This window comes from Nansenia antarctica (assembly GCF_963989245.1).
Source record: "Nansenia antarctica genome assembly, chromosome: 14".
Taxonomy (NCBI): Eukaryota; Metazoa; Chordata; class Actinopteri; order Argentiniformes; family Microstomatidae; genus Nansenia; species Nansenia antarctica.
Genome location: NC_137684.1, coordinates 1932501 through 2157500, shown reverse-complemented (window position 1 = coordinate 2157500; position 225000 = coordinate 1932501). Strand labels below are relative to the sequence as shown.

General features: G+C 43.8%; 16 protein-coding genes across 21 annotated transcripts in view; 6 read left to right on the top strand and 10 right to left on the bottom strand.

Annotated features, from left to right (window-relative positions):
- Nucleotides 1–900: 900 nt before the first annotated feature.
- Nucleotides 901–13731, bottom strand: LOC308170289 (neuroplastin-like; the record flags this gene model as incomplete). Its single annotated transcript, XM_080545057.1, has 9 exons — nt 901–1012; nt 1264–1336; nt 1529–1550; nt 4223–4496; nt 5335–5468; nt 6916–7010; nt 7671–7845; nt 9019–9366; nt 13638–13731. 8 exons carry the CDS (start codon nt 13729–13731, stop codon nt 1276–1278), a joined length of 1203 nt encoding a protein of 400 aa, XP_080401183.1. The 3' UTR covers nt 901–1012; nt 1264–1275.
- Nucleotides 13732–21382: 7651 nt separating this feature from the next.
- On the bottom strand, nt 21383–22963 carry LOC308170210 (UDP-glucuronosyltransferase 2A3-like; the record flags this gene model as incomplete). Its single annotated transcript, XM_080544972.1, has 1 exon — nt 21383–22963. The coding sequence occupies one exon, from the start codon at nt 22961–22963 to the stop codon at nt 21383–21385; it is 1581 nt and encodes a 526-aa protein (XP_080401098.1).
- Nucleotides 22964–43452: 20489 nt separating this feature from the next.
- LOC308170307 (ubiquitin-conjugating enzyme E2 Q2-like) lies at nt 43453–52838 on the top strand. Of its 4 annotated transcripts, none has more exons than XM_080545078.1 (13): nt 43453–43612; nt 44928–45035; nt 45336–45458; nt 46228–46284; nt 46485–46625; nt 46753–46837; nt 47357–47417; nt 47538–47628; nt 47744–47802; nt 48160–48208; nt 48437–48532; nt 49072–49138; nt 49468–52838. In XM_080545078.1, the coding sequence occupies exons 1-13, from the start codon at nt 43454–43456 to the stop codon at nt 49497–49499; spliced, it is 1128 nt and encodes a 375-aa protein (XP_080401204.1). In that variant the 5' UTR covers nt 43453; the 3' UTR covers nt 49500–52838. The 4 variants fall into 4 exon arrangements, with proteins under 4 accessions (XP_080401204.1, XP_080401202.1, XP_080401203.1 ...); XM_080545076.1 differs by having other exon boundaries at nt 46485–46640; XM_080545077.1 differs by having other exon boundaries at nt 46482–46625.
- Nucleotides 52839–57896: 5058 nt separating this feature from the next.
- Nucleotides 57897–61908, bottom strand: scamp5a (secretory carrier membrane protein 5a; the record flags this gene model as incomplete). The annotated part of the gene is made up of 6 exons (XM_080545253.1): nt 57897–58094; nt 58602–58719; nt 59953–60054; nt 60581–60737; nt 61473–61592; nt 61902–61908. The coding sequence occupies 6 exons, from the start codon at nt 61906–61908 to the stop codon at nt 57897–57899; spliced, it is 702 nt and encodes a 233-aa protein (XP_080401379.1).
- Nucleotides 61909–70043: 8135 nt separating this feature from the next.
- On the top strand, nt 70044–73142 carry parp16 (poly (ADP-ribose) polymerase family, member 16; the record flags this gene model as incomplete). The annotated part of the gene is made up of 6 exons (XM_080545133.1): nt 70044–70235; nt 70460–70597; nt 70750–70956; nt 71060–71231; nt 71757–71901; nt 72910–73142. 6 exons carry the CDS (start codon nt 70044–70046, stop codon nt 73043–73045), a joined length of 990 nt encoding a protein of 329 aa, XP_080401259.1. The 3' UTR covers nt 73046–73142.
- A 5268-nt stretch (nt 73143–78410) lies between these two features.
- LOC308170462 (uncharacterized protein) lies at nt 78411–80468 on the bottom strand (the record flags this gene model as incomplete). Its single annotated transcript, XM_080545252.1, has 4 exons — nt 78411–78437; nt 78703–78898; nt 79038–79125; nt 80114–80468. 4 exons carry the CDS (start codon nt 80466–80468, stop codon nt 78411–78413), a joined length of 666 nt encoding a protein of 221 aa, XP_080401378.1.
- A 1003-nt stretch (nt 80469–81471) lies between these two features.
- eif3ja (eukaryotic translation initiation factor 3, subunit Ja) lies at nt 81472–86138 on the bottom strand. The gene is made up of 8 exons (XM_080544948.1): nt 86082–86138; nt 85842–85936; nt 84794–84836; nt 84602–84693; nt 84174–84300; nt 83324–83512; nt 83124–83197; nt 81472–82835 (listed from the first exon to the last, which is right to left on the bottom strand). Exons 1-8 carry the CDS (start codon nt 86101–86103, stop codon nt 82701–82703), a joined length of 777 nt encoding a protein of 258 aa, XP_080401074.1. The 5' UTR covers nt 86104–86138; the 3' UTR covers nt 81472–82700.
- A 1244-nt stretch (nt 86139–87382) lies between these two features.
- ctdspl2a (CTD (carboxy-terminal domain, RNA polymerase II, polypeptide A) small phosphatase like 2a) lies at nt 87383–93843 on the bottom strand. Its single transcript, XM_080545123.1, has 13 exons — nt 93714–93843; nt 92217–92429; nt 91709–91847; nt 91311–91454; nt 90786–91016; nt 90474–90567; nt 89970–90081; nt 89651–89737; nt 89463–89525; nt 89280–89359; nt 88703–88829; nt 88506–88601; nt 87383–88347 (listed from the first exon to the last, which is right to left on the bottom strand). Exons 2-13 carry the CDS (start codon nt 92403–92405, stop codon nt 88282–88284), a joined length of 1428 nt encoding a protein of 475 aa, XP_080401249.1. The 5' UTR covers nt 92406–92429; nt 93714–93843; the 3' UTR covers nt 87383–88281.
- A 1110-nt stretch (nt 93844–94953) lies between these two features.
- Nucleotides 94954–99469, bottom strand: sqor (sulfide quinone oxidoreductase). The gene is made up of 9 exons (XM_080544891.1): nt 99170–99469; nt 98716–98886; nt 98029–98082; nt 97692–97886; nt 97337–97546; nt 96981–97164; nt 96784–96851; nt 96086–96264; nt 94954–95533 (listed from the first exon to the last, which is right to left on the bottom strand). The coding sequence occupies exons 1-9, from the start codon at nt 99389–99391 to the stop codon at nt 95476–95478; spliced, it is 1341 nt and encodes a 446-aa protein (XP_080401017.1). The 5' UTR covers nt 99392–99469; the 3' UTR covers nt 94954–95475.
- Nucleotides 99470–100089: 620 nt separating this feature from the next.
- On the bottom strand, nt 100090–107957 carry LOC308170345 (sulfide:quinone oxidoreductase, mitochondrial-like). Of its 3 annotated transcripts, none has more exons than XM_080545119.1 (10): nt 107775–107953; nt 106979–107205; nt 105992–106162; nt 105650–105703; nt 105342–105536; nt 104994–105203; nt 103472–103655; nt 101408–101475; nt 101096–101274; nt 100090–100958 (listed from the first exon to the last, which is right to left on the bottom strand). In XM_080545119.1, exons 2-10 carry the CDS (start codon nt 107192–107194, stop codon nt 100901–100903), a joined length of 1335 nt encoding a protein of 444 aa, XP_080401245.1. In that variant the 5' UTR covers nt 107195–107205; nt 107775–107953; the 3' UTR covers nt 100090–100900. The 3 variants fall into 3 exon arrangements, with proteins under 3 accessions (XP_080401245.1, XP_080401244.1, XP_080401246.1); XM_080545118.1 differs by having other exon boundaries at nt 107753–107952; XM_080545120.1 differs by lacking the exon at nt 100090–100958 and having other exon boundaries at nt 101135–101274; nt 103476–103655; nt 107753–107957.
- A 1090-nt stretch (nt 107958–109047) lies between these two features.
- Nucleotides 109048–146916, top strand: atp8b4 (ATPase phospholipid transporting 8B4). The gene is made up of 29 exons (XM_080545251.1): nt 109048–109244; nt 111142–111210; nt 114058–114153; nt 114584–114642; nt 114896–115009; nt 115211–115309; nt 116628–116689; nt 116894–116966; nt 117301–117371; nt 118549–118631; nt 120535–120693; nt 122023–122111; nt 122938–123134; nt 123931–124139; nt 124227–124270; nt 124758–124923; nt 125621–125809; nt 126222–126337; nt 127259–127423; nt 135278–135389; nt 135508–135613; nt 136146–136290; nt 140806–140989; nt 142054–142277; nt 142866–142949; nt 143761–144006; nt 144171–144309; nt 144755–144885; nt 146510–146916. The coding sequence occupies exons 3-29, from the start codon at nt 114078–114080 to the stop codon at nt 146843–146845; spliced, it is 3678 nt and encodes a 1225-aa protein (XP_080401377.1). The 5' UTR covers nt 109048–109244; nt 111142–111210; nt 114058–114077; the 3' UTR covers nt 146846–146916.
- Nucleotides 146912–154051, bottom strand: galk2 (galactokinase 2). The gene is made up of 10 exons (XM_080545360.1): nt 153935–154051; nt 153672–153760; nt 153447–153570; nt 153180–153270; nt 152933–153079; nt 152570–152668; nt 151774–151926; nt 151300–151510; nt 150850–151051; nt 146912–148701 (listed from the first exon to the last, which is right to left on the bottom strand). The coding sequence occupies exons 1-10, from the start codon at nt 153982–153984 to the stop codon at nt 148494–148496; spliced, it is 1374 nt and encodes a 457-aa protein (XP_080401486.1). The 5' UTR covers nt 153985–154051; the 3' UTR covers nt 146912–148493.
- A 571-nt stretch (nt 154052–154622) lies between these two features.
- On the top strand, nt 154623–159821 carry cops2 (COP9 signalosome subunit 2). Its single transcript, XM_080545332.1, has 13 exons — nt 154623–154758; nt 154927–155040; nt 155144–155221; nt 155382–155507; nt 155624–155713; nt 156041–156118; nt 156630–156804; nt 157507–157685; nt 157933–157985; nt 158113–158210; nt 158399–158481; nt 158576–158634; nt 159251–159821. The coding sequence occupies exons 1-13, from the start codon at nt 154705–154707 to the stop codon at nt 159393–159395; spliced, it is 1332 nt and encodes a 443-aa protein (XP_080401458.1). The 5' UTR covers nt 154623–154704; the 3' UTR covers nt 159396–159821.
- A 1611-nt stretch (nt 159822–161432) lies between these two features.
- On the top strand, nt 161433–182247 carry cep152 (centrosomal protein 152; the record flags this gene model as incomplete). The annotated part of the gene is made up of 28 exons (XM_080545250.1): nt 161433–161519; nt 164455–164564; nt 164992–165058; nt 165816–166166; nt 166663–166825; nt 166972–167112; nt 167212–167351; nt 167726–167926; nt 169164–169311; nt 170014–170105; nt 170457–170620; nt 171675–171867; nt 172214–172327; nt 172569–172699; nt 172839–172967; nt 173733–173868; nt 174436–174711; nt 174948–175223; nt 175346–175477; nt 175902–176540; nt 176794–176869; nt 177264–177431; nt 177565–177655; nt 178061–178149; nt 178580–178736; nt 180537–180640; nt 181289–181461; nt 181903–182247. The coding sequence occupies 28 exons, from the start codon at nt 161433–161435 to the stop codon at nt 182245–182247; spliced, it is 4893 nt and encodes a 1630-aa protein (XP_080401376.1).
- Nucleotides 182248–191501: 9254 nt separating this feature from the next.
- Nucleotides 191502–200933, top strand: slc27a2 (solute carrier family 27 member 2; the record flags this gene model as incomplete). Its single annotated transcript, XM_080545051.1, has 10 exons — nt 191502–191976; nt 192163–192372; nt 192867–193025; nt 193510–193634; nt 194064–194258; nt 197573–197663; nt 198194–198392; nt 198506–198603; nt 199184–199314; nt 200532–200933. The coding sequence occupies 10 exons, from the start codon at nt 191502–191504 to the stop codon at nt 200706–200708; spliced, it is 1860 nt and encodes a 619-aa protein (XP_080401177.1). The 3' UTR covers nt 200709–200933.
- Nucleotides 200934–205226: 4293 nt separating this feature from the next.
- Nucleotides 205227–225000, bottom strand: part of tjp1b (tight junction protein 1b) — a gene marked incomplete at its 5' end in the record, with an annotated part of 94836 nt that continues 75062 nt past the window's right edge. Inside the window, 11 exons of the mRNA XM_080545418.1 lie at nt 205227–206997; nt 207584–207688; nt 211465–211682; nt 212112–212607; nt 214499–214635; nt 216091–216312; nt 218841–218932; nt 219764–220630; nt 222537–222785; nt 223403–223765; nt 224582–224682. Coding sequence (XP_080401544.1) covers nt 206903–206997; nt 207584–207688; nt 211465–211682; nt 212112–212607; nt 214499–214635; nt 216091–216312; nt 218841–218932; nt 219764–220630; nt 222537–222785; nt 223403–223765; nt 224582–224682 — 2945 coding nt within the window. The 3' untranslated portion in view covers nt 205227–206902. The remainder of the gene's footprint in view (nt 206998–207583; nt 207689–211464; nt 211683–212111; nt 212608–214498; nt 214636–216090; nt 216313–218840; nt 218933–219763; nt 220631–222536; nt 222786–223402; nt 223766–224581; nt 224683–225000) is intronic.

The window sequence follows — 225000 nt, the reverse complement described above, 5'->3', positions numbered from 1 at the left end:
TGACTTGGGATCTTGGGATTGCTTTATGTGTGTCAATCCTGACAACGGTCCTCTTGCACTGCCCTCTACTGTAGCTATAGAGAATGCATGCGGCTGCATGTTACCAACGCTCTAAAGGTGATCCTACTATATTAAAGCTTTATTACTGAGAAAAATCATAAGCGGCAATACTTTTTCAATATATCAATATGGATAATAATTGCATAGGATAATAGCCATGCTATACAATACACATACATGAAATCAAAAGTAATAGGTTAAGGGTAAGATAACGGTTACTAAATTAAGTTTATACAGATTTTTCATTCTTTTCCACATTTAAGTGCATCATAGGAATATTCTTCATATTACTACATGTATTAGTTATAGGCCTATTCAGTGATTTGATACATACATACAGTACAGTAAAATAGATGAATTCTCAATCATAATTAAGAGGGACATTGCAAAGCCCTTAAATGTAATTGATATCATTTGATCAAATGTTAAACGAGTACCAATTATAAAATGGTATACAGTGGGAATGATAAACTGTACAAAACTGTCATACCAGATTATGGTGGCATATTTCTTTTACATTGCAAAGTTCGAAATCCTCCTTGAACACAAATATTAATTATCTACATGAAGCCACACTCAAAAAAAGAAAGAAAAGAAAAGCAATTTCTGTATCAAACAGAAGGTTCATGTCTTGCATGCGTGCATTACTTCAGAATTCTTCAAAATGGAAAATTACCTGATTAGAATAAGAAAATAAAAATGCATAAATAAACGTCAACAACTGCATGCAGCAACAATGGTTATAATGCGTATACTTTCATTATGAATTAGGACACCATGGGCCCGTCACCTTCATACTATTAAATCATAAGGCATGCCTCCTAGAGTAAAAACATATAGCTCCTCCTTCTCCTCCATTCTTAATGGCAGATATTTCTTATTAACAATTGCTATGAGACCCCTCTTGTTTACCTTCATGTGGTCAATACATACGTTCTGTATATGTTACAATCTGTAAATGAAGAAAAAGCACCCGTCGTTAGTGTGTTCTACTGTTTAAGTCCATCAAGACACACACATTATTTCAGGGAAGATGTCACGTACGATTTGGCTATTTTTTTACGGATTATTAAATCATCTAATAGACATACAGTACCAGTCAAAAGTTTGGAGGCACTTTCCCATTCAATTGCGTGTGTGTAATGGTTGTAAGATTGATTGACAGTTAATTTCCTTCTGGCGAGATGACAAACACTTACTTACTGGACAATCGGATCAGTTTGTGTTCCTCTGGCGCAGGTTCTTGTCTTTGTGGTTGTTGGTGGAATTAGTTTTCCTAAAACCGGATAAACAAATAATACAATTAGGCTAATATCTGACCTGGGGCAAACATTAGGGCCTACTTTAGATGTAACATGTTTGTAGAGTGCTGTATTCCTTAGAGCAATGTGGTTTAACAGCTACATCAAAATAAATATAATACTTTGCTAAACACAGCTCTACATAAATATCGCTGGGTTGCACTTACATTGGCCCGGCTGGTTCATCATCTGAGGCAGGAAGGTCAAATATTAAGAAATGAAGGAAAGAAGAAGCAGACAGAGCCTCTGATTACCAAAAGATATCTTCTGAGAAATCATCGCAAAATTGTGCATGCTGGTGAAATGGCAGTTGTTGTTGTTTTTTAGCAGGAAGCATGACAAATGAAATGGCAGTATGTTACAGTGCTGATTTAACTGTAACATGAAGCACTTGTTCTTGTTTCTTAATCTACAGTGGAAGGTTGAATTTTATGCTCATGTCGTTCTGTGGTGTCTAAATGAATGAGACAGACTAAATGGAGAGCTGGAAATCATGTTCATAGGATGACAGCCATTGTGAGGAGACTGACTAGTGAATAGGCTGTAAGCTGAATGAAAACCATCTTTAAACCTGGCATGAAGTCATTCACAAACACCACACACCAAATGTAATAACAACAGGCACAACACCTAAATGAACCTTGTGAATATGTGTCAAAACAATCATGAACTTCAGGCAAAGGCATGAGTTTTTTTAGTAACAACATGTCATGCATAGAACACACTGCACACAGAGAGATCATTTCACACAGAAAGGTTTTAGAAAAACTGCTGAGTCGATATTGACCATTCACAAAGTTAATTTCATATTACATTAGGAAATACATTCAAACATGAAGGTGCCCTTGTGCACATCATTAGAACATTGCGACAGTTATGAATTTCGGTTTAATACAAGCTTAAACCGTAGTCATTGACTGAAAGGAAATCCTTCACAAGCCAAAATGGAGTCCAGAGTGTGACCATGACTGGACACAAAGGGCAGTAAGCAGCCAGAGACACCTTTTTTATTTTTTTCAGTTATTCGGTTGTTAAGTCTGACGTCACTTTGTGACGTTTAGCAATTTCCGGGTCCAAATAAAAAAAATCCCTGCACCAGAGTACCAGTGTACTAAAGCGGTAGAATGACAGTTCAATAGTTTTTTAGACCGGGATCTATTCATACAACAAGGGACACAGCACTTTCCCATTTTTCCCATATTTGTCAGCGTCTTTGAGCCTCGGAAAAGCGCTATACAAATATAATGAATTATTATCATTACTGCGGCATTTCGAAGAGAGCGCCTCAGCCAACTTTGGACCCGGAAACACGTCACGACTTAACAACCCCATTGGAGGAGAAGCATGTGGGGAACATGGTGTAGAACTGTAGATGGACTGCAGACCAGACTGGATGCTTATTGAAACTCAAGAGGCATGCGTGTCTCTCACTTACCACGGACATGGTTTGGGTTATGCAATTTGGGGGAAAAGGTTTGAAGATATTATGATATCCCATTGAATATTCAAAACTCAACCACAACCACACAAGTCATCACAACCCTGCTGACATCTATTCACAAAGGCTGTGTTCGTAAATTCGGTCTGAGAGCGGTGGAGCGCCCAACACCGGGTTCAACGTCATAAAGGGACCAAGTCATTTGATTGGACAAGAGGCATTTCATGAGTGCTGATCAGATTTCCAGAGCGAATTTACAAACGCAGCCAAAGTAAGATAACAGAGGAAGATATGTTGCATGCAATATTAAAGGAACAGTGCTCTCTAAACAGACCGTGTGTATCGCACTATACAATTCAAAGTGACGTTAAAAGTCTTTTGTGGTGAAAGAGGTTTTGACCAATATTCACCTACAGTAAATAGATAATGGGCACTAATGCAGAGACAAGTTTGCAAAACATCGTAAAATTTCGATCCAGTGAGGACAAGGTCAGACAAGGTCAGAGGAATGTCAACAATGTGTGATTTATATATGAATGAATATAAAACTAGATTTAGTAAAAAAGTATATTCTTGCAAATGAGTTCTTGGTGTATGAATGTCTCCTGGATGCCCCAGCCAGCTGATTGTCTCTGTCTCTCCCAGCCAAGGTCCCAAAGCCTTCTCATGAATAATGCCCTAACTGCAGTATCACATTCCTCATGAATATTAAATCACTGAGAGATTCCTGACACGGTGTGCCCTACTGCAACAGTGTCCATCTGTTGGGTCAGCCAACGTCCTCAGACTGAATTATTGAGTGGCGGCCTGCGCTGCTGGGTGTCAGGTGACCGGGACGACGTGGACGCGGACGGTCTGACACTGAGACCAGAGGGCAGCGTCCCCTCAGAGCCCCTCAGAGCCCCTCGCAAGTTACAACAACATCACACTCAACATGTGGTGGGAATGTCAACCATAAACGTCTCGCAAAAGACAAAAGCTCGCAAGAGATATACACCGGCCACGATTCCACAAACAGTAGTAATCAGAATCCGAATCAGAATATAATAATAATAATAATAATAATAATAATAACAACAATAATAATAACCATAATCATAATAACAATAATAATAATAACAATCATAATAATAATAACAATAATAATAACAATAATAATAATAATAATAACAATCATAATAACAATAATAATAATAACAATCATAATAATAATAATAATAATAATAATAATAACAACAATAATAATAACCATAATCATAATAACAATAATAATAATAACCATAATAATAATAATAACAATAATAATAACAATAATAATAACAATAATAATAACAATCATAATAATAATAACAATAATAATAACAATAATAATAATAATATCCACAACACTGAACAACACAGAACGGTCACTTCGGGGACTCACCGTCCTGAATGTCGTCGGGCTTCTTGCGTTTCTCGTAGACCACGATGATGACCACCAGGACGATGATCTCGGCCAGGACCCCCAGCAGGGGCCACAGGGGCGCCAGGTAGCTGCGCACCCGCAGGACGGAGACGATGGAGGAGGTGCCGATCAGGTTGGTGGCGTTGCACTGGTACTCTCCAGGGTCGGAGACGATGTCCAGGTTGATGATGGTCAGCTCGGTGTAGTTGTCTTTGTTGTTGATGAAGAAGCGTCCGGAGGAGTTATCGATGTCCTACGAACGAGGAAAAGACAGACAAGGGTGGGGATGAGAGGAGTGATTGATAACAGGTGTGTGTTTTACATGAACGAGGGAGGACCGTGGGATGAATATTGATTCTAAGAGAAACGAAGAAAACGATTATGTATGTCGGGACTTTTTTTTATGCAAAGTCCCCTTTTCAATGCCACAACAAATGACTTCACACTCATCCCTTTTTTCAGCTGCACCGTTTGGATTTCACTTCTAGACATACTGTACATCGCCACTACAATGCAGCATACAAATCCGTTTAGAGCCAGTGCATTGTCAAGTCATATTTATTTATAAAGCACATTTAAAACAACTTGCGCTGACCAAAGTGCTGTACATGGAATAAAATCACAATATGATATAATATATTCTGTGGCGGAAGGATATACGTATTCTGAAACGATTAATGATTGTAAATACATTAATTTAATGTTACAACTGTGTATTTCTTTTTTATATTATGTGGTGGCTTTTGTAGAAAAGCAATTTACCATTCGAGGGCGGGGGTTGTGGACTCATTTACCACTGTACAGGGTTTTCCCTTCACAACCCTGTACCAGTGGTAAATGAGTCCACAACCCCCCGCCCTCGAATGGTAAATTGCTTCCATATAGAATCACAATAACATAGGCCTACGGACATACACAGAACATACAAAAGAACATCAATGGGCACAAACCAAAAACCACATCAGGGAAACTCTAAAGAATATACCGGTATGTGTGTTTTGTGCATGGACTTAAAGGAATGGATGGAGGGGGCAGATCTGACTGAGAGGGGGATGCTATCCCACAGTCTAGGGTGAGGAAGAGGGACTTACCGAGTAGACTCCGTTGTCCATTTTGCGCCAGGTCCAGATGGGGTAGGGGTACCCCACAGACTTACAGTAGAGAACAGCCAGCTGGCCCTCATTCTTATTGTCACTGCGCTTGTGGCCCGTGATGTCAGGAGCACCTGAAATAAGAGAAACCAGTCGATGGTATGAGAAATTCTTCTTCTAACAATACCGTTTAATCACATAATTGATTCTCTTTTTTTTGCTTTTTTAAACATTTCTAAACATTTCAAAGCAAGTGACGACCGTAGTGGTGGATGAGTGGGTACTTGTTGATATCAACTGATATTAAATTCCATTAGCATAATAAGATCAAAATATGCACAGATACAGTGAAAAGCCCACTGAGTGCACTGCTGAGGTAGTATGTTAATTATTGTTCCTTTAGTATTGAACTCAGGAATTAAAATGTCATACTGATTCCATTAATATTTCCTCCTCTGTGTTGCCTTGTCAAACCGTTGCACAAATAATCAACAAATAATTAATGATGTGCCACCAAACTAGTGTAGGAGGTAAGGACGGATTAATAAAACACCTATCACTGCCATCATCTCTTGTTTGCTTACAGATTACACTTCCAGGTACAGTTTCCAATCTTTCTCCTTGGAAGCATTTGCAAACAACGTTATGACTTTGCTGCAAAATCGCTGTGTAAATAAGACTGCTCTGGCATCCACAACAACTGCTCTACAGCAGCGAGATCAACTCTGTATTTCCTCTAATCCACTAAATGAAGCTAATTCCTGTTAAGTCGTTTAGGTTACGTGCGCCACAGGGAAGTCTCTGAATGCTGAATGAATGGAGGAGCCGAGATGACTGTGGAATATAGATACACCAAAAGATCCCTAGCAGTAAAGGGCTCACTTCATCTGGTTTACAGTATGATTTTACTAGGCAACGTCATTTCTTGAAAACAGTACGTAAATTCAGAAAGGATTGACTGGCTAATGTGGGCGACACGCTAATAGCATGAATGGATAGGATTAAGACACTAATACCTCCTGATCTTCGTCCACGTCTTGCATTGTTGTAGCATGTCGATGCCTGCTACAATGGCCTGTGAGCCCTTCAACACTGACTGACTGACTGACTGACTAAATCAATCTATCCCCAATACATTGATGTACGATTTTAATTATATACATATTTCTTAAGAGGGCTCACACTGGGAACAAATGTTTGATCGCCAGCTTAACATGGGTAGATCAATGTATTTGTCATGTTATTACATAGTCAAAGCTGCCAGCACAAAATGAAAGGGAGGCATTATCAAAAAAATCATTTTCTTGCATCAATAGCAGTGCCTGTCTGTCTGCCAGGGAGAGAGAATTCAGCGTGCCGACTTAATCCCCTGCCATCTGCTGCCTTTGAGCTGGCCATTGGCTCGATGGAGGTGTCAAGGGCGCTGTTTGCCCTGTAGCAGCCAATAGAGCGGGCGGTTTCAAATCACCTGCCCCTCACAGATCAGGTCATTTATAGTGGTGACATCTCTACTGTGTCATCCTGATACAGCAATGCCATATTTTATTAGGATACAAATTCAATAGTGAATCCGAGTCTTACCCTTGATCTCAATGGTGGCGTTGGCGTTGGGTGACGACTCAAAGGTATAAACACACATATATTCCGCTGCGTCGTCTCCTCTGGGTTTGTTCAGCCTGCGTTTGGGTAAACATACCACACATGTCAGATCTCAACACCGTGTTAAGCAGCATTCAGAGAGATTCAAGTATTGCTAGACTACAGTAGATTAGATCAACACAAACAGGGCAGTAAACGCAACAGCAGTGTTCATTTTGGCAGGCTTTTTAGTCACTTTAGTCTTTGGTGTTTAGATGAAGATACACACCAGTTCTAGTCACACCAAGTCACCTCCATTTTTTTTTTGTTCCAGTCCAGTTCCAGTTGATGAAAACTGAAAACATTCCAGTGCAGTCTCAGTCCACAAGAACTCCAAAACATTTTAGTCGAGTTTTCGTCGCTGACTACGGCTAGACTCAAATGTTTTGGGGGTTTTTGTGGACTGAGACTGCACTGGAATGTTTTCAGTTTTCATCAACTGGAACTGGACTGGAACTAAGAAAAATGGAGGTGACTTGGTGTGACTAGAACTGGTGTGCATCTTCATCTAAACACCAAACACTAAGTGACTAAAAAGCCTGCCAAAATTAACACTGCACAACAGGACATTAAACATTTTTGCATACTCCCAACATTTAAGAGACGTCATTATCTACGTCAGCACAACAATTTACAACCCTATCCAGTACAATCATCATCGCCATCATCATCGCCACAATCGTCATAGTTACACCTACTTATACTCTGTGTTCCTGAGCTCGCCGCGGGTCTCTGGGATCTCCTCTCCGTTCTTCATCCAGAAGTTCCCCAGGTGGGTGAGGTGGGAGGTGGTCAGGTTGCACTGCAGGGTGATGGCGGGACTGTGGTATTCCGTGGGTAGAGTGAGGGGGTCGGAGGAGTTGATTGTGGGCTCTGAAACACAGACACAGACCCTGTATGACAGATGCACCATAGGATACTCTCGCTAACCTGTGGGGGTGGAGGTGGATCGAAATGTGTGAGCTGACGCCAAGAGCGCGCCTTAGGAAAACAATAGATAACCACCAAATATAAATGTAGAACAGTGTAGTACCTAGAATATGATTGATAAAAATAGAAATGTTTTATCAAAAAAAAAAAATTGTATATATATCTTACAAGAGACTACGTAATGAATCTCACTAATACTTACCTCATAATACAAATAAGACCCTATGGTATTCACTCTAAACGTAATATTATATAAATATCATCATATTTATAGGTAAACAGGTCATTTGCTATCATCCAGTGTTGGCTGGGGATTTGAGGTAGGTATAATTCATCTTTGAAGCTTGAAGTTTGACATTGAAGTTTGACCTTCCAAAGTAGGGGTCAAGCCCCATGTTCCTCTCTGAGGAGTGAATAAGGACTGGTGCTTGATAGTCTGTCACTGGAGGTCCATCAAAACCATGTTGAACATGATTAAGGTTCCAACCGCATACTGTAGCTTGTGACATCACCCAACACCGCCTAGCTCGAAAAGATAGCTCATTCTGGAGAGGGCTGTTGTCAAAACACACACAATTTTAGAAAAAAATGAAAAACAACTTAACAAACAGATTACTTGGGAAGATATCAGTGATTCACGGACATGGGGATAAGAACACTGACATGTGATGTGGTAAATACGAAAGCCAAAAACATATGAAACTAAACAGGAAGTATAGTCTATAATGGAAGTACTGATTAGAAGGTCGATGGAGAAGGGAAGAGGGTCTAGTTGAGACAAAGAAGGACACACTGTAGAGGAGGTTGACGGACTCAGGGACACACAGGGTTCAGTGGTTGAGATGACGACACAACACTATGTTATACTTGGACAACAAGCGGTTCATGTTCTTCCATTTCATGTTAGGGGGGGAGAGACAAAGGGAGAGACGGTCCTTCGGGAGGTTTTTCATTTTGGGAGGGGGGGAGAGTGAGTCAGAGGTACACAGGGAGAGCTGGTTGCTAACCCTACGGGGGAACTCCTCTAGGGAGCGGGGGGGGGGACTGAGTCAGGGATAAACAGGGAGAGCTAGTTGCTAACCCTAGGGGGGGAACTCCTCTACACTGACCACTCACTCTGCAGTACAGTGATAGTGGCCTGGGCGCGGATCCAGGAAGTGGCAGGGTTTTGGTGCAGGTCGTTGCGCCGCGGGTCGTTGCTGGCTCTGCACTCGTAGGTCCCAGAATCCTCCAGGCTGAGGCGCGTGACGCCCAGCACGCTGGCCCCGTTGGCCCCGTAGGCCGTGTTAATGGTCACCCGTCGCTTAAGGGCGCCGTCCCACAACTGCCTGAAGGAGTCGGCGCGGTTGATCTCAGCGTACCACCACTGGATCTCGGGGGTGGGGTTACCCACCACGTCACAGTACAGCTCAAAGGTGTCCCCCGTGAGCTTAGTCTCGGACATGGGCGACTTGACGAACCCCGCTGGAGGGGTGGAGGGGTGGAGGGGGGGAGGAGTGTATCCAGCGAGCAGGGGAGGGCAGAAAAAAGAGGGAAGGGTGAAGGATGAAAAAGACAAGAGAAATGCAGGGATAAATGAAAAAGGAAATCAGTTGGAAAACAAAATGAGAAAAAGTTGAATTAGCATTAAATCCATAATGAAAAGAGGTGGGTAGCATTATATAATCTAACGGCAGAAAGCAATCAAGGTGAAGAGGGATGAATGAAAAAAGGGAATCAGTTGGGAAACAAAATAAGAAAAAGATTGATTAGCATTTAAATCCATAATGAAAAGAGGTCGGTACTAGCAAATAATATAATGGCAGAAAGCAATCAAGGTGAATAGGTGACGGTCAGCAGAATAAAAAGAATAATAAGTGAGTAGATGAATATAAAAACATAAGCCCAGATCACATGGGGCGGGGTGTGTGACCTCATAAAACCCCCCCACCCTGTAAAAACAAAGGGGGGGAAAAGCTTCTCTGGAAATCAATGGCAATGGTCTCATCTTGTATTCCTGCTATTCCTGGCAGCCTGTAATTCAATATGTCCTACAATAAGCCCCGGTACGGATGCCTTGACTTGGCTCTGTCATTCAATGACGTCAGCTTGTAGTTGGCTATGGTGGCACATTTGAAATTCAACTGCCGCTCAGCATGATATTGGGATGTACAGACGACATTTACAGAGTGCTCACCAGAGTACCGTTTCCATACACTCAGGATTTGAATCGGCGACCTTGCCATAATCACTTATTTTCCACGCTTAGGATTTTCCATTAGGATCTTTGGGAACACTGACACTGTGCCACATCTATAGGCCCTAGTATATGCTCTCCTCTCCATTTTAATCAGTGCATAGTCAGGAGTGCAGACTATTTTCACTGTGTAAAGAGCCGTCAAATACTCATCTGAAGATGTGGTCTCCGTTCGAGGGAAAAAGGGCAAAAGCAATTGATTATAGAGCTATTGAGACGCTGCTAGATAGATGAAGCCCGGCGTATCGGTCCAGGCTCTGCATAGAGCCGTCTTCTGAAAGGAGATTTATAGAAGCTGTCGGTGTCTCTGGGGAGAGTGTGGGCACATGGTGATACTAGACCCCCTCCGTTTCCATAGAAGCACGGCACGGCAGCCGAGCAGGTGCCTCAGCCGCGAGCGCGTAGAGAGAGAGGGATTTTGGGGCGTCAGCGATGTCGATGTCAATATATGTAGAACTATTTGCAGTTGAGTCTGGAGGACGTCCTGAAGAAGTCACACACACCCATGCTTTGCGATTGTAATGCGGCTCACACCTTGTCCTTTGTTGGGAATGATATTTAAGGAGAGGGACAGCGTTATTCTGGGAGTTTTGGTTAGGCCCGTCACAGGCACCATTCTCCCGTGTTGTCCTTGACGCATGTCAAGGACCCCCAGTACCTCTCCGATCTCCTCCACCACTACACCCCATCCAGAACTCTGAGGTCCTCTAACACGGACCTCCTCATCCAACCCAGCACCAAACTCCGGACCTTCGGGTACAGAGCCTTCAGTGTGGCAGCCCCCCCCACTCTCTGGAACTCTCTAACCAAGGATATCCGCGACTCTCCAACCCTGGACATATTCAAAACTGCCCTTGAAACCCCCCTTTTCACCATTGCATTCAACCTGTAGTAGCTGTTTCACTGTTTTTTGTTTTGTGTGTTTGTCTCTCTGGCTCTGTTCTGTTTGTCCCATTCCCTTGTAAAGCGACCTTGAGAGTCATCAGCTACAGCTGTTGGCATGAGTGTAAACTCCCCCAAGCTGGTTTATCTTAACTTGAGGGTTTGGTGAAACAGCATTCTGGGTATTCTTAACGGAATCTTGGATCCAATATGATCGATTGTCTGTCACACAGGGATGAGCAAAACATTGTCAATCATTATTAACCATGAAATGTAGAACAGTGTAGTACCTAGAATATGATTGATAAAAAAATAAAAAAATAAAAAATATTTTAATATATATCTTAGAAGAGACTACGTAATGAATCTCACTAATACTTACCTCATCATACAAATAAGACCCTAAATGTCTTTGGGAGTCAAGTAAAGTTATGACCACTTGTATGAGTTTGTTCGATCATGTCCATGACTAGGCCTACATTCATACCTACCGTACTCTACCTCCAGTCCACACATAGGCCTACATTCATATTTCTTTTTTTTTGTAGTGGATAGTGGATAGTGAACTTGGACTGTGGATAGTGAACTTGGACTGGTGATTAAGTCATGAGTTCAAATCCCACCTGGGAACACCAGCACTAGTGTGCCCTTGAGTAAGGCACTTAGCCCTCAGTTACTCGAGGGAGACATTCTCTGTCATCTCTAATTGTAAGTCGCTTTGGATAAAAGCGTCTGCTAAATGGTAAAAATGTAAATGTAAATGTAGGCCAAAAAGATGTGGCCAAATGTAGGCCGTGGGGGCCGTAGTTATATCGGGCACGGCTTCATATAGTACAGTAGCCATTAGCAGCTATAAATGTCTGCTTCCTCCCCTGTGGTAGCTCGGCGCATCAACACCTTGCAGCTCTGGAGACAGAATGTCCCAATGCAGTCAACAAGCACCAAGACACTAGCATGACGGTACGTGTGTGTGTGTGTGTGTGTGTGTGTGTGTGTGTGTGTGTCTGTGTGTGTGTGTGTGTGTGCATGCTTGGGCTAGTGCAAATGTGCATGACTGTTGGGGGATGGAGTTAACGCAGAGACCGGCAACAGACACTCAAAGAATATTGATCAAACACACTTGCATGCTATCTCTAGTACATTATACGCTCTATGTAGAACTCCCATACACAGACACACACATATACACACACACACGCACAGACACATCCACAGACTCACAGACACACAGATACCCCCCCCCCCCCCCCCACACACACACACACACACACACACACACACACACACACACACACACAAATTGAAAACCACCATTGGAGAGAGACTATTCATCAGGCAGTAGGCAGTAGGGATATCAGAAAGACTTTAGAGCAGCACAATATCTCAGTTTGCGGAGACTGAATTTATGAGCGGTGGGACATTTCGTCAAGTCATGTATGATTCTATTGAGAAATCAATGGTCCTCTCTCTGCAGTGCAGTACATCTCTTTGAAGAGTTAACAGAATCACTCTTGCAACAGGACATTAAAGTCAGGGTTCCCAGTACTGCATCTCAGGTCTAAAAATAGAAACATGCAGCAGAATGGACTGGTGCTATTTACGGTGCTATTTGAAGCAGATATCTGTAGGATCTGACATCTTACAATTGCAGACTGCATCTGAACACAACATTAGGACCGCATCGGAACACAGCGCAAATAATTGGCTTGACGGTTTCAATGTGTGATGAAAAGGCTTTGGTTCTGGTGGGTGACACTATTGGCACATCTACCTGTGGGAGTTGAGATGTAATGATGAATTCCTGAGTCATGTAGCACTGGTTTCATATTTGAGGACAAGGGGCACTTAATGCTTTTGAAGGGGGAACGGAGGGGGGGGGGCTGTGCGTGGTGAGGGGGAGCGTGGGGGGGGGGGGGACACGGGACAAGATACAGAATTTGCATGGCAGATTATATCTGACCGTACTGTACATGATGTCTTAATTCCCCCCCCCACCCTCCTAACCTTCTGAAGGTTTAACTTGTCCTTGTTAAAGGTAACAACGACTCGCGTGGCACCGTTCATTCATTCTCAAGTCCTCTTCACGTCTCAAGCTACATTCAATCATTAAAAATGGACTCAAATGATATTTTTTTAAAGGCCTGGATAAATCTGAATATATTTAAACCAAGTCATTTCTGAATGTAGTATTGTTGTTGGGGACCCAAAAGCCAAATTACAATAAATGGTGATGCCTTTATTGACCGTTATTACAAACGGCTCGCAGTGCTATAGTCTATAATTCCAGTTTCATTCGATAACAACATTTATTTTTAAGATATCTGTCTATTGATTACACTGCTTTGGGTATCAAACATCATTTTCTATGCAAAAGAGGATAAACTGGCTATAGGGTCGATGTATGTCCTTGTGATTTTATAACCTTTCCATGCTGTTGGCAGGCCTATTCAAACTAGAAACATTACAATTCACATGCAGCAATTATTTGAATGCACTAAATATCAGTCTAGAGTAATAATTACGACTTCATTTTAAGCAATGATCGGTCAGTCTGCAAGCCCGTTTAGAATCCACGATGCCCCGGTATGTGTGAGGCGCGCACGGTGCACGTTCTTACCGTTCTGTGCGGAGACACAATGCAGCATCAGTACTCCGAATACGACCGACACCGGGAGGGACATCACTGCAGCTCTGCTTCTGCCAGGTATCATCGATCTGGGTCTAGGATGGACGGACGAGATGCCGGTGAGACAGGTTTGGAGGTGGCCTGGATGTGGGGAACGAGAGAAACTGAGCCGATCAAGCAGCCCCGTATTACTCCAATCGGGTCACGCAAAATCGCATCGCTCACCACCAGACGGGCGCTGCTGACGACACCTGTGCCTGGGCCCGGTGCACGGAGATGAAATCGCCCCGAGGAACCACCTCTTTTTTCAGCATATCTCAGCAAATCCCGCGAGATCTCACACTTTATATGCAGACCTATAGTCTCGGGATTTCAGTAGTTCGCGTTCGCGCATCAGGGCTGGGAAGAACTATGCAGTGCCAAATCGTGAGCTTAGAATGATACGGTTCTATCTCCGTTTAGAATGATAAGGTTCTATCTCCGTTTAGAATGATAAGGTTCTATCTCCGTTTAGAATGATAAGGTTCTATCTCCGTTTATAATGATAAGGTTCTATCTCCGTTTAGAATGAGAAGGTTCTATCTCCGTTTAGAATGAGAAGGTTCTATCTCCGTTTAGAATGATAAGGTTCTATCTCCGTTTAGAATGATAAGGTTCTATCTCCGTTTAGAATGATAAGGTTCTATCTCCGTTTAGGGTAGTTCAGAGATATTGAGCGTCAACGTTTTTACATGCCATTATGTTTTGTGAGATGGAACCTTTGTATTTTATGAATTACTAACTCAAAAATGTCAACATTTTAAAAATAACACCACACAGGCATTAATAAACACCTAATGGTTCAGATTATGTAAAAAAAAACTCAATTTTGACAAAAATGGAGATAGAACCTTTTCATTCTAACGTCACGAAATGAAAAAAAGTCTGATCGCGTTCCGGACCGCCTACATCGCAGTCAAGCACCAGATCTCACAACGCCCGAACGAGTGTTTAAGATGTCAGCGTACACTTCCATCTGATATAGCACTCTACTGCGCAGCCCGACTGACATGTAGATTGTGTGGATATTGGTTCATTAGTGCAGATGGTCTGGAACGCAGCCACTGGGCTATTTGTAGGCCTCTCTATTCTTGCATGGATTTAATGATTGACGTAAACATGGGATTTAGGGAGTTTTCCGACCATTTCAATGTCATTGTATTTAAATGATATTGCCCTCAAATACCCTGCAACATGTCAAATGGTTGGTGGGGCAAGCTGTTCACATCACACAGACACCTAAGCTCTGAGCTCAACAGCCAAACAGGCTTTAATGGGACTTTTAATCCTATTTCTCTGTGAACTCATGTTGGGAAACAGTCTCACTTGCAATCTGGGGAAAGCACTGGACAATCATTGCCCTGTGAATAATATTTTTTTAAAAACACACTCCAACAATATCATTTATAGCCTTGTCTACTTTGTTTTCTTTGCAATCCCTAGCCCACACACATGTACATGTCAATCATCTTATGGCTAGAAGCATGATATAAAAACATTAATCTGGTTCAATTAAAGATTGAACTGACTTGACTATGTTTATTTCAACTACATGTCCATAAACTAGTATTCATAATAGGTGCTGGAATTTTGAGTGCAGAGCTATTTTCTAAGAGGTGAACAATTCTGCTGCCATCTACTGTACACATACTATTTTACATCACATTCACAATGTCTGTTATGGAAGTACATTACACATATAGGGTTATATAACCCTAATCCTATTTGATTATACATTTTAGAGTCTCCTGATAGTCAGTTTATATATACGTCCCATTATAAGCATCATTTATGTAAGATTTATCTTTATAACGTGTTAGATCAACAGCCATACACTTTCAGGCTTGTTTTTCCCTCCACTTTAGCTCCCACCCTCATTCATGTCTCAGGGTGAATACATTTTACAGGACACCATGCCTGTCATCCCCACTAAGCCAATCGGTTGTATAAGTGCAGACACAATGGCTACGCCTTCCATTGATGTAAACCAATGAGACCAGAAATGTGTCCCTGTGCCTCCAGGGCAAACCTTCCCACAAAAACAGTTAACCGTGCATCACTGGACTCCGCATGTTCACAAATGTGCACCTTCTATCAGACTTCTCAGTCGAACACATCTCTTTTTATGTGGCATCTAGTATGGAAAGGAGACAACAATGGCTCTCAAGACTGAAGATTGAATTTGGCAACAGCCCTCTGGTCTCAAATGTTGCTTTTGGGTTCATCCTCATGGGCTTGGAGAAGCTAGTGGAGCTGGAGTTTGAGTGTCCTTGCGATCCTAAATGGAACGGTTTGTTTTCGTCTGCGTTCTTTGTCATCCCTGCTGTGATGTCTATCATGCTGATGCTGATCATACAAGGATGCAGGTCTGACAGAGGGTGTCCAAGAACTGTGTCTATCTCAAGCCTTGTCCCACCTATTGTGTGGATGATTCTGCTGTTCCTGGATGGCCAGTACTTTGCCTGCGCAATGACAGACTGGAGTGGCAGATTTGTCATTGTTGACAAAGCTCCTCCTCAGAAATGGTGCGAGCCAGCCATTGATGATGATGGCACATTACATGAACTAATGGTTCACTCTCAGGAATTATTTGTTGAGTCTCAGGTGAGAAAAAATCCACAGATTTGGTCAAATGAATTTCATTTTGTTAGCTGTGGAATTCATCAAGTAACCAAAATAGGCTGCTATGGCTAAATTATTTTTTTGGGAGGGGATGCAATGCAAGGAAATCCGAACAACAAAATCTGAAAAGTTCATGTATGAATAACTCATGTTTGTGTTTATGTTGTAGTTGTACTACTCTACTGTGTGCGTATTACATGATGGCACTGATTCTGACTGTGTGATGTGTTTCCGTGGTCCTCTAGGTTATAGGTATTGCTCTGCTGATATTCATCTGCGTGGGACTCATAGTGTATGTGATCAGAGAGAGCTGCCAACAGGAAGAGGAACTCCAGGCAGTCAACAACACCTATGAGATGTCATGACCTTGTCAACCATCATCGTACCAACATGTTCCGTGTGAAACGATGAAGGGTGTATACCAGTGGAGGCTGGTGGAGGTAGAAATCAGAGGACGGGCTCATTGTAATGCGTGAAACAGAATGAGGAACGCTATCAAACACAGGTGCCAGAAATCGGATTGTAATGCATCGTCTCATTGTAATGCATCGTTAACACCGCTCCTCATTCTGTTCCATGCATTACAGCGAGCTCGTCCTTCGATTTCAACCTCCGCCAGCCTCCCCTGGTGTATAAAGCACTGAATGTCACCTCAACTATGCCTCAAGATGACAGTCCACGGGGGACACTGTCTCTCCAGTGACCCTCTCTACCTTTACCTGTGAAATGAACATGGACATTATACTCTCCTGGAGCATGTTACTTTGGAAGAGTTCTCTATCTAGCATTAGCAGATATCTAATGCTGTATAGGCATCTTATGATATTATCAGTCAGTGGTCAAATCCTGTTTCAGCTTTTGGAATATGCTGCATGCTTAATTAAGGGTCTCACTGCGGAGAGAAGTTGCTACCTCTGTATACCTCGGTCTGCCAAACCTAGCATCAAGTTGGATTTGGATAGATTCGAAATATTATCCTCAATCTCTAATATGTCCTAACAGCTTGTTGCAAGTACAATCACATTTGTTAATGTGTATAATAACTTCAAACATGTATGTTGGGTATTGCGACCAATAAAACAAGTTTTTCCTCATTTTTGGACAGGTCTGATCAGCACATTTGAGCATTGTTTACATGTTAACCTAGCTGTTATCCATACAGATAAACATGATGCTAAAAGCCCCATGGTTTTTTTCCATTTACAAATGATTTTTTATTTAGTCAGTGGTGTCTTGGCCTGTGGTGTCAGGGGTGCCTTGGCAGCGACCTCTCTTTGCCACAACACTGATGGCCCAGTAAAGGCTGTAAAGATAAATGTTCATAAATGAGTCATTCACACCAGTGGTGTAGTCTAGTTGTTTCTAGTGGGTATACTGTGATTTTTCCCTCCCAGCCTCATATCGTTCATTTCGGGAACGCCATAAAAATAAATCTGTGCTCCCTGTCTAACGTTATATATATATATAAATTACATGTTATAAGGCTGATCTTTGCATGATAGTGCTGCATTTTGACATATTTCATGTCGCATTTCCCCCCCCCCGTTGATGGTATATGACGCTATAGTCAGTCCCAATGGTCCAAAAGTCAAGTGCTTCGTAACACAGACGGGGTGAATTTTATGAATGAAATTCACAAAACGACGTTACGTATCCTCGCACATTTTTAAGTGGGTATAGGGAAATCCTTGGCCTTTCCTAGTGGGTATACAGCGTAGTCCTGCGTATCACGTAGACTACACCACTGATTCACACAGATTATGCACAGCTATAATGTCAGGCACTTTATCAAAGATAACATCAGGGACTGCATGAGACCTTTGATATTCTTGACTTGGGGTGCAGATGAGCAACTCTTGTCATTGTTTATTATCTTCCTTATGTACAAGCTGCACCGATTATCCCTCTGGAGATCTTACCCTCTCGTCTGGCGCATTCCTCTGTGATGTGTTTTCAGCCTAGCCATATGCTTAACCCTGCTCCAGAACCTTTGCCAGGCTCCAAGGATCTCCCGCTTGTTGTAGTGTCGAATAGTTTCTGTTTCTGAGTCTTTCTGATCCATCAGAGGATGTCTGATGCCTTTATCCAAAGGGACATACAACACATTCATTTGTCTAAGTAAGTGTCTCATACATTTCTCTCTAGTTTGAGATCCTATGCAATTTGAATTTAACAGTTAACCCAACAGTTTCTTCTGGCTTGTGTGTCACTAACTGTCTATCTGTCACCTCTTTCCTGCCCGTCTGTGTGCTTCCTTCTGCTCCTGGTTTACTACTGGCTGGTCTGTCAGTGTGGAGGTCCTCCAGACAGGAGAGCAGGCCGGGCAGAGAGCGGTGGCTGTTCTGGCTGGGTGACATCATGAGGTTCTGAAGGCTTGTGAGGTCATCACTGGTGTTTGTACGCACTCTGCGTGGCATGGTGCTGTAGCTGTCCAAGCTCAGGTAATCTGCTCTCCTTCTCCAGGGTTTAAATTGACTCAGAGAAAGCTCTCTCGCTGCTCTGAGTAGTGGGTTCAGAGCTGGACAGGTTTGCCCAGGGACTGATGTCTGTAGAGATTGACACGGCATCTCCTTTATGGTCTCCTGTGACCTTTGTGGTCATCCTGGACAGTTGAGGACAGAATAATTACGCTAAACAAAATATACATATAGAAACAGAAGATGGTTGTGTTTGTGTCATTACAAAACTACAATTCAAAACTACAACTTCAAGTAATGTTGTGTATTACCACATCAAGATGCTAACATATTGACTTAGAATGGAAGATTTATTTGGGGACACAAAGTTTTCCACCTTCTGAGCAAAAAGCAGAGTTTTCAAGAATACTGTACATATATCAGCATCATCCAAAAAGGAGAGCACTTCACCAGGAAAATCTACATGTTTGGTATCCATTTCCTTACAATAAGTAAAAATAATAATACATTGGAATGGAAAAAAGGTTTATTGTACTCATTCAACAGATTAAAACATTTTCATATCAGATGAAACGTAGTGGAAAATTACATCCTTTGAATAAGAGCGCTCAATGTTACTCAGATCATCTCAAGGACATTATGCAATCTCAATATCATTATCTCTCTATAATATTACTTACAACTATCATGCTGTGATAATCCATGCCAAAATGAAAAATGAATATTGCTTTTATGCCTGCATAATCATACAATATCACTGGATATAATTGATACTAACCAAAATGTATAATTACCTACTGTATGTATTTACATTCACATTTTTGGCATTTAGCAGATGCCTTTATCCCAAGGGACATACAACAAATTCATTTGTCTAAGTAAGTGAATCAACTATACATCAGTCATCTATACATCAGTCATCTATACATCAGCCATCGCAAGAAAACTAATCTGCCAGGGGCCATTGGCAGTCAGAATGCTAGAAGGAATTTATTTTTTATTCTATTTTTGGGTATGTATGGATGTACAGTATGTAAGACATATGGAATGGTACTCATAACAGAAAATAACAGTGCTGTCATGTAAACTGCCCAAATATTTCCTGAAAATCATCATCATAATGAACACAATGAGGTCATCAGAGGATGGGGTCGTTTTGATTGATTGATTGATTGAAAACTTTATTAGAAGGTTTGCAGAAGTAGGTACATGAAAGTACATATTACATACAAGGTCAACTAAAAGGATAAAAACCCAAGAAAGCCACTGGCTTATTTCAATTGGGGTCCTTGATTTTCAATTCATCGTTACATGTAAGACAGACATAAGAAAAAAAAAACTAGTACTATCTACAAGATAATACAGACAAATAACTATTATTATCTACAAGATAAACGTACATCCATCATGGGAAGAACAATACAACAAAACATAAGGTATGTACAGCGGGTAGGACAGGTGGGGACATACACCACAGGTGGGGGCGGGGGACAAAACACAAAGTATGTACAGTGGGTAGTTCGGGTCTTTAATCTGATTTTTGTTTTAGAGGGTCCAGTTACGGATTGCAGCCTCCTGTAAATGTTTTTTGAGAGTGGTTTTGAAGGTGGGCAGTGTTTTGCACTCCTTTAAGATTATAGGAAGGGCGTTCCACATTTTTACTGCATAGTTTGCAAACGAGTTTAACCCCTTGTTTGTGGTGCAACGCGGTTGAACGTGGTTCGTGGAGCTTCCTCTGGTGTTGTATGTGTGGACGTTGTTCACTTTTTGGAAGTATGGTGCAGGGAATGGAATGAGGAATGGTACAAAACACACATACCTGATATCATTTTGAATTCCATTCCATGCATTACAATAATAATAATAATAATAATAATAATAACTTTTTTGTATAGCGCTTTTCCTGCAAACGTTGCAGCTCAAAGTGCTTCAATCATTATATAATCATAATTTAATTATTTAGTCATTTAAAGGCAATATTAAAAAGATGGGTTTTTAGTCTTGACTTGAGCATATGTACTGAGGTTGCATCCCTAATGTAAACTGGCAGTGCATTCCACAATTTGGGTGCATAAAATGAGAATGCAGCCTCACCAAATCTCTTCTTTTGTACATGTGGTACACAGAGAAAACCAGCGTCAGAAGACCTAAGAGCTCTATTGGGCTGATATGCTAGCAAAAGATCTTTCAGATATTCTGGTGCTATGCCAGTGAGATCTTTATAAACAAGCAGAAGGATCTTGAAATCTATTCTGAACTTAACAGGAAGCCAGTGTAGAGTTTCTAAAATAGGAGTTATATGAGCTCGTCTGCTTGTTTTGGTTAAAACTCTCGCTGCTGCATTTTGGACTAATTGCAGCTGGCCAATAGCTTTCTTCGGAAGACCAGAAAGGAGACTGTTACAATAGTCCAAACAGGTAATAACAAAAGCATGCATTACATGCATACACAATGAGCCCATCCTCAGAGTTCTACCTCCACCAGTTTCCCCTGGCCTTAGTACAACGTACAGTATTGACTGCTAGAAAGGTGCATTTTTTATATTTTATATAGTCAGAAGTCATCTACCAAGAAATGCATTTTTTACTTTATTGAAGTACATCACATTCTACGTTTATTGGTATTTACAGTCACGTCCTAAATCACATCTGTAGTGTATCATTCATTTTTCGCTTTCCTCCTACAAAACATCTTACGGCACAAAACCCTTACAGCAGTAATGCAAACGAGTGTTATGAGCAACACAATTGCTAGCAAAGTTGCCATGACATCAACAGAGTGGTACGCAATCCAAGACATTTTGTAGGACTCTGTCCGTAGGTGAGGAGCCCCTCTGTGTCTCATAACAAACTCGATCCAGAACACGGCTCGATCCAGTGGTTTCATGGGCTGGTCCCTGTGCAGCCTAGAGAGCCTCTCCATGTTCTCCCTGTAAGACGGCTCATAGAGCACTGCCTTCAAGGCATCCAGGAAGATCTGCCTGTCTACATTGGCGATGTCCACTACCTTAGCAGCTCCCCTCGCTGTCATCTTGGAGAGGTTATCTGGCTGATCTAGGACAAGAGGAAGTCCAAGCAAAGGGACACCGTGATAAATGGCCTCCTGAAGTCCGTTGGTACCGCCATGAGAAATAAATACTCTAGTTTTAGGGTGTCCCAAGAGGTCGTTCTGCGGCAGCCAGTCAACCATAATGGTGTTGTTACCCAGGTTTACGGGTCTTGGACCACTGTGCTTCCAGATGACCTTCTGAGGCAATTGGGCAAAGGCAGCGGCAATCTCCTCCGGTATGTCCTCAGGAAGCTGTGCAATTAAGGTACCCAAGGACATCATGATAACCCCGTGCTCTCCAGAACTCTGGACAAAGTCCTCCAGATCCTGAGGGAGAGGCTTGGAGGGTTTGCACTGAAATCCACTAATGTAGATTATATTTGGCATAGTGGGTCGAGGAAAGTCAAAGACGAAATCATTTCTCATGAGCCAGATGTCAGCTTCTAGGAAAAACGTTGAGTAATCGACATCAGGGCCAAAGTAACGGCTGACCAAAGGTTTGTAAACAGTTCCTGTGATCGACGGGTAACTGTCAGCAAGATAAAACAAAACGTTCTGAAGCCTCTGGAGGAAGGTCATCTTGTCTGTCAACTCTGATGCGACGAATGGAACATATGACAGTGGCGAGGGGGCGAGAATGAAATGTCCTTCGCCTTGTATCGTCCATCTGACGTTGAACACAAGAGGAAGACCAAGGCGGCGGGCCAACATCGTCCCTCCCCCAGTGCCGGGGTCCGTCAGCATCACGTCGAACTTGGCGTCGCGGAGAGATCGCATTGTATTCTCATCTTCAAATATCTGAACGATCATTTCACCCATGTCCTTGTGGATCTCTATGAATTTCCCTTTCATCTGCTCCCCCATTCTCATTTGAGACCAAAGACGAGGCCAAAATGTCATTCTTCTTAGTTCCAGTTGCCAAGACACAAATAAACTGAAGAAGTCCTCATCAAATCCGGCACAATTAGGGACATTGACAGATGTGTAGTGAGGGGACTTCTCCTTGATGTACCCGTTGTCTGCTGGCCGTAGCACTGTGACACTGTGGCCTTTGGAATGCAGCTCTTCTATAATGATATTCATGTTCACCCAATGGCTCCCATCCATTGGGTACACGAGGATTTTCCCGCTATAGACACTGGTTAGAGTGATCAGCAGGACAGAAAATGTAACCAGGGTTGGTTGATGCATGTCCAGAGTGATCTTCTTGTAGATTAGCTATGGTAATAAAAAAGAAGCCAAGAGTCAATTAAAGGGCAAATTCATTCATTATTCCCTCTGAAATAAAAACCTGCCTTGGTTGTTTGGTTGCTTATTGGTAGATCCCTAAGATCATCTGAGGCTGGCCTTTTAGCAGTTCCTAGAGTGAGCAGCACAAGTGGTGAGGCTGCATTCGCTCACTATGCTACAAAACACTGGAACTTGCTGTGACTAGACATTAGGTCAGCCCCATCTGACTTTTATGTTCTGTTCTGCTTTTAATTGAGTGTATTAGGCTAGGCTTTTTTTTTTAACAGATTTGTTTTATTTATTGTTTTTAAACCTGAACATTTTAAATTGTTACTGTATATGTATTGACGTTTTACAGAATTTTATGATGACTTGTTTTATTTTTCACTTATTAATTGTAATTTTCTCATGTGTTCATGTAAAGCACTCTGAGTATACATTAAGTTGTATGAATATGTGCTATAGAAATACATTTGCTACCTATCACTACCTATTTTTGATGCATCATTCAAGATTATACTGCTGTGTTCATCTGATGAATATTCTACTAATCCACTGAGTTTAGGGGATGAACTTGCTTTGCGTGCCCTGGAAAATCTGGTTCCCAGGATTCCTACGGTGTGAATATCTAAGCTGTGACATTTATACTTTTTGATATAGAGCTGTCTGAAGCTGGGCATGCTCATGTTTTTGCCCATGCTCATATTTTTTTATGCTCATGTTTTTGCCCTTTGCCCTACTTGAGGACTTTTTAACCAGACCCTGTTACACATGTCAATGTACAAGAGTAATAAAGTAAGTAATAAAGTGATGGTACTAGAGTGCAACAATGCTGTGCAAAGTAAAATAAGATGAAATGCAATATAGTACAGTAGACCAAACCCTACTACAAACCTGTACAACAACTCACTTTAGAAATTGCTTTAAAAAAAACACACCCACGGCTTTCATTTCATTTGGTTTAACTTTGAATGATACTGCTGTCACAAAGGAAAACATTTTACTACTAAACTGAAAATGAAGTTGAACAATACAGCAGTTCAGATATGTTCAGTATGCTGAAAGTGATGCATAGTATCACTGTGAAACATCAAATACTGCAGCTACACTCTCAAACATATCCAAAAAGGGTTCTTAACTTGTCCCTTTGAAGAACCCTTTTGGGTTCCATTTAGAACCCTTGTCTGTTCTGCATGGCACATACAAGGGTTGCAACTGGGACAAATAAAAAATCATTTTTGGTACTATGTGATATTTTTATATATGAAAATGGTATTGAATAAATAGCCTACATCCAGATAGTCTTACAGATCAACACGAATGTGCTTCATTGGAGCCCTGACATGCAACATGCCAGCCCATGCAACTGTGACAAGAAAGGGTTGAAGACATAGCTTTGACATTCCTAACCCTAAAACTAACAAAGAAAAAAACTTACCGAAAGAAATAAGTTTCCACAAATCACTTCAAATAAATTTAAACTCAAACAATGTTTGTCCAACTTCCCAAGTTGTCATCTTCCTAGTCCAGGCAGTGGGTGTTGTACACTGATCAGATGAAAACAAAGTTGAAGCTCCTCCCTTCACAAAGACACTGCGTCATTGCTGGTGTGTATGCAGTTCCAACTAGTGGAGGCTCCTCCATAGAGGTGGAGGAGGCCTGGCCTCCCCAATAATTTGAGAGAAGAGAGAGAGATTTAAAAAAGCAATAATTATATTTATTTTATTTATTTATTTATTTTACAACAACAACAACAACAAATATCTTAATATTATTTCCGTTTTGTTCAGAAATCTGTTTTTTTCCATGGCTAAAACCCAATATTGCAATTGTAAAGCACCTACAGGCCAGAATCCCTATCCGTTTGTATTGAGGGAGGCCAGGCCTCCCCAGGAAAGTGGTTTCTCATAGAAGTCAATGTAATGCAATTTTTTTCATGGCAATATGTGATTGGCCAAATCACTGAAAATGGGTGGGCAAGGGAGGCCTGGCCTCACCATGCATTGAGTCCAGGGCTGAAAGATTGACATTTTGTTCGTCCAATCACATGAAGCCATTTTGAGAATTCGCCAGTCACTTCAGTCAAAGAAACACTCGCCATAGTGGCTACGAGTGTCCTTGCAGGACACGTCTAGAACACCCATGGCTATTATCCCAGAAAATAATAGCTCATTTGGCCAAATACTTTTGCTTAAAATGACCTCGGAAGTCGGTGACATTCTGGCGCGATTTATACATCGAATAGGTAGACAACATTTAGGATTTATTGAACAGTTTTATTTTTAATGTAGTCGATTTCGTTTTATTACAAGTCAAATTAATATTCTATTCTATAGGGAAAAAATTGGCCTCCTCAATTCTGGAAGTCACCAGCCTCCACTGGTTCCAACATACAACAAGGTCACAGCTTCCGGAATACAGGAAATGTTGATAACATTGTTGAAAAACCCTGCGTTCAATGCACCTCAGGTTGAAGGGCAAACATATGGTTCACTATTATTTACTAAAACAAAGCAGGAACAGTTGTAGGGAAAAGCTGATAGACTAAACTAAGCTCTCAGGTTAGTTAATGAGGGAGCAGAGACATGAAACCAGTTTGTTAAGATCAAGACTTTATTAAATGACTCAAATAGATGCTGCAAAATAAGAGAGCCTAAAGAAGGAAAAGAGTTACGGTTAAATAACAATATTTTATTTCCAACGTTTAAGCTTTTAAAAACGTTTACTCACTATACAAAAATGTGTTGGCTATACTTTCCGTAGCAATAAGAGGGTAGGGCAACTGGCTGTAGAAGGGGATGCTACCACCCCAGCAGTCTCAGGACAGGCACACTGTGAATCTGTGAATGTACACACACACAGCAAACACATCTGTGAATGTACACACACACAGCAAACACATCTGTGAATGTACACACACACAGCAAACACATCTGTGAATGTACACACACACAGCGAACACACAGCAAACACATCTGTGAATGTACACACACACAGCAAACACACAGCAAACACGCAGCAAGCCCACAGCAAGCACACGGCAGACAGTGATCTAAGGTGTTCCCCAGCGATTAAGCAATTACACTTCATACACATCACATGCAGAGCAAGGAGACTAGACCCAGGACACCAGACTACCCTCTCCACGCCGGCACCCCTCACTCAAACCAAAGAACAGCAATAGATACAATGAGAAGAGTAGGCTAAATGACCAGTTGGTTCACAGTAAAAGAGAGCACAAATAGCAAGATGGATCAACACATATAATATACCCAAATACTAAAATCTACTCTGAGAAGAAAAGCAGCTAGCAGTCCTATTATCAAAGGGGAAAAGACTGGATTACTAATGTACCCATTGTTATGGTAGCACTAGCAAAAGAGTCAAGTGTGGCAGAACCCCAGAACAGACGGACACAAGAGGCAAACTAACAATAAAAGGATTTATTAAAATGATGGACAAAAGAATAAACCTACTCTAACGGGGCCTAAGTGGGGGGAATGTGTGGATGCCAGAGAACTGGATAATGTAAATGAGGTGTGAGTGGGACTGTACTCTATGTGTCTGGGTGTGAGTGTCTAGCGTGCAAAACTAGTGTGGTGTAGATATGTAGATGAGTGAAGTGTTGAAATATGTACGTGTACTAACCAGTCCAGAGCAGAGAGGGGGAATAGTCGGCAGGCAGGCAGACGGGGGGGTTAGGCAGGAGGAGTAGGCGGCAGGCAGGCAGGGGGTTAGGCAGGAGGAGTAGGCGGCAGGCAGGCAGGGGCATAGGCAGGAGGGGTGGTCGTTAGGCAGGCAGGGACATAGGCAGGAGACGTAGTCGATAGGCAGGCAGGGGGTCTAGGCAGGGGGAGGCAGGTTCCTTTGGGGAGCGAGGATCAACAAAGAAAACAACTAAGGTTAGCAAAATAACAAACAAACAAAACTCTGAAGTGAAACTACTTGAACGAGAATAGACAACAGGGAGAGCCAAACAACTAACCACATGGGTCAAAATAATCAAGCGTCGGAGGAAGGTTTCTGGGGCTTCTTATAGGGCTGCCTCCTCCTGAGTTGATAGCTGGACCCAGCTGTCTCCACTTGAGCCTGATGAGGCTCAACGAGCGCCAACGAGGCAGGAGGGGGCGGAGCCGATGAGGGATTCACAACAGTACCCCCCCCCTTAGGGGAGGCACCTGACGACCGTCCTGGAGCGTCCGGGTGGGCCTGATAGAAATCCTCCAGGAGTGTGGGGTCGGCGAGGTAGGACGGGGGCACCCAGCTCCGGTCTTCGGGGCCGTAACCCACCCAGTCCACCAGATACTGGAACCCCCGTCCCCTACGGCGGACAGCCAGTAGGCGGTCAACCGTCCACACCTGGTCGCCATCCTTCAGGACCCGGGGAGGTGGGGGGGCTGGAACGGGGGGGGACAGGGGGCTAGTGAAAACAGGCTTGAGGAGGGACACGTGAAATACTGGGTGGACCTTGAGAGCAGGGGGAAGGTTTAATCGAACCGCTGCAGGGTTAATAATCCGGTCAATAGTGTAGGGCCCAACATAACGGGGATTTAGCTTACGGGAGGAGGTCTGGGCGGTCTGGAGGGGCAGGTCCCGGGCCAACAGCCAGACCTTCTGGCCGGGACGATAGGCCGGGGCTGGCACCCTCCGCCGGTCGGCACAGCGACGGGACCGCTCAGTGGCCCGCAGCAGAGCGGTCCGGGTGGTCCTCCAGATGCGCCGACACCGGCGGAGGTGGACCCTGGTGGACGGGACTGCCACCTCCAGCTCCTGTTGGGGAAAGAGAGGAGGTTGATAGCCCAAGGAGCATTCAAAAGGGGACATACCCGTGGAGGAGCTCTCCATGGTGTTGATGGCATACTCCACCCATGGTAGGTACTTGGCCCAGGAGGCGGGGTTGCTGGTGGTGACACAACGCAGGGCTGCCTCCAGGGCCTGGTTGGTCCGCTCGGCCTGTCCGTTGGACTGCGGATGGTATCCAGAGGTGAGGCTGACCGAGGCCCCAATTCCCTTACAGAAGGCCTGCCACACCTTGGAGATGAACTGGGGGCCCCGGTCGGACACAATGTTGTGGGGAATGCCGTGAAGCCTCACCACATGGAGCGTGAGGAGGTCAGCAGTCTCGGCCGCGGAGGGGAGCTTGGGAAGGGCGACAAAGTGGACAGCCTTAGAAAACCTGTCCACAATGGTTAGGATGGTGTCCTTACCCTTGGATAAGGGGAGCCCCGTAACGAAGTCTAAAGCGATGTGGGACCAAGGACGACCGGGGATAGGGAGGGGACATAGGAGGCCCGAAGGAGGACGATGGGAGGCCTTACTCCGGGAGCAGATGGTGCAGGCACCCACAAACTCCTTAACGTCCCCCCGGAGTGTGGGCCACCAAAAACGTCGGCTGATAAACTCCGCTGTCCGGTGGGAGCCAGGGTGGCAGGCAAAGTGACTAGAGTGCCCCCACTCTAGCACTTGCGGCCGGACAGTGGAGGGAACAAAAAGTCTGTGCCGGGGTCCGGTACCTGGGTCCGGCTCGGCACGCTGGGCCTGTCTGACCACCGACTCGATGGCCCAGGTGACGACACCTACCACCCGGGTAGGGGGGAGGATGGTGTCTTGGGTCACCGGCATATCCGGGGACTCCCCCGGGAACAGCCGGGAGAGGGCGTCCGCCCTGACGTTCTTTGACCCCGGGCGGTAGGTGAGGGTGAAGTCGAATCGGCTGAAGAACAGGGCCCAGCGTGCCTGTCTAGGGTTAAGCCTTTTTGCCGTCCTCATATAGGTCAAGTTCTTGTGGTCAGACCACACAAGGAACGGCAGCTTAGCCCCCTCCAGCCAGTGCCTCCACTCTCCGAGGGCAGCGTGGATGGCCAGCAACTCCTTGTTGCCCACATCGTAGTTCCTCTCAGCAGGGTCAAACCGGCGAGAGTAGTAGGCACACGGGTGGACCTTCTGGTCCTCCTCCGACCGCTGGGTGAGAACGGCCCCGACGCCCGTGTCTGAAGCGTCTACCTCCACGATGAACTGCCTGGCTGGATCCGGGTGGGCCAACACCGGCGCGGTCGTAAAGAGGCCCTTCAGGGTGGAGAAGGCCGCCTCAGCCTCCGGGGTCCAAGAGAACGGGCGAACAGTGGAGGTACAAGCAGTGAGAGGGGCCGCCACCTGGCTAAACCCCTTGATGAACCGCCGGGTAAACCCGGCGAACCCGAGGAAGCGCCGGAGTTGTGTTCGGTCGGTGGGTCGTGGCCACTCTGCCACCGCCTTAATCTTAGCCGGGTCGGCGCGCATTTGCCCTTCTTCCACGACGTTACCCAGGTACGTCACAGAGGAGGAGTGGAAGACGCATTTCTCCGCCTTGACGAAGAGACGATTCTCCAGGAGCCGTTGTAGGACCAGGCGCACGTGTTGGTGGTGTTCCTCCATGGTCGGGGAAAAGATCAGGATATCATCCAGGTAAACAACCACGAAAACATTTATCATGTCCCTCAGCACGTCATTGACCAGCTCCTGGAAGACTCCGGGGGCATTGGACAGGCCAAAGGGCATGACCAGGTACTCGAAGTGACCGAGGTGGGTGTTGAACCCGGTCTTCCACTCGTCCCCCTCCTTGACCCTAACCAGATGGTAGGCGTTGCGGAGGTCAAGTTTAGTGAACACCCGGGCGTGAGTGAGTGGCTCGAAAGTGGAACTCATAAGGGGGAGTGGGTATTTATTCTTAACAGTGATGGTGTTTAAACTACGAAAATCTATACAGGGCCTCAGGCCACCATCCTTCTTCGCCACAAAGAAGAAGCCCGCCGCGAGGGGGGAAGACGATGGTCGAATTACACCCGAGGCTAGGGACTCGGCTATATAATTGCGCATTGCCTCCTTCTCCGGGACCGAGAGGTTGTAGAGACGACCCTTGGGAAGGGCTGCCCCGGGAAGGAGGTTGATGGGACAATCATACGGCCGGTGAGGAGGAAGTGAAAGGGCGCGGTCCTTACTAAACACCATGGCCAGGTCAAGATACGTAGAGGGGACACCAGTGAGGTCCGGGGGAGAGACTAAGGGCCTGGGACCGCTGGACGGAGAGAGGGCGGAGCGTAGGCAGTTGGCATGACAGGGGATGCTCCAGCCCAAAATCCGTCCAGTGGTCCAGGAGATGTGGGGATCGTGTCTCTCCAACCACGGCCTACCTAATACTAGGGGTGCAGTGGGGGCGTGGAGGACAAGAAAACGTGCCGTCTCGACGTGATTACCGGACATGGTGAGGGTGAGGGATTCAGTGCTATGCGTGATCCTACCTAAGGGCCTCCCATCGATGGCTTGGGGGAACAAGGCATGGTCGAGGGGAATGAGCGGGATGCCGGCCTGACGAGCGAGGGTGATGTCCATCAAGCACTCGTCGGCCCCGGAGTCAATGAGGGCGCCGGCAGAAATGGACTCCTCACCCCAGGAGAGGGTGGCTGGGAACAGCCGGTTGTGGTTCTTGATGGGTTGGGGGATCGAGGCACGGCTCACCAAAAACCCCTCCTTTAGCGAGCCGGGTCTTTTGGCCGCGCCGGGCAGGTTCGGAGGACGTGTCCGGGTCTTCCGCAATACAGGCACAGCCCGCCCCGCATTCTCTGCTCTCTCTCTTCCTGAGAGAGGCGGGACCGGCCGACCTGCATGGGCTCCTCCGCTGACTCAGAGGTGGACGGGGCTGGGGAGAGCATGGGAACCCGAGGGGGCAGGGCCGAGTGGGCGGCCGCAAAACGGGGGAGAGAGGACGTGCGGCTGGGGACCGAGTGAGGGGGCCCCACGGCGCGTTGGCTGCGCTCCTGGCGGCGCTCCCGCAGGCGCTCATCCATTTGTAGGGACAAGGTGACCAGTTCTTGAAGGGAGCCTGGGCGGTCCCGGACGATAAGGTCCTTCACCGCCTCACTCAGACCCCGCCGGTAGGCGCAAAGGAGCGCTATGTCTCCCCACCCGCTGTCGGCAGCGAGGATCCGGAACTCTAGGGTGTAGTCCGCGACGGTCCTGGAGCCTTGCCGGAGTTCCAGCATCCTGGAGGCGGCGTCCGCGCCGTCAGAGGGGTGGTCAAACAAAAAGGAAAACTCCCGGCGGAACGCCTCGTAGTCCTGGGCAAGATGTGGGTCTCTGCCCACCACGGCTATGGCCCAGTCTAGAGCCTTGTCCACCAGGAGGGACATAACGAAGGCTACTTTAGCCTCTTCTGACCCATACTTGGACGGTTGGAAAGCAAAAAAAAGTTCACACTGGGTCAGGAACCCTCTGCCCAGATCAAAGTTCCCTCCAAAGGGTCGAGGGGTAACCAGGTTGGGCTCGGGTTGGGCGGGAGCTCGCCCTGGGGGGGCTGGAACCCCCGGTGAATCAGCAGGGGGAGCAGGGACTGCAGCTCCTCCAGGGAGCGTGTTCAGCCTCAGCTGGATGGAAGCCACCGCAGAGGCAAGAGTGCCCATCTGGACAGCAAGGGAGGCGAGAGCAGCTGAGGCGGAGGTGGACGACTTCTGGAGCTCAGCGATGTTACCCTGAACGGAGGGGAAAGCCTTACTCAACTCCGCCTGGAGGGACGCGAGCTCGGCCGCGTGGGCGGAAACAAGCTCGTCAACTGAATGGGATACTGGGTTGGGCTTAACTGCGGGCGTCTGCCCCGAGGTGCTGCCTTGACTCATTTTGGCTTGATTATTCTGTTATGGTAGCACTAGCAAAAGAGTCAAGTGTGGCAGAACCCCAGAACAGACGGACACAAGAGGCAAACTAACAATAAAAGGATTTATTAAAATGATGGACAAAAGAATAAACCTACTCTAACGGGGCCTAAGTGGGGGGAATGTGTGGATGCCAGAGAACTGGATAATGTAAATGAGGTGTGAGTGGGACTGTACTCTATGTGTCTGGGTGTGAGTGTCTAGCGTGCAAAACTAGTGTGGTGTAGATATGTAGATGAGTGAAGTGTTGAAATATGTACGTGTACTAACCAGTCCAGAGCAGAGAGGGGGAATAGTCGGCAGGCAGGCAGACGGGGGGGTTAGGCAGGAGGAGTAGGCGGCAGGCAGGCAGGGGGTTAGGCAGGAGGAGTAGGCGGCAGGCAGGCAGGGGCATAGGCAGGAGGGGTGGTCGTTAGGCAGGCAGGGACATAGGCAGGAGACGTAGTCGATAGGCAGGCAGGGGGTCTAGGCAGGGGGAGGCAGGTTCCTTTGGGGAGCGAGGATCAACAAAGAAAACAACTAAGGTTAGCAAAATAACAAACAAACAAAACTCTGAAGTGAAACTACTTGAACGAGAATAGACAACAGGGAGAGCCAAACAACTAACCACATGGGTCAAAATAATCAAGCGTCGGAGGAAGGTTTCTGGGGCTTCTTATAGGGCTGCCTCCTCCTGAGTTGATAGCTGGACCCAGCTGTCTCCACTTGAGCCTGATGAGGCTCAACGAGCGCCAACGAGGCAGGAGGGGGCGGAGCCGATGAGGGATTCACAACACCCATTACATTACAGCTGATGTCCTACTATTCTACAGGCAACAAAACCCTTTACCTGAGTTCAAAGCAGACATTGGCTAGTCCTTTTCGCTGGCCCCACCGAGGTCAGGCTAGACCTGTTGTGAAATTCAGTCTTTAATGAATACTCATTGTATCACAGTTGTTACATGGTAATAATCAACACATCAGGCAGCCCTGGCGCCCTCAGCTCACGCAAGACACCCAAGGTCAGTGCCCCTGGGAGTCAGATACGTCTGCCGAACGCCAGCCAGTCTGCCAGGTGCAGAGGCCATCTTCTCTAAACATGACACACAATAACAGAACACTGTGATCCTATACTAACACACAGATTATATTGTAAGAAATACCACTAAGATCCAACAGGTGGCAGCAGACTATATATTTTGTCAGTTCCATGTGACCCTCAACTGTAGCCTATGTAGCAGTGTGATTACGTAGTTTATTGATTAGACACTCAACAGCAGTGTACATATTCTTTTTTACGTCCTATTCACCCCCATTCCCATCGTACACTTAAGGCTGGTGTAGGTAGAAATCGCAGAACGGGCTCATTGTAATGCATGGAATGGAGTGAGGAACGGATTTAAACACGTGTTTGAAGCCATTCCTCATTCTACCTCCACCAGCCTCCCCTGGTATAGTCTGTTTCAGAGACAGTTCTGAGTCATTCAGACCATGGCCCTTGGTGAGGGTTAGGGTTAGGGCTAGGGTTAGGGAAACACCTGGTGGTGAAACAGAGGCTGGAGGAAGAGGAAGAGAGTGCCAGACACACACACAATCACAAAGATCCACAGGAACATCCTGTCCACCACCATGGCCACATACTTCCAGTCCTCAATCACCTGCAGAACACATGGTGCAAGAGAGAGAGAGAGAGAGAGAGAGAGAGAGAGAGAGAGGGAGAGAGAGAGAGAGAGAACAAATATTCAGACAATAACATTACAACTACCAGCACCCAATCATTGCAGCAAAAAAAAGGAAGATAAAACGAATAAGGAAATCACTCACAGCCTGATCATCATCATCCTCGATCATGTAGTCTGCGACGTACCGCACCCCCTCCGCCGCGTCTTGGACATCCTGTGCCTCGGGCCCCCCCTCCCACACCGGGGGGGACCTCCCCCGCCAATGCAGGTCCTGCGCGGAGAACCGTCTCTCCGGCATCCTCACGTCCCCGTCCCTAAAGTAACGGTACCCCGAGGGAGACCCCACTGGAGAGGAGGAGAGGAAGCTGGAAGAAGGGGAGGCTGGGTCAGCCTGAGGGCCAGCCCAGTCGTAGTGCTCCGCCCCGGGGGGGGCGCCCGTCCCGGCCCAGGGTTGCCTCCGCTGGCGGAGCCGCTGGCGGGCCGAGTGGTTCTGAGGCCTCCTCATGAAGAGGAACGCCGGGAGCCTGACCAGGAACACCCGCTTGACCCAGGGGTGCATGGTGTGCGTGCTGGGGGACCGGTGGTGGATGTTCAGCACGCACACGCTGGTGATGATGGAGAAGGTCAGCAGCACCATGGTGAACATCAGGTACTTGCCGATCAGCGGCACCTCCAGCGACGTGGGCGGGACGATCTTGGAGATGAGCAGCAGGAACACGGTGAGGGCCAGGAGCACGGAGATGCACAGGGTGATCTTCTCCCCGCAGTCGGAGGGCAGGTAGAAGACCAGCACGGCCAGGGAGGTGATGAGGATGCAGGGGATGATGAGGTTGATGGTGTAGAAGAGGGGCTTCCGCTTGATGAGGAAGTCGTAGGTGATTTCCACAAAGGGCGGCTGGGAGAAGCTGATGGTACGCCGCCCGGGCAGGGCCAGGATGTCCCACTCTCCGCTGGGGGTGAAGTCGTCCATGCTGGCCACCGCCGTCCTCAGGACGAGGTCCACCTTTAACAAACAAACCATGTTTGATTGGCCAATCAATCATCGATCAATCAATCAATCACTGTTTGGAATGTGCAGGGTTCCCACTCCTTCTGAAACATCAAATAATTCAAGCACTTTTCAAGGACTTTCAACACTCAATTCCCTCAAATTCAAGGACCCAACACGGCCTAGTTTGAGACAGATCTAGATGAGAATTTATATAATAGGAACTATCCGCTCACAGACAACAATTAAAAAGAGAGGCTTTTGAATGTAGAGGCTTGAACACGAGATGGTCTCTTGCCTTTTCTACCACAGCACAGCAAAACAATATTATTGTGAAATATGTGTAAAGTTACTGTGTTAAGTTAGAGAGAGAGAGAGAGAGAGAGAGAGAGAGAGAGAGAGAGAGAGAGAGAGAGAGAGAGAGAGAGAGAGAGAGAGGGGGGGGGGGGGGGAATTCAAGCACTTTCAATGACCCATGTCTATTTTCAAAAACTTTTAAGACCTTGATTTTCTTTTCTCAAATTCACAAACTTTCAAGGATTGCAAGGACCCGTGGGAACCCTGAATGTGGTATTTCTGCACATACCCCCCCCCAAAGACAACACACATACCCCCCCCCCCCAAAGACAACACACATGGGGCACTTAGTGGCATAGCACACTAATGTGCATACTGCATCATCGCAAGGTCGCTGGTTCGATTCCGGCCATCGACATATCCTAGATGTCATCCCTACTCTCTCTCACCTATCCTTCCTGTCAATCTCTACTGTCGCTATCCCAATAAAGCAGAAATGCCCTGAAAACACACAGGCCCACCGCCAGGAGCAGTTAGAGGTTAAATGCCTTGCTCAAGTGCACACCTTAGATATGATGCCAGGCAGTGTAGTATATTTTGACACAAACACACACATGAATTGTATAGTATCATCTGCCTTTTGACTTGCATACTGTAAGTTCTGTAAGATATCCTCCTGAACTGTGGGGGGTAGGCTACGGTTTATGACTCTTTGTTCCTAAAAAAGCCAAATGGTCGTTACAAGATGGAGCCTAGAGTGACTGTATTTCAAAATGGAACCTAACTGGGGATCAACCCCTCTTTCACACCTGGGGCATCTCTACAGTAAATGTGATAGGCTATTATTTGAAACTGTATTTACATATTATTGTATACAAAATAGGGGAGTGGACCCGGGGGCACGGTCACTCTCTCATTCCAGCAGGCTTCACCTCCTCATCAACAGCATCAACTCTTCTTGTAAACTGTACCTTTTGTTTAATAAATAGTCTTAAAACTCAGAAGTTTATTCGTGATCTATCTCAAACAAGTTACTTAAGAAGAAACAACAGCAGCAACCCTCCAGTCACCAGCACACATCCAGCACCCTCCTGGGGTGGGGATCAAACCAGGGACTTTCCAATCGCTGACCAGCCTCTCTAACCAGTAGGCTACCTGCCTCTCTAACCAGTAGGCTACCTGCCTCTCTAACCAGTAGGCTACCTGCCTCTCTAACCAGTAGGCTACCTGCCTCTCTAACCAGTAGGCTACCTGCCTCTCTAACCAGTAGGCTACCTGCCTCTCTAACCAGTAGGCTACCAGCCTCTCTAACCAGTAGGCTACCTGCCTCTCTAACCAGTAGGCTACCTGCCTCTCTAACCAGTAGGCTACCTGCCTCTCTAACCAGTAGGCTACCTGCCTCTCTAACCAGTAGGCTACCTGCCGCCCCTCTGTACAACCCACCTCTGTGTGCTCGTACGTCCAGGAGCGGAACTTCAGGGTGCAGTTCTGCTGGTCAAAGGGGAAGTGTTTCACCTCGATCTTGCACGCACTCTTGTAGAGGGCTGGTGGCAGCCAGAGGATGGAGCCGTTGAACAGGACGATCGCGTTGGTGAAGATTTTCACTTCATAGCTGCCATCAGCACTGTGGAGAAGGAGGGGAGGGTGAAAGAACAAACAAACAGAAGTGAAAAGATTTGAGACATAATATGCGGGATCTACATTTCAGGATCCAATTCCTTTGACTATGAATATGGTGGTGTTTAATTGAATTGATAGCTTGTGTCTAGCTGCATGTTTGCAGAATAGAAGATTATTCATCAGGATGTAAAAGCATATCAGAATCAGAATCAGAATTATTTTTACAAGAAAGTATATTTGCACATACAGGAAATTGACTAGGTGTGGTTGGTGCATAAGACATAAAGATACAAACAACAATATAATAAAAAAAGAACAACAATGTAATAAACATCACTATATACGCAAAAATTAAAATAAAGGACAATGACAGAAAGGGGAGGTAGAACCAATAATTATGTAGGCTGTAAATTAGAGTATGTAAAACTAATGTGATTACATTTTCAGTTGTATGTGTGTGTGTGTGTGTGTGTGTGTGTGTGTGTGTGTGTGTGTGTGTGTGTGCGTGTGTGTGTGTGTGACAGGGGGGGTAAGGGGGGGTAGTGGAAGTCCCAGAGTCATATACATTTCAGGTTGAGTTGATACTTACTTGTTGTACAGTACAATATCTGGGAGCCATATTTGCCGGGTTGGAATCCGAACCTTGTCAATTCCATCAAATTCTGAAGGGTTCCATGACAGCCTGTGATCGACCCAGTTCTACAGAGCAAAAGTTGCAGATCAACTAAGCTAAGATAATGAATGCTGCACTGTAATGTTCAGTTAACGACAATAGTTTCTGTAATCTTAGGGAGTGACGTCTGTCAGTCTTACCTGTCTCAGCCAGATATTGGTGATCATTATTTGCTCCCTCGCATTCTACAAAAATAGACATACTGTATCTATAATATGACAAACTTCACATCCAGCTTTGTAGGAATTCAAAGTTCCATGATAATAAAGAATATGTCATTTAGCTGATGCTTTTATCCAAAGCGACTTACACTTTTGCAGTGAGTGCATGCAATTTTCTATATGGTCTTAGTCGGAATCTAACCTACAACCATAGCATTCTTAGCTATAACTTAGCACCATGCTCTACCAACTGAGCCACAGAGGGCCGTGAAAGAGCAGAACTCACCACACTGATGAGCTGGGACAGGGAAACCTGCAGTTGGATGGTGACCAGTTCAGACCTGTTTACACAAGGTCTGATCAGTTTATTGTAGCGGTCTTTACCCAGCAGCCACTTCACCAGCCGCTCCTCCGAGTTGATAGCAAGTCCACCTGCAAGGGCAACGCCATAGAGCATATGAACCATACATAACATATGTATTAGAAAATATGACAACACTCTAACATACAAGGGCTGCATACTAATATCCAATGGTGGATCGGTTGAAAGAGTTTTAATAAGACTACATAATGTGTGCAAAGGGCTTCATTACAAAGTGTGGATGTCTTACAGTGTCATTTGAGATGGTGTGAATTGAAAGAGACAGGAGAATGTGGGTGATAGAGACAGGAGAAGTCGGAGATAAGCACATACTATGTACAAGGGAAAACATGATGAGATATCGCCTAAGGATAAAGGTTGAATTATTCCCATTATTTACCATAATATAATGAGCAGTTTCTGTATTTAACTAAGATCTAGTTTTTCTGTAATCTCCATTGCAAGAAGAGATGTGGGAGGATGACAGCATGCCAAAAGTTCATTTCTTGAAAACACTGTTATAAAATGCATGTGTTCTTATCTAGCACAATACCTGATAAAGCTGTTATACTGTATGTACATTTGAAGAAATTACATATTTGTAAACTTACATTGGATCAAAGTTAGGATGCAAAAACAGAGGCAGAGAGTCCGTGGCATTCCGGCATAGGCAAGTTCTTTCAAGTGGTAAATGAATCTCAGATCAGTCCACCGCTGTCAAAGGGGCAGCCAGAATTGTACAACCAGAGGCTAACTATAGCATGATGTTATGTATGATTAACTGAAGATCTAATTGCAGCCCTTTATCACTACAAAAATATTGAAGAAATAAACTAATAGAATTAGCATCACATACCCCATAAATGAAAGAGACAAGTAAAGGAAATTGGCAATATAAAATAACCAAATCAGACCAAAATTAAACAACAGCAAATAAGTAGGATATGAAAGGTATAGGTACAGACAGTTACAATACATAGATGATGAATGAACAAATATAATTTTGCATCACATACTCCAAACATCTGATTTCTGATCAATGAAACTTAAATAGATGATGGGAGCTCTTACTGCCGGAAGGGGTGTTTAATCTTCACTGACCTGACAGTTCTGGGTTGCATTGCAAGGCGAGAATCAGTCATCCAAGCAGAGCCAAGACTTGTCCCTGCGCAGTGGCTACAGAAAGTCATCACACTCCTTCACTTTTTCCACATTTTGTTGTGTTATAGACTCAATTTAAAATGGATTAAATAAACACTAATTGTCATCCATCCACACACAATACCCTAAAAGATTGTTTTGTTGTTACTGATATCATATTAAAACATTTTTTAAATAGAATTGTATCCGTGGCACTGCTCAATTCCTGCAGAAATTACCCGAACTGTCTCCTGTGAGACTCCCTTCATCACTATTGCTTTGAAGTTACTATAGTAACTAGATAGTATGGATAAAAATGGTTTATATATGTTCATATGTTTTTAGTTCACATTGTCTGTCTCATATACATCTTATTGCATGTGAGTCAAGTACGACTGTATTTAGACGTGAAGTGAATCCTTGCCTCTGAAGCTAAGGGATATGTGAGTTTTAGCAACTCTCATTTCATTTAATCGTTATTCATTCATAGGTTGCGAAATGTTGTCATGTGTTGTGTACATACTGTACATCTACTGATGCCTCTGGACACATCTTCAGTGATGTTCCTGGAATCATCGGGCGTTTCGGGTCTTTCAACATCATACACCTCCTCCAGGTGACCCAGCTGGGGCTGATCAGACCCCAGCTTGTGTCCAGATGGCTAACTAGCTACCATGACTCCATGGCTCTCCTCTTTTGAGCCACAGCCATCTAGAGGCTCTCTCTGCCGCATTGGTGGTACTGCGGATGGCTCTCCTCTTTCTCTCTCCATCGATGCCCAAACTGCTGAAGGCTCTGGCCAAGGAACGGGCTGCAAATCCTCTGCAACCAACCTCTACTGGGAAACACCTCGCTCTCCAACCAGCCTGCTGGCAGTCACTGACCAGTCCCGCGTACTTGGAGAGCTTCCTCTCAAAGGCTTCTTCCAAGCGGTCTTCCCACGGGACTGTCAGTTCCAGCAGCACTGCTTGCCTGGTGGACTCAGACAAGAGAACAATGTCTGGTCGCAGGGTGGTGACTACAATGTGGCTGGGGAACTTCAGCTGATGTTCAAGGTCAACCAACAGCTGCCAGTCTCTTGCAGAGGTCAAGATGCCTGCAGATGTTTTCCTGGCAGGGGTTGGCTGCTCCCCAGCTCTGACAAAGGCGATGGTTTTCTTGGAGGGTCGGAACTGCTTTGCCCACACAAGTCCTGCGCTGATGGCTTCAGCAATGGTCTTCAGGACTTGGTCATGCCTCCACCTGTACCGTCCATCTCCAAGGGCCCTTGTACAGCAGCTGAGGATGTGTTCCAGGGTTCCTCGCTTGGAACACAGTTGGCATGCTGGTGTCTCTGCTATGCCCCATGTGTGCAGATTTGACGGGCTTGGAAGCACATCATAGACTGCCTGGATGAGGATTTGATGCGGTGAGGCTCGGCTTTCCAAAGCTCAGCCCAGGTCACCTTCCTCTCACTCGCATTCTCCCATCTCGTCCAAGCTCCCTGTTGCTTCATTCCCACTGCCTTGCAGGTTCTTGTCTCCTCCACTGCTGCTCTCACCTCCTCCTGAACAAGGCGGCGCTTTTCCTTCCCCCTGGTGTTCATTTGGGGAGTTGGAAAGGATCCAAGCCCAGCTCGACCTTGTGTGACCACTCCCACCAAGCTCCTGTGACGCAGCCTCGCCTCTGCCTCTTGAACAGTTTCCTCTGCCCTCCACTTCCTGCCAGTCCTCACTTGGATCCCTGCATTAGCCACCTTCGGATCACTTGAGTCCCTGTACTGAACCACTTCTCTGGCTCTTGTCACCTTGAATTCCTCCTCCAAGGATTTGAAGGGCAGTTGCAGTTTGTTGGTGTTCCCATAGAGTGCGGTGCTGCTCAAACTCCTTGGTAATCCAAGCCATCTCCGGAGGTGGTTGCTGACCCTCCTCTCTAAGGTCTCCACTGTTGAGGACCGCATAGACAAGGAGGGCCCACAGGATCCTGGGAAGAATGCCATGTTGGTAAACCCAGGCTTTAAACTTCCCGGGTAGGCCTGACTTGTCCACGGATTTCAGCCAGCCATCCAACTCAGTGCAGGTCGACTGGATGGATATTGTGTCTCTCAGAGAGCAGTCAAAAACCTTGCCCAAGCTCTTGACTGGCTTCTCTGTGATAGTTGGGATGGCTGTGCCTGTGATGGTAAACCGGAACTTGTCCTCCACTTTCCCTTTCCTCAGCACCATCGATCTTGATTTGGCGGGTTTGAAACGCATCCGGGCCCACTCCACTAGCTTTTCGAGTCCCTTCAGAATCCACCGGCAGCCTGGGACTGATTCTGTCGTGACTGTGAGGTCATCCATGAATGCCCTGATGGGTGGTTGCCGTTGTCCGGAATTCGTTCGGGGCCCTCTGCACTCTGGCTCAGCAGACATGTTCATGGCTAGGGAGAACAGTGTCACAGAGATAGTGCACCCTGTGATGATACCGATCTCCACCTTGTGCCAACAGGATGTTATTGCTCCTGAAGAGACCCTCATCCTGAGATTGCTGTAGTAATCAGCGATGAGGTCTCTACACCTGCTGGGGACATGATGCTTCGTCAAGGTGAACTGAACCAGCTTGTGTGGAATGGAGCCGAATGCATTTGCCAGGTCAAGCCACAACACTGACAGGTTGCCTTTGTTCTCTCGGGCCTCCCGAATGAGCTGTGTCACCACGCCGGTATGCTCCAGACAACCTGGCATTCCTGACACACCGCCCTTCTGGACGGATGTATCGATGTAGGTGTTCTTTGCCAGGTAGGTACACAGCCGTCTGGAAACAGTGCTGAAGAAAACCTTTGCCTCAACACACAGCAGGGAGATGATGCGGAACTGGTCTAGCTGAGTGGAGTTTTCCTCCTTCGGGATCCAAACCCCTTCAGCCACTCTCCATTGTTCAGGTATCCTCCCCCTTCTCCAGAAGACTCGCAGGATTTTCCACAGACGCAGCAGGAGTTTGGGACAGTTCTTGTACACTTTGTATGAAGTGCCACTCGGTCCTGGAGCAGAGCTTGCCCTTGCTTTGCGGACAACCTCCCTGACTTCCTTCAGCTGCAGCTCCGACATGTCGAATTGCTCTTCCGGTTCAGGGGGGTCTATGAGGATGTTGCACTCTCCCAACTCCTGCTCTCTTGCGGGATCGCTGTACGTCTGCTTCAGATGATGGTCTATCTCTTCCTGCGAGGAGGCCAGTTTGCCACTGCGCTTCTGCCCGAGCAAATCCTTCATGAACTTGAAGGGGTTGGCTATGAATGCAGCACGTTTACGTGCCCTCTCACGCCGTCGCCTCCGATGCCACTCAGCCCGGCGGAGAATCCTGATGTTTTTCCGTAGGATGCACATTAGCTGGGCCAGGCCAGTGCGTTCCTCCTCTCCTGCCACCTTGTACTGGGACGTGCGCTTTCATCTCCTGCCTGATGTTATGGATCTTTGCAGCTCTTTGGTTCTTTACGTAAGATGTTCCGGAGCTTTTCTTCTCCTCCACGCCGAACCGTTCAGCTGCAATGCTGACAATGATTGTTGTCATCGCCTGTAGCTTCCTGTCAGCCTCGCCCTTCACCGTTACCTCCAGAATTTGGTCGACATCGTCATCGAACTGCTTCCACAGTGAAGTCATGCTAGCTGCTGGCCATTTGATCCGCCTCCGGTCGGACTTGATGCTCGAGGGGTTAGACTGCAACACTTGGAGGTTCTGGGCACTATGGGGTGACTCCGGGCCTGGCACCTCCTGCGTCTCACCAGGTTGAACACCTGTGCGTTGTGTTGCTTCTACTCCTAACGGGCATTTCATCCTCGCTCGGTGGATCTTTAAGCCATGGATGTTCTTGCAGATTTTACCTCATGTACACTGCTTGCTCATAGTCGTTTGTCTATTATCTAAGTCTGTTGCCGTTGTGTCCGTCCGACTGGGGTGCTCATCCTCCCCCCCTCTCGGGCACCCCTGGGGGTATTTTTCCATTAAGTTCATCGTAGCTTTTTTGGGGTCCTCCTCTCAGAGGACACAGATTGGGTTGCCAGCCCGTTCTGCCCCCGGTCGCCGTCTCTCCGAGCTGTCACTGACTCTCCAGTAGTCACCACTTTGTGTAAAAATCTACATCACTGGTGATAAACAATTGAACAGTATTGAATATTGAAACAGAACAGTGACAGATTTTGAGAAGATGCTTCAGGACTATAAAGACGACGCACTGGGTATGGTATCCTTTCTATTTTTATTAAAGTAAAAGAGAGAGAGGAATACAATGTTTATGGTAAAAAATAAAATAATAAACCCTACAAAACAAGCGCCCTGTGTCTGTACCTAGTTGAAGTTATTATTGCAGCTGCAACTTTATACTAGTATAGCTCCTTCTGTCAAATTAATGTGACAGGTGATTTCTATTGTATTATTACCATGCTGATGACGCTGACGCCCTTTTTCTACGGCTCTTTTATTATATGATATTGAGATGCACCCTCTTTGCGTTGATTCATAACATGGCATTATGACAAAACAATTTCACACAATTCTACTTTATCCACAGTGCTCGTCTCATGATGAAACATTAAGGCAACCCCTCCTCCCCCCTCCTCCCCCTCCTCCCTCCTCCTCCTCCCCCCTCCTCCTCCTCCTCCTCCTCCTCCTCCCCCCTCCCCCTCCTCCTCCTCCCCCTCCTCCTCCCCCTCCTCCTCCCCCTCCTCCCCCCTCCCCCACTCCCCCCTCCTCCTCCTCCCCCTCCTCCCCCCCCTCCTCCTCCCTCCCCCCCTCCTCCTCCCCCACTCCCCCCTCCTCCTCCCCACCCCCTCCTCCTCCCCCCTTCCCCCTCCTCCCCCCTCCTCCTCCCCTCCCTCCCCCGCGAGCTCTCTGGTCGGAGATGAGTGGAAGATGTCGGTTTCGGGTCTGAAGGCTGAATTGAAGTTTTTGGAGTCCATTTTCGACCCTAATCACGAACGGTTCAGGATCATCGACTGGAAGCCAGATGAGCTGAGCTGCCAGTTCAACGTGACCGGGGACAAGCTGCTGATCATCCACTGCAACATCACGGTGAGAGAGAGAGAGAGAGAGAGGAGCTTGTTGTGGAGGTAGCCTAGCCTAGCCTAGCCCAGCACCAGGCACATACATACAGGCCTAGCCTAGCCTAGCCCAGCGCCAGGCACATACATACAGGCCCTAAGCAGCGCAGCAAAGCGACAAACATGACGAATGTTGGTATTTCTACCAAACCCGTTCAAGCCAGAGAGACACGCATTAGTTATGTCATGTTTTAGATAGTTAGATAGTTAGATGTTTGAGTTAGGTTGATGTATATTTAGAGGATTCGCTTGACGATTCGGTTATTTTGGTAGAACGTCAATTGTTATTCGGAGGGTTAGCCTACCTAGCTAACTTAGCTAACAGTCATCTATTATTGCTAGCGAGATATTAGCGCTGGTTAGTAACGAGCTACATGTTTGGAGTGTGGAAAAACTCAGATAATAGGACGCATTCGCCCCGCAGGCAAACCTAGTATTGGATAGCGAATAGCGAAGCTTGTAACACAATAACTTGTCACAACACCTCAATGTAACGTGACCTGGGAATTCGGTGTTGCCAAACGCAGACCGAGAATCTATCTATGTTTCTATCTGTCTATCTATCTATCTATGTTTCTATCTGTCTATCTATCTATGTTTCTATCTGTATCTATCTATCTATGTTTCTATCTGTCTATCTGTCTGTCTATCTATCTATCTATCTATGTTTATATCTGTATATCTATCTATCTATGTTTCTATCTGTCTATCTATCTATCTATCTATCTGTCTATCTATCTACCTATATATCTATATATATCTATCATCTATCTATCTATCTATCAACCTACCTATCTATCTATCCTCTATCTATCTATGTTTCTATCTATCTATCTATCTATCTATCTATGTTTCTATCTGTATATCTATCTATCTATCTATCTATCTATGTTTCTATCTGTCTATCTATCTATCCTCTATCTATCTATCTGTCTATCTATCTACCTATATATCTATATATATCTATCATCTATCTATCTATCTATCTATCTATCAACCTACCTATCTATCTATCCTCTATCTATCTATGTTTCTATCTATCCTCTATCTATCTACCTATGTTTCTATCTATCTATCTATCCATGTTTCTATCTATCTATCTATGTTTCTATCTATCTATCTATGTTGATGGTTCGCCATGGTAGATGACCAACATGAGTAGACATGGTTAGATGACCAACATGAGGAGTTTGACCTTAATCTGAGGCTAGTAGTGTTCGGTTAGGGTTAAGACCACACTAAGTTTGTGACTGATGGTGTGTGTGTTCCCCCGTTTCATCTCCCAGGAAGCATATCCCTCAACGCCCCCGATATGGTTTGTGGACTCGGATGACCCGAGTCTGACAGAAGTGTTGGAGCGCTTAGAGGATGTAAGGAAGGGCAGCCATACTTTGGTAAGTCACCTGTCTGGTTTTAGGAGGAGAAACCATCTGTTTAATCAATGATTTGTGTCGTTTACAGTTCACACACCCCCGTCCACACACTCAGGCCTCTAGTTCTCGTGGAAGGCACTGCCACCTACAACTGGGTGATGTTCATTAGGCATGAATAACACAGAGTACAGAGATTTTAGTTACCTGTCAGCAGAAAAACGATTTGCAAAGGAGAGTGCCTACTGGGCAGGACCCTGTTTGATGGGGTTTTCTAAGAGGGTCTGAACTTTGACTTGATGTTAATCTGTTGTGATTTCACAGCTTCTCCAGCAGCTGAAGCGTCTCATCTGTGACCTTTGTCGCCTGTACAACCTGCCCCAACATCCCGATGTGGAGATGCTGGACCAACCCCTCCCTGCTGGGCCCATCAACCAAGATCGCAAGGTAAGCCTAAAGGCCAATGCACACGGCGTGCGATTTTGTCGCACGACAACATTCGATTGTCAATTCTTTGAATTATTTCAATTGGTGTGAATGGAGAATCGAATGTTGCCGTGCGACAATATCGCATCGCACGCCGTGTGCATTGTCTCATTCAAAACAATGGAATCGAATTCGGCGGTGCGACAAAATCCGGGCCTTAACTAAAATAACTTAACTTAAATTGGCCGTAACACCGTGCTAGACCTGAGTAACATACCAGGAGGGTCAATATGATATGGAATTCTGGCCTTATCTGTGAGCTTACAATGCGATACAATACAATTACATTTACGCCGTGTGTTGAAATGTGCCCTGTGGTCGCATCACGTATGATCTGATTAACTTTTGCTTTGGCCACCTGGCAGGAAAAATGCACCATTTATCTGACTTCCGTGTCAGCCATTGTGATCAGATTTTGTTAAAATGCCTCTTCTTTCAGCTAGCTGTCGCGTGTCTTAATCGAAACCAAATTGAACAGACCAGGGCTAACAGCCTCTGTGTCTGGATTTCATTTACACTCGTCTGCAATCCAACCACAATGTGAGCTCATCCACCTCCGGAGGTGGTTTTGCACATCGCAATCCGATCACAATGTTTTTTTTTGTTTTTTTTTTACATCTGACTTTTCATGGGGGCACTATCGTGATGTGGACAGTATTTGGATTCAGGATGCAGCACCATTTTAATGCGAGGTCTTAATGGGGGTCAATGTCTTTGTCACACTTAATAGCATGGACCAGCAGATGAAGTCACATCTGAGGAGGAGGAGGAAGAAGAAATGGGAGAGGTATTTATTTATTTATCTATCTTCCTGTGTGTGTGTGTGTGTGTGTGTGTGTGTGTGTGTGTGTGTGTGTGTGTGTGTGTGTGTGTGTGGTGTGTGTGTGTGTGTGTGTGTACCTGTGTGAGCATTCAATAGCATTCCAAAAATGATATTGTGTGTGTACAATACTATATACAATTAAACAGTTTTCTGTGTGGCAGCAGGACATCGAAGACCTTGACCATTATGACATGAAAGAAGAGGAGCCAGTGGATGGAAAGAAGTCAGAGGATGATGGCATTGAAAAAGAGAACTTGGCAATCCTGGAGAAGATCCGTAAGAACCAGAGGCAGGACCACTTGAATGTAAGTGCTCATTCGGTAAGCTGCCTTTCTTTTTTTCCGGGGGGGGGGGGAATGGGAACATTTTTCTACTCATTTGATACGGTCTCTAGGGTAGCCTGGTTTTGAAGATGTGTGTTGCGTGTCGCAGGGTGCCGTCTCTGGTTCAGTGCAAGCCTCTGATCGTCTCATGAAAGAACTCAGGGAGATCTACAGGTCGCAGAGCTACAAGACTGGTAAGTGGCTGTCGCTTAGCTTGTTTTTTCTTTGTTTGTTTTTTATCAAAGTTCAGTTTTCATGGCCCAAAAAATATATGCCTTTCTTTTTTATCTTTAATCTTTTTTATGACTTATGTTCTGTTCGGCTTTTAATTGAGTGTCTTGTTTTAAAGAATTGTGCTAGGCTTTCTTTAGCTGATTGATTTGTTTAAACCTGAACATTTTAAATTGTTACTGTATCTTACTTTCTTTGTTCGGCTTTTGGATTGAATTGTATATGAATACTAATTTTATTTTTCACTTATTAATAGTTGTTTTTATCTAGTGTTCATGTAAAGCACTGAGCATACATTAAGTTGTATGAATATGTGCTATAGAAATAAATTTGCCTTGCCAAACTGTACTACCAATTCATTGCTATGTTGACTGGTTTCTGTAAGTGTCGTCATCACCTTTTTAGCTTTTGTCGAAAGCTGCTGGATATCTTGAGAGCTGAGGAGTTACTGTAGTGTAAACCTGTGTCTTGTTCATTTACAGGTATTTATTCTGTGGAGCTAGTCAATGACAGCCTTTATGAATGGCACGTCAAAATAAGGACGTAAGTAATTATATGCTATAATATTTTCATACCGAATAGTAGACTTAAAACATTTTGCTCTCCATTTTAGTTGTGAAGTCTGGATAATTGTGTTCTAACTGTTCTGTTTACGTTTTGCAGGGTAGATCCAGATAGTCCCTTGCATAGTGACTTGCAGGTTTTGAAGGAAAAGGAAGGGGTGGACTACATTCTACTTGATTTCTCATATAAAGTGAGTGTGTGTTTTTTTTTATTCAAATGATTTTTTAATAATGTTTATATCTTTATCTATACAACACTGAAGGCGTTTGGCTAATCTGTACTGTTGTTTTTTGTGGCCTTTGCAGGATAACTTTCCTTTTGATCCACCTTTCGTACGGGTGGTTTCGCCCGTCCTCTCTGGAGGGTGAGTGCCCAGTGCAGTCTGGGAGTCTTATTTTATATCTTACGTCAATGCTTTGATATAAGTCTTGTTGTTTTCCATTGCATTTCACTGATCAAACACTGTTTTTCAATGGGGGTTTTTTGTAACAGTCCCTTCGCTTGATATAATGGTTCATGATTGGTCTGATATTTAAAATGTTCTACATTTCTAGAGACGGTATCAACTCTCCCTTGATACCCAGCTAAACAATGATGATGAATCCTCTTCTCTCCTCGCATTGTGACCTGACCCTAGCATAGATTGCTTATGATGACTGATAGATGATTCACTTACTCTAGTACAAATGTTACATAGGCTGTTCTCCATTTTGTATTTCAGTTACGTTCTGGGTGGAGGAGCCTTGTGTATGGAACTTCTCACAAAACAGGTCTGAATGCTAAAAGCCTCATACAACACTCACCCCCTAACTTAACACAATATCATAATAATACAATCACCTTATTTTGTCTGTAAGGGAACTTCTTTTGTGGAAAGGTTCACCGTAGACGATAAACAAGACAAGTGTCAGCACTATCCACATCCAGCTGTCTTTTCAAGTGGCAGAAGAAGCTGAGTAATAGTTGTGTTTTGGTGTGTGTGTGTTCTGTTCTCCCAGGGCTGGAGCAGTGCGTATTCCATAGAGTCTGTCATCATGCAGATCAATGCGACCTTAGTCAAAGGAAAAGCCAGAGTCCAGTTCGGAGCCAATAAGGTATTGTAACACTTCAGATGTGTACCATAACCAGAGACATCACTCTTGTTATTTTTGGTGCATTATTTTGCAGTTATTTGATGTTTCAAGTCAGGAGAGAGTACAGTCATACTATTGTCATAGGCCTAAGGTGCAATTCAAATGCAATTCAGAAGATCTCCAAAACAGCTGTAGCTAGAGCCCCCCCTCTATCGGTGTGTTCGTAAATACGCTCTGAGAGCGCCGGCGCGCACCCGGGTGCTCTCTGACCGTTCGGAAATTATAACTGATTTCAGTTGAAACCAGAGCAGATATCCAGAGCATATTTACAAACACACCCTATATATTGATTCTACCGACATAATGCTGGAACACCCACTTGAGCTCTATTGACATTTCATTGTAGTGTAATCTATGGACTCTTATCTGTCAACACGTGTCAGATGCCTTTGTTTCCACACTACTGAAATGAGCAGATATGGTTTGGTTAGTCAAATGGGACTTCCACCTAGAAGAGAGAACTGTGAATCTAACATGGCGTATCTCTGATTTTCTCTCAGAATCAGTACAATCTTGCCAGAGCACAGCAGTCATACAAATCCCTTGTGCAGATACACGAAAAGAATGGTAAGTGACCCAGCAGTCTTGTGGCCTAGGGGGTAGTGGTGGCCTGGCCTGGTGGTTAGTGAGTTGGACTGGTTATCAGAAGGTCATGAGTTCAAATCCCACCTGGGAACACCACCACTAATGTGCCCTTTAGGAAGGCACTTAGCCCACTAGTTAATCCAGGGAGTCTGTCCCTGTAATCTCTAATTGTAAATTGCTATCTGCTAAATGTAAAACATGTAAATTGTGAGTTGCCACTGAACCAGTCGTCACAGAAAAATGAAACTCAAATAATTCTATATTGATTCCACAAATTGTTGTGATGGAGCATCTTGTGTGTTTTTTTGCAGGCTGGTACACACCTCCAAAAGAGGACGGATAAGGAGCCGCTCCTTTATGCACTGGGAACATATATGTCCTTGGGTCAAAATTTTCTTTTTTCTTTTTGAACTATTTTCTCCCCTCTGACTTATCGGGAGTATATCATCTTTCTTGTGGAAACCAACTGGCAAGTTCTTCCATCTCGTTGGCCCAGTAAACAAGTGTTTCTCTGCCCCACGGTGGGCTAGACTCTGTCCTCCCGCATCACTTTGCTTTTCCCCTTGTTGAGGAAAATGATGTGAGGGGACCAGTGGTCCTACATCTTTTAAATGTGCTCATCTTTTTTTAAATCTTCACAAAAGCGTTTTTTCCCCTCTCTCAAGTGTGGAGAACAGCTTTTTTCCATTTGCTGCTTTAACGGAAAGTGGATTTGACAAACAATCAGTTCCTCCTTCGAGTGAAGACGTACATGACACCAGATAGTCTGAAGAGAAGCTGCTTTGTTGTTCTTTGTTTTTAGCGCAAGCTACACGCTCTTCAGGCCACGGCAGCAAGCTACACGCTCTTCAGGCCACGGCAGCAAGCTACACGCTCTTCAGGCCACGGCAAGCTACACGCTCTTCAGGCCACGGCATGGGACTTTAACAGGAAGCTGTGGTGAAGGAGTTTAAAATGAAGATGGATACCTAAGATGTGCCACTGCTGTCACTTCTTTCGACACTGCTCTTTTCCTCATTTTGTGTACAATTAACTGGTACAAAAAATGCATACCTTGTAAAAGAAATTATTATATGCTAAAATTGTACTCGCTGGCTCGATTAATATCCCAGAAACAAAATGAGCCAGATTCAAAATGGTGAGGATGCGGGAGTCTTGTGCATGTGGCTAATTTCTCAGTTACAGCATCACAAACATTGTTGGGCTAAAAGTAAGGCAAGACTGGTTCATCGTAACGTACTGTTGTTGAATTGAACTCCACGTGTCGTTATGTGAATGGATTCACCTGTTGTAGATTTAACTAAAGGCGGAACAGGTGCAGTGGGCACAGACTGTCCCATAATGTAGGAGTTCCTTGTTATGAGAGCAAAAGATTGGTCTGAAAAAAAAAGGAAAGGCCTTGTGAGCTATGAGCATTGTGTAAACATTGTGATCATCCCTGTTTAGAATGTAAAGACATGTTTCGTTCCTCGCAACCGACTAGGCCATACCTTTAACTTTCCATCTACACCGGTCGAACAATTGCATGGTTCAGCTCCGGCTCTCGCCATTGCCCGTGCTCTGTAGAGAGTGGTTAGCTATGTGCTAACAGAATGAGGCCTTACGTGTGCACTAAATTGAGTACAACCTGCTTTTATTTTGTGGTGGGCCTGCTTGTGACCATTGTTGTATCTCATTTATGGAGCATACAAAGGCTTTCATGGCACACAACACTTACACAAAGCCCTCGGGCTTCTGGGGAGGAAATATTGATAAATACTGTGTCCCATGCGCTCTACCCATTCCTGCGCCAAAATTGGATGCAACATTTTGTTTTCTCCAAATGATCACCATAATGGTATATCTCCTGTTTCCACTACATTTGCATCTGTTACTCTTGTCCAATTTACGTACGTACGTACATCGTCTGTACCAAGAATACGTTTGGCTATCTCTTTGGTGTGTAATAAGAAGAATTACTATATTATATTATCTTAAGTATAAATTGCTCTTATTAACTTAAATTTAGAATCTCCTTACCCTTTAGCTTTTGACATGCAATGGGGCCCCCAAATGCAGTGCTAAAGTCCCCCCCCATAACAACGCTTTACTGGACTGTGGGGTCTCTGCAGTGCATCTCCCACCACTTTCTGCAAAAGCAGGGTTGAAATTGACAAAACTCAGGTAAACAAACTGTATGTTGGAGGGTATGTCTTCATAAGTGTTGCATTTAGTTTTATTACCATATAATTGGTTGCTTTTCCCCCTTACCAATTTGGGCTTTTGTTCACGCACTGATTGTTGACAAGGGGTTGACAATCTTGTGGGTTAAAGGTATGTTTCACTGTTTAAAAAAAGAAGAAATCCTGGTTCTACACTAGGCATTGGCTATTATTGATTTGTTTTTTTGTAATAATTTTGCTTCCTTAGGTACTTAGTAGTAGCCATATTTAGTGTTGGCAATATGGTCCAGTTCATTATAGGAATATGTCTAAAACACCATACCGATCCAATCCAAAAGTCACTTTATATATAATCCACATTTTGTGTTTTGTTGTGAAGCTTCTGAATTTGAAAGTTTTAAACTTATAAAGTGGCTTTCACAAAGAACAAGAGTAATCTTCAGAAGGTGATAGTAACAATTTGGGTGTGTTGCACAAGGTGTAAGGTGTGTTGGACATCTGTTTAGAATGAATGGGGCCCTGTGACCTATTTTGATCAAACAAAATGTGGCTACTAAAAGCTCTCTGAGGTAACTGATTACAAGCCCAGGTTGGTGTCATGATGAAATGTCAGAAAGGTGGACGGTCCCACTGATCCTATTAAGGCCTGTGTTAAATGTCCTGTAATGTGTTTGGAGCAGTGCTGGTCAGGGCATGTAGAAGTACCGTATCTCTGTTGGGCATGATTTCCACTCCGTGCTTTGACTTGTATCTTAACGTTAAAGTTATCTGTACATGTAAACGCATTTTGTCTTCAGCCTCCAAAATACATCAGTTCTACTCTTTCTTTTTTTTTTGTCATGTTTTTCTTTTCCAGAGATAGGGAGGACATAAATATCTTTCGCCTGATGGTAAACATATTTGCACAAAATGGCAAGAATGTGCCTAGAGAGGTCAAATACAATAACAAATCAGTTCTTAACTTCATCTTTTTAAATCAGGAGAAAGTCTTCCTGAATGAACTGTTTTAAACATTATTACTGTACAAAGGATGTAACCAATTTAAAATCATACATGTCCTTAAATGTCTGGGGGTGGCGGGGAGGGGGAGCGGTTTTTCTCTCATGGAGTTGGCCAATAGGTGTGTTTAGCTCTAAATTACAAAAGCTGCGTTCCATTACTGCTCAGAATAGATGGCTAGTAATCTTATGACTTTCAAAGCCCTTTAGGGTGTAATTGTACTACTCCGTGGAGTCATTTCGCACACATCTATGTAACCGCTTTCCTCCTGAAGCCAAGTCTCCGGTCAGAGGGGGATTTTCAGAGATAGTTACACTTTGGATAGACAGTCATGCTGTGATGAATGGATTTGCACGCTTCTATAACTGGACAGTGTTTTGAAAAGGTTCATCTAGACCAATTGTGAATTCTTTTTCTGGCACCAGTATACGGTGTACAGATTATCAAGTTTTGCACCGTTGGCATGCTTTGGGTTTTGTTTTATTTTATTTTTTCCGTTTCAAGATAAATTTTGACCATGTACAGTGATTTGTAAACTTGCATCAAGTTTATAAATAAAGAATTTTAAGATTATTGGTGTTGTTAAAATTATTGTTAACATGATTATTATCGTCTCTTCTGAAACGATTCATGTAACAGACTAATCATCATTTTCAGTGGTTGTATCTATGTATTTATTGAAAACCACAGGGGGGCGTAATTTGACGGTTTATACGGTTTTCTTTCTTCTGATTAAGGGTCAGTAGCTGAATTCTACTGACACTAACCGAGGCCAACAGTATCAGGCTAGTTAGTTCCTGTGTAGATGGCAGCAATTGGCCCAATGATTTATAAATATGCAAGTCCTCAGTGCATGTTGGGTAGATAGAGACACAACAGTTGTGAACAATAATTGCAGTCTAGTCTGAAGATTGACATCAAAACAGACTTGACTACATATTTTTAGTTGGGATTCTATCAATTTCAACAAAATCGCACCACTCAGTTGGTTGCCATGATGGCGCGTTATTGTAGAATCTGCCATCCTGCTGCTTGTCCTTGGTACTGCAGTACAGTTATTGTAGAATCTGCCATCCTGCTGCTTGTCCTTGGTACTGCAGTACAGTTATTGTAGAATCTGCCATCCTGCTGCTTGTCCTTGGTACTGCAGTACAGTTATTGTAGAATCTGCCATCCTGCTGCTTGTCCTTGGTACTGCAGTACAGTTATTGTAGAATCTGCCATCCTGCTGCTTGTCCTGGGTACTGCAGTACAGTTATTGTAGAATCTGCCATCCTGCTGCTTGTCCTTGGTACTGCAGTACAGTTATTGACAATAGAAAGGCTTTGTTTTGCTCCTGAACAGTAAAACCATTAATTTGTACCCTAAAGGTGCAAATGGTCATTGCTTCATTCTGCATTAAATGTTTATTTATGTCCATTAAAATGTAATTCTACAACTATTGTAGTCTAATTAAGGTACTATGGGAAATAATTGTTATACTATCATTGTTTAACCCTCAGGAGGACGTACATTATAAGAGGACCCTCATGATGGTAGTTTGGTTTAACGGTGTTGATTCATTATCTGAAATTACTATTTGCTATTTGAATTGCACATTCTTTGAATAACATGTGAAATGTGTGAGACTTGGCTGGCTGTCAGCTCTTTAGATTCAACCCAAAACATAATAATTGCCTTATATGCAAAACATGCACAATTCTGGCTCCCACTCCTGGTCCCAGCAGCACTATGAGGTCATGTCTCCATAATTAATTCATTAAATATGTGTAACACTAATAGCATGCAGCCGCAACCAAATTAAACTGACCAAAACACTAAAAACAAGAACTGAATTGTTAAAAGGGTTATAAACAAAGATGAGAAATTATGAAAAGACAAAAAGAACACTTGATCACACAGGATGCAACAAGAACTGTTTACTGTCCATCAGGGTAAGATCAAATCATATAAAAGTAATACACAAAAAATTGTAATCCTCTGAAACGTATTCTTCATTGAGACACGACCCCCTCGACACATATATTATCCAACTGATCAGATCATGTTCTTATAGTATATTTATAATATATATATATGTGTGTGTGTGTGTGTGTGTTTTATCCTGACCATGACAATGTATTTGACTTTGTCTCAAGTAATTATATAGTATATCTAAATGTTATAGTACATGATACATCTTGAACACATACACAAGGGGACTAGGGTCAAATTGGGTCAATTATAGAGACACAACATGACGAACAACATGAAATATTGAATATAGCTGTCAAATGGACTGCAGTTCTTGTCTCCCAAGTCTACAAAGCATTGCATGGCAAGCTGGACACAGTTGTAACATCACTAATCACACACTGCGCCCTTTGAACCACATGGCACAACGTTGGGTTTGATTCACAAATTCACCAAAACCACATGACTTACTACACATAGGAAAACAAGATTTTTTTTGTTCTGTTGTCATCTCTGCACGATACTATACACTAAGAACAAAGGCTTCAGTCAATCTAAACTGAGTGCATATTAATGCAGATGATCATAACCATGGCAAAGTGACAGGGTTATACTGGATAACTATATCATTTTGCTGGTGCAATATTGTTTCACTGTAACATAAAACCTTCGTCAGGTCACACCTATCACATTGCACCAGGCCCATTTTTTACTTACGTTAAATGCTGACGTCATAGTTAGCCCATTAGTATACAGCACAAGTACCTAAGAACTGTGTGCGTATCTGGGTTCTTTATAATTACTTTAGTTCGTTTGATTCATTTTTTTGTGGAAAGGATATGGTGAATACAGAGGTGAGTCACATTCCACTGTCAGCAAATAGCTCTTTGTGTACAAATGCATTTCTTTGATGATCAAAATGAACACAATAAAAGCCTTTGAAACCTTTTTTTACCAATGACTATGGAGAAACAAGTAACAGAACTGGTTCACACTCTCTCATACATCATAGAAAATATACAGTAAGTACAGGTCTTTACAAAATGTATTGGAGAAAAACAGAAAAGGTCAAAGAAAATCATCACACAATCTGACAAGACAATTAACAGGTTTCAAAGTTACTGGCATTCATTTACATTATCTTCACATCTGTTTCAAGTCTAATACTGTATACACACTTTTGTAATATCCATCTATTATTTTTAAGAAGGTTTGAGCGTTAACTTGCGATCAAGAGACACATAAGACGAAACAATTTCACTGCAATGAAAGGATTGTAGAGATGCACTTTGTCCCTACATGTAAAGGTCGAGCCTCGTAAAGCTCAGCCATTTTTTCCAGTTCAAAAGATGTTTTTTTTTTTATATCAATTATATGTTTTCCATAAATACCATATCACATCTACTCATGTACTAACGTTGACAGCCACATTCACTCGAAGTCTAAAATTCTGAAATCTGAGACATTATTGTAGTCATTTAAGCATTCGGTTTACATGGTTCACTAAAAGGATTTGAGAAAGGATTGACCAATGGGAATTAACATCCATAACATCTGACAATACTAAATCCACCTACAACAGCAAAATATTTCCATTTCCAGTGGGACATTGAGAATACATGATCAAATTTATATTCTGCCTTCTGCCACTTAAAGGCAGAGGCATTTTGGTTAATTTGTTTTCCGATTGCTAAGTCGCAGTGTTCAAAACTGAAGTCACATTGTCAAAACTCTTCATACAGTCAGTGAAACAGAAGTCTATTGTGGACCAAACTGTGACTAATTTTTACATTTCTTTCACACAAAATTGATTCAATGACCACATTCTCCAAAATCCATGAACTCTTCTCTCATTCAAACTCCACCACCTGCAAAACACTATGTATTTGCAACACATTTGATTGCTATTATAATTGTAGCCCTGGAATTTCTGGTTTTTTAGGGGGGGGTTGAACCTATTATTTTCCACTTTTCATTTTACACAAGTAAATGTAGTGTACTTTAACTTAAGTACTGTAACTTACTTTCTGCAAAGATACTGAAAAAAAAAATACACTAAAGGATAGAAGCAAATTGCGACGTTTGATTCATTCTTGTTGCCTAATACTTTACAGTTGTACAGTCAACTATTCTGTCTATGATTACTATAAATAAAACCTATAATGAAAATGATAAATTCTTGTGAAAATCATTCAAACTATGTAATGCTCTCTGTTGTTAGTGTTTTGTAGGTCAGAGTGTTATGAATGACTGTGTATGCTTTCTGAGTGAACACTGTTGCCAGTGTATGGTTGAACGAGCTTCTTTTGAGACATGTATGAAGTGTTTGGCCAAGATGCGTGTTAGTAATGCAGACTGTAGGAAGAGTTTTGACAATGTGACTTCAGTTTTGAACACTGCGACTTATCAATCGGGAAAAAAACTGTAATTACATGGTTACTGTCTCATTTGTTCAGTTGTACAGTATTGATTTGGAATGTTTCATCCTATGCAAACTTTAATACTGAATTGTGTGCTTCACTTGGTAGCATTAAACATCTACTAAACTGATAGTCAACAGCATAGTTTAGTATATGCCTGCTCAGGCGAGGCTGGTGGAGGCAGAAATCAGAGGACGGGCTCAGTGTAATGCATGCATTACAACTATGACTAATGCATGCATTACAATGAGGCCGTCCTGCCATATCGACCTCCACCAGCCTCCGCAGCACACAGTGGCGTGCACATAACCTGAAATTGAAAAAATGTTAAAGAACTAAACACCCCAAATGGCAGACAAAGCCAACAATAGTCTTGAACTTTCTAGGACGATGCGAGGGAGTCTATCCACGTGTATCTAAAGGTTTATGGTAAAACAAGGTAGACGGCTATCACGCCTTTCCTGAGAATCTAAGAAATAGAAAATAAAAGAAGAATATGAGAAATTCTTTTCCAAGTGGTATCCTTGATAATGACACAGTATTGTAAAAAGCATAAACAAAAAAAGCATCAACATCTTAGCCCGTGCCAGAGCAGGAGACATGATAAAGTAGGTAAAAACATTAGTTTTAAACAAAATACCAACAGAAAGGGTTAAAGCCTATCGTGAGACTGTGTTAACTGGTATCCATTTTCTTTTTCTAAACCAATGAGCGTTGCAGGGCAGTGAAAGTTGCTGTAAGAACTTTGGGTCAACAATGTGATGCTGCCATATAGTGTCTGACACATGCAGTCGAGAGATAAATCTTATGTTTAATACATGAGTCATCCTGACCTATGTAGACTGTATAGTTGATGGACTATGGAACAGGATATGCATGTGCTGTACTACATTATGTATTTGCAGGCAGCAGTGTTATGTTATAACAGTGTTATTATGTTAACAAGGAACTGAACTGTTTCCTTGTGTTGATGGCTTGAGCAGGTTAATCATTAAGAACCATTAGATGATCTCCCTTAAAAAATTACATTTTCACAAGGTCAAAGATTAGGTAGAAGTATCCAACCTATGTTTAATGATGCATTTCAAGCTAAATCAATGAAATATCTGACGTTCTATCTTTTTAAAATCCCAGATATGGTGAAGGGCACCTAATTCTTAGTGTTCTCATATGATCCTCCCTCCCTGTCGCCCACCCTCCCGTGCCCTACATTGGGGGGTCGTCATAGTTGTAGGTTGGTGCTGCTGAGTACTGGGGCTGTTGTTGCTGCATGGACCCCTGGGCCGCCCCCATGGCTGCCTGCTGTGCTGCCTGCTGGACATGGGGGTTCTTCCAGGCTCCGGTGGTCCACTCCTCCTGGGCTTTGGTCATGCTACCTCCACTCCCACGGTAGAAGTTGTGGACCTGAGAGAGAGAGAGAGAGAGAGAGAGAGAGAGAGAGAGAGAGAGAGAGTGAGCGTGTGTGTGTGTGTGTGTCATAATACCTTAGAGAGTGAGAGTGTGTGTGTGTGTGTGTGTGTGTGTGTGTGTGTGAATGTCATATTACTTGAAGTCACAGTAAGGTCATAATATTATTCCCTTTATTCAAGACAGCATGTCCAAATCAGATCTCCTGTTACTATACCTATCACTGTGTTCCTTAGAGCAGCGTTTACAGACATTAATTACATATTTACTATATTTAACTACAGTATATCTTTGAGATTCCCACATACGCCCCTTTTACAGTACCATGAACAGGCATTGGCATAATATGTGGTATGTACGTTTCTGTTGCAGTCGCCTGTTAAAACTTGACACTTAACACCTTTTCTTTTTGTTATACCATTCCTCATTCCATTCCATGAATTCAGTGAGCCTTGTCCTCCGGTTTCTACGTCAACCAGCCTCCCCTGGCCTAGTATATCCTACCTTGGTGAGGGCGATGGTGGACAGCACAGCCACGGCAGTGAACATGATGGTAGGGATCATCATCACCACAGCTGAGCCAATGTTGGTGCTGAAGAAGGTGACGGTAGCCAGCCAGCCACTGAGGGACAAGGAGAAGAAAGCCAGAGAATATCCATGGGTTAAGGGTTGATTAATGATGATGATTTAATATGATGATAATAACAATATGGCCAATATTTAAACAACGTTTTCTGTAACAATTCCTAGTGCGTACTTGACCCCTTGTTAAAGTACATTTCTCCATTTCGGAGATCAGAGGATTTGAGTTTTGCAAAATAGATGTTACAAGTTGCTCAGTGTAATGTGTGGAATGGAGTGAGGAATGGTAGCAAACGTTTGACACCGTTCCTCATTCCATCCCATGCATTACAATGAGCTCGTCCTCCGCTTGCTACCTCCACCAGCGTGTGTGTGTGTGTGTGTGTGTGTGTGTGTGTGTGTGTGTGTGTGTGTGTGTGTGTGTGTGTGTGTGTGTGTGTGTGTGTGTGTGTGTGTGTGTGTGTGTGTGTGTGTGTGTGTGTGTGTTTCGCGACAGACAGACAGCTTGATGGCTGCCGTGAGTGGTGAGATGAACGCGCTTAACATCTAAGCTCACATACACCCGTTGTAACTGCCACCGTTATTGCAGTGGGAATAAGATGCACTGGATGCTTTTGATACAATGTGCCTCGTTACTTTCCAGGACAAGTATATCAAATACCAGCCACTGCTTGGTACGATAACCAGCTTTGGGTACAAGTGCAAATTCAGCATACTTGTATTTGGAAGTCTGGGCCATGTATATAAATGCACCATGAGGGGTCTTAGAATTGCTGCAATGTCTAAAAGAAAGGCAAAACAGGTTGCCAAATTTTGCTCTGTCTCAGCTATTATTGGCAGCTTGGCCGTGTGGAGAAGGAGGTGTTATGTGTACCCTTAAGTGTTCAGTGCTGCTTAGCCCCGAAATATTTGATTCCCTGTTTGTATAATATAATTTGTGGAACCAAATAAAGTATTCAAATGTGTGTGTGTGTGTGTGTGTGTGTGTGTGTGTGTGTGTGTGTGTGCGCGTGTGCGTGTGCGTGTGCATGCGTGTGTGAATGTCATACTACCTTAGAGAGTGAGTGAGTGTGTGTGTGTGTGTGTGTGTGTGTGTGTGTGTGTGTGTGTGTGTGTGTGTGTGTGTGTGTGTGTGTGTGTGTGTGTGCGCGTGTATGTGTGTGTGCGTGTATGTGCGTGTGTGTGCGTGTGTGTGTGTGTGTGAGTGAATGTCATGTTACCTGAAGTCAAAGTAAGGTCATAATAATGTACCTAACCATGCATGGACTCTTACCACACGCCCCAGCCTGGGATCCCCACTGTCTGGATGATGCTGATCACCACCTGGGCCATGAACACGAAGAAGAACGCCATGAAGTTGAAGGAGCTATCAGTCCTGTGGAGAGACAAACGCACACTCAGTAGAAAATCAAGAAAAGCCGCCCGCACACTCATATGCTCCACCACCACATACCTTTATTTACAGAAACTAGACAGACAATGTTTCCATCCTACAGCACAAGGATCCTTGTCAGGTGACTAGGACAGGACACTCACTACTTCTGTTATTATAATAATAATAATAATAATAATAATAATAATAATAATAATAATAATAATAATAATAATACTACATTAGACTTATATAGCGCTTTTCTAGACACTCAAAGACGCTTTACAAACTGAAAAGATTGAGTAGTCAAATAAAAAGAAACAGAAAAATAAATAAATAAAGTATAGGGGTCTGATTAATTTTTAGATGACTAAATCTAAATCTAAGTGTCTTTGTAGGACAATCTACTCTGTATACTGCAAGTACATCTAGATTTTTGGCGGAGAAGAAGAAAAGTCTTGGATTTAACACAATGACAGAAGCTAAATAACGAAGGGTATACTCCCAAAAAAGAAAGCAATTGGCTTACTTGAAGGCCTTGTAGATGGGCCTGAACCAACACACATAGGAGCAGGGGGTGAAGAGGATGAGCCAGAGGATGGCCATGCCAAAGTTGGTGGCTCCGCCCCCACCGCACATCCATGCCAGGCAGCCAATTAGATTCACTGCCAGAGTGGCACTGTTCACTGTGATGACCGCAAGTGGAGGAGGAGGAGGGGGGGGGGGGTTAGGCTTTCCATTTTGTCGTATTAGTCAAACATGGTCTTTGTGACCCTTATTGGATGCACGGTAAGCTACATGACCATGTCAAGCCTAGTGAAGACAATGCTAAGCTAACTACCTAGTCAACACACCACACACAAAGACTAGGCTAAAAGGCACAAACGAATGAATAAGTGTCGTGAGTATTGGTGTCACTTCTACAACATTTTTCAGAGAGGACTTACATTTATGTTTTTTCAAATACTTCCCAACCTGAGTGATAACGAAAACGGGTTATGCAATTATATATATTTACACTATTTACTACAACTAGTATTGTTGTCAAATCAGAGGTATGACACAGTAGGGGGATAAAAAACCATCCTTGATTGATAAAGATCAAAAACACAAAAACATGTGTACAATCTTGGCTGGGTGCCGGCCTTTAATGACCTGCACACCTTGCTATACCAGAATTCCTTTGTGTTTAGTTCCCATAATATTTTGGGTGAAAACACAGGGGCGATGGGGTAAGCTATTCATGTTGTGAGGCAGTCAAGCAATTTGATCACACTGAATCTGAAAATGCTCTGAGGGGGGGGGCCATAACAAAACAGAAACCAGAGTCAACAAACCAGAGTAATGTGTTTGTTAAATGTTTGGTCATTTGATGATTTAATCCTAATCTTAATCCTAATCTTAATCCCAGCCACACTCACAGATCCAGAGGTAGTAGAGTCTCTTGCACATGGTGCGCCGGTTGTCTGGGATGTCGTTGAAGTCTTGGTGAAAGCATGGCCTCAAAGGGATGAACCGAGGCAGCGGTGGGAAATTGTTTTCTGTGGTGGAAGAACACAGACGCTTTACACTGGTGTTCAGATTACTGGTCATTTCCCTGATAGTCAAATTATGAATTAAGACATCATCCAAGGTAAAAAAATAATCCTAAATCATTTAGGGTTAGGGTTTGGGTTAGGGTTAGCCCATACAGAGTTTTACCTTTGATTTATAAATATAATGTTAAGCAAGTGATTCCATACCTACCATACTGTAATTACATAATGAGTAGTAATAAAAGGCCTAATTCATACATGTTATGTATGTATGAGAAAAGGCTACATTGAGATTTAAGGAGGGGCTGTGCTTACCTGCCATGATGACAATTTGTTATATCCTTCCACTGTGGATGTTATCCCAACACCTTTAGGTCAGTTATCTCGGAGAAAGGACTGCAAACAACACAAGCTGTGTGAGTATTTCAGTGAGGGAAATACATTACCTAAGATAGTTAAATGCTTGATCTAATGAATTATCCAACAGGCCCATGAAATTACATTAATAACGGGCGCTCCTAATCTGCATGTCGGTCTTACATCACCCCCTTTGTTGAATTATGGAATTACCATGTCACATTTAAACCATTTCGACAGTCCAGGAGCATAAGAAACTATGCGGCCTACAATCTGACAGATAACGGAGACATGCCATTACCGTCCGGGGGATCAATGGTGTCGGCCTGGGTACCACAAACAAATATGTTCTACGACAGTGGAACTCAACAATACTGCACGTACAGTAGTCTATTGACAAACAATTCTATTTCAATTCTCCATTTGATCAATTGTTTTGCAACCAACAATGAACATCCAAATCCGACGTAGCTAGGCTTCAACAGAGGTTGAGGCGTCCAATATGAAGGGCATTTTATTCACTAGGCTATTCATCTTTGGCCACTAAAATAAACCACCAAACCATAAATGACCACAAACGAGGGAGCATTCGTGTTAAATGCAATAATGATCGTCCTCTATTTCTCCTGGTCTATTCCCATGTCCATTCATTCATTTAGAAGGATGGGGGAGATGCTTTCCCCCATTTGCAGCATCGTGACCAGTGTCTATGGAGAAAGCAGCGCCCTTCAAGACAAATACGACATGATCAGGGTTTTTTCATCTGAATGCAAAAATGCAAAATGCAAAATGCAACCCTCCTCGTACCTTAGACCATCGCAACGTTCTTCATACACCGATACTATTTATTCACACGATTGAATTACAAAACCCCCTGCTCGCGCGTTTAAATCCAAATTAATGCAATAACATAACAGTCATAGATTCTGCTAAAACGTAGGCTCATCTCTTACCTTGTTTTTGTGCAGGAATGTTTGTTACAATGCAACGCCTTTTACTTGCATTATATCGTTCTTCGTTAATCAACAACGTGCGTTCATCAGAGCAGGCCAGAGACAGAAGGATATTATTATATTATTATTACCGATCAGGTTAATGTAGAATGTGTCCACCGAACGCTGCTGGGAGTGGGCTACGACACTCACGTGACGTCACGTTTCTCCTCTTTACGCACATACATTTACGCACATCCTTCTCCAAAATGGTCTGAGGAAGCTGATTTGCTCGCGCATAGCCGACCAACAAGAAAAGCGCTTACTAGCGATATTTTACTCTCTCGCCTTTAACTCCACCCTCACCCTCTCCCTCTCCCGCCCCTCAGCAGCAGTTGTCATAACGGATTATCCAGACCTCTGACCGTGTCATATGATCTTTTAGTACATGTAGTCAAGTGACTCCTGAGTACTTATAAAACATGCAACATAGTTTTCTGAAATGTCAAAACGATTGATCTTTCATGTACTATCATTTTAAGCAACGGTCGAAATGACGGTTGTGGAATATGGAAGCATATAATAGACCTAATTCAAATGTTAATGCAATATGAGATTGCAATTGCATGTTCCACTTTTGCATGCATACTTTCAGACAATATTCAAATTCAAATGCAATTCTAATGATTTGCATTTTCATTTTCATGCACATTCCATAGTAGTAAAGGACCGGTATGGAAACATTTGTATTGATGACAGGGCTGGGAGAATATTGAAACATGATCAGTTATCTTCGAGGCTGCTCCCTTTCCGTAGTACAAAGTCTATGGGAGAGGCTCGCGCGAAATGTTCCCGCGCCAGTTTGTCTGTTGTTGTGTGGCCCACCCAGCCTTTATATACAGCCCACATCCACGCTACAACCACGTGACATAGCAGTATATCTAATGGCGTTGTGCCAGGTAGAATATCTAAGATGTATAATATACAGTACAGGCCAAAAGTTTGGACACACCTTCTCATTCAATGTGTTTCCTTTATTTTCATGACTATTTACATTGTAGATTCTCTTTTTTTTTGTAAGATTTTATTTTCCATTTTCTTTTTACACAAAACATTATACACACATTACTTGACAAACATCACAATACATCACAACTTGACAAACATCACAACACATCTCAAATTGACATACATCACAACGCATCACAGCTTGGCATACCTCACAACACATCACAACTTGACATACATCACTACACATCACAACTTGACATACATCACAACACATCACAAGTCACAACTTGACATACATCACAACACATCACAACTTGACATACATCACCACACATCACAGCTTGACATACATCACAACACATCACAACTTGACATACATCACAACACATCACAACTTGACATACATCACAACACATCACAACTTGACATACATCACAACACATCACACCTTGACATACATCACAACACATCACAACTTGACATACATCACAACACATCACAACTTGACATACATCACCACACCTCATAGCTTGATATACCGGTACATCATAACACATCACAACTTGACAAACATCACAACACATCACATCTTGACAAACATCACAACACATCCTAACATCCCAAAGCCCCACTTTTTTTTTTAAACCGTCTAAAGTTTATCCCAGTTTACCCCCTATACTTATCTAACTAATAATTCTAATGCATAATCAAATTAATCTCTTAGTACTATGTTTCTTGCACTATCTTTACGTCTTAGCTAAGGCCTTCACTATCTCTCCCCATATCTTTTCAAACTGATCTTTCTTATTATTGTCTATGGCTAAATTCTTCTCTATATTGGTATAATAAAGAATTTCGTTTTTCCATTGTTGTAGTGTTGGAGGTTTACTTGATTTCCAACTTCCAAGTATTCGTTTTTTAAATATAATTGATGAATTAACAGTGAGTAGATTCTCACTGAAGGCATCAAAACTATGAATGAACACATGTGGAATGATGTACTTAACAAAAAAGTGTGAAATAACTCTAAATATGTCTTATATTTTAGATTCCTCAAAGTAGCCACCCTTTGCTTTTTTGTTGTTAAAAAAATATATAATAATAATATTAAATATAATATGTGTTAATAATAATATGTTATTATATATATATAATCTGATAGCTCAGCAACCTTAGGGCAATAAGTAAGTAAATAAGTAATCATTCACGATTTGCATTGCCTCAATTATCAATGTCAACTAATGCAGAAAATAGTCTAACCAAGTAGTATTTGTCCGTCACAGCAGAGATATGTGGTGGCAGTTCAGTGAAAACAGCAGGAAGCAAGCAGGAGACACACTGGAGGCCCATATGCACAGCATGCTGCTCTAGTAGTAGATTGGGACAAATGGGACAAAACAACACAGAGTATCTGAATGAGGAAGGCAGTCTGAGGTGATCTTTATAGGTAGACTCTGGGTTATGACATCATAGCAGACAGGTGGTCTTTATAGGTAGACTCTGGGATATGACATCACAGCAGTCTGAGGTGACCTTTATAGGTAGACTCTGGGATATGACATCACAGCAGACAGGTGATCTTTATAGGTAAACTCTGGTATATGACATCACAGCAGACAGGTGATCTTTATAGGTAGACTCTGGGATATGACATCATAGCAGACTGAGCTGAGGTGATCTTTATAGGTAGACTCTGGGTTATGACATCATACATAGACTGAGGTGATCTTTATAGGTAGACTCTGGGTTATGACATCATAGCAGACAGGTGATCTGTATAGGTAGACTCTGTGTTATGACATCATGGCAGTCTGAGGTGATCTTTATAGGTAGACTCTGGGATATGACATCATAGCAGTCTGAGGTGATCTTTATAGGTAGACTCTGGGATATGACATCATAGCAGACAGGTGATCTTTATAGGTAGACTCTGGGTTATGACATCATAGCAGTCTGAGGTGATCTGTAGAGATAGACTCTGGGATATGACATCATAGCAGACAGGTGATCTGTATAGGTAGACTCTGGGATATGACATCATAGCAGACTGAGGTGATCTTTATAGGTAGACTCTGGGATATGACATCATAGCAGACAGGTGATCTTTATAGGTAGACTCTGGGATATGACATCATAGCAGACTGAGGTGACCTTTATAGGTAGACTCTGGGATATGACATCATAGCAGACAGGTGATCTTTATAGGTAGACTCTGGGATATGACATCATAGCAGACTGAGGTGACCTTTATAGGTAGACTGGGATATGACATCATAGCAGTCTGAGGTGATCTTTATAGGTAGACTCTGGGATATGACATCATAGCAGACAGGTGATCTGTATAGGTAGACTCTGGGATATGACATCACAGCAGACAGGTGATCTTTATAGGTAGACTCTGGGGTATGACATCATAGCAGACAGGTGATCTTTATAGGTAGACTCTGGGTTATGACATCATAGCAGACAGGTGATCTTTATAGGTAGACTCTGGGATATGACATCATAGCAGACAGGTGATCTGTATAGGTAGACTCTGGGATATGACATCATAGCAGACTGAGGTGACCTTTATAGGTAGACTCTGGGATATGACATCATAGCAGACAGGTGATCTGTATAGGTAGACTCTGGGATATGACATCATAGAGGTCTGAGGTGACCTTTATAGGTAGACTCTGGGATATGACATCATAGCAAAACTTGCAGGGCTAGTGATCTTGATGCAACAGACTAGAGAATAGATCCAAACCAAAGACATTTCAGACAAGGGAGGAAAATATGACTGCAATTGGTAGGGTGGAGGGAAACAAGTGGACACTCATTCACTCTTGCTCACTACAACATCTTTGATGAAAATGTCTCTGTTTCCACAGACATGAATGTGTATATGTTATGGTACATACAACGTTGGGGAATACGGTACATGTCGGAAAACTAGGGTTAGGGTTAGGTGCTAGGGTGACTTGGTACATGCTGGCATGTCTAACCCTAACCCTAATCCTAACCCTAACCCTAGTTTTCCCACATGTACCGTATTCCCACATGTCCCAGATGATATACAAGCCATTTAGCTGATGCTTTTATCCAAAGCGAATTACATTGCAATGAGTGCATACATTTTCAGTATATATGGTCCCAGCGGGAATCATACCCACAACCCAAGTGTTGTTAGCACCATGCTCTCCCAACTGAGCCACAGAGGACCACAACTTTTAGTCCAACATTTCAAAGCTGTCTGTAAACAAAAGCATTGAGCACAAGGAGGTTGTACTACTAGAGGGTTACTGGCTGATGCTATATCCAGAGCCGACCTTTAAGTATAACTTCAACAGTATAATCAAGAGTGTTATCGATCCTGTGTAAGTGCTGGTCATATATCAATCCATTTCCAGGAAGATTTGTGAAGATGCATCATGTTTGGTTGAGACTATGAAGCTCATATCTGGTATGATCACATTCTTATTGAGGAAAAGTAACCTTTTTCTGAATATTCTAAATCAAATATCTAAGGTGGTGGAAACCATAACTTTGAACATGCTGGGAAGTGCATAACTGCATACTTCAAGAAAAGGATTGACGTTTGGGACTATGCAGAAGTAGCCTATTGTCCACAGCACTGGACTGGGTAGGTTTGTGTACATTTAATGTCACCCTATCACCTAAGTAATGGCAATAATGCAGATACGACACGAAGACAGTCTGTATAATACATTTTTGGATCAGACTTTTTTTTAAGTTGTAAAAATAAAATAAAAAAGAAGGCTACAAATAAAACCCATTGAAAATGAAAGAATACAATTGTTTCTTTGCTGAGCACATATATGAGACTGAATTGCAGTAACAAATCAGTCTGATTGATACAGAGCATAATAGTTATTATTTTTCGACATAGAAGTGTGAAGGAATGTGTTATTAGAGAATGCGATTGGCTTGATTGTTGTAAGGCAAGTCGTGATGTGGTTTGAGGTAACGTAGTAGTCCAGGATATGCCTTGAGGAAATAACATACTTTTTAATATAATTATATCAGACAAAACTGCTTTCATTATTAAATGATTTGGTCTTCATAACAGTAACAAAATAAATATCCATATGTTTTTTATTTATTTTTTTTGCCGAGGCGGAGATGTCTGACCAAAATCGAGCGCTACGTCATCATTCCATGTCCGGATGTATCTGTGGCTGTGTTCGAAATGGCACACTAGCATACTACTCACACTAGATGATGTCGATTTGAGGATGCGAGAGCGTTCATGCCGGTACGAAATGCATTCTGGGATGCAGTATGCATACTGCAGTGTAAACGGTCGGCTGGCATACTTATAATAATAATATTAATAATAATAATCATAATCATAATAATAATAATAATAATACATTAGACTTATATAGCGCTTTTCTAGACACTCAAAGACGCTTTACAAACTGAAAAGATTGAGTAGTAATAATAAAAAGAAACAAAAGATAAATAGAAGAAAGTATAGGGGCCTAATTAAGGTAGTGCTGGGGACACGTGGGAAGGGGAGGGGGAGAGGGTTAACTGGTGAAGGCGAGCTTGAAGAGGTGGGTTTTGAGGGCCTGTTTAAATGTTGTCAGGGTGTTGGCCTGTCTGATGTGGTTGGGGAGGGCGTTCCAGAGGGACGGGGCTGCGGCTGAAATGGCCCCATCACCCCAGGTCCGGAGCTTGGTCCTGGTGGTCTTGAGGGTGGTTTGGTCGTCAGACCTGAGGCAACGGGAGGGGGTGTGGAGGGGGGACGAGGTCGGCAAGGTAGGAGGGGGGCAGATTGTTGATCATGGCTTTGTAAGTGGTGAGTAGGATTTTGAATTGGATCTTGTATTTGACCAGGAGCCAGTGTAGGTTTTGGGAGGGAGGGTCGGATGCGGGCAATGTTCCTGAGGTGGAAAAAAGCAGATTTAGTGACCTGGTTGGCATGGGGAAGGAACGAGAGGGTGGGGTCAAAGATGATGCCCAGGTTGCGGACTGTCCGGGTGGAACGGGTGAGGGACTTTGATGAGGATTTCCAATTTATTGCAGTTGACTTTCAGACAATTCAGTTGCATCCATGATTTGATGAATTTAGTAGGCAGTATGCAGTATATACTCATTGAGTATGCTAGTATGCAGAGTATGCTCGTGTGCCATTTCGAACGCAGCCAGTGTTATGGTTGAGGGACTCACTGGGTAGGTTGATGTTCGTGTACATTTAATGTCACCCTATCACCTTAGTAACGATAATAATAATGCAGAATCTGACACGAAGACAGTAGTATCGCATGACTCGTCTGCCATGTTTGCATGTTTCGGGCCATCCCTCGGAGTAGCGTGTGTGTGACTGGTGTAGTGTGGCAAAGGAACTTTGTCTCATTTTCTTGTCGGAGCCTCCATGTCTTCCTCCAGCTGTTAGCTCTGTCGTCACGTGTGTTCTGGTGTCCGTGTGTTGTAGCTCCGTGCACGGCGTTGGCACAGGTATTTGTGGCAGGGTTAGGCTAGCTATGGACGAGGTTTTCACTAAAAGCATCGCACAGGTTAATGATGAAATGTAGTGATGCCCCGTAGACGAGACTGAGTGAGACTGTTGAAGGAGCTTGCAGGCAGCTAATGCAAAGAGATCGAGATTGGACCAGTCTCGTTTACCGGGCCTGGGATCATATAGGGATCTCTCCATTTAAAAATCAAAATAAAACGTGGTAACGTCAAACTTTCATTTATGTCAAGTTATGTCATGTTAGAGACTGAGACACTGAGAGAGACAGAGAGAGAGAGAGAGAGAGAGAGAGACAGACAGAGAGAGAGAGAGAGAGAGAGAGAGAGAGAGAGAGAGAGAGAGAGAGACACTGAGAGAGAGAGAGAGAGAGAGAGAGAGAGAGAGAGAGAGAGAGAGAGACACAGAGAGAGAGACTGAGACACTGAGAGAGAGACTGAGACTAGACACTGAGAGAGAGAGACACACAGAGAGAGAGAGAGACTGAGACTAGACACTGAGAGAGAGAGAGAGAGAGAGAGAGACTGAGACACTGAGAGAGAGAGAGAGAGAGAGACACTGAGAGAGAGACAGAGAGAGAGAGAGACACTGAGAGAGAGAGAGAGAGACTGAGACACTGAGAGAGAGCATTTATCTTTTCATTCATCTTGTCATTTGTTTCCAGCGTTGGGAATGCAGCCGCCACTCCCGCCCGCCACCGTCAGAGAGCTGGTGTGCTCCTGCCTCCACAGAGACCCCGTGGCCGCAGACCTGCGCTGCAGCCTGTTCTGTGCTGCTGCCCAGAGCTACAAACGGGACTCCCTGCTGAGACCCTTCCCCCCCAGATACATAGGTGGAGATTCATGCAAGGAGTTTGATGAGCTGGTGAGACAAAGTAGACAGAACACACTGTCGTTTACAATATTGAAAGGTGCAAACATTTGAATGACAATAGACTTAAACATTCAGATGCAGGAAATGTAAGGAAATTCTTTGAATGTTATTTTGTTTTGTTCAGCATCATTGTATAGCACACCTGTCACATTGAGCTGGTTGTCAATGCTGCGAGAGCCATTGTTCTCCTGAGTTAGTTGTGCTTCTCTCTCTAGCTGGCAGATGTGAGCTCTTTGCCTGGCGTGAGGGAACTGGTGAGGCTGAGGCCTGGGGATGGAGACCATCATCTGGCGCTTATGCACTGGATCCTCTCGTCGAAGAGCTTCGCTGTGAAGACGTTGCAGAAAGACGAGGTAAAACCAGACACTATTAAAACCAGAGATCACTAAATGAGGTATCTCTCTTGTCGTTTTTGGTCAAAACCGATTGTTGGACATCCCCGTCTGCCGAGTATCACAGTCCTGTCCCTTTCTCTGCTCCCCACCTTTTTGCTCAAACCCACCAGTATGCCAAACTGTGTAAACTGACAGAGAGTGAGGGGATCTCGACACCCGTCCCAGACTTCCTGTTTGAGTTGGAGTACTGCGACCAGATGAATGCTAAGTTTGAGAAGACCAGGGCAGGGCGGGACCTCTTCTATGCATTCCACGGCAGCTGTCTGGAGAACTTTCACTCTATCGTTCATAACGGCCTACACTGCCACCTCAACAAGGTTAGTGCACAACATTTTAGACAGTGATTGTAACGTTTGATCACATGACAAAATAATCAAGGTATTTCGACTGACAGACATCTCCTTGATGGCTTTCCCGTAGACGTCGCTGTTTGGAGAGGGTACCTACCTCACCAGTGACCTCAGCATGGCTGTCCTCTACAGTCCCCATGGCAACGGGTGGCGTGAAAGTCTCCTGGGACCGCTGCTAAGTTGTATTGCCATGTGTGAGGTCATTGACCACCCAGATGTGAAGTGCCAGGTGAAGAGGAAAGGTAAGTCGGCACCAAATCTAAATCTTAAAGGTCCAGTATGTAACATTCAAGCTTTCTAAACGCTCCCTAATGGTTGTAATGACTGTGTTTAACCGACAGCTGTCAGGGATTGAGATATGCATACCAGCTATGTTTCCAATAGATTCAGACACGTTTTAATTGCATATTCTGCTTGGCTAGCCTGGTGCAGGGCTATTATGGTCTGTGCTTGCTTGGCTGGGCCAGGTGTGCTGGTAGTGGGGCGGGCTGGGTGTGTGGGGCAGCGGGGGCTCCCCGGGGGGGGGGTTTGGGGTCCGCCGCTGGTTGCTGGTAGGCAAACTGGTAGTAGTCGCTCTATGAGTAGAGGGCTGCAAGGGAATTTTCCTGGTTACACAATGTACAGGTTTTTACTTTTGCCTGCCGTCTCTGTCAGTATGTAAAGCGCATTGAGTCACATCTTGTGACAAATGCGCTATACAAATAAAACTTGATTTGATTTGATTTGATTTATTCTGGTTGTTCAGTCGTTTCTTTAACTGGTTTCAGATTCGGAGGCCATTGACCGTCAGCGCTCCAGAGCCAGGAACAGTGAAGGAGGGGAAGTCCCTCAGAAATACTTTGTGGTCACCAACAATCAGCTGCTCAGAGTCAAGTACCTGCTGGTGTACTCTCAGAGACGCCACCTCTCCAGGTGAGTCACTCACTACCTGTATGCAGGGTTCCCGCGCTGGTCTTAAAAAGCTGTAAAGTAAAAAATCCAGCAATCCAATGTATGAGGCCTAAGAAGGTCTCAAATTTCAGCTATTTGGTCTAAAAATTAGGCGCTAGGTCTTAAAAAGTGAGGAAGGAAATCAGTCCGACCACATCTATTTACGCCGAAATGAATCAAGCTGGAACCAAAAAAATGACAATTCGCTTCCTTTTTTGTCTGTACGGCAGTGAAATCCCTAATTTCATCACCTCGAGGATGACAAAAAGCTATCATATGGTGTCGCGAATAGGTCTAAAATTATATTCAAAGAGGACTAAAAAAGGTCTTAAATTTGACTTGTTGAAACTTGTAGGAACCCTGTGTATGGCAGTGGAGCTCATTGTAACACACAGAATAAGGAATGGTCTGCATACAATGAGCCCATCCTCTGATCTGTACCTCCACCAGCCTCCCATGCTGCATGGATGGAGTTGGATAAACTAAGACTAAAGGGCTCTGCACACAGCGTGCGATTTATGTTGCGCGTCAACGTTCCATTTTGAAGTTTGAATGGAAGTCTATGAGAACATCGCATTTACCCACACACGGCCCGATTTTAATCGCACGGCGAACATTCGATTCCATTCATTTTGAAGATGTTTTTTAGTCTAGGATTAGGCTTAAGCCTTGTCTGTGAAACCGGCCCTAACAGTTTACTGGATGCGGTTTTGATATTTCATAATTTACTCATAGCTGCCCCCTAGTGGTATCTTGTAGTTTAGCAGAACAACAGCTTCAGAGTTCAATCTAATTACTGCACACACCTGCTGTTATGTACAGTATGCCGTATGAGAGCTGTTCTCTGTGGTGTTCTACCTTTATCATAAGGTTCTCCAATGTATGGTGTCAAATACATCTAATCTATGAAATGGAATTAGCAGTTTGTATTGAAGGGTTAGGGTTATCCAGATTTTTGTCTGATCCCTGTTTTGACTGATGTCATTTCAGACATTCCCCCGGCACTTCCTGGTTGGTGCGACACCATTTTGCCCTCATGATGAGCCTCTACCTGCTGCTGCTCATATTCATCGGTGCCTTCAACTCCACCACATTCCTGTCCTTCTGGCACAGATTGTTCCGGTGACAGGACGGCAAACATGGACCATTCTTCTCATCCATTGTGCCTTCCATAACACAGAGATGGACAATCAGACTGGATACCTCAGCAAAGAGGACACACTATGCACCTTAACGCTAGTTTCCATTTCATAATATTCTGTATATCGTGTTGGTGTGTGTGTAGACACGGTTATTATCCCTGCTACAAGCTCTGTGTTGTATAACCGCAGATTCTATTTACTTTAGGTTAATGTCACAGTTTTTTTGATTTAAGCCATTTCCCATTGTTGAAAAGAGATATGTCTATTCACAGTTGTGGACTAAGCAGAATATTTATGTTCACAGTTCACACTCAAGTCTGGTATCTTAACGGCACTTACACATGAAGCTTGTGCAACAAGTAGCTAGACATGGGTCAGTTTCTGTGGTTAGGTAAACAGCCTATTAGTTGAATGCTGTTTCCTGAGTGGATTCTGTCGGTCTACGGCGATCCTGTCCTCCCAACCAAACCGCTAACTAATGTTACTAACTGATACACAGTTCAACTGTAAACTCAGTGTTCGGATCTCAGCACAATCTTCTGTTGTTGTAAGATGGTGGCATTCATCAATATTACACCACTGAGTGCTCTGTCAATATACAGGATTAGGTTATGTCATAGCTTGGATGTTAGGGTCTGATGAGCCATGTTCCCCTAAATGTCTGTTAACTCGTATTCTGAATGTAATCCATGTATGTGTATTACTTTTTTAAATGTCTTCTTGTGTTCTGTCACCCCATAGTTCTAAGTTGAAGCAGTGGTGTGCTCTCCACGGCTGACTTTTGGGTTAACATATGCTTTGCTATACATGTGGGTATTGAACTATAATCTCAAACACAGTAATTGATGTAAGTTAAAGATTGTTTAAATGTCTACGTATTTAAAGAGAGCCAGTGTCCTCCATAGGTATTTGGAGAGTAGAGGCAAAATTGTAGTTTGGCTCTACATCCCAGTAATGTGGATTTGAGATCAAATTAGGCAACAGTAAAGAATGGCACTTTTATGTGAGGTTATTTTCATACAAATCTGTTTTATCATAAAAGTACAAGCATGTTAGGGAGTCTCCTTCATAAAAAAGGCTACTAGCTATACTTTAGCCTCATGTTTCATCCTTTGGTCTCAAATCTAAATTTCCGGAGTAAGAAGCCTTATTGTTGGTTTAGGGCGCTGTACGACGCCGCTGTTTTCTGCTTGTGCTTTTTTTAAAGGGTTAAGTATTCATCAGATGTTCCCACATGTTTCTTGGTACAGGACAGTGACGCCTGTTTTCATATCACATTAAAGATTATTTTGTATCGCTTATATTAGTCAATAAATCTTAATCAAGACTACATCGGTGTGTTTTCCTTTCTTGACATGTCACTCTACACTTTCCCATATAAAAGTTACCAATTTATTAAAGGTCATGTTGAACTTGTCTGTCGTAAACAATGGCTTGAGTGTAGTTAGTGGGGGGTGAGGATGTTTGCCCTGAGTGAGTTGCCCTGAGTGAAGAATCATAAAGTCTTTGACGCTCCTGTCTGATATGTAACTTCCAGTACTACTCTTAATGTCTTTTGTGTTCCTCTTCCTCTATATGTTCACACGTTAGAGCTGTCTGTCTCCAGGACTCATTTATGGCAGTTGGCAGCCTGAAGGTCCCTTGTTATCCATCGTTATTATCAGTAAAAAACAACAGAAAGAATATATGGGGCTGATAAGGAAGGCGGCTCTGCTTTGTAGATGTTACAGTCAATAGGTGTTGAATTCTGCGTACTGAAATTAAGAAATCTTTTCACTTTTGCTGAAGTTCCTGAGGATAACTGACCCAATACACTAGTTTGTTGTATAATCCTCTCTCAAATGACAGGTTTATTTACTTACTGAAAATATTTGTAAGGAGATTTAATTAGATATCATACAAGAAACGTTCTAGTTTGTATACAGTTTTGCAGTACCTTCTTGCGTTTTAGTCTAAGTCTTCCCCTCACTGTGTGCAGATTTACTAAATGTTTGCATTAACACACACACTGAGTTAGAACAGGTTATTCTCACTAAAGTAGCCTACAGTGTAGCAACAGCAGCAATCGCGACACTTTATTTTAAGATTTGCTTTATATCTGTGAAGCTTTGTTTACAATTTCATTCACACTCAAAGTTGAAGACTTTTATGCTCTTTGAGTGCACTCTGTCATTAACTGTAGCTCTTATGATTATTTAACTGTTCATTAATGAATAGTAAAGTACTCCCTGATTCTACAACATGTGATTTATTTATTGTGATATTTAAGTTTGACCAGATGCTGTATTGATTCCTTTTAATGTGAACATTGCATGAAGGGACAGTGCATCTTATTCATTCTTATCGCCAGATGTCGTTTGTCTTCAGAGGGATTAGAGCAGGGGTCGGCAATTAGGTTTGGCCTCGGGCCCCAAAAATTTTTAGCCACTAGATGGCGGGCCCGATTTTTTTTTTTTTTTTTTTTTTTTTCTTTCCTAACACCAGGGGAGCCACCCCTCCTAAATTTCGTTGTTTGGTACCTGTACTGTAGCAATGACAATAAAGACCATTCATTCATTCCATTCATTCATTCATTCATTCATTCATTCATTCATTCATTCATTCATTCATTCATTCATTCATTCATTCATTCATTCATAAGTAATTGATTGTTAAAAAATGTGACACGTTCTAATGCTTTGACTTTTCTTTCGAAAAATGTACACATCGCTAGTCAACTAACACAGCTTGTTTTGTGAGCCTGCTAACAATGTAAAGTAGTGTTGTAGTTAACTAGGTAACAATGTAAAGTAGTGTTGTAGTTAACTAGGTAACAATGTAAAGTAGTGTTCTAGTTAACTAGGTAACAATGTAAAGTAGTGTTGTAGTTAACTAGGTAACAATGTAAAGTAGTGTTGTAGTTAACTAGGTAACAATGTAAAGTAGTGTTGTAGTTAACTAGGTAACAATGTAAAGTAGTGTTGTAGTTAACTAGGTAACAATGTAAAGTAGTGTTCTAGTTAACTAGGTAACAATGTAAAGTAGTGTTGTAGTTAACTAGGTAACAATGTAAAGTAGTGTTGTAGTTAACTAGGTAACAATGTAAAGTAGTGTTGTAGTTAACTAGGTAGCAGTCCAATCCATTACATTGCAGTATTTTGGCTTGACTAGCAAGTTTGTGTTGTGATTCTCAACAACGTTGAAATGTAGTTTCACCCTTTTCCATAGTTTTGAATAATAAATGTGTGGACTGACGATGTAGCGCAGCCTAGCTTATTCTAATAATTATTTAACATACTTTCATTCTGAATGATTCCCCCCTCCTCCCAGACAAGGTCACATTATTATTGGATTGGTTGTTTGCCTGCCGGGTGAAGTTAGCTAAACATTTAACCTGCTAACTAGCAAGAGAAACATCATGTCACTCTCCAAAGGTGTAAAGAGGAAAGTTGACGGTGAAAACAGGGCATTTAAAGAGGAATGGACAGCGAACTATAATGTTCATCCTACCTGGTTTCATCAACGCAAAGCCGTTGTGAGACTCACATCTTCCGTGCTCACAATGTTCCCTTTCTATACATGCGAGTCGTCCTTTTCCTCAATGAATGTGATAAAGACGCACGAGAGGAATCGATTGATGCAAAAAAAAACTTGAGAACTGCCTGCGGATTAAAGTGACGTCCATATAACCAGATATCAAGCAAATACTGACCGATGGGAGATGCCACTTTTCACATTAAGTGAGTACCAAGCCTGTCGTTATTGTATTTAATAACCTAATTGTATTTTGTATATTTTGAATGAATGGCTCATTGTAATTATTATCCCTAATAGCGTGTTTGCTCTGTCGTTTCAGGAGCATAGGCCTATGCACCACCACCCCTCGTATAAGCGGATTACTTTTCTTTCTTTTCTTTTTTTCACCGATTTTGTTGTCAATGTTTTTCAGAATATTAAACTGAATTTGCTTTGTTACTGTTCATATGTGTGTTGCAGTCACATATACGTAAACATTACGTTTGAATTATTTACTGAGCTGGTGTTATTTTTTTCAAACCACACACGGCTATTTCAGCACTACACGTTGTCCACCTACTTATGATTCACTATGAGGGGTTCAGCGTCAGTGCGCTTCGGTGCACCCCGCTGCCTGATTGTCTGTCCCTGTGTCATTCACTCTCAACATGGATAAAAGTACAATAAGCATTATTCAGGTGGAGGTAGATTCTCTATTCGGACATTATAGGCGCTATATGTGGGACTGTCGGTCCGATATTGTAAAAAAAAAAAAAAAAAAAAAAAAAAGTGGATTCTCAAAATATTCTGCTGGGCCAAATATTATTGGTGATGGGCCAGCAATGGCCCGCGGGCCGCCTATTGCCGACCCCTGGATTAGAGAATCAGAAGCTCTGATATGGTGATCGTAACTGTGATATCTCAGATGTCTGGACTGTGGCTGATAGCTTGGCTGGCATGAAGTGAACCATTGTTTGGTGTGCAAAAAATGTGTACGTGTGAAAGAATGGTTTTTGCCCTGATTAACTATTTATTCTGAAGAAACCCCACAAGACATCCAAAGGACATAGAACAAACCTACCTATTGTTGGTTCAGCTTTAGTCTAACCTTCTACTTGTTCCATTATGGCAGGCTCATAAACAGTCTGTTATTCAGTAACCTCAGGTGTAGGTGACAGCCTCAGGTGGACACTGCTCGCTGGAGGGGATTTGAGAGTTGTTCACCTAACCAGTGTCTATATTCAAGTAGTATATTGCTAAAGAGATCACCCAGATCAATAGTAATGCCCAAAAGGATTCTTAACATAAGCTAGGTAAGTAAGGATGACAAGTATCTAGACAACTGCATGAATCACAATGCTCATTTGACATATGCAAGTAATTCATATAAGGAAAATATCATTTACATAATAAGACATTGTTTTATTTATTATTTATTCATTTAGCGAGCTAAGTAATTGATAACAAATTATATTTTTACAATAATGACCTGGTTGGTCAAGGAGTGAACAGTTGATACAAATGAAAGGACAAAGTAATTAAAAACTGTACAACACTTTAAAAAAAACACAGATAGTGCAAATCATAGCCAGCTCAGGCTGCTACAACATACTGAGGGTCAGTTATAATTAGCAGGTTAGCTAAGTCAGTTGCCATGGTATCATTTGACATCTTCTTGAATTCAGTGAAAAGTGTTCTTCGATTCAAATGAATGTCAAATCTACTAGAGCATTCATATTTAAAAACAAAACAAAAAATTACTGTCAAGTTAATGCGAATACTGTATTTGAAAATAGCTGCCGTTCAGTATCTGCTACATTCCAGTGAAGGGTCACAGGGGGCCGAAGGGTTCTTTCAGGGGAAACGCGTCAGTTCACTCCACTGGGACAGCCAGGGACCAAGCACACAAAATACCCCTCAGTGTTACTCTGTTCAGAAAGGAGAAGGGAAATTCAAAATCGATTGAGAAGTGCCTATGATGATGGGCGAAGAAGAACATGAATGAATTCATTCATTCACAGCTTCTAAGATACATCAAAGAAAAATGTTTTAGGGTGCAACAAATTCAACTCTCAAGGCTGTAACACTAACATGTAAGAGAAGAAATGGGTATGATTGGGCGATGGCGCTTAGACAACCTCCTCACCTGTAGGTTCTGGTGGCACACGGGGTGCCGGGGCTCTGTCAGGTGGTTGAGCACACACCTCCCGAAGCGGTGCAGGCAGACGGGGTCAGAGGGGGCGCATGTACGGGGGCAGGCCGGGGGTCTCAGTACCAGACAGCTGGAGCAGGAGGTGTGCTGACAGGAGCCATGGCAACCCTGCTTCTCTAGTGACACCGACCTGCAGCAGACACAGAGGGAGGGTCATTCAAAACGCTTTACTCGACAGAAGGGGGGGGGAAGGAAGGAAGGAAGGAAGGAAGGGAGGGAAGGAAGGAAGGAAGGGGGAGAACTGAGAGTTCCAGTCCAGATTGAATCACCTGGCTGAGCAGATCTCAGAGGGGTTGGCTTGGCAGTACTCCCACGTGCACTCGGGCCGACAGGTCTCCACGTCCAGGGACTCCAGCACTACCGTGGAAAAACACCAAACATCGTGTCATACAACGAACCATAAACAACGACTACATGCATACAGATGTAAGACAGTGAATGACGACGTGTAGTGAATGAATGGACCCTTTTGAGCATCCTATGGAGATATTTTCATTAGGTACAACATTCCTATCTGTCTGATCTCAGATACAGCTAATATGATAATCTACAACAGGATTGAATCTTTAACTACATAGATGCCATTTCTATAGATATGAGCATTGATTTCACCACGGCCCAGATAAGAGGTGTAATTAAGGCTCAACGGTGAGGAGAAAGTGTCTTTGAATCAAAGGAAGCCTTGACCGCATTATCAATTTTCACAGCTCATAAATAAGATTAACCTGTTTGGTGCCAATTTCTCAATTTCTCCACTTTGCTGCTAAATTTTGGTTAAATCTTAGATGCATTATGTGCACATTATTAAACTGACTCTGAATTTGTATCACTGAACAATTTTCACCATTCAATCATACATTTCAAGAACCATATACAGTATATGACCAAGTCATGATTTAGAAGAATGGTGCTTCTCGATTGATTCAATTCCAGCACAGTGACACCACATCGTTAGAACACCTGACACATTTCTACCAGCCAGGATATCGTCCTTCTTGCATTTACATTAACATTCACATTTTGGGCATTTAGCAGACGCCTTTATCCAAAGCCACTTACAACGCTGTCTAAGTAAGCACATCAGTCTTAGCAAGATTTTGCTCGGAAAGATTTTTTTTTATTTACAGTAGAGAAACTCTACAGGGGGGTAGAGGGGATAGAGAAACTCTACAGGGGGGTAGAGGGGATGAAGAGGTCCTAGTAGGGACAGTTAAGGTGTAGCCTGAAAAGATGGGTCTTCAGTCTGCGGCAGAAGACAGGTTATTGACTGCAGTCCTGACAGCAGTTGCACTGGCCTGGCATAAACTATAACACACGTGTTTAACAGGATGTGATGTCTGTTTACCTGCTTTGCAGACCCCCTTGCGCTCCGTGTCTGGTGTCCCACCTGGTGTCCCACCTGCAGCCTCCTGGTAGACACACACCAGCCCCTCGTCGCACTTGCCCAGGTATTCCCAGGACCCCCCGCAGCTCTCCCCCGCCGTCCTGGCGCAGGCCGGGCAGCAGCCGCAGATGCCCGTGGTCAGGCCCCCCTTGCACTGGAGCCGGAGCGCCCGCCGCGGGGTGCAGTGGATGCGCTCGCAGGGCGGGCAGTGTAGCGCCTGCAGGGTGACCGCCTGAGGTCCAGACAGTGTGTTCTCTGACCCGTACGCCTGATGCCCTGCTCCCACCACCACCACCACCACCATCACTATCCACATCATTGTTGGACTTATCATTCTGGTGGTATCCAGAGGTGAAAGGACCTGTCACTACTAAACACTGAGCACTGAACACTGAACACCACCACTAAAGAGACCTTGCACGTTTATGAGCCGCCACCTCCACCCCCACTGACAGCCAATGGATGAGGGGGTATGACAGTAACCGTGTGGAGTCTAAATGTGCTGTTAATTATCCCCAAGCCTTATCTTTACAATCTCCTCTTTTGTTTTCCAATATTTCTTTCTTTTAACCCCTTTTAGATAAGTTTGATCCAGGTGGAAAGACTGCCCCCTTTGTAATACTAAGTCACATGACTACCTAAAGGGGCAATTCAGTGTCTGATCAGATAATGACCTGTTTCTTACAAGGACAAACGGGCAAGATTAGGACATTGGCAAGGTTATCTGACAACAACACACAGGACTTTTCATAAGTCTGCAAGCCCTATCTAGCTGTGAGCCTAAATAATGCAAATGTCTCAGGGGTCAAACTCTTACTGACTCTTACTAGAGTCAATCTAGAGACTTCTATCAAGTGGCCTTCTCTAGGATGTCACATAAGGATCATGGCTACAAATCAATACTACAAGAGGGCTTCAATAAACTGCTCTACGTAAAGAAATATCAATAGCATGCATGCTGCTGCTATTACCTTATCAATAAATGGTCCTATTGCTTAAGAGAACATTGACCAATAATTGTTCAAAGGTTCCAATTAGGGGCTCAGGAGCCTGTTTCATACAAGCGCTTCCTCTGATAATAATATTCTTTATTATATTATAATTATTAATTAATATTAATTATATAATTTTTTTATATTATAAAATGGTGCACTTGGCAGTTGCAGTGCTGTTTCAGTTGGAAGGTTTAAAAAGCTGCACATAAGACACATATTCATTGCAAAAAATAACTGCGAAAATAAAGAATTTACACAAATCTATTTGCAGATGATTTTTATTAAATTAGGTACATGATTAAAATAAAAAACACTGCAGTCCTTGTCAATTTCATTGCCAATCCAGAAATGTTAAAAGAAAGAAAAAAGGATGAGCCAGTACAACCACCATACATTTGGTCCATTCCTTAGTTCTCTTGCGTTACTTGATACAAGCCGTGCAAAGTTATGTCACCAATTATGATTGTTTCTTTCAACCCCTGGAAGTGATCACAGGTATAGGGTACGGATAGTGTCTTGCAGGACAAAAATAATACCAAATGTTCTAGTACTACCTTTTTAAAAAAGAAATGCTACATACCAGAATGTTTCCAGCAGTCTAATTTCTCATTCTCATCAGAATTCCTTAACCCATCATACACTTCCTAATATGCTTACATAATCATGTGATATTCGATATTTGCCAAACCCAAATGTGAAGACAATAAAAACAATGTTCTTAGACATGTGAATCCAAACTATTGGAGGTATATGTTCAGAGAACCATCATCCTCTGTAGATCTAACACTACAAAATAATCAAATTAGGTTTTCTACTTAAGTGGTATCCTTTTAACCACCATCTAAACAGCTTGGTAGGATCTAATTCAAAAGAAATATTTTCAAAGGATTAAACTATGTAAACATATATTGTGTGTACCCAACATTTTCAATCTCAATTATGTGGTTCTGAATTGGGTGAATGCCTTTTATGAGCATTTTCACCCAGCAAATACTGTCACGTCTAATCAAAGACAAATATCCCCAATTGAAAAAAAATATCACTAACTAACTTTGCTGCCTACGTTCTTTAAAACAAAAAGTGCATTCCATGTTGGGATGCCATCCTCCCAAGTAAAACACATGGTGATAATACATGAGAAAGACAATAGGATTTGCATAGCACACCAAATTTATTTCCTCCTACTTCCAATCTTCAAACAGTAACAATGCATTTTGATGGGTTAATTTCAGATAAAATCGAATAAATTTCATAATTAGAGAAACAGAGTATGCCGTTCTCAAACCTAAAATTGTTGTGGGCAAAACATTTAGAAATCCAGTCAGCCAGTTTTCTAAGAGCGCTTCTGTTACTTATTGCTCCATTTCAGGACAAAGTAACCATGATTATTTCTAACAAGAAGAAATAACCATGTTTGAGATGCACTTCATAAAACTATTGAACACTTTCGTAATCATGTGTAGGTGCAGCATGATGGTTTTCTAGGATGGCTTTGGGCAGTAGAGGAGTGGATGGTTTGAGCAGAGCTTAGAGGGAAAGCCAGTCGGTTGGTGTCACATGAAGTCCTCGTAGTCCTGTGCATAACCTCCTTCAAACTCTCCGTAGTCTGCCAGGTCGTCTTTCATCTTGGCCTTCTGACCACCGCCAAGAACCGGCCCTTTCTTCTTCTTCTTCCCCTTATTTAGTAGCTGTTCAAAAAGAGAAACGATTAGTATTTACTGTCTTCAGAATAATTAATATCATGTAGTGTGTGTGCGTGTAATATATATATATATGTTATGGTACATGTGAGAATACGGTACATGTGGGAAAACTAGGGTTAGGGTTAGGTGCTAGGGTTAGGGATGCCAGCATGTACCAAGTCGACGTAGCACCTAACCCTAACTTTCCCACATGTACCGTATTCCCATATGTACCGTAACATACATACATATATATATATATATAATTTCCGGGGTTTTCTTTCAATCACTAACCTTTTCCTGTTTCTGTTTCTCACTGAGTAAGACTGTGAGTGAGTTGTGGATCTTCTTTAAGTCCTCCACCTCCACTGCACAAATCAAGGAACATTGGGTTTTATAACTCTATAGCAAACGCCAACATGGAGCACCTTTGGTCAAATGGTGTGATCAATAACATCTCGCATCGATCAGTGTTAAAACACTTAAACACTCACATGAGAGGCAGAGGTCCCGAAACAAGGACTCTAGGAAGCTGGAATAGTGTGCAGACTTTTCATAGGGGGCTATCTTGTCCGTCAACAACTTCTGAAACTCTGTGAAGTCATCTTTAGAGGAGGGGCTCATGGCATCAATTCCTGTTATGTTGTTTGAGACATCTGAGGCCGGGGCGGCCGGGACGACGCCTGACATTGAGGAAAATTGACATAAGCACTGATCAGAAACATAAACATTTACAACTATTGTTTCCTCAATTGGTAAAACAATTGTTTAATACAGCAGATTTGTATTGTTAAAGAAATTGTGTTTATCAGCTCGTGAGTTTAGAATTATAGGTTCTATCTCCGTTTAGAATGAGAAGGTTCTATCTCCGTTTAGAATGAGAAGGTTCTATCTCCGTTTAGAATGAGAAGGTTCTATCTCCGTTTAGAATGATAAGGTTCTATCTCCGTTTAGAATGATAAGGTTCTATCTCCGTTTAGAATGATAAGGTTCTATCTCCGTTTAGAATGATAAGGTTCTATCTCCGTTTAGAATGATAAGGTTCTATCTCCGTTTAGGGCAGTTCAGAGATATTGAGCGTCAACGTTTTTACATTCCATTATGTTTTGTGATATGGAACCTTTGTATTTTATGAATTACTAACTCAACATTTTAAAAGATAACAGCACGCAGGCATTAATAAACACCTAATGGATCAGATTATGTAAAACACTAAATTTTTACAAACTTGGAGATAGAACTGTATAATTCTAACGTCACGAGTTGTCTGACAACATCATGACAGTTCTATGTAGGCAGCCGTTACTTAGCAATACCAGAAGCTTTGCCTGCACATTCTCTTACCAAACGCATCCTTCGCCAGTTCAAGATCGGCCTCCTCCTGTTGTTGTTTCGCTTTAAGTTTCGCTGCTAGTTCATCCTCTGGTGTGAGTGCTTCGCTTTCTTTGGATTCCTCACAAGCAACTAGCAACTAGCAAGCAAGTACATGAAAGATCATCATACAGACCAAGCCAATGAGCCATCATTCATTCACACACCACAAAACAATGACCCAATCCAAGTCTAAACTAAATGACAGATGTGGTCATTAATAATAACTAGTAATAATAACTATAACCTATATAAAATAATTCAAGACAGTACATGTCTTCAAAACCATCATTTTATAACACCAAATCCTGAACTTGAAATAAACAGGAGTAGCTGGCTAGCAGACACATTATGCAAATAGTACACAGGCATGCAGAGATTAGCTTGTGTCAAACACTCACCCTCTGTCTCAACTCTTCACGTTTTTTTCTTTGTAAACTTTCCTTTTCTTTGATTTTGTCACTTAATTTCTTCTTCTCGTTCGGCTTTGCATCTTGGAACAAGGAACGGAGTAAGTACAGTAGCAACTCACTGGGTGATCCTGGCTAATACATTTAATAGAATCAGAATGTGTTAGATGTGTTTTTTGACACCTGTTTTTAGTTCTCCCTTCGCTTCCTCGTCATCCCAATTATCCTGCAAAGAGCAAATTGAGAGATAAATATTTAACATTCTTGTGAGGGAGGAAACCATCTTTAGTTAACATTAGCTGACTTGTCCTCTGGTCCCTGGGGTGGGTGGGTGGGGGTTATTTGATTTTCTTTCTTTTTTTGTTTTGGGTCCCGACTTGTAATGTATGTCCCTAATACCTAGAAGCTATATTGTAATGTGTGTGTTGTGGTGTGGTTGTATGGGCTGTTGGGGGCGTTGGTCGCAGGATGTGGCCTTGTTGCCTTGTTTTGTCATTATGTTTGTTTTAAATGAAAATAAAGAAACATTTGATCACAAAAAAAACATTTTTTAGCTAGTTGATCCATCATGAATGTCAGTAGTGTGGGCATAAATAAGCCTAATTGTAACGTGCACCCCTCACCCTCACATGTGCACCCCTCAACCAGATCTAAACTCGTGTCCCAGCCCCCCTGATGAGACGAGCTGTCACCAGAAGCCCCCTAGCAGCAGCCACACAGACCAGCCATATGGGTGGGCTAGCCTTTAGCTATCTGATGTAGCCAGCTGCTAACACCGGCCGCTGCTGGGGGGATCTGACATCAACCATCTCAAACACTAAACACCAAACGTTATCTAAGCTACGGAGGTCCCATAGTCGGTGAAAAGAGTAGCTAGAAACGAACGAACGACAGCCAAGTAACGATGTGAGCTAACGATGCCATGAGTGAGTGTCTGTCTGGGCCCACGCCATGACTGATGATGGACGTGTCACTAGAAACTTCTAGGCTGAACCAGTCCCACACGAGTTAGCCTTCTAACTTTAGAAGAGTTGAGCTCAAATGTTCGTGGGGATTAAACTAGCTGGCGAGTTGTTCCCGGATTCAGTTGCTTTAGTGCCCCAGCTGAAGTGTTCCTAGTTGACATGCGGTAGGTAGCGGGCTAGTAGAAGTGTCAGCTGGCTGGGTTAGCTTAGCATAGCATAGTGTCAGTGTCAGCGGGCTAGGTTAGCTTAGCATAGCATAGCGGTACCTTCACGGCCTCCTCCTCGTCCTCCCCCTCCCAGCGGTCCAGCACCGCCGTCTTGCCTGCCTCCCCGGGCTCGTACGGCTCGAACGTCTCCGCATCTAACGGGACACAATAGAAACATCCATATCACTAAAGTATCACTAGATCATCATTTGTATTTCAGGTGTTCTATGTTTCCAAGCGATGTGTGAGAACTCGTTTAAAATGTACGACAAAATAATCTACAAACAAGTCGATTCTCACCCCAAGAATCTGCCTCCGCCATTTTGCCTCTGTATGTTTCCAGCAGAATGAGTTCCGTCGGTGTTATTTGGTTGTTCGATCTTTGGTTCCGTGACAGAGAATGAATGCGCTGGTGGCAGAGAGCAGGGGGTATTCCATCAACGTTGCTAAAGGAAAATCCTGGCTTATTTTTGATAACTCTCGCGAGACTTGTCAGAATATGCCTGGATATTTTTAGGAACTCTCGCGAGACTTGTGAGACTAAACCTGGATTTTCTTTTAGCGATGTTGATGGAATACCCCCCAGCTCTGCTGAAAGGCTGCTGCTACAGTCCCATGTCTGGTAGGGGTGTGGGTGTGTGTGTGTGTGTGTGTGTGTGTGTGTGTGTGTGTGTGTGTGTGTGTGTGTGTGTGTGTGTGTGTGTGTGTGTGTGTGTGTGTGTGTGTGTGTGTGTGTGTGGCGGGGGCTGCCTCTATAGCCTAGTCATCGTGTTATCTCAAACTTTGCTGGACTATAGTACCAAATGTCAGCTTTCATTAGAGGGTGTTTTTATATCACCTGCTAATATCAGATTGACCATTAGGATTAATAGAAAAACCCAAAACACTGCCAGTGGAAGCCATGAGTACATAACTGCAGGCTTGAACTTCCACACACACAAAGTGCCTGTATGTCTAAATGGTACAGTAACATCTGGATGAAAATAACCTCAAATGAAACCTGACATTCTGTACTTTTGCCTAACTCTTCTTATTTGATAAGTAATGACACGTATTGACACAAAATCAATAGTAATTGAAGTCTTAAAGTAATTTAACTGATTATACATATAAAGTCAGTGTAATTAAATGGCATGCTGTGGGTGCAGTGTTTCCTGTTAACAGAATAATCAATAGTCAGGTTGATGTAGCCAATAAAGACCAAATTACAAATGTTCATTCATTGTATAAAAATGTATTTATGAAGGAAACCATGGAGTAACACTGAATACAACAGGAGTGACCATCCAAGAGTCAACAACACGTTGAGTCTTTTATCTGCCAAACTTGAGACTCATACATAATAAAGATTCCACACACAAGACTAAGAACAGCATTGAAAACAAGATTTTTAGATAAAACATGTTGGCGATTTGCTGGTGCTACAATTTCAAAATTTCTTGACAGAACAATTTGAGGTGATAACTGTGTACAAAATTGACAGGATTTTACATGTACTTACATAGGGCTGGATGTTTACGGTATTTTTTTTAACAAAAAGTGCAGGACCGCTGAACCCCCCCTCCCCCCACACGCCCCCCTCCCCCCCATCACATCCCAAAACAAGAGTACAGTAAAGGGGTTAACATCGTCTTGGGTGGAATCTCAAATACAAATTTTCTAAATTAATATCAGGCCATCCTATGGCTTAAGGGTACTCAATTGAAACCCTATACTAGTAGATTACATTACATAATAACCTTAAAACATCATGATTTCATAAACATTTCCTCCCAAAGATACATTTTAAAACCGCACCTTATTACAGAGACCACAACTGCATTGAATGGACTAGAGCAGACTAGAAAAAAAAAAATTGCAGGCAGACAACAGGAAAGCAGCTCTGTAGCATCAACTTCAAACAAAACACACTGAAATATTTTTGTTGGTTTAAAAAGGCAGTCAACTAACAGAGGAATGCATACTAAAATTCAGAAGCTAAAGAAAAAGTTTTAAAAACCTTGAAGAAAAAAAGAATTATATACATGTCATATATACACATGTAATTGGGTGAGTATATTATACAGGTTTGACTGGCCATTCCTGTTAAAATGAGTCTGGAGCCATAAGGTCCGAACACTCAAATACTGCATAACATTCAGTTCCATCAGTTCAAAACTGTAGCTGCAGATGAAATATCTTCCAGAACATCACCTGCTTTCAAGAATAAACAAGTCACTCCAGAAAGAAGCCAGTAAAATACAGAGGACTGCTCTGGGTGTGCAGTTCTGCTGGAGTATACAGTTTAGTTTGAGTATACAAACATATACTTATACTCAAACATAGCTTCAAAAAATTCAAAAGATTGAGGTGTTTTGTACAAATTTTCAAGGATAATGGCAATGCTGTAGTTGTAGACAGAAATCCATTTTAACATCCCCACTTGAGTCAGTTGATTCTTCTTTTTCGCTTCACTTTGATGTCTCCATCTCCATTGTGTTGGATCCCAGAGTCGGGGCGCTCAGTCTGGGGGCAGGAGGTCGTGCAGACGAAACCGCTCTCGGACATGTGGCCTTACGTCTTCATTCTGCAAAAGAGGGGAACACACGTTAAAAATAAAAACAGACCCAAACGACTTGCACTGACTTCATCCTGGACAGGATACGGTCATACTATACACACGACCATATATAAAGATGTTGCTATTAGATTAGGTAGATGGAAGGATTTAAATTGGGTACCCACCATCTCCACGAGCTTCTCCAGGAAGGGAACCAGCTTCAGGAGTTCGTTGTCATTCCTGTCCATGAACCAGCTCTCGATTGGAATCCCATTGGAGAGCTGTGAAGGTTCAAAACAAAGTAGATTTGACGTTCAATCAAATAACCAGTCCTGTGAGAGGCTAGAGGGAAATTAAAAAGAAGAAGTGATTGAATGCTTACCTGATAAGCAAAGGCTTGAGGTGAATTGTCAATTATGATCGTCTTTGAAAGATCCCTTCCAAGAATGTTGAGGTCCTTGATGTAGTTTCCTTGTACACAAACACAGTGCTCACGAAACAACCGATGCCTGTAAAAGAGAATAACCATTCAACTCTTGACCAGATCATTCACATGGCAGGGATGGTCTCAGAACTAAGAAACAATGCACTACTTACAATCTTGAACCATATAGGCCACAACTAATAAATCACAAGTAAGCCACAACTAATATTAAGGTGTTTTTCATGTGTAAACTTGCTTTATAATGGAACAGATATTTACATCTAAATTCATTTTGAGATAATAATAATACTAAAACATTAGACTTATATAGCGCTTTTCTAGGAACTCAAAGACGCTTTACAAACTGAAAAGGTTGAGTAGTAATAATAAAAAGAGACAAAAAGGTTACGGTAGTGCTGGGTAGAAGACAACAATAGAAGATAAGATCCATCGTTTAAAAAGTTGAATCTGTTCAGCTACGATTTACATCAAAAGCTGTGTTGGTATACAGCAATAAACTTGTGCTTTCACTGACCTGACCAACTGTTTTTTGGGATCCAGGATGTTGAGCAATTTGTCTGCATACACTTTCTTAGAGGCAGTAAAGAGAATGATCTGTGAAGAATAAGACACTTGTGTTGAAGTGAGCAGGTTTACGTTTGGTTTTTGCCAAGTATACAGTTATACAGACATAAACTTTGTTCAATGAGAATCTCACCTCATAAATTTGAGACATACGCTCCAGGAACTCTCTAAAGAATGGCCTCAACCGGACATAAACCTTCAGAAGAAGAAAAACAAACAGGAAAAACTTCACTGAGACCATGTCCAACCATGTCCCCCTGGTCAGTGAAGACCGCCCCCCTCTCTAATGACAATCACAGAACATGGCACGGGCAGTAGTACCTGGTATATGACGTCTTGGAACAGCACAGGAAAGGTCAAGGCAGCATCCTCTAGTTCGTTCAAACTACAATGCACCAACGTTTCATCCTGACGGAACACAACAGGAAAGAGCCTCGATTTAGAACAGTTATAGTTCTTCAAGGAATTTCTCAACAAATGACGAAATCTCAAAATGACCCCAAATGAACCTTATTAACACCGCTTTGTTAACATCATAACAAAGGCAATCACCACTCCCAAATCAAATGTAAACAAATTGACATATTTTCCAAGGACATATGAGATTGTGACTTAAAAACCAAGTTGTGCAATCACTCACCAGGTCCAAGACCAGGGAGAACTCTGGAGTGCTTCGTGTTTTCAGAGGCAGCGCCGGTTTGCGGGTCATCTGCTCCTCTGTCAGTGGGGGCACGTGCTTGATGAAGAAGTACCTGAAACAGAGCAGGGGGGTATTAGTTCATCATTGACCAACCTACGGACCTTTGGGGACAGAGGCTTCAGCGTGGCCGCATCTACTCTCTGGAACTCCCTCCCCATAGTGATCCGCAACGCCCCCACCCTGGACTCCTTCAAATTAGCCCTTAAAACCCATCTGTTCACCAAGGCCTTTGGCCCCTAGTCACTGTTTCAGTTTTGCTTTGTTTGTTTTCTGTTTTGTCTGTCTGACCATTCCCCTTTAGAATTGTAAAGCGTCCTTGGGTTTTTTGAAAGGCGCTATAGAAATAACTTATTTTTTAAGTTATTATTATTGTCCCATCAAAAAACTAAATAAAACTTAATTGGTTTGTTTACAAGGTAACTAACTAAATGAAGGTCTACTCACGGATCAAAAACCTCCCACTCCTCCTCATATGTGCCCTCTGCAGGGGCTGCGGGTGGCGCATGAGGGTAACTGTTTTCCGGGGCACACCCAGGAGCTGATCAGGGGACAACGGCACACATGATAAGTAAACAAGTCTAACCTCGGCTCTGGTGAATTTTCATTACTTTTCATCTACTTGCACTTTCATATTAAGTCAAGAGAACAGAGATGTTTCAAATGATCCCGGTTCAAACGTGACTCTCACTCCTTAGCATAACTACAGGAACCTCTGGATTTTCACATACCTGTTAGTGAGGGCATATCTGTTTATACCTGTTAGTGAGGGCATATCTGTTTCGGTGACAATCTCCCCTTCTTCGACAGTAGCTTCTGGGGCTGTGGGAGGCTGTGGGGGTAGAACTACAGGGGCGGGAGGACAGGGGGAGATGCCTTCTGTGGATGTGGGGGTACTGGTGGGAATCTCCTCCACCTGCTCCATTTCCAACTGCTTCACAATCTCCTCAGCCTCCACAGCCTGGCCAGGGGAGTCTGACCCAGGAGTGGCTAGAGAGAGAGAGAGAGAGAGAGAGATGGGGGGTATTTAAGATGGATTAGGAGAGGATGTAGCCATGAGATTTTGTTGAGGACATCTTGTAGTTAAAAAAGAATAGCATAAAATGACACAGAATGTTTGCAACATGAAGCAGCAAATTTAAACAAGTCTGAAATCGAGATCAAACGTCCAGGTGAACACAACACTGAAAACCATGAGCTTCCTTTCCATGTGAGGGTCAGGAGCCAGGTCTTGGATGATGATGATGATGATGATGATGGTGATGTACTAGTACAGTCTTATACCAGTTTTGGTTGCCGGGGAGAAGAAGTTGAAGACAGGAGAGAAGATGGTCCCCAGCAGCGTGGTGCGTGGTGGGCTCATCGGCGCCTCGGGGGTCTCTAATTTACCATTTGGCTTTAGAGGCTTACTGTTGCAAGTCATTGTATCTGAGGAAAAACAGAATCCAAACGAGACAAATTAGTTTAAATTCAATTAACACTTTAACATACAGCGTACACGTCTATCAGACATGGATTGAGCTAATCGCATTTAAAAAATGTGTTCGCTAATGTCTAGGATTAGGCTTAATCCGGCTCCAGGGCCCCCTACATCATAAACGTTAACAATTCAAAAATGTCATGGAATTTACTGACGTTGGTTGCAAACATTTGAAATGAATTCCTAAAGATGATTAACTGACTCTCAGCTTTATTTGGGCTTCTCCTGCAGGTCCTGGGGATCTTGCTGGGGAGACCTCCGGGCTGCGGCGAGGACGTTATCAGGTTGCTGTCAAGATTACAATCAATACGACTCCTCTTGGCTGGGATGTCCTGCTCCACCTGGGCAGGAGAGGGGGGGGCAGAATAAGCAGGTGGTAACCACATCCTCAGGAACAAACTAACAGGCCGTGGACCGTCTCACATCCTCAGGAACAAACTAACAGTCGTGGACCATCTCACATCCTCAGGAACACACTAACAGTCGTAGACCGTCTCTTTTTAAAATTACATTACAGACATTCTCAGGACATAAGTGTTTAGTTTAGTCCTCAAAAACGTTATGAATTCTTTGACAGCTTGACTCCCTCGTGTAAGAGACAGCAGACCATGGGTCAGAAATCATACTGTACATAGTCTCGTCTTAGGTTGAAAAGCAAGTGGGTGATTGTGCCGTTTCATGGAGGTTTTTTCCCCCCCCGGCTCACACACCTTGACAGCATTTCCCCTGATGAACTTCTTGATGGTGGAGAAGAGTCCTGTTTCATTTTTCTGCATCTTGCCTCTGCCTGTGGCGGGGGAGGAAGACTCCACCTCGCTGTGTTTCCGTTTGGCCTGGGACGGGAGGGCGGTTCGGGCCGGGCTCGGCTGCTGAGACGCCTTGCGCACTCTCAGCCTCATCGTGCTGGGCCGTCACATGAAAGACTGGGATCGGGGAAGAGGAGAGGGGGGGGTTGGATAAGTTTAGGGGGTTCAGGTGAAAGGAAAGGGGTGTAGAGAGAACCAACAGAGCACGGAGAACATTGAGAGAACATCAACAAATCCATTCCAAATAAGTCGGAGTTAAGTTCAGCATTGTAGAGGGGACCACATTACAGCCTTTTTACATTAAAAAAACAAGTATCCATAAATTGATCCATAAAACTTTACCCTTAAGTTTCAATCAATCAATCTGAATGGTGAATCTAGACAAGCAGCTAATCCAATAAGATGTGATCTTAGTTAGAACTCCAACCATATGGAGACGAAAACATGTGATTGATATTGATGACATGGTGTTGACATTTATGGGTTTGGTGGTTTTGTTGCCGAGCCACATCACATGTACAAGCAACATGTGCGCAGAGACAGTAGAAGGGCTGGTTAATGTACAGCGGGGAGCAACAACTGAACTGTGGTTCTCAGGCAGCAGAGAGAAGTGGGCGGTGTTCATCCAGCTGGCTGCCTAGCTCACTGAGCTGAAGTTGGCCGTGGTCTCACTCAACGTTAGCGGGCTAAGCTAAGCGACACAGCCTGGTTAAAACACCCGGACCAGAGACAGAAAGGGCCAAACTAAACACAACACACTAAACCAGTTAACTAACTTTCCTCTCAGAATTTCAGGTGGCTAAGTCTATAATGGCTATAATAATGTCCAGTCCACAGCGGTGAACATTAGTGAGCTGTGCTAATTGACACTAAGCTAAGCTAACAAACTGGCTGCGTTATGTAACATCAAAGTCAGTCAGGCCAGCTAGCAGATAAGTTAGCCAGCGCTAGCTAGCTATGTTGATGTGACCGCTGACGTTAGTTAGCTAGTCTAGCTACATTAAACACATTGATATGCAAGTGGTTAAACCATCAATCTGGGTACAGTTTAATTAAATTGTGCAATCCAGCGCAAAGATGTTCATCTCGGAAGCGACAGCTAGCTACACCAAGCTAGCTAACACAACATGCCCAGCGTGTTAGCCAGTCTGCATGACAACAGAGACACACACACACACAGCTCAACATGTTACACTTGGCTAATAACATCTTACGCGGGTTTTTCAAGGCGCAATAATTTGAAAAACGTTGCCTGGCGACGGATGTTTAGTTCGTTAGTTTATCTGCGATAAGCTAAGCCTGCTAAATAACACGCTAGCTGGCTAAATGGGTTAGCATGCTAACCAGGGGAAAAACGGCAGCGTTTTCAGATCAGATTAAATGCATAGCAAATTAACTTACCGATGATCTAAGAAACTGTCGATGAGTCTAGCTGTTGTCCCGGGGACTGGTAGCCGCGGCCGGGCGACCACCAGAGGAGGTGTGGGTGTCTGGGCTAGGCTGCCAGCGGAGAGAACCAGAGACAGAGACTGAGTCTTCAGGACGCCATTTCCCGCCTCATCACAAACACAGCGGTGCGTTGGTTTTGTTCACCGGTCAGACTCCCACACGACTAAGCACTGACGCCGGGACGCCTCCGATGCAGGAGCCGGGTATGGGCAGAGATCTGTGCCACTAGAATCTGAATTACTGACTTTGAATTTGAATTTCTCAATTAGATTTTTTTTTTTACTTTGAATCACATAATTTGAATTTGTATTCAATTCAGTTATTCAAGTTAAACAATACAAATTCAAATTATGTGATTCAAAGTCATTTTTTTAATTCAACGTCATTTTTTAAAATTCAAATTCAAAGTCAGTCATTCAGATTCAGATTCTAGTGGCACAGATCTCTGCCCATACGGGTGCCATGTTACAAAGCACTGTTTGGCTTGGTATAAAGCTGACGGCAATGGGGAACACAAACCGATGTAATTTTTGCAAACATAATATAATATAGGAATAAGCACGTGCATCCTGTCTTTCAGGTGCAAATGTTTTTTTAGTTTTTTTAAATGAACAGGCATGACATGTCACTCACATACGTTTTAATAATGCCATCTGCTTTTCAAATAATAGAGAATACGATTACTTAAAATAATGTTATGGAAAATGTGTTTCTAGACGATCCAGTTGACAAAGAACTCGCCACCGGGCGCCGGTGCAGATTTCTATTTCTAACAGGCCGCTCCGCCCTCCCCAGGTTCGGCCGCTCACCGATGCGGGCTGCAGCTCGGTTCAAATCGAATGCCACTACTGGGTGCACGCGATTGACACTCCGCGGATGAGGCGCATGCATTGGAATGTTCAGGATTCTGAGCTTTTATGAAATGTTTCACTTACCAGATCCACCGTGCTAGTCCCTGAAGAGATCGTGTTGATGTGACATTGTTCTTACTAGTGTTAACCTCAGCTTACCTTATACACATAGAAACAGTACAGCTTGAATAATCAAATTGCGAACAGAATGAACATGGCATGATGCGTGTGCATTGCTGGCTGGTGTCTTGCAGGCTGTATCATACATTTGGGAATAAACAAAAGTCAATGGAAAAAACGGTCAAGCGGGCTCGTCATGCCAGAACACGGACATGTGGAATACATGGCGCACCAAAGTAAAAACTTTCATAAAAGTCCTCTGAACATATTACAGATGTCATTTCTTAAAAGCGTTCAACATGTACGCATTCAACAAGGCTGAGGTCAAACATTACATTTAATAACACAGGTCAACATTTGTATAAATCAAATTCTCCTCAAATGAGCCTTTCATTGAAATCAATCAAGTTGTATATCATACAACTGCATACAGTACATCACAGCACTTCTGCACATATAATACAGTTAGTGCTTTGTAAAGATTATTTATAAATTATAAGTAGAATTATTTATATCATCAACAATAAATTATCAAAATGCCAGTGAATATTTGAGATTCATCTTATGGAATTGATTGCAGATTGGTGTTTATTGTCAATTATTTGCTGTGTATGAACATTAGTTATGATGAGAATGATGAGAAGCCAATGAATCAAAGACATAATGGTCAAAAAAGTGTTGTTTTTAGTGCAGTGTACAAAAATCTCTTGCTGAAACAGTGCATCTGAATTAATTGTAAGCGTCTACTTCATTCCGAGATGCATGATTTTCCTGTATGGTCCCGGTCCGCCCCATAGCCCCCTTAGGGAAAAAGATAAGAGTTCTGTTAGGACCAGTGGAGGCTGGTGGAGGCTGACATCTGAGGATGGGCTCATTGTAATGCATGGAATGGATTACATTCTATTATAGAATGCATTAGAATTATGTTATTATGTTATGCATTAGAATTACATTAGAATTATGTTAAATACCATTTCTCATTACGTTCCATTCATTACAATAAGCCCTTCCTCTGATTTCTACCTCGGGGCGGCTGTGGCGCAGGAGGTAGAGCGGACGTCTAATGATTGCAAGGTCGGTAGATCGGCAGTTCAACCCCCGGCTGGCCACATGTTGAGGTGTCCTTGGGCAAGACACTGAACCCCAAAATTGCTCCCAATGAGTGGGCCCACGCATGGTAGCTTGCCGTGAATGTATGGGTGAATGAAAGGCAATTGTAAAACGCTTTGGAATAAGGTGCTATATATAAGGTGCTATATAAGTCAGTCCATTTGACTTTTTACCTCCACCAGCCTCCTATTTGGGGCCAAAGACTTACCAATCTACAGGAATTTTCATGGAAAAACTACGTACTTCAGAAGACCGTGCCAATACAGGTGAGGCATCAGGTGAGCCTTCATGTGGTACATGGTTCTCCTCTCCTTGCTTTGGTCAATGGGGAAAGTCTCCAGGGGTTGGCCATTGTAATCAAACTCTGCCAGAATGACGGTATTGTAGCTTGTCACCAAAGGGCAGGATGTGTAGCCATCATACTGCAAAAAGAGTGAATATGTTAACGCTGATATTACTGTTATCAATGCAAGTCAAATAAAGAGGTTTAGGTTTACTTTATTAGAAATTTGCCACCTCAACATCCTCCCTAATAATAATAATAATAATAATATCAATATTTTTATTATAATAACAAAAATAATATCACAATATCGATTCAAAGAGGCAGTCACCAGAAACAGAAAGGTGGCCATCTTTCCACTCACCTAGAAGTTCTAGAACACCCCTGGCAGTAACAACATGTATGCAAACCGAGTGTCAGGAAGAACACTCAAGTTTTAGAAAGCACTTTTTCCAGACCAAAACAGTGTTTGTAAATGATGTATGTCTCATTCCTTGATTGCTACTGATTATATATACCGGTAGTCATTAAAACCATTACGAAGCTTTTAGACAAAGCTTGAAGGTTACATACTGGATCTTTAAGTGAAAAAGCATTATTAGGCATGACAGTTTTAGTTTGACTTAACCAAAGCATTCAAATTCCCAAAGTCGCTTACCTTCTTATCCGGCTTGGCGTTTTTCAATACTTTTCTAATAGTTCTGTCAAGCACAGCAGACTGGGCAGCTGAAAACAAAACACACCCTGTCACATTCAAACAGGAAATGTCCCATCTAGGTTGCCAACCTTGTAAATGAGTCAGCTTGTAAACCACAACAGGGAAACAGTACTGAGGGCTGTCTTATCAATGCTTACCTACTGCAGCAGCTGTTTTAGATGTGGGCAGGTTGGTGCAGTCTCCAATGCCAAACACATTGGGATAGTTCTTATGTTGTAGGGTCTCTTTGTCGACGTCCAGCCAGCCAGCCGCATCAGCCAATGAGCTCCCTTTCACCACAGAATTGGGTCCCATTGGAGGCGTGACATGAAGCATCTCGTACTGAAAACGTGTACATTCAAAAACATTTTCTTTTTTAGTTTTCTATTGTGATTCATCAATGTTTGACTTGTCATCGTATATTCTCCATTCCCACATCATAGTTGTCTCGAATAATATAATAAAAATATTGTTCAAGGAGTTGGGCATGTTAGAGAAAGAAATGACCATGTACCTCCATCACTTTGGTTTCTCCAGGATTGTCAAGATTCTCAAATACTGCCTCCTGCTTGTCAGCCCGGACCTCAACGAGGTTCTGCCTGAGGTTCACTTGAAGGTCACGACTCTTGACAATCTCCCACAAAGCATCTGCGTACTTCTTGACCCCAAACAGCACTGGTAGTGATGTGTTGTACACGATATTGGCCTTTGACCTTTTTCCTGTCTTAGAGGAACATCAGAACAACATTATTGAATTATTGCATTATTGAACAGATGAAAGCTTCAAACATATTTTTACAAATTCTATAATATCCATTTTTACACATAAAGCTGCTTTATTTTATGAAATTGTAATCATATTGTAATACCTTTCTAAGATAGGCATCAGTCAGGTACATAATCTTCTGAGGTGCCCCTGCACACTTAACAGGGGTGTTGGGGAAAGAGAATATGGCGTTGCCCTCTTTGAAGTTCTGAAGTGCGCTCCATGTCTTCTCCACTGTTTGCACAGAGTAATTTGAACCAATCTTGGGATGTTCAAAACCCTCAGGTAGGCCCTTGATCTACAAAGTCATTGTGGGGAGCAAAACGTGTCCTCATTGGCTAAATCTCATACCATGTAAAAAGTTATTAACTGTTAATAAAAACAATACTGAAAAAACAATATGCCATCAATTACATGTCAAAACCATTGTGGTGCATTACCTTCTCATAGTGAAGTTGTAGACCAAGAGCCACTATCAAATATTCATAGGAGATCTGTTGTAGTGAACAAACTTAAGCTCAGGTAAAACAAATATGTCACACAACTTACTGAAAAGGGAATGATTGTGATTGTCAAAAAGACATCAATTTATCCAGCTGCATTTACCAGATAACATTCTGCCACTCTCCACAATACCGTTTATCTGTACATAAGACCAGGTTTCAAATAATTCTACTGAACATCTGCAAAACCCAGGATGACACAATCCCTGACCTTTGTTCCTTATTTACTTTCAGACCCAACCCTACCCAACAATCCATTTTATTTTTTACAGACTTCCTGTAATGTATCATATCTGTGTTATATTGCATATTGTATGATATTGCATTTCATCATATTGTAACCTGTACAGCATTTTGCATTACTGTTTCTACTGCAGTACGACTGGTCCCGCTGTAGTACAGCTACCATCACTTTATCACTTTATTACCTTATTCTAGTTTATTATTAGTTACTTTACTTATTTTACTGTTCTATTATTGTTGCTTTTGTATCCTGCTGCAATGCCAATGTCGAATAACCTAAGCATTTTACTCTCAATGTATATTGGATGTAATAAAAGCAAATCTGATTCTGATTCTGATTTCAATAAACATAAAGAAAATAGTCTTTCAAAAGAAACATACCTCTATCCCATTTTCTGTGCGAACAGTGTTTGCGTCTGGGTTAATCTCCTGAACTCTGGATTTCACCCACTTCACTCCAGAGGGTAGAACACTGGCAGTAGGGCGACCAGACGAGGCCACACTTTTCGCCCCAGCGCCAACCAAGGTCCAGATGGGCTGGTAGTAGTGCATCTGAACACAAAGGACGAAACATACAGCTTGGTTGGGATATACAAGTAGGATGGATAACTTCTCTTCTTCCTTCATTCATACTTAAAGCCACAATCTGGGATGTGTTCTGCTGTGTACAGTGATCAGGGTACGGGGTCAGGGTACACCAAGAATTCCTTTCATCAAGTAAGGATGACCTGTTTGACAATTAGTGGAGTTAGAAGTAGAAATTAGTGGAGTTAGAAGTAGAAATGAGTAGAGTTAGAAGTAGAAATTAGTTAGAAGATTAGTGGTAAATCCTTGCCTCACTAGGTTCCACGATGGCCACATTTCCAGCACCGAATGTCCTCTTCATCCTGGCCCCCATGGTGATGCCTCCACTCCCTCCTCCGAGCACCAGCATCTGGTGATGTTCTCTGGAGGCCGCAGGACTGCTGCTGGAGGGAAGGGGACAACTGGTGCTGATGCTGGCAGTCCTATGGCACTGCTTCCAAAGGGCTGGTTGCCGATGGAAAACGGTTGCCATCTCGTTTTAGACCACTCGATTTAAATGTTAAATAAGTTAGAGAGGTTTACTGTACATAAACTGACAGGTCACGGTTACAGTGCTGTGCTTCAAGCTTGGGGCCAAGTGCGTACTGGATCTGGCTGACATCCAGTTGTCCAAACTCGCAGATGACACCCTGCTTTTAATACATAGACCGTAGAACAAATGTGTGAGACGATCTGAGATGAATACTTTCGTCTAGGCTTTAATAACAAAACATAACCATGTCAAAACATATACATCAGAAACTCTAGTCATATTGAAAACATGTAAACGTACCCAATTTACAACAGCGCGAAAACGGGATGTGACCTGCAAGTTACTGGAAAAACAAACCGATTTCGTAAGACTGAACAACTATGCGCGCTATGTTGATGCGTTGGGAAATGATTGTGCCCTTGATCAAGGAAGTCCTTTGGTCACCTGTCCTGTAAAATAGAAAATCGTCAATATTTTGACAGTTCACGAAGTGGCACGGCACGCGCTGTTTGTGTCCTGAACGCACCCTCGGAGTCCTGGAAATGCGAGCGACGCTGGAACGACCTCCAGTTGGCCCCATCTCAAATCAGAACAATACTGACATCCTCTGGACGCCACAGGTAATGCGGCTGCTGCGTATCATAGGGTTCAACCAAAGATAATATTTCTATTATTTAAATAAACCACTCTGATTCAACAGTACAATAATCTTTATTGTAAATACAAATATAAAACGATTTATCAATATGCAATATATATAACAATAGTGAGAATAGTTGTAGCAATCAAAGTATATGCTCTTCAAATGAACATACTTCATCAATTCAATTACTTCATTCAAACATCAATTAAACTGTTGAGAAATTCTACCTCTACCACCCTATTCCATCCTATATTCCTGCAAGGTCCCTAAGGTCAGCTGAGACTAATCAGCTAATCATTCCAACAGTGAAAACAAAACACGGTGCAGCAGCTTTCAGTCACGCTGCCGCATGCTCCTGGAACAAACTCCCTGAAGAAATCAAACAGGCCCGAACCCTTAAAATATAGAAATATCATGTTTTGCAGCAGTTATGATTAAACACAAACACTTCTATCAATGTCTTTTATCCATAAACTATTGTCTTATTAAATGTTTTATCTACCGGTATTTACTTCTTAGATTTGCTTTTATTCATTGTAATTTTTATTTTCTTACTATGCTCCTCTTGCTGTATTTTAAAATAATGTATGTAAAACACTTTGAATTGCCCCTGTTGTATGAAATGTGCTGTACAAATAAACTTGCCTTGCCTTGCCTTGCCTATTATGGACTTAATTGTCTATGTCATGATTGGAATGTAAGAATCAAAGATTATACAGACAAATCTGTTTTGCCACTGTGTTTCATCGATGGCCTATGTTCCCAAGGGAATTTAAAGGCCTAAGTAAAGTAAGTAAGTAAAATACAGTGTAGCAAAGTCTCAGTTACAGTACAGGTACATCAAGTACAGTACATCTGACCTAACTCTATTTCATCCCAAGATGCATGATTTTCCTGATTGGCTCTGGTCCACCCCACAGCCCCCTTCGAACAAAAGACAAGAGATATGTTAGGACTAATTATGGGACTTAAGTGTTCCATTAAATATACAGTATATCATTTGAATTATAATTGTCTGTCGATATGCCAATCTACAGGAATTGTAATGAAAAACTACGTACTTCAGAAGGCCGTGCCAATACAGCTGAGGCATCATATCAGCCTTCATGTGGTACATGGTTCTCCTCTCCTTGCTTTGGTCAATGGGAAACGTCTCCAGGGGTTGCACAGTATAATCAAACTCTGCCAGAATGACGGTATTGTAGCTCGTAACCAAAGGGCAGGATGTGTAGCCATCATACTGCAAAACAGAAGAATTACAGGTATTCCACTCTGTTATTGCGTAGCCTTAGAGTGAAATGGAGCAAAATTGTGTTTAGTTCCAGGATAATGTTCTCTCTAAACTTATTTTTTTATTTTTTTATTTGACTTACCCTCTTATCTGGCTTGTCGTTTTTCAATATCTTTGTAATCGTTCGGTCCAACACAGCTGACTGGGCAGCTGAAAATAAGATACAAAATGTTTCTATTTAAGTTCTTTTCTATGCTCAATAGAAAATACACTACAGTTTTTGCAAGCAAGTAAGTTGTAATAATAAAATCCATGTGACGCAACCTGGAGAATGGCAGTTCGAAGAAGGACATTTTGACCTTTTAGCAGATGCTTTTATCCAAAGTGACTTACAATTAGACCTTACAGGGACAGTCTCCCAGGAGTAACTTAGGGCTAAGTTCCTTACTCAAGGGCACACTAGTGGTGGTGTTCCCAGGTGGGATTTGAACTCATGGCCTTCTGATCACCAGTCCAACTCACTATCCACCAGGCCACCCCTACCTCAGAAGGAGATATTGCGCCATCATTAACGAAGAAAATAATTACATTTGTGGCATTGTGAGATTTCACATAACACCCCGTTTGTACCTCCGTTCGGAGTGTGCATCTGAAAAACTCCCTCTAGGCCCTACCCCTACACAATAGGGGAATTGGGACACACCTACCCCTACACGTGAATGTGCAAAACGGAGGGGTAGGGCAAAAATGTAGGGCCAAGCGGTGAAATGGGATTGGGCCTAAGCTGAAGATATCTAAACAGGCAAATAAAGACTCAACAAATGTCATACAAGGAAGAATCCCCATCCTAACCTCGAGGCAAACGATTCCAATGATGGCAGAGAGGCTATGCTAGCAACGGAAGACAAACTAGCTAAACTGACAAACTAGCTACTCGCGAGCATCCACCAAGTGCTCAGAAAGATTCAAGCGGACCAACAGCGCAACATGGAGGACAACAGGTCTATCAAGAGGTTGACTTCAGCAATAGAAAACAAGCTGACAAACGTTATTGAAAGACTTGACAACGCTGAGGGCCGCCTGACCTTTCTGGAGGACGCAGCCAAGAAGGCCAAGGAGAACCCCCCCCCCACACACACACACACACACACACGCTCCCACTCCGCAGTCTGGGGTGGAAAAGCTCTGAATCTTATCCTAGTGAATAAACATGAGTAATTTAAGAGTAACAAAGTTCATGAGGATAGCAAAGGGCTGTGTGCTTATTATTCAGGCTGAGATTCAGTGTGGCCCTTTGGATATTGGCCAATATCTATGGGCGTGTTAGAGTGTAAACTGAGAGAGATGGGAAATGATGGTGCAATAATGATGGGAGGGGACTTCCCATCAGGTTCCTAATCATTTACAAGACCTTAATAGCCCCTCTTCCTCCCGCCCACGTAGATCAGTGAACGTGTGGAATGGCTCCTGTATGGATTTGGGACTGGTAGACATGTGTAGAGGGATTATACATTATACTCCTCCCCTCACCAGCTATACTCAAGGATTGACTATTTCCTTATCTCCAATTCACTACTTCCATCCCCTACTTTTGTTCTACTGGTACAATCATTGTCTCAGATCATGGTGAGGTAACCCCATTTACTTCAATTTAGTGAGACTGGTCAATCTCAGAGATGTTAGTTTAGTTTACTAGTTTAGTTTACTAATAGTTTACTAATGGACATACATTTCAGATTATCATTGATAGATAAAATCAATCAATCAGATGATTGTATCCTCTGCCCCATCTCCTAAAGGTTTTCTAATCTAGCATGCTACCATTAAGAAGAGAGAAAGAGCAGCTAAACAAGTGGAACTTGAGAGACACATTAAAATAGCTGAAACAAACCTTAAATCTGACATGTCTAGTAGTAACTTGAGAAGGTTGACCCAGATGAAGTACAACTTTAAGACTCTCTATTCTACAACCTGTCTATAGGTCTACCCTGTGTCTGTCAATCTCATCCCATTTATGGTTATGGGAGCATATCAGTAGGAACACGCCCCATTGCCGCTTGTGGTTATATTTTTATTATTATAATGGTGATAATAGTTAAGTAAAGCATTATGCAGGGGCTGTTCCAAATAAAATATGATGCCTTGTGCCAGCAAAATAATCTTCTGTGTCAATATTTTGTGGTGAAGGTAACCAATCAGTGCATACCTACTGCAGCAGCTGTCCTGGCTGTGGGCAGGTTGGTGCAGTCTCCAATGCCAAACACATTGGGATAGTTCTTATGTTGTAGGGTCTCTTTGTCGACGTCCAGCCAGCCAGCCGCATCAGCCAATGAGCTCCCTTTCACCACCGAATTGGGTCCCATTGGAGGCGTGACATGAAGCATCTCGTACTGAAAAATAAAATGTGGTCAAAGTAAAGCTTGATTTATGTAACGATAATAACCTCATGGACATTGCCAGTGTTAACATACGTCACAATTTAATCAGTGATTTATGTACAGAATGTTGCATCGGACATACACACACAATAACTTTATTCCTGGGACCTGTTCCTACAAATCCGATCCGGGTTCAAATCCGATCCGGGCGCTAATTTCAGCTCGCATTTTGTTGCATCAATGTGGCTCAAATAATTTGCTGCTTGGTTGCTATGCAAACAATCCTTCAGAACAAACGTGGTAGCGAGCAGGTTTACAGGCTGGTTTAGGTCATACGTGCGTCAAAAATGTCTCACAGGCGGAAACGACATCCTGAACGACAGTTCCATCAAGTGTCTTTAAGGAAATATTAGTTCCCACTTTTTACGAGATAGATAATGGTCTGATAATGAAGCATTGTTCTTTTTTATTTGATGACTTGTTTGATCGATTGATAGCGTAAAACTTAAGTTGTGAATGAATCGCGAGCGTCAATGCTTTTCTATGATACTACTGATGAAGGGTTGTCCCATTTCATAGGGAAAGATTTCAACCACTATGGCTTGTGGCTCTGTTCGAAGGCCTTGGCTCAACTCAAAAACGAGGCCATAGGGGTAGAAAAGGGAATCGGGATTCGGCCTTTATGTCTGCGAGCACGCACCCAAATCGAGGATTTCCAAACCGGTCTTCTGTGAACAGTGATGACACAATTCTCATTCGAGGAATCACTTGAGGCTTGAATCCCAATCACAAGTTGCCTGAACAAGGCTTTTCTTTTAATCGCGGATATACTAATCCAACGTACGTGGAATAGCCCCCTGGTTACCTGGTACATGTTTGTTAGAACATTGACAATCTGTTAGAAATGCATAACGCTCTTGACAGTTGTATTTAAGAATATCAATATGTTTGAATAGAGTGGAAAAAGCTTTTTTTGTCTTTACAATATATAACACATCTTATTTTATTATGTATTATTATTGCTATTGTTATTATTGTTATTGTTTTTATTAATAATAATGATATTGTTATTATGTATTTATTCTATTTTTAAATGTTGTATATTGTCTTTTGTATATTTACAGTATGTTATTCTTGTATATAACTGTTCTGTACTTTGTTTATTTGTTTATCTGGATCCCCATTAGCTGCTGCACATGCAGCCACTACTCTTCCTCTTCCACATAGCACATTAAACACATGACAGTCTGTCATAATGTGTTCACTATATCTTCACTATTTGGCACATCGTGCCATCTGGAACAATAGGGAATGGTATTCCAAGAATGTGACAAGAAAATGACCATGTACCTCCATCACTTTGGTTTCTCCAGGATTGTCAAGATTCTCAAATACTGCCTCCTGCTTGTCAACACGGACCTCAGTGAGGTTCTGCCTGAGGTTCACTTGAAGGTCACGACTCTTGACAATCTCCCACAAAGCATCTGCGTACTTCTTGACCCCAAACAGCACTGGTAGTGATGTGTTATACACGATATTGGCCTTTGACCTTTTTCCTGTCTTAGAGAGACATAAGAACAAGCTCTACATTATCCAGCATCAGTATGCCACAGATACACGAATAACACAGATAAATTAATATTTCTGTGAAAACATTTAAATTAGTTCATCTGATTTATATTATTTGGTATCATATACCTTTCGTAGGTAATCATCAGTCAGGTACATAATCTTCTGTGGTGCCCCGGGGCACTTAATAGGAGTGTTAGGAAAAGTGAATATGGCGTTGCCCTCTTTGAAGTTCTGAAGTGCGCTCCATGTCTTTTCCACCGTTTGCACAGAGTAATTTGACCCAATCTTGGGATCTTCAAAACCCTCAGGAAGACCCTTGATCTACAAAGTCATTGTGCATGAGAAAAAAAAGATCTCTGACAGAACTGACATTCATATAATTGGACTGAAAACAAAACAACATTAACAAAAAAGTCAACATTATGGTGCATTACCTTCTCAAAATGGAGCTGTATACCGAGGGCCACAATCAAATATTCATATGATATCTGTTAAAGAGAAGACATTAATGTAACTCACTTCTTACAAACACAGGAATAGAACATTGCCACATACAATTTGGACATTGTCATGAATTCTGGTTAAGAGCCTAAAGGCCACTGCAGACCTACTGTACTATAACAAGAGGAAATATATCCAGAACTACAAACTCATGCTTCAACCATTCTATTCGAGGACAGTATGTGTTGTGGCCAGGATGAGCAGAATTAGAATACACTGACTGACTGACTGACTGACTGACTGTTGTCTTCATCAGTTTGAGACTGTAAACATACCTCTATCCCATTTTCTGTGCGGACAGTGTTTGTGTCTGGGTTAATCTCCTGAACTCTGGATTTCACCCACTTCACTCCAGAGGGTAGAACACTGGCAGTAGGGCGACCAGACGAGGCCACACTTTTCGCCCCAGCGCCAACCAAGGTCCAGATGGGCTGGTAGTAGTGCATCTGAACACAAAGGAGAACACATACAGCTTGGTTGGGATATACAAGTAGGATGGACAACTTCTCTTCTTCCTTCATTCATACTTAAAGCCACAATCTGGGATGTGTTCTGCTGTGTTCCAGTGATCAGGGTATGGGGTCAGGGTCGATGTCAAAATGGGCTGGTAGTAGTGCATCTACTGATATTGCATGTCAGCATCATATACTATACTGTATGTATATCAGTGGAGGCTGGTGGAGACAGAGGAATCGTAGGATAGGCTCATTGGAATGTATGGAATGGAATGAGGAACTATGGTGGATTTCTACCCCCACCAGCCTACATACAGGTGGTGTGGATAGGCGTGCCAATGTTAGGCCTAAAAGGGTCTTGCTGCATTACATTCCCATAAATGCACAGTAACACTGTTCTTGGTTAATAGCCTATTCGGTTGTTAAGTCGTGACGTGTTTCCGGGTCCAACGTTGGCTGAGGCGCTCTCTTCGAAATGCCGCAGTAATAATAATTCATTATATTTGTATAGCGCTTTTCCGAGGCTCAAAGACGCTGACAATATGGGAAAACGGGAAAGTGCTGTGTCCCCTGTTGTATGAATAGATCCGAGTGTAAAAAACGATTAAACTGTCATTCTACCACTTTAGTACAATGGAAACACAAGATATCTGCCTTATCACAGGTGTTGTAACAGGAAAACCAAAGTTTACATCCAGAGTGGATATTTCCCCCAGACTGAAAACATCAGAAGTTAGAATGACAACAAGCAATAATTGCAGGCGTATTATAATTCCTACATCACTACATCAATAGTGACAACCTTGCCTCACTAGGTTCCACAATGGCCACATTTCCAGCACCGAATTTCCTCTTCATCCTGGCACTCATAGTGATGCCTCCACTCCCTCCTCCGAGCACCAGCATCTTGTAATGTTCTCTGGAGGCCGCAGGACTGCTGCTGGAGTGAAGGTGACAACTTCCACTACCAACAGCCCTGGGACACTGCCTCCAGAGAGCTGCTTTCAGATGCAAAAGTGCCATACTTCTCAGATCTAATAAGGAGGAAATACATGTTATTGTTATACTTTCACATTATTATTATTATTATTATTAACAACAACAACAACAACAATATTATTATTATTATTATTAACAACAACAACACCAACAACAACAACAACAATATTATTATTATTATTATTATTATTATTAGTAGTAGTAGTAGTAGTAGTAGTAATAGTATTGTTGTTACATTATTCATATATGTAAAACATAGCTTAGCGCAACAATTTTCACTCATAGGCCTAATGCATATTGTTATTACGCATGCTTGCAAGTGCTTCAGTGTAATACTAGCGAAGTTTGAGTCAGCTGTTAGAACGAGGCCTATAATGCGCTACTACGAAATGTTTCCATGTTCTTGTTATACTTAAAAGTAAAGACTTTAAACCAATAGCATACTTTGACGTCCAAAGGTTTGCAGCAGCCTAAAGAGTTCTAACAGCTGTATAACGATAGGCTGTATTTTCATAACACACAGGCTCCGACAGGCAATGTAGCTTATTCATTATGCAAAGAAATCTGAAATGAAAGCAATACCTCTTAAACGTCGATACACTACCTCCTTGCTTTGTTCCAACTTTATTACCAAAACTGCAATGTCACGAACTCATTTTGACCAACAAGGGTTTCACTTCTCTGACTTCCAGCCTACTTGGCGTGTGTTCAGATTATCAGTGCGTTCGGGCGGAGTCGTTTCTTTTGGCCAAGGGAGGCCTCTTGTCACAATTTAGACAACTAAGTGTCTTCAGACTGAACGGGAATTATTTCATAAACACACTTCTTCGCTCTTTTCCCTTGTGACCTTTCCAACCGACCTTACGCCCTGTTGGACTTCAAAGTAATAGTCTATAATAATTGTCTATTACAAGGACTGAAACGAGTTTCCAAATGCACCCCCGGATTACATAAGAGCAAGCCGCGAATTTGGCGAAATCTCATGTCCTGCAACTTTCAATAACATTTTTATTTAATTAAGAAAAAAAAGAGCAGGGTGAGATTATAATTGAACCATAAATCAAAATTCACGTTATAATAATAATAATAATAATAATAATAGCTTTTATTTGTATAGCACTTTTCCTGCAAACGTTGCAGCTCAAAGTGCTTTAGGCTATGGCCTAATGGCCGGTCACCCGCAGTAGAGGCCTACTCATGATGTCCACACGATGGCAGCATTGTTCAAGAAATAATATACACCCACTCGCACCCAGTCCCAACAAGTGAAGTTGTATTTCTTTATAAGTGGATGCATATTATTTGTATGTATTTTATTTAATGTAGGCTAAGCACATCTCAATATAACACGAGGTAGTCAAAAGTTCCCCATATGGCCACGGTAAAATTTCTTGAAGTGTATAAAAGGGATTATTTAATAATAAAACAATTATTAACGTTTTTTGGTACTTTTAACACGGGGACAACTTCTGACAATAACATATGATGCTCTGGACACTTTTTGCCTCCCCCCCCCCCCCCTCTCTCTCTCTCTCTCTCTCTCTCTCTCTCTCTCTCTCTCTCTCTCTCTCTCCCTCCCTCTCTCTCTCTCTCTCTCTCTCTGTCTCTCTCTCCTCTCTCTCTCTCTCTCTCTCTCTCTCTCTCTCTCTCTCTCTCTCTCTCTGTCTCTCTCTCTCTCTCTCTCTCTCTCTCTGTCTGTCAAGCTGTTTTTTTAGTTTACAGCTCTGATAAAATTACACCGTTTTGACAGGAGAGAGAGAGAGAGAGACAGAGAGAGAGAGAGAGAGAGAGAGAGGGAGGGAGAGAGAGAGAGAGGGAGGGAGGGAGAGAGAGACAGAGAGAGAGAGAGAGAGACAGAGAGAGAGAGAGACAGAGAGAGAGAGACAGAGAGAGAGAGACAGAGAGAGAGAGACAGAGAGAGAGAGGGAGAGAGAGAGAGAGAGACAGAGAGAGAGAGAGACAGAGACAGAGAGAGAGAGAGAGAGAGAGAGAGAGAGAGAGAGAGAGAGCGCTCACAGATTCGGCCGAACTGAACATTTAGCAGCATATTTGGCCTGTCGGGACAATGTTGTCGGTGAGTGATATGAATTTTCATTCAATTTAAGTGTCATAAATAGCCTAACGGTTTTTAATCTCCATTGCTGCCATGTAAAACATTTGCATTGTCACAATTTAACTGACTATCACCGATGATGTTACCAAGTACAAAGTAATCCCTCTGTCACATACGTATGTGCAAGTTATAATTATGAATATGGAATAACGATTTGCAGTATGAGTGTCGGCTTGTAATGTGAATGTACATTTCTATGGTGGAAACCAGTTGGGGGGGGTGTCATGTCGAATGTTTAAACTATTATAATTTTTATTGGTAAATATGAAAACGTAAAGCACAGCAAGTGAATCCGTTTGTTTTGTGTAGCCTATACTTTCACAAAGAGGAGAGCCATGACCATGAGGAAGGCTGTTTCAATGAACTGGATGTGAAGAAATCAGTGAGCAATTTGAAAGCCCTCCAAAAGCATCCCGTTTGCAACTGAGAGGAAGAATCTTGGCATGGTCTTGACATTTTGTCAACCAACAAATGATGTGTATTGTGGCAACCCTAAAGGTACACACACTGAGCTAGAGAGATGAGGAGACGGAGGTCACCTTTAGACGCAACGCCGTATTTATTCCTAACTTAAAGGTGGAGCTGGGCACTGCCTTCTGGGGGGGGGGGGGGGGTACTCCATACCTCTCTGTACTCCAGGGGGGGGGGGGGGGGGGGGGGGGCGGCAGCTCTGCCTAGGGGTCTGTGGGCGCTCTCCGAGGTCCTGCCCCGCCCCCCCGACGCCTGCATGATAGGGAGAGGGATGCCACAGTATGCACATCTATACATTGTTTTAAATTGTTGGAGAAGAATCGAATTTAAAATCCTCCACTTTCATGGTGCTATATGGGACAAGTCACATACCGAACGCACTCGACACAGACGTGACATGTTTGTCACAAAGCGAGGCCCTTGTAAGAGGAAAGACCTATTGTTGAAGAGGAGGCAGCAATTAGATGTTGCTTATCTGTTTACATGCTGCTGACAACAGCAGGGCTGGTGTCTCAGAAGGGATATGTGTGTGCTGAGGAAACCTATTAAGTTTCCACTGTGCTGAGCTCAGTATGAACACTGCCTCCTGAAATTAACAATGTTCACCATTGAGTATTTTACTGTAAGCCAGGGAGGGATGCAAGTAATTGTTTCCCCATGCATCGCTGCCTGTATTCATGCTGTATCCATTTCCCTTGTTTTTGTAAGCAATTCCAATTGGTAATATCTGTTTTCCTCCTTGCTGTGTACAGGCTAATATGATCTCAGCATGACTTAAGTACACTGTCCTCAACTGTCTTCTTTCGGTTTATTACCATATTCTTTTAGTATAATTTTTTAGGGCATTTCTGCTTTATGGGGATAGAGACAGTAGAGCTTGACAGGACGGATGGGTGAGAGAGAGAGGAGGGATAACATGCAAGACATGGGCCTGCTATCCACCCCCTGCACCAACCTACGGACCTTTGGGGACAGGGCCTTCAGCGTGGCCGCACCTACTCTCTGGAACTCCCTCCCCATAGTGATCCGCAACGCCCCCACCCTGGACTCCTTCAAATCAGCCCTTAAAACACATCTGTTCACCAAGGCCTTTGGCCCCTAGTCACTGTTTCAGTTTTGCTTTGTTTGTTTTCTGTTTTGTCTGTCTGACCATTCCCCTTTAGAATTGTAAAGCGTCCTTGGGTTTTTTGAAAGGCGTTATAGAAATCAAAGTTATTATTATTATTATTATTATTATTATTATTAAGATATGTAGAGGGTCGGAATCGAACCACAAACCTTAGGATGATGCTGCATGCGCATTATTGTGCTATGCCACTAAGCGTCCCAATAACCATTATTCTCAACACAAGCGGTACTCTTGTTATTTTTGCTTCATGTTTTTCAGAGCAACCCTTGGGTAGAGCTGGAGGTCCCCTGATGACAATGGTTTATTGGAAGAGAGATATTTCCATAGGTAAGAACCATGGTAAGAACCATGAACTATGAACACTTGAACACTTGATCTCTGCACTTTATATTTATATTAATTATGACTCTTGCACTTTGATGTTGGTTTGCACTGTCTTGTCCTGTCTTGCACCTGTCCTGCTGTAAACCGTGCTCCACTGTCCCAAACCAAATTCCTAACATGTTTACATGTCATGGCAATAAAAGTCTTCTGATTCTGATTCTGATTCTGAAGAACCCGGTGAGGCTGCTGGAGGTAGACATCGGAGGACAGGCTCATTGTAGTGCATGACATGGTATGAGGAATGGTATCAAACACGTTTTGATACCATTCCTCATTGTGTGCTGGATTTAAGTTTTTAGAAAATCCATGTGTTCACGTTTTATTTAAGTTGAAAGTTTTATTAGGTAGAATTTAATTGAAGATGTCAGCATAAATACCTTCTTTACTGACTGGATAGGATAGTTGCACAGAAACCTTACAAGATCTTCGGGTGAATTCCGTCGTTGGTTGCAAACAGATAATTCTAAATAACAAACAGTTGAATATTTCATCATCAGCCTTTGATAAACAGGAGACGGAGATTTTGCACACCTTCCATTATTGACCAGATAGAACTGTTGCTTTTTATGGCACAGTGTGACAGACAGAGTGGAACAGGATACCTTGTTGTGTGAGTGTGTGTGTGTGTCTGTGTGTGTGTGTGTGTGTGTGTGTGTCTGTGTGTGTGTGTGTGTGCATGTGCATGCGTGTTGTGTGTCATTATGTGTCAGTGTGTGTGTGTGTGTGTGTGTGTGTGTGTGTATCTGTACGTGCGTGCATGTGTGTGCGTGCGTGTTGTGTATCGTTATGTGTCAGTGTGTGTGGGTAGGAACCTGTAATGCATATCTGCCACTGATACACTCTAACGCCTCGGCGACCTTCCCCAACCCATGGATCACTGAGTCTCTAACCCAGAGGCTTCTACAGTGGAATGGATTAAGGTTTTTACGGGACATTTTTCTCACTGGACCTCAAACTACATTCAAACTGGCTGGAGATTATTGTAACACCTTTCTCCTTGTTCCATCTGGGGAAGGATGAGGAGAGGGAGGAGAGTGACACCGGCAGGTACAACTTGACTCAGATCTGAACACTGGAGGTTCTTGCTGTAGTGATTAAGGGGCACGGAAATAAGGATAGATACCAGGAAAACATCCTGATTATGCCACGATTATTTTACTGTAACAAGATAGGAATAATAATAATAATAATAATAATAATAATAACTTTTTATTTGTATAGAGCTTTTCCTGCAAACGTTGCAGCTCAAAGTGCTCCAATCATTATATGATCATAATTTAATTATTTAGTCATTTAAAGGCAATATTAAAAAGATGGGTTTTTAGTCTTGACTTGAACATATTGAATCTATGCTGATAAAGCCCCAGTGTCCGATTTGAGCTTGAGAGTCTGTGCAAGTTCATGATAGGCGGAACATAATGGAAATGGATGGTTGTGTAAGGCTTGACATCCCTGAACTGAAGGAGTTTTTTAATGCAAAGGTGAAGTTTGCGAAGTGTTTCCGAAAAACACTTTACTAATACTGTAGGCCGCATATATATACACGTGTATAGTGTGTGGGGTATATATATATAGAGAGAGTAGAGATAGAGAGAGAGAGTGTGTGTGGGGTGTATACTGTATATATATAGAGTAGAGATAGAGTAGAGATGCTTCAGATCAACGACAATAGAGATTCCTCAATTATTAATCTTCTCAGCAATGGATATCTTGAGGAAGCCAATGTGTTGAAAGAACAGGCTTCTCTCATGTTGCACCCAGCCGTGTGAGTGTGTGACTGTGCTCTTCCTCCACGAGCTTAACCATTATGTATAATTGAGGAATGTTTGACCCTCTTTAGAAAACTCGTTTGCAGGTTTGGATTCTGCCTTCAGCTATGAAACGGTTGTTCTGAAACACAGTTGTTAGTTAAGAGATCTATTAGTGGGTTATAGAGGTGTTGTTGGACAGTGTTGGACAGTGATGTGTTCGTTGTAAGTTTTCCTAGTGTACTCCCATGCCCTCTATGCATTACTGGGGTGGTTCCATGGAATGCTCTCCAAATGTAGCCAAACCATTGTTTTGTGTGTGTGTGTGTGTGTGTGTGTGTGTGTGTCTGTGTGTCTGTGTGTCGGTGTGTCTGTGTGTGTGTGTGTGTGTGTGTGTGTGTCTGTGTGTGTGTGTGTGTCTGTGTGTGTGTGTGTGTGTGTGTGTGTGTATGTGCGTGTGTCTGTGTATATATGGCTTGTGTGTCTTTATATATGTTATATATATATATGTTATATTTACAAATTGACTGCGCTATATAAGTCCAGTCCAATTATACAATGTGTGTGTGTGTGTGTGTGTGTGTGTGCGCGTGTGTGTGTGTGTGTGTGTGTGTATGTGTGTGTGTGTGCATGTGTGTGTGTGTATGGGTGTGTGTCTTGCTGTTTTTAATTGTTGATTGATGAGTATAGCCTATTTGGGGTATTTATGAACTGAGGTTAAGCATCCAGTTCTATAAATCTGCTTGATCTGTCTTTGTTTAGTGTTAGTTCCTTAGCGCTGTGGTAAAGTGCAGGGCTGTGAGTGCAGACGAAAGCTTCAGCTCTCTCTGAACAGGACAAGTGCAGACAGCGTCCACATTCCAGAGTCAGTGAAGTGACCTGCCTCAGAGAGGTTAACCAACCAGACAGCAAACACGCCTCGTCTGATGGACAGGGACATATTACTTTTCAAACTTTAGTTGAAAATGGTAAAGTGGACATGCATTCATGATGCTCTATGGGCCTCATTGTCTGACTAATATTATAATGTTGTTCATACAAGAATGACAGTTGGGAAAAGAGATGGCGGAGAAATGGCTGTGGATGTTAGTGCCGTGGAGAGGAGGCTGGAGCTGGTGTCATAAAGATGCTGGACAAGGTAGAGCTGCCAGGAGGTGGAACTGGGGCTACGCTCGATGGGAAGAGGTGTACTTTAGACGGTTATAAATGTTGCCTGGCTTTGAATATCCACATAGAGTACGCAGCTTACTGTACAGTTCAGTGTCTCCTCATTTGAAGATAAGCAGATGGTTTTGCTTTTGTAATGATTTCATTTGCAAACGTCGTTTCAATCAAGGACTGTCTGGAATTGTCAAGTATGTTGTTTGGTTCAAATGATTCAAACATAATGTCAATGCTAAGGTTTGACAGGCTTGCTTTTGCATGGCTACTGCATAATGTTAAACTACATCAGCAGTAATAAAATGTGCTTCTTGAGTATATACATATAGTATACTTTATATTGCTGAAATCCTAAAATATTGCCCATTGCCACAAAAAGTCCTGATTCAATTCTTGTTTGCTTGTAGAGGAGGAACGCCTTGTGAGAGCCAATGACAAGGACTACAATGACAGGTTTCTATATGCTGTAAGTGAACCACAAATCTTTTCCTGCCTTCAATTCGATTTGCGCTGTAAAGGGAACAAACCATAGTTACTCCAATGGTTACAACAGGAACACCATTGACTAGCTTCAATATGTTATATGTTTAAAACTCATATGTACTGTATATACAAAAGCAAACACAGTTGTCTTACTTGAGGCTGGATGTTTGCAGTGGGATCACAGTCATTTCTTGAAGGTAAGATTATATTGACCGTCTTGAATGTTCTTTCCCCAGGACAATCACATTAAGACCTCCAAGTACAACATCTTCACCTTCCTGCCCATCAACCTGTTTGAGCAGTTCCAGAGGGTGGCCAACGCATACTTCCTAGTGCTTCTGATCCTACAGGTAGTGTATACAGACCGTACGTTATTCATCCTATTACGACCATTATGTGTCTCTATACAGTCTTTATGATGAAAGCATATCAATGAAGTTCATGTAAGTTAAAGACTGTTGTGGAAGAAATGACATTTGTGTAGGGCTACTAAATGATAGAGTATTCTAGTCTTGTACAGCGCGTTGACACTGTTCCTCTTGTGTTTGTAGTTGATTCCAGAGATCTCCTCCCTGTCCTGGTTCACTACCATTGTGCCTTTGGTGTTCGTGCTGGTCATCACTGCAGTGAAAGATGCCACTGACGACTATGTAAGTGTACTGTCTCTAGTCGGGTCATTTGAATTACAACAGCTACAGTATCAGCTACTTTAGGGTTAAGGGGGAGGGCCGTCACCTCAAAAGGGGACAGAGCGTTTGAGGTGACGGCCCCAAAGCTTTGGAACGCCCCCCCCCCCTTGACCTGAGAGCCGCTCCTTCAGAACACATTTTAAGCGGCAACTTAAAACACGTCTGTTCAGACAGGCCAGCAGTCAATAGCCTTCTTATTGCTCCTGTTTATGTTCTGCTTATGTTGTCTCCTAAATAAAGTTTTACTTACTTACTTACCGTACTTACTTTGATACTTTGCTGCATATTACTTAAGCAATATCACACTCGAGGTCGTGTGTTATACTGAATATCAGCACGGCTGTGATTCGGTCATAGGTACGAGGCCGCAGGCCGAGTACCGAAGACAATCACAGCCGTGCTGATATTCAGTATAACACACAACCTCGAGTGTGATATTGCTTTTATACAACAGTTCTACAGCGCAATTTATTAGTTAACAGTAATAAGTGACAACAGATTATGATTTGTTTGTTTATTTAATCATTTATTTTGTCTCCGTCAAGAAAAAATAGTTCCTCAACGGGAAGCGAAGTTTCCCACAGAAGTGGGGAAAAAAACGTCAGATCAGATACATAAACGGGTTATTTTGATAAACTGGACACATTTTGTGAATATATATGGTTACTTTCTCGCCTGAAAACATATTAAAACTTCATAAAATGACATATTAACACTTGTAGAGCCAAATTACAGCTTTTAGCCAATGGCGGCCAAAATTGAGGATTTAAAAACGGAGGGTTTTGCTTTGCTTGCTGATTGGCTATAATGTTCTTCTTCTACGTTTTATGTGACAATGTCTTTGTAGTAACAACTTGCGCATTACTAAGTATTTACTAGCTAAGATTGACAAACGATTGGCGTGGTGCAACCGAAATTAGTAAACAACTAGTTTGAAACTAGCTAGTAACAACTAGGGGTTTAGTAACTACTAAATGCCTACATTTAGTAATGACTTACGCCAAATTGGTGCAACCCAGGCCAGAACACAAACTAGCATACTTTGTATCGTGGCTAGCTACTTTGTATCGTAATGTAGTCTAATTAACGGTCATTTAATAGAACACCTGTGCGGCGGAGTGATACGTATAGTTAAAAGTCCCAGTGCTGTTATACTATATATCGTAACTCATGGAATGCCTCTTGTCCAATCAAATTACTTGGTCGGAACTAACTGTTGTATAACTGTTCATAACGACTGTTAGCAGTGCATTACTAAATTACATCATCTGTATTTCAGTTCCGCCATAAAAGTGATCGACAGGTCAATAATCGGCAGTCTCAAGTACTCATCAGGGGCAAGTAAGTTGAAGTAGATCTTTGTTACAGTCCACATTTTGTCGTGTATAAATTGCATTATTGTGATGTAGAGTTCACTGAATAGAGGAAATGTTATGCTTTTGTGCTTGTCAAAATGGTGGAGTATTCAAGTATTCTATCTAATGTCATTGTCACCTTCATTCTGACCACTATGGGTGTTCTAAGAAGTCATGTGTTCTGTTTTAGTTTGCAGAATGAGAAATGGATGAATGTTCGTGTGGGAGATATCATCAAGCTGGAAAACAACCAGTTTGTTTCAGTGAGTGAATTGTTTATGTCAGATTCAAATAGAAAATACACACTTTTTTTGTAAACACACAGTATCACCAGTGACAATTAAAGAATTTGACTTTAAAAAGTAACTTACAGTAAAACAGTGTGGTTATTCTCAGGTGCTGATCTGGTCTCTCTCTGGTCTCTCTCTCTGGTCTCTCTCTGGTCTCTCTCTCTGGTCTCTCTCTGGTCTCTCTCTGGTCTCTCTCTCTGGTCTCTCTCTCTCTGGTCTCTCTCTGGTCTCTCTCTCTCTCTGGTCTCTCTCTCTGGTCCCTCTCTCTGGTCCCTCTCTCTGGTCTCTCTCTCTCTGGTCTCCACAGGCTGACATATTGCTCCTCTCCAGTAGCGAGCCCTATGGACTGTGCTATATTGAGACTGCTGAGCTGGATGGGTAAGGCACTTATGATACTGCATGTGTCTGCATAGCATTTGACTCTGTAAGGGCACACTGGCACCACAGCAGAAAGGATGAATCATTTATGCGACCTGGGTGATATAACACTAGTGATACATAGTGCTAAGTCGATTTTGGTGATAAATAAATTAGGTAAAGCGCTTGCTAATGGTTGCAGGTTCTCATAGACGGTGAATTGCTTTTGAACTGAACCAACGACGCTACGCTAATGAATCATCTCCCACCACGACCAGGGGCCAGAGTCTACTGTACCGCTGCCAGTGGAGGCTGGTGGAGGCAGAAATCGGAGGACGGGTATTGCATGGGATGGAATAAGGAATGGTATCAAACACATGTTCCATTCATTCCATTCCATGCATTACAATGAGCCCACCGTCCGATTTCTACCTCCACCAGCCTCCACTGACTCCTGCATGAATGTGTCCCATCAAATATAGAATTAATTTCAAGATTCTGGTCATCACTTTCAGAGCCCCCCATGGTCAGGCGCCTGCTTACATCTGTGACCTACTGCGTCCTTACAGCCCCAGTAGGTCTCTCAGGTCCTCTGACCAGGGTTTGTTGGTTGTCCCCCGTGCCCGACTGAAGACCAAGGGTGATAGAGCATTCCAAACCGTGGCCCCCAGGCTTTGGAATGCTCTCCCCTCGGATCTTAGATCAGCTGGCTCAGTCGAGGTTTTTAAAAAACAGCTAAAGACTGTCTTGTATAGACAGGCTTTTGGATAGCCCCAAGGGCCTGTCTTTCTGTGTCCTGTTGATGCTGTTGTACTGTTGTACACCTGTTGTCTGTTACTTGTTTTTATTTTCACTTGTTTCGCCTGTTTTAACCTGCTGTGGTTTTTGCTCTTTTATTATGTTTTATTGTGTTTTTTCCTTGTTATGTAAAGCACTTTGTGACCCTTGGTCTGGGAAAGGTGCTCTATAAATACATGTTACTTACTTACTTACTTTCTACCTTCACCAGCCTCCCCTGACTCCTGCATGAATGTGTCCCTGTTTCTACCTCCACCAGCCTCCCCTGACTCCTGCATGAATGTGTCCCTGTTTCTACCTCCACCAGCCTCCCCTGACTCCTACATGAATGTGTCCCTGTTTCTACCTCCACCAGCCTCCACTGACTCCTACATGAATGTGTCCCTGTTTCTCTGCACAGGGAGACCAATCTGAAGGTTCGCCAGGCCCTGACGGTGACAGCGGACTTGGGAGGAGATATCGCCAAGCTTGCTGACTTTGAAGGTAGAGATATTTCTTCCCTGTATTATGTTTTACCTCGATACCACATTGCCTCCCTCGACTTGTCTTCCTTGATGTTATGCTATTGTTGTCAGTTTGACCTTGGATAGGCAGCTTTGTGACAGACTCCCTGCATTTTTGTCAGATACTTGACCATCCATTTGGATGCAGCCCAATTTGACATAAGTAGAAGCGAAGGTTGCTGAGTGATGAGTGTGAGCTGTATGTATGACGATATTCTGTTACTGGCTTGGTTAATGGAGTCTCTTTGTTGAGCTGCTCTCTCCAGTGTAATTACTATTTATTGAAAGAGCTGCACTCAATAACCTTCACACTGGAGATCATTGTATGCACAGTATGTTTGCGTGTGTGTGTGTGTGTGTGTGTGTGTGTGTGTGTGTGTGTGTGTGTGTGTGTGTGTGTGCGTGCGTGCGTGTGTGTGAGTGATGTATTTGTGGCACTTGTATTGCACAGTTTGAGGTTATGATTTAATTAATTTGATATCTTTAGAGCTGGTCATATCACAGTTTCAGCTGCTTAGATGATGTCTTAGATGATGTCTTCAATTGCCTAGATCAGATTTTTTTTTTTGTGCTGCCTTATTTATAGATCTCTATAAGGCATTGTTAATCTGAGTGCAAAACACTGCCCACCTTCAAAACCACTCTCAAAAAACATTTACAGGAGGCTGCAATCCGTAACTGGACCCTCTAAATCAAAAATCAGATTAAAAGACCCGAACTACCCACTGTACATACTTTGTGTTTTGTCCCCCGCCCCCACCTGTGGTGTATGTCCCCACCTGTCCTACCCGCTGTACATACCTTATGTTTTGTTGTATTGTTCTTCCCATGATGGATGTGTGTTTATCTTGTAGATAGTAATAGGTATTTGTCTGTATTATCTTGTAGATAGTACTAGCTTTTTTGTCTGTCTTACATGTAACGATGAATTGAGAATCAAGGACCCCAATTGAAATAAGCCAGTGGCTTTCTTGGGTTTTTATCCTGTTAGTTGACCTTGTATGTAATATGTACTTTCATGTACCTACTTCTGCAAATCTTCTAATAAAGTTTTCAATCAATCAATCAATCAAATAATTTCATCTCCCTGGGAGAGTTCAAAGCTCTGATTAAGAATTGTGTGACAGAAGAGTGCAATTGCTACTCCTAAAATGGATTTTCTAATATGTATTTGTTATCCCTAGTCTGTGAGGTAAAGGTGTACCTGCACTGGTGTGCTTTCTTGGCCCGGTCTCCCTCCAAAAAGAGATTTTAATCTGAAGGGACCTCCTGGCACCTCACTGCTTGAACAATCAAAAAACACATTTTTGGAACATTTCAGTTGGTTTGTTTTGATGCCGCCCTCCCAGGCGGGGTATTTATTGAGAACTTCTTTGGTGAAGGATGTGATTTTTTCTCTTGATATATTGTGGTTGTATATGATGTATTGATTTCTGTATTTAACTGTGTTGTATTTGTGTATGCGTTGTTGTGTAATGGTATAGATATAGATGGTATAGATATAGATGGTATAGATATAGATGGTATAGATATAGTGGACAGACTGCACCTGAAAAGAGGCCTTGTGTTTTCCAGTGTGTTCTCCCCAGTATAAATAAAGGTTAAATAAACAAATAAATAAATGGTCATACCGATACATACAGTAGCAATTTAGTCATTGCTTTGAAACTGCACAGTAGTTGCAATTAGTAGGAGTTGAGCATTTTTGGTCGCAGCACAAATGAAGAAGGGCTGTATCTGTTGTGTGTCTGTGTTTTCTTTGTCAATTGCTTGTCGATTGATCCAACGTTTAAGTCTGGAGTAAACAGACGTCTCGCTGCTATTGTGTCTGAGCTGGGGTGACTGGTGTCCTGTGGTGAAGATTTGTCAATTGTGCTCCTCAGGGGAAGTTGTTTGTGAGCCGCCAAATAACAAACTGGACAAGTTCAAGGGAACACTCTGCTGGAGAGACGACAAGTACCCCCTGGACAACGACAAGATGCTGCTGAGGGGCTGTGTCCTCAGGAACACTGAGTGGTGCTTTGGAATGGTCATATTTGCTGGTATGTATGCTTTGGAATGGTCATGTTTGCTGGTATGTATGTATGCTGTGGAATGGTCATGTTTGCTGGTATGTATGTATGCTTTGGAATGGTCATATTTGCTGGTATGTATGTATGCTGTGGAATGGTCATGTTTGCTGGTATGTATGCTGTGGAATGGTCATGTTTGCTGGTATGTATGCTGTGGAATGGTCATGTTTGCTGGTATGTATGCTTTGGAATGGTCATGTTTGCTGGTATGTATGCTTTGGAATGGTCATGTTTGCTGGTATGTATGTATGCTGTGGAATGGTCATGTTTGCTGGTATGTATGTATGCTGTGGAATGGTCATATTTGCTGGTATGTATGTATGTATGCTTTGGAATGGTCATAGTTGCTGGTATGTATGTATGCTGTGGAATGGTCATAGTTGCTGGTATGTATGTATGCTGTGGAATGGTCATGTTTGCTGGTATGTATGTATGCTGTGGAATGGTCATATTTGCTGGTATGTATGTATGCTTTGGAATGGTCATGTTTGCTGGTATGTATGTATGCTGTAGAATGGTCATGTTTGCTGGTATGTATGTATGCTTTGGAATGGTCATAGTTGCTGGTATGTATGTATGCTGTGGAATGGTCATGTTTGCTGGTATGTATGTATGCTGTGGAATGGTCATGTTTGCTGGTATGTATGTATGCTGTGGAATGGTCATGTTTGCTGGTATGTATGTATGCTTTGGAATGGTCATGTTTGCTGGTATGTATGTATGCTTTGGAATGGTCATAGTTGCTGGTATGTATGTATGCTTTGGAATGGTCATAGTTGCTGGTATGTATGTATGCTTTGGAATGGTCATAGTTGCTGGTATGTATGTATGCTGTGGAATGGTCATGTTTGCTGGTATGTATGTATGCTGTGGAATGGTCATGTTTGCTGGTATGTATGTATGCTGTGGAATGGTCATGTTTGCTGGTATGTATGTATGCTTTGGAATGGTCATGTTTGCTGGTATGTATGTATGCTTTGGAATGGTCATAGTTGCTGGTATGTATGTATGCTGTGGAATGGTCATGTTTGCTGGTATGTATGTATGCTGTGGAATGGTCATGTTTGCTGGTATGTATGTATGCTGTGGAATGGTCATGTTTGCTGGTATGTATGTATGCTTTGGAATGGTCATGTTTGCTGGTATGTTTGTTCCCTGCTCTGTTTACATAGTCACCAGCATCCATGCAGTTAGACCTCCCTCTGAGTACAGTAGCTCATTCACACAGTAGATTCAATCCAAGGTGGCTGTGTTTCTTTTATTGCACCCTTTCAATAATTGTTCACCTGCCTCATTCAGGGCTGCAAACCAAACTGATGCAGAACTGTGGAAGGACTAAATTCAAAAGGACTAGTATTGACAAGCTGATGAACACTTTAGTTTTATGGGTGAGCACTTTTCTGCACTTTCTTGCATTTCATTGTTTCACGGTCAGCTACAAATCCTTCGTGTTTCTCCTGTGATGTTCTCACAAAATAAACTAGACTTTCTGATGAAGCAACTCTATTCTTAATTCATAATGTAGTCTAGACAGGGTATCCGCGGTGTCTTGAAAAGTATTAAAAGTTGATAAATCAATTTTGGGAAAATCAAGACCCTTAATAAGTATTAAAAAGTCTTATCACGATTTTATGAGGTCTTGAATTTTGTAGGTATTTTTCTGAATTAGACTCTGTCCAAAGAGTTTGAGTCCTAAAAACCTTTAGTAAAAGTTCGTGAATTTATTAGTTTTATTAAAAAACAAAGATGAACCGGAAATTCTGTTGTATGATAGTGGTCTAGTCCAGTGTTTCTCAACCCTCTCCTCGGGGCGCCCCAGCCGCTCCACATATTTGATCTGATCCACCACCAGCTCACCTGATTCAACTAATCAAGTACAAACCATAATTGCTTTGTACTTGATTAGTGGAATCAGGTGTGCTGGTGGTGGAACAGATCAAATATGTGGTGCGGCTGGGGCGCCCCGAGGAGAGGGTTGAGAAACACTGCGAACTCAAACTGTTAAGTTAAAGGTGTCACTGATGTAAACGGTTCAAAGTGGCGGTGAGGTCTGGAAAAATATTGACAAGGTCTTTAAAAAGTCTTAGAAAGGTATTGAAATTAACCTCAAGATTCCTGTATATACCCTGCTAGACTACCAATCAACTGATTTCTGTACAGGAAATGTACTTTGTGATATACATAGAATACTTACTTTTTGATCTCTGCTTTCAGATCTTCGTCTTTCTCATTTGCATGGGGGTTATTTTGGCCATTGGAAACACCATCTGGGAACGGAGGGTTGGCAGGAACTTCAGAGTGTATCTGCACTGTGATGAGCCTCTGAGCGACGTGGTGTTCTCTGGCTTCCTCACCTTCTGGTCTTACATCATCGTCCTCAACACCGTGGTGCCCATCTCTCTCTACGTCAGGTATGGACAGCAGCGACATTACCGGTTGAGAGAGGACGCTGGCGTTGCTTGTTCGCCGCTTCTCCGCCTGAAATCTAGGTGTAATTGCAGTATGCAGAGTAGATTGTCCTACAAAGACACTTAGAGTAATCTAAAAATGTATTCTTTTTCCTTACTACTCGATCTTTTCAGTTTGTAAAGCGTCTTTGAGTGTCTAGAAAAGCGCTATATAAGTATTATTATTATTATTATTATTATTATTATTATTATTACAGCGTAGCCTCTCACGATCAGGGGAGGCTGGTGAAGGTAGAAATCAGAAGACAGGCTTATTGTAATGCATGGAATGGAGTGAGGAATGGTATCAAACACACGCGTGTTTGCAACGCTTTGTTCTCTGGGTTATACACCAATGGTCTTACATTATTATCCTCAATACCGTCGTGCTGCATGGAATGGTATGTGTGTTTGATAGTATTCCTCATTCCATTCCATGCATTACAATGAGCCCGTCCTCCGATTTCCACCCCCACCAGCCTCCCCTGCTCATAAGATGTCATCAGATCATTGCATTTCCATTCAATCGTTTTCATTACAGTAGAGTTGAACGGTGAGGAGTACTCAGTCTTCAAAATTGCTCCCAGTGAGCGGGCCAGCACCTTGCATGGCAGCTTGCCGCCATTGGTGTGTGAATGTGTGTGTGAATAGATGAATGAGAGGCCGTTGTAAAGTGCTTTGGGGCAGCTTTGGAGCAGCAAAAAAGGCGCTATATAAGTGCAGTCCCTTTACCATTTACCATTTACTCTTCTGTTGGAAGTGTGGAGGTTCTTCGCCTGGGCCACAGTTACTTCATCAACTGGGACAGGAAGATGTACTACCGCCTGAAGGACACTCCAGCCGAGGCTCGCACCACCACTCTGAACGAGGAGCTCGGCCAGGTGGAGTTCATCTTCTCGGACAAGACCGGCACCCTCACCCAGAACATCATGGTCTTCAAGAAGTGCTCCATCAAGGGGAAGACCTACGGTACGCATCAAAGGGTTTAGATTTGAGAAGTGGTCTCAGGTGGTCTAGTGTGTTTAATACGAACGTTTTTCACCTCTCTTTCCTCAGGTGATGTCTATGATGAATTCGGCCTTAAAGTGGAAATTACAGAGGTACAAAACAAGTGTGAATAAGGAAGGGGATAGCAAGGATAACTACTGTATCTGCAGTACATTACATTACAGTACAGTACATTAAAAGGATTAAAAAATATATTTAAAAATAAGATGATTAACAAGTATAAAACAGAGGTTTAAATATAGTTTTTTTATATTTAAAAAAAAAAAATTGTTGACATGCGTAAGTGACATTTTGTTTATAAAAGTTTCAATGTTTTGATTATGCATTCATGGGGGGACATGCATACATGTAACAAGGGTAGGCGCAATAAGCCACGGCTTCAGCCTACACCTTTTTGGTCCTGATGTTATAAATTGTGACTATGTACATTTTCTTATATCTGTATTGTGAATTGTATAGGGGACCAAAATAAACATTCTCAATCAATCAATCAAAAATACTGCGTTTTGTTGTAATGTCTCACACAATACTACACTATACTACATAAACCTCCCTGTCTTCTGGTCCTTACGCTTCAAGAGAACGGCCTGTGTGGACTTCTCCTTCAACCCTCTGTGTGACCAGACCTTCAGGTTCCACGACACTACCCTGGTGGAAGCCGTCCAGCTGGAGGAGCCCTCGGTGCAGGAGTTCTTCAGACTGCTGGCCCTGTGTCACACGGTCATGCCGGAGGAGAAAAGTGAAGGTAGGGGTGCTTAGATGGCGTAGCGGGTTAAGCGCTGAGCATGTAACCGCAGGGTCCCCGGTTCGATTCCGGCCGGGGACATGTCCTGCATGTCATCCATCCTTCCTGTCTCAATCTTCACTGTAACTGTCAATAAAAATGAAAAATATGAGTGGGACTGCCCCACTCAGAAAAAATAACAAAAAAAAAAAAAAGTGAAGGTAGATTAGATCTTGTAAAAATGACATGACCTAAAAAAAAAGATTGTACGTTTGTTGTGTAAGGACGTGATTTATTACCATGTGCTTCACCTAGCCAGAGAATCCATGTATACTTAGAAGGGCTGCGATCTACCTCAATCTTCATTAATCTTCTCTTGCTGTTTCTCAGTCCTCCCAGATAAGAGGTGATTCATGCTCGCTGTAATCCAACATTGATTCACCCTATGGTAGATAGAGCTCAGGGGAGGCTGGTGAACACAGGCATCAGGGGATGGGGCTCATTGTAAATGCATGGAATGGAATGAACGGAACACGTGTTTGAGAACATTCCTCATTCTATCTATTCCATGCATTCCAATGAGCCTATCCTCTGATACTGTATCTGTGTCCACTGGCCTCCCTTTGGTAGAGAGCTAGATAAACGCACAGCAGACATCTATCTTATGATGGTCTAGTGATGTTGTGGCTTTCTGCTTTCTGGTTTTATCTCCACGAAGGGGACCTGGTGTATCAGGCCCAGTCACCTGACGAGGGAGCCTTGGTGACCGCCGCACGGAACTTCGGCTTTGTGTTCCGAGCCAGGACTCCGGAGACCATCACGCTGTACGAGATGGGGGTGGCGGTGACCTACCGGCTCCTGGCCATCCTGGACTTCAACAACGTGCGCAAGAGAATGAGTGTCATTGGTTAGGGGATTCCCTTTTTAACAGAGCAAAGCTCTCATCTGCTCTCTCCAAAACATTAGCATCGTTTTGAAACGTCGCTTTTTGCGTCATGATCCGAATTATTTGCTGAATATGATTTATTTTCCGATATTCGACATACACATCAGGATAAGATGCACGTCTACTAAATTGTATAGATGATATTAATATTAATGTTGCTATGAGGTTTATGAGTGCTGTGTAACCGTACCTGAACCTCCAGACGAGGTGTACTGCACTTGTATAACACAGGATGCCTTTAGGATTCACTGCAGTCTTTGATCAATAGTTTTCGATCTGTTGAATCTGAAAATGCCAATGCTGTGAAAGTCACTTAAAGGTAATGAGTTATATCTCTTAAAGGTAATGAGTGTTATCTGCTTGTGTTTCCCAGTGAGAGATCCACAGGGGCAGATTAAGCTGTACTCTAAAGGAGCAGACACGGTTATCTTCGACCTGCTGGACCCGTCCAATGAAGACCTCATGAGTACTACCTCAGAACATCTAGATGTAGGTCCTATTGTTTAGAAAAATATACTAAAGAAAATACTAAAGGAAAAGGAAGGAGGTTTATGGCCTTCCGTCATGAAATAGACTCATCTAACATCTAACATCTAACGTCTCTAACTGTGATATATTTAGACACTCGCAGTACTGGTAAATCTCCATCATCCCCGATGATTACACTCTGCAGTGGTGTTTTGTTTTCAAATGCATTTGTATAATTATGTACTTTAAGCCTTGTACATTGTGTGCTGTTTATATTTTTTTTTCATTTGCATGGAAATTGCCAAGAGAAAAAGTAATGTCCTCGTTATTGTGTCAGTTGTATTGTCATGTTTCCAGCTCATGCAATACGGCATTATGTTGTTGTGACACCCCCGTGTCTAAAAACAGCCGGTGGTCTGTTGATGGCTCTGACATCTCATGAATTATTGAATATTCACATCACAGTGAATCATAGACAACATCATAGACAATACAGCTTTATAACGGTCACTGACTGGCGATCAACCTTTGACTGCAAACATTTTTTATATTCATGGTGTTATTCAATTGTCAGGTGCAGTTAAGTGCTAGACCTTTATGCCAATGCCTCATCACAATGTAAAATGCAAAAAATAAAATAATAATAATAATAATAATAATAATCGGCCACAGCCTACATTGTTCCTCCTATACCTGTGTAACTCTGTAATTTCTCGAGTAACAACATTGTAACTTGCTGTTACATCAATCATTTATTTTTAAATTACATAGCAACGGAGATGAGCTACACCACTGATACCTTGATCTTCTTATGACTAAGTGTAATATCATGTTTATACAATGCTGCTGTTACACTTGTGTTACTACACAGGTGTGGGGACAGCTTCATGGGAAGTGTTACCTGGTACCCACACAAATAACTATTATTTATCTTTGTTGCAGGAGTTTGCTGGAGAAGGACTAAGAACGTTAGCTCTGGCCTACAAACACTTGGATGAAGATGTGTTTGAAGTGTGGATGAAGAAGCTTCTCTTCGCCAGCACCGTCATGGAGAACAGAGACGACTGCGTTGCTGTTCTCTATGAGGAGATAGAGCAGGGTCTGATGGTAAGACTGTTCTCTATGAGGAGGTAGAAGGTCTGATGGTGAGACTGTTCTCTATGAGGAGATAGAGAAGGTCTGATGGTGAGACTGTTCTCTATGAGGAGATAGAAGGTCTGATGGTGAGACTGTTCTCTATGAGGAGATAGAAGGTCTGATGGTAAGACTGTTCTCTATGAGGAGGTAGAAGGTCTGATGGTGAGACTGTTCTCTATGAGGAGATAGAGAAGGTCTGATGGTGAGACTGTTCTCTATGAGGAGATAGAAGGTCTGATGGTAAGACTGTTCTCTATGAGGAGATAGAAGGTCTGATGGTGAGACTGTTCTCTATGAGGAGGTAGAAGGTCTGATGGTAAGACTGTTCTCTATGAGGAGACAGAGAAGGTCTGGTGGTGAGACTGTTCTCTATGAGGAGATAGAAGGTCTGATGGTGAGACTGTTCTCTATGAGGAGGTAGAAGGTCTGATGGTGAGACTGTTCTCTATGAGGAGATAGAGAAGGTCTGATGGTGAGACTGTTCTCTATGAGGAGATAGAAGGTCTGATGGTGAGACTGTTCTCTATGAGGAGGTAGAGAAGGTCTGGTGGTGAGACTGTTCTCTATGAGGAGGTAGAAGGTCTGATGGTAAGACTGTTCTCTATGAGGAGATAGAGAAGGTCTGATGGTAAGACTGTTCTCTATGAGGAGGTAGAAGGTCTGATGGTAAGACTGTTCTCTATGAGGAGATAGAAGGTCTGATGGTGAGACTGTTCTCTATGAGGAGATAGAAGGTCTGATGGTAAGACTGTTCTCTATGAGGAGGTAGAAGGTCTGATGGTAAGACTGTTCTCTATGAGGAGATAGAAGGTCTGATGGTGAGACTGTTCTCTATGAGGAGGTAGAAGGTCTGATGGTGAGACTGTTCTCTATGAGGAGGTAGAAGGTCTGATGGTGAGACTGTTCTCTATGAGGAGATAGAAGGTCTGATGGTGAGACTGTTCTCTATGAGGAGATAGAAGGTCTGATGGTGAGACTGTTCTCTATGAGGAGGTAGAAGGTCTGATGGTGAGACTGTTCTCTATGAGGAGATAGAAGGTCTGATGGTAAGACTGTTCTCTATGAGGAGGTAGAAGGTCTGATGGTGAGACTGTTCTCTATGAGGAGGTAGAGAAGGTCTGATGGTAAGACTGTTCTCTATGAGGAGGTAGAAGGTCTGATGGTGAGACTGTTCTCTATGAGGAGGTAGAAGGTCTGATGGTAAGACTGTTCTCTATGAGGAGGTAGAGAAGGTCTGATGGTAAGACTGTTCTCTGTGAGGAGGTAGCGGTCTGATGGTAAGACTGTTCTCTATGAGGAGGTAGAGAAGGTCTGATGGTAAGACTGTTCTCTGTGAGGAGGTAGAGGTCTGATGGTAAGACTGTTCTCTATGAGGAGATAGAAGGTCTGATGGTAAGACTGTTCTCTATGAGGAGGTAGAAGGTCTGATGGTAAGACTGTTCTCTATGAGGAGATAGAGAAGGTCTGATGGTAAGACTGTTCTCTATGAGGAGACAGAGAAGGTCTGATGGTAAGACTGTTCTCTATGAGGAGGTAGAAGGTCTGATGGTGAGACTGTTCTCTATGAGGAGGTAGAAGGTCTGATGGTAAGACTGTTCTCTATGAGGAGGTAGAGAAGGTCTGATGGTAAGACTGTTCTCTATGAGGAGATAGAAGGTCTGATGGTGAGACTGTTCTCTATGAGGAGGTAGAGAAGGTCTGATGGTGAGACTGTTCTCTATGAGGAGGTAGAGAAGGTCTGATGGTAAGACTGTTCTCTATGAGGAGATAGAGAAGGTCTGATGGTAAGACTGTTCTCTATGAGGAGATAGAAGGTCTGATGGTAAGACTGTTCTCTATGAGGAGATAGAAGGTCTGATGGTAAGACTGTTCTCTATGAGGAGATAGAGAAGGTCCGATGGTAAGACTGTTCTCTATGAGGAGGTAGAAGGTCTGATGGTAAGACTGTTCTCTATGAGGAGATAGAAGGTCTGATGGTAAGACTGTTCTCTATGAGGAGATAGAAGGTCTGATGGTAAGACTGTTCTCTATGAGGAGGTAGAAGGTCTGATGGTGAGACTGTTCTCTATGAGGAGGTAGAAGGTCTGATGGTAAGACTGTTCTCTATGAGGAGGTAGAAGGTCTGATGGTAAGACTGTTCTCTATGAGGAGGTAGAGAAGGTCTGATGGTAAAACTGTTCTCTGTGAGGAGATAGAAGGTCTGATGGTAAGACTGTTCTCTATGAGGAGATAGAAGGTCTGATGGTGAGACTGTTCTCTATGAGGAGGTAGAAGGTCTGATGGTAAGACTGTTCTCTATGAGGAGGTAGAAGGTCTGATGGTAAGACTGTTCTCTATGAGGAGGTAGAGAAGGTCTGATGGTAAGACTGTTCTCTATGAGGAGATAGAAGGTCTGATGGTGAGACTGTTCTCTATGAGGAGATAGAAGGTCTGATGGTGAGACTGTTCTCTATGAGGAGATAGAAGGTCTGATGGTGAGACTGTTCTCTGTGAGGAGGTAGAAGGTCTGATGGTGAGACTGTTCTCTATGAGGAGGTAGAAGGTCTGATGGTAAGACTGTTCTCTATGAGGAGGTAGAAGGTCTGATGGTGAGACTGTTCTCTATGAGGAGATAGAAGGTCTGATGGTGAGACTGTTCTCTATGAGGAGATAGAAGGTCTGATGGTAAGACTGTTCTCTATGAGGAGGTAGAAGGTCTGATGGTAAGACTGTTCTCTATGAGGAGATAGAAGGTCTGATGGTGAGACTGTTCTCTATGAGGAGGTAGAGAAGGTCTGATGGTAAGACTGTTCTCTATGAGGAGATAGAAGGTCTGATGGTAAGACTGTTCTCTATGAGGAGGTAGAAGGTCTGATGGTAAGACTGTTCTCTATGAGGAGATAGAAGGTCTGATGGTGAGACTGTTCTCTATGAGGAGGTAGAGAAGGTCTGATGGTAAGACTGTTCTCTATGAGGAGGTAGAAGGTCTGATGGTGAGACTGTTCTCTATGAGGAGGTAGAAGGTCTGATGGTGAGACTGTTCTCTATGAGGAGATAGAAGGTCTGATGGTGAGACTGTTCTCTATGAGGAGATAGAAGGTCTGATGGTGAGACTGTTCTCTATGAGGAGGTAGAAGGTCTGATGGTAAGACTGTTCTCTATGAGGAGGTAGAAGGTCTGATGGTAAGACTGTTCTCTATGAGGAGGTAGAAGGTCTGATGGTGAGACTGTTCTCTATGAGGAGATAGAAGGTCTGATGGTAAGACTGTTCTCTATGAGGAGGTAGAGAAGGTCTGATGGTAAGACTGTTCTCTATGAGGAGGTAGAGAAGGTCTGATGGTAAGACTGTTCTCTATGAGGAGGTAGAGAAGGTCTGATGGTAAGACTGTTCTCTGTGAGGAGGTAGAGGTCTGATGGTAAGACTGTTCTCTATGAGGAGGTAGAGAAGGTCTGATGGTAAGACTGTTCTCTGTGAGGAGGTAGAGGTCTGATGGTAAGACTGTTCTCTATGAGGAGGTAGAAGGTCTGATGGTAAGACTGTTCTCTATGAGGAGATAGAAGGTCTGATGGTAAGACTGTTCTCTATGAGGAGGTAGAAGGTCTGATGGTAAGACTGTTCTCTATGAGGAGATAGAGAAGGTCTGATGGTGAGACTGTTCTCTATGAGGAGATAGAAGGTCTGATGGTAAGACTGTTCTCTATGAGGAGATAGAAGGTCTGATGGTAAGACTGTTCTCTATGAGGAGGTAGAAGGTCTGATGGTGAGACTGTTCTCTATGAGGAGGTAGAAGGTCTGATGGTAAGACTGTTCTCTATGAGGAGATAGAAGGTCTGATGGTAAGACTGTTCTCTATGAGGAGGTAGAAGGTCTGATGGTGAGACTGTTCTCTATGAGGAGATAGAGAAGCTCTGATGGTAAGACTGTTCTCTATGAGGAGATAGAGAAGCTCTGATGGTAAGACTGTTCTCTATGAGGAGATAGAAGGTCTGATGGTAAGACTGTTCTCTATGAGGAGGTAGAGAAGGTCTGATGGTGAGACTGTTCTCTATGAGGAGGTAGAGAAGGTCTGATGGTGAGACTGTTCTCTATGAGGAGGTAGAGAAGGTCTGATGGTGAGACTGTTCTCTATGAGGAGGTAGAAGGTCTGATGGTGAGACTGTTCTCTATGAGGAGGTAGAAGGTCTGATGGTAAGACTGTTCTCTATGAGGAGGTAGAAGGTCTGATGGTAAGACTGTTCTCTATGAGGAGGTAGAGAAGGTCTGATGGTAAGACTGTTCTCTATGAGGAGGTAGAGAAGGTCTGATGGTGAGACTGTTCTCTATGAGGAGGTAGAGAAGGTCTGATGGTAAGACTGTTCTCTATGAGGAGATAGAAGGTCTGATGGTAAGACTGTTCTCTATGAGGAGATAGAAGGTCTGATGGTAAGACTGTTCTCTATGAGGAGATAGAGAAGGTCCGATGGTAAGACTGTTCTCTATGAGGAGGTAGAAGGTCTGATGGTAAGACTGTTCTCTATGAGGAGGTAGAGAAGGTCTGATGGTAAGACTGTTCTCTATGAGGAGATAGAAGGTCTGATGGTAAGACTGTTCTCTATGAGGAGATAGAAGGTCTGATGGTGAGACTGTTCTCTATGAGGAGGTAGAGAAGGTCTGATGGTAAGACTGTTCTCTATGAGGAGGTAGAAGGTCTGATGGTAAGACTGTTCTCTATGAGGAGATAGAAGGTCTGATGGTGAGACTGTTCTCTATGAGGAGGTAGAGAAGGTCTGATGGTGAGACTGTTCTCTATGAGGAGATAGAAGGTCTGATGGTGAGACTGTTCTCTATGAGGAGATAGAAGGTCTGATGGTAAGACTGTTCTCTATGAGGAGGTAGAAGGTCTGATGGTGAGACTGTTCTCTATGAGGAGGTAGAGAAGGTCTGATGGTAAGACTGTTCTCTATGAGGAGATAGAAGGTCTGATGGTGAGACTGTTCTCTATGAGGAGATAGAGAAGGTCTGATGGTGAGACTGTTCTCTATGAGGAGATAGAAGGTCTGATGGTAAGACTGTTCTCTATGAGGAGGTAGAAGGTCTGATGGTAAGACTGTTCTCTATGAGGAGATAGAAGGTCTGATGGTGAGACTGTTCTCTATGAGGAGATAGAAGGTCTGATGGTAAGACTGTTCTCTATGAGGAGGTAGAAGGTCTGATGGTAAGACTGTTCTCTATGAGGAGATAGAGAAGGTCTGATGGTAAGACTGTTCTCTATGAGGAGGTAGAAGGTCTGATGGTAAGACTGTTCTCTGTGAGGAGGTAGAAGGTCTGATGGTAAGACTGTTCTCTATGAGGAGATAGAGAAGGTCTGATGGTGAGACTGTTCTCTATGAGGAGATAGAAGGTCTGATGGTAAGACTGTTCTCTATGAGGAGGTAGAAGGTCTGATGGTGAGACTGTTCTCTATGAGGAGGTAGAGAAGGTCTGATGGTGAGACTGTTCTCTATGAGGAGGTAGAGAAGGTCTGATGGTGAGACTGTTCTCTATGAGGAGATAGAAGGTCTGATGGTAAGACTGTTCTCTATGAGGAGATAGAAGGTCTGATGGTAAGACTGTTCTCTATGAGGAGATAGAGAAGGTCCGATGGTAAGACTGTTCTCTATGAGGAGGTAGAAGGTCTGATGGTAAGACTGTTCTCTATGAGGAGGTAGAAGGTCTGATGGTAAGACTGTTCTCTATGAGGAGGTAGAGAAGGTCTGATGGTGAGACTGTTCTCTATGAGGAGGTAGAAGGTCTGATGGTGAGACTGTTCTCTATGAGGAGGTAGAGAAGGTCTGATGGTAAGACTGTTCTCTATGAGGAGGTAGAAGGTCTGATGGTAAGACTGTTCTCTATGAGGAGATAGAAGGTCTGATGGTGAGACTGTTCTCTATGAGGAGGTAGAGAAGGTCTGATGGTGAGACTGTTCTCTATGAGGAGGTAGAAGGTCTGATGGTAAGACTGTTCTCTATGAGGAGATAGAAGGTCTGATGGTGAGACTGTTCTCTATGAGGAGGTAGAAGGTCTGATGGTAAGACTGTTCTCTATGAGGAGGTAGAAGGTCTGATGGTAAGACTGTTCTCTATGAGGAGATAGAAGGTCTGATGGTGAGACTGTTCTCTATGAGGAGGTAGAAGGTCTGATGGTGAGACTGTTCTCTATGAGGAGGTAGAAGGTCTGATGGTGAGACTGTTCTCTATGAGGAGGTAGAAGGTCTGATGGTGAGACTGTTCTCTATGAGGAGGTAGAAGGTCTGATGGTAAGACTGTTCTCTATGAGGAGATAGAAGGTCTGATGGTGAGACTGTTCTCTATGAGGAGATAGAGAAGGTCTGATGGTGAGACTGTTCTCTATGAGGAGGTAGAAGGTCTGATGGTGAGACTGTTCTCTATGAGGAGGTAGAAGGTCTGATGGTAAGACTGTTCTCTATGAGGAGGTAGAGAAGGTCTGATGGTAAGACTGTTCTCTATGAGGAGGTAGAAGGTCTGATGGTAAGACTGTTCTCTATGAGGAGGTAGAAGGTCTGATGGTGAGACTGTTCTCTATGAGGAGGTAGAAGGTCTGATGGTAAGACTGTTCTCTATGAGGAGACAGAGAAGGTCTGATGGTAAGACTGTTCTCTATGAGGAGACAGAGAAGGTCTGATGGTAAGACTGTTCTCTATGAGGAGGTAGAAGGTCTGATGGTAAGACTGTTCTCTATGAGGAGATAGAAGGTCTGATGGTAAGACTGTTCTCTATGAGGAGATAGAAGGTCTGATGGTAAGACTGTTCTCTATGAGGAGGTAGAAGGTCTGATGGTGAGATTGTTCTCTATGAGGAGGTAGAAGGTCTGATGGTGAGACTGTTCTCTATGAGGAGATAGAAGGTCTGATGGTAAGACTGTTCTCTATGAGGAGGTAGAAGGTCTGATGGTGAGACTGTTCTCTATGAGGAGGTAGAAGGTCTGATGGTGAGACTGTTCTCTATGAGGAGGTAGAGAAGGTCTGATGGTGAGACTGTTCTCTATGAGGAGGTAGAAGGTCTGATGGTAAGACTGTTCTCTATGAGGAGATAGAAGGTCTGATGGTGAGACTGTTCTCTATGAGGAGATAGAGAAGGTCTGATGGTGAGACTGTTCTCTATGAGGAGATAGAAGGTCTGATGGTAAGACTGTTCTCTATGAGGAGATAGAGAAGGTCTGATGGTGAGACTGTTCTCTATGAGGAGATAGAAGGTCTGATGGTGAGACTGTTCTCTATGAGGAGGTAGAAGGTCTGATGGTGAGACTGTTCTCTATGAGGAGGTAGAAGGTCTGATGGTGAGACTGTTCTCTGTGAGGAGATAGAAGGTCTGATGGTGAGACTGTTCTCTATGAGGAGGTAGAAGGTCTGATGGTGAGACTGTTCTCTATGAGGAGATAGAAGGTCTGATGGTAAGACTGTTCTCTATGAGGAGGTAGAAGGTCTGATGGTAAGACTGTTCTCTATGAGGAGGTAGAGCAAGCTTAGGTGGTGTAACGGGTTAAGCGTCGACCATGTAACCGCAGGGTTCCCGGTTTGATTCCGGCCGCAGACATATCCTGCATGTCATCCCTTCTCTCTCTCTCACCCATCCTTCCTGTCAAAATCTCTACTGTAACTGTCAATAAAAAGAAAAATATGAGTGGGACTGCCCCACTCAGAAAAAACAAACAAACAAAAATGAAATGGAGGTGTGGATTAGTGCTGACACTTGTAGCGTACCACTCCACAAAAGAAAAAGAAAAAATTCCACTCATGGAAAAAACATACAGTTATTGTATTGGTTCATTATCAGTTCTGATCAGTTCCTGTATCCTCTCTCTCTAAGCTTCTAGGCGCCACAGCGATAGAGGACAAACTTCAGGACGGTGTACCGGAGACTATCGCCTGTTTAACCCTCGCTGACATCAAGCTCTGGGTTCTCACTGGGGACAAATTAGGTAACCATGGAAACAGATTGGTATCAAAACAAAAGAAAAACACAGTTTCAACCGTTGATGTCATCAACCGCTATTAAAGAAGCGGAGTATAACGTTTTTCTTTTTTTGACGGTTGCAGAGACAGCAATGAACATAGGTTACTCCAGCAACATGCTTCGAGACGACATGAACGAGGTCTTCATCATCTCAGGTCACACTGTGTCGGAAGTTCAGCAGCAAATCAAGTAAGAGAGAGCAACTATGTGAAGCCCCCACAGGAGCCTCCCCATCCTCTCTCTACTTCCTCCTTTCACTCCTGTCAGCACAAGTTGTTATTCTCACAACACTTAACCCCAGAGGAAATCCATCACCATGTCAACTGGACCCAACAATTAATTATGGGAATTGAAAGTGTCCCACTTCACAACAATCGGTGCCAATATAGTATTTTTTAATTGGAGGGGCAGGGGGGGTGGGTGGGGGAGCGGCGACATTACTTTCACTGAGTACAGCTGTGTACCTGATAAGCCCAATGCACACGGCGTGCGAATTCGATTCCATTGTTTTGAATGAGACAATGCACACGGCGTGAGATGCGATATTGTCGCACGACAACATTCGATTCTCCATTCACACCCACACACTTCGGTGGTGTGAATTGAGAATCGAATGTTGTCGTGCGACAATATCGCATCTCACGCCGTGTGCATTGGGCTTTAGATGATACGGACATCATCTATACTCTACTGACGTCGGTTTGCCCCCCCCCCTCCTCAGGAGTGCCAAGGAGCACATACTTGGACTAAGCCGGGTCAGCAGTGCTCTGGATGTGGAGAAAGCCGACCTGGACTCCACACTGGACTCTGTGTTTGAAGAAAGCATCATCGCAGAGTACGCCTTAATCATCAACGGGCACAGTCTGGTAAGACCAAACAACAACGACATTATCTCTCGAAAATCATCCGTCTGGTAACACAACGGGTCCGTGTTCGTAAACGGACGACATAGTAGAAACTGTTGTGTTTTTATATCATTTTATACTGAGAAATATAAGTCTCTCTACAGTTTGGCGAATCTAGCACTCAAGGAAGGCCCATTTCCTTCCTGGAAGGGATGGGCCAAGATCTGTGGCGTAGTGAAGAATTCTGACTATGGACAGGGCCCATAACTTTGTATAATATGATTGGTTCCCAAGAATAGTGACCTCATGACCAAGGACAGTTCTGTATGAGTCCCACCCATCGTTTTTTTTTTTTTTGGCTTTCGCTTCTTGATTATTGGTCTGCTCGTTTCTCGCGCATGTGACTTTGCTTAATAAAAGGCCTCTTTGGAGACAATTGTTTTAAGCTCTTTGTGCTTTATAAGTTTTACTCAATCTATTAAGAATCAATTAAATCCACGCGAAAAAAAATGTGTTCGTTGAGTAGAATCTATTTGTTTGTGTGAGTCTCGTGCAACCGTCTCTCTGTATCTGGTGCTGAATGGGCAGAATCTTTAATGAGGAGATGAGGAGAGACCTGGTGTGCTGGTAGTCATCAGCCCTGTCATATCCCTTTCATTAAGACGCACCGCCCTGTAGGAGAAAACTGCTCCCTCAGGCTTCCCTGATCAGCACAGCCTCACTGCTTCCCACAGAGCTGTGTGTGTGTGTGTGTGTGTGTGTGTGTGTGTGTGTGTGTGTGTGTGTGTGTGTGTGTGTGTCTCACACTCTCAAAACTGGTAAAAGGCTACAAATGAGCTCAGCTGTGTGGTGTCTCTGTAGGAGGCTGGGATGTAACACTGTAGGCTGGTGGTAATGATGTTCTAACGGGTCTAATGTCATTTGGAACGCCCTACCAGGTCATATCTCAAAAACACAGAAGAAAATCAGTAAAAAAAAAAAAAGGTGATGCAACACATCATACGGCACTAGATTTGCGTAGTTACCACCGGTACTCCTAACTGAGTATTTTTAATTCTATTTCTGTTATTCATCGTTGTGTGTGGATGACTCTTCTTTTGTGATGTTCACCAAAAGCTGAGTCTGTGAGCATCGCAGATTTTTATAAAACATTTTCATTTCTTATTATGTATGATGATGCTTTTATTCTCCTTTGTTGTATGTGACACGGTCTGGTAATTGGTCTGCAAGTCTGAAAAATGTAAATGCATTTCAGCGTTGTTGAAATTCAATGACACCCTCGCTAGTCAACTAACACAGCTTTTTTGTGAGCCTGCTAACAATGTAAAGTAGTGTTATAGTTAACTAGGTAGCAGTGGGGATTACACACCAAATCCATTACGTTGCAGTATTTTGGCTTGACTAGCAAGTTTGTGTTGTGATTTTCAACAACGTTGAAACGTATTTCCCTGTTTCAAAATAAAAGTTGGAAAATGTTGATTGGTTAACGACTTGCGGCCCAAATGACCAGACCGTGTCACACATGTTTTGTGATGGTATGTATGTTGATGTTATTCTTCTTTGATTGGTTGGTGTTCTTCTGATGATTTATTGTAATATGTTTTGTGTGGACCCCAGGAAGATGCAAAGCATCAGCTAATTCGGTTGTGAATTCGTGACGTGTCTCCGGGTCCAACGTTGGCTGAGGCGCTTTCTTCGAAATGCCACAGTGCTGTATCCCTTGTTGTATGAATAGATCCGAGTCTAAAAAACGTTTGAACTGTCATTCTACCGCTTTAGTACACTGGTATTCTGGTGCTTTAGTACACTGGTATTCTGGTGCTTTAGTACACTGGTACTCTGGTGCTTTAGTACACTGGTACTCTGGTGCTTTAGTACACTGGTACTCTGGTGCTTTAGTACACTGGTACTCTGGTGCTTTAGTACACTGGTATTCTGGTGCTTTAGTACACTGGTATTCTGGTGCTTTAGTACACTGGTATTCTGGTGCTTTAGTACACTGGTACTCTGGTGCTTTAGTACACTGGTACTCTGGTGCTTTAGTACACTGGTACTCTGGTGCTTTAGTACACTGGTATTCTGGTGCTTTAGTACACTGGTATTCTGGTGCTTTAGTACACTGGTACTCTGGTGCTTTAGTACACTGGTACTCTGGTGCTTTAGTACACTGGTACTCTGGTGCTTTAGTACACTGGTATTCTGGTGCTTTAGTACACTGGTATTCTGGTGCTTTAGTACACTGGTATTCTGGTGCTTTAGTACACTGGTACTCTGGTGCTTTAGTACACTGGTACTCTGGTGCTTTAGTACACTGGTACTCTGGTGCTTTAGTACACTGGTATTCTGGTGCTTTAGTACACTGGTATTCTGGTGCTTTAGTACACTGGTACTCTGGTGCTTTAGTACACTGGTACTCTGGTGCTTTAGTACACTGGTACTCTGGTGCTTTAGTACACTGGTACTCTGGTGCTTTAGTACCCTGGTACTCTGGTGCTTTAGTACACTGGTACTCTGGTGCTTTAGTACACTGGTACTCTGGTGCTTTAGTACACTGGTACTCTGGTGCTTTAGTACACTGGTATTCTGGTGCTTTAGTACACTGGTACTCTGGTGCTTTAGTACACTGGTACTCTGGTGCTTTAGTACACTGGTACTCTGGTGCTTTAGTACACTGGTACTCTGGTGCTTTAGTACACTGGTACTCTGGTGCTTTAGTACACTGGTATTCTGGTGCTTTAGTACACTGGTATTCTGGTGCTTTAGTACACTGGTACTCTGGTGCTTTAGTACACTGGTACTCTGGTGCTTTAGTACACTGGTACTCTGGTGCTTTAGTACACTGGTACTCTGGTGCTTTAGTACACTGGTACTCTGGTGCTTTAGTACACTGGTACTCTGGTGCTTTAGTACACTGGTACTCTGGTGCTTTAGTACACTGGTATTCTGGTGCTTTAGTACACTGGTACTCTGGTGCTTTAGTACACTGGTACTCTGGTGCTTTAGTACACTGGTACTCTGGTGCTTTAGTACACTGGTACTCTGGTGCTTTAGTACACTGGTACTCTGGTGCTTTAGTACACTGGTACTCTGGTGCTTTAGTACACTGGTACTCTGGTGCTTTAGTACACTGGTACTCTGGTGCTTTAGTACACTGGTACTCTGGTGCTTTAGTACACTGGTACTCTGGTGCTTTAGTACACTGGTACTCTGGTGCTTTAGTACACTGGTACTCTGGTGCTTTAGTACACTGGTACTCTGGTGCTTTAGTACACTGGTACTCTGGTGCTTTAGTACACTGGTACTCTGGTGCTTTAGTACACTGGTACTCTGGTGCTTTAGTACACTGGTACTCTGGTGCTTTAGTACACTGGTACTCTGGTGCTTTAGTACACTGGTACTCTGGTGCTTTAGTACACTGGTACTCTGGTGCTTTAGTACACTGGTACTCTGGTGCTTTAGTACACTGGTATTCTGGTGCTTTAGTACTCTGGTACTCTGGTGCTTTAGTACACTGGTACTCTGGTGCTTTAGTACACTGGTACTCTGGTGCTTTAGTACACTGGTACTCTGGTGCTTTAGTACACTGGTACTCTGGTGCTTTAGTACACTGGTACTCTGGTGCTTTAGTACACTGGTACTCTGGTGCTTTAGTACACTGGTACTCTGGTGCTTTAGTACACTGGTACTCTGGTGCTTTAGTACACTGGTACTCTGGTGCTTTAGTACACTGGTACTCTGGTGCTTTAGTACACTGGTACTCTGGTGCTTTAGTACACTGGTACTCTGGTGCTTTAGTACACTGGTACTCTGGTGCTTTAGTACACTGGTACTCTGGTGCTTTAGTACACTGGTACTCTGGTGCTTTAGTACACTGGTATTCTGGTGCTTTAGTACACTGGTACTCTGGTGCTTTAGTACACTGGTACTCTGGTGCTGTAGTACACTGGTACTCTGGTGCTTTAGTACACTGGTACTCTGGTGCTTTAGTACACTGGTACTCTGGTGCTTTAGTACACTGGTATTCTGGTGCTTTAGTACACTGGTACTCTGGTGCTTTAGTACACTGGTACTCTGGTGCTTTAGTACACTGGTACTCTGGTGCTTTAGTACACTGGTACTCTGGTGCTTTAGTACACTGGTACTCTGGTGCTTTAGTACACTGGTACTCTGGTGCTTTAGTACACTGGTACTCTGGTGCTTTAGTACACTGGTACTCTGGTGCTTTAGTACACTGGTACTCTGGTGCTTTAGTACACTGGTACTCTGGTGCTTTAGTACACTGGTACTCTGGTGCTTTAGTACACTGGTACTCTGGTGCTTTAGTACACTGGTACTCTGGTGCTTTAGTACACCGGTACTCTGGTGCTTTAGTACACTGGTACTCTGGTGCTTTAGTACACTGGTATTCTGGTGCTTTAGTACACTGGTACTCTGGTGCTTTAGTACACTGGTATTCTGGTGCGGGGAAGTTTTTATTTGGACCCGGAAATTAATAAATGGGATCCTAATAAATCCAATCCCACCCCCTCCATGTAGGACCACGCCCTGGAGCCAGAGCTGGAGCAGATGCTGCTGGACACGGCCTGCCTGTGTAAGACGGTCATCTGCTGCCGGGTCACCCCCATGCAGAAGGCCCAGGTGGTGGACCTGGTGAAGAGGTACAAGAGGGCCGTCACCCTGGCCATAGGAGACGGGGCGAACGATGTCAGCATGATCAAAAGTAAGACACGTCACACCCAGCTCTCAATGCTCACCGTACCGCAGGGGAGGCTGGTGTACAAGACCAGTAACTATGTGACACAGTCTGGTCATTTGGGCCGCAAGTCGGCAACCAATCAAAATGTTTCCGACTTTTATTTTGGAACACAGAAATACATTTCAACGTTGTTGAAAATCACAACGCAAACTCGCTAGTCAAGCCCAAATTCTGCAATTCGCTGAAATGTATTTACATTTTTCGAAAGAAAAGTCGGACACCACTTCACATTGTTGGCAGGCTCACAAAGCAAGCTGTGTTTTTTCAACAACACAGACATTTTTCTAAAAGAAATGTCCGAACATTAAATCAGACGCTGACTTGCGGACCAAATGACCAGACCGTGGCACATATGGGGAAGCTGGTGGAGGTACACATCGGAGGACGGGCTCATTGTAATGTATGGAATGAAATGAGGAATGGTAACAATAAAACACAGGTTTGATACCATTCCTCATTCCATCCCATGCATTACAATGAGCCCGTCCTCCGATTTCTACCTCCACCAGCCTCCCCTGATGTGCTGGTCCTGAAGTGGTCCTCTGTGGCTCAGCTGGTGGAGCATGGCACTAACAACGCTCAGGTTATGGATTTGATTCCTGCTGGGACCATATACTGAAAGACGTATGCACTCACTGCAACGTGAAACGCTTTGGATAGAAGCGTCAGCTAAATGGCATATATACCCTGTATCTCCCAGCAGAATAACACATTAAATATGTAACACAAAGACCTAAGAAGATAGAGCCTTCCTTATAATGGTGTTGTAAACAGAATGTGAAATATGACAAGTGTCCATATGACACTCAGGCTGCACATTCAATACTGTTTACAGAAGATTTATTTGACTGCTATATATGTGATCTGTAGCAGGGGAGGCTGGTGGAGGTAGAAATCAGAGAACGGGCTTATTGTAATGTGTTGAATGGAATGAGTGTTGATACCATTCCTTATTCCATTTCATGAAACTGTCCTCTGAATTCTGCCTCCCCCAGCCTCCCCTGATGTATAGTTTGTCCACTTTTCAGCTGCCCATATTGGTGTTGGCATCAGTGGACAGGAAGGCATGCAGGCCGTGCTGGCATCAGACTATTCCTTTGCCCAATTCCGCTACCTGCAGCGCCTCCTACTGGTGCACGGCCGCTGGTCCTACTTCCGCATGTGCAACTTCCTATGCTACTTCTTCTACAAGAACTTCGCCTTCACCTTGGTGCATTTCTGGTTTGGCTTCTTCTGCGGTTTCTCTGCTCAGGTATGGGTCAGGTATGGGTCAGGTATGGGTCATGTATGGGTGAGGTATGGGTCAGGTATGGGTCAGGTATGGGTGAGGTATGGGTCATGTATGGGTGAGGTATGGGTCAGGTATGGGTCAGGTATGGGTGCAGTTTCTCTGCTCAGGTATGGGCAGTACTCAAGTTGTAAAAGAAAATCAGGGGGGATGGTGGATTTCATCATAAGGGGACAATTTTAGCATCCCCACAGCGTCAGTGACTTCAGTGTCAGTGACTTGGTCAAAATGTCATTGCATGTGTGCGCCCACAGTATTTTACTCAATATGCGCGAAACTAAATGTTGAAATAGCAGTAATACCACGTTCATTGATAAAATGACATAAGGGATGGAAAGGGGGGGTGGCAGTTTTAGAAGGGGGATGATTTTGACTGTTTTTATTCCAGGGGGGATGCCATCCCCCCTCATCCCCCCTCAACTCGAGTGCTGGGTATGGGTGTGCAGTACTACATTAGCTGCATAACTTGAAATATCCGTTTTTTTGTATATTTCCGTTGTTGTTTTGGTTGTATTTATAGTTTTATTGTTGCATTCTATCTTCTCTTCTCAGACGGTATATGACCAGTGGTTCATTACACTCTTCAACATCGTCTACACATCGCTGCCAGTGCTCGCAGTGGGCCTGTTTGACCAGGTAAGACACCATCCTATGTAAACTATGACATTTATAGCGAGCAAACGACTAAAAGTGTTAGGGGGTAGTGGTGGCGTAGTGGATAGTGAGTTGGACTAGTAATCAAGGTCAGGAGTTGAAATCCCACCTGGGAACACCACCACTAGTAACCCTGAATGACTCCAGGGAGACTGTCCCTGTCATCTGTAACTGTAAGTCGCTTTGGATAAAAGTGTCTGCTAAATGGTTCAAATGTAAGATATAATAGTACAGTATATCATGATTATGAGACTCTTCTTGTCTTAAATGGATCATTTATTTTTCCAGCTGTTTCCTATGGCAACGCTGAGCCCTCGGTTTCTTTTCTATTCTGTTTTTTCTTTTCAAGATACTGTCCCGTCTCACAGGTGAATACTTACCTTGTTATTAGACCCTTCTGCTGTGCCTTAAGAGAGCCCCTTCAAGAGCGTAATCCTCTAACCTCTAATCCTCTCCCCCAATAGAGAAGCTCATTAACTACCTCTAACCCAACCTGACCTTGACCGATTATTCAATACCATAGTATAACATGTGCACACGCATGCACACGCACACACGCACACACACACACACATGCACACGCATGCACACGCACACAAGCACAGACACACACACACACACACACACACACGCACACACGCACTCGCACACGCATGCACACGCACAGACACATACACACACACACACACACACACACACACACACACACACACACACACACACACACACACACACACACACACACACACACACACACACCACTGATGATCACCACTCACGTTTTTTTCCAAAGGATGTTAATGAGAAGAACAGCAGCCGATACCCAGGCCTGTACAGACCCGGCCAGCTCAACCTTCTGTTCAACAAGAAGCAGTTCTTCCTGTCGACGCTGCAGGGCATGGCCACCTCCTTTGTGCTGTTCTTTATCCCCTACGGCGCCTACTCCTTCGCCGTGAGAGACGACGGCACCCACATCTCTGATCAGCAGGCACTCGCCGTTACCATAGCGACATCCTTGGTCATTGTTGTTAGCGTTCAGGTAAGAGCATAAACAGAAAATGGCCTCCTCTTGAGAAGAAGGCAGGTGAATGAATATGAAAATGATGTCAAAGTGTACCCCGAAACCTTCCGTTTTGTTTATTGAAATCAATCTTTACCGATATACATGAAATATAAATATGTAACTGAATTATTCCATTACAGATTGGACTTGATACAAACTACTGGACAGCTGTAAATCACTTCTTTGTGTGGGGTAGTCTGGCTGTCTACTTTGCCATATTGTTTGCTATGCACAGTGATGGCCTCTTCAGCATATTTCCAAACCAGTTCCCTTTTATAGGTAAGTCTAAACACAGACATCCACTAGGTGACTGAACTGTAATAATATGCCCAGCAGCAGAGTCACTACCCATCTTCCGTCGGAGACTGAAGACCCATCTCTTTAGGCTACACATTAACTGCTCCTCCTGAGACATCTACTACCCCCCAGCACTGCATCTCCTGAGACACCCGCTTTTCCCCTTTACTGTGTCCCCTATGACTTCTACTGCCCCCCTTGTACTGTCTCTCTGTTCTCCAGTGTCTATATATATTAAAAAATCTATCACTGAGACTGCCAATGGCCCCGGGCCTGAGCTAGATTACTCTTCCTGCTATGACTGGTGGATTGATGATTCACTTGCTTAGTCAAATGTATTGATTGTAAGTCGCTTTGGAATAAGGCGTCTGCTAAATGCCAAACATGTAAATGTAAATGTCAGAGGGTTTGTTCTGTGTTTCTCCAGGCACGGCACGCAACTGTCTGACACAGAAGAGTGTGTGGCTGGTCATCCTCCTCACCACGGTGGTGTGTGTGATGCCTGGGGTGGCCGTGCGCTTCCTGAGGACAGACCTCTACCCCACTGAGACCGACAAGGTGAAGGCTGCTTTATATGTAGTGTGTATAATTGAATGGGAAAGTACGTGTCCAAACCTTTGACTGGTACAGTATATATATGCTCTGAGTCTACATAATAAGTGCAATCTGGGAAATAAGTATTGAACACGTCAATATTTTGTCCAGTAAATGTATTTCCAATGAGCCTGTTCAAGTGAAATTTGCACCAGACTTTGGTATTGACTCAAACAATCCAGACACGGTATATATAACCAATAATACCCCAAGAACATCACCCCCCACCCTCATTCACCTCCACTGGCTTCCGGTCAAGTCCCACATCATCTACAAAATCCTCCTCCTCACCTACAAATCCCTCCACGCCTGCGCCCCCCAGTACCTCACTGACCTTCTCTGTCAACACACCCCTTCCCGGAACCTGCGGTCCCTAGGCATGGGTCTGCTCTCCACCCCCCGCACCAACCTACGGACCTTCGGGGGGCAGAGCTTTCAGTGTGGCAGCTCCCACCCTCTGGAACTCTCTCCCCACAGTGATCCGCAATGCCCCCCCTGGACACCTTCAAATCAGCCCTCAAAAGCCACCTGTTCTCTTAGGCCTTTGGCCCCTAGTCTAGTTTGTCACTCTCGCTGTCTTTGTTTCTTTGCTTTGTTTTTCTGTTCTGTCTGTCTGACTTTCTGTCTATGAAATCTGTTAAGAGTCCGTGGGTTTGAGAAAGGCGCTATATAAATCTAAGATATTAGTATTATTAAGAAATATAAAATAAAATAAGAAATAATATATATATATAACCAATAAGACCAATAACAGATAAAAAAAAATATCATTGTCATCTTTTTTTGCTTGTGATAATGCTAAGAAATATAGTTTATAATAGTATAGTATAGTATATAATATAGTTTATAATAGTATAGTATAGTATAATATATAATATAGTTTATACAGTATTTATTCTTCCATTCTGGCAGCTGCTCTCACATTTAAAGCACCTATGAAACGCCTTCTGTTGGTTCAGAAATTGAATGTCACTGTCAGTACACTAATAACAGACATATCATTTTGTGAGGCAGCCCATGCCTGGCATATGGACAGATCAACGGTGAAGAATCTTCTCATCGGTAAAGATGGAATGGATCAATCTATTGAGGATTCCGTGATCTTAAATACGTTGTGTCATCTCTATAGATCAGGTGTGCAGCATACACGAATTGACAAGGAATAGAGATCCAACACGGGTCGTATTGATTACTCTAACGATTTTATTGGGCACCTTTAGTCCTTCAAAATAGGTTCTCCCAACAGAGTACAAGCATTAGACAACTCATTCTTGAACGCAGACAGGTTTAAATACTTTTCATGTTATCTCAGATGTTACGTCGTGAATTAGCTCACACTCCCCTGCACATCTCTGGCGCCTACGACCCTCAAGGTCGTAGTCGGACTGTCTCCGCTCCTTAAGATAACACCCCCGAATCTGCCTTAGCAGTGACCTAGCGAGAGAAAGATGAGTGAGAGAGTGTGTGTGTGTGTGTGTGTATGTGTATGTGTGTGAGTGACATGAGAATATATGTTTTAGGAAACCCCATTAGATCCAACAACGGCCAACGGCCGGAACCACTTCACATGACTGTCGTGTTCCAACAGGTGCGCGGCCTGCAACAGGCCACCAGGAAGCAGCGTCCCCAGGAGCAGAACCTGAGGCGTGTGAGGAGGACCAGCTCCCGCCGCTCCGCCTACGCCTTCGCCCACCAGCAGGGGTTCGGAGAGTTGATCACCTCAGGCAAAATTAACAGGGTCACCGCCGCTGCTGCAACCTCACCTGGGAGGCCCGAACACAGCTCTGGCTGTATGGAGGGCATGTGGAAGAGGAAGAGTGAGGTGGCCTGTGTGTCTGATGACGGTCCTGGAGGCCCAGACAGCAGCAGTAGGACTGAGCCGCCTCGGGACCAGCAGCACACACACACAGAGGGATCAAGCTGATCTCAACGATCCCAGCACAAGGGGAAGCTGGTGGAGGTAGACATCGGAGGACGGGCTTATTGCGACGCATGGAACGGTACCAAACATGTGTGTTCACAGCACAGAGGCTGAGAACACCAGCACACGGACCTCAGAGAACCAGCCCCAAGGATACTACATGATGGTAGTCTTATTTTCCTTCAGTTCCAGTGACACACAACCTCATTCTAATTTAGGTGCTAGAGTACACTTTTTTCAACTTTGATGAACTTTCATCTGCAAACCTGCACCGGAATTTAGATGAGTACTGAATCATGTACAGTACTGTAAGCCTGCAACAACAATGGTGATATATGTATGGACATTACGTTACTTGAGGCTGCTCATTTTGAGCATAAGCACATTTTAATCATTGTTGGACATTTTTGTTTTTCATATTGTGTGACCCACTGACCCATGTCTAGCCAATGATATTGATATTGGACAGACTTTTCTAATGCCAAATGTGTTAATACATGTTTCTGGTTTGCACATACGTTAAACTCCTCATCGTTATAAATGAACAAGGATTAGACCAAAAACTAGCTCAACAGAAATGTGGTTTAGAATGCTTAGAATGAAAGAACCTTCAGCCCCTGAAAGTTCTACCAAAATGCAACACGCTTGAATAGGGGATCATTGTGCCTTTCACAGTTCTTTCTGTTAAGGGTTTAAAGCAGTTTCTAAATGTCACCTTCCAGGGGCCAAGGTCGTCTTTGTAAGTGGACATTTCCCTTCGTTCACATTCAGCCGTGTCTCCAGAAACCTCCCTGCCCGTCTCACTCTCTGTCTCTCTCTAATGAAGCAGAAACCTCCCTGCCCGTCTCACTCTCTCTGATGAAGTGGAAATCCATAATAAGGTAAAGAAGATGAAGACGAATGCTTCTAATCTGTAGTCAGCATTTTCCACATGAATTGCCATTTGTGTCTTTCACTCTCATCGATACATTGTCAAACTGTCAGATACACTGTTTTACAGACTGTAGAGGACTCATTTTGTATATTACTTTTACATTTTTTGAGTGCTGAAATTCCAACTATGATCCATCATGTACATTTGTAAATTTTGAACATATTTCAGTAATCTCACAGCCATAGAACCCCTTGTTTTGATATATTATACATATTATACAGTATCATATTTTGATTTTACAAGCCTACAGTATGGATACGTCTCTACCAATGGACATATGTTTTTATTAGCAGATGATTTTTATACTGACAAAATATACAACCAGTTATTGTTTTCTTCATTGTCTGTGTTTGTCAAATAATGTAAGTAGAACAGTATGAGCACATGTATAAAATCAATTTACAGAACCTTCAAAAATATTGATTACAGTAGCCATACCATGTATAGCCATAGAAGGAATGCATTAGTGCAGAAATAATGATACTTATTTTTACTGAAGCACAGTCCCTTAGAATAGAGTATAAAGTACAGCGAGTCAATTTCCCTTTCTTATATAAAAAAGAATCTTGAATCATTCATTCATTATTCAATTATTTGTAACTGCCCTTGATATTCCAAAATCATCAACCAGGTCATCTTGGCAGTCATGACATCATCATGGGAGTCATGACGACGGTATCAAAAACATTGAGCAGGTGAAACCTAAACAACAACTTCTCATTCTTCAAGAAAAATGGCTGCCCCTCCCCCAGGCTTGGAGACGAACAGACTCTGTTTCTCCAGCGCTGCCCGTCGAGGGTCAGGGGCGTAGTACGACTCCCGAACCGCCTGCAGGAAAGACTCCACCTTCTCTCTGGGCACCATGGAAACAGCACAGCCTCCCCAGCCTGCTCCTGTGAGCCGCGCACCAACCGCCCCTGACCGCCTAGTCAGAGGAGACATGAAACACAACACACACGCATCATCAGTGGTCTGTATTTGTCTAGTTAAGCAAAGCCATTATTCTTTGAAGCCAATTTCACTATATAAACATTATTCATGAAACAAACAAAACATTAATGTTTGATAAGAAGAAACCACTGCATATCAATGGTCAGTGTTTCCCACAGGATTTTGTGAGACTGGCAAAAGAAAAAAAACACTGCGAAAAAAATTGCCGATTGTTACTGGGCTGTTACTGGTTCTATTTGGGTGGGGGGGTGCTGTTACTGGGCTGTTACTGGTGCTGTTACTGGTTCTATTTGGGTGGGGGGGTGCTGTTACTGGTTCTGTTACTGGTGCTGTTACTGGTTCTATTTGGGTGGGGGGGGGGTGCTGTTACTGGTTTCCGAAAAAGGTACCTGGATCACATCAAATCGATTGCATGTTATCAAAATCTCTAATTTTACAGTTTTTCCCAATTGCTAAAACACAAAAGCCAATTCTCTAAACCAAATGACCAGTTCTCTAAACTCATTTAATAAAACTAGCCCCCATTTGCCAAAACCATAAACACATTTCACATGAAGACACAATTCACAAAACACAATCCTCCTTTTCTCATAAATCTAAACACATTTTGTCTTGCTAAAACACAAGTTGCAAAAAACTCTGCTCAAATTCTCAAATTAAAGCTCATGTGATGCAAAATGCTTGCCACAGTCAGCAAAATTTGAACACAATGAACACACCTGGCTTCATTCATTGAACATAACAACTCAACATTTAAGACACTTGTTGCAAATGATTGTGGTGTGTGTGTGTGTGTGTGTGTGTGTGTGTGTGTGTGTGTGTGTGTGTGTGTGTGGTATAGTTCCATAAATACATAAAAAAACATCACACCCTGAACATTGTTTTCAGTGAGTATTGTTGTGTGTAATGGATCCTCTGTAGTGTTTGCATTGAGTTGTGATACAGTACAGTAGTGTACATGTTACGGTACATGTGGGAATACAGTACATGTGGGAAAACTAGGGTTAGGGTTAGGTGCTAGGGTTAAGGTTAGGATTAGGGGTATAGGGTTAGGGTTAAGGTTAGACATGCCAGCATGTACCAAGTCACCCTAGCACCTAACCCTAACCCTAGTTTTCCCACATGTACCGTATTCCCACATGTACCGTAACATACATACTGTATTTTCTGTAGATTTACATACTGTTCATATGAAACACACAAATCTATGAATGCCCAATACTCTACAGTGATATATTCTGAGAACAGATACTGTAAGGTTTCTAAAAATGTGCTTTGGCAGTTGTGAAAAAAAGGACATTCTCACACACTGAACATTGTGTTTTCAGTTGTTTTGTTGTAGTCTGTAATGATAGTGTTTACGTTTTTGCAGGCTTTGAGCAGCTGTTTTGGTGTGAAAGTTTGAGTTTTGAAGAGAGAAGGTGTGGTTTTGTTTATGTAGCTTTAGAAAAGTGTGTTGTGTTTAGAGTTTTGGGAAAATGGAGGAAAGTTTTGTGAAAAGTGTTTTAGCAATTGAGAAAAACTGTAAGGACTTTGACTTTGGGTCTACATTTTTTTTACATTTCGGAACATAATGGTTGTCTAAGGGTGTGTTCTCACTAGAACATTTGCTTCACTTGAAACAGAGTTAAGGATAAAATTCGCTTTGCTCTGTGTCGTTTGGAGCTGTGAGAATGCGCATTCGAAGTAACTCCCGGAGCAAAGAACCAACGGATGCTCCGCTTGAAAAGGGTGGTTTCGCTCCGGTTAGAAACCACGCATCGAGGCTGTCCATAGGAAAACAACAGCGCATGTGTTTTGATCTGGATAAGAGCGGGACGAATGGGCAATTTTCAATTTTTCTGACCAATCAACTACCACGTCTGTTACTTCGTTTACATAAAGGGCTGTGAGAACACAAATCAGAGAAATAATTTATGCAACAATGTTGCGAACTCATCCACTTGCTCCGGGTCCTGATTCAGACTTTCATGTGAGAACATGACCGTAAACTATTTTCAGCTTAACATGTTAGATTTTGACATCAAATAACCTGAACAGACAACCATGAAATATCAGTGACATGTCATATTGAAATGGTATTACAATAGTTAAGTCATTTGAGGCATTCTGCGGGACTTACAGACATATTTCCACCAGCTGGTCCAGCTCAGGGCAGCTACATTCATACAGGTCTCTGCAGCTCTCGTGGCTCTGGTTCATTAGCTCCCCCAGGAGCTCTACGGCCCCGGCAGGTGCGGCATCACACACACTCTTAAACCTGAGCACCCGCGCTGCCTCGCCATACACATGCCTGGCACGCTGGTACAGCTTGAAGTGGGTCACTGTCAAACAGAGGGAAAGACGACTAGCGCAATTATTGACTGTAAGTGAAATCAGTCCTCTTTACCAGATTCAGTAAACACACAAGTCTCTGGAGATTCTGTCTGCTTGTAAGGAAAAACAAACACAACTCCACATCCCCACGGTAAGATAGATACTGTTAATGCTGTACTTCTACCATTGATTTTAAAACATCGACTTCAGCGGGTCAGCTCGGGAAGGCTGAACGCAACCAGTAGTCGTCGCTCACCGTGCTGTGTGTTGGGACTGAGGAGGTCTTTACAGAGCTGCGCTGTGGTGATGCCAAGGCTCTGGCAGATCTCCTCTCTGCTGTAGGGCTCAGGGTGCAGCACCTCGTCCACCAGGCCCAGCATGTCCTCCAGAGAGACACCCAGCTCGGTCTGGACCTGGGCCAGCTTCAGCAGCCTGCTCCACTCCAGGCTTCGGGCTTTGGCTAGAATCTGAGATCACACACACAGCCCCCTCAGTTCACACTGCATCCCATCTCACTCGATTAGCATTTGTTTTCTAAAACCTGCAGGGGCACTTACTCATAGCACAACTCTGGTGTGAATGTTCTCTGGCCTGGCGAGAGTGGCATTGGACATCGGCATTGTATTCTATTTGCATTCTATTCATTCTACAACTCTACAATGTTGAGAATGTTGATATTGATGCAGAATGATGATTCATTGCTGGGATTACAAGAGCAGTACTAGAACACCTTAGTGGCTATCCGGCACTCCACCACCCGGATGTTGAAGTGAGAGGAGGCAGCCTTGTTCATCTCCACGCAGCAGTTAGAGATGACGAACACAGCCCCTTCAGGAAGCTTCACGTCAGTGGCCCGCAGAGGGTGGAACTCTATCAGCTTGGCCTGAGTAAATGGTAAATGGTAAACGGTAAACGGTAAATGGACTGCACTTATATAGCGCCTTTTTTGCTGCTCCAAAGTGCTTTACAACGGCCTCTCATTCACCCATTCACACACACATTCACACACCAATGGCGGCAAGGCAAGCTGCCATGCAAGGCGCTGGCGCGCTCACTGGGAGCAATTTCAGGGTTCAGTGTCTTGCCCAAGGACACTTCGACATGCGGCCAGCCGGGGCTCGAACCGCTGATCTGCCAACCTTGTGATCATTAGACGGCGACTCTACCTCCTGCTCTACCTCCTGACTCTACCTCCTGACTCTACCTCCTGACTCTACCTCCTGACTCTACCTCCTGACTCTACCTCCTGACTCTACCTCCTGCGCCACCGCCGCCCACACAAACCCTTATAAACCAGTCACATTCCACTGTAGCTCACCCTGAAGTGTTGAATCTATTGTTTTACACTACAAATGAACACAAAATATTGTCCTTGCTACAAAGTGTGTTGAATATAGGTTGTTCTTCTAGAACTGTGGTAACACAACTTCTCAACAGCAATTACAGAATCGTTGTTAACATGTGGAGTATGAGTTTAAATGCTCAGAGTCATGGATGTTGTTCCAGCAAAGTCAATGATTACATACAGTTCCTTCCTCTGCCAGGAATGAGATTGACTGGTCCATGCCCCCCCCTTCTGTGCCAATGTAGTGCTCACACTTGGCACATATCTCAGCAAGCGCCACCTGGAGGACAGAAGAGAGGCTGCGGTTTCAGTCAAATATTAACAGTGACAGTCAGCAGAAACATTTTTATTTCATTTTTTTATTTCAATTCAATTATTGTTGTTCAAAGACACTTTAAATTGAATTGTTAAATGTCCTGAGCAATTTACTGTACAGGAATTCATCTGAGGGTTACAGTTTTGAATCTGCTCATAATTATTGAGCATTGGTCACACTGAATGGTAATGACTTCAGACATTCATATTTACATAATACACATGTTACCTTAGAGAGGGAACTGCGATTAGCCTCCATTGTTAGGAGACCAGCACAGCACACCAAGGCACTGGAGCTAGAGAGGCCAGAGCTGGCAGGAATAGTCCCGTCCACAACACACTGCATCCCAGCCAAAGGATCCACCCCCAAGTGCTCCTGATCACAACGGCATGATGTGGTGAATGCTCTATGTTCACATTTGAAAAGGTTAATAGCGAAATGTATGCAGAATTAAGATGATTACTGTCTACTTTACCTGAATGCCTTTAACCCCACAGAGGAAATAATAATGCCATTGCGGGTTGTCTCTGTCTATCTCAATGCCCTCAGTCGAGACAGTGAAATCCCTGCAGAGAAACCACAAGAGAAGCACCAGCATCAGTTATGAAATGAGTGATTATTAATGACTGCATATTGAGGCACTGGAGCGAAGGCAAATGCATGATGCTTGCAGATTTGACTAATGAATTGTATGATGCGTATAAAGATGCAGGACATAATTCATATTCACTACAGATCTTACTTGTATTGGGGATTTGTGTTGGCCAGCTGGATTGTTCTAGAACCATTAACTGTGACAGCTGCGAGGATGCTCTGCTCAATAGCCATGGGGAGCACTGAATAACCACAGTAGTCAATATGTTCTCCTAATAATGAGACGATAAGAACAGACATGTTTTAAAAGTAAAACACAGGTTATTAGGATATGTGGAGTGTAATAATGCACACATTAATGAGAGAATAATACCTATTAGATTGACTCTCCCAGGAGCACGTGCATAAAAGAGTGGAGGTTCCCCATACTTCTTCTGGAAGACCTCCTTTAAGTTTTGCAGTCTGAAAAAGATTCAATGAAAAATGTATTAAAATACAAACCAGAGTAGAAACAATTCAATCAAAGGTACATGCATGGGTTAACTAATGAGTGCTGTAGTGTATACAATAGCATTGGACTTTTGGCAAGGCAACCCATTACATCCAAAACAAAGTCTATTACAAAGCATATCCCACCTTTCATTTGCAGTCACCACAATCTTTGACTTCGGAGGATGTGCTGACATGTTGTAATCAAACCCAGACCTGTCACACAGCCCACTGTTGAATAACCAGTCACTGCATCCAGACAGACCAGTACTTCTGCATTCAGTGGGGGAGAGTGAATCATTCATTCAGTGGGGGAGATCAGATTGAATCCCATCACCAACATCAGCTGACTGCCACACGCTGAATGCCGGATATGAATAAACACTGTTCTCCGATCAGCTCTTACCTACATACATCTCTACGCCGCGGATTTCAATACAACAAAGTAACTGATTCCCGACCAGCCCAACGCGATACAATGTAATCAAACGCCAAAATACGGAAGTCAGGCTGCGTCAAAGCGTTCATGGGGGATAATAATAATAATAATAATAATAATAATAATAATAATAATACATTTATTTTATAAGGCGCCTTTCATGGCACTCAAGGTCGCCGTACAACAACAAATCTAAAAACAGCCACAAAATTCAAAACACAAAATACATAGAAATATACAGTATAAAACGTCAATAAACGTAAATATGACGTAAAAGTGTGACCCCTCCCCTCGCTCTGGGCTGGTGTGTGATGACGTCAAGGCGTGACCCTCCCCTCGCTCTGGACGGGTGTGTGATGACGTCAGCGCGTGACCCCTCCCCTCGCTCTGGGCTGGTGTGTGATGAGAAGAGTAGGTGTTGCTAGGAGTAGTTAGTTAAAGGTTTAACAAACTTCTGTCTGGACGTCAGAGACGCGACATGTCTGATATGGAAGATGACTTCATGTGCGATGGTGAAGAGGAGTATGATCTGGTGAGCGCTCAGAAACAGTGAGACTGTTGTTAACTGTCAACAGCACATTAGCTTGCTGCTAGCTAGCTAGCATGTCATTAATGTTGTTGATGTCTCAGGAGCTAGCCAATTTCAAATCATCACAGCACCTGATCGCAGCTACCTTACTGTCATATTCTGTCATTTCAGGAATATTCAGAGGACAGCAACTCTGAACCCAATGTTGACTTGGAAAACCAGTACTACAACTCCAAAGCTCTGAAGGAAGATGACCCAAAGGGAGCTCTGTGCAGCTTTCAGAAGGTTAGATTGTACTGTCCCTCTCTGGACAGTGAGAATGATTATCATGAATGTTGACATACAGTAAAGGGCTCTGTTATAAAAGGCATGCCTCTCTGATTCCCAGGTGCTGGATCTTGAAGGTGACAAGGGAGAATGGGGGTTCAAAGCCTTGAAACAGATGATCAAGATTAACTTCAGAGTGGTAAGCAACCACATACAGTACTGTACTTGTCAGTACAGCAACATTATTAAACACTGACATCCATATCATAAAGTGTTTTGAACAACAACTAATCTGAACAGAACAGATATGAATATTATCTTGTATTACCTTATGTTGTCTTTTTCTATGTTCTTTATAGACAAATTTCCCTGAAATGATGAATAGGTACAAACAGCTTTTAACCTACATTCGAAGCGCAGTTACGAGAAACTACTCAGAGAAATCAATCAACTCCATCCTTGATTACATCTCTACGTCAAAGCAGGTATTGAAACACGTGTGGTAATGACTCAGTGTCTCAGACTGATGTATTCATTTCTGGAGGTACCTTCAAACTCAGAACACTGTAGGCTTATACGTTCACATTGGCTTTGTTTATAGATGGACTTGCTGCAAGAGTTTTACGAAACCACGTTGGACGCATTAAAAGATGCCAAGAATGACAGGCTGTGGTTTAAAACCAACACAAAGGTATGTTGACGTCTGAGACTAACCACTTTGCATACTGTATGATGGTGCTGCTGTTTATTTAAAACCAACTATGTGTGGTTCTTACTTGATACTTTGTAGTTTCCTCCTCTCCCCCCCCCCCTCCCTCGTGCCACTGTGCCCTAAGTTTTTCTCCTCTCGTTTCCTTGACTTGCTTTTTGGGGGTCTATGGTTTGGTGTTACAGTAGTTCCTATTGGTTGTATTATATGTATTGTTTATATTGTTCTTGTTGTAAAGTACTTTGTGACAATTTACTTACTACGTAAAAAGTGCCCTAGAAATACATTTGCTTGGTTGGTTGAATGTAGCTTGGGAAGTTGTACCTGGAGAGAGAAGAGTACGGAAAGCTCCAGAAGATTCTCAGGCAGCTGCACTCATCATGTCAGGTAAAGAAGCACTCATTGATGAAATACCTGTCTTTTCAAAGAAAGGGTTTATCACAACAATGAATAAAAACAATAGCATTATGACTGCCAAGTGCACTTGGTCCTGGTCTTAACATAGATTTTTTCTTATTGATTGATTGATTGATTGAAAACCTTTATTGTCCCCAATGGGGAAATTTTGTTGTCAAACAGCTCAGTTAGGGCAGAAAACATTCAGTACAGAAAACAGAAAAACATTCAATAAAAAAACATAAAACAGTGCAGGCTCAGTAAGTAAAAAGTTCCAAAAGTTCCATCTCCAGGTCTCTTATGATGGCTGATGAGATGATTCACTTACTGTAGACTAATGTACTTGTAAGTCGCTTTGGAGGACAAAAGCATCTGCTAAATGTCCAAAATGTAAATGTAATCATATTTATCTGGTTTACCTGGTTGTGGCAATTTAGAATGCCCTGAACTCCACCATGAACTCTCCACGCATTTGTTCCATGTTTCGGCCTGGTGTCTGCAGACAGATGATGGGGAGGACGACCTCAAGAAAGGAACCCAACTGTTGGAGATCTATGCCCTTGAAATTCAGATGTACACAGCACAGAAAAACAACAAGAAGTTGAAGGCTCTCTATGAACAGTCCCTGCACATCAAGTCTGCCATCCCTCACCCCCTTATCATGGGAGTGATCAGAGGTAAAGAGCTGAGACATTTCCCATGAGCCCCTGTATCCCTTATACAGCAGTGGAGGTGGACATGCATGTGTGTTTGACACCATTCCTCATTCCATCCCATGTGTTACAATGAGCCCGTCCTCCGGTTTCTATCTCCACCAGCCCCCACTGTTATATTTAAGCAATATCACACGAGAGGGAGTGCTGTTATACTGAATATATCTGCACGGCTGTGATTCGGTCGTAGGAACGAGGCTTTTATACAACAGTTCTACAGCGCCATTTATTAGTTAACAGTAATAAGCAACAACAGATTATGATTTGTTTGTTTATTTAATCATTTATTTTGGCTCTGCCAACAAAAAATAGTTCTGCACTGAACTTCAACTGGACTAGTAACCTGTCCAGTTGAACCTGGCCTAGTAACCTGAACACAAATATCCGCAGGCTAGCTACTTTGTATTAACGTATCATTTAATAGAACACCGGCGGAGTGATACATATAGTGCGGCGGAGTGATGCATATAGTTAAAAGTCCCAGTGCTGTTATACTGAATATCGGCACTCATGGAATGCCTCTTGTCCAGTCAAATGACTTGGTTAGAACTAACTGTTGTATAAAGCATGTTAGATACTGGAAATAACAGTTGCATGGTAGGTTACACTCAAGCAACAGGATTCAATGAAATGATCCCTTGTGGTGTTGTTTGTGCTCTGTTTTAGAGTGTGGAGGGAAGATGCACCTAAGAGAAGGAGAGTTTGAGAAGGCTCACACAGACTTCTTTGAGGCTTTCAAAAACTATGATGAATCCGGGAGTCCTCGGAGAACCACCTGCCTGAAGTACCTGGTGTTAGCCAACATGCTGATGAAGTCTGGAATCAACCCATTCGACTCCCAGGAGGTAATTCACACAATAACAATAATATAGACAATAGTAATAATAATAATAATAATAATAAAACAACAATAATTGGCTCCTACAAGTTTGCTCTGGAAAATACTCAATTATTCAAGCAGGTTCCTTTCCATTCAAACATGAAATGAATACACTATATTGTATATTGTAAATCATATTGGTAGTAGGTAGCTATTCCTCAATTTCATTACTTTTGAGTACATTTACTTATTCGGAAATTTGGTTCTGCTAGGCTAAACCCTATAAAAACGACCCAGACATTCTTGCTATGACAAACTTGGTAAGGTAAGTCTGTGTATCACATTAACTTTTCTGACATTACAATCTCTACTGGAATAGTTTTGTTGGTGTTATTTATTTACACATCATACTGTATGCATAATTGCTATTTGAATTACATTTTTCACCCTAGTTCCTACCAGAACGATGATATCACAGAGTTTGAGAAAATTCTGAAGACGAACCGTAGCAACATAATGGATGATCCCTTCATAAGGGAGCACATAGAAGGTATGTTTGTTTGATGCCGTATGTTTTTAATACACATATACTTTTTACACATACTAAGACTGCACATTTTATTTATTAAAATGATTTTCTAGATAATGTATTCAGTAATATCAATGCACAAGCAGCATATTGGTAGTAAAAAGCTTTTTTATATGAAATAACCTCTTCCCTGGCTTTGTGTTTTTCAGAGTTGTTGCGAAACATAAGAACACAAGTGCTTATCAAGTTAATCAGGCCTTACACAAGAATACATATCCCTTTTATTTCAACGGTTAGTTCACTAAGTTCTGTCTCCAGTACTGTATATTCTCTTGACAAAGCATTTGATCTAGATACATGTCTAATACAAACCTTGTCTCCTAAAGGAATTAAACATTGATGTCGCAGATGTTGAAAGCTTGTTGGTGCAGTGCATTCTTGACAGGTAGGATAAAAATGATTATTTATGCATAACGTTGAACTCATTATTGATTATGTAATGTTTCCTCTTCCAGTGATTCAGTGATGGCACTGTACTATAAGGTCATGTTCTCACATGAAAATCCGAATCATGACCAGGAGCAAGTGGATGAGATTGCAACATAAATTATTTCTCTAATTTTGCGTTCTCACAGCCCTTTATGTAAACAAAGTAACATACGCAATCAAAGCAACAGACGTGGTAGTTGATTGGTCAGAAAAATTGAAAATTGCCTGTTCGTCCCGCTCTTATCCAAATCAACACGCATGCGCTGTTGTTTTCCTATGGACAGCCTCGATGCGTCGTTTCTAACCGGAGCGAAACCACCCTTTTCAAGCGGAGCATCCGTCGGTTGTTTGCTCCGGGAGTGACTTCAAATGCGTGTTCTCACAGCTCCAAACGACGCAGAGCAAAGTGAATTTTATCCTAAACTCCGATTCCAAGTGAAGCAAATGTTCTAGTGAGAACACACCCTAAGTGTTTGGCCTCTTATGTTATGAGTACAGGCTGCAAAATATGTGTGTACATTTATCTGATCTGTTTTTGTTCTGACTTCATCCCGTCTTCTTATATTTCTCAGCACAATCAACGGCAGAATCGACCAAGTCAATCAGTTGTTGGAGCTGGATCACCAGAAGAGGGGAGGGGCCAGATACACTGCTTTAGATAAATGGAGCACTCAACTTAACACTTTAAACCAGGCCACTGTGAGCAAACTGGCCTGATCAGGCATACATAAAAGTAGAACATTCTCAAAATGACAATGGATTGATGCAGAGGCCAATGTGGAGGCGCTGGACGGTTTATGTTTCACTGTTTCTGTGTGTCTGAAGACCGACAGATTTAATTTCCCTGAGTGAATGGAACTGGAAATTGTATTACTTTTTAAACACGCACTTATTTACTCCTTTTTACTGAAAATATGTTTACCAACACACATTCCTTTCGATGGAAATGTCAACTCACTTGAAGTTATAATAAGAAACTTGAGCTGAGCAAGACCAATGTCCAAACCAGCATGCCCTGTTCTGCAAAATGTACAGTGTACAGGTGCTCAAATCAGTATTTCATCAATGGAGCCTGCAGATCACAAACAGTACAGTGTATACTCAGTACCGGAAATGTTTTGTTACTGAATACTGTATTAAACGGTGTTAATTGCCTCACGTTGTGTGTGCCGTTTTTGTTGAATTTATTTTAACTGTTGAATAAAAACACTCATCATCCTTTAACATGGAGTGGGCATGGGCAGCCCTGCAACATCTGCTTGCTTTATGCGGGACAGGGATTGGCTGCTCTGGTTCGCCTTTAGCTTGTTAATCCACCAATCAGCTGCTCTGGTTCGCCTCTGGCTTGTCAATCCACCAATCAGCTGCTGGGCGCTTTGCCGCTGTTAAGGCGCGCGAGCTTTCAAGGGGCGGCTTCCAAACCAGGAAGTCAGTCAGACAGAAATAGCTAGTGAGTCAATTAGCTAACTGTTTTTCTTACGCTTTAACACCACACTGTGCCTTTTTGGGCCTTATTGGCTTATGGTGACAAAGCTGCACTTCTATCAGACTATAGAACTGGGGGGCTGTGAACATGAGCTAAATCACATGTCAGCCTTAGTTTTCTCTGGTTGTCATGCAGGTAGCCATGTGTGATTAGCTTGCTAAAGACAGTTAGATGGCGAGATCTCTGTCTGTCTATCCTGAGATGTGTCTAGCAAGTAGCCTAGGTTGTAAGTTAATACATTCACTCGTGTGTCACAGCTGGAAAGGAAGCAACAGTTTGTTAGCTAGCTGCCTTGCAAAGTTGCAGCACAACAACAACAACAGCTAACCTAGCTGCTGCTAGCTGCGAAAAGGTACGTTGAATGAATGAATGAATGGATGGATGAATGAATGGTCTTTATTGTCATTGATACAGTACAGGTACCATACAACGACATTTAGGAGGGGGGGCTCCCCTGGTGCTAGGAAAAAAATACTAAAAACAAGAAGGGAAAAGAGCTGGTTTACATAAATAAAGGCTATGTACACTATCCACTATACTATACTGTACAAATAAAACACTGTGCTGTACTCTATGCTATGCCATAAATATCCTCACATTTCCTATCTCTGAACCTTATGTATCTGAAGTTGAATCACAGCCCACAGCTCTGGCCGGTGAGCGGTTTGTCTCATAGGAAACGTTATCTGGCCAGGGTGTGTTTACCTTTCTGCCACCCAGACAGTTTTGTAGGGAGAACTTACAATAGAGCTGTTTGGCCTTTACAGTTAACTCTGATGTAGCTAAAACATTAACATACTCGATCCATGACCTCTGACTAGTTATTGTCTTACATACTGTAGCAAAAGTAAGACGGTAAGTAAGACCAGTAACCACATCAACTTTTAACATGAACAACATCATCATTCATATACTATAAAATCAGCAGATTTCTGACTTGGTGTTCTGGATTTGATCAAGCACACATGCTGCTCTGTCTTAGTGAGTAAGTAAGTAAGTAAAGCTTTATTTATATGTATTTATTTCATACAAGAAATGCAGCTCAAAGTGCTTTACAACAGGAATAAGAACATAAAGTGAATATAAAAACATATACATGCATAGAATGAATATAACAGCAGGGGGAAACAGTAAAAAGAAAAGGTAAAGATCTAACTTAGTGCTGTGATTTAAATGCAGATCATCTCAGTTGTTATGATGCTAACACAAATCCTGGATGTCTTTCGGGTTTAGGTCCGGTCTCACAATCTGCACACTCCGATCTCATCATGTCCATCGACTTCGATAGCGCCGCCCTGCAAACCCAACATGAGGAGGAGGAGGACGACCCCGAGGACTACGCCAGAGAACAAGAGGTGGGTACATCTGACCCAGGCTGATGGATGTTGACCCCAACTATGAGTGTTACATTGCGACCAAGCATTCAAATACGTTAGATCAAATGCAGAGCTTCCTTCCAGACCTTTTGTTTTGTGCAGCATTTGTAGCTTACCCATGTCGTGTACATAGTATTAAACTGCTCTTTGATGTTCAGTTGGCCTAAAGCTAATTATATTACAATGATGTGGAAAATAAGATAGCGTGTTCTGTTTATCCACTTCATAGGCTACTGGATATGTGTATTTAGTGTTACTACTACTACTACTACTACTACTACTACTACTACTACTACTACTACTACTACTACTACTACTACTACTACTACTACTACTACTACTACTACTACTACTACTACTACTACTACTACTACTACTACTACTACTACTACTACTACTACTACTACTACTACTACTACTACTACTACTACTACTACTACTACTACTACTACTACTACTACTACTACTACTACTACTACTACTACTACTACTACTACTACTACTACTACTACTACTACTACTACTACTACTACTACTACTACTACTACTACTACTACTACTACTACTACTACTACTACTACTACTACTACTACTACTACTACTACTACTACTACTACTACTACTACTACTACTACTACTACTACTACTACTACTACTACTACTACTACTACTACTACTACTACTACTACTACTACTACTACTACTACTACTACTACTACTACTACTACTACTACTACTACTACTACTACTACTACTACTACTACTACTACTACTACTACTACTACTACTACTACTACTACTACTACTACTACTACTACTACTACTACTACTACTACTACTACTACTACTACTACTACTACTACTACTACTACTACTACTACTACTACTACTACTACTACTACTACTACTACTACTACTACTACTACTACTACTACTACTACTACTACTACTACTACTACTACTACTACTACTACTACTACTACTACTACTACTACTACTACTACTACTACTACTACTACTACTACTACTACTACTACTACTACTACTACTACTACTACTACTACTACTACTACTACTACTACTACTACTACTACTACTACTACTACTACTACTACTACTACTACTACTACTACTACTACTACTACTACTACTACTACTACTACTACTACTACTACTACTACTACTACTACTACTACTACTACTACTACTACTACTACTACTACTACTACTACTACTACTACTACTACTACTACTGTGTAGTAGTAGTAGTAGTAGTAGTAGTAGTAGTAGTAGTAGGAACAGCAGTACACCAGTTATTGGTGATTTACTTATTATTATTATTTTCCTCGCTTTGGTCAAATAGCTCAAAAAGTCCCTGACCAAAAATGCTACGAATTTGCATGCCACAACTAGAGAGCATCAGTAACTATGGCATAGTTGCCATATGGCATGGCAGTAACAATCTATAACCTGTCTATAGGTCTACCCCGTGTCTGTCAATCTCACCCCATTTATGGTTATGGGGGCATATCTGTAGGAACACGCCCCATTGCCGCTTGCGGTTATATTTATCATTAAAATTCATCATTGCTGTTGAACATAATTTACTTAGACAGTGACATTACTGACAGATAGTGTTTTGTTTTAAGTCATGTCTGATAAATGCCAAAAATGGGATGTAAATGTCAATGTTTTACCTTATGTCCCTCTAGCTTGGTAGAGTTTTCCTGTGAAGGGTCCTTCTTTACGCCTCGTAAATCTACCAGGACCAGATTCGTTCTAGCACTGTGATAGGCTATTTCTTTCTTTCTTAATGCTCAAACTCTCCTCTTTTGGTACTGCATTTGTTTATACTAACAGTGTGTGTGTGTAGGGGGGGGGGGGGGGCGGGGAAGCCCATGGGGTGTGACAGAGGCGTTCACATGTCAAGTACTCTGCATGGCCTGCTCCAACCAGATGTTGGTATGCTGTTACTCACCTCTTATCTATGTGTTGTACCCTGAACCCTGTGCTCTAATAGGTCCAGGGGAAAGACTCAGGTGTGTCTCACAGAAACTCGTTCTGCCCCGTGTTTTCCTCAGTTCAGAGCGGAGTTGCGTTCAACTAGAGCAAGAAGCATGTCTGGACCGTGTGGATGTTGAGGCCTTGAATGGATTATCAGTGGACAAGATTACCTTTAGAAAATCAACTGGATTTATTTTCTTCTTTTTTAATTACATTCGTGTTTGTTGTGTACATGTGCTGCATACATGGGCTCAGCTAGTCGGTCAAGTGGAAAATGTTTGTCACTGGTAATCAGAAATGTTTCTGCTCCAGTTAACCAGGATATATGGCCCGTCATCCACACAATAGGGTCCTCTGGGACTAAAATAACAAAAATGCTAATGGTGGCCAGAACATGCCATGCACATTTCGGATGTTTCACACAGACTAGCCTCTGTGCAAAAGACTGACAGACTTGTGGCTGGCTCAGTAGCTGAAGTTGCTGTGCCTTCTCGGTTGGTAAATGCTTGAGCGGGACATGGGTCCCGTGGTTGAGGACACAGTGGAGACTCTGGGACGCATTCAACAGTCCTTGTGGGAAGTAAGTCCAGCTGGCTCTGCCTGTTCTGTCGTCCAGGGCTCTCTGTCGTGTCAGTGCATATCAATAGCTGTCAGGGAAACCTGTTGTGGAGGTATTGATTGACAGTGATGTATTCAGTCTGCTGCTGACATTGAGGGCAGTTGGTGCTTTGCTGTTAATAGGTCAGGAGTAACCAAGCTTTTCAGTGTTTTTTTTTTTTGGGAAAAACTCCTACAATGTTTCGCTACTGTGGCTGCGATGGAGCGGCTGGCCGTCGCTGTTTTTGTGTACACTGTATAACCAGTTGCCGAGCAACCTGTGTGAGTCATCCCCACGTGGTTTGTTCTGCAGTTGCACAAGCTGCTGACGGATCTTCCGGATGACATGCTGGAGGACAGCCGGGACGACGACTCTCAGGAACTGAACCACTCTGCCTGCAGCAACCAAGAAACCAAGAACAGGTAGGACCATTTTTTTAAAGGTTGTTTGTTTTCTGATTGGGGGCAGTCCCACTCATATTTGTCATTTTATTGGATAGAGTTAGTCAAGATAGACAGGGAATTATGGAGAAGAGGGCATGTCAGCAGGGCATGGGCTGGATTTGAACTCATGGACATGGACACATGTGTGCACTGTAGACTGCGGTGCTAGACCACTGGACCGCCACAGGTATGACACATTTAGATGTTGCCACATCTTGGTAGATCAGTGCTAACAACAAAAGAGTTGGGTCTGTTGGGCGTTAACACGCTTTCCTGGTTAAAGGGGCAACTTGGAATGCCCAAAATATAAGCCTGTTTTACTCCATTGTTTCTATGGTAATATCTTGATCTCACACACTGAAGTGGTAGTGACAGAATACTTGTTTTTTTTGTATTGATCTGTCAGACAACAGCCCACATGGAATCAAAACACAGAATGGCCAGATCAACAAAGACCTGTCTCCCATGAAGAGGTAAGGTGTCAGTGTCTAATGTTTGAATGAATGAATCGTTTAATGAATGAATCGTTTAATGACCACACGACCTAGGTCGGTGGAATTTGTTTTCGGTACAGGTGAAAAAGCTCATTACAGCAGTGTCAGTTACATCGAACATACACACATTACACATGACTATCACAATGGGCATGTACACACATAACCACAAGACAAGAACATAGTCAATATTTACAACTTATAAAGTGCAGTACATCTGGCAGGGTTAGTGCAGTGAGTCAGGTGTTGAGAGTCCTTATAGCAGAGGGGAAAAAACTGTTTTTGAAAGGGGATGTTTTGGTGGACAGGGATCTGTAGTGCCGTCCAGAGGGCAACAGTTGAAACAGGTGGTGAGCAGGGTGGGAGGGGTCAGAGATCATTTTATTTGCTCTATTTGTAGTGCGTTTGAGATATATATATATATATATATATATATATATATATATATATTATTATTTTTTCTGAGTGGGGCAGTCTATTTTTAATGACAGATATAGTAGAGATTATGACAGGAAGGATGGGTGAGAGAGAGAGAAGGGATGACATGCAGGATATGTCCGCGGCTGGAATCGAACCGGGAGCCCTGCGGTACATGGTCAACGCTTAATCCACTACGCCACCTATGCGCCCCCGAGATATAATGTTTGATGTTATGTCTGCACGTCTAGGTCTCACATTAAGAGTGCCAATCAATGGATGAAAGGAATTAATTGAATCTTTTTTTATATCTTTGTAGAACTATGAAGATAATTATGACCAAGGCTCCTACCATGGTGACTACCCCTATGAGGACGGGGCTGAGCAGGTCAGTGGTCACGCCAGTCACCCTCAGCAGGGGCAGCCTCTCCCCCACACCTGGAACCAGCCAGGCCAGGAGTACCAGTACAACCAAGGGGGCTACGCGTACACCACCGTGGGTACGGATATGTCTGCGGCCAGCAATGATTTCTCCACTGAACAGGGCTATGAGCATGAACCATACCCACACGGAGACATCAACCCCGGGGGGGAGTACCACCAAGGAGGGGGGGGACACAGGAACGAGGACAACTACGGTGATCAAAACAACACCAGAAAACCATTTCAAGTGAGTGAGGTTTATCTTTGTGTTTTAGATTAAACATCACCATCACCATGACATGTTTGTTTTTTTATGGTTATGTTATGCTTAAGTAACCTAATGTGACTTTTGTCAGTAATGTTGAATTGAAATTCGGCCACCGCCAGCTGAATTATCACAACAATACGGTAAATTTACTCTCTACGCTATGAAAGGCTGTACATCACAAACTGCAGAATGTTAACATAACCGGAGACACTCGTAATTTTGGGCCATGGTTTAAGCCTGGAGGTGAGGTCAATTTAACCATTTACTGGAAGTAACTTAATTATCTGCTGACTCTTTTTTGCCAGCAATCATAACAATGACGTTATGGTATGTTATAACGATGACGTTATGGTCTGGTGACACCCGTTTCCAAATATGATGACGAATGATACCAGTTTTGTTAAAATTTAGCAGTTTGTGACTTTCATTGTGTATTGATTCCATATAGGATCTCATTGTCATTTTCCTCCTGTAGAAATTTGACAGTGGGGGTTCAGGGGACAGACAGGTGGATCATTACAAGACCAACTGCAGCCCATACCAACCTGCCACGCAGCCGGTGATGTTCAACCCGGAGGCCGTCCACCAGAACGGCCAATTTGATCAGTTGCAGAGAGACTTCCTGGACTCAGCGCAAAGTGAGTCTTCTCATGTTGTCTTTGGTGAGGTTGGAGTAGATTGACTTGATGTTCAAGTAGATTGATTGACAGTTCTGAACAGGGCTTACTTTTGTATTACATTTTAGATTCAGACACATTTAAATATTCACGAATTCATGTTTCAGATTCCAAAGACAGCCAGCAGCTTGCCCAGCAGCAGATTTTGAACAAGGCCCAGCTGAGACAAATTGAAGACTTGGAGTGCAAGCTTGAGGACTCGAGGCGCAATATGAGATACCTTGAGCATCAGTTTGCAATCGTCAAAGGTACGTTGCTCAAAACCGTATTCCAATGCTCATAGGATACACACCCGTTCCATTGACCCCCTCACGAGTATATCCTCATCTGTTTTATTTCATTGTCAGATGAGAAGGAGGGTCTGGCGGTGACACTGAAGGAGTCCAGTCGAGTGCTTGAGGAGGCCAAGGGGAGAGAGGTTCAACTGCTAAGCAACATGAAGTCCCTGGAGCTGCAGGTTCAGGCACTGACTGAAAGAGACCATGAAGTGAGTGGTCTGGTCGTTTAGATTAGACAGCCATGTCCATCAGACTCAAGACTGGCAGCATCAACTGTCTAGACTGGCTACACTGACTGTAACAGGCTGTTTAGCTACAAGAGTCAATGGTAAAGTGTGTCTGTGTCTGTGTCTGTGTCTGTGTGTCTCTGTGTCTCTGTGTCTCTGTGTCTGTGTCTGTGTCTCTGTGTCTGTGTGTGTGTCTGTGTGTCTGTCTGTGTCTGTGTCTGTGTGTCTGTGTCTGTGTCTGTGTCTGTGTGTCTGTGTCTCTGTGTCTGTGTCTCTGTGTCTCTGTCTGTGTCTGTGTGTCTGTCTGTGTCTGTGTCTGTGTGTCTGTGTCTGTCTGTGTCTGTCTGTGTGTGTAGCACTTGAAGCAACAGAAGGTGTCGGATGCAGAGGTGGACTGCATCAAGCAGCAGATGGTGGAGCTCTGCCGCTCCGAGACCCTGTCCAGGTCACGAGAGAAGCACGACAGAGACCTGACCGCCATGAGGGAGAAGCACGAGGCCAAGGTCCTCACCCTGCAGCAGGAGATGGACGCCTGCACCCAGGCCCTGGAGGAGCAGGTCAGTCTGCTAAACACTCACTCTAGTGCATCTAGAATGAGATTATAACCAATGGGATTAGTGGAGAGGCTCGAAAGGAGTCGAAATCGGAGGACGGGCTCATTGTTACACAATTAACGGAATGAGGAACGGTATCAAATAATAATAATAATAATAATAATGATAATAATACATTAGACTTATATAGTGCTTTTGTAGACACTCAAAGACCCTTTACAAACTGAAAAGATCGAATAGTAATAATAAAAAGATAACAAATAAATAAAAGACAGTATAGGGGCCTAATTAAGGTAGTGCTGGGGACACATGGGAAAGGGAGGGGGAGAGGGTTAACAAACATGTGTGTGTTCTGTTCCAATACAATCCAATGACAAATTCCTGCGATTTCTGCCTTCCCTAGTCATCACGTTAGCTGGGTTAACTTTCCAATACCGTCCAATACCGGAATCACTATCCTTATTAAATGCCAGGGAAGAACCTATAAGTAACATTTTCACTTGCGTCTTGCTAAAAACGTGCTGGAGTTGAGGGTGTGAGTGTTGTGACCGTGGCTGTGCGGCTCTAATGGATGTTTCACATGTATGGCATTGTTGGGAGTCTGGTCCGGACCTGTCCATGAGCGCAGGGTCCTGCTCCAGGGCCTTATGTTCATGGACAGTGATGGAATGCAGACTGGTTATCAATGCTGTGACTATGTTGACCCAGTGTACAGTGTGAAATGAAGACCTTGTTCCAACATTTATGGAATGCATTATGGACTCCAATCAGTGTTTTATTCTATGAGAGATGTGTTTTGTGTGAGTGGTGCCTTCGGTCTACCTTCAGTGGGCTGGGTCCATCTCGAGTTATGAAAGACCATTCTCTTTATTAAATATTATACCTAGATTTAAAGCAAGTTACTATCTTCAGGGTTCCCGCGCTGGTCTTAAAAAGCTGTAAAGCCGATTTATAAGGCCTAAAAAGGTCCCACATTTCAGTTATTCGGTCTAAAAACGAGGTGATCCTGCAAGGAAATCAATCCGACCACATCTATTTACGCGGAAATGAATCAAGCTAGAACCAAAGAAAATGCCAATCCGCTTCCTTTTTTGTCTGTATGGCAGTGAAATCCCTAATTCCATCACCTCGAGGATGACAAAAAGCTATCACATGGTGTCGCGAACAGGTCTAAAACTCTATCCAAAGAGGTCTAAAAAAAGGTCTTAAAAGGTCTTAAATTAGACTTGTTGTCCGGCAGGGGGAGGATGGCCAGAGGCTGCGGGAGCAGGTGAAGCGTCTGGAGCGTCAGAGGGAGGAGGAGCAGGTGGAGCGGGCCGGCGTCATCAACGCCCTCACCCAGCGCCTGGACGAGAGCCAGCAGCAGTGTGCCAAACTGCTCCAGACAGGTGGGCCGCGCGTTTGTGCTCGTGGACTGTGTCGCCACCTTGGGGATTTGCTTGTTTATGTCCTATTGATGTCGTTTTAACCTGCTGCTGCCTTGGCAACGGTGCAAATGAAAAGCTGGTGAAATGAGAACGTGATTGAGTGGTGAGACTGGTTGAATACAAATGCTTACAGTGTAGTCAGTCTTACAGTCTTACAGTGTAGTCCAGTCTTACAGTGTAGTCAGTCTTACAGTGTACAGTAGTCCAGTCTTAGTCTTACAGTGTAGTCCAGTCTTACCGTCTTACAGTGTAGTCAGTCTTACAGTGTAGTCATCTTACAGTCTTACAGTGTAGTCAGTCTTACAGTGTAGTCATCTTACAGTCTTACAGTGTAGTCAGTCTTACAGTCTTACAGTCTTACAGTGTAGTCAGTCTTACAGTCTTACAGTGTAGTCCAGTCTTGCTCATGCTCAGAGTGGTATATTAGATGAGTGGCTTCAAATAGTTCCGTAGAGCTTCCTGGTTCAACGTCCTGATTTTCATTGGGCTAACAATAGGTTGCCTAGCAACATGCTCCATTACAAGCTCCAATATTATACTGTAAACAAAATGTTGGCGTTGGCCTATAGGAAATGTCCCCCTTCATTGGCACCACCACCACCACCAGTAATACACCACTCTGACCCATGCTGAGGCTCTGTTTTCTCCTGTTGTGTTTCCCAGGGTCAGTCCAGGAGATGAACCAGATGCAGGTCAAGCTGCAGCAAGTCCAATCTGCCAGGACCATGAACGAGAACATGAACAAAGCCTTGCAGGTTAGGGACATTTTTTATGCCGTTTTGAAATTGCCATTTAATAATATGTTTCCATGCAGAGTCCTGATATGCCGTTTAGCTGACATTTGACACTGCAGTGAGTGCATACGTGTTTTTGTTATGGTCCCAGTGGGAATCAAACCCACAACCTAAGAGTTGTTAGCTCCATGCTCTACCAACTGAGCCACAGAGGAGTTGTTAGGAGAGGATTTTAACAAGGTGTGATGCTAATCAGAATAACGTTTATTGTTATATCCCATTATACAAGTATAAGAGAGTAGAATTCGTGGGCTTTGGTGCGGCGACATTGCAGCAGCACCATAACCCCTCCCTCCCTCCTGATGTGTGCAGGAGGACGTGAAGGACCTGAAGGAGCAGATCACCCTGTATGAGTCAGCAGTGAAGCATGGCGTCATCACGCCAGACGTGAACGGGGACTGGGAGAACCAGCTGTCTGACTCCTACATGGACCTGGGCATCAAGAAGGTCAACTGGAAGAAGGGACGGCTCCACGGGTACGCAGTGACACACACATACAGACACACACACGGACACACACGGACAGACACGGACACATACAGACACAGACACACACACGGACACACACAGACAGACACGGACACATACAGACACACACACACACATACAGACACGGGGAACACACAGACACAGACACACGGACACACACACTGACGGACACACGGACACACACACACACACACACACATACAGACACGGACACACACATGCACACTCACGCACACACAGACATGGACACACACACACACACACAGACACACACACACACACACATACAGACATGGACACACACACAGACACACACACACACACATACACACACACACACATACAGACACGGGGAACACACAGACACAGACACACACACACGGACACATACAGACACAGACACACACACGGACACACATACAGACACATACACAGACACACACACACACACACATACAGACACACACACACACACACACACGCATACATACAGACACACGGACACACACATGCACACTCACGCACACAAACTCACGGCCACACACTGCCGCCAACACCTTTCAGCGTTGCACCCCTACTATAACACTGATGAGTTTGAAGTGTCAGTAGCCTACATAGCTCATAACTGTATATACCTCTAACTACTGTACTTTTCATCTATTTATTTTTTTATATAACATTTTAGATCACTATTTGCACTTTTGGTTAGATGCTGTATTGCATTTCGATGTCTGGTACTCCCAGGGTTTCCACGGGTCCTTGAAATCCTTGAAAGTTTGTGAATTTGAGAAAAACAAATCAAGGTCTTAAAAGTTTTTGAAAATAGTGCTTGAATTCCCCTCTCTGTCTCTCTCAAAAACAACAAAACAAACAATTTTTTTTTACTTAGCTCGTCAACTAGTTCTGTCTCAAACTATGCCGTGTTGGGTCCTTGAATTTGAGGGAATTGAGTCTTGAAAGTCCTTGAAAGGTGCTTGAATTTGATGTTTCAGAAGGTGTGGGAACCCTGATTTTATATATGACATTTTTGTTGGTTTGCAGCACCCTGCTGGCGGATCTGTCTGACCCCAAGCTGCCCAAGGAGGAGGTGCTGAGGGAGCTGAGGGCGGAGCTGCAGCGCTGCCTGGCCAGTCTGAAGGGGAAGAGGCTGAGGATCAGCCAGCTGCAGGAGGAGCTGAGCCTCTCCCAGGGCCGCGTGGACGAGCTGCAGACCCAGCTGGACAGAGACGCCATGGTACAGCCCAACACACACCTGTACAGTACACATGGTACAGCCCAACACACACCTGTACAGTAGACCCCCCCCCCCCCGGGGTTGCCTGGCAACATGCTCTGTTGGTATAATGTGTATAATGTACACCTATAGAAAGTGTACCACTTCATTGGCACCACCACCACTTCTAATACCACTCTGATCCATTTGTCTAAAGTAAGTCAATCATCTATACATCAGTCATCATAAGAAACAATCTATACCAGGTGCCATTGGTAGTCACGATGCTAGAAGAAGGAAGAATTACTATGTTATTACACTTACCCATGCTGAACCTGTGTGTTTCTTCTCTCTTTACGTCCTGCAGGTCAGGAGGAACAGTCAGGAGAAGCTTCCGGACACGTCCAACACGCCTGCACCTTCACACAAAGAGCTGCTGAGGCTGCAGGAGGACAACCAGCGTCTACAGGACCGTGTTGAGGTGGGTCGCTGGCCTGGGTTAGCTTCATCATGTGATCAATAGTCTCATCTGCTTTCCTGTTAACTGAGCACCCGTTACCCAATCCAGGTCTGGCTTTCTGGGGGTCTGGTTCGGTGTTAGTTAATATTGTTTGTATTGTATTTATTGTTTAGAATGTTTTGTATCGTTCTTGTTGTGAAGCACTTTGTTGTTTATGTAAAAAGCACTTCTTTTTTGTTCCCCCCATCTGTTCCCAATCCAGACACTAGAAGAGAGGAACAAGGAGCTGAAACTGGGCGAGGAGAAAGTCAGGTCTGCCAACTCCGAGCTGTGCAAGAAGATGAGGGAGATGATCCAGGAGCTGGACCAGGAGAAGCAGGAGGCTGCTCAGAGGTGGGTAGCCGTAGAAGGTCTGTGTGGATGCGTTTGTGTGTTTGTGTGTGTGTGTGTGTGTGCGTGTGTGTGGTCGGTCAGCGTTGTATGGCGTCTCTGTGTCCTGACGAGGAGTGTGTGTCTCTGATGTGTCGTCCAGGTCTGAGAGGACCCAGCAGCAGTTCAGGGATGACGTGGTGAACCGGGTCCGTGCCCAGCTGACCCTGGAGCACACGGAGCTCACAGAGACGCTCACCGCTGAGCACCAGCTGCACATCCAGCAGCTACAGTAAGAAGGAGCCACACTCTGACAATCAGGGTTCCCGCGCTGGTCTTAATAATTGTTTTAATAATAATTTTTAAGCTGTCTTAAAAAGCTGTAAGTCTAAAATCCAGCAATCCAATTTAATTAATTATAAGGCCTAAAAAGCTCCCAAATTTCAGTTATTAGGTCTTAAAAATTAGATCCTGCAAGGAAATCAGTCCGACCTCTATTTACCCGGAAATGAATAAGCTGGAACCAAAAAAATGCCAATTCGCTTCCTTTTTTTGTCTGTATGGCAGTGAAATCCCTAATTTCATCACCTCGAGGATGACAAAAAGGTACCATAAGTCGGCGCGATTAGGTCTACAATTCTAGAGGTCTTTGAATTGTCTTTGACTTTGAAAAGGTCTTAAATTCTAGAGGTCTTTGAATTGTCTTTGACTTTGAAAAGGTCTTAAATTCTAGAGGTCTTTGAATTGTCTTTGTCTTTGAAAAGGTCTTAAATGTAACTTGTAGGAACCCTGTACTCGGACAGTGTTTCCCACAGGATTTTGTGAGACTGGCGGGTGAACCACATATTTTATTTTAAAAAATTTAATAAAAATAAAACAGCACTAAAATATACTTTTGGTTCGTTATGAGACTATGATGGGACTTATTGGACTACGGCGGCCCACCACAGTCTCATCTATGTATGGGAGACATTGCTGGGCTATCTCAAATATAACGATCCTGAAGCTCTCTCTCGTATTCCCCTATGTGGAGTGACATCCCTGGTTCTCTCCGCAGGGCCAAACTGTCTGAGGTGAACGAGGAGATGCTAGCGGTGCAGGAGTGTTACATCTCTGTCTGCAAGGAGAAGGACAGGCTGGACCAACACCTGCGGAGCAGAACAGAGAAGGAGGCGGAGATGGCAGAGAATGAGGTGTGTTGTGCTACATCTTTTTTTCTTCTCTTTCTTTATTTTTTGGGGATCTTGCGATGATATGGCACGCGCCTTAGTGTGCTACGCCACTTATGTGCCCGTGCTACCTCTCCGAGATGACGCGGGGTCGGAGGATAGGGTTTTATTTTTTTTTCACAATATTTTAATTATCATTTTCATATACCAACACCAAAGAAAAAACAACAAAAAACAAAGAAAGAGAAACATACAATAACAAAGATCACAAACATAGACACACACAACCTGCATCAATATTGGATTGAATAAAAACAAAACAAAAACAAAACTGCCTCCTCCACTTTGTATAAAATATTCTATCCTACATGTTCTTCTATGGTTCCCACAGCTTATCAAAGTCTTTCCGCTTGCCTTTAATAATGTAGGTTAGTCTTTCTAGACCGATACACTCCAAGAGCCCCCCTCTTCCACATTCTCAATGATGGAGCGTCCATACTCTTCCAGCATAGTGCTATGGCTCTCCTGGCTTGAAGGAGTCCAAAGTCCTGGAGGATAGGGTTGTGATTGGTTGTGTTACGTCGTTCTCAGCTGAGGGTACGAGAGGAGGGCAGGACGGCCCTGGAGCAGCTGAGGACAGCCCTGGAGGCCCAGCACCTGGCAGAGGTGACCAGCCTCAGGACAGCCCTGGAGGCCCAGCACCTGGCAGCAGTGACCAGCCTCAGGACAGCCCTGGAGGCCCAGCACCTGGCAGCGGTGACCAGCCTCAGAGCTCTGAGCTCCTCAGAGACGGAGACGGAGGTCCAGCAGCAAGTCCTCTCCCGGCTGGCCGTGGCCCAGGCAGCATGGCAGGAAGAGCAGCAGAAGGTAAGAGAGGCGTGTGTGGTGTGTGGTGTGTGGTGTGTGTGTAGTGTGTGGTGTGTGGTGTGTCTGTGTGTGTGTGTGTGTGTGTGTGTGTGTGTGTGTGTGTGCGTGTGTGTCTCTGTCTGTGTGTCTGTGTCTGTGTGCGCCTCCTCCCAGCTGCTCTCCTGTTTGTCTGGAGTACGTCAGCTCAGTACTGCCCCCTTATGGACGACTGACGACTTTCCCCCCCTTCTATGTAGACGGAGCGGGCCTGGGCTCAGAGGCTGCAGGCGGCAGTGGAGGAGGCCAGGAGACGGACCCACACCCAGACCCTGGAGGAGGCCTCTCAGACAGACCCCGCGGAGACCGGCGGCCCTGAGGCCGTCAGCAGGGAGGAGCTGGACGCCAGGCTGGGCGCTCAGAGACTCTGCCTGCAGCAGGAGGCCGACACGGCCCAGCGCAGGGCGGTGGAGGAGGCCGGCAGACGGGTGCAGAGAGAGCTTCAGGAGAAACACCTGGGGGACATGGCCAAACAGGTTAGGGGGCATTTGTTTCCTGTTTATATGTCCCCTGTGTGATGTCCCGTCGTCCCCACATGTCCATTTTGGGATGTGTCGTTGGCGCTGTGGGACTCATTGTGCTTGTTTCTCTCTGTCAGGTTGAAGGTGCAGTAACCAGGGCTTACGGCCGCTGGCTTGAGGACATGACCTCTCTCCCAGAGTACCAAACCTGTCTCCAAACAGAGCAGGAGAAGTGGGAGGAACAGCAAGACCAACATGTCGAAGAGCAGGTAGCTTATACAGTCACTTTTTTCCCACTTTTAACTCAATTATTTCATTGATGGACTCCGTTCCAGTGTTCAAATAAAAAGTAGTGACATATGCCATTTAGCTGACGCTTGTATCCAAAGCGACTAATATTGCAGTGAGTGCATACATACAGTACATACATTTTTCAGTATATACGGTCCCAGCGGGAATCAACCCCCTCCCAACCTAAATAATAATAATAATAATACTAATACATTTTATTTGTAGTGCACTTTACATAAAGAAATCTCAAAGTGCTACAGATGATAGATTATAGATAGATTATAACCCAAGTGTTGTTAGCGTCATGCTCTACCAACTGAGCCACAGAGGACCACAGTGACCCGCGTTGCTTGAATCTAAAGCAGATTGTTATAAGATAACATTTGTCTGAATGTGTCACAGCTCTCCCTGGCCCTGAGGGTGGCGGAGGACCGGTGGCAGGAGAGACACCGCAGAGCCCAGCTGCAGGAGCAGGAGGAGCAGGGTGAAGGAGCCCAGAAGGTAGAGGAGCTCCAGGGGGAGGTGGTGTCTCTGCAGAGCCAGCTGCAGCGCGCGAGGGAGGAGCAGGCGGCCCTGCTGAAGGCAGAGCTGGCCGTGGCCCGGGCAGGCTGGAACAGGGACAAGCAGCAGGAGGTCTCCTCCATCCAGACACGCCACCAGCAGGAACACCGCAGCCAGCTGGAGCAGACGCTGCAGCAGGCCAGGGAGGAGGCGGCCCGCCACAGGGAGGAGCTGACCCTGCAGAAGGAGGCTGAGCTGCAGGGGGCCCTGAGGGCCAGGGAGGAGGAGCTGAGGGGCCTGCAGGAGGGCCAGGGCCGAGCCCAGAGGCAGCAGGGCAGGGAGGAGGCGCTGGCCGAGCTGCAGGCGGGACTAGCGGAGGTCCAGGCCCTGCTCCTCAGGGAGAGCGCCCCCGCGGAGCAGCAGAGCGGCGGGGAGGGGAGGAGCGCCGCCCCGGAGGGCACCATCAGACATGTCGTCCAATCAACATGCAAAGACATGCTGGCTAAAGCGGTAGCCAAGGCCAAGAGGGAATGGAAGAAGGTGGGTGAGGTGGGAGGCTGACCCTGGCCGCCTGGGTCACTTGAAGTTCATTGTTGTTCACTGTTTGTTAACCCTAATTGGGGCCTGGCTCTAAGCTGTTCCAGACTTTAGAACCTTAACATGAGGCTGTACCGCTGTGTTGGTATGCTGTACTGAATCACCATTAATAGTCCTCCCTCAGATAAACACTATCTGCACTCTGAAATGTCCCTAATCTGACACTGTATTTATGGAGGTGCTTCTCCCCCCTCAGACCGGTGAAGACAGGCTCGCTCGTGTGCTGAAAGAAACCCAGGAACGCCACGAGAAAGACATCAACCTGATCCACAGTATGTCAGCTTACATTTAAGCATCATCTGTTCTATACCTGTTTCTATTTGTGTATGTATCGGGGATTGTTAAAACAGGGTTTAAAGTACATTTCATATTATTAATAATACAAATGATTTAATGATTAGTGCATTTCATCATTTTCTTTAATAATAAAAAAAGGCTAGGTTTAGAAGAAGGTGATAGAAGAAGGCTTTTCCTTCTATCAATGGCCCCGGGCCTGAGCTGGATTACTCTTCCTGCTACGACTGGTGGATCGACGATTCACTCGCTTAGTCAAATGTATCGATCGTAAGTCGCTTTGGAATAAGGCGTCTGCTAAATGCCAAAAATGTCAAATGTAAACCTGTTGTATAGGGAGTAACACTCTTGTTATTCACACCCGTGTTTCAGCCTCTGTTGCACAGAGGCGAGAGGAGGCGCGCTGCGGTAAGCAGTGTGCAGAGGCGGTGGGCAAGCTGCAGAAGAGGAGCCAGGACCTGCAGAGACACCTGGAGAAGGCCTGCCGCCAGCTGCAGCACACCGTCAGAGACAACGCGGCCGGCACGCAGCGGCTCAGAGGTAGCCTGGCCGACCTTGTCTCACATCTTGGCGCGTGCTAGACCGCATCGCTACAGTGCTGAGGAGCTACCGGCAGAGTTTGAGTGAGATTAATTTTTGCATCCTTGCCCCGCCCCCCTCTTTGGCATTTTAGATGAGCATGAGGAGGCCTTACGAAAGGAGACGGAGAACAACCTACTGAAACTTGAGGAAGTGAAAAGATCGTCTTCCAAAGAATCATCCAGGTGCGCTAACTCGACGTCCACTATGACGTGGTTCACTCTGCTCGGGGGGACTGGTATTTCAAAACCTTTAATGTGGTTCAGAAGTATTTGTTTTTGCTATACAGGATCAGATCATCTGGCTGATCTTCCAGTAGTAGTGTGGAAAGCTGCCAGTTCAACCTGATCCTCCGTGGCCAAAAAACAATCATAATTTGGATCCAGATTAAAGGTTTTTGAAATACTTGGCGCTGATGACTCCCGACAGATCAGCGGCGGTCTCCCGAAAGAATGCGAGAGTGGCACTGCGCCACGCTGGGAACTTGGCCGTGCCACTACGTAAACATTTCAAGGCGAATTAAACTAATAATGACTATTGAAGTGTGACTACACCCGTGTTGTAACAAATGAATCAACTCTTTACCGCAGAGCTTCGGGTGATTCGCACCATCTTCATCATCAGGCTGGCCTTGAAGAGATGAAGGAGCAATACATGAACACTGTTGAAAAGATCAGAGGTTAGTCACCATGACAACATGTGACCTGTACACCTAACGCAGGCCTGAGGGACTGAAGTTAACACACAAACAAAGATTATCTGGGATTATTATTATTTTTATTTACAAAACTTTTAGGATGTCAGGATAGCCACCTATGATGATCCCTAACACCTGTAAAAGCCCTGCTGTTGCTTTAGCTAAAATGTGGACCGTGCTGCACACGCATCCTCGTTCAGTTTCTCTACTATAAATTAAAAGTAATTCTTCCTTCTTCTAGCATGGTAACTGCTAATGAACTGCTAATGGCCGCTGGTTATAGCATAGATTACTTTTTCTTAGATTATTAATTTACAACGAATACATTTGTCTAAGTAAGCCGCATTGGATGAAGGCGTCTGCTAAATGCCAAACATGTAATGTTAAGTAAAAGTAACTGATCGTTTGACAGGAGACATGCTGCGCTACCTCCAGGAGAGTAAGGAGCGGGCGGGGGAGGTGATCCGCGTGGAGGTGCTCCGAGAGAGGCAGGACACCGCCAGGAAGATGCGCCGCTACTACCTGACCTGTCTGCAGGAGCTCCTGGAGGAGGGGGGGCAGGCCACAGGGTGAGACTACCTGACCTGTCTGCAGGAGGAGGAGGAGGGGCAGGCCACGGGGTGAGACTACCTGACCTGTCTGCAGGAGGAGGGGGGGCAGGCCACAGGGTGAGACTACCTGACCTGTCTGCTGGAGGAGGAGGGGCAGGCCTCAGGGTGAGACTACCTGACCTGTCTGCTGGAGGAGGAGGAGGGGCAGGCCACAGGGTGAGACTACCTGACCTGTCTGCTGGAGGAGGGGGGGCAGGCCACAGGGTGAGACTACCTGACCTGTCTGCTGGAGGAGGAGGGGGGGCAGGCCACAGGGTGAGACTACCTGACCTGTCTGCTGGAGGAGGAGGGGGGGCAGGCCACAGGGTGAGACTACCTGACCTGTCTGCTGGAGGAGGAGGGGGGGCAGGCCACAGGGTGAGACTACCTGACCTGTCTGCAGGAGGAGGGGGGGCAGGCCACAGGGTGAGACTACCTGACCTGTCTGCTGGAGGAGGGGGGGCAGGCCACAGGGTGAGACTACCTGACCTGTCTGCTGGAGGAGGGGGGGCAGGCCTCAGGGTGAGACTACCTGACCTGTCTGCTGGAGGAGGGGGGGCGGGCCACAGGGTGAGACTACCTGACCTGTCTGCTGGAGGAGGAGGAGGGGCAGGCCACAGGGTGAGACTACCTGACCTGTCTGCAGGAGGAGGAGGGGGGGCAGGCCACAGGGTGAGACTACCTGACCTGTCTGCAGGAGGAGGAGGGGCAGGCCACAGGGTGAGACTACCTGACCTGTCTGCAGGAGGAGGAGGGGGGGCAGGCCGCAGGGTGAGACTACCTGACCTGTCTGCTGGAGGAGGAGGGGGGGCAGGCCACAGGGTGAGACTACCTGACCTGTCTGCAGGAGGAGGAGGAGGGGCAGGCCACAGGGTGAGACTACCTGACCTGTCTGCTGGAGGAGGAGGAGGGGCAGGCCACAGGGTGAGACTACCTGACCTGTCTGCAGGAGGAGGGGGGGCAGGCCACAGGGTGAGACTACCTGACCTGTCTGCTGGAGGAGGAGGGGGGGCAGGCCACAGGGTGAGACTACCTGACCTGTCTGCAGGAGGAGGGGGGGCAGGCCTCAGGGTGAGACTACCTGACCTGTCTGCTGGAGGAGGAGGAGGGGCAGGCCACAGGGTGAGACTACCTGACCTGTCTGCAGGAGGAGGAGGGGGGGCAGGCCTCAGGGTGAGACTACCTGACCTGTCTGCTGGAGGAGGAGGGGGGGCAGGCCTCAGGGTGAGACTACCTGACCTGTCTGCAGGAGGAGGAGGGGGGGCAGGCCGCAGGGTGAGACTACCTGACCTGTCTGCAGGAGGAGGAGGGGGGGCAGGCCGCAGGGTGAGACTACCTGACCTGTCTGCTGGAGGAGGAGGAGGGGCAGGCCACAGGGTGAGACTACCTGACCTGTCTGCAGGAGGAGGAGGAGGGGCAGGCCACAGGGTGAGAGGCCTCTGGGGCTCAGCTGGTAGAGCAAGGCGCTGACGATGCTTAGGCTTCGGGTTCGGTTCCCGCTGGGACCGTGTACACTGAAACATGTATGCAGAGGCCTCTGGGGCTCAGCTGGTAGAGCAAAGCGCTAACAACACTTAAGCTGGGGGTTAATTTCCCGCTGGGACCATATATATACTTAAAAATGTATGCAGTCATGGCAATGTAAGTCGCTTTGGATAAAACCGTCAGCTAAATGGCATATAAATAAATCAAATAAAACGAGTCCTCCCTCGGTTCATCCTTCTCTGGTCTGTTACACCAGGCCTAACGGTTCGTCCTGTCCTTCCTTCTCTCCCTCAGAGCGGAGAAGAAGATCATGAATGCAGCCAGCCGATTGGCTGCCATGGCCAGAGTGTTGGAGACCCCCACCAAGAGGAGGTCAGGGAGGAGCCACAGCTTACAGAGTATGTTGTTATATTCAAATGGATACGCTGTGAAACTCCATACGTCAGGAACTGCAGAATAACTGTTTACAGTTGTTATTTTAGACACAGCAGTAACGTTACAAAAGCAGAGTCGAAGCGGTTGCTAATTAGGCTAAAGTACGTTTTTAGCTGGGAAACTTTGTTAACCTTTGGGTGAAACTATCCACAGGCAAACTTTGTTAACCTTCTGGTTAGTTTATGACATACAAAAATGTTTTAAGTCACAACTTTAAAAAAAAATTGTTAAAATTGATCTTGTATCAACAGATCCATCAACCAAGACAGACTCTGCCTCTGACAGCCATCCAGGAGGGGCTTCAGGTTCCGCCTCAAATCAAAAACACTTTCCTGTAACTCCTGTCCCAGAGGCCAGGCCTGGGGAAGAGAGGAGCCAGAGCCAGACACACACAGGAAGTCTTTACAGAACCACTGGAGCAGTGAGGGCCAGGGTTAAGGCCACCAGTAAACCCGTAACCCCCCACCAGGATCCTCTAACGTGTGAGAAGGAGAAAGCCTCAAAGGACACGGCGTCAAAACAACCCAATGTCCCTCCAGCACATTTCCTGTCACACAGGATGGTAGATCCCCTATCCTCAGTTGACGGTTACTATCGTGATTTAACTGCAGGCCGTGTGACCCTGAGGAACCAGGGTAGAGAGATGTACCTGCAGGGGGTGGACTCGGGTCAAGCAGATGACCACTTCACCTCAGAGTCTCTGAGGAAACCCTTCCTGATCCAGGAGCCTCCCGTCAGAGACGAAGGGCAGAGTGACTGGAGTTCAGTCAGCAACGGCTCACAGGTATGTGTCTGTATGTACTATGTAGCAGGGTTCGACAGTAACGGTTGCCCACTTGCCCGGAGCAAGTAAAAAATTCGCCAGGTTTGTTTGCGCGAGCCCGACGCTGCTAGATCCTGGATATTTTTACCTGTGTGCAGGAAGAACAACAGACAGATTATCAAAGTGTACGCGCCTGTCGATCACCCGTCGCATCGCGAACGCTTTGATAATATCTTCACTCCACGATCATCTAGTCTGGTCTGGTGCCTGCGCCGTCTGTTGTTCTTCCTGCACACAGGTAAAAATATCCAGGATCTAGCAGCGTCGTCGAGCTCGCGCAAACAAACCCGCCGATACTTGCTCCGGGCAAGCGTTACTGTCGAACCCTGTGTAGGTATGTATATAATTAGATACATTTCTCACAAATGTATTGACAAATAAACATCTTGTATCTTGTATCAGGTGGACAGCCAAATCCCAGCAGTCTCCTCCTCCTCCTACCCTGGCAGGAAACTGGGAGCGGTCAAACCCTTCTACCTCGATGGTCCCTCAACAGATGACCTGCGAGGTTTCGGAAGCCTCACGGCCGACAACTCTGACCTGACTGTTTACAAAGAGATAGTGGATACTCCGTCTCACACTAAAGCCTTAACCTTCCCCAGTATGAAGGCGAATATGCACAGGGGGCCCATCCCTGGCTCTGAAGGGGACAGGCAGCACAGATTGTGTACTGAGAGTCTGTTTTCTGAGCTGCGGCTGTGTCAACAGGACAGTGGGTTTGATAGCCCATTCTCTCACCACAACTAGACAGACAACAGTTGGGTTGAATATTTGAAGGTCTCATCCCCCACTCTTTTGTGAAACTATAATAATTACAGTAGGTTGATTTACAGAAGGGCTGTGTGTGCAGTGAGTGAGTGCTTACAGAATGATAAATAGGATATCTGTCTTGATGCAACCCTGGTTTCACGTGTTTACCAAATTTCTGAATGTTACAGTTCTTGTGTGCCTTGTTTTTTTTCTTATTATTTTTTTTTTACACCAAAATGTATTAATTCGTAGATTTTATCTCAACATATTGTTTTTAATTTTGTTGTGTGTTTTTAATTTAAAAGTATTTTATAAGTTTATAAGTTATGCTGTGCATATACATTAAATAAACGTCCCATGCTAAATATGCATGCCACTAAATCTCATGTTGTTTTTTGGTACAGTCATGGAAAAGAGAATGCAGGTTTTAAGGATGAACCGAAACAAATGTTTGGTCGTTCTCTCGTCGATTTAAATCTACCAATGCATGGCTTCTGTACCAAGAATTCTGTCTTGGAATGATTCTGTTCTCTGCGCTAAGCCTGGAAGGAAGAAGGCCAAGAGAACGCATGCAGTTTTTCCCACCTTGTGGCCTCTACTTAACATTTGCACGCCCACCTGTAAATTAGATAAATTAGATACAGTTGAAAAAAGCGCTCTTAAATGTGTATTACGACGTCGACATGCTTGCTTCTCTAACCTAATCATGTTCACGTGAATGGTATACGTGGCATTTTTGCTAAATATATATATATTTTTTAAAATCGCTATCCTTGTCTTATAAAAGATGTCCAATAAATAATTAGGACCTCCAAAATTAAATCTAAATCGGATATAGTTAAGGATGGGTATTGATGAGATGTTATTGATACCGATTCCATTATCGATTCTGCTTATCAGTTTGATTCTTTTTTTTATTTATTTTTTATTTATTGCAAATAAGTCGTAATCAGTCAGTGGCATGAAGTAATAACAGTAATAATCAGTAAAAACAATACAGATGCATATTCACTTCAAGATCTGTAAAGAGTCCTTGTTTACAGTTTGTTTTTTTAATTATTATTTTATTTTTGTAATAATAAATAATAATACAATTTTAAATAAAAACACCATCTGTAAGAATATGGTATACGGGAAGAAAAGTATAGTGAACATTGTTGTCCTGGTGAGAAAAAACGGTTTCTGAAGGTTTTGGGAAAAGGAAATGCAGTGAAGTAGTCTAAGGCAAAAGACAACGGGTTATGGCAGAAGAGCAGTAATATGAATGGTCTCAGTGGCGCATGACACAGCGCATAGTAGTAGGCATATTCTCAGATGGGGGAAGGCCGAACAGTGCAGGATTAGGGTCTATCTTTGTGTTAAAGGCCTGTTCAATGGTTCCAAATATGTCAGACCAAAATGTGTCCAGCCTCGGGCAAGTCCAGAACATGTGAGATGGTCAGCTGGGGATTGGCTGCATCTGTTACAGGCATCACTCTGTCCTGGGAATATTTTAGCCAGCTTAGCATTGGTAAAGTCAGCTCTGTGGAGCACCTTGCACTGGAGTAGGCCATGTCTAGCACAGAAAGATGATATATGGACTAGGTTGAGAATGTCGCTCCGTTGGTCATCGGAAATGTTGCCATCTAGATCACGCTCCCAGAGCTCTCTGAGGCACCATAGGGTCCAGACTCAGGGAAGCAATCTGGCCATAGAGAACTGAAACTGAAAAGCGCTTTTGATCGGGTTTGAGTGTGAGAAATGTATCAATTGTTGTTTTTAGGGGGCGGTTGGGAAAATTGGAAAATTGCTTTTGGATGAAGTGCCTGGTTTGGAAAAAACGGAAGAGATGACTGTTGGGCAGGTTGAATTTGACTGACAAGGACTCAAAGGATGAAAAGACTCCATCCTCATACAGGTCATTAAGTGGCGCGAGACCATTGTTCGACCAAACACGGAAGGCGGGATCAGTACATGAAATTGGGGCATGAACCGGAGCTCTATGTAACCCTTGCTGTTTCCTGAATTGGAGCCAAATGCTTATGGTGCTAGCAACAATTGGGTTACACATTTTTTGTGGGTCGCAACTGGAAGCTGAGAGCACATTATAGAGTGTAAAGAAGCAGAAGATGACAACTCGCTGTGGGCCCAGAAATATTGGTAAAAGTTGGGGAGTGCCAGGCCCCCTTCTGATTTAGGGGGTTGGAGACACAACCTTCTAATATGCGCAGGCTTGTTGTTCCAGATGAACGCATGCAACCACTGATCAAGATCAGTGAAAAAATATTTTATTGATGCACACTGGGATGTGTTGGTAAAAAAGGTAAAGAAACTTTGATGCGCCCCACAAGAGACAGGGGAAGGGAGGCCCACCTAGAGACAGGATAAAGGGTTTGAGATCATAAGAAGAAGGTCATCAGCGTATAGAGACAGTTTATGTACCATGTCGTGACGCGTAATGCCCTCAATCCAATCGTGGTTTCTGAGCCAGATAGCGAGAGGTTCAATGGCTATATTGAACAGCATCGGTGAAAGAGGGCACCCTTGGCATGTCCCATGTTGAAGAGAGAATGGGGGAGATCGAATGCCATTAGTGTGTACAGAGGCAGATGGGGAGGCATATAGGAGTTTAATCCAGAAAATAAATTGTGAATCAAAACCAAATTTATCAAGAATAAAGTAATAGGTAAGCCCACTCCACCCTATCGAAGGCCTTCTCTGCGTCAAGTGTCACTATGACTTAGGGGGTGTTACAGGAGGGAGAGAAACTTATATTGAGTAGCCTCCTTGTGTTAAAAAAGTGTCTCCCTGCCATAAGGGCCGTTAGGGGACTGAGCCCGACTGGACCGAACTGGTTGAAAGTCACAGCCCCGATGAGAGACTCGGAGCGCACAGGGAGACCGGGAGGCCGCCCAGTCCGGACATCCTCGAGGGGAACTGTCAGGGTGCTAGAGATGCTGGCAACCTCGATAGCCGCTGCGGCCCAGAGAGGTGGGAGAGAGACTCGAAAGGATGGAAAGAGAACGTCTCCAAGCAGAGAGGGAGAAGGCCGAGCATCAAGAACGTTTTGATCACATTTCCAAATGCAGCTGGCTGGTAGCAGCGAGCTACGTGTATCTTTTCTATGTTGACGAGGTCCTCTTGCCATTTCTCCCACCGTGGCTTCAGTGGCTCTGGAATTGGGTCATCCCATCCTGTTCCGTGATGGCACATTTCCTGGAGAATTCTCTTTCCTTTGAGGACATATGGGGCTACGAAGCCCAGCGGGTCGTATACGGAGGCGACAGATGACAGGATGCCGCGCCGTGTTGCTGTCTGGTCCTTTGGTGTAACCTTGAAGGTGAAACAGCCATTCTCAACGTTCCAGTGTATTCCCAATGCTCTCTCTAGGGCTGTGTCGTTGAACGTGAGATTCTTTGCTTTGGTGTCTGTGGCGTGTTCTGTTGAGGGAATGCTCTGGAGAACAGCACAGTTGTTCGACACATATTTGTGAAGGCGTAGACGTCTCTGCACACAGCTCACGAGCCCCCTTTGCTATTTGAATAGCCTTTTCAACAGACTCAACTAGCGATGCCATCGTCTACAAGTCTCTGGCAATGAACTGTGACCCCAGAGGGTGTGTGAGTTGGCGAGCTGTTTTCTTTGGTGAGCTGCTTTAATCCATAATTTGCACACCCCGGTGAAGATACGGCTCCAAACAGATCTTCAGACCTTCATCCAATATTCATGGGGAGAGGTGCTGAGGTCGCCGTTCTCCCACCACAGGAAGCGTAGGTAGTCACGGTCCTTTTCTGAGACATGAAACTGATGGAAAAAAATCGCACCTTAGTGCAATGCGATGCTGCCGGAAACTAATGAGTACACCTGTCAGATTGTTTATCATGTCTGGGCCTGGGAGAAGGTGTTCGTTGAGGCTACTTCCCTTCTACTTTGCCGAGCAGTCAAACACTACTCTCAGCTTCCCAGGCTTTGGGATGATAAATACCATGGTGAGGTATATACCATTGTTCTCCATTTGTACCTTCAGCACATACCTCCTCTACGTCACCCCTGTCGATTATCACTATTGTCAAGTAGTTGGTATAGTAATTTTTGTAGCTTTCATTTGCATTGAGCTTCCTTTTCAGGTGAGAGCCTCACAGCAGCAAGCTGCTTGTTGTCAGGTAAGCATGGTCTCTCTGAAGGGTAGGGGAATTTCGTCGTGTCCGTGTTCGCTTGTCTTTGTTTTCCTTTAATTTGTCCAGAAAGATCAAATCCTCTTGAGAGACTGTTTTGTCATTTCACTGAGTGTCTCTGAAATCCGTTTCGAGGATTCTGATTGCATCCATTGGAGTCATTTCAGGCAGCTCCTTCATGGTGACTCTGTGACAGTGACCGGTTGACAATTGTGAGTGAGGTGCTGAACAGCCAACGATACTCCACCCTAAGTATGTGAGAATGGCAAAGGGTTCCTCATCCGTTCCTGTTATGACCCGTCTGGGAACAAAACTTCTTGGACAATTGTAACCTATCAGGAGCCCCACTTCACAACTGAGGAGAGGGGGTATTTCATCTGCAATTGCTGTGAGATGACGCCATCTCTTGGCCGTTTCCTGCGTTGGTATGTGTTGTCTGTTCATAGGTATGCAGTCTTTGGTGTATGCAGGAGGTAGATTGATGTGCACAGTGGAGTTGAATCCTCCTCTCACACGCAGGCCAGATGTCCTTTCACTTTTAAGGACCATATTCACCCATCATGGTAGTGAGTTTCAATTTAACTGGGCAAGTGGTCAGCTGGAGTTCCTTACTTAGATCTTGCTCGATGAAAGTTGTGTCGCTTTGTGTGGCCAGCAGGGCATACACAAGCTTTTCTGTGGATGGATTATTAACGCTCGACACCCACACTGGCACTATCATGGAGCTGCTTTCTGACTGACCTTGGCTGGTGATGTTGAGAGACAGAGCAGGTGTTGGTTCCGTTTCACTGTGCTGCGCTGAATTCTCCCTTCTTGCCCTTTCTCCATAGCTGTTGTCGTGGAGACAGGTGGGATGTCTTCTTTTGCATGAGTCACAAGTGTGTTTTAGAAATCCATAACACAGTTTTTCCAGTTGCTTTTCATGAAGTCTGGACATTTGCAAAGCTGGTGACTGATATCCTGCCAGGGCATGCAGGGGGGCTTGACTCTTTCCTTTGTTGTTGTTGTCTGCTTGTTGTCTTCCACCACTGTTTGTGTGTTGAAAACGCTGACTTTGTTTCTGCTGCTCCTCTTGTCTTGACAGGATTCAGCTGCATGGAGAGCAAGGTATGAGGTGACTGGGTTGCGGGCAGTTTCAGCCTCCATGGATATGAACTTGGCAAATTCCTTGAAGCTGGGGAAATCCTTTCCCTCTGTGAGACGCACTGTCACTTGTCAGTTCCATCGCGAGGCTATCCACTCTGGCAACTTCCGTATCAACCGTCGGTTTTCCTCACAGTCATTTAGGATGTTTAAGCCTTTTACATGTGGCAGTGTTGCCTGTGCAGGCAGGCATTTAAGTAATCTGAGAAGTTCCTCAGACCCTCAGTGTCTTTAGACTGTATTTTTGCCAGTTGGATAACTTTTTTCTGAAGGCCTTTTGAATGATGAATGGCTGGCCATACCTCTGATCGAGCTTACTCCAAGCATCAATGTAAGCTTCGCTGTCGCTTTGATAGAATGTCCCTTCTAGGCATTTGTGAGCTGAGCCACCTACATATCTCTTGAGGTAGTGCAGCTTGTCAGCAGTGGAAATGTTCTTCCCATCTATAAGAGACATAAATGAAGCCTTCCACTCAACAAAGTCAATTACCATTAAACACTGTGGGCTCTGGCATGGGAAGTCTGTTAATAGCAATGCTGTCATGAACAGCTTGTGCTATGCAAGATACATCAATAGGAGGAGATGGAGAGACAGTCGTGCGAGGGTGCGTTGTTGCAGGGGAACTGAAGTTGAGTGGCAGAGGGACATGAGAGGACTGGGCCTCAGACTCCTCCTTCACTTCTCTGTTGTATGCTTCAAGTCTGGCGTGGGCAGCCTTTACATCCCTTTCAGCTTGCAGTCGATTTAATTCGGCTTTGTGTTATTCTAATTCCCTCCTGTGTTCTTACTCTATAGCTCAATTTTTTTTCTTTCTGTTTCTTTTCCTCCAATAGCGTCTTGTATTCAGTCTCTGTGGTATATTTTGGCACACACACACATAAATCATAAAACCTGTATAGAATGTATGGATCTGTATAATTTGCCTTTAGATTCTCCTGGCTGTGGGGGGGACTAGGGTTAGGGTTAGTGGTTAGTGGTATGTGGTTGTTTCAAAATGGAGCCTAAGTGACTGTATTTAAAAATGGAACCTGATTGGGGACCAGCCCTAATTTCACACCTTGATCATCACTCAAAGTGATAGGACCATTATTTGAAGCTATTTTTGCATAGCAGAGGGTATAAGGGTGTGACCCTCCCCCAGACACGCTCTCTCTTCACTTCAGCCTTCAGCCACCAACACCAGCCACCTTCACTGTGTCAGAATGTCTGACTAATGGCAGATCTGCATCAACATGTTCGTCATCCTTTAACAGTTCTTGTTCTGATTCTACTTCGAGCATTTCTTTGTCTTCTTGAATTACCTTTTGTTGTATTTTCGCCTGTTCTTCATTATCCTTGCCGCTCAAAGTAGCATCGTTTCCCTCCATCTTTAGTCCTTTTTGCGCCCTTTACCACACCGTCAACTCAATGCTGTTCATATCCTTTTCAACCGTCAAAGTATTCCTTTTAATCCATAGAAACGTTCCTTCCGTAGAAGTAGGCTATTCAGGTTAGCTGGCGAGGTGAAGTTCTTACTATAACGGATCCCCGTATATGAATGGCTTGAAAACTTACTGCTGGTATTTTACTCATTTATTTATTTCCTTTTGCATGTTGGTACAATCATTAAACTGTCCACATGTAATACGTTCTATAAACTAATAAAGTCCACCGTAAGAACATACGGGTCCATTAACCTTTTCTTTCTTTATGTTAAAGAGCTATTGCTAAACCTGACAACAGCTTCATCATAACGGAACTTGTTGTCAAGTTTAGCAATAGCTAATTAAATTGGCTTAAAGCTTATTAAAAGCTTATTTATTTAAATTGGCTTAAAGCTTAATAATCAGAATCTAGTAGGTGGCAAAAGGCCTCTATACATAGTTCCGAAAAAAGCCACGGATATCCAATTCGATAACATATGAATCACATATGAATCACATATCAAAATGGGCCCTGTAATAAGTAGGTTACAAATATACAAATGTACGACAGGTTAATTAACTTAAAATAATAAGCTTTTCATGGGGTTATTTACAGTCATTGTGACAGATTTAGCGAGATATCATTTATAATTGTTTTGACTGCAATGGTCAACTGTCTGTCCTTGATAGCAGCAGCGTATATACCATTTAGCTGACGCTTTTGACCAAAGCAACTTACATTGCAGTGAGTGCATACATGTTTCAGTATGTATGATCAAACCCACAACCTCAGCATTGTTAGCACCATGCTCTACCAACTGAGCCACAGAGGACCACTAGTGGGGCCCATTTAGGGCATGTGACGTGTAATTACTCAATGTAGTTGGAGAGGTTCCATTACCATTCTTTCCTTTATTTCTCTCTTTTAGATATTAGTTGTTGCTGTCTTTTTTTTATTTTTTATTTTTTATTTTTATAATACTATTTGATTGAGATTGATTGATTGATTGATTGAGAATTGATTGATTGATCAATCAATCAATAGTGATTGATTGGTCGATCAATCAATCAATAATACTATCAATTGTGTATGTGCATTAGTAAGTAAGTAAGTAAGTAAAGCTTTATTTATATAGCACCTTTCATACAAGAAATGTAGCTCAAAGTGCTTTACAACAGGAATAAGAACATAAAGTGAATATAAAAACATATACATGCATAGAATGATTATAAAAGCATTAGAAAATGACAAACATTTAAAAAAAAAAAATTTGTAAATTGGTTTTCATCTGTATATGTACATTATTTTGGGGAATAAAAACAAGTGGAATTATGATCTTAACCGTAGGGTCATACCAATGACAGACAACCCGTTTGCATAGATTGTTTCGATATGATTAGAGAGGTAGAGATAGCAGATAGTAGATAGTAGATCAGTGGGTCATACTCACCCAAAGACCTTTAACCCAGTGGCACACTGTATCTTCTTTTCTCTTTTTTCTTTACACTATTATTTGGTAATTTCAGTCAAGACTCAAGCGCAAAGTCTTTCACAAGTCTTACCCAATCCGCGAAGGAATAGTGTGTGGTCACATGAACGCCCTCTCGTAAAGGTTGAGGTACCTAGTGGTTGCCATGTCCGATGTCTTTGAGCTTTGCACACATTCTGTCAATGGAGAGAGGGAGGGAGGGAGGGAGGGGGGAGGGAGGGAGAGAGGGAGGGAGGGAGAGAGGGAGAGAGGGAGGGAGGGAGGGAGGGAGAGAGGGAGAGAGGGAGAGAGGGAGAGAGGGAGAGAGAGAGGGAGAGAGAGGGAGAGAGGGAGAGAGGGAGAGAGAGAGGGAGAGAGGGAGAGAGGGAGGGAGGGAGAGAGGGAGGGAGAGAGGGGGGAGGGGGGGAGGGAGGGAGGGAGAGAGGGAGAGAGGAGGGAGGGAGGGAGGGAGGGAAGGGGGGAGGGAGGGAAGGGGGGAGGTAGGGAGGGGGGAGGGAGTGTGTGTGTGTGCGTGTGCGTGTGCGTGCGTGTGTGTGTGTGTGTGTGTGTGTGTGTGTGTGTGTGTGTGTGTGTGTGTGTGTGTGTGTGTGTGTGTGTGTGTGTGTGTGCGTGCGCCTTCCACCACCATGTGCATATTTTTGAACAACACCCTCAAACATGATGTTATGTGTCAGAATATACTCTACATTATTATTATTATTATTATTTGTTTATCTTCACACTTTCTTTGGCAATGTAAACGTGTTGTAGTTTCCCATGCCAATAAAATGAAATTTACTAATTGAAAATAAATAGTGTTCAGTTGGTGCTATAGATGGAGACAGTTTTAGAACCAGTAGGCTACTGGTGAGATGCGGGGGTGGGCAGGGGGGTCTGTGGGTGGGTTTCATAACGACCTCTGGCAACCAGAAAGATCCTGTAAACGGGGAGGAACCAGAATGAACGGGTCTCCGCCTACTTGTCCTGCATGTTATCGTCTTTAACTTTGCGATCCTTTTCTCTAACGTGTCAGAACTTTACATTCTCCGCGGCAAATGCGACCAGAACCTGCTCCTTCAACATGTATCTGTGGGTTACTATTTTAGCCGGATTGGCAATTGTACCCATCATTTTGAAAACGTTATTTCCATACTTTGGCCAAGACTTCTCCTATTTGTTAAGACTTATTGGATGTGGAATAAGAATAGCAAAATATACAAAGAAAAAACCCTTCTACAGCATTCTGGACTGCTTTCTGGACGCAGTGAAGAAACATCCCAATAAAACATTTGTGCATTTCGAGGGCAAAGCGCACTCTTACAGCGAGGCGGACCGGCAGAGTAACAAAGTTGCCAGGGCACTGAGGACCCACGCCTGCCTGAAGCAGGGGGACACTGTGGCTCTGTTCCTGGGGAACGAGCCCTGCTTTGCATGGACATGGCTGGGCCTCTCTAAGCTGGGCTGTCCTGCAGCGTTCCTCAACTTCAACATCAGGTCCAAATCTCTGCTACATTGTATCTCGTGTTGCGGAGCCAAGGCGCTCATTGCGGCTGGAGGTAAGAGATTCCGTCTTTTGAGTTACAATAGATATGTTTTGTGTAAAGAAAGAAAGAAAAAAAAAGATCTAGAACTCAATGTCCTTTTTTTGCCTTAGAGGAAAGTTTCATAGTATACTTGCATAATGCATTTAATCCTTTTTTTTTTTTTTTAAGTATTAATTTAAACTCCATCTGTCTTTGCAGAGATGCGGGAGGCGGTGGAGGAGATCCTGCCTGTGTTGAGAGAGAAGGCGATCTCTGTGTACCTCCTGGCAGAGGACTGCAGCACCGAGGGCATCACCGCCATCTCAGACAAGATAGCAGAGGCCTCAGACAAGCCTCTGTCGCCTGACCTCAGGTCCAATGTCACCATAAAGACCCCAGCTCTGTACATATACACCTCTGGGACCACCGGTAAGTTTATATGCACAGCCCCAAACCACAGCCACATCACTAGAGAGAACATGGGCTGTTCTCTCAATGCTTATGACAGTGTGACATTGTGACTGCCAATGACCCCTGGTCCTGGCATGGTTCTTTTTTATGATGACTGATGTATAAATGATTCACTTACTTTTGACAAATGTACTTGTTGTAAGTCGCTTTGGATAACAAATGTCTGCTAAATGTCCAACATGTAATGTATGCTTGAGAGAGTGATTATATTGTCAGACATAAATTGTTATATATTGTCCCTCTCCCCCTCCCCTTCCCATGTGTCCCCAGCACTACCTTAATTCGGCCCCTATACTTTCTTTTATCTATTTTTTGTGTCTTTTTATTATTACTACTCAATCTTTTCAGTTTGTAAAGCGTCTTTGAGTGTCTAGAAAGCGCTATATAAGTCTAATGTATTATTATTATTATTATTATTATTATTATTGACCCACTGTCCTGTTTCCGTGAAGGCCTTCCCAAAGCAGCCCTGGTCACTCATGAGAGGGTCTGGGGAGCGTCCTTCCTCCAGGCCATCTCAGGTGTGACGTCAGAGGACGTCGTCTACATCAACCTGCCCCTGTATCACAGCGCTGGCTTCCTCATCGGACTGACTGGGTCAATCGAGAGGGGTAGGACTCTTATGAAAGACTAAAGACATTCCTTTTTTTCTAATCAGATCAGCTTAAGTGTCTTGCTGAATAAAGCCATTACACACAGTTGAGGTTCACATGTGCATGCGTGCACACACACACACACACACACACATACACACATATATATTATTTCGCAACATTTAATTTAGGTGTTATTACAATATGTATTGTGTGTTGTACAACAAGTCGTGAGCTTAGAATTATAAGGTTCTATCTCCGTTTAGGGCAGTTCAGAGATATTGAGCTTCAAGTTTTTACATACCATTATGTTTTGTGAGATGGAACCTTTGTATTTGATTAATTACTAACAAAAAAATGTCAATATTTTAAAAATAACACCACACAGGCATTAATAAACACCTAATGGATCAGATTATGTAAAAAAACTCAATTTTGACAAAAATCTTATAATTCTAACGTCACGAAGTATTGCTTATATAAGTTAATTCTCTCCTATTAGGCAACACAGTCGTCCTGAGGAAAAGGTTTTCTGCCTCTCAGTTCTGGGAGGACTGTAGGAAGTATGATGTCACAGTGATGCAGTACATTGGTGAAACCATGCGCTACCTCTGCAACGCACCCAAGGTTACACATTCATTCAACCTCCTTCAGTTAACTCACACTACTATTCTGAGAATCATTGAAATTGATACCAGTTAGTAAATCATATTGTTTGTATTGTTTATATTGTTTAGTGTTATTTAGTTGTGAAGCAGTTTGTGACGTTAGTGATAGAGCATGTTACAAAGGTGTCAGGCCATAATTCCAATATTGTTACTCTGTGTGGGACTGTAGTTTTTTTCTTAAAGTTACATTTTATCCATCCATCATATTGCCTTTGTAAAGTAGTAGAAACTCCAGATGACCTAGCAACGTTCAATTTGGAATTGGAGTGAAAAAAAACCCTGTGGAAAAGCCTCAGTGCTTTCTGCAGTAATTGCTCTGATCTGACCCCCCACTGTGTCTGCTGAGCTGAAGTTAATTTCCCTAATCGATCGTCTCCTCTATTTTCAGAAAGACAATGAAAAAGACCATAAAGTGAGGATCGCCATAGGCAATGGAGTGCGGGTCGACATCTGGACAGAGTTTCTGAATCGGTTTGGTGACATTCAGGTCAGGGAGCTGTACTCTGCCACGGAGAGCAACATCGGCCTGGTCAACTACACCAGTAAGATAGGCGTGGTGGGGCGAGCCAACTTCTTCCATAGGGTAGGTACTGAACCTGGTCATAGTCTGGGTCATAATCATTACATCTTTTACATTTTTGATATTTAGCAGATATTTTTTATCCAAAGCGACTTACAATTACGAATTACAGGGACATTCCCCCTGGAGTAACTGAGGGCTAAGTGCCTTACCCAAGGGCACACTAGTAGTGGTGTGGTTTCAGGCGGGATTTTAACTCACAACCTTCCGATCACAAGTCCAACTCACTATCCACTAGACCACCACTACCACCCACATTTATCTAAAGTAAGTGAATCATCTATACATCAGGCATCACAGGCAAAACTCTATGCTAGGACCAGGTGCCATTGGCAGTCACAACGCTATTTTTATCAACAGTAGAGGAACTGGAAATGAATCCAGACACTCAGGGCCGTAACCAGGGTCAGTGTGTTACTGAGGTCATGCACAGCCAGTGTCAGGGTTCGGGAGGAATCTTTCCTTCTAGCTCACCACCTAGAAACTGCATTTCGGTGCACTCTCAACTACAGTACATGCACTGAATGGATCTTAGATTAGATTATTCGATTCTTTTTTGTCAATTTTGCTTTTATTTGGGCAACTTCGATAATACCCTTCCCCCATAATTAACATGCTGTCACAATGCAATTAATTAATGTAACAAGAGTAGGAATCATTTGATATATTTGATCATAATTCATTCATCTTTTTTGTGACACTTGAGCGTCTCTCTCCCTCTGTCTTCCCTCTCTCCGTGCCCCTAGCTGCACGCAAAAGCTTATAGCCTACATGCTCTAATAGTCTTACCAAAACACCTTTAAAACCCTGATAAGTAACACAATATAGCCTATTTCCCAATTGTGTGGAGAAAGTGCCAATGCGTTATTGAGATATCACCTGTAGTGCAGCATTGTTGTTCAAACAAGTTTTTCAAGTTTTATTTGAGGGCAGGTGAAATCACAGGAGAGATAGAAAAACAGACCGTTTTTGATCACAAACTCAAACATACTCATACAGTACAAATATACATGCACATATTTGTGTTGTACTTACATAAATCACAGTTTCTCACTGTGCATTGAATCTTGTTTACCTGCTAGATAATCAAGGCAAGTTATTCCCTTGTCAAATATTATGTCATCACGTTCTGATTACTCTGCTGTGGGCGTAGCAGAGGTGGTGTTATGGTCCAAGCTTGCATGAGTAGAATTGCCTATAGCCTAACGAGTCTTGAATCTCATAATCAAATGTACTTATTGTAAGTGACTTTGGATAAAAGCGTCTGCTAAATGTCAAAAATTGAACATGCAGATGTATGCATTAACTGGAGGCACTTGTCACTTTTGGAGACAGGCCGGCCGGACGGGTAGGCCTAGATAATTACCTGTAAACATGTATAGTCCCATCCTCTGTGGACGGTCTCACCCCAACACAACATACAGTTTCACTGTTATGCGGACGACACCCAGCTCTATGTCTCCTCCAAACCCTCATCCACCTTCCCACCCTCTTCCCTCTGTGCCTGCCTACAGGAAATCAAATCCTGGTTCCCCTCCCACTTTCTCAAACTTAACAGCAACAAAACCGAGATAGCACTCATTGGCTCCAAATCCTCCCTCACCAAGCAACCCAGTTTCACCCTCTCTATCGACAACTCCTTAGTTTCTCCCTCCCCTCAGGTTAAGAGTCTGGGTGTCGTCCTCGACAGCACCCTATCTTTCCATACCCATATCAACAACACCATCCGGTCTGCCTACTTTCACCTTCGAAATATCAACCGCCTCCGCCCGTCACTCACTCCCAACAGCACTGCTATCCTGGTCCACTCTCTAGTCACCTCCCGCTTAGACTACTGCAACTCCCTTCTCTTTGGTCTCCCACACAAACTCCTCCATAAGCTCCAACTGGTCCAGAATGCTGCTGCCCGTATAATCACCAGAACCCCTGTCACCAGTCACATCACCCCCGTTCTACAACAACTCCATTGGCTTCCCATTAAACTACGCATTGACTACAAAATCCTTCTCCACACATTCAAAGCCATCCACAACCTCGCCCCCCCTTACCTGTCCGACCTCCTCCACCTCAACATTCCCACCCGGTCCCTCAGGTCAGCCTCCGCCATCAACCTCACTGTCCCCCCTGCCCGTCTGTCCACCATGGGGGCAAGAGCTTTCAGCCGCTCTGCCCCTCGCCTCTGGAACTCCCTCCCCCCGACATTAGGAACATTGACACCATAAACCCATTCAAAACACACATCAAAACACACCTCTTCAGGCAGGCTTATCTCTGAGCCACCCTCCCGACTATTGAATGCCCTGCTGCTGCTGCTTTTTATATTGTAATTTGTAATTGTTTGATTGTATTTTTGTAACTGTGTTGTACGGCGACCTTGAGTGCCATGAAAGGCGCCTTATAAAATAAATGTATTATTATTATTATTATTAAGACTGTCTGGCTCCAAGATTAATATGTTACATGTGGTTGTATTTCGCCCTATGATTAACAAATAACATTTTGTTAAGGTAACTCCTGCCTTTCTGTTAGTCTGTCTATTTCAACTAAAGTCAATACTTAGTCATTGACTACTGCTAGCAACTCCTTTAACTCTCTTCTAACAATCGTATCGAGTATCTGAAGTGATGTTTACCTAGGCGGACAATTCTGCATAGTCGGACTATAGACTTTCTTAGCATATACCGATGATGTAATTCACATATGAAATAAGGGAATACAGATATAATATGGAATATGTATGTCTATCACATCACTAAATACAGAGGGCGTACCCTGGGTGTCCTTAATGGTAGTTAAAGCCCTGCACACATATATTTGATATAGGTATGACCTCATACCTCAGAAACAATGTATACCTTTCTAAGAGGAAATACAATCGATATTGCCCAAATGAATATAATTAAGCAATATCACACGAGAGGGAGTGTGTTATACTGAATCACAGCACGGCTGATATTCAGTATAACAGCACGACCTCGAGTGTGATATTGCTTTTATACAACAGTTCTACAGCACGATTTATTAGTTAACAGTAATAAGCGACAACAGATTATGACTTGTTTGTTTATTTAATCATAAAAATAAACAAAAAATAGTTCCACAACTGAACTTCAAATGGACTGTTGCCTAGTAACCTGAACACAAACATGTAGTCTTATTAATGGTCGTTTAGTAGAACATCTGTGCGGCGGAGTGATACATATAGTTAAAGGTCCCAGTGCTGTTATACTGTATATCAGCACTCATGGAATGCCTCTTGTCAAATTACTTGGTCGGAACTAACTGTTGTATAAACCTTCATAATCTTTCTTCTTCAGAAAATGTGCCCGTACACTGTGGTCAAGTTTGACATAGAGAAGGAGGAGCCTGTGAGGAACTCCATGGGACTGTGCATCGAGGCAGCCAAAGGTTAGTCAGCTATCAGGTGTTTTATGGTGCTGGTTAACTTTGTACCATTTGAGACTCTGCCCACCAAAGGTTTATTTCTGTTGACTTACGTTTCAAGTTTGTTGTTGCGTCACATTACACACAGGGTTTAAGGGAGAAACATTCTTAGGCTTCGATTCCTGAGATTGCAGCACAAGACAATAAGGCAATAGGCACAATTCAAGATAATTGTTAAAACGTGAAATAGTGTAATTGTTAAAAAGTGACAATAGTACAGGACTTAAGTGACAAATAAGATTATTTACAATTAGCAGTATTCTGCAATTTGTAGACAATAAGGCACTAGGCATAATTCAATAAAAAGTGTCAATAGTACAGGACATAGGTGACAGTAAAGTGACTGGGAGCTTAAGTTTATGATAATGATAATCCAAGTTTTGTTGCCCCTCTAATGTAAACTTCACAAGCTTCACATTTCATATTGTCATTTAAAGTGTCACAATAGGAAAAACATTTGTCACACACTGAATGTTTTTGTTTTCTTCTTTAAGGTGAGACAGGACTTATGGTTGGAAAGATAACCAAACTTGCTCCATTTATCGGCTATGCCGGAAACAGCCAGCAGACTGAGAAGAAGAGGCTACGGGACGTCTTACAGAAAGGCGATCTGTACTTCAACACTGGCGACCTGATGAGGATTGATCAAGACAACTTTATATACTTCCAGGATCGAGTTGGTGATACTTTCAGGTAGGCTATTACACTTTCACCTCAAACTCATGGTTTCAATCATTTATTTATTTATTTAGAATTTTGTTGTAGTCAGTAATACTCTGAATATCAGTGATGTTCTCTATTTTCAGGTGGAAAGGAGAGAATGTTGCCACAACTGAAGTGGGAGATATTCTAACAATGGTGGACTGCATCGCGGAGGCAAATGTGTATGGTGTCAAAGTTGAAGGTAAATGCAATTTCTACAACAGCTTGTTTGGATACGGATTCTGATTGGCTAGCAACAGTGGTAAATATCCCAACAACCCACAGTTCAGACCGCATTTCCAGTATCTATGCGCCTGTGCTGACCTACAATGCAATCGTTGATCTTGTTTATGGGACTATATTCTGTGGCGGAAGGATATATGTATTCTGAAACGATTAATGATTGTAAATACATGAATTTAATGTTACAACTGTGTATTTATTTTTTATATTATGTGGTGGCTGTTGGAGAAAAGCAATTTACCATTCAAGGGCGGGGGTTGTGGAGACATTTACCACTGTACAGGGTTTTCCTACTCGGCTTCGCCTCGTGCCACAACCCTGTACCAGTGGTAAATGTCTCCACAACCCCCTTCCTCTCATGGTAAATTGCTTCCATTGTCTTCAAATGTGTGTTCTCATGAGAAACAAGTACACATTTACAAATAGCTCATGTGTTATGTTGTGTTGTGATGTACAGTAAATTAATCTACAGCTATCAAGCTGTGATGTTGCAGACTGAATTGAAAGCTGTTTTATTAGTCTGCAATGTTTGTCTCTAGGTCATGAGGGGAGGATTGGCATGGCTGCTGTCCTGTTGAAAGAAGGGGAAGAGCTTGACTGTGTCGCCACCTTCAAACAGGTAGCAGCCTACCTTCCAGCTTATGCTAGGCCACGCTTCATAAGAATACAGGTACGTGACCTTTCTGTCAGATTGTTGTCATGTTTGATTCATGTATATATATGGTTTATTAAGTATAATCTTAAATAGTCAACAAGTATCTGTAATCCATATAGAAGTGGTCCTGTAACACCTCCAGCCTTCAAGTTAGAGATCAATATTATCTTGATGTATACTGCTGAGACATATATACTGTACATATAAACAGACAAAATAAATAAATAAATAATAGCTGCTAATAGCTAGCGGCTAAGGCCCTGTCCACACCTATACGTTTTTTTGATAAACGTGGATTTTTATATATTCGATTTGGGGGGTTCGTCCACACACAAACAAATGTTTGCCTGCTGAAAACGAACATTTTGAAAAACTCCGGCCACAGTGAAGATTTTTAAAAACGGCGTGTGTTCACCGTATATTTTTGACATGGGGATGAGATAGACTGAGTTTTTTGTATTCGTCATCATGCACATAGATTTCTATGATCATGCGCACTGCAGCTGTTTGCTGTTCCCTCCAACGTCATATCCTGGCACCAGTCACTACTTTGTTTACAACAGGCAACGGTGGTCGAGGCTACACAAGCGAGGAAAATGGACGTGTACAAAGTGCTACTAGTTTTTTCACTGTTAACTGGACTTTTAACCTGTTTACAGCTAAATGCTGTAAATTTCCTGGCGTCTGATTGGCCAGCGGGGCTATGGGGTTAAAATTATATCGCCGACTACTGGTGTGGAATGCTCAATGACAGCGTTTATATTGCGTTCATGCGTATGATTGTGGATACAGATATTTTTATAAACATGCTCGTGTGGACGGTAATATTTTTATAACCGAAAAACGTTGATAAAAAAAACTTATTGGTGTGGACAAGGCCTAAAAAGGAACATCGCTCTGAACATCTAACTGCATCTAACTGCATCTAACTACACCCGGCTAGAACATCAACATGCTAAAAACATTCTCTGACTCTCTCTGTTAAAATGAACCTACCATTAAAATGTCTTTATAAGGGGGTAAACTCACAAAATCAGCAGGGGGTGAAATAGTTATTTCCCCCACTGTAAATAAAATCAGTTTTTTGCTCATTTGCTTGACTTGAGAATTGCTGACGTGTTCCTTTTCACCAGACCGTGTCACAAATGTATTTGTTGTAAACCACTTTGGATAAAGGCTTCTGCTAAACGCCAAACATGTCAATGTAAATGTGAATGTGCTCCTATTTGTAGGACTCCTTGGAACTGACTGGAACGTTTAAAATGAAGAAAGTGAAGTTGGTGGAAGAGGGGTTCAACCCAGCAGGAATCCAAGATCCTTTGTACTTCCTTGATCCAGATAAGAAGGCGTATGTGCCACTCACAGAAGACATTTACACTTCAATACATTCAAGGGAAATCAAGTTATAAAATCTGAATGGAATTTAAGTATTACATTCTAAAAGTTAAATGCATTTCATGCTGTAGTGCTGCTTGTAGACTAAATGTCTGGAATGTTTCATCTGTTGTAAAACAGGGAATGATAATACTGTGAGACTGTGATTAACCAGACTTAATTTTGTAACATAATATGATCATGTTTCAGATGTACATTTTTTAGAAGTTGAATGGAGGGTACCATTGTGCTTGGGTACCATTGTGCCACCGTACTTGTAATAAACCGTACTTGTAATAAATAATACACTTTCGATTTTTAAGTAGAGTATATTTGACTTACCACAAGGTAAATAAAACTGTGAACCATACTGTTTTTCATGTCTTCACTTCCCATACAATACTATACAAGTTTACACATTGCTAGACTGTATGCCTGTCAAATACATGACATATACAGTATATCTCAAAAGTGAGTATACACCCTTTAGATTTTTGCAAATATTCTGTCATATCCTTTCAGGGGATAACACTATCTTAATGAAACTTTGATATAACTTAAAGTAGTCAGTGTGCTGCTTGAATAACAGTATAGATTTATTGTCCTTTGAAAATTACTCAGTACACAGCTGTTAATGTCTAAACAGCTGGCAACAAAAGTGAGTACACCCCATAGTGAACATGTCCTAATTGTGGACATTGTTAGCAGGGGAGGCTGGTTCATTAGGGGCAATTGGACAATGCCCCACCAAAGGGAGAAGAGAGAGATTTTTTTTCTATGACTTCTAGACAGTGTTGCTTCTGAATATCATAGTCCAATCAGCTAGTGTTCTGTGGAGTATATCATAGTCCAATCAGCTAGTGTTCTGTGGAGTATGTTCCAATCAGCTTCAAGTCCCGCCCCTTTCAGGGCAACTTCCACTCTACTCGAAATTGCACTAGGCTGTTCTCGTAGACTTGCATGTAAAATCTATTTTGGTAACTTCAGGCCATTCGGTCGTTTGTCTATGGGGTTTTGGGACATGCACAAAGAATCGTACGTGCTTACGTCATGTCATACGGCCGGCGTAGCGTCACCTGCTTCACCATTGCTATGGCGGCTAGTAATGTTCTGAACAACTCGGTTGAATCTTTAAAAGAAACACCGTTCAGCCGTCGTAGCAACCAGGAGAAATTAACAGTAAAGGAATTAGGACCACCCAGACCAAATTTAATTATAAAGCAAGTTTATACAAAGGCAGGGAAAATTGGAAAATCGTATAACCGAGGATTTACGAGGTGTTGGTATGAGAAGAAAACATGGCTAGCGGGATGTGAAGTAACAAATGCGTTGTTCTGCTTTCCACTACCGGACTTTGTAAACAAATTGAACAAATGGATTAGAAGGAGGCATCTTTTGTTCCCAACTTGATGATATTGCAACTGGACCTATTACCGAAGTCAAACTTGTGTAAGTAAGTGAATCATCTGTCCTTCAGTCATGATAGGAAAACCAAATCGATGCTGGGAGAAGGAATGGCAGACTGTATTCTGATTGTATCTTCTATGCTCTTTGTATGTTTTTATGCTCTTTGTATGTTTCTATGCTCTTTGTATGTGTCTTGGTGTAGGAGAAACGTAGGACCACGTTGGAAACAAGTGTTTCGGTACACGTTGATGTGTAGAAACTGTAGAGAGAACATTTTAGAAATTGTAGAGAAAACTGGGGGGGTAGAGGTGATGAAGAGGTCTGTACAGGGGGGGTAGAGGTGATGAAGAGGTCTGTACAGGGGGGTAGAGGTGATGAAGAGGTCTGTACAGGGGGGGTAGAGGGGATGGAGAGGTCTGTACAGGGGGGTAGAGGGGATGAAGAGGTCTGTACAGGGGGGTAGAGGGGATGGAGAGGTCTGTACAGGGGGGTAGAGGGGATGAAGAGGTCTGTACAGGGGGGGTAGAGGGGATGAAGAGGTCTGTACAGGTGATGAAGAGGTCTGTACAGGGGGGGTAGAGGGGATGGAGAGGTCTGTACAGGGGGGTAGAGGGGATGAAGAGGTCTGTACAGGGGGGTAGAGGGGATGAAGAGGTCTGTACAGGGGGGTAGAGGGGATGGAGAGGTCTGTAGAGGTGGGTAGAGGGGATGGAGAGGTCTGTAGAGGTGGGTAGAGGGGATGAAGAGGTCTTTAGAGGTGGGTAGAGGGGATGAAGAGGTCTGTACAGGGGGGTAGAGGGGATGAAGAGGTCTGTACAGGGGGGTAGAGGGGATGGCGAGGTCTGTACAGGGGGGTAGAGCTATTCTCATGCTAAAATTGACTGTAAATCCAGATTTTAAAGTTGATATTCTTCCCCGTGGAGCATGCCCCCATAACCTGTGCCCCACCCAAACATTTTAGCACCAGCCGCCACTGATTGTTAGCAATGTGGATGTATGACATCCTGGTGCTGCACAATGTTATTGCACAATGATTGAAGTCTGAAAATGTATTGTGTGTATTTTTGTATTTAGGTGTGTATTTTGGGGGATACTTTCTATTTTCTTAGCGCCTCCTAAAATGTATCTCCCACGTGATGTATGTCATTTCACACAGTTGTAGAGCTCCAAAGTGTGATGTGACTAGCCTGTTTGTTAAGTTTGCTCCCAGTCAAATATAACGCTTTTTTTTTTCTCCAACTTGAGCGGAACAACCTTTTGACATTTGATTGACAGCTGCTCCTAGCTATATCTGCCGTTACTTTCCCAAATAGCTCCATGGTGTTTCCATTCTTTGGGCCGGTTTCACAGACAAGGCTTAAGCCTAGTCCTGGACTAAATCACACTTTAAACCAGGGTTCCCACACTTTCTGAAACATCAAATTCAAGCACCTTTCAAGATTCTTCTTTCAATTCCCTCAAAGTCAAGGACCCAACCCGGCATAGTTCAAGACAGACCTAGAGGAGAATTTCTATAATAGGAACTCTCCGCTCACAGACGACAATTAAAAAGAGAGGCTTGAATGTGTGAACACTAGATGGTCTCTTGCCTTCTCTATCACAGAACAGCAAAACAATATATTGTGAAATATGTGTAAAGTTAAGCAATACAGAGACTTATTTACTAGTTGACGAGCTAAGAAAAACATTTTTGAATATATATTTTTTTTAGAGAGAGAGAGAGAGAGAGAGAGAGAGAGAGAGAGAGAGAGAGAGAGAGAGAGAGAGAGAGGGGATTTCAAGCACTTTCAAAGACCCATGTCTATTTACAAAAACTTTTAAGACCTTGATTTTTTTTTTCTCAAATTCACAAACTTTCAAGGATTTCAAGGACCCGTGGGAACCCTGTTAAATGTAACATCTCCATTGAAGATACTTTTTAGTCTAGGATTAGGCTTAAGCCTGGTCTGTGTTACCTTTGAGTGTTAAGGAAAGCCAGGAAACCAAACTGTCTGGCATAGGCCTTTAATATATAAACCAGTTATATGGTGCTCTATGTGACAACTGCCATTACGCTGTGGTGATTGGTGTGTCCCTTTGGACCCTGCTGGGGTCACTGTGACCCAGTCTGATTACACTACTATTCCTAGCACTACATACCTACAGCAGGGGAGGCTGGTGGATGGGCTCATCCATGTCAAACTGACATTTTATAACATTTCTCATTCCATTCCATGCATGAGCCTGTCTGCCAATGTCTCCCTCTACAAGCCTCCAGTGATCTACACTATACCTACTGCTTACACATGCACAAAGGCTTGGAGACACAGGGATAACGTTGCAACATGATTTGTCGATGATTGAACAACTAATCCCATCAGTTTTTTTACATTCTGCTGACATGAATTGTGTCCCAGTGATTGACAGCTGTGAGAGGACTCTGCTACTGTTGTGTACGACATACAGTACAGGCCAAAAGTTTGGACACACCTTCTCATTCAATGTGTTTCCTTTATTTTCATGACTATTTACATTGTAGATTCTCACTGAAGGCATCAAAACTATGAATGAACACATGTGGAATGATGTACTTAACAAAAAAGTGTGAAATAACTCTTATATTTTAGATTCCTCAAAGTAGCCACCCTTTGCTTTTTTGTAGTTAATAATAACTAAAAAAATGTGTTAATAAAATATATAATAATAATATTATATATATATATATAATAACATATTATTATTAACACATATTATATTAAATATTATTATTATATATTTTATTAACAACAAAAAAGCAAAGGGTGGCTACTTTGAGGAATCTCAAGTTATTTCACACTTTATTGTTAAATACATAATTCCTATGTGTTCATTCATAGTTTTGATGCCTTCAGTGAGAATCTACAATGTACCAAATAGTCATGAAAATAAAGGAAACGCATTGAATGAGAAGGTGTGTCCAAACTTTTGGCCTGTACTGTACATATGTGTAAGACACACCTTTGAGTGTCGGCCCCCTTCTTACTAACTGATACTCTTGTGTTTCATCATCATCGACTGAAGTTAGGTCACACAATCAGTGCTGTTTTTGTTTCGATAGAAATCAATGACAGTAAACCAATCATTACTTTAAAAATGATTTTATTTATTAATACAGTGGTATACTTAGAAATGTGTTGCAAAGGAAAAAAAACATTTAACGAAAAAACGAAATAAATAAAAAGAATGTCAGCCACACAGGAAAAGAAAGTAGTGTTGGATTGAAGCAGTGTTATCATATCAAAAGAAAATAGTACTGATGTGCCATAATAAATTGTCTATTAGTACAAAAATACATTTCAGGGCACCAATACAGCATCCAGTATCACAAATACATGAAGGGACCACTCTTCAAAGCAGACCCCTCTGGAGTACAGATCTTTTAAAATTATTTAAACCAAGCACTTTTCTATTTTGTAAATAAGAATAAAAAGTTTTCTGACTGTTAAAAATGCCTTTAAGTAGTGTGTATATGTTGGTAGAAAAGTTGGATTTATTACTGCTTAGGTCAGTTCCAAGGCTCGGGGGTATAACCAGAATACAAACATAACCAATGTAATCGCTTTTTCTTTTTTAAGAAACATTTTTTTCCTCTTTTATACAAAATAACAAAGATGTACAAAAGTTCATTTACAGAGAACCAAGGCCATATGCTAGCATTATGTACAGCCACAATTTAAACATGTTCTAGTGTGTTTGTATTTCCTGGGACTCCATATGCATAGCAGTAACAGAAAGCAGACTTCATATGCATAGCAGTAACAGAAAGCATACCTTTTCATCAGCCTCAATTATTCTTGTGTGCTAATTCCAAGTTCACTGATATAGCTAATGGGTTAAAATGCAGACGTTTTTATTTCTTCCATAATTGACCGCTGCAACTTAAAGATCTGATGTTTTTAAGTTTTTACTGAAAAGTTAATATGCGGATAAGGCATCACTGCTTGCAGTGTAAGATGGGAATTGTATGTGTTGAACTTAGTAGTAGCAGGCTTCTGGACCTGAGTCATAGCACATGCATAGATCTCTAGACAGCAGGAGTTTGTAAAATCAAGTCAGTACATTTATCTACGGTAAAACATAGCTACAAAAGATCAATTCTTAACATAGAGAGAGCCCATTTGACAAACAGGGGCATTCACAATGCCAATACTTGACCTTCATTCTTCATACAGTATTTTATTGTTTTTCTATCTTCGTGACGCCTACAGTACATCTCCCATCCTCCTTCATTACCCTTGTGTTGGTCTCAGCATTCCCCAAGTCCTCAGAGATCATCCTTCATGAGCGAAACGCATGACCACAGACCTCGCAAACAAAAAGGTTTTTGCATATACTAACTTTTCTGTTTGTGAGTGCATAAGTAAAATTCCCCATTGCAATATACAATGAATTTCTCAAAGAAAAATTCTCCTTTTTCTTGCACTTGCTCAGACTTTTTTTTATTTTATTTTTTAAATATTTATTTTTAAAAATTGGCTTAAAAATGTCAAAATGAGATTATTCAGTCTGTGGCACTGGTCATGCATTCCAACAACAGTTCCATTTTTATATATTTTGTTTTTAACTTTTAGTTTTTGCAAGCCTTAAAGCACCAACAAAAAGTAACAGAACACGGAGCACAGCCTGGGTGCTGCTGGACTCCTCCCACTCCTGGGTTTGTTTGGGTCAGTAAACAACGTGAGAGAATCAAGTTCAGACTTCATCAAGCAGTGCAGACCCCCGCCGCTGTGGAGGGGGGCACAGGAGGGGGCAACGGCTGTCCCCTGATTTTTCACATTCAGTAACAGACCAGCTGTTGCCCTCTTCAGAAGTGGTCGATGAGCACAGACACGCAGTTGGCGCCCACCAGGTAGTTGGGGTCTCCGGGGAGAGATTTGTTCTGCCAGGTTTTGGGGTCACCTGGAGGATTTAATAATAGGGCCAGTGTTTAAAGGGCATAACATTTATATATATATATATTTTTTTCTCATAAATAACTCAATCATCATTGATTTTTTTAGATTGTTAAATTGAAATGTACATATTTACAATGTATTGTAAGCACAGGATATGGTTAACAACGTAATACTACTGTCTAAGTATTACTAGATGTTTTTGGAACTATTGCCCATGTTCTGAAAACATTTTCAGCTCTAAACGTCAGCCTTGAAAATGTTTTGGCAATATGTAAATTAACATTTGACTAACTCCTCATACAAACAAGCATGTAAACGTTGAATATGTTGAAAGAGACAAAAAAGTATTAGCAAAACCCCCCTAAGCTAAATACATGTAGTGGAGATGATTGCAATGTGAAACCCAGGAGGAGATGAGATGATTTAAGTGGATGATGAGCAAGCAGAATCTCTCCCCGGTGGCCCTTCATTACATCACTGCACCATTAATCACCCAGAGATCCCCAAACCACCCCCAAACCCCCCAAAAGGACAGAGAGAGGACAGCGTACCCGACGAGGAGTCGGAGGATTTTAGAGCAAAAGACCAACCGTCAGGGGTCATAGACGCACAGTGAGGCAGGCGCAGCTCCACGGGCTTCAGGAACTTGAGGCCGTGCGGCCCGCACATCACCAGAGGGCTGAGGAGGGTCTCTCCTGCAGGAGGGGGGGGAGAGGAGGGGTGAGGAACACTGACGCTGGGCAGCAGGGGACACACAGTTATAATAATAATAATAATAATAATAATAATAATAATAATAATAATAATAATAATAATGATACATTAGACTTATATAGCGCTTTTCTAGACACTCAAAGCCGCTTTACAAACTGAAAAGATCGAGTAGTAATAATAAAAAGAAACAAAAACAAAAAACAAAAAAAGTATAGGGGCCTAATTAAGGTAGTGCTAGGGGGACATGGGAAGGGGAGGGAGGGGAGAGGGTTAACTGGTGAAGGCAAGCTTGAAGAGGTGGGTTTTGAGGGCCTGTTTAAATGTTGGTGATGATGATGAGTTATTACATTGGCATCAACAAGAGTCCTTTTTTACAAATGTATTAATTTAAAAAAATAAAGGTATATGTGACAGCAGCTGGTGAAAGCGGGAAAAATAAAACAAAACAAAATGTTTTGTTTTGGCTTGACTAGCGAGTGTGTCATTGATTTTCAACAACGTTGGTTCTGAATAAAAGTCTGTTTTACGTTTTGATTGGTTGCCGACTTGTTCCTGCTTTCACCAGCGGCTGTCACATATTTAAGGTAATTTTTTTCTGAGTGGGGCATCTTTCATTTGATTGGAGTCAGTGCAGACAGACAGACAGGAAAGTAAGGAGGAGATGGTCTGTCAGCAGGGCATAAGCCGGACTCGAACCCACGCCGACATGGGCATATGTGTGCACTGTAGACTACGGGGGAAGATCACTGGACCACCCCAGGCCACATATGGTGCTTTTCCACTACAGTGCCAGCCCGGGTCGACCCGGGTCAGCCCTGTTCTTTGGCGCTTTTCCATTGAGCGGCCCGTGTCAGCACGGCACGGCACGGCAAGGTAAAATAGTTCTTGTTCGGGATGGGTAGCGAAAGTTGGGAAGGGTACATTTTTGCCAGGCTGCGTGTGACGTGTGACGCTGCACACCGTTGATTGGTCAATGGAAATCGTCATCCCATGTTCATAGATTTCATCACTAACCGCCATTTTTAAATACCACAACAGATTTCGCTCTAGGAAAATGTCACTTACTGTTTCTGTAATAACGTATTAATAAAGATTTGAAAGAATATGATAACCATCGTATTATCTTAGTTTAATGTCATTTCAATGCATCATAGAACTTTTATTTACAACAAGCATAACAAAAAAAATCGCTATTATGGCGATGTACTGTGCCTATGCTGCCGCTTCCTGGTTGACGACTCCCGTTGACAGCGGGGGGACAGACAATTTCTACCCGGGAATTCGCTCCGCGCTGTGTCGACTGTGATAGGAGTGTAGTATCGACACCATTCAAATGGTTTTGGATTCCTTGTCTTCTCCCCTATCCGGACACGTTTGAATTGTTATCCTAACCCACGGTAAATCACAGTTATTAACCCGCAAAGGGTGCCTCCGGGCACCGTCTTTGCCCGTGAATAACACCGGCTATGAAGGTGGTACAAACACAATACTCCTTTGCTAACTTCACCATCGGTATACAGTCATTTTGAGCCCTTAACCACCGCGCTGACACCCCGAGAAGTTATGCTTTTAACCGTAAACTCAATGAACCGGGAGTTCACCCGCTGCTCTAAGCAGCAGCACGTCATGGAGGATATCAGCGGGGGGACAGACAATTTCTACCCGGGAATTCGCTCCGCGCTGTGTCGACCGTGATAAGAGTATCGTATCGACACCATTCAAATGGTTCTAGATTCCCTGTCCTCTCCCCTCTTGGGACACGTTTGAATTTTTACCGTAACCCACGGTAAACCACAGTTATTAACCCGCAAAGGGTGCCTCCGGGCACCGTCTTTGCCCGTTAATAACTAGGGGTGCAACGGTTCAGTTGGCCCACGGTTCGGTACGGTTCGGTATTTTGGGTCACGGTTTTCGGTACGGTTCGGTTCAGAAACAAACGTTCCAGACCAACTCGACCTCTGACCAAAGGCCGCGTTCGAGGCATTCACGTGGACGCTCCGGCGCTCTCAGAGCTAATTTACGAACGCGGCCAAATTGATCTTCTCGCCATAAAGCTTAAGCGTACAGTGGGCTTCCTGTATAGATTTAAATCTTGCTTTTCCTTGGCTTCCAGAAAACGTCTCGTCTCCGCCCTTTTCCTTTCACAATTGGATTATGGTGATACAGTATATAGGTTTGCTTCTCTGTCCACTTTATCCAAGCTAGACCCCCTGTATCATTCGGTTCTAAGATACATCACCAATAGTGCCTTCAGGACCCATCACTGTACACTGTATAGTCTGGTTGGATGGCCATCTCTTTCTGTCAGAAGGCTCCAACACTGGTACACTCTTGTGTTTAAAATCATCTCTGGCTTCTTACCGAATTATCTGGGCCTGAAGTTCATCCCTATACCGAGTGGCTCGGGTCTCAGGTCTCGTAGATGGCTACAATACAAGGTGCCACTTATCATGAACAATGTTGGAAGGGCAAGCTTGTCTTATTATGGCCCTTGGTCTTGGAATGACCTACAGACTACTTTTAAATTAGAGGCCCTTATTTCCATAAGTATCTTCAAGCGTAGATTAAAGGATGTGGTCACCGCTCGCTGTACCTGCTTTGGTTAGACTTCTCAATGTTTTAATCACCTTGTAAATACCCCTACCATTGTTTGTCTATTGTATTGTTGCCACTGTCTTATGTCCTGTCTTGTTATCTGAACAGTTTTTTTAAGCTACTATTTTGACCCTGTCTTGGCCAGGTCTCTCTTGTAAAAGAGGTTTTAATCTCAATGTGACTTCCTGGTAAAATAAAGGTTAAAAAAAAAAAAAAAAAAAAAACGAAAACCGAAAACCGTCACGGTTCACTAGTGAATTGAGCCGTGGAACGCAAACCGTACCGTCCGTAAAAAAACCGAGAACCGTTGCACCCCTATTAATAACACAGGCTATGAAGGGGGTAGAAATACTTTTCTTCTCACTCAGAGGGTCTGCTGCAGGGATCTTAATGATATCATATCCTGTCACATGATGATTATCAGTTGATTTGATCCAAAATGGTGCCTTCAAATTGGTTGCTCCAAATGATATCAGTGAAATTAATTTTTCGTGACAAAAGTGATGAGGAAAAATCCTTAACCATTTTGCAGTATATTGTTATAAACCCTTATACAATCATGCCAGAATGTTTATATAATAGTTGTAATATAATTGTAGATATTTTAATGGCACATTAGCTAGTTGTATTTGTGTTCGGACGGTTGTACCGAATTACTTTTCAACCCTTTAAAGAGCTGAAAGTGCCTGAATTAGTAAAAAAGAAATCACTATAAACTCTTTGTGTATTCAATAAAGGAAAGCAAATAGTGTTAGTTAACATAATGTATATATATATATTAATAGTTAATTTGAGAAAATATTACATTCGGACACAACATTTACACGTCACGTCATTGACCCATACACATACATGCACATGCATACACACATTTGTTTTGTTTGTCCCCATTTACTGTGTGTATGTACCGCTTATATGTCGCCTTATACTGAGTATAATAACATACACTGTAATCGTTCCTAACAAGAGTCAACCTCTACGTTTTAACTTTTTGAACAATCTCAGTCAGAACACCCTTACAAATGACGTGAAGTAAAAAAGTGCTGACGTAAAAAATAAAATAACGATCCGATAATAGGATGGAATTCAGCGTAATTCGACCGTGGTTTTGGACTCCGTCCCCCCCAGGTTGAGGCCCGGAGGGCGTGAGAGATGTACCGACCTTTCTCCTTGTCGAGCGGCGGCAGGATGCTGTTGTCCCGGCACACCTTGAAGTAGATCTCCTGCTCCACGCTGTCGGGGATGGCCCCCTGGGGGATGATGATGCTGACGCCCGTCTCGATGGAGCTCAGGACCCCCCCGTTACAGTTGAAGATCCCCCGGGCCGTGGCCACCACCGTGTGCCCTTCGTCCTCATCGTCATCCTCCAGCGCGCCAGGGCTACGGGACAAAGGAACGCAGAGATGGAGTCATCCGTCATAACGCAGAGGGGGGAGAGGGGTGGGGGGGGGAGTGGAGGAGGGGGAGGGTGGAGGGTGGGAGGAGGGGGAGTGGAGGGAGGGGAGTGGAGGGAGGGTGGGGGGAGGAGAGTGGGGGGAGGAGAGTGGAGGGGGGAGAGGGGAGGGGAGAGAGTGGAGGGGGGAGAATGGAGGGGGGAGAGTGGAGGGAGAGTGGGGGGAGGAGAGTGGAGGGGGGAGAGTGGAGGGGGGAGAGTGGAGGGGGGAGAGTGGAGGGGGGAGAGTGGAGGGTGGGGGGAGGAGAGTGGAGTGTGGAGAGTGGAGGGGGGAGAGCCTGAAGCAGCACATCATGCATAGAGGACACAGGAACAGGCCAACAGGCCTCTCCCCCCCCACCCCACCCCCCGCCTACCTGACAGGGACGGCCTTGGGCATGGCGTTGACGTTGTTGTGCTGGTACTTGGGCCTGTTGTCCATGGTGCGTGTGAAGGTGTCCAGGCCGCTGTCGTGGTCCAGGGGCTGGGGGGAGAGCTGGGGCTTGCTCACGACGCTGCTGCTGCTGTTGTTGTTGACCACGCTGGGCTTGCTGATGAGGTCGGCCTTGGGCGGCTGCTGCTGCGTGTCGTTGGGGAGCAGGTTGTGGTTGAACTTGGGGCTCTCGAACTTGCGCTCGAAGGGCCGCGCCGAGCTGGTGTAAGGCTTGGGGACGTAGCGGTTGTAGCTCTGCGGCGTGGGACCGCCCAGCGTTTTGGGGGGCGCGTCGGTGCCGTTGACGGGGGACTTCTCGGGGACGCCCCTGGGGGGGAGGTAGTTCCCCTGGGCGGGGGGGTCGTCCCGGGTGGGGGGCCGCAGCCCCGTGACCTCAGGCTTGGGGTTGGGGGAGCTGAGGGGGTCCGGGGGCCCGTTCACTGGAGACACACAGGGAGACGGAGATGAGATGGATATGAGATGGATATGAGCCTCCAAATAGCCTCCCGTCAAACACACTACTGACTACTGCATCTGCAAATGCTTTTAGAAGCTACTGGAGATCCCCAGAGTGAGTTCTCCTAACATAATCTTGCGTCACGGTTATATTGAGGATTCACGCTCGTTACGGGCGCTGCCGGAGATTCCAGACTGGAGTGAATTCTCAGAGGTCTACTAGACTAAAGCCTACAAGCTGTAATATCATCCGACATGGTTATACTGAGAGAATTCACCCGTAGCTGAACCTCAGTGACTAGCCTATTCAGATTCACCTTATTTCCAGCAGCCGCACCAGAATTTGAATATTGGCTGGCCAAAAACTTATATTTTTTGGTCAAGATAATGTCGGTTTAAACATGACTACCCTAAAACGCCTACCCTAAAACGCCTACCCTAAATGACTACCCTAAATGACTACCCTAAAACGCCTACCCTAAATGACTACCCTAAAACGACATTATAGCTCTTCCTCTCTTAGAGCCTCTTTGTTAGGCTCTAAATCAAACGACAAAGATCTCTCATCCGAAATGACTAAACGTAATCGACGCAAATGTTTAATGTTCTGTACAGGCGATACTACAACAATACATTCAAAAGAACAATGACTTACAATTCATTGCAAGTGGAGGCTAATTACGTTACTATCAAGTATGCTAAATGCAACACTTTTGGGTGGGTCAATAAGAAAAGGGGGTTGGCGTAGGCCCAACTAGGCCCCAGTGTTGCACCATGGCTTATCACATGTACAGCTGTTGAGACACAAATCAGCGACCTTGCGGTTAGAGTGTCCACCCTGAGATTGGGAGGTTGTGAGTTCGATCCAGGGCCAAAGACTATACAAAATGGTACCCGATGCCTCCCTGCTTGGCACTCAGCATTAACACTAGAACAGCCGTGCCTTTTTTTTATTTTTTATTTGTTTTTCAGATTTTATCCCATTTTTCACCCAATTTGGTAGCCAATTGAACCCAACCTAGCATCCAATTATCCCCTGCCTATTGCGAGGGATCCGCCGCACGACCCCGCGGCCGGCAGTCCCAGAGGAGGCCGCCAGGCAGACTAGCTGACTGGCTCCTCGAGCCCAGCACCGTTATTCCAGCACCAGACGGGGGCGCTGTTGCGCGACGGATCCTTGTCCGGAACTACTCCTATACCCCCCTCGGGAGCGGCCGCCCAATATGCCGTTCCCCGTGTGTGCCCTGGCCATATCCGGGTCTGGCGAGCCGGGATACGAACCCCGGCCCCGGTGGGCAGCATGCACTAGTGGCCAGTGCTTAGACCACTACACCACCGCGGGGCACTGCCGTGCCTTTTTTACCTACTAAAAGAGCCTCTTTACAATGCTCAAGCTGCTATTTATACACAACAACCGCTAGTTGGCCCCTTGTAAATTAGCCTGCTTCCTACACAGAAAAACTGCAAATAGCTTCATACTAGCTTAGCCTGTTGTAATTTAGAAAATGTAAGGATACTGGGGTGGTAGAACGCACATATCTAGGAAACGTCATGAAAGGAGGGTCCTGACATTTGATCGAGTGCAAAGATAGAACATTTTTCTTTAGTCACAGGGGTCAAACGGTTGGATTGGGGGTTAGACCCTGCGACATACCAGCGTCATGTCCGGGGGGTGTACTCGTACATCAAGCCGCCTCACGCTCACGAGCCGTGGGTTCTCAAGGCTGCTTACTTATTGACACACCAGTGGGTGTTGTTCTTAGGGTGAGTCAATAAGCAAAGGGGATGGCGTCGGCCCAACTAGGCCCAAGTGTTGCAGCCACCGTTACTTATTACATGTACAGCTACTGAGAAGCCTGTGGGAGTTGTTCTTACCGTCGTTGGTGCTGAGTTTGGGAAGCGTGTTGGGGGGGATGGCGGGGACGGGGGGTCCGTACTGGGAGGAGGGGCTGATCTGAGGCAGAGGCTCGTACCTCCTCTCCACTGGACTGACCTTCTCCACAGACTCAGCTCTGTGACACACACACACACACACACACACACACACACACACACACACACACACACACACACACACACACACACACACACACACACACACACACACACACACACACACACACACACACACACACACACACACACACACACACACACACACACACACACACACACACACACACACACACACACACACACACACACACACACACACACACACACACACACACACACACACACACACACACACACACACACACACACACACACACACACACACACACACACACACACACACACACACACACACACACACACACACACACACACACACACACACACACACACACACACACACACACACACACACACACACACACACACACACACACACACACACACACACACACACACACACACACACACACACACACACACACACACACACACACACACACACACACACACACACACACACACACACACACACACACACACACACACACACACACACACACACACACACACACACACACACACACACACACACACACACACACACACACACACACACACACACACACACACACACACACACACACACACACACACACACACACACACACACACACACACACACACACACACACACACACACACACACACACACACACACACACACACACACACACACACACACACACACACACACACACACACACACACACACACACACACACACACACACACACACACACACACACACACACACACACACACACACACACACACACACACACACACACACACACACACACACACACACACACTTAGTTGAGACCTCAGGTAAGCACCAGACAGCATTGGGTCATCGGCACACAGCCAGGCAATTCACCATTCACCTTTTATCCAAAGAGACTTCCACTGCAGTGAGTGCATAGTCAGCATACATGCATCATATATATATCAGGGTTCCTACAAGTTTCAACCAGTCAAATTTAATACCTTTTTAGACCTCTTTGAATATAATTTCAGACTTTCATAATATAGAATTTCATTCGCGACACCATATGATAGCTTTTTGTCATCCTCGAGGTAATGAAATGAGGGATTTCACTGCCATACAGACAAAAAATGTTTTTTTTTTGGGTTCCAGCTTGATTAATTTCTGCGTAAATTGATGTGGTCGGACTGATTTCCTTGCAGGATCTAATTTTTAAGACCTAGCACCACCATTTTAGACCGAATAACTGCAATTTGAGACCTTTTTAGGCCTTATAAATTGGAATGCTGGATTTTAGACTTAAAGGCTTTTTAAGACCAGCGTGGGAACCCGTTGGGTTGTTAGCGCCATGCTCTACCAGCTGAGCCACAGAGGAGCGTGAGGTGAGGTGAGGAGAGGAGAGGAGTGTAGCAGACCTGTTGTAGGGGTAGGCCAGCTGGGTGAGGTGAGGTGAGGTGTGTACCTGTTGTAGGGGTAGGCCAGCTGGGTCTGGGTGGGCTTGGCCAGGTCGTGGAAGCGGTTGACCCCGGGGCTGGGCTGGCTCATGGCCTTGCTGTCGAAGCTGCGCCGGTCGAAGTAGGACAGCTGCTTCCTGTAGTACTCCTCGTCCTCGTCTGGGTCGTAGTGGTTGGAGCGCACCACGTCATCCTGGGGTCTGGACTGGGGCTTCTGGGGCTCCGGGGCCCTGGGGGTGGGGGGGAGAGGCAGAGAAGGGGACTCAGGATGAAAAAGCAGCAATTACAACAATTACAATGGACCTATCGCTAAGCCACGCCCCGAAATAGTATTTGTCCAATCATATCACAGCAAAAGTCACTACAGGGAGAAAACTCGGACAAACAACTCGCTAATATCTGATGGTGAAAAGCTTCTAGACTAAATATTCTCATCTTTAAAAAACATGTCTATTACTTGCTGTGGTGAATCAGAAATCTGAAATGTGCCAACTCCCGCCATAGTAAGTCGTTGAATGTCATTCAGTCACGGTCGGTCAGTCAGTCGCTGTCAGTGAAGCGTTGTTTGTTTGTCTGAGTTTTCAAAGGAGGCGTGGCTTAGCGATAGGTCCATTGACCATTTAGCAGACGCTTTTACAATAATTTACAATTAGAGATTCCAGAAACAGTCTCCCTGGAGTCATTTTAGGGCTAAGTGCCTTACTCAAGGGCACACTAGTGGTGGTGTTCCCAGGTCTTACTCAAGGGCACACTAGTGGTGGTGTTCCCAGGTCTTACTCAAGGGCACACTAGCGGTGGTGTTCCCAGGCGGGATTTGAACTCATGACCTTCCGACCAGAACAACTCAGTATACCCTCGACCACCGCTACCCCCAGCAGACACACACGGGTCAAACATGAAAGAGGACGAGTCTAGAGCTACACACACATATTCACCATAGTTACCGGTCGACAGATCATGTCGTACAGCAGTGCAGGCCGGTGGTGGAAGTCGAAATCGGAGGACGGGTCATTGCGACGCATGGAACGGAATGAAAACATGCGTGTTTGATACATGTCTGTTTTGATAGCGTTCCTCATTGCGTTCCCCGCGTCAGAAGGAGCCCGCCCTCCGAGTTCTACCTCCACTGTTCATCTCTACAGAGGTATCCCCGTCACTGGACTGTGTACTGGATCTATCTTGATTTTACTGCATAGCTACACTGCTGCAGATGTCCTCTAGGTGGCGCTGTGACACTGACGATGATAAATGGACTGTGTGTGTGTGTGTGTGTGTGTGTTTGTGTGTGTGTGTGTGTGTGTGTGTGTGTGTGCTTCCTCTGAAAGAAATCTAAACCGTTGTCCTTCAGCCACCTCTCCTTCAGTGCAGAGGGGCTGTAGGTGTGTTTGGTGATTTACAGGGTTCCCACACCTTCTGAGACATCACATTCAAGCACCTTTCAAGGACTTTCAAGACTCAATTCCCTCAAATTCAAGGACCCAACACGGCGTAGTTTGAGACAGATCTAGATGAGAATTTATATAATAGGAACTATCCGCTCACAGACGACAATTAAAAAGAGAGGCTTGAATGTGTGAACACTAGATGGTCTCTTGCCTTCTCTACCACAGCACAGCAAAACAATATATTGTGAAATATGTGTAAAGATAAGCAATACAGAGACTTATTTACTAGTTGACGAGCTAAGTAAAACATTTTTGAATATATATATTTTTTTAGAGAGAGAGAGAGAGAGAGAATTCAAGCACTTTCAATGACCCATGTCTATTTTATTTTTTATTTTTTTCCCCTCAAATTCACAAACTTTCAAGGATTTCAAGGACCCGTGGGAACCCTGCATTCAGTGCAGAGGGGCTGTAGGTGTGTTTGGTGTTTGGTGTGTAGGTGTGTAGGACGGTGTGTAGGTGTGTTTGGTGTGTAGGTGTGTAGGTGTGTTTGGTGTGTAGGTGTGTGTGGTGTGTAGGTGTGTGTGGTGTGTAGGTGTGTGTGGTGTGTAGGTGTGTGTGGTGTGTAGGTGTGTAGGTGTGTAGGTGTGTTTGGTGTTTGGTGTGTAGGTGTGTTTGGTGTGTAGGTGTGTGTGGTGTGTAGGTGTGTGTTTGGTGTGTAGGTGTGTAGGTGTGTGTGGTGTGTAGGTGTGTGTGGTGTGTAGGTGTGTGTGGTGTGTAGGTGTGTAGGTGTGTAGGTGTGTTTGGTGTTTGGTGTGTAGGTGTGTTTGGTGTGTAGGTGTGTGTGGTGTGTAGGTGTGTGTTTGGTGTGTAGGTGTGTAGGTGTGTGTGGTGTGTAGGTGTGTGTTTGGTGTGTAGGTGTGTAGGTGTTTGGTGTGTGTGGTGTGTAGGTGTGTGTTTGGTGTGTGTGGTGTGTAGGTGTGTGTGGTGTAGGTGTGTAGGTGTGTTTGGTGTGTAGGTGTGTGTTTGGTGTGTAGGTGTGTAGGTGTGTGTGGTGTGTAGGTGTGTAGGTGTGTGTGGTGTGTAGGTGTGTGTGGTGTAGGTGTGTAGGTGTGTGTGGTGTGTAGGTGTGTGTTTGGTGTGTAGGTGTGTAGGTGTGTGTGGTGTGTAGGTGTGTAGGTGTGTGTGGTGTGTAGGTGTGTGTTTGGTGTGTAGGTGTGTAGGTGTGTTTGGTGTTTGGTGTTTGGTGTGTAGGTGTGTTTGGTGTTTGGTGTGTAGGTGTGTTTGGTGTGTAGGTGTGTAGGTGTGTGTGGTGTGTAGGTGTGTGTTTGGTGTGTAGGTGTGTAGGTGTGTAGGTGTGTGTGGTGGTGTACCTGTACGTGGGTTTCTCCTGCTCCAGGTTGCTGAGGGAGTTGGCTTTGAGCACGGGCCCGGGGGCCATCACTGGTTTAGGGGCGTCTGCAGGCTGTTGACAGGAGAGGAAGAGGGTTTTAAAACAAAAGTACTTCCAATCACGCACACGTCTCACCATGGAGTGACCAGCTCATTTCTATTAGAAGTGTTTTAGTGTTTTTCACTGGAAATGAAACTGTTTCGACGGAATGGAAAGAAGCAAGCATCCGCACACTCAAAACTTGAATTGAATCATACATGCAAATGTGCTTAGGTTATTTTTTATAGGCTGTATCTGCTCACTGTTTCTGTTGCTTGTTTGTTGTTATTTTATGTTGTATATTGTATGTTTTTATACTGTATGTGGTGTCTTTTTTTAATTAAGTGCTGCTTTTTTCTTCATTTGAAAAAGAGGCTACTGTCTCACTCTCAATATGACTACCCTGGTTAAATAAAGGATTAATAAAAATAAAAAAAACGGTTCAAAAAACGATGTTTTCTTCGCGCAAGCTTTCGGTCGTTCATAGACATCTTTTCTTCAGACATAGACGTTGATTTCTGCACCGTTTTTGAGTGTGAGGACGCTGCTTTCTTTCATTCCATTTGATACTCTTCAGCTCCAGCACCTCAGCTAAGTCTGATGACGGATGAGCAGTGGTGTTTTCACTATTTTGGAGAGTTTCACTAATACCAGAGACATGCTAGTCTTGGGTGTTGTTGTGGGGGTGTTTGGGGACCCTACCTACCCTGAGCAGTGTTGTTGTGTGGGTGTTTGGGGACCCTACCCTGAGCAGAGTTGTGGGGGTGTTTGGGGACCCTACCTACCCTGAGCAGTGTTGTGGTGTGGGTGTTTGGGGACCCTACCCTGAGCAGAGTTGTGGGGGTGTTTGGGGACCCTACCTACCCTGAGCAGTGTTGAGTCCCCGGCCTCCTTGGCCCGGTCCACAGACACGGAGCGCTTGTTCTCGAACATCTTCACCCTGTTGAGGACCGACTGAGGCTTCATCGCCGGGTCGTCCTCCCGGTGCTCCCGGGGGAAGGGTTTGGACCCGCCGCCGGGCTCGCCCCCCGGGGAGGCCAGGGCATCCGGTTTGGGCGGGGGCTGGGGGGGGTGGTCGGAGTTCATGACGGGCTCGTGCAGTCCTTGCTTGTAACCCCTGTTGGGAAGCCCTGTAGCGTTGTAGGAAGGCCTCAGGGCCGAGGAGTCCCCGTAATACTGCTTTGGGGGGTCCGGGGACCGGGGGGAGTTGAGGGGGAAGATGTGGGGCTCGGAGTCGTAGGGGGAGCGGGCGGCGTCGTAGCCCGCGGACGGAGGCTCGTCGTAGCGCAGGGGCCCTCCTTGCTTGCCGTGCCGGGGCCTGCCGTCGTAACCCGCGGGCGGGGGGGCCTCGTCGTAGCGCTGCTGGGGGGGGCTGTAGTCCCTCACGGGGGGGCCGTCCTCGTAGGGGGGCCGGGGGGAGTAGCCCAGGGGTTGCTGCTGGTGGCCCGGCTGGTAGCCCGGGGGCTGGGGCGAGGTCTGCTGGTCGTAGGGGGGCCACTGCTCGTCGTAGTTGTGAGGCACACGGTTGTCGTAGTGCAGGTGAGAGTTCTCAAAGTTGTGAGGCTTTGGTTCATAAGCCCCGCCCCCGTCGTATCCGTAAGGCGCGTGGTCATATTCGCGGTATGGCTGTTTGTCCTGGTACGACGGCTGGTGGCTGTAGCTCAGCGACGGTTTCATGCCGTGGTTGACACGCACCGGCTCCTCCATGCTGTACAGATCTTTCTTGTACATCTGGGGGAGGGAGGGGGGAGGGGGGGGGGGGGGGGGGGGTTGGTGGGGAGGGGGGTCAACATGGGTCATTGGGAAAATCATCAATCCCTTTTTCTTTTCTTCTTGGGTCAGATCAATGTATTGGTTGATTGAAAGGGAAACAGAAAGACAGAACTTCCCCACAACCAGACAGAGTAGGATGGATTAAGACAGAAAGGGTTGTTTGCTGAGTCAAATCAAACCTCAGGGGGACCCGAACATGAATTAGACACAAGCAAGAACCAAACAATTACATTGCAGAACCCCCAATAACCAACAAATACCAACCAAACAAACAGTCAAGTCAAAGTGCAAGTAACACAAGCAGACCTCTGTCAGTTATTCAACACCGGTTCTGAATGCATGTTTGACAAAAAGCCTTTTTCCAGAATGTTCCGACTGAAAATATCCACATTCATCTCCGAATCATAGCCCTTTCCCCCCCCCCCCCCTTTTTTTTTTTTCAAAGGACATTGATAAAAGAACTTTAGACACATTTCTAAAAAGGCTTAATTTCAAACGTGTGATGTGTAGCCTGTAGACAGCACATCTAGCTAGAACAGTACTTCCTATGGAAGAAGCTCAGGAGTTCAACGTCTACGTCGATACTACAATAATAATACTACAATGGAGGACATTATGCAGTGTCTAATATGAGTAATACGTTTGGATTTTTCCATAGGGAGAAACGTTGTGACAGGGTGTGACACCAAGAATACTGTCTGCAGGTTCGCTCTCAACCGACATGCAGCCAACATTCACAGTTTGCATCTTATGCGATTGACTTCTACTAACCAGCACGATTACTACTAACACTTACATCTTAACCACTACTACTACCACCAGTGGTGTAGTCTAGTTGTTTCTAGTGGGTATACTGTGATTTCCCCCCTCCCAGCCTCATATCGTTCATTCCGGGAACGCCATAAAAATACATCTGCGCTCCCTGTCTAACGTTATATATATATCTAACATTAAATGTTATAAGGCTGATCTTTGCATGATAGTGCTGCATTTTGACATATTTCATGTTGCATTCCCCCCCCCCCCCGTTGATGGTATATGACGCTATAGTCAGTCCCAATGGTCCAAAAGTCAAGTGCTTCGTAAACACAGACGGGGGTGATTTTTATGAATTAAAGTGTGAAAGTTCTGTCACAAAACGCAGTTTACGTATCCTTGCAAATTTTTAAGTTGGGTATACGGAAATCCTTGGCCTTTCCTAGTGGGTATACGGCGTAAGTCCTGCGTATCACGTAGACTACACCACTGACTACCACCACTACTACAACGACTACTACCACTAGTGCCGCCGCAACAGTGCTACTACTGTTCCAGCCACAGAGAAGTTAAAGCTGAAAAGAAAAAAAAACCAAAACCATTAGGAGGCCATGCAAGAGGAGGTCATTAAAAGGCGACAGTTTAGGGGCTCTGGTTCTGTCTGTTCCTCGTCCTGGTCACATAACAAGGAAGGACACAGTTCCACCAGTCCCACCCCCCCCCCGCTGTCCTAACCCACTGTGGTGCATGTGTAGTGGGTACCAGTCACACATTCTCTCTGGGGTGGGAAGGTCAGAGGTCACACAGTGGGCTGGGGCTCGGTGGTGGTGAGGCGCACACACAGCAGTGGGCGGAGTCATGCAAAGAGAGAGAGAGAGAGAGAGAGAGAGAGACAGAGAGACAGAGAGACAGAGAGAGAGAGAGAGAGAGAGCGGAGTGGAGAAAAGCGTGTGCGAGAACAGGCAAGTTAAAAACAGCAGGCTGGGGGGGAGAGGAGGGGCGGGCGGGGGGGGGCTGGGCAAGGGCTGGGCTAGGGGCAGGAGCCCAGGCCCCGGTCCAGGGTGTGGCTTGGTTTTGGAGGTAGGCAGCAGTGGGGTGGGGTGGGTACCTTTGGTTCTGGGCCGGGAGGCCCTGACAGGTGGGGTTGGTGTGGAGGTGGTGGTGGTGGGGGCTGAACTAGCTCGGGGGTGGGGCTGATAAGTGAGTCTGCAGCCTGAGGAGCTGCAGCGGCTGCGCCAGGCGCCTCCTCTAGGTTCATACCCTCTAGCTGTACAGGCTGCTGCTCAACAGCAGGGGGCGCTGCCGCGGCCGGGGCCGCCAGCGAGGGCAGGGCCAGAGCAGCCTCGGCCTCGTCTCGCTGTGAAGCATCGTTATAATACAGAGACATGAATAACACAGGCTGCCAAGGGGAGCAGTACACCACTCACACCACCATCAGTCTCTCTCTCGCAGTCTCTCTCTCTCTCTCTCTCAGTCTCTCTCTCTCTCTCTCAGTCTCAGTCTCAGTCTCTCTCTCTCTCAGTCTCTCTCTCTCTCTCTCTCTCTGTCTCTCTCCATCTCTCTCTCTCTCGCAGTCTCTCTCTCTCTCTCAGTCTCTCTCTCTCTCTCTCTGTCTCTCTCTCTCTCTCCGCATACCTCCTCCACTCCGTGTTCCTCCTCCACCTTTTATCAGCTGAATAATTCATTTTAAACACACCACCACCACGCCAAAAGACCATCATTTAGCAACAACAGTTAAGAACCTGACCGCTCCTAATCATGTAACATAGTTAACAAAGCATCATATGAGGTGTTTGTTTATCGTTTACTGAACATACAGGACATACAACACAACCACAGACAACATCACACTGAACAGAGAGACAAACAGAGAGTAACTCTCTCTGTCTCTACAGCCATATGAGGCTCCTAGTGACGACCTCGTCTCAGGGGGCACCGCCTCTGAGCGCTCCTCCCAGCTCGTCTAGACGTTACCTGCTGCGGAGCGGCGAGCATCTTGAACCCGGCGGGGTCGATGCGGTTGGCGGGGTCGGGCACGGCGGGCACGGCGGCGTGCCCGTAAACCGGGTAACCGGGGGCGTCCTGGATGACGGGCGGGTCTTCCCGGACGGGCTCGGAGGAGCGGGTGATGGCAGGCTCCGTGGGCAGGCCCACCTCGTCGTTCAGCGTCTCGTCCAGCTCCTGGTCGGTGTAAGCGCCGCCCTCCGTGTCCGTGTCCTCGTAGTCCGAGGTGTGGCGGCTGTCGGTGCTGTACATGGAGTACTCGCTGCCCGGGGCCGACAGGTAGGACAAGCGGTCGTCGTGGATGTCCAGGTCATCGTCTGGAGCGCCGTCCGCCTGAGGGGCGGAGGGAGAGGAGAGGTAAAAATAAACACCACATGCTGAGAAGCACTAATGAGTCTGCCTCCCCTGGCAGCGGACCAGTGGAGGCCGGGGGGGGGGGGGGGTAGGAGGGGGGTAGGCGGGGGGTGTGTGGGGGGGTAGGAGGCAGACAGGAAGGCTGGGTGGAACGCACGGGACGGAATAAGGGACGGTATCGAATGGTGTCAAATAAGTGTTTGATATTCCATTCCAATAATAATAATAATTCATTATATTTATATAGCGCTTTTACGAGGCTCAAAGATGCTGACAGTTCTACAATATACGTATGTCCTCCGATTTCTACCTCTACCAGCCAAGTGGATGTATGCAGTTTTATAAATGTTTTACCCATTTTTACTAAGGGTGTGTACAGTTTTATACATGTTTTACACATGTTTTACTGTCAGGGTTCCTACAAGTTTCAACAAGTCAAATTTAGACCACTTTTTAGACCTCTTTGAATATAATTTAAAACCTACTCGCGACACCATGCGATAGCTTTTTGTCATCCTCGAGGTGATGAAATCAGGGATTTCACTGCCATACAGACAAAAAAGGAAGCAAATTGGCATTTTTGGGGTTCCAGCTTGATTAATTTCTGCGTAAATAGATGTGGTCGGACTGATTTCCTTGCAGGATCTCATTTTTAAGACCTAGCATTTTTAGACAGAATAACTGGAATTCGGGACCTTTTTAGGCCTTAAAATTTTAATTTGAGCCTTTAAGCCTTTTAAGACCAGCGCGGGAACCCTGACTGTGAAAGGACCTTGGCCAGGCCAGTGTTCCTACCTTGCCCTCCGACACCCAGACCAGCTGGTTCTGCTGCTGCTGGATGGTCTCCTTCAGAGCTCCGTACCAGCCGTCGTTCATGTTGTTCATGTTGATGGTGGCTGAGGAGGAGAGCAGAGCAGTTACAACACTCACACTTTAGTTCAGGTTTATTTTATTGACATTTATCATGTTTATCCTTGGCCTTAACCAAGATTTATAAGGGATCTAATGTATCCAGGGGAGGCTGGTGGAGGTAGAAATCGGAGGAAATCGTCCTCCGATTTCTGCCTCCGCCAGCCTCCCCTGACTGTAACCCCTCACAGTGCAGCGAACAGAATGTTAACCCCCCCCCAGAACAGCCTGTTAACTCTCCTCCTCCTGTCCCCTCCTGGGCTCCGCTTCCTGTCCCCCTCCACCCCCGCCTCCCCCTCTCACTC

Excerpts from the sequence above, each read along its gene's own strand:
- sqor (XM_080544891.1), bottom strand. The coding sequence starts at position 99,391 with ATGGCAACCGTTTTCCATCGGCAACCAGCCCTTTGGAAGCAGTGCCAT. Across the intron at positions 97,547-97,691 it reads CTGATGCCTATCTTAGAAAG|ACAGGAAAAAGGTCAAAGGC; the intron begins GTATTACAATAT and ends TGTTCCTCTAAG. Across the intron at positions 97,165-97,336 it reads GAGAAACCAAAGTGATGGAG|TACGAGATGCTTCATGTCAC; the intron begins GTACATGGTCAT and ends ACACGTTTTCAG.
- atp8b4 (XM_080545251.1), top strand. The coding sequence starts at position 114,078 with ATGGCGGAGAAATGGCTGTGGATGTTAGTGCCGTGGAGAGGAGGCTGG. Across the intron at positions 124,924-125,620 it reads GCCGGAGGAGAAAAGTGAAG|GGGACCTGGTGTATCAGGCC; the intron begins GTAGGGGTGCTT and ends ATCTCCACGAAG. Across the intron at positions 144,886-146,509 it reads ACCCCACTGAGACCGACAAG|GTGCGCGGCCTGCAACAGGC; the intron begins GTGAAGGCTGCT and ends GTGTTCCAACAG.
- LOC308170307 (XM_080545075.1), top strand. The coding sequence starts at position 43,454 with ATGTCGGTTTCGGGTCTGAAGGCTGAATTGAAGTTTTTGGAGTCCATT. Across the intron at positions 43,613-44,927 it reads TCATCCACTGCAACATCACG|GAAGCATATCCCTCAACGCC; the intron begins GTGAGAGAGAGA and ends TTCATCTCCCAG. Across the intron at positions 46,641-46,752 it reads TGAATGTAAGTGCTCATTCG|GGTGCCGTCTCTGGTTCAGT; the intron begins GTAAGCTGCCTT and ends TGCGTGTCGCAG.
- cops2 (XM_080545332.1), top strand. The coding sequence starts at position 154,705 with ATGTCTGATATGGAAGATGACTTCATGTGCGATGGTGAAGAGGAGTAT. Across the intron at positions 156,119-156,629 it reads AGCTGCACTCATCATGTCAG|ACAGATGATGGGGAGGACGA; the intron begins GTAAAGAAGCAC and ends TGGTGTCTGCAG. Across the intron at positions 158,635-159,250 it reads GTGCAGTGCATTCTTGACAG|CACAATCAACGGCAGAATCG; the intron begins GTAGGATAAAAA and ends TATATTTCTCAG.
- eif3ja (XM_080544948.1), bottom strand. The coding sequence starts at position 86,103 with ATGGCGGAGGCAGATTCTTGGG. Across the intron at positions 85,937-86,081 it reads GGCGGAGGCAGATTCTTGGG|ATGCGGAGACGTTCGAGCCG; the intron begins GTGAGAATCGAC and ends GTGTCCCGTTAG. Across the intron at positions 83,513-84,173 it reads ACTGGCGAAGGATGCGTTTG|GCGTCGTCCCGGCCGCCCCG; the intron begins GTAAGAGAATGT and ends CCTCAATGTCAG.
- ctdspl2a (XM_080545123.1), bottom strand. The coding sequence starts at position 92,405 with ATGAGGCTGAGAGTGCGCAAGGCGTCTCAGCAGCCGAGCCCGGCCCGA. Across the intron at positions 91,455-91,708 it reads AAGCCCAAATAAAGCTGAGA|ATACAATGACTTGCAACAGT; the intron begins GTCAGTTAATCA and ends GTTTTTCCTCAG. Across the intron at positions 88,602-88,702 it reads CTCAAGCCTTTGCTTATCAG|CTCTCCAATGGGATTCCAAT; the intron begins GTAAGCATTCAA and ends GAACCTTCACAG.
- LOC308170345 (XM_080545119.1), bottom strand. The coding sequence starts at position 107,194 with ATGGCACTTTTGCATCTGAAAGCAGCTCTCTGGAGGCAGTGTCCCAGG. Across the intron at positions 105,704-105,991 it reads GCACAGAAAATGGGATAGAG|ATATCATATGAATATTTGAT; the intron begins GTATGTTTACAG and ends TCTCTTTAACAG. Across the intron at positions 100,959-101,095 it reads TATTGGCACGGCCTTCTGAA|GGGGCTGTGGGGTGGACCAG; the intron begins GTACGTAGTTTT and ends TTTTGTTCGAAG.
- galk2 (XM_080545360.1), bottom strand. The coding sequence starts at position 153,984 with ATGTCAGCACATCCTCCGAAGTCAAAGATTGTGGTGACTGCAAATGAA. Across the intron at positions 151,052-151,299 it reads CAGTCCCAACACACAGCACG|TGACCCACTTCAAGCTGTAC; the intron begins GTGAGCGACGAC and ends TCTGTTTGACAG. Across the intron at positions 148,702-150,849 it reads CAGCTGGTGGAAATATGTCT|GCGGTCAGGGGCGGTTGGTG; the intron begins GTAAGTCCCGCA and ends TCCTCTGACTAG.